Source organism: Colius striatus, chromosome 6 (assembly GCF_028858725.1).
Source record: "Colius striatus isolate bColStr4 chromosome 6, bColStr4.1.hap1, whole genome shotgun sequence".
Classification (NCBI taxonomy): domain Eukaryota; kingdom Metazoa; phylum Chordata; class Aves; order Coliiformes; family Coliidae; genus Colius; species Colius striatus.
The window spans coordinates 35,648,771-35,890,770 of NC_084764.1; the positions used below are offsets into that span (position 1 = coordinate 35,648,771).

A 242,000-nucleotide genomic window follows, 5' to 3' on the forward strand; every position below is an offset into this window, starting at 1 on the left:
GTGATGCACCTCAGGCATCAGCTTAAACACTATGGTGCTACTTTTTGGCTGAGGATTGTGATTTACTTTTAGGAGAGTTTCCAGGGCCAAGTCCTGCAGCTTCCTGAACCATGGAATGGGGATCAACACAAGCTAGACAAGCCTTCTTTCTTTAAACAGAAATGTTGTACTCATACAGTGACAGAGCAGTGGGCACTTGCTAAAGTAACATTGGTATAACATGAACCCACTGGAAAAAGCAAGCAAGACCTTTAGTCTTCCTAACTTGGAGAATAACCAAAAACCATGCCATGTAGCATGTTGTTATCAAACTAGTGTCTTTAGGCAGACCCTCAGCCAAGATCAATTAGAATAACTCTACAGAACCCATGTCAGGTTATACTTATTAAAGTGATGACCATAGTACACTCAAGCTGAGGTTTCCTTAAAACAAATAGGGAGAGACACACCAGACTATTCTTTATGAGTGCTCTAGGGTTTTCAGCTAATTTCCCCACACTTTGGCCCATGAGATTCTGAAGCTGTTAGCCTCCCATGCACCCTATCCAATTCAGCTTTTCTCAGTCTGTTGAAGAAAGCTTAGCCTGCCTGGCCTGATGGTAACAGTCTGTTGGTGGGTTTGGGGCCAGTTGTTTGTTTGATTTAAACACTCTTCTTTTTTTTTTATGAATACATTTCTGTTAGAGAGAATGGAGTGCTACTAATTAAAAACAGTTTAGAAGTTGAAACAGATATCAGTGCAGAAAGTACTTTAAACATTTGAGGTCTTCTGGGGATATCATAGAATCACAGAAGCATAGAATGGTGGGGGTTGGAAGGGACCTTTAGAGATCATCCAGTCCAATTCCCTGCCAAAACAGGTCCACCTAGATCAGGTCACACAGGAATGTGTCCAAAGATTTTGAAAACTTCCCAAGAAGGAGACTCCACCCCACCCCCCCCAGACAGCCTGTGCCAGGGCTCCCCCATCTGAACATTAAAATAGTTTTTTTCTTATATTTAAATGGAACTTTTTGTGTTCCAGCTTCATCCTATTAACCCTTGTCCCGTTGCTAGATACCATCCAAAAAAGTGCTGCCCCAAACTTCTGACATCCACCATTTAGATATTTGTAAATGTTAATAAGATCCCCCTCAGTCTCCTCTTCTCCAGACTAATTCAGTTCCTACACAAACCCATAAAAGTGTAGGAGGAAGGTCTCTTGAATTTAAAGATAAATACTATAGACAGCAGGCTAAGGTATATCGAATCTTGTAGTGACTCCTGGAGCCAAGGCTTGAAGAGCCATATTAAATAATAAGTGCTTTGTGATACCAACAGTCAGCCCCCTCTGGTTTTCACAGAGAAAACCTGAGGAAACTCACCGATGGTTTTCACCTTCAGCCTTTTGCCTCTGCAGAACTTTTGTTAAAAAATAAAGGCAAGAAAAAAGCCTAATCACAGGGTGGTGATTCCAAGACATCAGCAGTCTGTGTTTCCTTTCCCATTTAATTTTTTTGGCCCATATAAATTTCCTTTCCCATTTTAGCTGAAGATTTTGCTGTTAACAGGCTGGCACAATGACAGTATTGGCTGCAGGTGGTGCCCATAACAGAAGCAGGGTACTCAATACTTTCCTTTGGACACCCTCCAGGTGTAAAATTCCTGTGGAGAACCAATGAGGTCTGACAATCACTTCCTGGCAGCTGGGGTTTGACTCCATTTAGCTCGGAAGCTCCACAAAGGAAATCTCATGATGTTGCTTTTTTTTCCTGTCCTCTTCCAGCTATTTGAGCACTTAGTTTTTCCCTCCCACCCCAAACTTCTATGAAAATATAAAAGCCAAAAAGTACTGGATATGCTAGGAAAATAGCAGAAGCTTATTAAAGCTGCTGGCAAAATGGTAAGTGTTTTTCCCTTTCCTGAAAATGTCAAGGAAAGGTAGTAATTTCTGACAAATTTCCAGTAGAAAATAACTACTTTCAATCAATAAACCCTCTACTGATATAAAAAAACCCCAGATTTGCAGAACACAATGTATATTTTGGGATTTAGTAAAAAATGTTCATGGAAGGAGATATTTTCTACATACACAAAGTCTACATGTTTTATCAAAAAAGGAGTCACCAGTGAATTGATGACCAATGCCTGCCCTTTGATGCACCTTTTTATTTTAACAGTCCCGTTTCCTTATTTCCACTTTTCTGAGTAAAGCCTCGTGGGCAACAAAGAACAGCACCTTTGTGACTCCTTTCACAGCAAAACAGAGTGATCACAGAATCCGAGCATGGTGGGTGGGGGTTGGAAGGGCCCTGAAGAGCTCATCCAGCCCAACCCCCTGCTAAAGCAGGTTCCCCTCCATCAGGGGGCACAGGAATGTGTCCAGGTGGGTTTCGAAACTTCCCAAGAAGGAGGCTCCACACCCTCCCTGGGCAGCCTGGGCCAGGGCTCCCTCACGTCAACAACAAAGGAGTTTCTCCTCCTGTTCCGTTGGAACTTTTTGTGTTCCAGCTTGTGCCCATTACCCCTTGTCCTGTCACTAGGCACTGTAGAAAAAAGACTGGTGCCATCCTCTTGACATCCACCTTTTAAATACTTGTGTTAATGAGATTCCCTCTCAGTCTCCTCCAAAGTAAACAGTCCTAAGTACTACAGGTTTCCCTCATAATAAAGAGGTTCCAGTCCCCTGATCATCTTGGTGGCCTTGTGTTGGACTCAAACTAGAAGTTCCCTCTCCCTCTTGAGTTGAGGAGCTCAGAACTGGAGGGCAGCCTGTAAGCCAGGAGCACAGATAAAGGTTGTTGTGATTTCTTAAGGCTCTGTGGCTTTGTTAAAGGTGATTTCTGCCCACTGGCCCCCAAAGGCTACTCTTGAGCCTAAGTCTCCCACTCAGGATGTGTGCCATGTGAAGACTTAAACCTTTAAGATAGATACATACAAAGGAAAATAGAAAGACTATTTAAAATGTGAAGGAAGAGGAAGCAGAGAAAGCTGTGATCTGAAGTATGCTTCCCAGTGGCTTAACAATTCCTTTCAAAATGAATATATTTATTTCTTATATTTTCTTGGAAATAAGTGTTTGTGGGGAGGGCCACAGCTGAGAGACACACTGACAGTGAAGGCGGATGCTGCTACCTAAGCATATAAATCATTAAGTATTACAAGGTGCCTTTGTTTTTCACCCTCTTTTAAATTGACTGTGTGATCCAATTAATTTGAATTTAGTTTATAAATCAAGTAAGCTGAAGATTCCTCCCTTTCTGCCACATTCAATCCTTCAGCCAGGAATAAGGTCCCACACCCGTGGCCACACAGGGGGCAGGGATTTACATCTCAAGACTCCAGTGCTGAACTGTGGAAAATGGTCTCTCAGCAGCAGAAAGAGCATCCAGCTTCTTGGCCTGCTCCACACACAGTTGTGCTGACAGATCTGGAGCTGCCTTTTACAGTGTCGTATGGTCAGGCTGCTAACGCAATGTCCCTCCCCACTTGTCCTCCTCCATGCCATTTTTCTTCTTTGGCTCATATTTAGCTCTAACAAAGCTGCAGGCATTCATCCCTGCAGACTGATGGGCTCACATACTCTTAGCCAAATATTCACACTGAGGCAGCCTTCTAGGCATCCCTACACAGAATTTCCTTAAGAGGGTTCTGGTACTCATCCAAAACCCAGCCCAACAAAGCAGGAGGCTTTCCCCCAACACCTTCATATCAGAGGACCTTAATTCGAGCCCAATATCACTGCCACCTCATTAAGCAGGCAACAAAGGTGCCAAGAAAATTATGTCCCACCCCAGAACTCTGGTTTGTCACCACCTCTACATGAGTCGGTGCCAGTCCATACTATTTCCACAGACCTCTAGTGCGTCAATCCAGGATATGGGCTGTAAACATAATTCACAAAGTAAGCTGAAGCAGCACTGATAAAGTATTTTTCTTACTCAAACATTCAACACATCAAACACATAAAACATCTTGTATATGCACCTCTTCCTGTGTGGACAGACTCACTCTAGAGAATAAGCCCATTTTCTTTATGTCACATGAATGAAAATCAACACTGGATGATAATCTACTGTGGATCCATTTATAGTGATTTATTGAAGCATAGGACACTGCTCTCTAACCTTATTTGGTGTAACTCACCCGAGAGTCTGATCATTTGGTTAAATATGATGTTTCTAACAGATTTTATAATGTTACTTCACTTGGTCAGTAGATACTAATGATAAATCATACATTGGTTTGGGTTAAAAGGGACCTTAATGTTCATCTATTTCTAGCCTCCTGTCGTGGTCAGGGACACTTTCCACCAGACCAGGTTGCTCCAAGCTCCATCCAATCTGCCCTTGAACACTTCCAGGGATGGGGCAGCCACATCCTCTGTGGACAGCCTGTGCCAGGGCCTCACCACCCTCCCAGGGAAGGACTTCTTCTTAATATCTACACTCATACTCTCTCAAAAAGGAAAAGGAAGTCTAAATGCAAATGGACATAAAGATTTCCTAATCAAAACTCTGCAGCATCCTCTGATGTTGCAAATTGTCATGAAGCAGCTTACACAAGGCAAGAATCTGGTGAGCTATTTAGAAATGAACGTCCGTAATTCCACAGTATCTGAAATCTTTTTTCTAGAAGAACTCAAGCAATCAGAGACCAAGAGATTGAAATGAGTATCTTACAGGCATGATGCTGCAAGATAAAAAGTTTGCTGGCTGTTCTCCAACAAGGAACTTGAACATGTGCTTATCTTGAAGCTTACGAGTAGTGACACTGAAGTCCCATGCCTCATTCCTGAAGCACAACATTAACTCAAGTATTTTGCTGGATCAGGGCCAACGCAATTTTAAAAGAGGCAACTCCAAAAGTAGGAATTGTTTTGGGAACAGTTACTCAGGTGCACCTAGTATGAGCTCAGCTGAGAGTCACAGGAAGGGATTAAAGCACAGTTATCTTCCTGCTTTCCAGTAATTTCAGGGCCTGACAGTATCTCATTTAAGCCATTATACAAGTTAGAGCAGATTCAGGACTATGTGAGTCTGTCCCTTACTGTTATGAACAACCCGGCATGGCAGCTGGCTGTCTCCATCCCACACATGCCTTAATGGAAGGGAATTCTCAGCTGCAGAGATTTTCACAGAGAAGGACATAGTTCTTGATCATGATGAGTCCATAGCAAACACTAGTCAGTTACCAAATATTCTGGATGCACAGAGAAACCTCAATGTGCATGGTGCTAACTACCTGTCACAAAACAGTGACAATCTCAGCTTCCTACAAATCAGGGAAAGGAGCTTAAAGTATCATTATTTTTGTTACTTTTGGGTTTTCCATTTCCTATTCTAATAAAGGGAATGTTTTCAAGTTACTAAATAACTATCAAGATTAAGAAGAAGATGTGAAATGAGCCTTACACAATGCCTTGCAAAATGTAGCATGTGTAGCTTTATCCCAGGTATCCAAAACAAAGATAGAGAAAGTTCTAAAATCTAAGGCACAAAGCTTTAAATTAAATGTTTTTTGCAATAACTGAGTATTTTGTAGCATTAACCTGCAGCTCCAGCTAGTAAAGTAAATGAAAGAGGCAGGAAGTAGAGATGGAAATCAGAAAGAAAAATAAGAGCTGCAAAATTAAACTGTTCTCTTTCACATGTGAAATTCAGTATAAAATACTTCCCTATAAATAGTTGTCAATAAACACAACTGCTGCAAATGTATTTGGTAAACGTTGAGGTCAAAGGCCTCAACTGTTTATTGCCTTGTAAACTCAAAGGCAAGTAAATTTATTGCCTGAACGAGCTTCAGAGTATTGGCCATCATAAAAACTCTGCATCCAAGGTACAAAACAGCCCATCAGCTAACACTGCAGCTATTCCACATGTAACTCAGGGGCCATGGTGTGTATCATAATTCAAGGTCTCAGAAGGTATCATGTAGCCATGCTGCATGTGCACTGCCATGGGTTAACACTGAACTGGCTGTCACTACTATTAGAGCTGCCACTTGGTGGAATTACAAATAGTTGTGCTTTTAAAAGCAATTTGCTTACAGCACAACTGTAGCAGACTGCATTTGCAGCAGCACACAGAGTGCTGTGCACACACAGTTAGCAGCAGTGTTTACCCCAAATGGTTGCAGTCGAAGTGAAAGCTTACAGGCAGATGATGGGAGAAAGGAAATGTTTTCCTCTGTGCTTTACAGCTGGAAGAATGGATCTCAGAATTTATGTGATTGCAGACAGAAGAACATAACTTTAATGTACCTCTTTTCCCTAACTTAAAAAAGGTCAAATTGGTTCTACAGCATCCTATAAAATCATTAGAACAATGGTTAGTGTTGAGTGCCAAAGCCTATCCTCAGATCCATTATTCAACACCGTACTTCCAAGATTAATGTGTTGAGAATTTTATTCTCTTCCAGCTACAAAACTTAAAAGGGCCAGTTCATGAAACAAAAAGTATATAAATGTGTTTTCTTAAATAGGCTTCAATTTAAGAAACATGATGTTTCTGTCCTCCAGAGTCAATGCTCAAGAACTGAACACGTTCAGTGGCCTTCCTGACATATTCCTTTCTCAAGTGCTGCACAACTATTAATGTAAATCAACAGAGCACAGGTGTGAATCTGCACAAACTGAATCAAGAGAAAATTCCAGTCTCAAGCTAATATGGCATACAGTATAAATTATTACACTTTGTAATCTAGTCTGAAAACTGATCACTGATTTTTCTCTCTCTGTACCACGGAGCACGCAGCCAGTGCTATTAACTTTGGGGAGTAACTCAAATTTTTTATCCTCTTCAGTTGTGTGGTCAAAAGGGAGCTGTCTGGCTGCCCAAAACCCTGCTGGTCAGTTGAAAAGGAACTGCATCTTGCCTTTGGCTCTTTGAGTCCATTCCTGAGCAACTGATAATATCTGCAGAGAAACCTTTACAGAGTGTTATTTGAGAATGAAACTGCTGTCAGAGAATGAAGCACCTGACCTCATCCGCTAGTCAGTAGCATAACTACCTACATGCTTCACCAGAGAGTATGGACACACACCAACACACACATACAGTACCCCACACAGACAAAAAACCCACCAAACAACTGAACACAAACAGAAGCCATATGCTCAAAAACCAGAATTTTAAAAATCAACTTCCCTAGATCTGCAAGCTCAATTGTATCAGAGATCTAAACACCAAAAGTTCAGGGATATGCTCAGGTTCATCTCATTTTCTAGAGAACTGTGGCACTGGTAGAGTAAGGTCAACGGATTTTGGGGTTTACACCAGACAGACCTAACCAGTTTCCACATTAGTTCACATCCAAGAAAACTGACTCGATTTTCCTCCAGCCTTTGCTCTGAAACATTATGTGGTGAAACACACTTCTCCATCTGAGAAATTCACCACAGCAAATTCCATTTGCTGCACAATCTAAACCAAAGGCACAAACATCTTGTTGAATTCACCAAATCAAAATGTAAATTGTATTGTACTGTGCAAGGTACTGTCATGCTGACTCTCCTTTTTCTATTACTGTCATGCTGACTCTCCTTTTTCTATTTCTATCTGTAGCTTTTATAAATACATGCTCAATCCAGAACACACATAGCACGTGACACACATGAAACTGTGATATGGTTGTGTATGAGACCACAAATCAGAAAATCATCACTTCTTTCCGTGTTCTCAGAATAGCTTTATCTGGTGACTGATATACAGGAGGCCAAATGCAGAACACTTACGGCTGAGGCCTGTGCTGGAGTAAACTATTTCCAAGAAATTCAAGAGCAACTCCATTGCCAAATGAAAATGGAAGAGGTGTCTCAAAGAGTTGGCTAGCAGCGTCTTGTTGCTGTCAGTAAGGAAGGTAAAGCACAAAGATGCACAGGTATAGCTGAGAGTTCTCCAAGAAACCCAAATGAACAGAAAGAAGTGGGGTTTTCTACCATCTGCAGCCAAGCAGATAGTTGCCTTCAATTCTAGCACAGACTCATCAGCTTATGTCCATCACATCTATAGGATGTGATGTAAGAACTTCTATAGGTTTACTGTTCCTGCCTACAAAACACATGGCTCCTTTCCACTCAAGCAGCACTTAACATCCCCAACGCTGCAAATTATCACTCCTCAGCACAGATTTAATGGCGGAAAGGCTAGGAAAGCAGTGCTTCCCTCCTTATTTAGAGTCCCCTAACAGAAGTATTACTCAGCACACAAAAAAATTACATGGGCTACATGGCAGAGGCATAGCTACATGGGCAGCACATTGCCTCAGCACACAGTGCAGTTGGATCCAGCCTTGAGCTCTAACTCCTCATTAGATCCCACTGTCTCATTGCCCTCAGTCATGAGCATACAACCCATCCCTCTGCCTTCAACTTTGCTCCAGATGAATAACAACCCACACAAAATACTCTCAGTTTGTTACAAAAAGAGGGATTTTAAAAAAACAAAAAAACCCCAAAAAGCACCATTTTTAATCCTGGGTGAAATACCCCATTAATTTGTGCTGTGTTGTCCGATAAATACCAGACTACAAAAGTATTTATTCTCATGCCTGTGATTGGTATTTGGTGCCAAATGGAGAGTTAGTGCCTTAGTATCAATCCCTTCATTCCAAATCGAGAGCTGAAAATAGCAGATGATGGGAACAAAATCAGAGCAAAGATAAGAGTTAAATAGTTATCACTAAGGGTAATGAGACTATTCAGTAGAATGGCTAAGGTGAAGGAGAAATAAAGGCCAAATCACTACAGGGAGAAAATCAGCCAAACAATAGTAATGCACAAATATTAAACATGAAACACCTTCAAGTACTTCTGTCCTGTGAGTCTGACTAATAACAGTTAATGGCATAACAAATAAGTGTTATTACTTTACCCACCCAGCACACTTTCACTCAAGAAACAACGCAGCCATGAACTTTTCTTGGCATAACATGGGATATGAATAGGGTACTGTTGCTTAATCATTCCCTAAATGTTTATAGGATGGAAATAAGATCTTAATATAACTAGAGGGGCCACAGGAGGGACGCTTTAAAGGCTGTTCTACCATGTGTGTCAATACCAAGGGCTCAGCAACATCTGGTTCAATTCATTTTTCGAGCTGTTTACTAACTGGAGACTAGGTGTTACTTCCTCTTTAAGATGGGAAATGCCTTTAATTGATGCCGGTGCATCTCCCTCATGCCAAATGGGCACTCAGCAGACACTATGAAAACCAGTTTAGCAATTGTGGCAGAAACAGGGGCTGAGAGTTGCTTATGTTGTCTCTTCTTAGATGGCAGGCCCTTGGAACAAAGGCCATCACTTACTCTATGTATCAGTGGAATTTTGGTCCTAGAGAGCCTGAATTCAGGCAAGGCTTTGCAACGCTTCTGGAACACAAATATATGAGAAGATTGCTATTTCCAAAGTCTGTACCCTCCTTTGTACAAAGGAAATGTATCACCTTAGTATCGTATTTTCCAAGTTATCTTCCAGGACAAGGTACAGCCTTTGAGGAACTCTACACACAAATCATTTTTAGAAAAGCAATTGTTTTTAAAAACAATCACCTGTTGGTTTGATAGTTGTGGGGACATCTTTTGATTTTAGTTGGATGCCTTCGTCATGTTTTAAATCCTGCTGACAATAACCAAACCATACAGTGGTTTGGTGACCCGGGTCAGTGTCCACATTAGTAAAGCTACTCATTAGCTTCACATTAGTAAAGCTACTCACAAATAATTTTTCAGGTGTGGGTTTTTTCACATCCACTTTTGGCTTTGTGATCACTATAAGAAGAAGCAGAAACAATTCAAAGGCGCTAGAGAAAACTCAATTTTTCCTCAGATTATCTGTATCAGGAAAGAAATGTACAGTGCAGCTGCAGACAGGCTGTGTAGACAGGCTCTTTGTGCATTCACACAAGCATCAAACCACATTAGCAGCCATATGAACATGCCAGAAAATAAAGTTGTTTGAAAATGATTATGCATTCATTTCTGAGAATAACACCTCGAGGCCCCCACTGTGAAAGTGGCTGTACTGCAGTCATCTCCTTTCATGTCAGAAATGGTTTTTGGAAGTTTGGCATAAGAATCACACTAATATTTTTGTTAAGTAAAATTTCAGGTTCTGCAGCAGGTCCTTGAATAGAGAGCAGTGTAACACAAGTCTTTGGATTTTATCATTTGCAACCCAATTTCAACTGTACCTTACATCACAATAAAATTGCTTCAAAGCTAATTTCAGTCTGGTCCCAAGAGAGCATTTGTCCATATCATGAAAGTCAGTATTTCATTTAACACGATTACATACACATGCTAGTGCAGTCAGATGCCTGACTGGAATAGCAGAGCTAAAGCAGGTCAGGATGAAGGTGCACTGGTGGGGCTTGGCAGGGAACCTGCTTTTAGTGCTTTTGGCTCTAGTCAAGAACATCAGTTTCTCATTGGTGAGCTCTGAAAACAAAATCATTTCAAAAGGAATAAAAAAAGTAAATAAAGAAATCCCTTCACAAATTCTACTCAGAGCAACTGTGTATCGGTGTCATAACTTAAAATCAACAAACCATACAAAGAAGGTGAAACAAAGTTAAACACATCTGTGGCCATTACATTCTTTGATTCTGTTCCTTACACCTACTTCTCAAAACAGACTTCTGGTGTATCAGACTCGGCTGGCAGAAGCGTTTTATTCAGTTCTCCAGCTAGTGCTCCTCCACAGGTATTAACTCCCCCTGGGGAATGCAGGCACAGAGGTAATAAACATATTCGTTTCATTACAAGATCTTAAAAAATGTAAAAATTCTAGAAAACCAACTGTAAGCTGACCTCCAGCCAAAGTACACATTAATTATACAGCTTAAGTCAGGCGGATGCTCAAGGAAAAGAGATATAATGTTACACCCAGCTGGATACTTTGTAGTTAGCACAAATGTAATATAAAGCGTACCAGAGTTTGTCAAGTGTCTGTCTGGATTTTCAGTTTTCATTAGTACTGTAATTAAAACCACATTTTCAACTATATTACCTATAACAAGAAAGGAATGAGAAATGAGGTTGTCAAGGTCAGTCTCTTTCTGCTCTTTATGCTGAGTATCTGCAGGCCACAAGCTGTTGAATTTGGTGTAAACCAGAGTAATAAGATGGAATGTCACGTTACAACCAAACCTTTGTGGTTGAAAAGACAAACTTATGAGGTCACTTCCTTTTAGTCACCAATGGAGCGTATTTATCAACAGTCATATAAGTCAGGAAGACAGGCAGACAGATGACAGACAGACTGACAGATATATGGAAATATAAACACCCTACACACAGATACCACAGAGCAGATGCACAGACACAGTGCTTCTCAGAAAGCTGCTCTTGATCTTACGCTGTCATAGTCCTTCCTATTTATAAATGACACCACTGTAAATGTGTTTTATGCCCTTTCTATGGCTTGTCACAGAAGACACGGCAAAGATTAGGAAAACGTGAACAATGGATAAATTGGACAAGAACAAGCCAAGAAGATTTAGATCCAGGTTCAGAGTTTTTTCCAGATTTTCAGAGAGTTCACAATTTTGCTTAAGACCTATAAAGCAAAGTGACCAGGTAGCAAATAGTAGACTTGCAAGCAGAGGAACATATTGTTCCAATCATTACAGTGGATGCCTTAATTAGAGATTGGTGGTGAAAAGCAGTATAGCTTCATTGAGCTCAGCAGAGGTCAACATCTTACTAAAGATCTGCTCCATATATTTCACTATTAAAAATGCAAATAAGGACTCGAGGCACCCAAGGCAGCAGTGACTGCAAATGGTATTCACTCTATGGGCACACAGTCAATAAAGCAAATAGGGTTTTGGCTTTCAGGCAAACCAGAAAAACCCCCCTAACAGACAAAAATAAAATCCAAAAAAGCAAAGCAGCTGGTCAGTCATGTTAAATAAAACTGACAGTTTATTTGTGATACTGAAGAGGGATTTTAGCTTCATTTAAAAAAACACAAAAGCTGCTATGAAGGAGATGAGTGAACTATTACAACACTGAAAGACTTAAAAACGATACCCCAAGAGATAACATTCTGAGAATAAAGTGAAAGAGCTCATATAAAATACAAAAGGTGTGTTGTAAAGAAGGATCAGAAGGGCAGACTTTGAGCTTCATCTGGTCATAAATCAAAAGCTTGTTCAGTATCATTCTCTTCTATGAGGTCAGCTTTGATTCCCAAGCTACAATTCCCAAAGGATGGAGGTATTTCTATTGGCAAGTACGTGTCTTTCTTCCCCCAGGCTGGCTCTGCCAGTCCTGCTGTCACCATGGACTGTCATTATCTCAATCTCTTTACTGCCCAGGATTGTTCCATCCTGGAGCCATGGGGAACTATCACAGGGCTGTGAGAGGAAAACCCAGTTGGAAGACTAAGGGCATTTGCAACAGATTAATTGTCAAAGAAGTTTATCAAGGCAGGCCATCTACAATAGTTCAGTCATTCTCCTTCATAGTGGCCAAACACTTTAGCACACTACTCTCCAGGTGACTTGTTAGGAGTACAAAACAGCATACAGAATAAAAATAAATGTGTTACAAAACACAGTTTAAACACTATCCCAGCAAAACCAAAAAATATCCAGAACAACTCCCTGCCCAGTCAGAGAGCACTATATCAGGTGCTTTGTGTTTGTGTGCGTGTGTGTAACTTCAGCATTAATCTTTCAGCTCTTACTCATGCAAACCCCTCATACTCATAAGGATAGTCCGTGCAAACAGAACTGGTGCCTGAGCACTGGGGTCTGGCTTACCACCTCAGTTTGCAGTCAGACACCTCCATGTACATAATATTGGGCAGATATATTACCTGCAGAAGGGTTTACAAAATACATTTTTAATGTTCTTGACCTGCATTTCTTGTAAGGTACTAAATCAAATCATAACTATCGGTTTCATCCACATATTATGAATTAAAAGGTTTCTACATGGTATTATCCCAAACTGAAAAAAAAGCAGTTAAACTCAGAATACTTGTGGAGTACTGCTCGTTTACAAGAGACTTTTGCAGAGTTCTGGCACAGTGGATTTTATTCTGTGCTCCATTAGTGTTATAATGGGTTTACTTCAGTGAATCTCAATATAGAGAAATGTTGCTGTGTGGGGTAAAACCTGATAGTTACTTCAGGTATCTTTAACAAAGATAACATTTACAGAGAATAATACAGATACATGATCCTTTGTGTTTCTAGAGATAAAATCCTTCCTTCTTTAGACAACAATTTGTAATGGAAAAGCATCAGTAGGTGTAAAGTCTACATTTTTAAGACAAGTTCGCCCTCTACTGCTTAGGAGAGACTAAAGCTAGGGAGGATCATCCTTAACCTGTGTGAAGTCTTTCGATGACCAGGATGTGAAGCTCCTGGCCCAGAGATGCTTTGCAAACCTTGGTGGCTTCAGTCTGGGAGTTGTCTCCTCCCTCCCCGGCACATTGCTGAGTGAACTCGGTGACTGCAGAGCAGTAGCTGAACAGCAAGATGCTGCCAAGGATGGGAAGAAGATTATTTACAGACCCTCTTCTCTCTGAAATTGGTGCACAGCTCCCTCGAGTGCAGAGAAGCTGCTGTAGGCTCATTTGTACTATATGCCCATCCTTTGCTGCGCATAGGCTTTGTTTTGCCCTGACATGGTATTCAGAACGTTTCAGACTCATAGGAGAAGATATGGATGGCTCAGTAGGATAATATCCTTAAATAAGTGTTGCCATGCACTGCAAAGCATCTTCACCTTAAGTGTTCTAAACTTGCTTACAAACAAGAAGCTCATAAGTCCAAAATCATATGACAGAATGAAAAGACATATGAAGACAACAACATGACTAGGTCAAAATCATTCTTGTGGCCAGCAGAATTGCATCAGAAGTGCAATTTCTTGATTTTTTAAACAAATAAGTCCTTGATACTTGATTTCCCTCTCTAAAAGCAGAGACTCTGAGAGCAAGTTCCTTCAAATCAGATTTTACAGTTTGCAGGAATTAACTATACTTAGTATCACACTTTTCCACTGCAAGCCGAATTTTGATAGTTTAGAATCCTTCCTTGGGCTGAAAAATCTGGACTATGGAAGCTTAAGAATCTCCTAAGTCACCACAATTGATGAGATTTTCACTACAGCTCTCTGAAAAATAGAGAAAGGAAATGTGTGATATTATTCAGTCCTGTGTTCTGATAATATTTCCATTGACTAGTATGTAATAAACAAATAAATCACTATGCCAGAACCTTCAAAAACCTTCCTGAAATATCGAGCTTTAAATACAATGTAAACATATGTCCATTTGTTAAATACTTGGTTTGGTTCCTTTACCTTCATTATGGTTCATGAAATTGTGTCATAGGCAGTCACTCAAAACTTCATCTCCTGCTGTCTTCATGATGACTGAAGTAATAATTCAGCTGTCAGTTTGGGACTTTATATCATCTCTACTGCTAAACTTTGTGCTATCATAGACCAAATATTCAATACCATTGAAAAGACAGTGTTTGGAAGAGCAAGCCAGAAACATATAGAAGCCTTAGCCCTGTTGTAGCTTTCTTAGGAGCAACTTCTTAAGTGCAATGAAAAAGAACAAATTCATCCATATACAATATTTTCCATTTCATTTTTGTTACTGTAAAGCAGACACCTTAACAGTAAAATTTATATTAGCTGGTTCAACGTTAAATATGAACAATCTATGAAGCTGATAAAAGAAAACCTTCAAGGTCATGAACAGACTCCTGTAGAAAGAACAATACATGGAAATCAAACAAACCAAAAAGACTTTATTTACCACATTTGGTATAACTTTTGTGTACTTGACACAACAGAAAGAAACCAACAAATATAAACATATACCTAAAAAAAGAGCAAGAACTGAGATGAAAGACAGACAAGAAAGATTCACCATCTCCCATTAGCTGCACAGGGGGGCACAATTCTCAGCTCCAAATAGTACCAGACCTTTTTTGTAGCTATTAAAACCTTTACATTTCAATCCAGAATAAACAGGGATTTGGAGAAGACTGCAAGTCACAATATCCTGATGCCAATGACACTGATGTCATCAGTCTCAATAAAAGCAGCGCTGTACCCTGCCTCGAAATGTAGTTCATCTCCAATAACAATTGCCAGTAACTATCAGAAAACTGCATGGAATACTATTTTATTTACCTACAACACTGTTTTCCATTACCAGCTTTAGGGTCAAACCTCAGTTCTGGTTTTAATTTGATAGACAAATAGGATTTATAGGGTTAGATAGATCTTAAGCCCCTCTGCCTGTCTTTTAACTCTTAACTCCATGACGATCTCCTGGCAAAACAATCCATAAATTCAATTCTATAGCAGTGGCAGCAGCGTGTAACACCATCTCCACAAGTAAATCACTCCTGCTCCTAGGCAGAGTGGTTTTGTCCAGAGCTACAGAAAAATTATCATTTTGAAGCTCTAGTGACAGAAAAGACAGACAATCCGTGAGCTTTGTGTTTCCAGCCTGATGTCTGCCTCAAACTCATTTGGCTTGCAACAGAGAGCAATGAAAACTTACATGCACATGAAGAAAACAAAATTCCCCTCAAAAAACATGGAGTGGGAGAGCAACCACTTGTTCTGAAATAACAGACCTCACAAAGAATCTGCCTTCAGCAAACACTTTGGCACGATGCAGACCATCATCCTTCACAAACACTTCTGTCAGTGTTTTATTGGCACCCTTTTAAAGTAAAACTCTGACAAAGCAAACTCAAGCAGAGCTGTAGAATTGAGTAACGATGTGGAAAATACAGAGACTCTCCCAAAATTGTGCTCACAATTCTAAAACATTTTTGTGTCTCAGGTTAGAAATGTTGCTCCAAATATTGTGCAATTTCATCTCAAGTAACAAGAATTTTCCATTCGCATCCTCGTTGTGAAGTGCAACATAAAGCTAATAGTGTAAAGGTTCTATTTCTTGCAAACATACCCTTTAAAGTGAAGGCAGTGGAAACAGAGAAGATGTTTGAAAACTGGGGTCCACATGTTGGGTTTTTTCCCTCTAAAAATAACAATCTGAAAAATGGAAGTGACACCCCATGAGATCTTCTGATGATATCACCAGTGAAGTGCTCCCAAAGACATTACAAAGCATCTCTTGGCACACTACATCTATTAATTAGTTTTTGTGAAACTCCACTGCCAGAAGCTAAATGAGAGGTGACTCACAAGTCTTTGGCATTACATATGGTTGCATGGAATAATCAGTTACCAATGATCTTAACTTTACTTTGACAGTTTGGACATTTCGGGTCCCATTTTGGCTCCTTTTAGGAAAGCAACATCACTTACTTGTCTTTGAATGGTGCATGTGCTAAGACTATGTACCATCAAGCCCTTTGGCTCTTTGTTTCTCACTAGTCTCTGGCTGTCCCCGGTGCATACACACTAGTTCACACACTGAAGGAAATCATTTATTTTGCCTGGGAAACCTGAGCATGGTATAGCAGACAGAAGATACCATGTATGTGAACCACTCTCTTGTCTCCATGGCTGAAAGCTCTCTCTGACAAAAGGGCAGCAAAACCAGGTTAGGTCTAATTGTATTTGTCTGTCAACAGGAATTTCAATGCTTCACTGGTATGACAAGCTATGAATTTTGGTATAAAGGTCTTCTATCTGTCTTAGGTTTGATGCACATAAACCTGGAAGCCAAATAAAACCAGAGCAACATTTGAAAGCCAGATAGCTCTCAGGAGCTTAACTATTTGATGAGAAATGAGAAATAAAAATTCCCTGAAACCCAGAAAGGTTTGTACAGTATTGCTCTCACAGAAGTTGCAATGGGGACCTTGAGAAAATTGCTAGCTAACCTCCCCAGACCTGGCTGCATTTCCATACAGCACAAATTTTCTTGCTGTCAGACCACACATGTATTTAAAGCCTGGGGCACAGCTTCTCAGAACATCTTGCAGTTTGATCCTCTCTCATTGTAAATTATTTTTAATATTTCTGGGGAGATATTTATTTTTGCACTAGAGGGATGAGTCTCTTATGTCATGTAACACAAGTGTTACTCTCTCTCCCCAAAAAAAAGGCCAACCAAAAAGCCATAACCCCAAGCAGCTGCCATGTAGACCACAAACTTACCACTCAAATCCTCATTGCTTGGAGTTGTCAGCACTTGCAGTAAGCAATTATTTTCTCTTATCATAGAAGCATAGAATGGTAGGGGTTGGAAGGGATCTTTAGAGATCATCTGGTCCAACCCCCCTGCAGAAGCAGATCAACCTAGATCAGGTCACATAGGAACACATATGAAGTAAACACTTTCCATGTTACAACTTTTGTCCCTTGTCTTTTCTTTTTCTGCTACACATTACTGCAAAGGGTCTGTCTCCATCTTTTTTGGACCCTCCCATTAGGTATATGTAGACAGCACTTCCTGGCCCAACCATTTATCTAAAAACCCAATTAAAGTTCAGATTAAATCAGATCTTTTTCATTATCCTCTCTCACTAATGAAATAAATCTTCCAAACTAGGTGTTTCAGCTCATGTCCATTTTTCTTCACTCTGCACAAGCCTCCAATCTATGAACTGGCAAAAATTTCCAGAGCCTTGATGTTGATGCGTTCCTTTTTATGTCCCAAAAAGACACATTCTTGCAGGTCAGCTCCTGTAGACTCTCCTATGAAATACATCACAAACAAGCTGATCTAGATACCATAGCACATTAAGATATGATGTACTGGACAACAGATCAGTTTAAGAAAAAAAACCAATTGACAACCCTAACAGGTAGTCAGCTAACAAACATAGAATGTGTCACGTAGTGCTGGAAGATAGCTAGGGTAATAAGGAATCACACAGAACCTCCTCAAGTTTGTGTGATTTGGGTTTGGTTTTCTTTTTCCCAACCCTTTTCCTCCATTTACATCAGATTTCATACTTACATGCTGTACCTACTCATTTCTGCCACAACAGACCCCAAGCTACAGCCTCACATTTTGTGGGAACCTTGGCATTACCAGCTGTTAGCACATTGTAGATTTCATGTAACATCATAATGATTTCTAGCACATAAAGGCATCCAAACACCAGAGGATTCTTTTGATCTTTCCCAAGAACAACCAAGACTTTTTATTATTTTTGTACATTATATGAAATAATAATATACAAATGTTATTATTTTTCATTGATGTTTTATTTATCAGTCTCATGCCTCTGCTTCCATAAAGATATAACCCTCAGAGTTAAGGTCTGCAAAGCCTTTCACAAGAATGGGCAAAATCAAGACTGGAGGAAAAAATATGGCATTTTTCACATCTATATCAAACAGCACAAGTGTGGCACATAATCTCCAAGGGTTCCAGAGCTAAAAAGACACTGAACAGAAGCAAATAACATACCTGTTGCATCAGGCAGCAGTAGGATTTACTAAAATTATGTTTGCAGTTACAGTGGTTGGCTGTCGTTACGGTGCTTCAATTCTTAGGGCATATTTCTTCATGTTACTCATCTCAGTCGGCTACATTTGCATTGTTTCGCTTCTCTGTTATGTTCAGTAATGTAATTTGTGTACACCTGCTGTCATATTCTGGGTTTTAATAAAATGGTCTTCTCTTTGATCCTCTCATCATTGGTTTTTCATTCCCTGAAGCTACCCCAAGTCCTGCAATGCCAAGCAACTTTCTTCTACAATTCTTCTCTGGCAGGTTTCATTAAACCTCCAGCTTTTTTTCATGGAGCCCCGTGAAATCTGACCTGCACGTACAAAGGCCCCAGCCACACACAGAAACCATGTCAATGCCAAAAAACAACCACCAAACTGTGCTCCAATCCAGTAAACTTGAGCACATCTGTGTTCCCATATGTGCCATGAGTGAAGGCTCACATCTGTCTTTTGTCTTCAGTCACAGTCTGTGTGGATGTCGATTCTGGATCCCACAGGATCACACTTTTTAGGAAGGGCTGTTCCCTTTCCCTCAACTACTCCACCTCACCTCACCTGCACTTAGCACCACACAGCAGGTCTAAGACCAGTAGTGACAAACAGAAATAAAGCTCCTCAAGCTGTGGGCTTTGGTTTTTTTCCCCCAAACCCTTTTTCTCCATTTACTTCAGATTTCACATGCTGTACCTACTCATTTCTGCCACAACATGGTTCTTGGTGTTACCAGCTGTTACTACTGTTATAGATTTCATGTAACGCCATATTAATTCATAAAGCCTGAAGGCGCCCAAAGGCCAGGGGATTCTTTTGATTTTTTTGAACAGCCATGACTGTTTATCTATTTCTTTCTTTGTTTCTTTTACTCCATGCTTGGTGCTTTCCAGTATTGCATTTATCTCCAGAACAGCATGCCAGATGAAGAGGGCTGGGGCAGTCTGAAAGCAATCTGTGGTGGGGCAGTGAAAGTCCACTTCTACCTATCTTTCAGCCGGGAACTACGAAAGCAGCTTAAAAATAAAGGGAAGGAGAAGGCGCCCGAGCAGCCGCTCGCACCCTGACAGAGCCTTCACTACCCGCCCCCTAACAGAGCCCTGGCAGAGCCCTCGCTGCCCGCCCCCTCACAGAGCCCCGGCAGAGCCCTCGCTGCCCGCCCCCTGAGAGAGCCCCGGCAGAGCCCTCGCTGCCCGCCCCCTGAGAGAGCCCCGGCAGAGCCCTCGCTGCCCGCCCCCTGAGAGAGCCCTGGCAGAGCCCTCCCTGCCCGCCCCCTGAGAGAGCCCCGGCAGAGCCCTCGCTGCCCGCCCCCTCACAGAGCCCCGGCAGAGCCCTCGCTGCCCGTTCCCTGAGAGAGCCCTGGCAAAGCCCTCGCTGCCCGCCTCTCACAGAGCCCCGGCAGAGCCCTCGCTGCCCGCCTCTCACAGAGCCCCGGCAGAGCCCTCGCTGCCCGCCTCTCACAGAGCCCTAACAGAGCCCTCACTGCCCGCCTCCTCACAGAGCCCCGGCAGAGCCCTCGCTGCCCGTTCCCTGAGAGAGCCCCGGCAGAGCCCTCGCTGCCCGCCTCTCACAGAGCCCTAACAGAGCCCTCGCTGCCCGCCTCTCACAGAGCCCCGGCAGAGCCCTCGCTGCCCGCCTCTCACAGAGCCCCGGCAGAGCCCTCGCTGCCCGCCTCTCACAGAGCCCCGGCAGAGCCCTCGCTGCCCGCCTCTCACAGAGCCCCGGCAGAGCCCTCGCTGCCCGCCTCTCACAGAGCCCCGGCAGAGCCCTCGCTGCGCGCCCCCTCACAGAGCCCCGGCAGAGCCCTCGCTGCCCGTTCCCTGGCAGAGCCCCGGCAGAGCCCTCGCTGCCCGCCCCCTCACAGAGCCGCGGCAGAGCCCTCGCTGCGCGCCCCCTCACAGAGCCCAGGCAGAGCCCTCGCTGCGCGCCCCCTCACAGAGCCCCGGCAGAGCCCTCGCTGCCCGCCCCCTCACAGAGCCCCGGCAGAGCCCTCGCTGCGCGCCCCCAGGCACGGCACTCGCCGCACTCCGTCCGCACCGCCCGGCTGGGGTTCGAGCCACAGCCGCTTACCCGCCACTCCGCCTCAGCCAATCAGAACAAAGAGCACCGTCAAAGCGTTTGTTTTTTAAACAAGTCCCGCCTCTTCGCTGCCCGCCAATCAGATTGCTCCTCTCGTGAAGCCGCAGGAGGTTTTATGCGCATCCGGCGAGAGGCAGCCTCCCATTGGGTACAGTGAGGGAAGGCTGGGCCAATGAGGTCGGCCGCGTGGGCGGGGACCGTTGAAAGCGGCGGCGGCCGGGGAGCGGCGCCATGGTGAAGCTGGTGAGCGGCGGGGCCGGGGCCGGGGCCGGGGCCGGGGCCGGGGCCGGGGCCGGGGCCGGGGCTGGGGCTCGCGGGTGCTCCCGCTCCGGCCCCGCGCTGATCTCCTCGCTTTTCTCCCAACGCAGCCCTGCGTGATGCAAGCAGGCGGCTTTGACTCTTCTGACGAGGACTCGGCGGAGGAGGACCCGAGGCCGCTGTCGCTGTCGTGGTGAGTCTCGCCCCGCCGCGGGCGCCTTTCCTCTCAGGCGCCGCGCAGGTGCTGGCGTTAAATCCCTCTCCTGCGAAACGGGAGGGGCTTTGTCCTGTGGGGGGAAACCGTGGTGAGCTCTAGTGACTTGCCGAAGTGAGGACTGGCGCTGTGGTTGGCCTGGCAGTTCGCCATCACCAACTTCATCCCTTTCCCGGGGCACTGTCAGTGGGTGTGAGCCCAGGTCGGCTTTTGGAAGCGTTTGCTAGTCGCTGTCGGTCATGCCAGCCCAAATGTCTCGGTGCTAATGCGGGTATGTGTCAACAACGTTGCCTCCCCTCTTGAGCAAGGGTATGTGATCATGTACACTACTAAATGTGTGACTCCTTTGTCTGATGTTGTAGAAATAAGGCTGCACTGCTTCCCCTTTATTCCTAAAATGGAATTATAATTATGTAACTCATCTCATGGTTCCACAGAAAAGGAGGGTCTACCAAGTGACTGTTCAAATAATCTAAACGTTCTGTTCTAATTTTTCAGTTCTGTCTTTTATTTCCTGGCAGGTTGTCTTTGCCTCCTGTCTACTCTGGTGAGATCCTGGGATTATGTTCCCTCCCAGGTAAGAAGCATTCATTGGAATTTTCAGGCATGTTTGAAGCTGAAGAGAGGTAATGCCTTGTACCTCAAAATTTTGTGTTGCATGTGCTTGGTGGGATGACTTGTTTGGTAATCTATCACTGGAATAATTGTTTCAGAAATATCAAAGCTAGTCTAGAGAACATCTTGATGTAAGATCATCTGGTAAGGGTAGAGCAGCCATCTTCTACTGTCAGTTAAAGTATCTGTCCGTTTACCTGACTTACTATTTGTAACAAGCAACAACAGCAGCAAACCAAGACTGCTTTGACAAATAATTCCTTTATAAGAAGTATTGTGCACAAATTACTTTCGGTCTCTGTGCTGACAGTTCTGTACCACTCTGCCTTAGTGTCTTGCTTGGTTGCACTACCGCATGAGGTAAAAATAAACATATGTGCTTCCACTGTATTTTTAAGTACGAAAACAGAAGCCATGGTGAATCTCTTTTGGTCACAAAAAAAAGACAGAACTGCTGGTGGTGACAATGTGAACTTCTTTTAAAGCAATTACTCAGCTTTCATTAGCCATCTCTGAGAGAGGCAAGTGTGGGGCTAGCACCACAGTAAAGAACTAGAAAGGATTTGAACAGTATTTGGATTTAAGGTATCTTGAAGTGGGTGCTAGCCAGTACTGATGAAAATCCCACTAACATTTGAATGCTAGCTAACATATATGCCAAAAATAGATGTTATGTTTTTGAGCTTCCTGAGCTATTTGTGTAATAGTTGTTTAAACTTCAGGTGCTAACCTCCAGCTGCAGCGCTGCCAACACAGATCTTGGTCTGCAAGATTTTGCTGTCATGCTTTCAAAAGGTGTTTCAGGATATGCCCAATCCTGACTATTGTCAGAGCACATGTAAAGATTGTGTGCTGTGAGTGAAGGAGGGGAGACAGGGAAGGGGCGGTGCAAATAGTCTGAGCAACTACATCTCGCAGACCAAACATTAGCCATGAATATTCCAGTGTAGTATTGCTGTAGGAGCTGCAAAAAATGCTTTGGCAGCATGATATGAGGAAAGAAATGGAAGTGGTAATATCCTGAAGATTGAATACTAAGGAGGATTTTTAATGTGACTTGTGCTGACTGTTACAGAACAAGGACTTTACCTTCCTGTGAGTCAATCAAAAAACTCTTAAGTGAACTCTCTCCAACCCTTTTATTTGTTGGGTTTTTGTGGTTTACAGTTTTTTGTGGTGGTTTTGGTTTTTTGTTTGTTTTTTTCTTTAAGCCATACCCTGGTTTATAATATCCAAAACTTTCCACCTGGAAAATGAATAGCATCTTAAAACCTTGGGCAGGTTTTTTTTTTTTAAGCCTGTATCATTATTAAGCAGAAAATGGTGTTTAAAGTGTTCTAGTTACAAAAATAAGAAGTGTATTTTATCTGGTATATTGCTTCGTTGCCTGCTTTGGTTTAAGGGAGAAATGGTCTGTATTCTGTCCTTCAGGTATATTCTATGAATGTCATTTACTTGGACTGATGATTGTCATGGATGATTTGTTTCAGGTTGCAGGTTTAAGGATATTAGAAGAAATCTGCAAAAAGATATAGGTGAGTCTTCTGGTTGGTGCATAACTACCTCTCACTTCCAGGTAATGGGCAGGAACAAAAAGCATAAGTTACTAAGGAGCAAGAGGTTTACCTTGTCTTAGTCTGGAGTCTGCTGGGGTTGCTGCTCATGTGACCTGGGAATAAGGATCCAGATGGCAAGTATCAGAATTCAGGGCAGCTCTTCACAAAGCCTTGTGTGGGGGCTATGTCTGACAGCAATGCCTTTCTCAGTTTTGGTAACACTGTGCTTGAAAACGCAGCAAATATCGTAGCACAGTCACCGTTGTGAGTGTTAGGTATCACTTCCAAGTCTGCAGTTGCCACTCTTCCTGTGGCTTCTCTTCTAAACATTGAATAAATAGTCAGGGTGTTTCCAGGCTGGAGCTATGCAGGCTTCTGCCTATCTTCCACAGTAACATCAAGGTCTGCTAAGTAATTCACAGGAGAAGACATTGTCAAAGCAGCTGGGATCAAGATGAATTAGAAACTTGGAATCTCCTCTTCCAAGAGAAAAGTGAGAGTGCGACAGAAAAGATGAAATCACGTGAAGATTTGTGCCTAGTGTTCTTCAGTAAACACCAGAAGAGCAGAATCTAATAGCAAAACCCCATGGCATTTGTGCAGTCCCAGCTACAGGTGGGAGAGAATCATGCTTAAGCTGGCAGCAGAGAACAGCCTGCTCTGAGTACTGATGTACTCCCTAGTGAGGCTTGTCTCAAGGCTCTCTCTGTACCCAGAAAATTTCTCTCATGGACTATCTGAATGCAAGTGTGGGAGAGATTTGGGAGAAGTAAATGCTGCTCACAGCAAAATTGCTAAGTCCTGTTGTCTTAATCTGAAAGATTAAATGAGAATCAGTACCAAGTAACTTACCTGTTTAAACTTAAGCTTGATAGGCTTTTATTTGCAAGTGTCTTTTAATCTATCTGTTGGCAGAAGAACTAAAGAACCATGGGACCCAGGATATATTTGTGCTTTGTACCAGAGGAGAGCTCTTCAAATACCGAGTACCTAGCCTTATAGACACATACCAACAGCATGGGATCTGTGTGCACCACCATCCTATTCCTGATGGGAATACTCCTGACATTGCCAGGTGCTGCAAAATTCTGGAAGAGCTCAGAAGCTGCCTGGAAAATAACCGGAAAACAATCATACAGTAGGTTCTAGTTGTGTCTCTTTCACCTCACGTTCCTGTAAGATACCTGCTTCTCTTTAGATGCATGACCATCTAAAACACAACCTTGTCAAATGACAATGGCTTTCTTTAGGGTTAGTTCAGGCTGTCAAAAGCTGCTTGTTTCTCCCTATGACCTTTTGGAGCTAACTTGTCCTCTGTAAGGTTTGAGTCTCCTATTTTTTCTCTCTGCTCATTCCAGCAAGTGCTTCAAAGTGTGTTGACTGGCACCATATAACTCTTTGCTGCTTGCCTAGTTGAGTATCAGGTAGACAATATGGGTTGTAAGCTAAAGCATCTCTTGTCAGAGGATAATACATTTTAAGGCTGATTATCAGGGACTTGGTGGCTTCCAGCAGTGAAAAATTCACTCTGAATTTCTTTAGATACTTACAGCTGAGCTCAAGGTAGAAGGGAAGAGCTCTCCAAGTTCCATGTTCCCTGACTGATGCTGCTGACAGCTCCCTGCACAGACACCCGCTGAGTCCTTGGGCTTCCTGCTGATGCAGAAGTCTGCTGCTACCTTTAGCTCACAATGTCATCAAAGCCTGAGTCTGGAGTAGGATTTAAAAAAAACTCCTCATTTTCATGCCCTTTGGAACTATTACCATGAAAGAAGGGGAACCTGAAAATTGCAGTTTCTCTAGAAAAATTCTACTTAAGTCTGAAGAATAAAAGGGATATAGCCTTGTGGGTATTTCTATAGAATTCCTATTCTGACTTTCTTGTACCCCTGCTTCTCCTGATTGAATTATGAATTGTGTCCATAGATTTGTGTATTGAAGGGGCTTTGGGTGTTGCAGGTGCTGCAGTTCATTACACCCAAACATTCTCTTCTCTTTCAGCTGTTACGGTGGCCTCGGACGCTCATGTCTCAGTAAGCAATTGCCTTTCCCCTTCCAGTGCCTGACTAACTCAACCTACAAACCTGTCCTTGTGAGACAGCACTGCCTGAAGAAGACAAATTCTGTCTTAACTCTGGTTACAATGTGAACTTTCACTGGAGGTTGCAGGATAGCTAATGTATTTGGGCCTTTTTTTCTCAGGAAAGGGGTTGTCAAATAGTAGTGGCGATAGTAGCCTGTATAGAAACTGGTTTGTGGTGTGTATGTGACTTAAGTATGTCGTGGTCTAGCTCTGAATGTGTAGATGAGGAGATGGAGGGTCAGTCAGTGAGGCAGATAGGAAGTTCTCTTTTACTTTTTGACTCCATTTTCACTGCAAATGTTAGTCTTGTCTGACCAACACAATTGCACTTCTTTTCCTGAACCTCTCCTCAAAACAAGGAGATGAACCAATTCCTCTGCATCTTTCTTCAGCCCACTGTATCCTCTAAAGCTTTTGGGGATGTTAGTTATTGTGTGTCCCCTAGAAGGAAAGAGTGGTGATATTGTCAAAAAAGCAACCTGAAGACACAAAGGGGAATTAACTGAGTGTACTGGGACATGTTCTTGGAAAGACTTCAGAATTTGCCTACTGAATGCTGCTAGAAAGGCCGAGGGGTGGAAAAAGTGTGAGGGCTTTTGCCTGCTTCCAAAACCTTCAGGGTTGGGCAGGAGCAGTGTGAAGATAGGGTGAGTGCCATCACATAGTGTTCAGCAAAAGATCTGGGTCCCTGATAGGAAGTTGAGTTTTGCAAAAGTGGTGCTGTGCACAGTGGGAGGTGCTCAGCAGCACACATGCCTGTATACCTTTCCCTTGCAGTAGCTGCCTGTCTCTTGCTCCAGCTTTCAGACATGCTGGCACCTCAGGAAGCAATCGACACCCTCAGGCACCTGAGAGGATCTGGGGCAATACAGACCATAAAGGTAATGAGGCTATAGCTGGTAATTCACATGTTGAAACAAGAGCAGAGAGATCAGACAGTCCTCTCCTTCACTTCACAAAGGGACTCCTCTAGTTTCCTGAGAAGCTCCACAGCTGGTGCCTCTGCTGCTTCCTTGGGTTTGACCAGACTGTCTTGTTATGCCTCAGTTCCCAGCTCTTCCCCCTACCTGCTCTTCACCATCACTGGTAACTTGTTGCCTTTTTCTTCATGTCTCTGCTCATCACTCACAATACTATTGTCCCTCTTCCTGTTGCTCACATTCTCCTCACAATTTGGACATCTGCTTGATTTCTCTGCCTTGGTTTTGTTCCATCTCCCTAACCCAGGTGGTTGTTTTTCTCTTCTGCAGCTATTTCATCAATATACTATAATTCTTCTTTCAAGAAGTATCCCTAACACTAGTGTTAAAACCTACATGGAGGGAAGCCTAAGCTTCTGAATATAATGGGATTTTCTTCTTTTGGAGGGACTTTTAGCCTTTCTGTGTACAAATCTGTCTTGATATGAGTCCTACATGTTATGCTTTTAAAACTCTTCTACGTAAAGGAAAGAAGAGCTGATGGGAAAAAGTTTACAAGATAGTAGTTTCTGAGGAGAAAAGTGTTGCCTAAAGACTGGGGTTTTTTGTTAGATCTAAGCTTTTCTGGGAGCAAATCTTGTTTAAATTACGTGTTGAAAATCAGCTTTCTTCAAACCAAGGGGGCAGGTGGGGAGCAGCTCGCACCCTTGGTTGAAGAGGTGGAGAAGGATATGAACCAATGTTAGAACTGGATGCTGTCACAGCTGCTTGGGGTGGATGATCTGTCCTTTAACCTCTGCTGACCAACGTTTTTATCTCATTTTGAACATATGTGGAGTATTAATATGCATGTGCTGATGTAAGAACTCTTGCTATGAATTGCTGTATGCTGTTACACTAGCTGAAGGCTGCCTCATGGGCTCATTTCAGAGAAGTATACTTTTGGTGACCCAAATACAACAGCTTTGAACTCAGACATGAAGCTCCCACCTACTAAGGACCACATGTCTTACCTCGAGCTCACATGTGCCCTTTATGAGGAAGCACAGGTCCAAGCTAGGATCTCTGTAATCTGTGTCTGCTGGACAAAACATTCCAGAGGATTTGTAGTAATCCCAAGAGGAACAAGCAAAAGGTGTTGCTTTCATCCTGGGGTATCAAACAGCTAAGATACATAGTGCTTTTTCCCAAAGTATAGAGCACTTATCACAAACCTGGTTGTGCTTTTTGCAGCAATACAATTACCTCCATGACTTCCGGGAGAACCTCTCTGCACACCTGGCAACAAGGGATACAGCGTTAAGATCAGTGTTGCGGTAACTGGTGCTGCTGTGGTGCGTCCCTGTGACCTGGATGAGATGCCTCACTCCTGACCTCTCCAGTTTCCTGTTGCTGCTGCTTGTGTGACACACCTGCTCCCTTCCAAACCCATGTGTGAAGTGTTGAGATGAGGGAAGGAAATCTTTTTGTTCCAGGCAGTCTTAAAAATACATGGAAGGGTGTTTTGTGTTCACTGCTGTTCTGCCAGTGCCCTGCTTGCCTTCAGTACAATGATGATTCTACACAATGTCTTGTCTCGCCTTTAATGTCACTTGGTAACAACAGCACATGCACCTGCTGCTGAACTGCAACACTGATTATTTTCCTGGTGACAGCCCATGGGCAGCTTCAGGGAGCTTACCCAGTGGAAGGGTTCCCATTTTGTCTCAGTTCTAGGTAGCCTAAGAACTGGGACAAGCAAGGAGAGTCAAAGGTGGGAGCTGCAAAGAGATGGAATAGCCTGTAACTCCTCACAGCAAAGTGCAGACTTCCATTGCTGCTAGGCTGGCTTCTGCTCTGGTGTGCAGGGAGAGGAAAGGAAGAGGTGAAGGATAACTCCTCTCTGATGCCCTTGTAAGAGTCATGCTGTGATAACAGGTAGGTAAAAATTACATCAGTGAAGCCATTTAAAAGACCCTCAACTCTAGCTTTAAATCAAAGAGAAGTCAAGCATGAAAATTTTCCTGCTGCTGTGCTGGTCCCTTATGATCTGGTAAGAACTCAGTGTAACACTGCTTTTAGTGTTTTCAGTGGCATTTAGAGACAAGGCCCCTCATCCCAAGAGGAGGTTTCATGCTGAAGACCTGTGACAACTCAAGCTGGCTGGGGGAGAGGGGGGTGGTATATGAATGTGGTAGGAAAAGATGCAGTGCTGTAGCCATGGGGGGAGATTCTGGCACAGCACTGCTGTGTACTAATGCTAAAGTAAACAAATCATCAGCTGTGGGCTGGAGGGAGCCTTAGAGCAAGGGGAGAGTCCACATCCCTCCTCTTTAACTATATCTGCTCACAAAGACCAGAGATGAACGGATTCCTGAAGGAAACATTTAAGCTAGTTCTGTTCTATTCTGAGGAAGTGCTGATCATCTGCTTCAGTGCCTAGCTATCCTCTGGGGCCCTGCATGGCAAGCTTTGGCTTGGGGGAAGAAAGCCCCTGTCACTGGGGCTGTGCCTTTTGCTGGTGCACAAACCAGTGAAGCCAAGGAACTGTCGCCTCAGGGCTGAAGTAGCTGTGCAGTTGCTGTCAGTTGAGTGGCGGCATCTTAAGTGTCAATATCCTGTCTGTCCTGACTTGTCACCAGCTCCTGCTTCCTTGTAGTTAATTCTGTCAATGCTGCTTTTTTTTTTTTCCCTTCCAAGTACTTCAAGAAAGCGGCTGGTTACCTGTCCAGCACCATCAAGGCAGCACTGCTGTCCTGCCCAGGTGACCTTTTTGCTGTTCCTCAAAGCTGCAGCCTACACCTCCCTAGTGCCTACAGCAAAATGGGTGTTTATGGGCTATTTTCGTAAGTTTCAGTAATTTTTCAAGTGAGATGTTACGACATGAGACTCTGCCACAGCACTGGTGAGTTTGAGTTGAAATAGAACTCACTGCTTTGGTAACTTCAAGATTTATAGCCTTCTCTTAACCTGTTCGAACCCAGACACTTGAACATGTATTTATTGCCATTCCCTAAGGCAGGAACAGGAACTCTACCAGAAGTTTCCACAGCCTGAAGTCACTTAGACAACACTTTGCTTGAAGTGTGTATTGCTCTGCCCCTGACGCTTCTCTCCAGTGCTCCAACAAACATCAGAGAAACACAAGAACTGCAAGTTTGTCCCTCCTTCAGTGCTGAATCCTTACAACTGATTGTTTTCAGATATTAGTACAGAGCAGAAGGCTTTTTATGATGACTTAGCAAGAAACTTGCTGACAAGGAAGAGAGAAATTTCCTTTATTTTCTCTGTAATTTTTTTCCTCCTGGAACTCCAAAAATCAATTAATACAAGAACCATATTTTGAATACAAAGCAACTGGTACTGTGGGTGGGCATCATGTGCATCCGTATGCCCACAGGCACCAGGTCCTTCCACAAGGACTCCTTGGGTCAGACTCAACTGTCAGGCTTTCCTGGCTGCATATGGGTGACAACATTGACTCCCCCCCACCGAGCAGCTGGGTGGCTGCAGGTAGCCACTGACCTTTTTTGAAAAAAAAAAAAAAGCAAAGCACTGAAACCAATTTCTAAGCAGCATTTGTCAAGGGACAGGGCAGGGTAGTCACCACGTCACCATGCTGGCTTCTCCTAGAACTTTTCCACTTCCAACTCGCACTCCTGACCTTTCTCAGCAATGTTTGGACAGTTTAAAGACCATTGAAAGGAGATTACTTATTTTTTCAGTTCTCATGTAAGTAACTGCTGTGGGCAGGACAGGCTCCAAATAAGCCTTTGCCTCCTGGAGTTAGTTAGTGGTAAATTAAAGTTCATCAGTAGATCTGCAAGCGACAAGCTCCTGCCTCTGAATCCCTCTGTTCAGGGATACAGCTGATGGGTAAAGCCCATCTGGCATCAGCAGGACAGCACAAACATTTTGCTAAATATCCCTGATGAAAGCCACCCCAGAGCTGGAGGGGGGGGCAGAAGAGAGGTGTTTTTTAGAAGGAGGAGGGTTTTTTTTAGTAAAACACATCATTTATTCTGGTATGTAACTTGGTTTAAATCAGCTCAAGGACCAAAACATTTGCTTACAAGGCCAAGGACAACTCAAGTTTCCATAACAGATTAAAAACTATACAAATAGAAGAAAGTTAATTGTTTTTGCTTACACAGGCTGAAGTTATATCTTACACAACCCCTGAAGGTGCTAAGCAGCAGGAAAAGAAAAATGATCCAACAGCAACAATATTCCTGAGTTTCCTAAAAGCCCTTCAAAAATTCTAAAAGCTCAAAATTTTGATTGCACAAGGAAGAAAATTCTCAACTAACAACTGATGGAAAGTGATTGCAGGACAGCAGTAACAAGTTTTCAGAGAAAACAGGCTCCTCCCAGAGCTCCAGAAGTGTGCAGAATGAAACTCCTGCCCTGGCAAAGAAACAAGGGCCACGAGGTAACACCTGCAAGTGCTGCAGGTTTTGGGACAGTCAGGGAAAAAAGAAATTCTGTATAATGCTGAATGCTTGGGCAACTGAAATTGTCAATAAAGGCAAGGAAGAAACAATGCATGAGAAAAACAATTTTATATATATGGTCATAAGCTGTCAAGTATTAGGAGAGAGAATGTAAAGTGTTCACAGCCTTAATTGTCATTCCCCCAGTACATGATACAAAGAGGAGAGGAATTTGGAAGCTGAGAGCAAGAAACTACTGCTCTAAATCCTATGGGCACCTCAATCTTGTGTGAAGGCAATAGTCTGGTCTCTTCCAGCTCTGAAAAAGAACTATCCCTTGTCCTCCATTAATGTTATCAAGCTACAGTGGGACTGCCAAGCTGCCAAGATTAAACAGGCTTTGCTTTGGCAGACAACGTATCAAAGGTCTGTTCAGTCATGACCGACATAAATAAGATGGAAAGGGGTAAAATTGCCAATAAGTCTTAAAAAATAGGGGCACTTAGGGGCACTCAGTGATGCCTAGCAGAACTTTTCCACAAATATTTTTTTACATACTGAGTAACTCCACTGCAGACTTTGTTGTCTTATATAATCTTCCTTACTACGCTATAAACATGCTCATAAAGCAACGGAAGCAAAGCTATTCAAGAGGTGTTTTAAGACACCAAACCTCAAGCTCAGGACATCTGTAACGAGGTCCCCAAAACACCTTCTCCCACGATTCAGGTAGAGGTAGTCAATACCCACCCCCACCTTCCATATTCTTTCTCCTCAGCGGTTGCCACTGCCCGACACACCAACACTGGAGCATCAGGACAGCACAGCCAGACAATTTTATTGCCTTTAACGCCCCAGAGACCCAAAATGAACAAATACACAGTTTATACAAAAACATTTTACTAGAACAGGGAAACTATTCCTTATTCTCCAGCACATGTAAGAAAGATTCCTAATTATGACTCCTAAATGAAGCAGCTGTCGCATAACAGTTTACAATGCAGTATCATCAGTTTAGCTGAAACATCTTTCCCTGCCCCATCTACTATTTCTTTGCAGGCCCATAAAAGAAAAGCAGGAAATCAGAGCTTTCTTCCTCCAGACTTAACTTGATTGGGTATTCTGTTTTTAAAAGGGAATGCAATTATCCATCATCAACCAAACAGATGAATACAGCAAGTGTCTGTTCAATTTAAAACCAAAACAAGGCACTAGGTAAAAATAAGTGCTTCTGACTTAAAGATTTGTTGTTTGTTTATTATGTATTGCACTAAGGAACAGCAGGGCAGTTTCACAATCTCACTTTCTGCTTTGAAAAGGTCTGCAATGCTACTCTTTAAAGAGTATTTGCATTATGGGGCTTGATAAATGTTGAAGGTTTACCCATTTGTTAATAAGACTGCACAGACATTAAAAAAACAAGAAATTTGACTTCACTTCTTTGCAGACAATTCATTTTTTCCTATCACAATGACAATGCTGGAGATTAAAGCAAGGCTAACGTTCGGTGAAAATACAGAAGGCCCTAAGCCACATATATACAGGGACAGATGAACCAGATACGAAACCAAAACCAAACCATAAATGAAAACAGAACTCCTATTTTTTTTTGCAATTGTGTCCACAAATTCATCTAAGACCAACATCACCCCTAAGTAAAGCATCTCCAGCCCTTCCCAAGCCCTCAACAGCTGTGGCTGATTTAGAATGGGATACACAAATCCAGAGGAGCCCCTGCGACAGCCAAAGCAAACCCACAGCGTCCTCTGGCAGCCCACACCCAACACCTCCTCCAGGATGATGGCTGTTCTTTACAGAGTGCAAGATCAAAACTTTTCAAAACCCAGTCATCTTTACATTAATTCACATGTAATTCTTTAATTTCAGTGTCCCAGTAAAATATAAGAAAAAAGTCTTTCCACAAGTATAAAATGTGGAAATATTTTACAAAGAGGGGAAGTCACTGTTTTCTAACGCAAACGCGATCGTCAGGTTCGGTATTTAATCTTGGTAAGAGGCTCTCCTTGTATAGAATCCATGTTTTGTGGCTTTTGCATGCACTTAACTGGAACAAAGCTTGAATGTCTTCTTAAGAGCTCACCAGAACATAAATCATGCTGGAAAATAAAGCAAAAATATCAAGATGCACCATTTTGATTAGCGGTACACGCTTAACGATACGGCCATGTATTGCAAGGGACAAATCCATGCAAGAGAGGTGCATTGCAACAGACTACTTCACACAACATGTCAGAAGGCACTGTGAGGCACAACATGGGCTGATGCAACAATCTGTTGTCACTAGAATGAGTGACACTGTACCCGGGAGCCCTGTATACACCAGGTATTCTGGCTATGCTGTGAGAGGAAGGTGGATGCACACCACCTGCCTCCTCACATCAACTGCAGGCAGGCAGGAGCACACAGGAATGAGCTGGCTTTTGGCTCAAAAGAAGAACAGGGAGGAGGAATCCCGTGGTGGCACTGGGCTTTGTGCCTCCCACATCTTTCACTGTTGGAAAGACTCTTCTACCTTTGACTTCAACAAAAACTATATTTACATCAAAATACCCACACACTCTCAAAATATTCCTGTCCCAGCTTCTTAATGAAAACACTTAGGTGAGTGTAATATTAAGCTTCGAACAAGATTGGAGCTTTCAAGCCTCCAGTCATGGTAAACAGATTCAAAATCATAATCCTAACCAAATTAAGATTTGTGTTTTGAAACAGAATAAATGGTGATTGTGGACTCTTTTCCAGGAAAGTTGGCATTATATACATCCCTATGTACAAAATTGCTCTTGTGCAGCCAGTCAAAATTCCAGACTGAAGATTAAATGGGAGACAGAAGAAAAAAACAAAAGAAATCAAACTTACCCATACAGGTAGTAAAAAAATGATAGAAGGTAGAATGCTAATTTGCACCATCCTTCTTTCTGGCAATAGGCTAAAATATCTGCATTCATGATGGTTGTAGGATCATACAGCCCAGGGCCACTCATCACAGGTCTACTCATGTACCTGGAAGTGATGCACAGTTAGTTTTGTGGTGAGGGCAATAGGAAACACTGGTTCCTGCCCCCCACCCACCAAGTGACACCAGAACTGAGACAAGGAATCACACACCTTACAGCATATTCCATTAGCTCCATGGACGAGGCATCAAATCACAAGAGTTATATAAGGCTCTGAACCAGACAAGCCAAAGGAAGAGCTTTCACCAAGTGTAAGTGCCATGAGAGCTCATCTCTGCCTTACACCATGCTCAGCTCTGGTGCATCAAAAGGAAACAGGATGTTCATAAACAAGTGAAAAATGGGATTCCTTAAGAAAGGGTTGGAAAAGCTGGAGAAGAGATCAATGGACAACACTCTCTGACTGCCTTTATTCCTTAATGAAAGGTATGCTGACTATCATGCTGAAGGAACACTCCTAGGGGCTGATGCAAAATGATCCTGAAATTGCAGCTTAATGCAGGATCACTCCTACCTCCACCCTTCTGATTCCTCCAAGCACCAGAACTAGCTCAGCCACAGCCACGCAGTGAAAGCTGTTTGTCTGGGTTATATTCCAAGCAGAGCAGCTCCCTGCTCAGGAGTAACACCAGCACAAGGAGAGGCAGTGCCTGCGTCTTAGTGGCAGGAGGAAAGCGAGATTGCTGCCTCTACAGCCAACACAGTATAAATTTGAGATGCCTTTGAGATGTCAACAGATGCAACACATCTCGATTCTTGCATAGCACAAGAGAGCAAAAAAACAAAAACAGCAAAAGCAAAGTGATGGTTCTTATTTTATAGCCATGAAGGAAAATTTCTCAATGTCTTATCAGAAAGCGTCTTCATTTGCCAAATAAACACAGAACACTTAACAGAGAGCACTGTGACAAGAGAACAAGTAACAACACAAGTACAGCAACACCAAACTCGTCAATATTACCTCCAAATATGATAGGCCAACAAAGGCATATTGAGACCCAGTGTGAGCCACTCTGCTGCACAGAGAAACATAACACAGAAGAATGCATGGATGAGGTACTCTGGAAGTACAAGCTGGAAAAGAAAAATACGAATTAGAAGTTTTGATTACTCAAAGCACAAATGTGTGGTGTTGAAGCTACTTTGGAGGTAAGCTATTGTTTAAAAAATTACTACTTCAAAAGAACACTAACAAGAACAAGACTGCAGAAGGTGAAAACAGCAATCAGCAGTACATGCCGTGCTGTTTTCACATGATATTCATGAACCAAGAAGAAAAATCTATAAAATTAAATGCTCAGATCAATAGGGGTTTTTATTCTTTCTATTAAGTGCACTGTTAACAGATTCCACGCTTTATACGTGACCTTCATAACAGAACAGACCATCGAGATATTTCTGCTCATGCAACAGAGAAATATCAGGAGGAAATGTGCTCCATGTGACACTTTATAGGCAAAAAGATGTCTTGAGTTTTGCTACTTTCCACCTTTGGTTTGGGATTCAAATGTACCTAACTTCAAGTGTAAGATCCAAGGCAGAGCTTTACAGAGCTGCACCAGCAACGAGGCTGTGGGGCACCCGCTCTGCTTTCTGCCTCACATGTCCTCAGCATGCTGCACAGCACCATGCTCTCCAGCAGAAGCCCACAGAGCTATCCATCAGTTTACCATGAAACCACAGAAAGCGTGAAATGCCAGGTAGCATTAGTGTTATTCATAGGAGTAATACACAGGGATACATAGATTAAACACATGCAAAGAGCCAGCAAAATTGCACATCCACCACAAGGGCAAGATTTGCTAAAACAAGTCACCCCTACATAGTATCATTTGCTCCTTTATTGCACAACTTGGAAAGAAGCAAATCTCTATGCTTATGGCATCCCAACTCAGGATCACTAGAATATCTCCTCATGAAAATATTCCATTTCTGCCCAAGATTTACATTGTCTGTATGTGTGTGTGCAACATATACACACACAAACACACACCATTCTGCCCCTCTTTTTGTGTGCCAAATGACTCATGTTGTGTAGGCTGACTACACTGAAGTTTCAGTGGTTTATATTTTTTTTCATTCTAAGCAGACACTTCTTTTAAACTCCCCCAAAATATCTTCCTAGAGATCTAAAAACTACCAACAAGCAGACATTCTCACCACCTACTTTGCTACAACATTCTGCTTCTCCAAATGAAGTACACCAAAGCAAACTTGCATCAATATCAACAAAAATGTTGTACACAAATTGTTTCAAGTAAATATTTTCATCCAGGTCCCTCTTTGTATACTTACCATTACAACTTGGCAACTATTTATAGCAGAACAACCACAACCACCCTCCTATTCAAAACACCATGCCTTTGACAGCCTGCTGAGACAGATTTACCAGTCTGAAAACATGCAGGTTATTTCACTACACATCTCTGAGCACATTCTACTTCACCTTGTTTCCTATACCCTACTAACACACAGCAGAATACCTGCCTCCTCCTGATCTACTGCTCTTTAATCTCCCTGGCTGACTTAAAGGAAAATCAACTACATCATATTCTACCATGCTATTTATCAGAGAAGTGAGGGAGGAAGAAATCTCATTGCCAAGAAGAGATACAACTAAAATAGGAGCAGGGAAGAGAAGGCATCAACAGTGTCCTAAGCAGTTACTATTTTAGGCTAATCTTTCTACTGAGGTGCCTCAATTCCTACCAGGATTTTTGATTCTTTGTACAGGAAAGCAACACTCCACTGTGTTTGCTCAGCACCTTTTACCAGATCCCCTCAAGAATCTGGATCTTAACTTCGAGTGGCTGATCTACTTTCAGCAGAACAACAAATACCCAGTTATTCAGTATTTTCAGGCCACAAAGCTATCATGTAATAACTGCTACATGCAGGCAGGTTAACAGAAGGTTAATACTTGCATTAAACATGCGCATTATAATACTTCAAAGGTTGCAAGAAGATCATAATGCAGAAATGTAATGAGACTTGGCCTGCCCCCATACTGTAGCAGAAATGACTGTAGAACAGACCAAGCAAGGGAAACTGTTATATGCGCAGCTATCCGAGCAGCAAATCTCACTCAAAGAGATGCAATCCTCTACCTATTGCCCCTTGTCAAACTGCAATGCCCATTTGTGTGCTGCATGTTTACAATGCATTTGTTTTCCCTCAGTTACTGTAATTTTTTTCATTTGCATGGATTTACTTCTTCACTCTTCAAAACACAATGAAGTTCCAGTCCAGGCTGCACTGCTGTGCTGCCCCTGCATTCTACCTCAGACTGGGCATACCGAGCCAAAGTAAAAACTATTGAGAAATGCACAAAAGAAAAGGTTGTATCAAACTACGTGCTCTATAAGCATCTCCTTTATTATTGGCCCGTTACAGGTGTGAGCAAATAGTTTGCTTCTTTGCCTTAAATCCTTTTTGTAACATCAGGAGTGTCAGAATTGGTCAAAGAAAAGACAGATACACTTCTACTCCTGAAACATCAATCAATCACATGAAGATAACACATGCCCACCTCAATCCTCAAATAAGATCAGAATTTACTTGGTCAATGCTTAAAAAATAGCTAGCCTCCTATAATCTGAGTTCAATCAATCTCAGTCTTGCTTGAAAAACACTACTGATTTCTACCTGAATTACTTCAGCTAACTGAGAGGACATCTAACAGGCATGTAACAGTTTTCCCCACTTCACTGGGTAAGCAAGCAGAATTGTTTTGCACAAAATATGGAAATCCATGAAGTTGTTAGAAACCCCAACAAACAAATAACGAGCAGATGAACAGGCACATTAAACAAAACAGCTTATAAATATTACAAATGTTCCTAATAAAATGAAAGGGGCATTAAAAACATGAAACTGAAAAGCAGTACACACCTTTAATGCAATTTTGACTCTTTTAATCTTTTTGACCTTTTCAACTGTCTTTGTGCCGAAAAATGTAGAAAGCAGATTGAAAGAATGTTAGTATGACAGCTGACAAGATCACCAGCAGATTAATAACAGTCAGAATACTCAACTTGAAAGTAAAGCATCAAAGAATTTTCCCTAGAACGTCTATCAAACAGCTAGGTTTTGGCAACCCAGATACAATTCTATTGCCTAGTTTGATTCTATCAAGAAAACACCAAAAATAAGCACTTCAGATAAGTTTCTTTTTAGAAGTGTACAGCACACTACTTACAGGATTGAGTGTGTTACACTGGTCTATGGGATTCTTGTAATCGGTTTTCAGTTCATCGAACGCTATAATCTAGAAGAAAAAATGGAAACAGTTAAGATTCTTCAGGGGCCAGCATATTTTATCCACGAACAGTAACATTTTGGCACAGAGCCATAACATTCAACTGGTGCTAATCTATTCAGGAACATCATTTTTCCAAGTTCTAAACACAGGTGGGACACCTTTGATCTAGGTTATACAAACAAGAAAGCAGAAGATACTTCAGGCACTCAAAGTTCTCTGCCTACACTCTACCTTTTTACCTCTCCACCAACAATTAATTTCCAGTTGCAGTTTTGAACCCAGCTCAGTGTGCTGACCCCAAACACCACAAGTAAATTTCAGTTGTCTACAGGAACCTGACACAGGGTTCATTAACGAAGAAAAAGCTGTAGTAATCCTAAAAGCAGATGCATGTTTCATCTCATTGATCTCAAAGTGAATACTCACTCGCATAATATGTCCAAAAAGTGCATACATAAACAAACCAAACCTCATACTCAACTTTTTCATGTCATGAAAATCAGACAAAAGAACAAGTATCATACCACACATTTTAAAAGTCTTAAAACAGACCAACTTACTATCATATGAGGTTAATTTCTATTCATAAGAGCCCCATTACAGGACAGAGCAGTTTCTGTTAAAGATAACTATGAAGCTCAAAATAGCTCCAAAGACAACATCCTCCTCATGTTCTCTCTCACAGCAGTATCCCACAGCTGACCCAAGGTGGACTCCTGCTTGGCCAGCTCTCCCTTGGGTCAAGACAGAAAACTTTCCAAAACACAATATTTTTTTTTTCAAATCTCAGAAATGAAGTCTCAACATCAAGCACGACAAGCAGCCAACACCTGACTCGTTATCTATGTAAACAGCCAAACTGACCTCAGACTAAAACATTTTCAACTGCTATTTTTAAAAGGCTGCAATCACTCAAAATTCTGGACAATGACACGGACGTATCTTCAACTAGAACTCGAAAACTCATTTTATTCGCAAGCGAGCACTGCCACATCTCCACCTCATCACGATCCCAATGGAGGCGGGCACTAGTCCCTCAGCTCCCGCCCCGGCCCTGTGCAGCAGACGGTGTCCCGGGAAACGGCACCGCAGTGCCCCGGCTGAGCCGCGCTAGAGCTGGCCCGGGCCCTCCGGCCCCCCAGACCGGGGATCTCCAGGCCCCTCCGGCCCTCAGGCTGTGGCTCTGTAGGAAAGCCCTTTGCGGGGTTCTGACAGGAGACTCCCGCGACAGGCCTCGGCCGAGCGGGGCGGCCCGCCTGTGCCTCTGCCCCCGCCCGTTCTGCCCGCGGGACGCGGTGAGGGGCGGCCGCGCCTCGGTGGCCGGGGCCGGCTTTTAAACTGCCCCAGCACCGACACAAAGCCCGGGGAAACGCAAGAGCAGACGTGGGGGCCTCCCCTTCTGGCGGCGGGCGGGCGAACGGCCGGGCGGGCAGATATCGGCCCGGCCCCGCGGCCTGCGCCAGCCTTCGTGGGGCAGCTGGCCGGGAGGGCCATGGGCCTCCACCCGGGCAGTAACGGTTGGACGGCGAAGGCCCGCAGCGGCAGGACCCGCTCTCGGCCCGGCGCCATCCCCTCAGCCCGGACGGCGGGAGGGGAGGCGGGACACCCACCCCTCAGGCCGCGCGGGAGAGCCGGTGCCGAGGGCCGGGCGCCCCCCCCGCCCCACTCACATGCCAAATGGCGAAGAAGATGAGGGCGGCGGTGAGCAGCAGCGCCAGCATGTAGCAGAAGGCGGCGAACGTGAAGGCCATAGCGGCGAGGCCGGGCGAGCCGCGGCGGGGCCGGGAGCGGCGCGCGGGCTGCCGGGCGCGATCATTCACCGCAGGGCGCGCCGGGGCCGGGGCCGCAGCCACCGCCCCGCCCCGCCGCGCCGCGCCCCCTGCCGGCGCCCGCCCGCACCGCCGCCAGGCCGCCGCCCGCCATTTTGTCTCGCGGGGGTTTGTTGTCACCCTCAGGCGCCGGTACCGACGGTGGAAGAGGAGCAGGGTAGCACGCTTGTGCCGTCCCATACACACACAATTTGAGGCCTGCTCAAAAGGAACAGCAAGAAAATTAATAGCTTGAGGAGAACATCACATACTTTCCTTCCACAATGTCCCGTAAAAGTCATTTCCGATTTAGGCAAGGATACTTTGCAATAAAGGAAAGCCTGGGTAGCTTTGCTGCAATCATTTCCTGCAGATGAGCAGTTTAAGTAACGATTTCCATAAAAATAACAGCTGCCAAATAGTCAAACAATGTTTTCCAGTGATATCTGTAGGAAGGCTTTGCACACAATTGGGTGTCACAGTGAGAGATGTGCAGGAACTTGTATTTTCTTCACCAAAGTAAGAGGGGAAACTGTAGCAAATGGGCTGTCTTTAAGGAGTCAGTTGTTGGTAATGTAAAATTGATCTTTCAGTATAAAATCACTTGTCCACAAACTACTCCCATAAATTTAACCAAGAAAACAGATGAAACAGGTGAAACTCAGAAAACAGATTTAAAGGTTAACCTCAGTGAATATTAATTAAAAGTTATGAAATTAAAAGAATGAGTGTGGGGTGGGTACAGCAGCTGGGGCAGTTGCCTGGAGCCAGCCCACCCCTGCCCCTCAAGCCTTCTCATCACCTTCCGAGGCAGACAGACGACATGACCACTTATGGGCAGTAAGGACATTAGTGAGGGCTGAGCCCATTGTGGCTTCTTTCCATCCTAGGGTGACAGGATGGGTTAGGAAGAGAGCAGTCACTACGTTCATGCTTTGCAGAAGAAAATGTGTACAATGAGGGATGGACCTTGGACAGTGGAGGGGAACAGTCGCTTGTCATGCACATGCAGCTCTAGAACCCCTGGCAGTGCATCATGGCCACCTCCCAACCACTCCTCATCCCTGACGAGTGAGAAACAGCAGGGGACCAAAGTCTTCCTCTGCAATAACTTACTTTTCCATATATAACTTATTTGATATTGTATTAGGCCTTATTTATTAGCACACTGTTTCTTTCTTATTTTGAACAACCTCAAGCTGCAGAGATTCCCACAGCCATGTGACTGGACTTTGCTGTAAAAGCTGATGTTCAGTGTTGAGACTCCATTGCAGGCTTTTCCCAAGCCATCCAGGAGGGTCACTTGCATCAGAAAGGCTGAGGGAAGTAAAAATGCAGAAGATGTGTGCAGAGAGGCTGGTACAGCTTGGGACTGGGAAATGATGTTTTTTGACCGCAATATGGAAACCATCAGCTTGATCCATTTGAGGCAGATATTTACTAAAGAAGATGCCCAGATCTAGTGACCATCACTGCTTCACCTGTCTCTCTGGAACCTCCCTTCAGAACTACAGATGCTTTGGCACTACGTCTGTTCATACTGTTCACATGAAGGACATCTGGCTCCCCACAAGAGCCACTAAAAGCCACCAGGCCCACCTAACACAGGAGTTTGTACTACAAGAAACATAAATATGCACTAAGGACTCCATGCAGGATTGTGCCAAGCCACTGTTCATAACGTAATAATAAAAGGGTGTGTCAGCCATGTATTTGCAGTTGCAATTAATACTGGTTCTGCCTGAAGAAATGCAATATTTTATCACCTCTGATGCGTGCTCTACCATTCAAGTGCAATTATCTTGTCAGGAAAAGTGGAAGGCAGCAGTAATCTTGTACGACAAAGATTTGTTTGTTGAAGGATTGCTTGTATCATTGTCTTTCTCAGGTAACACTAAAGGAAATTAAATCCTGCATAAAAGGGTTTCATCAGTTCTCATTTTGTTCATTTACTTGGGATCTCAAATCAAAACAACTGAGTGTCTTCTCAGATTTTGTAAACAATGTAAGGAAGACGCACAGTGTAGCTCTGGGGACAGCCTACAGCTTTTAATGCACTTTCCTTTTAGCCTGGACTCACTGAGCTTAGTCTTGATTAGAATCCCAAGGGAAAATGTCAGTGTCTGTTCACTTCATCTTAAATCTCTCTCAAGTATTTGTCCTTATCAGAAAACAGTCATATAATCGGTTACAATTCAGCATGCCACAGTCTGCTCACAGGGAAGATTTTAGACTCTGACAGGTCACAACAACAGAGAGCTGTGACAGAAGATTAAAGAGCAACTTCTTTGAATTATCGTGGTAGAAATGCAGAGGTTAACCACATTCTTCAACATTAAAAATAACACCCCCCCCCCAAAAAAATTGTCATCTCCATTATCAGGGAAGACTCTAATACTATTGAAATCAGTAATAAAAATCCTGCTGACTTCAATAATTACTTCACTTACTGAGTTCTCGGGAGAGGAAAATCTGAATATCTAGAGCTTAGAAGGGACTCTCCAAGTACCTCTCATGTAGTCTAGCAGAGGTCACCTCTCTTCACACCTTTTAAGTACATGCCAGAAGCAACAAAAGCACAGTCTCCTCACCCACATACCTCCTTTCCTTGCTAACACACATGAGGGAGGAGGATGTTGGTGTCTGCTCAATCTTTGATCAGCAGGATGAAATGATCCCTGGACTTGAGAGTGCTCTAACTTCCTTTCTCAGCCAGCAAATACCTTTCCTTTTGCACTGTTTAACTCACCATTACAATCCCTGGCTAGACTCTGACATTACATCTATGACCACATAAACAATTAATGTCATAAATTTTGCTGCACATAGTAAGCCCCAACAAAACCAAGAATCACACTTAAAACTCAACGTCAAAACAGAGACCGCTGTCCAACATCTCACCACAGCTCATTGTGGAATCCGCCCATGGCCTCAATCCCTCCAACATTTACTGTCAGATGGCAACCATTTTCTTTTAATAGGCTAAACACTGAGTACTCAACCTGTCCTTGTAATAACAGGGTTTGTTTTCTTCTGCTCCACAGAGCTCCTGTTAATAGCCAGACATACAATTCCAAGCCCGTGGCACGATACCAGGGTGTACTCAGGCAAAGGGACCAACCACTGTTTTTTCAAGAGCTATTTTATAACATATTTCAGGGTTTTGCTGCTCATTAACAAAGTAAGAAGGAGATTTTACAAGCCATTCTTCTTTAGCCTAACTGCTGCAGTGATGACTCTGAAAAGTCACCCTTAGTCCTCAGCTCTTCAAAGAATAAATTCTGGTCCAAATATAACGAGTGCAGCAATATCAGCCTGAATAAAAAGAAGCTGAAACCATAGTGGTAGGTAGCACTGTGTTAACATCTGGCACCAAATGACAGCACCTAAAAAAGTCTCTCTTGGTAATTTTTTTCACTGCTAATTGTTTTAGCAGAAACCTGATCCCTGCTGGATATGGTGGGAACATTGCATCAAGGTAGAGCAGGGCAGCTCCTCACTGGGACAAACGAGGCATTCACTCTCTCACCAGCCATAACATCATTATTGTTTCTGCCCAAAAGTGAGGGAAGATACAGGCAACTTTTGCTTTGGATCCAAAAAGAAAAAAACAAGAGCTGTTCAGGGCTTAGTGTCTTGTAAACAGCCAGAAGACACAGCCCAGTTATCACCACCTCATGCTCCTCCCAAGCAACTCTTGCCATCCCCAGCAGATCTGCAGCATACTTGAAAATCTGGGAGGAAGAATAAAGAATTAGCATGGGATGCAGGAGACTTCAGTGTTTTCCTACAGACACCCCCATGAGGCCTTAAGTTCAGCACCTTCAGGCCCAATGAGTATTTACATGCTTAAATCACATTAAGTAGGATTTCAAAAACCTTCATCTGCATCTAAATGCCTTTACAAATCTTGCTTTTCATCTCTCCAGCTCTATCCAGTTATTAAATCAGCTCAAGGCTCCACCACTGCTGAAAATCCACTCCTCTGGTAGCTCTTAAGATTCAAGTCCCTCTCGGATCAGGACCAGTTCTGCTCCCAGTAACCTCAGGCACAAGTAGCAGGAGGGGCTGCTTCATGCTTTGCCTCTCCAGGCCACGTAGACGAGGTTGCAGAGCCAACAGCTCCAAGATCTTAGGACTGAACTGCAGCCAGGAGAGCAATAGCTGCATCAGCGTAGGGAATGAAGATGCAGAAGCTCTCTGTAAACAGGAGAAGCTCTGCTTCACCTCACAGATGGGGAAAGTGGGCTTGTCTTGGACTGTGCTCACAGACTGTGGAACGAGGCCACCTAAGACAGGGCTATGGAATAGATGCATCTGTTTTTCCATTCTTCCAGTAATCCAGCTATACAATTTGGTTTGTACTTCTGAACCAAACAATTGCACATTCACAGTTGGAGGTAGGGTATAAATATTGTCTGAAGCTGATCCTTTGATCCAGTCTTCCTGGCTGAATTAATCACAGTGGCAAATCACTGCAGGATTTGGGGCTGCCGGAGCAGATGGCCAAGGCAGGCTGCATCGCTGAGCGAGACGGGCACCTCCTCCTGCCAGTTATCCAGCAGCATTTTCCAACGACATGTATTCAAAATTAGGCATTATTTTGAAGAAATGCTAAATCTCTCTTGTTCCTTATTTAGCTCAGAAAGGGCACTGACCCCTAACTTTCTGCTCTAGTTCTGCCCTACAAGGCTTCAGTGAAAGTGTAGGATGGCTGGTGCCCATTTCCCTTTCAACTGAATATTTTCTGCCCCATTTTCTTCTGCTCTATTCCCCCCTTCTGCAGAAAAGAGATGACAACAACAGATGCTGTTTGGTGTGGGGATTTCAAGGGTGCATTATATTAATCATTGAGCTGAAGACTGCAGAAAATGGAAGAGAAGCTGCATTCATACTCCTAGCTGCCTGCCACGGGACATAACAGCAGGAGCAGTTAACAGTGCACCTCTCAAAAGGCCTTGACAGGATTGCCCCATCGTAGTAGGGGAAGCCAGTGAAAGACAGCTGTGCTGTTTCCCCAGTCCTCACATCTGCTCTGCATTCAGAGTCTTCCGGGCTGATGATTATGGCTTCTCCTCTCTGTCTCCTGCTGAGGAGCTGGTGGGGGAGTTTCAGCTGAGCTCACACTCTGTACAAACTGTCTTGCCTACCCCCAAACATGGACAAGGTTAACTGAGAGGATGTTTGCAGTCCTTGAAGGAATGAACCATGACAAAACAGTCCAGAGGGGACAATCTCCCTGTGGTGCAACACAGCAGCTCACACTGTTTAATTAGGTCTATGCAAATGTATTGAAATAATCTCCTTCACTTTATGGGTGCATTAGAGAGAAGACAGGGAGCCTAGTCAGACCAAGGAGAGGCTGTACAGAACACTGAATGTACGAACTGCAGCAAGCAGCCTGTTATCCCCACAAGATCACATAATCTTCACCAAAAGGAACAGAAGATATGGAAGAAAGCCTACAGGAGCTGGGAAGAGAACGGTGTCCAAGTTTACACTGAAGCAAATACAGCTGACATGCCCTAACCACTACCAGAAAACATTCACTCTTCAGCTTTTCACCATTCTCCTTTACTGTTTTCTGCAGAATGGAAATTGAGTGGTAATGAGGTAATTACTCAGCCCTGTGCTCAACCTTTATATACAGAGACCTGTCAGACACAAATATGTTATCAGCTGAAGAAAGCAAAAGCTAATGCCAAGGTTCCTTGTACTTCAAAATTGAAACATGGCTGGAAACAAAGCTCCCAACACCACTAATACAGTGCAAATCAAGCCAGCCCACTGCCTTACACCACAGCCCAGACACCCGTGCTAGATGTGCCACTTGGCAATTAAAACAGGGCAACAGAACCTCTTAATTAAACATTTTATTTAAACCAATACAAGCACCATGCTTAGCAAAAAAAGATTTGGTTTAAAGTGGACATGCAATGTGAACTAGCAGAGACTAAAGGCATATGGAAGTTGTACTGGTTATGGGTATTGTCAAATATGTGGAATTGCCAAACTCTCAAAACTGGCCATGAAGCTCTTGCCCCTTCTGCCACTCACAGCACTGGTGCCAACCCCAATACATCCCAGTACAGGGCTCACAGCATGTCTGGATCACGTAACAAAAGCCAGAGCATCACTGCTGCCCTTCTCAGACACTAGAGGTATTAGAACACGGCGTGTGACATCTCTGTTTGGAGCACACTGAAGCGAGGAATTAACTCCTTTGCTTTTGTATGTTTGATTCGGACTCCTGATCACAGTTTAGTATTGTTTCTGGACTAGCTATTTTACAACTTAAGATACAAAAGTGGCATCCTGGTACAAATGTGTAAGATGCTCCTTTGGAGAAGTGAAAAAGTGTCAACACCTGCGTTATTGCCTCCTTTGCTAACTCAAACCAGTATTCATGATACGAGAAACACACTTTAACCAGCAAATAACAGCATTTAATTTTTCTTTTGTTAAAAATATTCCAACAAGTCCGTTTTACAGACTGACATGCAAACTCATGCTTTAATTCAGCTCAGTTCATCAATTCACATGATTACAAAAGCTGTATCTCAGCCTTCTATTCAATACTTAAAGCAAACCAGGTTAATTTTGGCAAGTCTCCCTTGGAGAGACTCCAGGCCAAGGATTTTATGGCCAACTTACTAACTCCTGAAAAATAGGAGCTCACAATGGAAAATGCTGACTCTCAGACCTTTAGCTACAAAGGCTCCCATAGGTGACATTCCTTAATTGATATCCTTTAGTTTGAACCCTCTTTAGAGAAAACTCAAAGACAGATGGATGATTACAGATGGCTGATTCAGAAGAGCAGTTAGAACATCCTGACCACGGACACATCTGCCTCCCACTGATCTTAACAGGGAGGCACTATGGAAAATACCATTCCAAAGATAAGGTGGGAAAAGCATGTTATGAAAACAAGTATTATCTGTGCAGGAAAGATCGACATCATTAATATCTTTGTTTAATCAAGTATTAGCACTACCTGTATCTCCAGAGCCTAGGACAGTAAGCAGCAGGCAGCTGTGTCAAAACACTGCATAAAAAACAAGGAAACCACAAACAAGCCCAGAATGGCTGACATCCTCTGCACACTCATTCTCCAAGTACCTTCAGCTGCTTCCTTGCTCCCACAGCTCAGATCAGGGAAGGAAAGACAGCTACCAAGCAAGACTGTTTCAAGAATAACACTGGTGGGCTGAGCAGCATCATTATGCCCTTTCCCAAGAAAGTGGGGCTTTAACAGTCATCAGGATCTCTTTGCTCTCCAAGAGACTTGAGGGGCAGCACACAAGGCAGAAAGTCCTTAAGTGGAGGCAATGTTAACATCTGAAGTGAAAGCAAAATCTTGGACCAAAGGTATTGCCACAAGTGGCAGTATTTTCTTGGCAGTAGGTGGAGCAATCCAGAGATGAAGAATTAAATTCAACCATTTGCAGCATCTCCTCCCTTCTCCACCCGTGATTGGCCCCTTTATTTTTATCAAGACCTGCATGAGCAGCACTCAGATAGATGCTGGAAGCACACCAGTGCACAAAGTACAGTTACAAAGGTGATTAATCCAGTTTTCCCCACTGCAAATCAAGCGGAATGTTATAAGTGGCAGCTTCCTTCTCACCAAAGCTGTACCTTGACCTTTACCTTTAGCAGAATGCCAACAAAACATCCTTGCTGCTTCAAGACTGGTGCTTCGAATGACACTATTCTTTAAGCCAAAATCTTATTTATACAATGTTTGTCACAAAAGACATTGTTTTAATTGATGTGTAGTACAGAATGATCAGGCAGCTGTTTCATAGTCAATTTTTTTTCATCTAGGGAAATGAAATTGTTTTTCCAGTTCACTACACTTACACAGAAAATGAATTACAAGCATTTCTTTCCCACACTGAAAGATGAACTTAATTGCATCACTTTAACATGTATTTTGAGAAGTTCAAGTCACATTTGCATACAAATAAATGAGCAGTAACATCAAACTAAGAAGAGGTTTTACCAACACCGAGGACCTTTGCAAATGAATTCCTTGTGATCTTAGAGAAATTAGTGTTTAACACTAACAGGACATAAGTTTACAAATGAAAAACAAATCTCCTTTCAGCAAAGGTTTCACAGCATGAAATACTGGCCTCCAAATGTAACACTGCATTCCTTCTCACCAAACAGATTTGTTAGGGCAGCTGTATTTTAAGGTGTGTTATCGACAGGAAGCTGCTCTCACACTGATCCTTTTTCAGCAGCACAACAAACACTCATGAGCAAGACAGTGAGATACCATCACATGAACACTGTCCTCCTGACACTGCACGGGCTGATCACGTCCTGCAGCAGACAACTACTCTATTCCATATAAAACAGACCTGTAAAAAGACTGGTCATTTATAAAAGTTAAATACTATTTTCACATTAGAATATTTGCTGTTTCAAAGAGATGAACCATAAGTAAACAAAAAAATCAAATTATTACTTATGCAAAAGCTTCATCTGGAATGTAATTTTGAAGTTAAGAAAGTTAGAAGCTGTAATTAAAGTACTCAAAAGCTACGTGTGGCCAACTTTCATAACAAGAGAGATACAAATCATTCATTATCATGAAAAGATTTAACCTCCTGACTCCTACAAATGGAGCAGATGACTGGAATTTCAAAGAAAATGAGGTTAGCTTTGTTTTCCTTTTTTTACAGATGTCAACTGCAACACTAGGCACTAGGAAAAAATATTACTTGGATTCTTTAACAAAAGTTTTACCAAATTTGTAGTAAATGGCAGTGTAAAATTCTCAAGTCATTTTAAAGCTAACAAATTAAAGGCACACAGTATTAACAGGTGTTTGTATAACAGGAAATGAGCAGAGAGGTAAACTTCTTTACAGTGGATTAAGTTCTAGATGCAAGACAACTGGTACAAGAGTCACCAGAGTTGTCATTCAGCCCTTAGTTATCACCTAGTTCCTCTAAGACTGTGGTAGCATGAGAACTGGACAGTCAAAGATTTGCCCTGAAATTTAGTAAGATCGATTCAGTCAACTGAGGAATTACTGGAATGACAAAAATTAGTTCAAGGATCTGTGAAAGTTCCCATGGACTTGATGACAGGATAAATGGATGGATTTGCTGTACAATGATTTTGTCTTTATAATACGAAATGCTTCCAGGGAGTAGTTTTCAAAACTGAGAAGACATTAAGTCTCAGTCTGAGAAGTGACAGTACATAATTCCTGCATATAAATGGCTAGTATATGTCGTAAGGATGCATTTGTAGCTCAGAAAAAGTTAGCGTCAGCTTCCAAATTATGTTTGTAGATAGATAGAAATCCAGAACTGAACTAATTATAGAAATATTAGTCACAAGAGTGCAAAAGGAGTCCCTGCAGAGGAGTATTCCCTTTTAAAAGGTACAAATAAGGAAACACCTGCAAAGATTTGTTACTTCAAGGAGACAGACCTGCTATTCTTCGCACAAACTTTGCACAAGAGAGATACCGCAGGAGACAGATGTAAATATAGTGCATTTCTTAGATGCAAGTATTCATGTCTGGTTCCAGTATCATCAGGATGGTACATAAATACTTATTACAGAGGTTTTCTTAATGGAAGAAGCCCAGTTTCTCACGCAGCCATTCTTCAGTGAGGTCTTCTGTATTTCTTATTTCGAATACCTACACAAGAATGCATGGTGTAAATTCTGAGGCGAGGAATATCGAACAGGATGAGTACACAATGCAGTTGGTACCTTCCCACACCAGGAATCTGAGCTATAACAAACCAAGGAGCAGTCCAGAACTTTCACAAAGCTTTTCTGCAAAGCATCAGTTCGTATTCTACAGTAATACCAATGGAAAACACACAGGACTAAGCGGTAAGGAGTATTACCAACTTGAATGAGTCTCACAATTTCCATTTCTAGACTTCATTCTTCTCCTTTAAGAGTATGTGGGAACAGTATGTGTATGACACTTTAAAGTTACTTCCAAATGGCACCATCTCATGGGCAGTATCCCAGCAAGAAAACTGTCTATTTGAAGAAGAGAAATGATTTTTAATCTCTGGGCTGAATTAAGCCCAAAGTTAGGGAATTTTGCTCAGCCCAAGAACAGTTATTCCTTCTTTGAACTGAAATAAACCCAAAGCTATCCAGCAGCATACTGCCTTCCCTGCAAGACACAAGCCTGGGATATCTCAAAGTAGAAAACATTAAAAAACCCCACTCCACCGCAAAAACAACCCAAAACCCACCCACCCAAGGCTTTGAAGAAGTCTTAAACATTTAACATAGCTTTGAAGCAGAAAACAAGAACAAAGACACCTATACAGTTGTCACATTCCATATAGGCAAGTAACTGTTTTGGTTTGGAGTTTAATACCCTTGAAGAGAAGCTAAGTTAATTTTGTATTGCTAACTGGAGCCTTTCAGTTGCTTATAAATGGATCAGCTTTTCTGAGAAGTAAGTAAAATTTATAACTCCATAAGCTTTCAAAAGTGTTGTCTAGGCAGGTCAAACTGAGACTTTGCTGTTAGAATGCTGTTACCATTCTGACAATACTGAAAATAAAGCTATGGCAGCACCAAATCAGTTTTTTCTGTCCTTCTGAGAGCACAGAGTACCTAGTTGCAGAAAGCATGCTCAGGCCAACAGAGTGGACAGCATTTTTTAATATTCCCAAAACAAGCTCGTCAGTGAAGCTGCTGTTTGAAATTAACATCCTATTTAGTCCCATCCTCCACCATTCTATCCTTTTAAATCTTCTTCAGGAAACAACTCAAGTTTTGTATTTCTTCTTCCTCATTTCTTATCTCTACTGAAGTGGGCTCTGGACACTGCTTCTCATATTTATCTCATCTCATATGTGAGACAGTGATCTGCTGCTAACAACTGATACTGCTTTTTTTTTTTTAAGGGGAAAAACCCAAAAGTCAAAACAGATCAGCTTAACAGAAGCCAAGCCAATATGCAAGCCACTGAAAAAAAGAAGAGGACTTGGCTGAGTCACATGCAGAAATCACACCAGAAGGAAGTCACAGCATGAGCTAAAATGCAACACAGCTCCATGAGTGGCAAGAATAAAGCACATTTGAAGAGCAAGTAAGGAACCCCAGCTGGACACAGGCTATCTTCTCCAAAGTCAGAAGGAAGATGACCTCCATAGCCACTCCTAGGCTTTCATTCAAAAGCTTTTCAGACAATTTCTCCTACTCCAAGAGTAGCTCCAATATTTCTAATCCTCAGGCTTTCTCATGAACCCTTCCTTCTCACTGAAAACTGCCCTCCTTCTCCTTGAGTTCTTCTCTATCAAAGACATTCAAGTTCTCAGGTCTCAAAGACGCAATTTCAACAGACCTAAAAAAATACTTCTTGGGGCAGTACTGATGACTTCCAGTATATTGTCTTCTGCTTCCCTCCTATTTGCTTCTGTCAACTGAAAGAGAACGCTGCTGCTGGCGAATGGTGAAGTCATTTCATATCGTACGAAAAACCTGAAGTCACCACTGCCTCTATTTAGTTTTACTGGTTCAAAGTAAAACTCATAAGAAGTCTTATGTGCATATTAAGCAGAGGTTTCAAATATCTCTAAAAAGGACAATAAGATAGCATTGTTATTTAAAATACACAGACACATAGGCCTAGTGAATATGCTTCTGATCTCAGTACTGGAGGAAGCAAAGAGGAAGATTTGGAATGGTTCAGCACTTGGCACCTACGTTACTCTGAAGGATATGTTCTGCAAGCACACAACCCCACCCACCATGCAGCAAAACCAGTCTGCATCACACCATACAACAACTTCAGTCTGTTCCTACCATCAGTAAATTAATTCCCCAAAAGACATCCATCCTACCAGTGGATGTTTTCGTTTTAGACAATGCTGTTCTTCTCGTACCCTAAATCTCCAGAAATCCCCACGTGTACTCCTCCCTTCAGTCTTCTAGTCAGATTCTAAACCAGAATGTGTTCACTGTAATCATAAAGCCTTGTAACAAGAATCCTTGTGATAGGTTCAAGCGAGACACAAAGCAGCTTCTGCAACCTGCATTTAAGGGGGAGTCAGTTATTTCAACCAGTCAATTATACCTTAGTGAGTTCAGCTGTCTGTACAAGCTTATTCTTGCTTCCAGCATACATCATCTGCTGTTCAGGCTTACATCCTGTAGTTGTGTGGGGGAAAAAATAAAGATGGTTTGTTTAGTTACTTTGACTACAACACTTCAAAAATATTACTTCATTTTTTTGTTTTAGAGAATCCAAGCTGAAGTCTCTATTCAGAGAAGGGACCTGTTTCTTTATATACATGATCATTGTTGCTTTTACTTCCACATCTATACTTGAAAAGCATTTTGATACGTAATAGCTGTGCAGGTTGAATTGTTGGTCTCAGCATGCAGCTGTGTTTCTGCTTAGAACAAACACCAGCTATTGCAGCAGTCAAATGTGAATCCCAACAGCCAACAAAGCAGTACCTCCCACCACTGCAGCAGTGTGCCCATTACACTACACTCAATTCTTCACGCTTTTGGAGGATTCCCATGGTCTTTCTTGTTACCCTTACACAGATCTTTATAGCACATGTGTTGAGCTGGAGTCAAATTGAGAACAAAGCAAGTCCATTTGAATGTGTTGTTCTTTCTCCTCATCTCTTCCCAAATATTCCAGTGGCACTGCTAGCTTAAAAATGACACACCCCACCAGCCCCCCAACACAAAAACAGAGCAACATCAGTAACAGTTGAAGTCAACTGCCGTTTAGAGTCCCAGCTAACAGTTCATTGTTTGCCTCCAGTATCAGTCTAACCACTACCTTATGTTTGCAGATTCTTTTTTGAAACAGAAAGCCTCAAGAAAGAAAACAAAGGCTTCTCTTTAGAAGTTGCTTATTTAGAAGTTTCTAGGTACAAGTGTACTTTTAAATCTTGCCACTCAAAGAACATTGTCTAAGCTCCCTTTTCCTATGAAGTAGTACAAGCCTGCCTGCTTTGCTGCTTCAAGGTCTCCTAAGAAGGTTCTTTACCACTGTTATAACTCACAAAGTATCAATCCTTTGGAGAAGTGACACCCAAAACGTTCCTACAAAGATTCTCAGGTAACTACAGAAGAATATGCCCACTAGTTGCTAAATTCTTTTATCTACCTAGCTATTCTAGTTCTGAGTAATGAAGGGCAAAACAATGCAATCAGTTTATCTTCTTCTACAGGATAACAAGGATAATCTAGTAATGCCAGCAAGCTACCCTGTTGCAGTTCAGAACACAGATGGAAGCCCCAGGAGCAATTCAGCCTTTAGTCCAAATTAAGTAACGGGTTATTCGGCTTCTATTCAAATTCCACAGTTCCTTCCACAGGTAGGTTTTTGTGAAGGGTTGCTGTGAAACAAGCAGAGGAAGCTACTGCTCTGTATCAACTTGGGACAATCCAAGATTAGTCTTTTTCTCTTTGAACGTACTGTGTTCACCCAGCACTTTCACCTGCCTAGATCTGCATTATGAGCCCACTTTTCCTTCTTTTCACCCACAGTCAAGACAGTCCTTTGATTTTCACATTGTAGCACTGTCTGAATGCATCCTCTGTTGCTGCTCATCACATAAAGGCCTCATGGAAAACTCTCCTCTCAGATCCCACCCTAACCCTCTTAGTAGTCCTGTTGCTTTCATGAGTAGATCTGGTTATCCACACCCTTCTGAGGAGGAGAGGAAATTCTTCCCACCCAGTCACTAAATATCAAACAGCAAGATAGACAGAGGTGAGCAGAATCCACTAACCTAACACTGCCAAGCCCTCAGAAACAGAGCAGGAGTCTTCCAGCTCTTTCCTCACTCATTTGCCAAGCCTTCTCTGGTCATATTTTGAGAATTCACCAAAATTAGAGAGTAACAGGAAATACATTTGGTTGAACCTAAATGAAGAGATGCAGAGTGCTCAGACTCCTTTCCTTTACAGGAGGGCATTGCTGCATCCACCACTGAAAACACAGTGGACACAGGCACACTTGGAAAGGTACAATGCAGGATTCTGAACACTTCTGTTCAGCCTTTGGAAAAAAGAAAGAATCTCTCTATTATACATCCCAAGTTCTCTAAATGTGAACTCCAAGCAACCAGGGAGCTCTGGGCAGACAGAAGTGTTGATGCTCTTCATGAGCTGATGGCAAAGTTAATACACTTGAGATTCCTCTCTGCCAAAGAGGGTCTCCAGATAATGCCATGACTTGACAGCACCTTGCTTCCAGCATTGGCATAAGCAAATCTAGCCTTCAGCATCTGAACTACCAGGCGAGCATTAAGCACTCGTTTTGTCTTCCATACAAAGAATATTCCCATATTTACAGCACACAATAGCTGTGTGTAAAATTCACAACACTTACCAACTGGACTGGAGAAGATAAAGCACAATGGGTAAGAAACTCTTCCATCATCATGCTGATACTTGTAACTATACACAATAAATGTTTTTTCTGAGGTTAAAGAAACTAAGAAATCGATGATTTTATTAGTATATAATCCTTAGTTATCAGAGATTGATGTAGGCACAAAAGTCTTGCATTTTGGAAGAAGCCTTAAAATTTAATATCGCTGTACTGTTTTCACTTCCATATTTGACTTTCAGCATTGACCCCGCCTGCCTTGACCAACCTTCCCCACAACTGGGTGTGAGGGCTGTCTCTGTATTACTGTTTCACATCACAGAGCTAAAAATCATCCTTTCATTGAAAATAATCCTCTCCCAGCTCTGTAAAAAAGAGTTCACATACCCACCAATCCATTTCTGGCTTAATAAAAGCCACATTCTCTCTTTGCAGACTTTATCATTTCAGATGTTTAGCTAAACTTGAACTCAAGTTTCAGCCAGGACTCTTGCATCATTGCTTCCTACTGCACTGTGGTCGTGAAAGGAAAGATTCTGAATGGCATTGGAGTAGTGCTAGTCCGATTTTGAGGACAATGGGCCAGATATTTTCTTCACGTATAACTTAAGTACCCCTCTTATTTCATCTAGTTAAAGAGTAATTTACTTGTCCCTCTTTTTCTTTCTTCTTAAATACAGGGATTCTTCCCTACGTCACCTGCCTACAGACTCCCAGAATTGGTAATGGCAGCAAAACAGCAAGGGGCATATGCTGAGAAAGTACCAAAACAGATCCTAAGTTAGAGGCACTTCTCTATGTTTACAAGTAACCACATACAAAACTGGTACATTTTACTCACTTCTGTACATTAACAGCAGTGTGGCTTCGCGCTACTTCCCCAAACATTACATAGCCCAATAGGAAATAAAACCTCAGGAAAGGCTTAACCATGTCAGTCACTGTTAAAAGTGGGACAACTGTTCTATGCAGCAGGATCCCTGGGTTACCTCACAAAGTGCCAGCAAAGTTGCACTACAGGCAAGTATTATTGGCCTAAAAAGGTGAAGTACAACTTGCAACATTTTGAACAGCTTCCAGGAGTGAGCAAGAATAAATGTCAGCAGCATAAGAAGGATATCGTGGTTGTCTCTCGGGCAGCTCATCTTTTAGCTCATCAGGAGAAATACCCTGGTAACATTAAACAGAAACAACATTTGAACAAATAACCTTGCACTTGAAGGTACACTACAAAGGCTAAAGCAGATTAACACAACAGCAAAACATCTGTAAGTTGGATGTATGTCTACAGCTGGACTGACAACAATCTCTCCCTCGAATTACTACAGCAGCTTAGGAAAACTTGTGTGATAATAGATTCCTATGACTGAACACAGAATTAATGTTAGCACGAATAATCATCTCTATTTTAGGCATAGTGAGTTTAGAAAACATTTTTGGCTCTAGTTGGGATGTGCTGGCAGTTACCATGCTTTTCTAACTCTAGTGCTCAAGAGAAGTAAGCAAACACTCACCAAAATGTGTTAAAAATCAGCTGCTACATAAATGGTGCTTTTGAAACGTTCAGTCCTTCCTCCCTGAGCAAGTAAAAATGAGTCCTCATTCTATTCAAATACTACATTAACTTCTACGTGCCAGGGAATAAGAGCTACAGTTAATGCTCAAATCCCTGGGAAGGATTTAAATTTGCCCTATGTACCATTAAGAAAGAGTACATGCTGCGCTGACCTTATTATGCCACCTATCAAATTTAGAGTCTGCAGAGGATTAGCAATCCCAGCTTCTAATTGATGGCAGATCAGCTCAGAGTCAAATATGCAGATCAACGCGGAAACACAGCAGAAATCTCTTCAAAAAGCCAGCAGGTGACAAAGATGCTTTTTACATAGTTGGATCATAACAGCTTAAAATAACTTTCTTTTGTGCAATTAATTAGTCAAATCAATTGCTTCTGCATAGTTCCACTATTAATAGTGCTGTGCTTTACATGCAGAGTGACCATGCATTTAAATAAGCTCATGACCCAAATTAGATGAAGAGTTTGATAACAACTTGAAACTAAGGCAGTACCTTAGAGACAACAATACATTGCAGGCTGAAGATATTCTTATTTACAATTCATTTAACAAACCTCATGCTCCTCATCCAGTACCACCAACTGCTTATCCTTGTCGATTTTCACTATAAATAAAAATAAAACAGTGATCAATGGTTTTTTTCCAATCAATTTATATACAACATATGCATGAAGCTTTCTAATATTCCCCCAACAAGTATATTTCTCATGCTTCCATTCTGCTTCTTCAGTCTATCCCATGACTTCACAGTAAAAGCCAAGAGAAGTGTCTAAGCACTGTTCATTGTCTTTGAAATTTAAGAAGAGTGCACTGCAGAAATGTCCAACTTCTGTACATAAAGGCTAAAAAGCTTAGAAATTCAAAATGACTGTAACTTTGTATTTTTTACTTTCATTTTACAAACAGTGGTAGACTCTGAGTCACAATTAAGTATAAATACTAAAAGCAGATGCAGTCTTGTATCATCAGAAAAGTGTTGCTTTACTGTGAAGATTACAGGCAGAATTGGCAGTGCTGAAGTTCATACAAGAAACTTGGCTCACGTTTACCTGCCACAGTAGCAACATTATATAGGAAAAAAAAAGGGAGACTGGATTTTCTGCAAGACCTTGCAATTTTTGTCAGGCACATTTCTAACTTACTTATAATGGCAGCGTTGTTGGTTTCTTTACGAAACCGGAATTTTCTCAGTTTCTCCACCAGGTCTTCAGCCACATCACAAACCACCAGGGATTCACTCTACAAAAAGGAAATGGCAGAGGAGAGGGAGAGACTAGTCTTTCTAGTAAACCAGAAAAAAAATGCCCACATCTGTGCACACAAACCCTGCTAAACTGTAACTGCATGCCCCAAGTTTCAGGACACACACATAAACCAGGAAAAAAGATGGACGAAAGCAGGTTTTAAAAACACAGCAACAGAAGTCTCATGTGGTTTAAAATGTTTCCAGTTAATTGATGTTATTAGCTCTTTCTGAAGTGGGATTATTCTCATAGCTTTTAGAAGTAAAGAAATGTTACAGTTACAAAAGTTACATTTGCCAAGACAAATTCTGAAATAACGGAGTCCCTTAGAGTGGCAGGAAACTGGCTAAAGTAAATTCAGCATTTAAAATTATAAGAGCTACTATTACTATTGCAGAAGAACACAGACAGTAATCAAGGGTCAACTGCTTATTTTTGCCCACAAAAATATTAACCAAACTTTTGAGATTACCCACAGAGACAGCATTTAAGACATTTTAATAAAAAAACATCCCTTCTTTTCCCCTGTGTGCTTATGTTACTGACTCCAAGTTTTCAGAAGAAATGAGCAGATAACATATTAGTCATCACAATGAAGATGGGGAAGGAAATGATTATTTCATAAGCAACCATGCAGGTTATCTTCCAGTACATATGCAATTTTTAAACTGTATCAAGCCAACCACTACCATTTCCTGAGCAACATTTTACACGCACACTCTCTTGCCACAGTTAAGAGATGCATGGCAGCTGGACCAAGAAGAGTTATTAAACATCTCCAGCTTATTGATATTATTGTATTTGTAAAATCCTGAGGCATTAAAGCTTTTGTGCAAAAACAACTGTATTTAAAGACTTCTTTAAAAAATGGCTCAAATAAAAGAAACAGTTGCAAGATTACCTATCACAAACTCCACTAAAGAGCTGTTTCATTGAGACAAATCACTGCTTATAAACCAGAAGAAAGCTACTATTTGAACTCTTAGCTCTGTCTCCTTGTGTTCAACACTAGCTTGATTATCAGATCTTCCTCAAAAAGCAGATTAGTATTTCTCCTTCCTCACTTCCAAAAGCACAAATATCCTATGTTTGTTGCCACTCCTAAAAAGGTTTCCACCTTGTCCAAGTTCTGGCACAAAGTCTTGTGCCTCTGCTTCCTTTCAACAGCTGGAAAGGAAATCAGGCTCAGCTGTGACAGGACAGGTCAGGCACTGTATGTACAGCCTTCATTATCTTGCTTGTTTCCCCTAAATATTGTTCTTGGCTTGCTCTGATCCAGAAACGTTGCTAATACCCCCTCTCTATTTCAGGAGGTCTCTACTTAAAAAAACAACAAACAACCCAGAATTCAGGGCTGCATTGCAAGACCAAGTTATACTCTGGCTCAAATGCTCTTTTCTGAGGCAGCATTTCTCCCAGTTCTCTGGGCTCAGCAGTTTCCTTACACCTTCCAGCAAACACTGCAGGGTAAGCAGTGCTCTTATTTCTACCTGTACAATCACACGAACGTAAATCCCTAAGAAAAGTCGAAGACTTTCCCTGCAAAACATAGGGTGACATCAGATCCAGAGCATCTATCGGGGCTAAGCTGGTGCTTGGTTTAATAAAAACCGAAGAAAGTCAGGCCAAGAGACAGAAGGACACGCAGAGAGCGGGCAGATCTGCCAAAGAGCGCAGCGGGGGTGCTGCTTCTGGGGGCTGATAACCTCAGCCACCACTGACACCAGCATCGTACTTCACCATTTTCAGAAATGGATTTAAGACAGTCACCGAACAGCCGCTGCCCGGGCAGGGCATGGCACGGCTTCCTTTTTCAACAGCTGCTTCTTCACTCTCCCCGCCGCAGGCTGACGGCGCCCAGCAGAAAAACAACCGGGGAGGGGCAGAAAGGTGAGCAAGGCACAACCCGGGCAGAGCCGCTGCGGAGGAGCTTCTTCACGGCGGCACCTTCCCGGGCAGCACCCTCAGAGCGCAGGGCAGCGGTTCGCTACGAGGAGATACCTGCCCCCGCTCTTCCGAAGGCACTTACGCTCCCCTCAGAACTTCCTCCCCAGCCCGCCGAGCGCGGCCGCAGGGGCCGGCGGCCACACGCCGTCCCTCCCGCCTCGGCGGGACCCCCTCGGGCGCGGCCCGGTTCCCCCCTCCTCAGGCAGCGCGGGCTCCTCTCACCATCTTGCGCGCGCCCGACCGACCGCCACCGCCGCTCGCGCGCCAACAACGGCAGCCACCGCCCCGCCGCCCGCCGCCTGCTCACTGGGCTGCGCTCTGCGCCTGCGCGCCGGAGGCCCCGCCTCCCCTCTCCTCTGCCCAATCGGCACAGCCGCCTCGGCTAGGTGGGCGGTGTCACCCGCCTACGGGTAGCGGGAAGGTTCATGGCCCCCGGGGAGGGGCCCGCCGCCGGGCGCGGCCGGCGTGCCGCGGCGCCGCAGGGAAGGGAGGGGCCACGGCGGCTGACGGACCCTCCGAGGGAAACCCCGCCGAGCCGAGGCCCCGCCCCTACGCGTCGTCGTGGCAACGTGGGGGGCCGCGACAGCGGGTTTCCCCGCAGGGAAGGGAGGGTCCGTCAGCCGCCGTGGCCGCGGGGCCGCCCCCGGGAGGAACGGGCGCGGAACCGGGCGGCGCGCCTTAGGGGCGGCAGTATTTAAACTCTGATCCGCTGAGGATCCCGCTCCGTGCCTAGGCCGAGCCGAGATATCAGCACACTGGCAGGGCCAGGGGTAGGTCCAAGGAGGATGACTGCGGTTAGATGAGGCCATTAACGCCTGTTAGTAACTTCGTGTCCTTTACTGAAACACCAAGAGGATACATAGAGAGAGAGAGAGAAAAGCCTGTTAAAAAGGCTGTCATCAGCCGGAACGCCTGTCTCATTAAATACCAAGAAATTCAAGCATGAGACAGAAATTGGTAAGCTCAGTGGCTCGCGGTACTTCTTGTTTCCACCAGCGGAGCGTAATTCTAGAATTAAACCAGGGTTCGGAGTTCACTAATGACAAACAGGGGCAGCGAGTGCGAGGCAGGCGCTTCTCTTCCGTAACAGGCTGTTGCTAGAGGGCTGCCTCGGTGCCGGAGGAAGCACCTGGCCTTTTCCGCGCCGCTGGGAGTGTAAGATGGCGCCGTGACAGAAGAGAAAACGTCTTCTCGGCCATCTCGTGAAGGTGAAGAACATCACGGCCCTGCTCGGTGGCGCGGAGGGACAAGCAGAGCTGCCGCGGCTCTGCCGGGGACAGGAGCGCGCCCGCCCTCGCGCCGTCGCTAGGCAACGCGGCCCCGCCCACCTCCGGGCAAGCTGAGGGCAGCGGCTTCTCCCAGCTACTGTGCATGGGCGCGAGGCGCGGGAGCCGGCTCGGCTCGGCTCCCCGCTGCCGGGGAGTGACCCGGCCCCATGGCCGCTGTGTTTCTCGTCACGCTCTACGAGTACTCGCCGCTCTTCTACATCACCGTGGTGTTCATCTGCTTCCTCGTCACCAGCGGGCTAGTGCTGGGCTGGTGAGTGGGACGCAGGGGCCGGTGCCGCCTGTGGGGCCGGCCTTGCTCCTGGAGGCCGCCATGGGGCGATGGGCCGTGGCTGCGGAGGTCTGGCGATATAATGAGGTGGCACCTCCTTGGGGAATGAGTTCCGGGGCTGTGGGGTTGGCCCTGAAGTGGGACGGCGCCGGGGCGGGCGGTTGCGGATGAGGCTGTGGGGCCTGTCAGCGGTCCGGGAAATGGGGTTGAGGAGGGCTGGCACTGATCATAGGGGAGGAGCGGCTGCTCCAGCAGCAGGAGGGATGAAAGCTGTGGGGAAAAACCTAGTGTCCAGGAGAGGACCCTTAGTGGGAGGGTGGGGGTTAGGGAGGACCATTGTAAGGGAAATGTTTGTCACTGTTGGAGGGGGACATCCCAAATCTTGATGGTAGATAAAATGAGCACATATTGAGTAAGGTGCCTGGTGTTAGGCCAGGTAGCAGCTAAATTTGCCAGGCTTTAAGGCAGGGTGGCTATTGAGGTGTGAGAGTATCTAGGACCGCTGATGGGATACCAGTCTGTTACACTGATGAAGCTCAGAGGAGAGGGGATGTTTCCGATGAATCAAACAGGGTGCTGGGACTGGGACGAGGAGGAGCCTGAAACAACTGACCTACTAAAGTGTCTAGAGAGACAGGTGATGAGTGGAAGACTTTATTCAACTTGTTCAGCAAAGATGCATTGTTGCCTTTTTCAGAAACAGATCCCTGAATGTCTGTTCACAGCACCGTTCTGTTGATTCTCCTGCCAACTCAGGAGTGTCTGTAAATGTAAACACTGATACTTGCCAAGCAGAGAGCATTGATTAGCAATCAAAATGTTTTAAGCAGGGATTGTGGATACACCACATTTTTGTGGCATCTGGAGAGAATAAAATATGTGTTGCTGTGCTTCAGGGTTTTCCATCCTTTTAGCATTGCAGATGTTTTAGCTGCAGCTGCTTGTTCTTTTGGCAGCTTATAAATACTCTGCTTGGCTTCCTTTAGTTTTAAGTCTTTCCCTTGTTTGAGTCGTGCTGTTACCTGCCACTGGCTCAGCTCAAACATAGGCAATTTCGGTGTGAGGAAAGTGTATCTTTTGATCGTTCAGATATGCTTTGTGGAAAGTTTTTGTTCTTGTTTGGCATTGCCTCCCCTAGTGCTGGGTAAGTGGTAGTGAAGGCAAGATTAGTCTTTGTTGTCTTTTGCTGGATGAAGCTCTACCTCATTCTTTACTTTGAGAGAGATGTAGTAGAAATCCTTTTGATAATTCTCTCTGTCCCACTGATGGTATTATATTGCCATCTAGTTCTCTCTACTTTTCCTTTTTTACTTCATTGGTTCTTTGGACATCATATATTTACCAAAAAATGATACCAAATCGTGATTCAAATAAGTCTCCTGCTTGCATATCCCAAACCAGTGATCCTTTATCAATTTAGTCATTGTTTATCTGCTTATAATAAATGCTTTACAATCCCGTGCTGCAAAATACCTGAAATCAGGATGCCAGAAGATCCTTACATCTACAGGCACGTCCTTTGATGCTTTCTGGGCTACAGCATGTGCAGAGGAGTGTCCAGGAGCACTTTTATTTCAGGATCATCTACACTAGATATTGTTTTACTTTTTTTGGTAAATATATACAAACTGTCTCCAAAGAACTGTTAGTCAAGCAGAAGAGTAGCCAGGAGCACATAGAATATGTGAGTGTGTGGACAGCTGCTCAGAGACATTTGCTGTTTCCTTTGAACCTTGCTGAATGTGGCTGGATCACCAACAGCCTCCAAGCAACTTCAGCACGTCTGCAGCTGCCATTACAATTTAAGTGCTCTTGAACTTCCTCAGGAAAACAATTTGATCCTTTATTTGCTGCACAGAGTACTGTAAATGCATATAGTGTCATATAAGTGCATAATGCTTGATACGTTGCTGTAATGACATTGTCTCCTCCATCATTTTTGGCATCAATTGTCAGCTTGTTTTATGGATGTGTTTGTGATGGTGTCAGTCAGCCTGAAAAACACCAACTGCTTAGGAGTGTGTTAATGTTTTGATTTGCAAAATCATGCACTTACTTGATGAGTGTCTGTTTTTATGGACAGCCTTGGAGAGCTACGCCTCTGCTCACAGTGTCTAAGATGCTTTCTAGAGCCAGCCCAATAGATGCTCTGGTCACAGGAATGAGGTGGAATTTAGATTACCTGAATATGGCCACATGTGTCAGCTTTTAAGCTGGAGATGAGGGCTTGTAGCAGGAGGAGCTGTTTGCTGAGCACCCATTTGAGGTCCAGACTGCCCTTTGGAGAAATTAACTCCTGAACAAAACCATTGGAAACTCCTGTCTTTTCTAAACTAGCATTGGTCTGAATAAATTAATTTTCCCGTATATCAGCTAATGATCTAGGCTGATAGACCCTTAGATCATGAAATAAAAACTCTATCTTTATTCATCCTTCATGCACAGAATACTACCTTCAAATTGACAGAAACACTGTATCTTATTGTTGAACAGAAAGGCCTTTCTGTCTTCAGCTGCTGCTAAAACTGTACTAGAGGATTTTTTCTGTGGCTGCTTTTCATGCTGATTATCCCATTGCTTTCAACCAGCAAAGAAAGTTTCCAAAGAGCAGGGTTTTTTGCTTCAGACTCAGCTGCCAGATGGTATAAAACAGGAGGCATCTTTATGTGCGGCTGGAGAGATTAGCTCCATTGAGTTTTGGATACTGAATAAGAGAAACAGCTGCTGCACCTGGTTTCTTTGTAAGACGTTGAACTAGTGTGCTTCATGACAGCCCCAGTGAAGTCAGCGTGGCTGTTTTTACTTTTACTCTCCATGCACACAAGCTAAATATGGCTGAATGCCCTATGTCATATCATCAAAGAAAAGCAAATGCTTCCATCAAAGTTTAGCAAACCAAAGGAATTGGTGACACTCAGGCATGCAAGACATTAAATGGTAAAGGCAGATATTTGTTAGGCTGCCAGAAACAGGTTGCTGCTGTTGAGAATGGCTTGGAGAATTCTTTTTCCTCATCTTGAAAAATCACTTTTGACTGATGATTTTCCCTGTTAGCCTTACAAAGGGCACCCCTCCATCATCACTCAACAGAAAACAGCCCAATGTCAGTGGAAGCTCTGCTTTTCTTCTTTGTTTGAGACCGAGGAGCTGGAAAAGATTTTCAGACCCCAGGAAAAGGAGCAGTTAAGCCACAAGATTGTTTGGCTCTGAGTTGCATTGTACATGAAGTTGCTTTAGCAGTTTTCAAACTGATTACATTGAACTTGGTAGTGCCCTTTTCAGCTTGAGTTTTTGGTATGAGACCCATCTTACTGTACCAGCTGCTATTTTGGTTAACTCAATGGAAACAATTGCTGCGGGGAAGAGCTGATGCTTCATGCCATTCAGAGTTTTTCAGTCCCCAGTATGCTGCTGACTGCATAAACTGCATAAAATTCAAAGCCATTAAACAGGCCATCACCTCAACAGTACAGGTGCCAGTGACAAAAGCATAAATACAAGAAAGTACAGCCTGAGCTAATTAATAACTCTTTTCTGAAATGCATTAATGAAAGACTCCCACAGCCTCTCCCTGTGGCCTTGCTAATGAGACAGGACTGGATTAATGCAGTTAAGAAAATCTCTTCAGTCTCTGAAATAGTCTTCTGATTGCATATCTGTGACAGCTCCTGTAATCAGATTTTGGTTATTGAAAGTTCTTGCTATCACCTTAAAAAGTGAATTATTTTTAGCCAAGTGCAAAAGGCAGTCTGTTGTGGAGCTTGTTCTGTAGCTACTTCTCTTTTGAAATGGTTCCCTTCAAAGCCCCAGGCAACATGAAAATCTTGGGGTTTTCAATTGTCAGGAAGCACCCCAAAATATTCTTCCTTACTTTTTGAGTTTTTATTTTGATTGATAGGGTGTTTAAACTTTTAAATCTTTGCTTCAATGCCCTTTTAGGGTCAGAATATCACTTGTGGTAGTGTGTTAGTTTTGGCTTTGAAGAGGTGTTAGAGTCTCAGTTTTGATTTTGCACTTAATTTCTGGCTCAAAGCAGAGGGTTTACAACTCTGATTTAATATCAGCATATTGTTGTAATTGAGGTTTACGTGGGAAATCAGGATCCGAGTCTCCCATAAAAAGGTTTTGTTGGCTGTAGTTACAACTAGCAATATCTTAGGCCTGAATTATTTACTCTAAGGTCATCCTTTTGAGTCCATTAAGGCTGTGCCATTGTTGCAAGCAGTGAATTTTTGGGGTCCTATGATGGGATGTGCTAGAGTCTCAATTGGGAGAGTCAGCTCTGGCTGATTGTTTGCCACTAGAGGGCATTGACCATTCTCATTATTTTTATTCCCGGTCTGGAAACGCAGGAGTAAAGTATTTCCCTTTTAAAGATTTTCTTGTATCTCTGTGAAGACTCCTACCCTCTGCCACGAAAAGCTGGAGTCAAATTGGCAGGCTATATTATGCGTGCATCCCAGTAGATAACGCTGCAAAGCCAAGCTAGCTCTATTTGTGGTGCTGCTTGCTATTTAGAGCTGAAGAAAGATTCAAACGTGTCAACACTAACACTTAACCCACTTGTTCTTCATGTTTCATGTCTCATAGGTTTGGTTTGGGTGTTCCTGTTATTCTGAGAAACTCAGAAGAAACAGAATCCAGCACAAGAGTCTTGAAAAAGCAGATGAGACAAGTGAAGAATCCTTTCGGGTTAGAAATCCCTCATTCTGCTACAGCTTCAGTAACAAGTCAGTGGATTTCTGATGTGCCTGGTTCTCATCAGTTTGTTCCTGAACTTAGTACTTTCTGGTTTTTTGCTTTCACCCTTTACCAGACTTCCTCATAACATACTTTCTCCCCTCACTACAACACAAATTTACCCAGCTTATCAGTGCAGTGCTTTCAAAAGTTAAATGTTTGTATATTTAAGTACAATTTAATTCTTATTTATGAAACACTTCCTGCTGTAACAGTTTTTTTAAGTAACAAAAACATTTGCAGATTGCCAACTACTGTGGGTGTTTGTGTAAACTTTAGGTAACTGTAGAATTCTGTAGAAGTCATTATGGAATATATGCCACCTCCTTAAATCTAAGTCCAGATCTCTGGAGGTGTTTGGAAGTGCACTACTATTAATAAATAAATTCTAAAAAAATCTCTGTGCTTCAGTGCAAATTGAATTTAAATTCATCTCTTTGGATCAGAGTTCAAGGAGTTCCTGAAATCACCCACATGGGAAGTGAAATTGATACCCTTCTGCATCATTGGGTGTTAGTATGCAAGGCTGAGCATCCTCTGCCAACACAGATATGGAGCCTTCCTATGAACATCAACAGGGCTGCAGCAGTTTTACCCCTCCCTCAACAGAGAATAAAACAACCAGCAAGCACAACAACTTAGTTTTGGTGACTTGGGTTTTTGCAGAAGGTTCAAGCAGTTGAATTTGGTGGGACTTTTCAAGAGTTCTGCTCCCATTTGTACAGTAGGTGTTTAGAAGTTAACAGGTTGGGCAATTGATTTTTGGAAAAAAAAAATGCAACTCTTTCTATTCTCCCTCTGCATGATTGAGAGGACCTTACTCTGAGACCACAGAGAGTGTTGTAGGCCAATGATCCAGTTAATACAACTATCTAAGGAAGGAGTGGACTTTGGGCTAGGTCTTGTGCTCTCGGGTCTGCTAGTGAGTGTGTAAAATGTTACTAAATGTTAAAATTTACCCCTCATAAAATGCCTTTGCTGCTTTTGTTAGCTTAATCAGCCATTTTATCCCCTCACACCCACTTCCTCATCTCCATTGACTTTCATCAGCACTAAACCTAGTCTCAGTTCTCCAAAGATTAGATTATACTGATAAAAATCTGGGACACTGAAGTTGTTTTCTGCTTGTTGCCTTTTAAGAATCTAGACTTAACACTTCCAGAATTCCTGCACACAGATGAGTTAATGAAATCCTTATCTTGTTTCTACAAGAGGGTATTACACTGACACTTGATTGTCTGGAAGACTGTATTCTTACGTGCTACTGGGGCTGCAGTGTTCAAAAACTCCACGAAGCATTGCAGAAACATGTCTACTGCTTCAGAATCAAGACCCCTCAGGCCTTTGAGGATGCTCTGTACAGCGAATACCTCTATCGACAACAGTACTTGTATCCTTTTTTAAACTGTTTTGACCAAATATGCTCAATTCTTGGCACAGGGAGTGTTGGGAGTTGTGAGCATTCACCAGTTCTTGGCACAATGTATTTACGAACAAATATGAGGACAACCGTTCTTTGTGTAAATGTCACATTTGTCTTCAACTGCACTGACACTGATTGTTTTCCTTGACACATACAAAGCATTAAAAAAAATGACAAGGAAGAAAAATATTGTCAGTTACCAGAAGATGCTCAAGTTGTCAATTTTGGCCCAGTGCCTAGATCTCGCTATCCACTGATAGCATTGTTGACGTTAGCTGATGAAGAAAATGGAGACATATATGATATTGTAAGTAATACAACAATATACTTAAGAGTCACTGTATTTAAGGTCTGAACATTTCAGGGGAGAGGCTTGAATAAAACAGCTTCCTTTCCCTGTCCCTTAGAAGTTGGTCCCTAACTCTGTCACTGATGACTCAGGGGAGCATGGCAGAAGAGCAAGGATAATTGTTACATAAAAATGATGTATGCTATTCAAACAAGGCTTATGACTTTCAGAAAGCTCATATCAACAGAGGTCCCTGTGGTCAGATGAACAAGGGTTGTGGTAGGTTGTTAAGCTGTTAATCTGATTTTCCTGATCACATAAACCTGTGGAGGAGCTCTTATGTTGATATGTTGATTTGGATAGCTGTTGGCAAGGTAGGAAGATTTTTGTTTTGGTGTCTGGCACAGATATTTGAGTTGATTGCTGACTTGACTGTTGGGAACACAGAAGTTGCCTTCCTGCAAAAGGCCTGAGTCTATGTTATAGAGTACATTATGTCTCACAGTAGCCAGATCCAGGTCATTTACAGGAAGGTGCAAAGGTCTTGGAGCAGACAAGTACAAAATACTCATCTCCCCAAAAGTTCTCCTAACCTCTTAAAAATCTTCAGCTTTGTCACATGCAGCTCAATATCACTTCTATGAACTCCAAATTGACTGTTTTTGGAACAATTTGGGACACACTTTTATCTCCCATCTTTTGATTTGGTTGCTAATCTGATTGCACTGTCTGCTTAAACAATAACACAAATGAACTCAGAATCAAATTGCCTAAATCCACTGAATGCTTTTCCATACATTCGTTTGGAAATTGTGATCACACCAGAGCTCTTTTCCCTTTCCAAGTGATGCCTGCCCTTGTCTTCTCGTCACTTGACCTTAGGACTGCCTTCCTTCCTCCTGTCCCCAAACTTGTATAAATATAGTGTGGAAAGAGATCTTTACCACTATGGCAAGTACAGTATTACCACATTAGTCTCACATCTGTGTGTCAAGCTCTGTCTTGAATTATTTTGTGTGTCTGTCTGTCAGTGTCATTTTCATCCTAACTATATTTGTGGCTAGATGATACCTATTTGGTTTTGTGCCAGTTTTTCTCTAGCTGCAGAAAATTAGCATGACCACAGATAAGTCTTATAGAAATTATGTGAAGACTAGTAGGGTTGAAGTGGAAGAAGGCTTAGATCTCAGGGCTGAGTATAAAACAGAAGATGGAGAAGTAACTTGATTATGGTGTACAAGTATTTACAAAGAGAGACAATACCTGCTGCTCAAGGGAGAGGCATTCTATAATCAAGCAGTCTAACATTTCAACTAGATCATAGTATCACTATCTATGTTTCTGTACTACAGGACAGCACAACAGAGGAGTGACAGTAGCTTGAAGATCGAGGTGCTCGTGTTAGGAACTGGTCCCACTTACAGTTCAGAAGTTGCCTAGGTGTCTGAACAAACTGAATTGTGGAGATGTGTCACCATTGAGAAACCACTTAGGGTCGGATGCCATAACACAAATACACTGAGAAACATTAACTTTTCAACTCTTAGTATCAACACACAAAATCTGTCATTTTAATGGAGATTTAAAAGCTTTCAGATTCACAAACAAAGCTAATAGTGGTGTGGGATTTGTGGTTTTTATTGTTTTGAGGGTTTTTTTGAGGCACTATGTTTTAGGGAAAAAAAAAGACCTTGCTGCCAACAAATAGTAAATTCAGTTAGTATGGATGCACATGTATAGATACATATGTATTTAAACTCTGCATGTAATTAGCCATGTGTGGATCTTGAAGTGCAAGTCTGACCTGCCTTTAATTTTTTTTTATAAACAAGACAGCTTTTTAATGTTTTTCTTTCCTCTTTTGACAGCTTCTGGGAACTACAATAATATTGAATTTAACTTTCTTTTTTTTCCTTTTTCCATTTTAGAAGCTATTATGTACTTTGGGCAAGGTGAGGGGTATTAGGCACAGCATGCAAGCTTTGAGTGCTTTTTATTTGGAGAAAAATGACTCTAAAGTCAACCCATGGGGTTCTTTCATAATCCTTTCCACTGAAATTTGTCTTTTGCACACTTGGTTTACAAGCCAATCAGTGACACTTCTAAATGCTTTTCAGAGGCTACAAACTGTGGGCCATGTGTTTGGGAGAGAAGTGGGAGAAAGTAGAGAAGAGTCTGTCTTTTACATGTTCCCCTGTAATTCTGCTCTCAGGCTTAAGCTGATTTTTTGTGTTGAAGACAGCCTGGGATGTGGTTGCAGAAACTGCATGGGACTTAAATGTACACATTCGCTTGGGGCTAGCTTGGTGCAGGATTTGCCAACTCCTCTTCCCTCTAGGAGGAGCTCATCATGAGTTGGCAGAGTAGAAAGAGGAGTGTAGGAGCTACTGCTTCTGGTTGAAGTCATTATGTGAGTAGCCTCTCCGAGGCACAGCTGTGACTGTGTAAGCAAGCCTCACCTCAGCTGGATGAGTACTTGTCCTCAGGAGCACCACGTGTGCTTAGGTGCCTTTTGGGTTTAGAGCCACATGCCATTAGCTGAGAGCAGTCAGAGCAGCTCACTGCTGTAAACTGCCCACAGAAGGGCTCCGTGGAAAGCTGCAATGCCACAAAGTGCTGTCTTATGCTGCGTCCTGTTTTTATGCTCATTCAGCATATTTTTGGATCTCTGCTTGAAATCCACATTGTTGAAGTCACAGAATCACAGAATTGTTTTGGTTGGAAAAGACCTTTAACCCCTCCCTTCACACTGCCAAGCTAACCCACGTCCCTCAGCACCTCATCTATGTGTCAATCAATACCTCCAGGGATGGAGACTCTGCCAAAGTCCTGATTGTCTAAGGAAACACGCAGGTCAGAGGTTGTAACCAAGTATGCAATCTTTCAAGCAAACTGCTCTACATGATATGGGAAGTTGGACTGGATGATCTCTAAAGGTCCCTTCCAACCTCTACCATTCTATGACTCTATGATTCCTGTAACAAAAAGAACAGTTATTAAACAGCGCTTTTTTTTTCGTTAGATTTCAATGGTGACTGTAATTCATGTTCCTGATGAGAGCTACAGACTTTCCTGCAGAATATTATACCGGTATCTACTTCTGGCTCAAGGTCAATACCATGATCTGAAGGTAAGCCACGTACTGAGTCTTGTTTTCTTTGGGCAACAGTGTTTAGTTTGTGTAGCCTTTCAGGAGCCTAAATTAGTATAAGAATTTTATTGTCTATCCATACATTTTTAAGTAGTTCCAGACAAAGTTACGGTACAGAAATGTTTTATACAAAAATATTCAAGACTTCCTGGAGGAATTACTTGATCCTATTCTCAAGGCCTAGGTACTGTGCACTTATTAAAGTAGTAGCAAGACGTAAACTAGGTGTTGAATGCTTCCTATTGTGTTGCCCATTGTTTTACCAAATGACGGAGTGGCGGAAAGGACACAGACACTAACAAAAAGATTAATCTCCCTTTACTGTTTAACTCTAAATGTTACAGAGAAAAATAGAATAACAAAAAATAAGATAAAACATTAAATTACAATAAACTTTTTCCTAAACAGGAAAAAGCATAAGCAAGGTAATGCACCTAATCATTACTATGGGGGAACAGAGATAATGAGTAAGAAAGGTACAACACCAATTGCCCTATTGATATGTTACCATCATCCAGACCCACAGTGGCTGCAGAGTCCCGATTGCAGTGAGGGTTTGTAGAGCCTGTCCTGGCAATTGGGAGCTCCTGCACAATGCATCCACTTGTAGGGAAAAAAGTCACTGCAAGAGGGTCCAGCTTTTTATATTATTGAATAAACAATACGTAACTTCATCAGTGGAATATAGCATCATAGAATTGTTTCGGCTGGAACAGACCTTTAAGCTCATTGAGTCCAGCCTTTGTCCCAGCCCTATCAACCACTGGACCATTTCCATAAGTGCAACATCCACCTGTCTCTTAAACCCCTCCAGGGACTGTGACTCCAGTGCCTCCCTGGGCAGCCCCTTCCAATGCCTGACAACCCTTCAGTAAAGAAATTCCTCCTCATATTCAGTCCGAACCTCCCCTGGCACAACTTGAGGCTGTTTCCTCTTGTTCTGTTACTTGTTACTAGGGAGAACAGACCTGACCCCCACCTGGCTACAACTTCCTTTCATGTAGTTGTAGAGAGCGATAAGGTGTCCCCTGAGCCTTCTTTTCTCCAGGCTAAACAGCCCCAGATCCCTCAGCCATTCCTCACATGAAACGTGCTCCAAATCCTTTTCTAGCTTGGTAGCTCGCCTCTGGATCCTCTCCAGCACTTCAATGCCCTTCTTGTAGTGAAGGGCCCAAAACTGGACACAGTGTTTGAGGTGTGGCCTCACCAAAGCCGAGTACAGATCACCTTCCTGCTCCTGCTGGCAGCACTGTTCCTGATACAGGCCAGGATGCCACCGGCCTTCCTGGCCACTTGGGCACACTGCTGGCTCCTCTTCAGCCGCTGTCAACCAACACTGCCAGGTCCCTCTCTGCCCAGCAGCTTTCCAGCCACTCCTCCCCAAGCCTGTGGCACTGCTGTGGGTTGTTGTGGCCCAAATGCAGGACCTGGCCCTTGGCCTTCTTCAAACTTGTGACATTGGCCTTGGCCCAGCCATCCAGCCTATCTAGATCTCTCTGTAAAACTTCCCTATCCTCAAGCAGATGGACACTTCCACTCAGCTTGGTGTCATCTGCAAACTTACTAAGGGTACACTCAATCCACTCATCCAGATCATTAGTAAAGATGTTAAACAGGAGTGGCCCCAGTACTGAGCCCTGGGGGCACCACTCATGACTGGCTGCCAACTGGATTTAACACCATTGACCACGACTCTTTGGAATTGACCATCTAATATCTGGCGTTATCCTCCATTGAGATACCACCTGAAACTTGGCCAAGGCTTCAGGAGGAACCAAAGTTCCCTTATCTTCTGTTTTTTTTCCTCCCTCTAACTTTCAGTTGAGGCTGATGATCTGCTTTCCCATCCTTGAACACCAGCCCCTGCACACACAGGAACAGACACATTAAAAGCATGAATCCATTCTCATAGACGTCTTAGCTACATCCTTCGCTAATATTTAGAGACTTTATTCTCATCAACAATTGCATTTTGTCTAACCTACCTCTTTTGCTAATACCCACACATTTCTTTAATGCAGCTATTGTCAGTAAAGAAAGTATTGTCTGTAAAGATGTAGCAAGTGCAATTATGGAGGGTCCAGCTGGAGGCCAGCTATTACCCATACTATTACTGTTTCTCAGGCCTTGGCATATCACTTTTCTACAGAACATTTGTTACTTCCTCGCTAATCTCTCAAACCAGCACTTTCTCCCATGCTGCCCTTCAACTGGGAAAGCCTCAGAGAAACCTGTCTTTTAATCTTTTTTTTACTACAACACACAGACATTAGGAACCTTCCAAGCACACACCATGCTAAGTTAAACCCTTGTTCTCCTTATTCCATTCCAGTTTCTCTTATCTATGAATGCTGGGGGACTATCTTTATCTTCTGTCAGGCAGTTGATAATGTGATTCTGTGCAACAGTACTGTGATAATAAAAATACTGTATGGTATTGATAAGCTAGAAATTGGGCCAAATCATCTGACTTAATTAGCATTCATTCAGAACTATATTTGTCCAAATGTTTTTCCTGGCCAGTTTCTTTGCTGATATAATTGATCCAGGTAAACTTTCCTGATGATCCTTTTAGTTTTCTTTTCATGTAGGGTTGTCATTGTAAAAACACTGCTGAAACTGAAGAGAAATAGCTCTGCAGCTGCAGTTTGTTGAGTTGTGTAGTGTGCTCTCCAAGAGCATATTTGGCTGCATGGTAGTTTACTGGCTCTGGTACGAGATCATGCCCACAATAATTTGAACTTCACAGAAACTAAGACAAAAAGGAGCATGGGATTGTAATATGAGCAAGAGCAGGATGCATTGAGTGAAGTAGATTTGACAGCTTGGTGGATATATTTTTGGTAGGAATGGATTGAAATATCCCTCTGGGCACAGAGAGTGATACATCAGTAGCCGAAATGCAAGCTGCTCAAAACCTAGGCTGTTCTGTTAAAGTTCATGCATGTACATTGATTGCATTCAGCTAACATTTGATTGCTTATCCTTAGTATTTTCCCAGTGTTTTATGTAACATTATGCTTCTGAAATGCCTTTAGCTGATGGCCATGCAGCTGTCCAGACTCGGGCAAAAAGAATGAGCCTGGCACTGTTTGACCCAGTGGAAATCATTGAATCGGGCTCAGTGGAACTTGCATTTCCTGTGTGTGTTTGTTGAGGTATGAGAGGAGAGTTTTGTGACTTGTAAATATTTGTGTATATGTGTATTTTAGCAACTCTTCATGTCTGCAAATAGTACTGCACCATCTTCAAGCGATCTGGCCCCTGATGAGAGAAGCACTGACAGAAGCTTGCTAGAAAAGGCTGGACTGGCTGAAGATGAACCAGAACTGCATGAAGAAAACAGTAAAGACTGTGTTGTTTGCCAAAACGGCACCGTGAACTGGGTACTTTTACCCTGCAGGCACACGTGCTTGTGTGATGGCTGCATTAAGTACTTTCAGCAATGTCCAATGTGTAGGCAGTTTGTTCAAGAATCTTTTCCACTTTGCAGTAAAAAGGAGCAAGATGAAGGTGAATCAACCTCCATCTTGCAAGACGTTCTTCCTAGAAGAGTTTTTTAATGGGGAAAAATAATAGAATACACCAAGACTAAGTGTAGAAAACAGACTGTTTATGGGAGGATGTGTAGCATTAACTTCTAAGGGTTTGCATTTTATTGTTAGGTAGTTTTCAGCTTCCTCATTTCTCTTTGCTCCATATGCTCGCAGGAGCGCTACGCTTCTCCATGCACTGTGGACAGAAGAAGTGCGTAGGATATCTTTGAAGGATGTGATTTTATTTATAACTTCTTACTAGTTTTTCATGGAGTACTATTGGAGGCTATTTTGATTACTAAATTTAGTATATCTACTAAAAAAAGAACAAAACTTGCAAGCAAAGTTGCACATAAGCTCGTTCTGTATTTATTGTATTTAAAGTACTAGAGCTCTACAGAATTTTTAAATTTAGAAACATAGCACTTTACAGAATGGATCAAATGAAGGAAAGTAAATATTCTTCATTGCAAAACCCGTGTCTGTCTATTTTGGAGATGAAGGCTGGCCTGTGGCAAGAGCTGGGATCTGGAGGTGTGATGCAGGACACTGTTTCTGGCTGCTTTGAAAGATTTGTATGTGTGAGAGGCCTTAGCCAAAACCCCTTGGAATGAGTGAAAAGATTTTTTTTGTTGATTATTGTAGGCTCGAACTAAACATTGCTGACACTTTCAAGCCTGAGCCTCTGCTGTGGCATCTCGAAACGCAGACTCTCGGTCGCGTTAGCAATGGCTGTAAGAACTTGTTCTCCATGCAAATGTCGGTTAATTACTCCACAGAGTGGTCACTTGGGTGGTTTTGTGGTGCCATTCTCACACAAGCAGCCTGCTTTGGGGAGTTGCCAACTCTTTTTGCTTGCATTGTCAGCTGGGATGCAAAGTTAACCATTTGCCTTTTATCAATAGTCCCAGGGAATTTACTTTCTCTATTAAAGAAGCTAAAGAATGGCAGAAAATAATTTCTTTTACCCTCCAACGATGTACTGTTGAAGGCAATAAAAATGGCTGTTGAGAAGAGAAAGCATTGCTTTGCTGCTTCTTGAGAGAGAGATGAATTCTCCTAAAGACAGACAGGCTGTGTTTCATGTCTGCTCATGTAAGACAAAAATACAAATGCTCATTAGAACCTGTAGAAAATGGCGAGTAGCTGCTTTCTGTCCTCCTTCTTATCCCCTTGCAGCTTTGCCTCACATCTCATTCCAGTACAGCTGCTCCATGTCAGGGACAGAAAGCCGTGCTCCAAGCTATTCAGCATCACTCTCCTGCACTTCCTTTAACAGTACAAGGTACAGACAAGATGCTACACACCCCCAAACCAGGTAAGGAAGTTTTCCCCTCCACAGAAGTATTCAATTTTCATCTTCCCATCATTCTTTTGTTTGTTTTGCCACTACCTGATGGGAGACTGTGGTGAGGTGGGAGTCGGTCTCTTCTCCCAAATAAAGAGTGATAGGACAAGAGGAAGTGGCCTCAAGTTGCTCCAGAGGAGGTTTAGGTTGGAGATTAGGAGGATCTTGTTCATTGAGAGAGTTAAGACACTGGCCCAGGCTGCCCTGGGATGTGGTGGAGTCACTATCCTTGGTATCCAAAAGCTGTGTAGCTGTGGTGCTGACAAATATGGGTTGGTGGTGAACTGTGGCAGTACTGGTGGAACAGATGGACTTGATGACCTTAAAGGGCTTTTTCCAGCCTAAACAATCTGTGATGGTATGACCCTACTTCCCAACTCCTGGCAACTGCCTCTGAAGAAAAGATTGTTGTGGCAGTGGAAAGAGTGATGCTTAGCTGTAAATACAAATAGAGGTTGGGAACTGATGCCTGTGGCCACAGATTTCTAGCCAGTAATCAGTAGGCTGTTGGTAAGACAATATATCTGTTCTACATGCAGTGACCTTCCTTGCCAGGGATCACTTAGGAATAAACTGCTGGCCAAATCAGCTTTTTTTTTTGCACTGTATATCAGAGGGGAATTAAACATCTAAGTGTTTGCGGCTCACGTGGCCCCTGAGCTGTCTGTATTAACAGGGAGCATAAAGACTGTAAATACCATAACAGTGTCATCACCCCTCAGGATGAATCATAAAGACATGGTGAGGACTTGCCCTTTGTGTTGTCACTGTAGGCAGGTCCTCCTCACTGGACCAGACGTGTCTTGGTGCTAGTGAAAGTGTGAATATGCAAGAATAAGGTGTGAAAGGAGGAGTGGGTGAAAGAGATCTTCAAAATAGAAATCCCATTCTACATGGTCTCACCCTGAGCTTTATTAGCCTGGTTGCAGCATATCTGACAGAGATAGCTGCTGAGTTTAGTCTCCCTGTCTGCGCCACTAGCCTTGTTTGCCATTAAAGGGAAGCAGCTCGCGTGGTGATAGTGGAAATGCTCTTCAGACTTCCCTTCATATCCACGTGTCACTGCTGTGAACCAGAGAGCTGGTGTAAATTGTTTTTCCATGTAGACAATCCAAGAGGTGGTGTTCATTGCTTGACCACTGTCAACATTAAATCAGTTAATTAAAATTACCCAAAAGACAGTGTGATCTGAACTTGGGGGCTTGTTTAATCTCAAAGTGAAATGGTATTCCAGTAAACTCCAGAGAGAATCACCTGCTCTGCCTCATGCTTCAGCCAATCGATGCCATGATTAAATAATAATGATGGCAAACAGGATGTAGTGGGGCTGAACTGCCAGGCCATGTATTTACCATTGTCATTCCCAGCTTTTCATTTGTTTTGTGTTCTTTTAACATAATTTTACAGAGATGCTGTAAGCTCTGTGAGATCTAACAAGCTTCCTTGCTGGCCCAAATCAGAGACCTGACAGAGCTGTCACAAGTACAGTAGCTGGCTTATTCCATTTGTCCCTTGTCTAAGAACCCATCTCAATATATAGATCAGGTGAGAAGTAAAAGGAGCAGCTCTAAAGCTGTCTTGTGTGTCCCTTGGTTGTCTTAAAACAGGGATTCAAAGCTCTAAGAGAGAAATAAAACCTTCCTGTGACCCACAAAACCACAGTAAATTGAGAAAGGCTGTTCTGCTCTGTCACTCTGTTATAATACAGGTAATATAACATTCCTCTTCCACTCATGATAGATGATGTTTATGGATTTGGTGGCATCAAGGAATCTATGCAAACTTATGATAACATGACTTGCGTCTTTTCAGCAATATTGGGGTATTACAAGTTGCCTGTGATTTTTGCTGCAAGAGAGAGGTGGGAGTTACCTCACTGCTTGCTTTGGTTCATCAACTGTAATCAGGAGCTTTGAAATGAGCTGATCAAACTATGTGGTGTGACTTAGGGCTGTGTCCCAAGGTGCCTTTCCAAATGCCAATGGCCTATGACTGATAGAATCTTCCTTCATTCCTTCCTCCCTCCCTGCCTCCTACAAATGATAGGAGGGAAACAATTCAGGTCAATTCATCTTACAATGGTCTTCCCATTCCAACGGGGAATTCGGAATTCACTTTAGGTGCTTCAAAAGCTGTTTAACACCCTGACTCCTACTCCTTTTGATGGCTGTAAAGTCTTACCACTACCACTGAGGATGACCATTGGCCATCAGAGTGCCAAGGCTATTTGCTGAGCTACCAGTAGCCAACACTGCCAGCCTGGCACAATGCTGTTCCCTGCCAGGAAATTAAAGGATGAAGGAGTCAAGCATCTCATGTTTTGGTGGGTCTGAGCAGATTAGAACCCAGATGAGAACCATAAGTGTGTTTTGTTTAGCTTTAAGACAAGCTTCTATGTGAATCTGATTTTAAATGTTCATTTACTGTCTAATATCAAACTTTAAACCTTAATTATGGTAAAAAGAGGCAGGAATCAGGGTCTGAGTTTCTCCTGCTAGTTTGTGTGTTGCTCAGTGCCCCCATTCCCTGATGAAGCTCTGTGAGGTCTGCCAGGGGTAGGAGCTCAGGGTGACATGTGGAACTGGGAAGACTTTGTAGTAACTGGTCACCAGTCACGACTTGTTCCATGGTCCTGATATCCAGAATAAACAAGGACTGGCCTCTGCCACTGCAGCAGACATGCAACCCCTGCAAAGGCTGTCCCTGATGTCCTGTGTATTTAGAGCTAATGTAATTAATGCCAAGAATAGCTGAATTGTATCTGTTACAGCAAAAGTCCCTCCCTGAATTACACCATTAGGGAGGCATATTGTCTCGCTGGAGTGTGCTGGGCAGGAAGAGCAAAGAGAAAACCAGAATTAGGGTTATATTTCTGGATAGTTTTAGTATTGTTACCATTTTAGCATTGCTTTGATGGCATACAGCAGCCTCACAATGCCCATGCATACCTGAGCACAGCTCTCAGGCCACAACTGAGCTTTGGAGAGTTCTGTGCTTTGCAGGGTCCTGCAAAGCCAGCCAGACCTCACTCCCTGCCTTGCCACCATTCTGTGAAGCAGTGCTAGCCACAGTCCCCTGGGATATTTATTTGCCCAGCTAGTCACCACAGAGGGGCCCATAAAGTCTCTGCTGAGCAATGTGGGATCACTCAGGCAGCTCTACACATTGTTTCTTTATTGGTTTTGTTCCCTCATGTCCATGAGTAACACGAGTAGAGATACGAGCTGGTAGTGCAGCAGTGGTTATACCTATAAAAAGGAGCTCCCACCAGCCTGGCTCCATAAATCTGTAGGAATGTGCAACACCTACATAAAGGCACCTTTGTCTGGATGCTGCTGCATCTCAACTAGGAGAGTTCTGCTTTCATTGTGCCATGTCATAATGGGAATGATTTAAAACAGTAAAAATACTACATGTAAACATAGCCTTAAGACTAGATGAAGTCTTCAAAAGACTCTGATATCTAAAGTGAGGAGTCTCTTTCTCCAACAGCATTTTGAAAAGCAATGATGTTATAAATGCACACTGAGGTTACTGAGCCTTCATTAGGGTTCAGGGAAACCCAAAAACCTCCTTTTACTCCTCCTCCCTGCTGTGGTTGTACTCCTCAGCCATAGAAAGGGCAATACTGTGCTGTTTGCCACAGTCACAACGTGAGGAGTCACTGCGTTTCCATTCTTCAAAAACCACCTGTACTACCTGTGCAGTGACTGAGTGCTCCTGAGGGTTGAGTGAATCCCAGAATTACTTCTGTGGGGCCAACAATAAATTATTTAGACAGTTAGTTGCTGTCTGGGGTTTATATCCTCAGTCTGCAGCTTTCCTGTATCACCAGAAGATTTGTACCTAGAAAGCTTTTCTAGAGTTTAGATGCCTTCTCCAGCTTTTTGTCTTCATCAAATGGGGGTTGTAATATTTATTTGTGATATTTTTCACTCTTCCATTGCATAGCCACTTCACATCTAATATTTCTTGGTAGATTTTTCAATAGTTGCTGTAGTTAGGGCACTGTGACAAGTCTAATGCATCACTTCTCTCTCAGCTCTATTTATTTCAGTGTCTATCAGCTCCTTGTGAGCAGTATGTTAACAGGATAGGGGGAGGATTGCTAACTTGTGAATTATTTTGATAGTTGCTCCTCTCCTTCCTTTTTCACTTTTAACTCTGCAAATGCTACTGAGTTCAGAGACAGTGAGAGCCCAGAAATCTACCGGGGGCCATCATGCTTCAGTCTCCTGCCACCAGAACTGGGTGTGAGATAGAGGTGTTCTGTTGTGGCTCATCTGGTCAAACACACACAGACACCGTGCTCGAAGCTGCTTCATTTTGGTCTCCACTTCCTGAGGATCCCCAGTTTCGTGAGTTTCACATCCACGGAAAGCCTAGACCACAAGCCCAATATGCTTCAGCTTGCAGGAAGCCTGGGGTGGGATATTGCTGGCAAAATTATGGCAAATGGAGAGAGTCGGGATCTGCTTGCCGGGGTTAACACACCCCTTTTTATGGCGGCACTTTTTGTTGTTCTAAGTAAGAACAGGGCAGCACTTTATGGCAGATGACAGCTTGAAAAGCAATGCTTTCACCAGCCACTGCTGTACACAGATACAAGACTGACAACCCAGCTGGTGCCTTTGTTTTGAAAGACACTGAGGGGCTGAAGCATGTCCAGAGCAGGCAGCAGAGCTGGGAAAGGGGCTGGAGCACAAGTGTGATGGGGAGCAGCTGAGGGAATGGGGGTGTTCAGCCTGGAAAAAAGGAGGCTGAGGGGAGACATGAGCACTCTCTGAACTCCCTGACAGAAGGTTGTGGTGAGGTGGGGGTCGGTCTCTTCACCCCAGTAGTGAATGACAGGACAAGAGGAAATGGGCTCTCGTTGCTCTAGGGGAGGTTTAGATTGGAGCTGAGGAAGAGTTTTTTCCCTGAGAGGGTCGTCAGCCCCTGTGCCCATCCCTGAAGCTATTGCAAAGCCGTGGTGCTGAGGGCCATGGGTTAGTGGTGGGCTGGGCAGGGTGAGGGGAGGGCTTGGACTCAGCTTAGAGGGCTTTTCCAACCAAAATGGTTCTCTGATTCTGTTCTGTTATTTGGTCCTCTAGCAAATTGTAAAGGTATTTGCCAGGAGCCACTGAATTCTCATTTAAGAATGGCTACAGCTTCTCCAGTCTTTTAATCTTTAAGTATCTTCCCAGAGCTGTGAAAATGTGTAAATAAGTCTGACAGCTCCTGTTGTCCCCAGTGCCAACTTCTTAACAAAAAAGTCTTCATCAAGTCCAGCAGCATTTAATGCTCTGTCATTACCCAAACCACCTGCTTTCCTCTTGTCCTGGAAAAGGTGTTTGATAATACAAAGGACTCTTGATCCTTTGACATACTTTGATAGGGTCATTTACGTCCTTCATTTTAGCAACATCTACCACAGTCTGACTGTTGGATCTACGTGCAGTAACCCATTTGACACTTATTTCACCACACCTCAAGGACTCAATATAGAACTCATTTAGTGTATATCTCATTTTGTAGCAGGATTTGGAGATGAGCTTTGGTCCATCTGAGTGACCTCGCCCATGCAAATCTCATTTCATAAGGTAGTTTTATCCCCTTTTTGTGTCAGCTTGTTTCCACGAGAATCTTCTCCTTTTCTTTTTTTCCCAGTTCTTGCAGAGAATATTGGTGATACCCATGAACACAGGAGTGGCACGTTTGGGGCATTTTGGCAGAGCTGCCAGGGTTCCCTGCTCCCCATGAGAGGCTCCTTGGGAAAGCAGTGACCTTGCCTGTGCTCTGCTGGGCAATGGCTGGAGATGAGCTGGGATAGCTGGGTTTGGAATATCATAGAATCATAGAATGGTAGGAGTTGGAAGGGACCTTTAGAGATCATCCAGTCCAACCTCCCTGCAGAAGCAAGTTCACCTAGATCAGGTCACACAGGAATGCATCCAGGTGGGTTTTGAAGACCTCCAGTGAAGGAGACAGCACACCCTCCCTGGACAGCCCGGGCCAGCTTCATCCCATTACCCCTTGTCCTGTCACTAGATACAACAGAAAAAAGGGATGCCCCAACCTCCTGACATCTGCCATTTTGATACTTGTAAATATAAATGAGACTACCCTTGCAGTCTCCTCCAGGCTGAACAGCCCCAGTTCCTGCAGCCTTTCCTCATAAGGAAGATGCTCCAGTCCCTTGATCATCTTGGTGGCCCTGTTCTGGCCTCTCTCTGGCAGTTCCCTGTCTCTCTTGAACTGGAGAGCCCAGAACTGGACACAGTACTCCAAGCAGGTATATACAGAACAACATTTGTAATCTGACATCTTTATTTATCCCTTGTTTTCAAGGAAGCTTGTAAGAACATCTGAGCAGCCATTTAAGTATCTGGTGAAGCATTGCATGACTAATCTGGTTCATCAGGGCATTGGGGCTGGTATTACCCAGTTAGCCATTTATAGACTTGCCAGCCTTCATTTATGGAGCACTCCTGTGGCCTGAGATGTGATGGGATGGAGAGAGACATGAGGACAGTGTGCAGGGCACAGCTGGGACTGGATCCCCTCTGCCAAACCCATCCTAAGCATGTGATGCCTCTTTCTGCAGCTCGCTCAATTTCCATGTCTTGTCACCTTCGTGTAGCTTTTTGTCGTGTCTCCAGAGGACTCAAGCAAAATGCAGAATGCCCCTAAGAGGCCTCAGTCGGTCATTTCTGTTTCCATCTATTCCAGCTGCATGCACACATGCTCATTAGGCCTATGCAGCCCTGAGTGTCACTTCTGTAGGCTTTGTGGAAAGCTGCTTGTGAAGCCAGGAGCATGAGGATCCATGTGAGCTGTTTCCCCCATGTTTACCTTTTGTGCTCGAATCTCCTGTCATTTTATCAGGTGAGAGCGTGAAGGTTTTCCTCCACCCTAGCATCCTGGCCATGTCTAACACCTCACCAAGCCTGGCAACTCTTCCACTCTCCTTTAAGGAAGTTCTCCTTAAATTACCACCACAGTGTCAGCACCAGGCACGCTTCGTTATTTATAATTAAGCTGGAAAATGCCTTAGTATGAGTGCTACTGACTTGTCTGGAGTTGGAACCAGGCTTCCAAAGAGAGTTGCTTGAAAGGGATAGCTAGGGAAGCAATTTCCTCCATGGTGTGTAATAATGCACATCTCTAAGCCTGTCTTGGAGCTGCTGGAGCCGGGGAGTCGAGCAGCTCTGTTGAGTGATGCCTCCTTGGGGATCAGTGTCCTGTTTCATCAGGGCCATCTGCTTGCAATACAGCCTCAGTCAGCTTCAAGTCTTACAACAAGCTGCTTTCATTGCTGGCTGGAAATGGTTTGAAAAATCTGTGTGTTGTAAGTAAACTTGAGGTAAGGCTATGGGATATAGCCATCCAGGGAGTTATCTCACCTGCAGGCATTTACAGGGTGTTGTTGCATGTGTAGAAGGGCCCAGAGCCACTGCAGAGCCATTGAGATGTGAGCTGGAGCTGTGCTCTGTGCCTGTGCAGACAGCTGGGTGGAAGAGATGGGATGGAACATCCCTCACGTGCTGCCTAAGAACCAGGCTGCCCCAAAGGCCCAGTGGGGTTTGAGTCAGGCTTTGCCCTCAACACACACAAAGGTCTTGGTTTTACAAAGACCAGTTCTGCAAATAGGTGCTTGCTGTTGATGAGATAATAAGGTTTTGCAATGCAAAAGCCTGCATTTATATTCAAGGGGCTCTCTGAAACTGGAAGAGCCCAATGAACTTTTCTGCTTGCTGAGTTAAATAGCCCCTTCACAGTCCCCTTCTTCCTCAGCTCCTCTTCAGTTCTGTGTCACCAGGGTGAGAGCAGCCTGTAGCACATTTGCCAGAGGTGTTTTTTGGAGAACCATCAGTTAAGCTGATTTGTTGCCTGTGTGTTCCTGGGGTCTCTGTGATCCAACTCAAGAGCAGCACGGGGCAGAGCTGACGTTGCTGGAGAGGCAGTCGCCAACACGCTCACAGCACAACACGACAGCACTTTCAGAGATGAAACAGGGTCTTCTCAAAGCAACCCTTTGACAACAAATGCAATAGGAGTAGGGCTTCCCACGCTGACCAGTATTTCCCAGTGCCTTCACTGGCACCCAGATGCTGACGCGTCTTCCCTTTCCCCTTCAGCTGTGCACCGATCTCCTGCCACAGCTCATGCCAGAGGGCTAAATGTGCTCTTCCTCTCAGCCCTCGTCCTCTACTGCCCAGCATCACCATCTCCTGAGTCGGCACACCCTGTTTGCATGATGATTTGGGCTGCACCACCTAATTTACTACTAACAGGATTTAAGGAGCGGCTATACATCCAAACTGAGAGCTGATCCACATGGTAGGGTGGTACATCAAGGCTGGAAGGTGAGCATTTCACACCCAGTCCCAAAATGATGCCAGCAAAATGCAACGTATGTAGACTTAGATCAGTTATTGCAGGCCTGGGATCTTCTATTTTCTTCAGTGCAGAAGAGCTCTGTGTCCTCTTCCCTCTGCCTCAAGTAGATCCCCGTACTTTGGAAGACCACTGCTTTTGTCACGGTGAATTCAGACCTGAGGCTGTCCTCAAACCCCAAGGCACAGAAGCAAGAGCACAAATTCAAATTTTGTGATGGCTGCCCCATCCAGTTTGGAAACACAGACCCACGTAGGGTTTATTATTTGCTTTTTATTTGCACTTTTCTTATATTTATTCCTTTGTGTTTGTTTTTGGCAGGGCTTATTCCTATGTACGGGTCCCCCACCCAAGCTAAGGAAAACGTTAACACCCCAGCGGCATCCCAGTTCCCACACTTTGTTTAGGAACAAATGGAAGAGATGTTGTGTTTAGTTATCTCAGCCTGCCTACCCTGATATTTTCACTAATACCTGGGCTTAATGACCTGGGAAATCTGGGCCATTGTGTGCTGGTGGATATACTCATCCTTCCTTCAGCTAAATATGTTATCGGATAGCTTCCACAGAGATGAGCAACTGCTTCCTTTGAACTCAAGAACCGTCAAGATTTGCTAATTTGCTTAGACCACCTGCTTGGCTAATATTACCACAGGCCTCTTGTTTTCTCTTTGAAGTGGTAAACAGAAACGTAGACAGTGGGGAGATGTTGCTGTATGGAGCCAGCCTGGCGTGCTGGCAGTGGAGGGCAGCCAGACCACGCTGTCAGCTCTGCCCTGGACAAATAACAGCACAGAGAATGTAAAGTCACGGGTTTGCCCTGGGACTTGCAGCTCTGTAGAAATGCTCCAGCTGGAGCCACGAAGACCCCTGGGTCCCCCAGGAATTGCCACATATAAAAATAGAGTCCTCCTGCTTCACTTGTGTTTGCACAGAGCTGGCTGGGGTGTCTCTGCCCCCGGGACACAGGGTCTGCATATTATATGCTTCACCTGTGGGGAAGAGAGTTGAATGTGGAGGTGCTAACAGGTCCCCTTGCCCCAACCAATTAGCCCCAGAAAAGGATATTTCCTTCCAGCCAGCCTGGGGATCCTTGTACCTCACTTATATCTGCCCAGGCACCCACCCCACAATGTGTCTGGTGATGCAGCAGAGCGTTTCTTCCACTGGTCACAGATGTATCTTTAATTACCATAGGAACCTTCAAACATCAGGATCTCGCTCCTCCACATGTGCTTCCTGGGGACACCACGGGGACTGTGGGGTCCTGAGTCGCAGGTGATTCTTTTTGGATTTATGCTCTTGATATCTGCTGTGATATCACTCATGGGACAGACTCTGTAGCTTCAGTCCTCCTCCTCTTGCCTGTTCATGACTTGGTGGGTGTGAGGGGACACCATCTCTCACCATTCAGCCATAAATATTCTCCTGATCGCTGCTGTTACCGCTTTAGATGTGCAAAACCTGAGAGGCATTATGGGCAAAGCCAGCTTGCCAACCCTTAAATTAGCAACGTGTAAGCACGTGGCGTTCCGCCTGGAGCTCCTCGTGCTGTTAACACCGATGCTTCCATGAGCTTTGCTCTGTGTTCTCATGCGAGATGTGCCCGCTGGCATGGCAGACGCTGTATCCTCGCAGCTCCACGGGCCATCCCTCCGCATGCCCGGACGGCGGGAGGACTGTGGGCACTGAGGTGGGGGGAAAGGGGCTCTTTGGGTGACCATTTATTAGGATGGAACTGGAAGGTGAGAGATATGGCTGGGGTTTGTTGGTGGGGAGCTCTGCTCCTGTTTGTTTCACACTGAAAGCTGAAGCATGTTAGGTGCAGGCTTGTAAGCGGGGGAGAGAGACCATTTGAACTCAATGTAAAAAAGCTGCTGGAAGCAGCTTGGTGGTCCTCATCCCGTGGTCCTGCTGCAAGATCAATGCTCCTGTTCTTGGGGCCAAGCATTCCCAGTGGCTTTAGGCAACTTTTATCTCATCACTACTTCCCCGAAAGGGTATAAGATTAGACATGTACATTGCTTTTCAAGCCAAAAGGTTCACAAACCTGCATTTTCCCTTTCTCCAGCACCCACCAGAGCACACAGCCACTTTTGGGGAGTGGATTCCCTCACCACCTCCTCACACTTGAGCACGTAACTTTTACACCTTACCCATCTCTGGGCTTCCCTGTCTGCCAAGCAATGTGGACACAGAAGTGCTGCAAAGGTGCCGGTGTCACCCTTTCCCCGGAGCTCAAACCGTGCACGGATCAGACAGTTGTTGTTCCCCACAAATAAACACACTTTAGACCTTTATTTATGCTTTATGAAGCCTTAAAGTCTGCTCTTCTCTCATTTTTTTGCTGTTTTATTGCAAACGCTTCCCTCCCCCCCCTCCCATTTCTCTTCATGGATATCCCTCTGTCACTCACCCCTTGAGTAATCAAATCCCTCAGGGGAAACAGCCCAAAAACTCACTGCTCAGAATTCACTTTCTCACCATCCCCCTCCCCGCCTCCCAGTCAGAAAACAACCCCCTTTCCTCCTCCTGCCATTACCTCGCAGGCCACTAGATGGTGGTTTCCTCCAGCGGGAAATCCGCACTTTGGGAAGGGACGTGGGGGGAGTGTGGGGGTGATTTTAGGGGTAGGGGCTCTTCTCCAGCTCATAACCCCCTCAGGAGTACCTCGAATTTTCGGGGGGGGGGAGGCGGGGACGCGCGCGCGCGGGAAAGCTGAGGGAGGCGGCGGGGGGGGGGGGGGAACGCGCGCGGCCGCGCGCGTTCCCCCCCCCCCCCCCGCCGCCTCCCTCAGCTTTCCCGCGCGCGCGTCCCCGCCTCCCCATGACGTCACCGCTATGCAAATGAGCGGCATGTGGGGAGCGGGGGCTCGGCGCGCCGCTGGGCTCAGTCTCGCGCCGCGGAGCCGCCGTTCGAGCCCCGCGCCCCCCCCCTCTCCCCTTCTCCTCCTCCTCCTCTTCCTCTTTCCTTCTTCCCCCCCCTCCCTTCCCCTTTCCCCGCCATGGCACGGCCTCCCCCAGCGCCGCGCCGTCCGCCCCAGCTCCCCGGGGTCGGCGTGAGTCAGGTGAGTGTTTTGGTGTGGAGGAGGGGTAACTTTTGGGTGGGTTTTTTTTTTCCGAGGGGAGGGGGGGGAACTTTTGTCGTCACCCACTTCTCCCCTTGAGGGGTGCGTTGCTGCGGTGGGGACACCCTCGGGGTGCTGGATGCGTGGAGGGGGGTGGTTGCCCCTCCCAAAGTGGGGGTGCTGGGTGCATGGGGAGGGTGCTTATCGTGGTTCTGTATGCATATGGGGAGGCCGGGTTCGTTCCCCCAACCCCCCCCGGCCAAACCGTGGTGCTGGATGCACGGAGGAGTGCTTATCCCAGGGTGCTGGATGCATTGCAGGGATTGCTTATTCCATCCCCCCCACACCAACGCGGGGGTACTGGGTGCATTGAGTGGGCTTCCCCCTATGCCTGGGTGCCGTGGGAGGGGAGTTCCCTCTGTCCCCCAGGGTGCTGGATGTATTTGAGGGAGGGGGTTGCTTATCTCCCACTCGCCTTAGTGGGCTGGATGCATGTGGGGATTGCTTATCCTCCCCCTCCGGGGGTGCTGGGTGCGCTGCACGGGGGTTGCTGACATCCCCCGTGCTGCCGGGTGCACCCCGGGGGGGTGCTGGGGGGGGAAGGGTGCATCCCCCGCCTCTCCAAACCGGGACGGGGGTGTCGGAGATCTGCTCGTTTGAGGAAGGGGAGGAGGAAGGCAGCGGGGCTGCGGTGCCACGGCCGAAGGCGAGCCTTCCTCCTCCTCCCGCCGCCTCCCTGACGCCCCCCTCTCTCTGTCTGTTCCAGGTGTGAGGCCCCCGCCGCCTGCCGCCGCAGCCTCGCTGGGGCAGCCCTGACGCTGGGCTTTGCCTTTTTTTGGCCTTTTTTTTTTTTCCTTTCCCCCCGGCCGCCCCCACCCCCCCTTCCCCCCCCCCCGCCCTCCCGCGTCGCCGTCAGGGAATCCAGCACTACACCGAAGCCAGAAGAGAGGGAGCAAAGCCCAGCCCAGGCCGAAAGCTGCGTCCAAAACAAAACCCACCCCATTTTTCTTTTTCTTTTTTTTTTTTCTTGCAAAGGAGATTTTTTATTTTCATTTTTCGTGTTATTTTTTAATCCCGGCCCGAATCGTAGGGGAGGAAGCAGAGTCGGGGCAGAGGGAGGCTTTCCCGGGTATTTATTCTCTCCCCCCCGCAGAAGTGTCGCCTCCGGCCGCCCGGCTCACCATGATGTTTCGAGACCAGGTCGGCGTGTTGGCCGGTTGGTTCAAGGGCTGGAACGAGTGCGAGCAGACTGTTGCGCTGCTCTCGCTGCTGAAACGCGTCAGCCGGACCCAGGCTCGCTTCCTCCAGCTCTGCCTGGAGCACTCCCTGGCAGACTGCACCGAGCTCCACATCCTCGAAGGGGAGGCCAACAACCCTGGTGAGTGGCTTTTCCTGACTTACTGGGGTTTTTTTTAAATCTTTTGCTGCAACCCTTCTTGAGCGACGCAGTAACGCAGGGGAGATTTAGATCAACCCGAAACACGTCAGGGGAGAGGGAGGTCGGGGAGCCTGGGCTCCCCAGCTCCGCGGCATTAACGTCTTACGGTTTATTTTTCAAACGGGCGATGGCTTATTTCAGTTTGATTTTTTTTTTTTCACAGCAAACTACTCCAGTCTGGTGTGGTGTAACTACGGTAGCGTGAATGATTGGTGGGTTTTTTTTCCTCCCCCTTCCCCCCCCTCCCCTGCTCTCCTCCTTCCTCCTTCCATGCAGTTTCCTGTGAAATAAGTAAGTCAGGTCACGTAGAGTCTGGATTTTCTAGGCTTCTTTTGGACAACGTGGCTTGCTTTGCTCTCTGCAGCGTGCAGAAGCAGCCTGCCTCTGCCTCAGAGGAACTGTTAATTTCTGAAGGTCTGGGCAACTGGCTTATCCTATTTTTTTATTTCTATTTTTTTTTTTAAATGTGGCAATTCCTGTTTCATCATTCAGATCCTGTTTGGACACTTTCCCCCCCCACCCCACCCCCTCTCCGCTGCTCTGAATGCTCCCTTGTGTTTCGGTAGAGCTCCAAGAAAACACGAGCAGCCCGGTTTGTGTTACCGACCGTAGCGGCTGCGTTAGGGAGAGGCGCACGGCTGCCAGGCCGTGTTCTGCTGCTCTTTCTACGCCGTTCCAAGTTACTCGGCTCCGCGGGAGTAAACGGGAGTTGGGGCAGGGTGGCAGTGGCAGAAGCCGAGGGTGCCGGTGCCGTTCTTCATGGGAGCGGAGTGTGTGTGCGCGTTACAAACACGTCTGTTGCCGACTGAGTGTGCGCAATGTCCGCGGGGCTGCGGGTCGCTTAAAGCCGACTTGCTGAAGTACAGGGTGCGGGCAGGGGAGGCACAAAGCTGTCCTTAACTTGTGTAGTTTTGGGTTTCCACCCCAAAACCCGCACATAAAAAAAGGAAAAGGCGAAGCAATTCCCCCCCCCGCGTTTTGTTTGTTTTCCCGTGGAGGGGGGAACTGTTGCTTTTGGGGCAGCGCGCGAGGGGAGCGGCCGGCTGCCGCTGCCTGCGGATCCTGCGGCCGGATCCCGAACAGAGCCCCCGGTGTTGCCGGGGCGGGAGGAATGCAGGGTCCTTCTCCAGCTGTTCCCTATTAGAGCACCGAGCCGGCAGGATTTGGCAGCTGCCTCTGCTGCCATTTGATGACAAGGTCCAGCGCAACGCGCCGTCTTCCACCCGAGGACGGATTTAAGTCCTTGTGCAGGAAACCGAGCCCGGGGCTGCTCCGGTGCAGAGGGATCGGGGCTGGCTGCGGCGGGGGGGTGGGGAGCGGAGCTGGAATTGGCCGTTCCCTTATATAGCTCGTAGGAATGCTGCTGAGTGCGTCTGGGCGCGAGGCTGCGGGTTTTATAAACAGCTGAAGGGCCGAACCTCATCCATTTGGGTGGGGAGGCCCTGGGGTGGGGGTGAGCAGGGAGGGAGCGTGCTCGCTAAACTCAGCTGCTCCGGGAGAAATGTGCAGCCTCCCGTGCCGGCCTCAGCATGGGCTCCACGCGATTCCCTCTGCAAGTCAGTGTGAGCAATATCTCTTTAATTTTGCTTTTCCATCAACTTTGCAGGTTTGGGGTTTTTTGCATTCAGGTTGTGGTTGTGGCAGCAGCTGTATCTCCCTGGGTTGGGTAGGTGATTGGCAAGAGGGTGATTTACCTCCTGCCCGTGGAATAGGTGGATTATGAAGGAAAGCGGTGTTCTGAAGTCTTTCTGGGTACAAAGTCACGTATTGCTGCCTGGGCAGCGGCTTGCTGTGAGCCAGGGTGGAAACCAGGTCTTGGACCCTTCCCATCTCCACTTGTGCTTACAATCCCTGCTTGCCCCTGTAATCCCCCTGAACCGCCCCTGGCATGAGGATCCCTCCTGCACACGGAGGTTGGCATCCAGCCCGGCCCTGGGTGCGTTGCGGAGCTGGAGCTGCCAGCACTTCCCTTGGCATTTCTTCCCAAAATGAACTGTTCCTCCAGGGTTTTCGTAAATCCAGTAGGAAAACCTGGATCTGGTGAGCTCTTCTTTCTCACCAAACACCCCCCTGTAAGATTTTTTTCCCGTGGGATGGATGTACGTGCATCCCACAGAGCAGGACGTGTGCTTTTTTCCTGACCTTTGTAATCCTGTTGCAGTGGAGGGAAGGATCTGAATGCTGAGGTTTGCAACTAAGAACTGTTGGGAAATAGCTCTTAGTCTTCAGCATTAATGCTGTTTTCTTTGTAAAACCACCTGTATTTTTAAAATCACTCCTATTCAGTGCATTTTTAGCAGTCCGGCATTTGTTGCTTGCCCGACAATGGGATCACACCAAGTTATTCTGAAGAGCAGTGTCATCATCTAACCTTGTGTTGCTCTCTATTGTTTGGACCCCAGTCTTTGCTTAACTAACTTGGACCTGATTCTCTCCCCAAGTGGGAGCTAACGTAACTTCTGGCACATTTTCCTGGCGTTTGCTGGCTTGGAAATGGTGGCTCCTTGCATCAGGTGCCCCACCAGCATCCTTGTTGATGTTGGGAGTGTGAGAGGTGCATGGCTACAAGATGTGGTGTGGTCACCTTCAGTGAAGTGTGGGTGAAATCCTCTGCCAGCGTTGGTCTGAATGCAACGTGCGAGTCTAATATGTTGGAGCAAGTATTCAAATTGACGTAAACGATAGAATAAAGAAAAATAAGATAAAACATTCAACAGTAAACTTACGACACTCTTAAGCAGCAAAAAGCGTAATCAATGTAATGCACCTGATCATTACTACAGGGGAATATCTGGCATTTTCCTCCATTGAGATACCACCTGAAACTTGGCCAAGGCTTCAGGAGGAACCAAGGGAATTCCCTTATCTTCTGGATTTTTCACTCCATGTAACTTTCAGTTGAGACTAATGATCTGCTTTCCCAGCCTTGAACACCAGCCCTGCACACACAGGAACAGACACATTAAAAGCATGAATCCATTCTCATAGACATCTTGGCTACATCCTTCACTAACACTATTAATTATTTTGCTAACATTTCATTAATGCAGCTATTGTCAGTGAAGAAAGTATTGTCTGTAAAGATGTAGCAAGTGCAATTATGGAGGGTCCAGCTGTAGGCCAGCTATTACCCATACTACTACTGTTTCCCAGGCCTTGGCAGGTGGTTATCCTAGGTGGTGGCTATGAGTTGCAGCACAGAGCTTTAGTGGTTTAACTGGTGAAGAATGCGGACTGCTGCTAATTCAGTTTGAGTGTGAATGGCGTGGCCTGCCATGCATGGAGAAGAGTATGGAAACCATACTATCCGTGCACAGAAATAGAAGTTTCAGGTATTACATAGTGCTATTTAAAAGCCTGCTATAACTTCCTTCCTTCCTTCCAGCCTGGCCTCGCTGGGCAACTTCAGTCCCAGCTGCTCAGAGCTGTCAGGATGCAGCAACCTCCTCTGAGCCCCCAATGAAGGTCAGGCAGGAGCGGTACATGCCCCGTGATGGGAATGGGATCTTTTCCTCTGGGATGAGGCACTGAGGAGTGCTGGGTACGGTTGCTCCATGGGGTACAGACCTGTGAGGAGATGAAGGAGGCTGCTGCATCCCTGAAACATGGCTTTGGGCATTGAGTGCAGGATATACTGCTGCTGTCACCCACTTGAGCATTTCCTCTTTAAACCAGAGGCGTGACTGGGTTGGGTTTTGGGTTTTTTTCCCAGACTAGTCCCACATCTCATGCCACCAGCCCCAACTTTGGAGTTGACACCCCTTCCTTGTTTCTTCAGTCTCTGATTGACAAATGCTCTGTGAATCTTCCAGGCGTCCAAACACCCATCTGCCTGTGTGGTAGCAGAGTCATGGCTTTAAGCTTTTGGTCTCAAAGGACAGTGAGCTTTCTTTGCCCTGTGCACATTAACTACATTAAGTACTTCACCTGTTGAGGCCAAAAATCTTGTATTTCATTTCAGCAGACTGTCAGGTGTCACAATGAGAGCATCAAAATGACCTACGTTTCTAGTCCTGGGAAGGAGTGGCCGGAGGAAGAGACAAGGGTTGCAGGGAGCATTCGTGTCTTTAATTAGACCAAGTGATGCAGCTGGGAAAAATGGCCAAGCACAAAGGTGCACCAGCTCAAAGGAGGGCTTGTGTGGTTGCACTTTTTTTCCCCCAGCTGTACTAACTGATCTATTAAAAGGTATGGTATGTTCCTGCAGACCTCACCTCTTACATCCTTAGGTTGCTGTGTGGCTCCAGCCCTACAACTGTTGCTGCCACCTCTGCCACAGACAGTCTCACAGCTCATTGGGGAGCTGCTGTCTCTGCTGTGCAAATGATGCAGTTGGCCCCAGTGACCCCGATGGAAAACTATCACAGTGCCCAGTTTGAGGATAGTTCCCTTCTTTTAAAGTGTTGGGTTTTTTTTCCTGGCTTATTGTTGCATTGTGATGCTGAGCTCTAGTTTGAGTGCCCTTAGGCTGTGTGAGAGCATCTCTGGACTGTCCCCTTGGAAGAGCTGGAGGGGCCAGGCAGATGTCCTACAAGGAGGACGAGGTGAAGAGCTGAGGCTGTGCTCGGTGGGAGCAACAGGAAGCTTTAAGCGCAACGCTGGATGTTGGCGTTGCATAGTACCTCTGCACACTTGTCTCTGCCTGGAGAGGGGTGTGAGCAGCCCAGTCAACTCTGCTCATTAAAAAAACATCATCTGGGACTCTTAAATGGGATGGACGCTGACATTGAATGTATGTGCTGTTGCTCGAGCTGCTGCTTCGTGCTGTGCCCAGGTTTTGTTTGCAAACCCGAGGGCTAAAAGTTATCTGTGCTCAGTTTTGTTTTTTGAGAACAGCAAGGGGAGGGTTGTAGAGGTACAGAGCAACATTAGCCAGGGGCTTTGAGCGAGGCCACCCACCCAGTATTCTCTTTCAATTCAAAGCTAGTTTTATTTTTCAAGAGGCTTTTCAGAGTAGCTGTGGGAAGCCCCGCTGGCCAGCGTTTGGCTGGAGGCAGGAGAGGGCTCCCCATAGCCCTCTCCCTGGTGATGGGGCCTGGGGGAGATGCCTCAGGCTGTGTTCTTAACTCCTCTGTATTTTTATTTACTGAAAACTGCTTCCCCGCACCCCGCGGCTCCTGGCACTGGCCCCCTGCAGCTGAGGGGGGAGGGAAAAGCTCCCGAAGTGCTGGCAGTATGAATGGGGAGGGCTGCTCCACAGGGCAGAGCCGGGGAGGGCTGGGTGGTTTGGGTGGTGGCTGGGCTTCTTCCAGCACGGCAGAGCTTGCTGGGGAAACATCTGGTTTTTTTAGGTGGCAACGCTTAAAATGGGAGAGGGAAGAAAAACTGAACTAATGAGAATGATGTGTTTTGCTGCCTGGAGCATCATGCGGTGCAAGCAGGTCTGGGCCATGGCTGCACTGCCTTCTCCCAAAGAGACTTTTCCATACTTTGCAGTGTCCTTTTAACCATTTTGTCATATAATGCCTGGCTTGGCAAAGGACCTGATGGCAGAGTTATTTCCCCTATTGACTGCAGTTGGGAAAAATCCCACGGTTGAAGGGCATGTAAAAGATGCAGAGAAGTATTTCATACATCGCCATGGACCAGGGCTGGACTCCTCTGCCTGGACCAGCTTTGTCCATTGATTTCTATCCAAATGCCACCCTTCTCTTTCTGCAGCTCGAGTGCTGTGTTCAGTGTTGGGCCCCTCACTGCCAGAGGGACACTGAGGGGCTGCAGCGTGTCCAGAGCCGGGCAGCGGAGCTGGGGAAGGGGCTGGAGCACAAGTGTGGTGGGGAGCAGCTGAGGGAATGGGGGTGTTCAGCCTGGAGGAGAGGAGGCTGAGGGGAGACAGGAGCACTCTCTGCAACTCCCTGACAGGAGGTTGTGGTGAGGTGGGGGTTGGTCTCTGCTCCCCAGTAACGAATGACAGGACATAAAGAAATGGTCTCAAGTTGCCCCAAGGGGGATTTAGATTGCAGATTGGGAAGAGCTTTTTCCCTGAGAGGGTTGTCAGCCCCTGTGCCAGGCTGCCCAGGGAGATGGGGGAGTCCCCATCCCTGGAGCTGAGGTGCTGAGGGCCATGGCTTAGTGGTGGGCTGGGTAGAGCGAGGGGAGAGGTTGGGTTTGATCTTAAAGATCTTTTCCAATTGAAACAACTCTGTGATTCTCTATAGATATCTCGTGTTTGCACTTGGAAAAGTGCTTGATTGAGTTCTGCCCCACAACAGTGGGTGCAGGGAGGTTGGATGTGAAGGGGAGGAACTGCACAGGGCATTGCTGGTGGTGTTTTCCAGCCCCTTGAGTTAGGCATTGGTGGGAAGGGCTGAGGATAGCTTTAGATGTGGAGATAATGGTTCTACAGTTGGTTCTTACTCAATTAAAATCTAGTTTGCCTGAGATTGAATGGATGGATTCAATGAATGGATTGAATGGATGGATGAGCAGAATGCTCTGCTCATACACCGAGCCCTTGCCCGTGGATGATAATCTGCACTGTTATGTCCTTTGTTATGTTAGACCTCAGCATCTGAACAGAGCTGTGTGCCTGTCTCACCACTTGTATTTTACAGCTTTGCTTTTGGGCTGGCTGCTCTTACAACAAACAGTTGATGTTCTGCTCAGCCAGAGCTTCCTGCAGAACTTCCCTGAAGCAGTTGGTGAATGTTTCTGTGAACCAGGTGGATCACGGTGTAAATTCCAATCTTCTACAATTTCTCAGGCTTTGGCTTTTTTTTTTTTTTTTCTCATCTTCCTCCATCACAAAGCACCTCTATTTAGTTTGTGGCTGACGAAGGCAGTTTTTTACCAAGCTGGGAGTTCTGTTTGCAGCCGGTGTGAGTAACTGAAATAGTAATTAATGTGAACTCTTGCTTTATTTTAAGATGCATCTGTCAGTGCTGCAGCTCTCCAGCTTCATGTTTGTGTCTAGTGTTACCTCAGAGAACTGCTTGGAGAAAGGGCACCCCTTGCACTCCCACTGCATCCAAGGCCCTGGGGTCAGAGGTGACATCTCCTTGGGGCTCAACTCATTGGAGGGTGGAGGAGCTGGTGTGTTACAGCGGCTGCTGGGCTGTGTTTTGGGGTTCCTGTTTGTTGCGTGGTGCTGAGGGAGTGCAGGAGCCTGGGGCAAAGCCCAGCTCACCATGTTTGAAACCCTTTTTGTCTGCAGAAAGCTGGGAGCAGTGCTTGGCTGCAGTGACCCCTTCCATGAATCGTGTGTGTGTACATACCTCTGAGCGTGCACATGCCCTTTGTATTTTCCTTCTATTTCCACTGAATAAACAACAGCATAACTTTTTTCTTTACTGCCTCTTGGTTATGCAAGAGCTGCTGAGGGATCTAAGAGAGGCTGCAGGCCCGGATACAGGGGCTTGTGTGCTCACCCGTTTTCTCCTAAAAAATGATGTCTTTATCCTCTAAGGAGACCTAGAGGTTTGCAGCAGTCACTGCTGAGCATGAGTTTGGCAATGGCAAGCAGTCAAGCTGGTGGCTTTCCATCTTGGCACCAGTGCTTACAAATGAAGTTGAGACTGGAGCAAGTAGGTCCTGTCCCGACTCTCTGCTCGCGCGCTGCTTCCTCTCCCGCAGCAGATCTCATCAAAGCTGGGATTGTTTCTCTGCTGTTTTTTCTTTGGAAGGGGTTTTATGAGCAGAGGGGGTTGTGTTTCTGTTGCAGGAGGACTGGATTTCTTCTCCCAAAGGGCTTGGGATGGTCTCACCCATCTCATGATGGTGGTGCAGTGTGGTCTGCTCTGATTCTGACCAGACAATGAGCCCGGTCGTGGTGAGAGAACCACTTCCAGAGGCAGAAACTCTGTTTTCTTTGCAGCTGACAGGTGCATGGGCTTTTACTAGCCTTTCCATGCAGGAGGCAAACACATGTAAGGCAAGAGGAGATGGAAGTGAAAGATTTATTGTTGTGGGTTCACCTGCCCAGTGCCTGGTTCACACCTTGAAGTTTTGTCAGTGTCTTTGCCTGTGGTGACTCTGTGGCATGGTGTGGTTGCATCAAAGGTTTTGATGATGTAGTGTGAGGGGTTTTTCTGCTGGGGCTCTGCTGGCAGAGCTGTGTGGGTGTGCATGTGGTACAGCACCTTGTCCAAGGCTTCCTGGGCTTGGGAGTCCTGTTTGGCCTAAGAAAAGACTCTGCTCACTGATGAAGTCTGAAACTGTGGTGGTAACCATGTATTTTGCTACTATTCCGTCTGCTTCCCTTTGCAGACTTTCCTGCAAAGAATCAGTACTTTGAGGTACGGTGCAAAAACTTTCTTGTATGAAAATAATCCACAGGGCAGACAAAGCCTTTCTGTGTGTGTTGCCATGCTCCAGCAAACTCCATGGCCACTGCATTGTGAGCATGGGGCTTTCTGTTACAGAAGATAGGGATGGATGGTGCTGGTGACTCTGTTGCACCAAGGGCTGAGCCAACTTCTCCCCCAGTCCCTGAAAGCCCTCATTGACACTGGCAGGAGCTGGATGTGGCCCTGTGTGTTGAGCTGTGGTGCCTGAAGATGTTGTTTTACTTAAAGTAACGTTAATATTGTGAGTGTCATCTGCAGGATTCGGCAGCTTTGCTCTGCTCTCGACTGAGGCAGCCCTGGAGTGGAAACACAAGGCACTTTAAAAGCTTCTCTTCTGTTACTGATCCTCATAAGAAAAACAGAAATCTGGAACTAATTACTTTTTTCTTTTTATAAAACTTATTTCAGACAAACCACAAACCTGCCTTATTTTTAACCAGTTAGTTCTCCTGATCCCTGCCTACACTGTTGCCTGGTGGGATAGAGGCATGTATTGTGTTTGGAGTTTTAATTGTTGTTATAAGAAGTAACCAAGTGAGTGGATAGAACAGGGTTTGACCAGGTTTAGCTTGAAACGTTCTTAGAACTCGCTTTCAGTGCCACTGTGGTTTTACTTGCTGCTTTGTTTCCTGGAGAAGAAAAAATGCTGAACATCATGGATCAGTTGTTCTTGTCCTCAGGTTTTCATTAATGTCCCTTTCTGCCTGTCCTTCATCTGCACTGGGAAGTGAAGGAAGAAAATCAGAAGAGAAACATGTAAAAAAAAAAAAAACCCACAACTTTTGTTACAGAGAAACTTGGCTGATCTGGTGTTTGCAAGCAGAACATAGTGTTTCTTCAGCAGCTGTGATCTGCATTCATGCATTTCCCTGGCTTTCATAGTTTTCCTGTTGGGATATTCATCTTGTTTCTCATGCAGCAAACATCAGTGTGAATTTTTTTCTACCTTTTTTTTCTGTCTGTTCCCCAGTGTGCTCAAATTGCCCAGGGGGTCAGCTTGGTTCTGGGTAGTTTCAAAATCTTACAGTTCCAAAGAAGTGGATTATTTAAAAAAACCCAACAAAGTCCCCAGGCTGTTTCCCTCCAGATAATGTGAACCTAGATGAAATGCTGAGTTCTAACTACCTGAGTGACCTTTTAAGATAAGAATTGTTATTGACTGATGGTATTAAGTTAAACTGATAAGAGTTCTTTTTAAAAGAGCAGGGGAAAAAAACCCCAACAAATCCTTCAGTAACCATAACAACTTGTTCAGCAACGCCTGGGTAGCACACAGCTCCTTCCTGATGCTTGAGATCTCCAGGGCAGCCCCTCAGGGGCACCAGAGAAACCTCCCTGGAGCTTTGACTTGCTGCTGTGAGGGATGCCTGGGGTCACTCAGCTGCTCTTGTTGCTGTCAGCCCCTGAATTTTCATCATCCGTAGGGAATTTTATCTGGAGGATTGTGCTGGTGAGTCAGGTGCTATGGGTTTGGGTGTGGTAGGAGGGATGGGTGCAAGGGGAGAAGGTGCTGGGAGTAGGAAGGATGCTTTGGGAAGTCAGAGAAGGGTGATTTTGATGGTCTTTGCTTAAGAGATGAGGAACCAGGCACAGAAGGTTTTTCCATCCTATGTTCTGCTGTCAGCCATGGCAGAGCCCTTGGAATCCTATCAGGAGCTGGGTTCTCATCTCTGCACCTCAGCAGAGGTACCAGCTCCTATTTTGAGTTATTACAATGGAGTTAGGAATCTGATGAGAACATGCAAGTATTCAAAGCTTTCCTTCACCCAGATGACCCTGCTTGAGATGTCTGCACGTGCTGCTCCTGGGGGTGCTGTCAATTTAAAGCAGAAGTCACACTTTTCATAGAATGATAGAATGGTAGGGATTGGAAGGGACCTTTAGAGATCTTCCAGTCCAATCACCCTTCCAAAGCAGGACCACACAGGAACGTGTCCAGGATGGTTTTGAAGACCCGCCGAGAAGGAGCCTCCACACCCTCCCGGGGCAGCCTGGGCCAGGACTCCCTCACCTCAACAGTGAAATAGGTTTTTTTTCTTACGTTTAAATGGAACTTTTTGTGTTCCAGCTTCTTCCCGTTACCTTTTGTCCTGCCACTAGATACAACAGAAAAAAAGTGATGCTGTGGACTTGGTTACCTTCTGTTATCAAAGAATCGCGGGAGTTATGGGTTGCCACTGAGATTATTACAGGTAAAGAAAACCAACCATGAGCAATTTATTTTCTTACTACTTACTTTTCTTCTTGCTCCCTCATCCCTTTGCATTTGTATTACCTGCGTGCCAAGGGTTCCCGCGTTTGTGGAAAGCTTACGTCCACACTCACGACTTGCAAGCAGGGGTGAGCCAAAAGGTGCAGAAGCAAGAAGCAGCAGCTTGGAAAGTACAGAGAGCCAGGAGGCCTGAAAGGAGAGGTCAGGGGATAGGCCTGACAAACACAAAAATGTCTTAAAATTAGATCTAGGAAAAAAAAACCCAGAAATGCATCTGAATATGTACCAGCAGAAGAGGCAAAGGTGTGCAACTCAGTGTGTCTGTTCGGGAGATCAATTACTCAAACCTGCTCGGTTAAAAGATTCATTGCAGCAGCATGAGTTCTTTTAACGATGGCTCTTAGCACTGTGTAAAGGTGTCTTCTCGGACTGCACTTGCTAACCTTTCATCACATTATTCTGAAGCAGTCAGTTGGATGCTGAATGCTTTTTGTAGCTGATGTCAAATCTCGGTCAGCCGGAGAGCCTTTATAAATAAAGGTGTCTGCTTGTATTCAGGCATACGTGGATAATAGCTGCTGCAATTCAGCTGTCCAGCTCGGCTGCCTGGCTTTTATAAATGACTGATCAGAGATTCCACTGAGAATGAGTATTTAAAGGGATGGAGCTGCTAAAAGTAGTCCCTGGACTGGAGTACAGTGAGGCTCTGTCCCTGGGACAGGTGGCTGGCGTTGTCTCCTTCCACTGGTGTCCTGGGTTTATATTTCACATCAAGTAAAGGTTGCATTAATAAAACTCCTGTGTTGCAGTTGGATTGCAGGGATCTGCATTAATTTTCTGCAAGCAGCACTTGAGTCTTTCCATTTGCCATCTTTATTTTATGGGAGCCGGTAAACGCTCGGAGATCTCTCTGGACAAGCCACGGCAGCTGGAGGATACTGGTTTCTCTATGGAGTGGAGGAATTTCATCAGAGGAGCTATTGTTTGTCTGTGTTCTCAGCCTTTTGGCAACTGTTCTTTAGATTAACCCTACAGAAAGGGGAGGGTGCTCTTTGCTGGGTCTGCAATAATTTCAACCATGTGGGCAGATGCTTTTGCATTGTTAGAAGTCAATGCTGGTTGATAGTAGGGAAGCATGGTGTGGGGTTAAGGCGTGAGGGATCCCAAGTTCTTTAAATCCCTCCTGAAGTCGAACTGGTTGTTAGAATCAATGTTCAGACTTAGGTTACCTGCATGCAGGGCTCTTTTAAAATATCTTTCTCCGTGTGTTTGTTTATTGGTATCCTGCAGCTTGAGTCCTGGTAGAGCTGTTTATTCCACTGTGTATCTGTGGGCAATGTGTTCCAGGCCTTTTGCCCTGTGCATCCTGTGCAGAAAACATCTCAGAAGAATGTGCCTTCTGTGGGGTGACTTTTGTTTGCTTATTTTTTCAATTAAAAAAAAAGAAAAGGTTGCTAAAGCTTTTCCCAGGAGAGAGTCAGCACTTGTGAGCGACTTCTTACATTCCTGGGCTCTTGTCCCTGTCCTGCATGGGAAAGCAGGGCTGTCCCTGCACACAGCTGATGCTCACACAATGGTTGCTTTTTGTTCTCCCCCAAGCACCAGCCAGACTGGGACCCATGTGCTGAATTGTAACATAAATAGGTCCCACCTCAAGGATGGGAACAAAGCGAGATGTACTCTGCTGCTTGATGAACCCTGCTGCTGAAGGATCTTAGTTGAACCTACTTCTGCAGGGGGATTGGACTAGATGATCTGTTAAGGTCCCTTCCAACCCCTACCATTCTATGATTCTATGCTTTGAGCTGGGTTTAATTCCAGTGGGCAAGTTCTGCTCACCAGTGAAATGGATAAAAATAACTTCTTGAGGGTTTGCATGTAACTATTCTGAATTTATCCTGCTGAATTTGGCCCTCTGGCGCTGGTGGGAAATGTGAACAACTTCTCTAATCCTGCTGGGGCTACTGAATCTGGCAGCTATCTCCTTGATTTGGAGAAAGCCCTTTGTGATACTGAATCTCTTTTTCCATGGAAGCAAGTCATGATGTTCTGGAATTAACAAATAGATTCTGCTGGCAAAAGCTGTTGTGGGGGGTGTGACTCGAGAGAGACAGAGCTCCTCACTGCAAACTTGCTTGGCTGCAAAAGCTTGGCACATGCACCTTTCTCCTCTGGGTAGTCTGGTCTTGGTGGAAATGGGGACAATGTGCTGAGATGAGTTGGAGGCCAGTGGCCTGTTCCACAGGGGTCAGTTCTGGGGCCAGTCTTATTCATCATCTTCATCAACCACCTGGATGAGGCAACAGAGTGTACCCTCAGCAAGTTCCCTGATGGCACCAAACTGGGAGGACTGGCTGATTCCCCAGAGGCTGTGCTGCCATTCAGCGGGATCTCGACCTGCTTGAGAGTTGGGCAGAGAGGAACCTCATGAGTTTCAACAAGGGCAAGTGCAGAGTCCTGCACCTGGGAAGGAACAACCCCATGCACCAGGACAGGCTGGGGGTGACCTGCTGGAGAGCAGCTCCAGGAGAGAGACCTGGGAGTGCTGGTGGGCAGCAAATAAACATGAGCCAGCAATGTGCCCTCGTGGGCAAGAAGGCCAATGGCATCCTGGGCGGCATCAAGAAGAGTGTGGGCAGCAGGCCAAGGGAGGTTCTGCTCCCCCTCTGCTCTGCCCTGGTGAAGCCTCATCTGGAGTCCTGTGTCCAGTTCTGGGCTCCCCAGCTCTAGAGGGACAGGGAATTGCTGGAGAGAGGCCAGCACAGGGCCACCAAGGTGATCAGGGGACTGGAGCATCTTCCTTATTAGGAAAAGCTACAGGACCTGGGGCTGTTTAGTCTGGAGAAGAGAAGGCTGAGCGGGAACCTCATCAACACTTAAAAGTTTCTAAAGAGTGGGTGTCAAGAGGATGGGGTGATACTTTTTCCTGTAGCGCCGAGTGACAAGACAAGGAGGGGTAATAGACGTAAGCTGAAACATAAAAAGTTCCACTTAAACTCCATTGGTGCCGAGGTGAGGGAGCCCTGGCCTAGGCTGCCCAGGGAGGCTGTGGAGGCTCTTTCTTGGGAGGTTTCTAAACCCACCTGGACATGTTCCTGTGCCCCCTGCTGGAGGGGAACCTGCTTTAGCAGAGAATTGGGTTGAAGGAGCTCTGCAGGGCCCTTCACTCTCCACTGTTCTGTGGTACATTGAGCCCTGCATGGGAGCTGCAACTGTACCCAGTCCTGTGGTCCTGCTGCATGCTGGAGTTTACATCCCATGGTCTCCATGCTGCCAGTGACAGCTCAGGGTTTTGAGGTGCCCACCTTACCTGGGGCTCTTCCTGAGGCAATGGGTGCTTTGTGATGAGTTTTGCTGTTCGGGTTGGTGGGCAGGGAAGTTGAGTCATCAATCTCGTGCTTCTGCTTGAGGTATGAGGATGACAGTGTCTGATTTACTGGAGCAATAAAATCTGATGGTGGATAGCGAAGAGCTCTGGTAGTGGGTTAGGAAGTGGCTGGAGATAGCCAGACTGGTGTAGGTCTGGAGGGGTGAGCACTTCCAGCTGCATGGTAGCTTGGGCTCATGCTTTGCCATGGATGGATGGTATGGATGCATTGCCCATCTGTGACCCAGCATGGTCCTTCCCAGGGGATACAGAGGAGAAATGGGAGCCTGTGAGCTGATGCTGAAAGGTGATGGAACTCCTCACTTGCCATGCAGCAACTTCTCCCTCTGCCAGTGCCTGCAGAGCCAAATTCAGCCCCCAGCTCTCATTAGTTGCCAGCTCTGCAGAACACAACCGACGTTTGGGTTTTGTTAATCTGATGTGCATATCTGGGTTCAGTTTACCCATTCAGTTACTCTAATTTGCTTTATTATGCACAAAGAGATTAAAATGCATCTGGCAGAGAGGATTAAAAGTTAGTAATCTGTCTTTTAAGGAGCACACTATGCTTTAGGATTTCCTTTCTAGGTGTGCAGAGCTCTAACAGAAGCAGGTAGTATCCTTTGTAGTTGCAGTTTTCATAGGGAGAGCTCATTAGAGCTAGTATGATTGCTGAAGCAAATGAGAAATTAATGAATTTAAAACACAGGACTAAATCCTACCACATTAAAGCAGTAATCATGATTTAAGAGCTTGATTTTGGTGTGGTGGTTTGGTTGTGTTTGGGGTTCTTTTTTTGCATGTGAACCTGGAGCAATAGGATTGCTTTACCTTTTAAAGGATTTAACAAGTTGCTCTAATTTTCTTTGAATGTTGCAGTGCTGCAAAATAATGCAGGGTCAGACCAAGCATAACTAATTCCAGTTTGAAAGCAGAGGGTAGCCGGTTTCTCAATAGACTTACAATTAGTGCAGGAATGCTCCTGCCTTCAAGAGGGACGTAGCAGGCAATGAGACCATGGGAATCTTGGTAAACAGAAATATGTGCTTGGGGATTTTCTTTTTTTCCCTTTTTTTTTTTTGTACAAGAAGTGAGAACCCTGTAAAAGCCAAGGTTTAGTTTAAGTTTGCTTGCTTTCATGTGTACTTCTGGTCCAAGAGGGTTCGTGGCAGGAGGTCAAGACATGGCAAAGGTGCCTTTGCATCCCTCAGGGGCTGACAAACCCCTCTGAGAGTGCTGTCTTTTGAGTCCTCATCATTTGGTTTCTCTGGGTTTACCTGTGCAGAGTGTCAGGGATGCTGAGAACTCCTGGGGTCTGAGTTGGTCTGGTGCTTCACATGAGCCCTGCTGCTCAATCCCAGCCGGGCTTTCAGGGGTGATCACCTTGCTATTTTGCAAAATGGTTTTGTTGCATCTTTAAGACTTGTTGTGACTATTGACTTCATCATCTTGATACCAAAAAAACCCCCGAACCCCTGGCTGTTTCCTCATAGCTGTTGGTGTGCTACAATTCTGTCCTTCCCTGTAACAAGAAGCCGAAAGCATCATCCTGCTTTTCATGTAGCAAGTGCCATAGTGTGTGTGTGGCCAAAGCAATCTTGCTTTAGTCATCTGTGGGGATGCTGCAGCGTTTCCTGGCTGCGGGGCCACTCCGATGGATGCTGTCGATAGCAAATAACTGACAGCCCATCGCCTCAGTGTTTCAGGTGATGCCCAGGGCCTTCCACTGCCATCGTTAAGGAACCTTTTCACAACTTGTCCCTTACTGCACGTGTCAGTTTTGCTTTCCAAGGCTGCACTGCTGCCACAACCTGTGTATGTCCCCCTTTCTTCCATACATCATGATCTGCTGCTGCTGCGGGTGGCCGGGAGCCTGGTGACACTGTGAGCATGAGTGGGGAAAGGGGAGCTCCCGTGCCTTAGCTCCTGTTTACATTCCCTTTGCTTGTCCAGAGAGACTGTTTGCCCAATGTAGAGGTTGCTGGTGAGGCAACTGTGAGGCAGTGAGGACACGTCCCATTTCCCACCATCCTTTCCCTGGCGGGGGCTGTTGGAGCCCTGGGGCTGCCCCATTGCTGCTGGGATGCAGGTGCTGCTGCTCCCTGGGCCGTTCTGACTCTTCCCTGCACGGGATGCAGCCAACACCCTCCCATCACCTCTGTGCCAGCTGGAGCCCTGCCAGCAGCACCAGACCTCCCTGGGCATCACTTTCCTGCTGACTGAGCCACGGCCAAATAAAAACCATTTCCCTTTCTCCACCTCCTACCTGCCCCACAACTCCCGGGCCTCAGGGAGGGAGAAGCAGCTGTGGACATCTCTCCAGCCATGCCTTGGTCTGCTTTTATCTCCCTTAAAATGTCTGCAGTCCCTGGTTTGCAAACACAGACAGCTCTGCCTTGCTTCACTGAGGGGTTTGCTATTTTTTTTTAACTCCCAGCTGCCCCTGGCTGATAGAATTTATCCTGTTGTGGTGGAAATCCCACCATGTGTTCTGTGCTGGGGTTTTTTTTTGTCAGCAAAGACCATATGTTGCAGCTTCTGGGAGACAGCAAAGCAGTGTTAACTTTTCATCTTCGCCTTCGCTAATTTACGGGGTGAGAAAGCGGCCTGAGTGTGTTGTTTTTTAGGAACTGGGCATATACTGATAGTACCAGTGTCAATACTGAATAACTCAATAAGCTGAGGAGTGCAACAATACCTAAAATTAAATCTGTGCTTAATTGCTGGGTTATAAATGGCAGCGTTTTCCCCAAGTGGAATTAATTTATTATTTCTCAGTTGGCGACACAAGACTTCGGCAGCACAAACCCCACAGTTCACGTTAATACAGGAATGAGGAGCTTCCAAAAGGTGCATTTGGCATTTGCAACGCGCAGCACAAATCTAACAAACCATAAACTCTGTCAAAACACCCTTTAAGGTGGTAATTAAAACTTTTTAAAAAGCGTAGAATAGACGAGTGCATTCCAAATTGTGACTTTTCAATGAAGCTCTTTCATATAAAACATTGTTTCTTGCCAAAACAAATTCAAAGGCATTTTTGTAGTTTCTATTGGGGAAGGAGGAGTGTTTATTCAGCCTTTCATGTTGGCTGGGCTTTTTGACTTTTATTTAAGAAAAAAAAAATAGGAGAAGCCAGTACAAAAAGAGGGATTTTTTTTTTCTGAACATGCATTACAAAGTCTCACTCTTGTCTTTCCCAAAGCAACGTGCAAAAATGGCCTGAAGGCTGGAGTGGGATGCAAGGCTCTCCCTAGCCCCCAGAGCTGCAATCCAGAGGTGATGAGATCCCTTCGTGCGTTGCATTTAGGGCAGACACAGGGCCCAAAGCAGTTCTTAACGGCACAAGGATGCTTGGGGGGGTTCTGTTGATGTTGGTGGCAAAGCTCCCCTTCATCTTGGTGGCTCCTGTTTTGAAGGATGAAGCCCCCGCAGGTTTCATGCCCTTGTAAAAAGTCCCTCTCTGGCTTTCTTGTCAGGCCTTTTAGGGACTGGTGCTACAGTAAGGTCTCTCTGGAGCTTTCTCTTCTCAGGATGGGGTTCCCCTGCTTGCTTAGCAGGGCATCTTCTGCAGTGACAGGCATCCAATCACTGCATAAAGCAAAACTACTTGAGGTATTTATAGTTTTCCCCTCTCACTTTTTTTCCCTTCCAATTTTGGATGTGTTTTTGACAGCTTTTACCTGCTGAGTCACCACTCATCCTCCTGAGCGGGAGCTACTCCTGCCATACCAATTCCCCAAGCAGGCTTGAGCAACCAGCATTTAAAAATAAGTCTTGTCAAGGAAGTGTTCCCCTCCCCCCTCTTTTTTTTTATCATATCACCAACTGCTTTTCCTGCTGGGTGTATGCTTTCTTACACAAGATGGCTATTTTGTAGATGTGATGCCTTCCCGTTGCTAAGGATGGCTTTATGATTTATCATGTCCCACCACAGCGTACCCCTGTGGGGGAACTGTATGTTGAAAACAGATAAGAGCCCAACTCTTGAAGATAAGTGTATTTGATTCTGCAACAAGTGCTCTGGTTTTCCTAAGATGGGGTTTTTTTGTTTGTTTTAAACCAAACTTGAACACAAACTCTTTGATTCTTTTGGCTCTGCTTAATAAATAACTCCCTGTCTGCAGTAAGTAGCCATGGCTATAACTTCTGGTGGATGGGAAGGGAGGGTTGATCTTGTCAAGAGTAACCACGGTATCACAGAATCCTAGAATGGATTGAAAGGGACTTTGAGGATCCTGTAATTCCAACCCCCTGCCATGGGCAGGGACACCTTCCACCAGACCATGTTGCTCCAAGCCCCATCCAGCCTGCCCTTGAACACTTCCAGGGATGGGGCAGCCACAGTCTCTCTGGGCAGCCTGTGCCAGAGTCCCACCATCTCCACAGGGAAGAACTTCTTTCTAGTATCTTACCTAAATCTCCCCTTTTCCAGTTTAAAGCCATTACCCCTTGTCCTGTCACTCCAGGCCCTTGTACATAGTCCCTCTGCAGCTTTCTTGTTAGCCCCTGTAGGGACTGGAAGCCTTCTCCAGGCTGAACACCCCCAGCTCTCTCAGCCAGTCTCCATAGGAGGGGAGGGGCTTCAGTTTTTAATCCACCAACACTCCCAAGCCCTTCTCTTCAGCACTGCTCTGTCCGTTCTCTGCTCAGCCTGTGTTTGTGCTCGGCATTGCCCCGGTCCATGTGCAGAACTTTGCTCTTGGCCTTGTTGAACTTCATGAGGTTTGCACGGACCCATCTCTCCAGCCTGTCAGGATCGCTCTGATTGCATCCCTTCCCTCCAGCATGTGGACCACAGCACGTGGTCAGGACTTTTCCCACTTACCAGGTTCAGGCGGTAGGAGCGTTTACAGCTATTTTTGCAGTCTTGTTTAGTGCGTAATCTGTAACTCTGACCACTTGGAAAGACTTTTAGATACCTCCAGTGTCACCCATTTAGGGTACTGAAGCACCCGCTTTCCTGTCATGTCAGTTGCTTTGTGCCCCAAAAATGTATCTTGGATTCATTTCTTTATTAGCTGCAGTTTTGTGTGTTGGGTTAGCTCCTTCCCATTTCTATGTGCTCAGTGGTCAGAGCCCACAGTGATACTGCAAATGAAGGGGTATTGCTTTATGGTGTGTTCTGCTTAGGTGGTGTGTTCCTTGTTTTGTGAGTGCTCCCACCTTCCCCTTGCCTGGGGAATACACTGCAGAATTCAGTTATTCAGTCTATTTATAACTTTCAGTCTACATATTAATCTGTCTAGATGTTAATCCTCCAGGTGGTTGCATTTCACTCTAATACAGCTGCTAGTGGGATGTTAATCTTAGGCAAAGTCTATTTTTGCTTCTTCCTGGTCATACAGCCCACTGTCATCCCACAAGGCAAATCCTCCCCCAGGAAAGAGGAAGGGAGACTATTTAAGGAGGAGCAATTTGGGAGAGAACAACTGCAGCTGAAACCGAAGCCAGGTTTGGGAGGAGGAGGCTGGGAAGGAGCTATTTAAGGGGACAGCTTGCCTTGCCGTGTTGGTTTTGGGCATGGAGGTGTCTGTCCACACCTCCTTCATGTCTGATGATCAGCACTAGTTTAAGCAGGAGCAGTTTGACATGTGACTGCTTCCCTATGCAAGTACATCAAGAAACACAGAAGTGTAGCATGTCACTGGTGGTGTAGCTGCCTTGCTGGGGTCCTTGGTGGTTTAGGGACGTCTGCTAGGTTTTGTGGCATCCTTTGGGGTTCTGCTTGTGTGCAGGTACATCTTGCAGATGTTAAACATCACCTTGGATTCATGTTGCATTCCTACTCCTTCCTTGAGGTTTTTTCTGTTTTGTCCTGTCTTCTGAGAGGCCTCACAAGCAGCGTCTTATCCAAACTGGAGTCTCATCCTGCTTGTTTCATTCTTCAGTGTTTTGTGAAAACCTTCTTTTCATCCTTCTAGTTTCTTCTACTCGGTGGCCCATCTTTTCCACAGCTAAACTTGTAATGCCCAAGGGATAGGTTGTATTGATCAGCCAGTAAATCTCTGAGCTCCAATTCAGCAGGACAGCTTGGATCCCCATGGGAGTGGAGTTTGAGTAAGAAACGCATGGGATATCTTTGCAAGACTGATGTGATGCTCAGGCACTCACTCCTGTAGTTTTTCTTGATGACACAGTAGATGACAGGCTTTGTACTTCTTCTGCTTTTAAATCTGAATGACTATTTCAATAACAAATAGCTATCAGTTCATTACATTCATGTTGAGGAGAAACCCTGTCCTTTTAAAGCCTTCATATAATAACTGTAGAGTGAGTTAATTTCTAACCTGGAGCAACTAACCAGTACTTGAACATAAGGCTTCCCTTTATTGTTGCGGTCTCTTTTGTTACAACAATCTTCAGCATATGTTTTTTGGGGGATTTAACATCTAGCTCAGACACACGGCGACACGCTCCCAGTCCTCTCTGTGAGTGTTAAGTCTAAAAATGGCCTGCGTTGGTTTCATTTAATAAAGTTTCCAGGATGCGTGTGAGCACTTAGCGCTAGGAAAGGAAACAAAAAGGCCCACCAGCACCAACAGGTTTTGCAAAAGAAGGCTTCTAAAAATGCATCTCCTTCCAGTGAGGAGAGCACGTGTGCCTGGGCTCTAACACAAACACTGTTGACATGCTTTGCTTAATTTGCTAAGGGTTTTTCAGTGCTGGGGGTGTGAGCTTTTCAACAGTTGGAAAAAGCTAGTAAAGCTGGGGAATGTCTGCAGTGGGTTTCCCTCCCTTCTGGGTTCTGTGGCTTCTTACTGGGCTGTCATAGGGGCAGCTGATTTGCCAGGGCTGCCTGTGTGGGGGTCCTGAGTCATCTCCTTGGCATCTGCCACGGTCTTCCAAGCTTGGACGTGAGCTTCTTTTGTCTGTCCTACATATTTCAGCTTGTTTAATTGCAGATTTTGTAAATATAGGTTTTCCTTCCCTTGCTATCAGCCTACACAGGGAGTCAAGGGCAAGTGGCTCATCATGTCCTGCATGCCGGTGACAGCCTGGAGGTGCTGGGGAGGGAGCAGAGATGCTGCAGCCCTTCTCAGCTGGCATTAGCTGCTTTGAGTAGGGTCAAAATGCTAAAATCACAGTAGGGATATGTTTAGGGGAAGGGAGGCCGTGGTGGCACAGGCCATGCATCCCCAGTCCTGAACAAAAAGGGTCTGATATTGCAGGAAAAAACCTTGAGGGTTGTGGGATAGGACTGGATGGTTGAGTCAGGAGCTGGGATTGCTGTGGTGGTGGTATTCATTCTGTCCAAAGGATTTCAGCTCCCTCTTATATATCAGATAGAAGGTGAATTGAGCTGTGCTGTATTTAAGTTGGTTTTGAACAAAATCAGCTTTTTTACAGTTAGTGTTCATCCTCCCTCTTAGATGTCCCTTTGGCTGGTGATGTGTGGTGAAGAGGAGAGAAAAGAAGGGGAAATCCTACTGGGGGATGAAGAGAAGTGTTTTGTCCCTGGTGCTGGAGCCAGGCAGCGAGGCGTGAGAGGGGCTCGCATGGGATTCGTTGTGGCTGCACATCACTCAGCTCTGGCTGGTTTCCCACTGAAGCAGAAGCCACACAAATGTCTTGGGTTTTATTATTGCCATGATAAAGGAAGCGTTTTCTGGCTGAAATATTAGCTGTAGGGGATTTCTTGGGTAGTTTGAAGGGATAAGCAGGCCTTTTGACCCGTGTTGAGGCTGCCAGGGCTCCTTGGAGTAAAGACTTTGGGCCATAGGAGTTCTCATGTCACTGAGGATGATGATAGTGTGTTTGGGCCTGTCTGAACCTTGCAGCACTCCAAACTGGAGGATCCTTATGTGACCCCTGTTTTGTGCCATCCCCTTGGGCTCTCAGCCGGTGTCCTTGGAAGACCCTCTGGGAGAGCATCAGCTGGAGATGGTCCTTCATCACCATCAGCTGTGGGAGGGGAAGGATGGGAATTCAGGATGAGGTGCCTCCCACACAAGATGGGAACAGGGGAACCCTTTGGCTCCAGGATGATCCCTCATTGCATCCCATGTGCTGAGGTACCACTGTGAGAGAGATGCCCCTCATCCAGACCTGTTAAAGCTCTTGTGCTGTGCTGCTTTCAGCAAGCAATCAGAAAAGGTTTGGATGAAAGCACTGTCTGGTGGGTGCCAGAGCTGCTGCCCCCATCCAAGACCACCAGCCAAAAGAGAGTGTGGGGATGTATTCCCCCTCTCCCTCCCCATCACACGTGTAACTCCAAGGCTTGACTCTTGTTTCAAAGCGCTCTGTGGATGTTTTATATTTAGAGGCTGGCTTGGGCAGGCTGTGAGTGGCTGTGCTGTGGGGCAGGAGCAGAATGGGACATCCACAGTGACCAGAGCTGCTGCTTCTCTTCCTCTCACTGGATCCCTCACTGTCTGCAGCCCAATTCTGTGTTTCCACATCACCTGCAACATCCCTACTCCTGTTTCTGAGTTGAGTCACTGAGAATTAGGGCTTGCTAGGGAAGAAAAATGGTGGTGAATATGGCTCTTGTGGGGCCACAAGGTCTGTGCACACACGTCCCTGTGTACCCAACATCTGACCTTGTCCTGTAATTGTGTTCAGGCTGCAAAACATGCTTCTTTTTGGCTGGAAAAGTCAAGTTCATGTGGACTTGAAGAGCACATAGGCACGCAGCTCATGCCTGTGTAGGCATAGGTGGAAGTCAGAGTATCAGCATCTGTCCTGGTGTGTGACCTTTTGTGTGGTCTCTAATGCAAACACACTTTTCTTTCAGTTTTGGGGGAAAGTACAAGTACATAAAGATCTGTGCTAAAGGCGATCCCGGTGGGATGGTTTCATCTTTAACCCCTGTTTGTTTCTTAGTCCTCTCCTTTTTCTGTAAAAGGAAGATAATCTACCTGGCAAGGGTGCTGGAAAGCTAAATTAATTCCCACTGAGATCTTTGGGTAGAAAGTGCTGCAGTAAGCACAAAGTGTGGGTGTAGGCACAGTGCTGTGTAGCACTCAGATGGCTCCTGTTAACATACACAGGGAAATGTGCAGGTACCTTTCAGCAAGACTTTAAAAATTGCCTGTAGCATCGAAAATGTAAATATAGGCAGAATAATCATCTCAACGGTGCTCTCTGTGACCTCCAGCTTCTGAAACGAAGCCACCTTCTTTCTGTGCTCTTGGCCTCATCTTGCACTGCAGGTCCCTGCACAGGATGTGCACTCACACGACTCTTTTTTCCCCTGTCTGAGGGTCACAGAGGATTGCAGCTCTTAATCAACAGGCCTGACTCCCCTCCTGCCCCAAGGCAGAGAGATTTAAATAAAAGGAAAGGTGTTTTTTTTTTTTTTGTGTAGGAAGAGTAAATAAGATTTCACCTGGTTTTCCTGGGTTGGTTTTGTTTTTTCAGGATAGCCTAGAATGCTCTTAGCTACAAACAAGTAAGAGCTGAGGTGTCTGAGCTGAGTATCACAATTTATTTGAACTGAGTATAATAATTTACCTTGAGCACACTGTGGAAGCAGGAGGCTGCAATAGCTTTGGGGATTTCTTTGGGGTGTGCCTGGATGTGGCCACGTGTATCTTGGCCAAAAGATGTGAGAACCCCTCATTCATAGAATCCTAGAATCATCTTGGTTGGAAAAGACCTTGAAGATCATGAAGTCCACCCACTGTCCTTAATCTGCCCAGCCCACCACTAACCCACGGCCTTCAGCACCTCAGCTCCACGGCTTTGCAATAGCTCCAGGGATGGGGACTCCCCCACCTCCCTGGGCAGCCTGGCACAGGGGCTGACAACCCTCTCAGGGAAAGAGTTCTTCCTCAGCTCCAATCTAAACCTCCCCTGGGGCAACTTGAGCCCATTTCCTCTTGTCTTGTTACTTGCGAGCAGAGACTGACCCCAACCTCACTACAACCTCCTGTCAGGGAGTTGCAGAGAGTGATCATGTCCCTTCCAAACCCTACCATTCTATGATTCTTTGTCTCTCCCCTCAGCCTCCTTTTTTTCCAGACTGAACACCCCCAGCTCCCTCAGCCACTCATCCAGCATGCAGGAAGCATTACTTTGTCTCACCACTGTGCAGATGGTAGGTAAAGGTGAAATTTCTCCACAGACTGCTCAGGTTTCCTTGCACCAGACTTGGTGCAGCATCTTGGTAGAGATGGAAGTTTATAGAGGTAAGGATAGGGCGCCTCTTAACAGAAGATCTGTGGAAAATAAGTATGTTTTTGGTCTGGAAAATACTTTCAGATCCTTAGATGCTCTGGCCAGAGGGGAACATGCTGATCCTCCGGTCTGGCCAGACAATTGTGCTGTGTTGTGTCCGTAGCTGAGCTCCTGTGTGGTTTTTTGTGAGCTGGATTTTATTTTGGTGTTTTCCATGAGCTCTATGAAATAGGGTCAGCCCTTGCCTGCTGCTGTGTCTGGCAGGAGCTGCTCTCCCTGTGCCAAACCTTGCTGATGGTACGTGTCGGCAGTGTGGAGGGCTTTTTTCAGGAGACGAAAGCAGATGCTCAACGCTGGAGGGGGAAGGTGGTTCCTACGTGTTTGACTCTTGCCTTCCTCTGGGAAAGGATGGTGATGGGTAGCAACATCCCTCCTGCCTGCCCCTTGCTTGCCTGTTTCCATTGGGTCCCATCTGCATCATGACTGAATGCAGCAGGGAGGTATCCCCGCTGGGAGCAACCAGGGGGCTTCCAGCCCATCCATCACACCAGTTGCAGGGGCTTCAGCCAGGGCCAGTGGGTTTTCTTCTGCCAGGAAGAGCCAGGTTGGGCAATAAAGGCCCCCTTGTTCATGCCTGGTGTCCTGAGCTATGTTTCCACAGCTTTCCCTCTGTTTACCGAGAGTATTCAGACATGTAATTCCACCGGATCTGGCTGCTTATGGAGAAGGCTGGGTTATTTGTGTTTCATAAATAAGGCCAGAAAATGCAAGGTTCAGAGCACTGAAAGCCAGCTCTGCATCGCTCCTAATGGGGTTTCTTTTTTTGGTCTCACTCTCCTGCCTTTGGCCTTTTAAAACTATTTTTAGCCATAGCCTCCCTTCCCTGTGTCCCATGTGCACCCCATTACCCATGTTCTCTCCCAAAACTTAGCAAAACCCTGTGAGCCAACCATGTTTCCATAGAAGGGAGCATTTCTGCCCCCTTGGCACTCCTCCTGGCTTCACCCCACATGCCTTCAGCCCCACCAGCTGCAGGACATGGCCAAGCAAACCTCACTGCTGGAAGGAGAAACAGCTTGGGTCTGCTTTTTGACATCAACTCCTTCTACCTTGATCCGTTCCTGGGTCTGCAGCTGGCTCGTGTCCCTCCAGAGGAGTGTTCTATGGGCTCCCTGTTCCCTGTGGCCTCTCTCACCTGGAAGGTCCTTTTTCTGGTTTAATCCTACTAGGATTTGTTTTTTTCTGCACTGTAAACCTTATTTCAAGGGGTGCTGGGATTATGCATAATGAGACCTGGGTGCCCCTGAGGAAGGGAGAAGTGATCACTTTGAAAGGAGGTTGTAGTGAGGTGGGAGTCAGTCTCTTCTCTCCAGTAATGAATGACAGAACAAGAGGAAATGGCCTCAAGTTGCCCCAGGGGAGGTTTAGATTGGAGCTGAGGAAGAGCTTTTTCCCTGAGAGGGCTGTCAGCCCCTGTGCCAGGCTGCCCAGGGAGGTGGGGGAGTCCCCATCCCTGGAGCTATTGCAAAGCCGTGGAGCTGAGGTGCTGAGGGCCGTGGGTTAGTGGTGGGCTTGGCAGGGTGAGGGTAGGGCTTGGACTCCATGTGCTTAAAGAGCTTTTCCAACCAAGATATTTCTGTGGTTCCATGATCTGTCAGAAGGAGATGGTCCTGACATATCCCCTGGCAAACCCCTTTCCGGTGTGTCGGGGAAGTTGGTGCAATTGCCTTTGTCTCTCTGAGCTTTCCTGTTTCCCACCATCTTTCCCCAACTTTCCCATTTGTCCTCCTGGTCATAACAGCAGCAGAGAAGCTGGTTGACACCTGTGTGAGCTGAGTGCTCTGTGGCCATCTGCCCCTCACAGGGCACAGCATCCTTCCCTCATCTCCCATGGAGCCCAAGGGAAAGGGGCTCCGGGAGCATAAATGGGCAGTTTGGTTAATTAGAGCTCTCTGGACCCTTTCTAGCAGAATGCCTGTGGAAGCAGGGGATTGCATATGTCCTCGAGCCAGGCACCTGGACCATGGCTCCAGGGCTTGCACTTGGGCCAGACTCTGCAGGAGAAAACAAACAACCCTAGAGCCTAATTTTTCTTTTCTTCATAAAAAAGTCTCTAATGATAGTTTAGCAGTCCAGGTGTCCTTAAAGCACCTTGTAGGAACTATTAAAGTAAAAGCAGTGCTGATACAAACACAGCCATATGTTCATCTGAAGAAGGAGGTGTCAATTCAATTAGCAGAAGTGTTTGGAGGAACATCTGTGAAGGGATGGGAGAGATTTCCTGTACCACTAGCACATCAAGTTCTGTTCCTGTCGGACCCATGTTTTGTCTCCAGGGCCAAGACAGACTCTTCTTGTGAGACCATCTCACTGAGCTGCTGCTGTCTTCCTCAACAGAAAAAATAATAATGTGTGTTTTTGCAGCCTGCCCTGCTGCTCAGGGTGGTTTGCAGGACAACCAATGTGCACAGCAATAGCATGGCTTGTCCTTCAGCCAGGCAAGCCTTGCGTTTCCGAACCTGGAAAGAATTGCTTTGGATAAACTCTACTGTAAAGTCTGGATTTGCATCCTGTTGGAGTCAGTGAACAGATGCCCGTTGTTTTATAGAGCTGTGGATGAAAACCTGAGAGCTTTAGCTGCAGCATGTGGGACTGACAGCTGGGGATGCCCCAGGTTATGGGAGAAGCACTGGGGCAGGGTTATTTACCTTTCTGTAATCCCTGCTGAGATTTGGGAGGTCAAAGGTAGCCTGAGTGTGTGTTATCAAACTCCTGCCATACCCTTACGGTGAGCTCTGTCCTTCAGCCTGCAGCCTGCATGGAGCCACGTGCTCAGTCTGATATGGAATTTGGGCTTGGGCTGTCCTGATGGGATGTGTGATGACTGACTAGGAAATGCATGAGGAATCCTCCCAATAGCAAGGCCTGTAAAGTGATGCTTTCCGAGTATAAACTCTCATTTTCCAAAAAGTCAGCATTTCTGGGGACTTCCTTAGGTTCCATCCAGACTCGAGACTGGGCTGAGATTGAAGTTCAGGAAGCTGACCCTGTAAGCAGAAGAACAATGGGAAGCTGTTTGGGCAACTTCTTGTCTAATGGAAAACAGACTTCAGGACTTTGTTTCTTGTTCTGGGGGAAGCAAATGAGTCTTTGAAGCTTTGATTGCTCTCTGTCTGACTTTTCAGCATAGCAATTAATATAAACCTCCGTTTTAAATGTATCCTCAGAGAGAGCATCCATGGTTTCTCAGCTCTCTAACAGGAGTTTGTAGAGAGGTAAGAGTTGATCTCCCAAGCAACAATAGGCTGGGAGGAAATAACTTCAGGTTGCACCTTGGAGGTTTAGACTAGAGATTAGGAACAATTTCTTGAGGGCTGTCAGCCCCTGTCCCAGGCTTCCCAGAAAAGTAGGGGAGTCCCCATCCTTGGAGCTATTGCAAAGCTGAGGGCCATGGGTTAGTGGTGGTCTGGGCAGGGTGAGGGGAGGAGTTGGACTCGAGGAGCTTAAAGGGCTTTTCAAACCAAAACAATTCTATGGTTATCAGGCCATAGATTTAGGGATGAGTGGTCATGACGACCATAGCAGTTTTGGATGTTGCAGACTACACTTGGCTAGCTCTGCATTTGCTGTCCGAGGCTGCAGCAGGGAGGAGATGGGACTAATCTTACAAAATAACAATGTGCACAGACATCATGCATTGCCATTGCAAAGCATCACATGGCTATGAACTAGCTGACCCCAAGCTTTACCTGCTTGGTCACAAAGTTGTGGGTTTGCTCTTCCCCTGGCTTGATGTGCAGCTGGATATCACGTCACATCCCAAAGGCAAGGAAATGTTTGCGTCAAGAACATGTTTGATACCAGAGGCATGTTTAGGAAGATGTGAACCTTCAGGTGAAAGTTAGGTGCTGGTTTGAGTTTGTAAAGAGCAACGTGTGAGCTGTATAATCAACACAATCTTCAAGCAGGCTATGTCCGAGAGACTCTACATGCTGATAATAAACCCAATTAGACTCTTACGGTGGGGTTTTTTAATGCCCCTTGTGAGGTTTCCAGTGGCACTTTGTTTCAGGCTTCTTTGGTAGTGGTAGGATCTAGAAATACCTGAGGCATTAACAGCGTCTCCATCTCTCTCCCTCTTCCCATCCAAAGATAATAAGAGCTGCAAGGCTTGCCCTTCCCCCAGAGCTGCAGGGCTTGTGTTGCTTTTCCTTGCATATTTTGGCAGGGAGAAAATAGCCTTGAAATATGGGCAAATGACAGAAGCATGCTGGAGCATCAGGAATCAAACCAGCCTCTTTGAGGATGGAGTAAGAGAACAGGAAGATTTTTCTTTCCTTCTAATGGCATTACGAGCAAAGCCAGCGTTTGGGGGATGGAGGATCATTAAGCACTTTCCTGCACAGGAGAAATGATTCAGACTGACAGATTCCAAAATGAAAACAAAACTGGGGTAAAGCTGAATTTTTAAGAACTACTGCCTGCACAGTTTAAAGCCAGAAAGCTGCATTTGCTTTGCAGTTTTGCTTTACAGTTTGGCTGACGTTATTTCTCAGGCTGTGCATTAATGATTTGAAGGCAGAAGTAACTTCTTGATTGTTTCATTGGGTTTTAAAGCTGTTTTTGCTGGACAAGTTAGCTGCTTTTTCTTCCCTTTTGTGCCCATTGACATCGTGGCTCTGTGCTAATAGGAGGAGCTGGCCACCCCCTAAGGGAAAGAGACCAGAAGCTCAGTGTTGGCTGTTGCAGGCTGTTGTGTGATGCCCAATGAGTCTTGGGCATTGAAAAGCCTTTGAGAGCAGAAAGTATAGGAAAAGAGTAAACTTGCTGCATTGTGGGGACAATTTCAGTCCTTTGTGGCATATGCTGATGCCAGGAATCAGTCAGTTTCATGTACTGAAGACATATGCAATTAGAAATGATTATAGGCCTGGTAGTGTCACTCAGCTGTGAGCATAGAGAAGATTAAAAACAAAATCTCAAACACAACAGCAACAAACCAGAGTGATGTGTCTTTGCTCCTTTATTTTTTTAAATGAGGCCTCCTTAGCTGGTAGCCCTCAGCCATGCTGTGGCTTTGCAGAGGGGATTGCAGTAGGTCTGGGGGAGGCAGTGTGAAGGGCTGCAGTGGGACCCCTGAACCACAGATCCCTCTGCCTCGGCATCGCTGTCCCTGCAGTGGGCTGTCACCCTGATGAGCAGGCATGGGGCATATGGGATCTGCAGCTTGCCTTTTCCCTTTCCCCAGCCTGCTGAGCATCGATCAGGGCTGATAAAAGGCTGTGGCCTGCTTGCTAGGCCCGGCTCGTCCCTGGGGCTGTGGTGCTCACCTGAAAAGAGCCACCAGCCACTCCACCATCGTGCAGCATCAGGGACATCCGACCATGAGTGGGGTGCAACTGCTTGCCGAGGTTGGTGCCCCTGATGTGCCTATTTTGGGCACACCCAAATCATAAAGCATGGCGGTTTTATTCTCTGTCATCAGCCACGAGTGCTCTTTGCTTGTTCCCGGAGAAGTCGCTGATGATCTGGCACAGCCACGACTCCTGTTGCACCCTGTGAACCTGGCACAGCTCCATCGCAGGCCACTCACGTCACCCAGGGCTCCAACCTTGTGCAGCAGCACAGAGCTTAGCCTGGGTATATAAGCATATCATGGCCTGGCACAGAAGAGACACTTCACTGTGTGGTTTAATGGATATCCAGTTGTTTTTCTGCAACTGCATTTATTGCTGTGACTACAGAATGACTACGTTCAGACAGTGATGAACGTCAGATCCCACAGGAGGGATCCTGAAGTGACCAAGAAGTCCCTGTTCATAACAGCAGCAGCTCCGATTTAAACTAGAGCTTTGAAGGAGATTCTTTTGATGGAAAAAAGTGACAAGGAAGAAATTCATGGTGTGTCAATAATCCCTTCAAAAACAAAGTTAAGAACATTGCATGTCTGCAAAGTGCAAGGGATGGGATGGTGTCCTGGGGTGCATCAAGAAGAGTGTGGGCAGCAGGTCGAGGGCCGTTCTGCTCCCCCTCTACTCTGCCCTGGTGAGGCCTCATCTGGAATCCTGTGTCCAGTTCTGGGCTCCCCAGCTCAAGAGGGACAGGGAACTGCTGGAGAGAGTTCAGTGCAGGGCTACCAAGATGATCAAGGAGCTGGAAACATCTGTTTGAGGAAGAAAGGCTGCGGGACCTGGGGCTGTTCAGCCTGGAGAAGAGAAGGCTGAGGGGGGGATCTTATCAATGCTGATGAACAGCTAAAGTCAAGTGTGTGAAGAGGATGGGGCCAGTGTTTGTTCTGTAGCACTTAGTGACAGGACAAGGGGTAACGGGCACAGGCTGGAACACAAAAAGTTCCACTTGAACAAGAGGAGAAACTCGTTTGGTGTTGAGGTGAGGGAGCCCTGGCCCAGGCTGCCCAGGGAGGGTGTGGAGGCTCCTTCTCGGGAGGTTTCCAAACCCACCTGGACACGTTCCTGTGCCCCCTGATGGAGGGGAACCTGCTGTAGCAGGGGGTTGGGCTGGATGAGCTCTGCAGGGCCCTTCCCACCCACATCATGCTGGGATTCTGGGTGCAGAGCTTTGTGTAGTATTTCTGATGCACACCCCGAGTTGCTCCCTCTCTGCTGTCACATCTTTCCTGTTACTTTCCCTGCAAACAGCCACGCGTCTGTGGTGCAGGTTTACTCCTGAGCAACACCAAATTGCGTCTGTCTGCAATTTGTCTTTCTGCAGAAGGATGTTTTTGCCAATTTAAAAACAGATCTTCAGTCTCTCAAAGATGAGGTGGCTTCAGACGCCCACAGGTTTTGTTAGATTCTTTTTTTTTTCCTGGCGTGCATGCTTCCAAAAACAAGCAGGAATCCTTCCAGACATGAGCACTGTTAACTTCAGCTTTTGGGAAGCTTTCTTTTTTCTCTCTTTCTATACATATCATCACTCATTACTGATGACAGGGAGCCAGCCTACAGGTATTTACCACAGCATCAGCCATCCAGCTTCTCTGCAGCAGCTCCCAGCCTTTGTGTAATGCTGGGGAATTCAGGCAAAGTGCAGGACAGAAACACAGAACAGAGCAGATAAATAAAAAATTACAAAGCCATGTTTATTTCAAGCATATTTTTTTTGTGAGAAAAGAGTGAAAATTAAACTTCAAGTTATGACAGTCAGTGCTTAAGATAGAAAGATACCACGATGAGTTGCTGTGCTTAATGTTAGGTAGTTGAGTGCTGCTTGTTTGTTGCCAGAGTGTTAAAGTCAAACTGCTGGGGGTCAGTCACCAAAAAAAGTGTTAAAAAAAATAGGAAAAAATAGGAAAGCAGGTAACCTGAAACAGAAGAGAAAGAATCTTCCATCCCTTTCCTTTTTCCATATATATTCGACAGTGCTGAAGCTACCTTGTCATTCTGCTCTTTGGTTTCCACTCGAGTGAAGTTTAACACGTCACTGTGAAGAATGAGCCTGTAGTAAACACAATGATTCATCATTCCTTCCGTAGTGAAAAAGGGAGGTGGGAGATGTCTGTCAAGTTCTCTTTAAGTCCTTGAATTAAATGTGTAGGGATTTTGAATAACCTCCGAGTGAGCAAATAAAAGCACTAATTTTAGTGTGGAGATGATATTTAATTGAAAAGCAGCCAAGGGGACAGACTTGTTTTTAGGCAACTAACAAAAAAAGTATAAATAAAAGTATAAGATGAGTTTAAAATGAAGTCATTGGGAATTAAGTGACATTTAATTTTAATTAGGTGCCCAAATTTGGATCATCTGGATCCCTGGAGGTCCTGTCTTTGACTCTTTCCCTTTTTTTTCCTCTCCTCTGTAAGGCAAATGCCAATTAATATTTTAAAAGTGCTTTAAATAACTTCATGTTTGCAATCTGTTGCGAGTCTGTGAGACTCAACCTTCAGAGGTTCAGGAACCTGCATGCAGTTGTAGTTACAGAATAGTCGCAAAGGGCAAGAAGCATTCAGGTCTGTGTGTGTCTTAGGTGCTCAATTTTCCTTAAAAGCAGAAAAAAACCCAAACTGATATTGCTGATTTGCTGAATATCACCTGCACTGTTTTTCTTCTCCTGACTGGAGAGAAGAGGGTTTGGTTTCAACTCACAGAGAAAAGATCTCTGTGTGGGTGATGAGGCACTGGGACAGATTGACCAGAGAGACTGTGGATACCCCATCCCTGTAAACATCCAAGGCTCAGTTAGATGGGGCTTGGAGCAACCTGTTCTAGTAGAAGATGTCCCTGCCCATGGTAAAGGACTGGAGTGAGAAGGTCTTAAAGATCCTTTCCAGTGCAAACCATTCTGTGATTCTATGATCTTGAGTAGGTTTTTTTTTCTGAAGTACTAGATGTTTGGAGGTGTGATGGCTTCCTATTCCCCGTGCTTCCAGCTGTGGGAGCACTTTAGGCTAGGCAATGGGACAGGATCCATCCTTTGCCCTTGGGTGCTCGATTTCCACCTAGGAACGTTCCTCTTGGGTGTCTAGACAGGCTTTAGGTTAATCCTGGTGCCTAAGGTGTCTTGCCAGGTGCTGCCTCTCCAGAGAACTCACAGGGCTGGAGGAGGGGCCTGAGCGTTTTCCCACTGCAGTCTCTGCAGTCCAGGGCATGCAGGTGTCAAAATTTCATCTCAAGGCATCGTTGACTTTCCTGGGAAGGCTGGGATGCCACTTCTGGCTGCCCACAGGGATTTCGCCATGGATCCTGCCCTTGACAAGTGAGGACGTGGCTCATTCCAGCCACTGGGCTGGTGGTGGGGAGAGGAATGTCCTCTGTCTAGACGGATGGGTCTGACTCAGGGAGTGCGTGGTTTTGGGAGCAGCCTCACCAACTCCCTCAGGGCAGGGCTCAGGTGCACCAGCCGCTGCTATTTTTGCACCCACAGAGAGAGAGGAGGCTCACAGCTCATCTGCGCAGCCCAGCAGCAAGATGAGGCCCCTCACTCCCAGAGGGATATTGAGGTGCTGGAGCATGTCCAGAGCCGGGCAGCAGAGCTGGGGAAGGGGCTGGAACACAAGTGTGATGGGGAGCAGCTGAGGGAATGGGGGTGTTCAGCCTGGAGAAGAGGAGGCTGAGGGGAGACATGAGCACTCTGCAACTCCCTGACAGGAGGTTGTGGTGAGATAGGACTTGATCTCCCAAGTAGTGAATAACAGGACAAGAGGAAACGGCCTCAAGTTATACCAGAGTGGGTTTAGATTGGAGCTGAGGAAGAGCTTTTTCCCTGAGAGTGTTGTCAGCCCCTGTGCCAGGCTGCCCAGGGAGGTGGGGGAGTCCCCAGCCCTGGAGCTATTGCACAGCTGTGGAGCTGAGGTGCTGAAGGCCATGGGTTAGTGGTGAGCTGGGCAGGGTGAGGGGAGGACTTGGAAATGATTCTACGATTTTATGATTCTATGAGCAAGATGCTCCAAAGACAAGAGTGCTTGGGCCAAGCTGTCTCCTGCTGTGGCATCCCCAGGGTGGCCTCATTGGAAGAGGAAAGGCTAAACTGGTGCAGCCTCAGGGTTTGCCTGTGCTGAGTGTAGGGAGAGGGAACCATGTTGTGGGAAATACTGCACCTTTCCCACCTCCATCACATGACTATCCTGGGTCCCCGTGACCCAGGGAAGCTGGCAGCAAGTTCTGGGTCCTTGCCAAGGATGTATCTTGGTGCTTATTGACTCCAAGATGCCTTTATCCTGCTTGATCAGAGAAACCATGACAAAAAGAGGTATCTTTAATGTATGTGAGGAGCTGTCACTTGAAGGCTTGAACTGATCATTATTGTTGCATAGAAAGAAGGCAAAAATAAAGAGGGAAGGGAAATCAAGTTTTCTTGTCTTTGTGCTGCATTTGCAGGCCCTGAGCTGCTGTGCATGGGGGCTGGCATGTGTCATATGTGCACAAGCCAGCACGTGTGTGCACACAGGGGATGGGGACAGCATGAAGAGGAGCAGGTCTCCATTCCCCTCGCCCAGGGGTTGCAGGGTTCAGCTACTTGCCGTGAGCTCCTCAAGTCAATGCTGTTTCCTTCCACCTCGGAGCTCCAGAAAAGATGGGGTTTTGCTCAGGAAGTCGGAGTGGCTGTGTTATTTATAGAAGAATTATTTGTTTGGACGTGAATAACCTCGGCATTTGTTGGCAGCGAGTTGCAGATCAGCTTTGCCGTCTGCTGCGTTACTGCATCTTTGCTGCCTGGGGGGACCCTGTGAAGATCCCAGGGTGTTTCCTTCGGCTGGATCCCTTCCTCACTGGACCCCTGCTCATCCCAGGGCACCCCTACACCCTCCTGGACACCATCCCGGGGTGTCCCCTCGTACAGGCTGTCCAACTCTGTCTCTGACGATCCCTGATGGTAGTTCATTTGCTAGCATGCAACTCAGAAATCCTCCTTCAATGCATCTCCCCATAGTGAATAAGGCGGTCTCCTCCCCTCAAAAGCTGATAAAAACCAATTTTTCAGTACAAGAAAAGACACAGGCATATATTTAGCTGCATCTTACTCATTTTGCTGGTTTCCCCATTTCAGCTCTGAAGTGAAGTCATCTCTCAGCCTTTAACTAATGGAAACTTGGTTTAGGTGCCAAGATAGAGGCAGCAGAACCTGAAACTATTTTTCCAAAGCGCTGGAAACATTGTGCAGTTACAGCTACCATAGGGGAGGCAGGATGGAAACGGTCACATCAGGTTTGTTACCTCTGATACCAGTTTTCCAGAGGTCCCCTGTGGTGTTCTGTAACAAAGTGGGTTTGTCACTTTACTATAAGGATTTTTAAGCTGAATCATCTTACTTTGGCTAAGTGAAGGGCCCTTAGAAGATGAATGGATTTCTTCTACATACTTCCCTGCGCTCTTTTTCATTGTCAGAGCAATGTAAAGACTCCTTAGAGTAATTAGGAATTAAAATTAGGGGAGAGGGCTCACTCCTCCTATTCAGCTGAGAGTCCACGTGAAATAAAATCTCCCCGAGTGTGGTGTAGGGTTGAGTAATGTCGTGCTTAACACTGACTTGAGCATCTGCCTCCCCCTGACTTGCCAATCCAGAAGAAAACTTCTTTTTCTTCCCCTCTTCTCTTTTTAAAAAAAACCCACAAAAACGAGGTGTGTGGTTTGTTTGTGGAGAGTTTGGAAAAACCTCTGGGGCTCCTTCACATGTATATACAGTCCTCGGGCATACTTGTCTGGCTGTCCTAGCTGCTAATTTAAAGGTCAAAGTCTTGGAGGTTTCCCAATGTATATAGTCTACCCTGATTGTTTGTTTCCACAGGAAAAAAAAAAGAAAGAAAAATGAAATTTGCTAGTGAGATTTAATTCTTTTCCAATTCGTTGAAGTACTGGTGGAGGGGTTGATGTTTGCAGTGGTGGGGCATTGCCCAGGCGAGAGCAGTGTGTCCCACTGGCGCTGCCTCTGGCACAGCGGGAAGGGCTTCACTGGTTTTTAATCCCCTATGCACAATTCGAATGTCAAGTATGAAAGTCTGACGAGGGGAAATACTGCACCAGAACATTTGCTTGTGGTTTTTTCTCTTCTCTCCCTCCCTTTCCCCGTGCGTGCCTGTGAGAGAGGGAGAGCGAGGGTTTGTGCAGAGGGAGAGGGAGGCACCAGCCAAAACTTTCCGTCGGGGAGCTGCTGGGGCTTGGCACGTCCCATGCACCGGCTCCTCGCGAGGATAAATAGAGGGAGGTGGAATAGCTCAAACTGGGAGAACTGGGCTTTAACCTATTGGTGCCACAGACAGCAGCTTCTGTTCCCATCTCCCTTTTCCTCTGGCCTCCTCTCGCCATTGCCTCCAGCTGACCAGTGTTTTTGTGTGGTCCCACATGGCTTTGTGTTTGGGATGGGCAAAGATGAAAAGGGGTGGCACTGTGGCATGAGGAAGGATGTTCCTCAGGGGAAGGAATGCACCGGCTCTGCTTGGCAGCCCCCAGGGTAGATGGTACCCCATGCAATTTAGCTATGGCAAGATTAAAGGAGGGTCTGCTTATCCGATTACCTCAAAGGATAGTTATGACAAGGAGAAGAAGTTGAGGGAATGAACTTTCTGGATCTGACTCATCCACTTTGCTCCTCTCTGGCAGAGTGGAGTGGGTGGGGATGTCCCCAGAGATGCTTACCAAGCCCGATGGTGACCTTGGACACAGGCTGATGGCTTCACCCCAGCTATTTTCCCACTCTCTACAGCTATGGGACCCACAATCAAGCTTGTGGCCCTTTGACTCCAGCAAACTGAGCGGCACAGGACTTAGGCTGTTTATGGACTCGAGGATCTTAACAGTCCAGCTTGGACAATTCTGTGATTTTATGATGCTATACCACAGCTCCAGGAGAATCCAGGAAAATGCCCTTTCCTCTTTCAGACCTCAGTTTGGGTTTGGTGTTGGGGTTCCAAAGGGTTTGCCAGTGTGACCCCTTGTGTAATGTGGGGCTGGAGATCTCAGCTCAGCAGTTCTCAAGCCGTGTACCCTGCCTGTTTGAATCGGGCCATCTGCACCTAATTAGGGCAGAGTTTGCTTCCAAGAAGCTCATTCTTGAATGAACCCTGTTGAAAGGTGCACTCGTTATATAAGCACTCGCCGTAGCTCCTCCCGGGAAGAGGCTCACAGAAGAGATGCTCTTACTCTGAACAAGAGATCGCCCATCCAATTATTCAATCCTTACTTCATTCACTTACCCACTGGGCTACACCTTTCCCAGACCCCAAACGCCAAAAGAATGCAAATGTTCAGCTCTCCCCCCTTCCCTCCCCCACTCCTCCCCAGCCCCGTTTCCGTTGCCGTGCTCTATAACTGGATAGCAGTGATGTACCCGCGCAGGAATGCCGGGAACCGCTGCCTGCCGCTCGCTCCCTCGGTCGGGAGCTTCTCCCGGCCCACGGAAACTCCGCATTCTTGGGCCAGCTTGCGGCACGCCAGCGCATTCCTGCTCCATGAGCTGGAAGCAATACTGGGAGTGTGAGCTGTGATTTCTGCACTGGGGTGGGGGAAAGAGCCGCTTTAAAAAGCCTCTTAATTATGTTCTTTCTCGGCAACGCATCAGCGCCGGTTTTAGCCCATTACAAATGCTGTGATTTTGCTCTTAACTCACGCCTATTAGCTGACTGACCTAGTTCTTCTTTCTTCTTTTTTTTTTTGCCATCACAAAATATTCTATTTTCAGGCACTTTGCAGCCCTTGAAGAAGAGGGGTGTGGTGTGGCGGGGCAGGGGAGATAAAAGAAGGAGTCCAGCTCTGCTTCATACCCGTCTCTTCTCTTGCCTGCTGTTAGGTTCTTCACCTGAAAGCACAGACAGAATGCAAATCCTTGCACAGTCTGGTTTTAAGCTGCTGCTTTGAACTTCTCCCTAATCCCCTCATTTCCTTGGGCAGTGATACTGCCGGCAGGACTTGCCCCTCAGTGTTATGTTGCTGTGCTGCATCCATCCCTCACTGGCACCCCGTGTCATGGCTGTGCTGCAGACCAGTCTCTTTGCTCACTTGGGGCTGACTGTGAAAGAGTGCAGCTCCCATCACACACCGTGCAGGAAAGGGCAGGGAGCCTGTGATGGGGAGCAGATATGGGGGTGCTTGTGAAGGCGGTGAGGGATGACAGAAAACCCTCTGACAAAGGAGCAGAGTGCAATTGATTTAGTGTGTGGGTGCAGAGGTGGCAGCAAAGTTTTCACTTCTCTGTGAGCTCCTCCACAAGCAAAAGTGGGGGCTCCTCCACACCACTGCACTCCAGAGTGCTGTGAGTTGTGTGTCCTCTGGTTCGCCAAGTGTCAGGGTTGTGTGGGGGGTCACATAAAGTCATAGAATAGTTTGGGTTGGAAGGGACCTTAAAGCTCCTCTGCTTCCACACCCCCCCCCCCCCCCACCATGGGCAGGGACACTTTCTACCAGACCAGGTTGCTCTAAGCCCCATCCAACCTGCCCTTGAACCCCCAGGGATGGTGCAGCCACAGCCTCTCTGGGTAACCTGTGCCAGGGCCTCACTATCCTCACAGGGAAGAGCTTCTTCCTGACATCTCGTCTAAATCTCTTTCAGTTTGAAGCCATTAGCCCTCGTCCTGTCCCTCCCCAGCTTTCTTATCAGCCCCTTTAGGGACTGGTGACTGCTGTAAGGTCTCCTGGAGCTTTCTCTTCTCCAGGCTGAGCATCCCCCATCTCTCTCAGCCTGTCTGCATACGAGAGAGGCTCCAGTCCTCTGATCATTCTTGTGGCCTCTTCTGGACTCGCTCCAGCAGCTCTGTGTCCTTATGTTGGGGGCCCCAGAGCTGAATGCAGTTTTTCAGGTGGGATCTCACAATAGTGGAGTACAGAGGTTGAATCCCCTCCCTCAACCTGCTGGTGCATGCCTTGAGAAAGGAGGGATGGGAGAGATTTTCTCTCCAAGTCCTTTTATAAATTCCTTTGCAGCAAAAGCAGGCTTGGGGAAGGTGCATTGGCTGCAGGCTAGAGTTCTGGAAACACTAATCTGGAGTCAAATGTCGGGGTGATGGACCTGCTGGGTGTTCAATGAGCGCACCGGGTGTGTTTATCACAATTCCTCCCCTTGTCCTTGGGCCTGGCTTGTCAGAGCTGTGCTGTGCATGGGCACTGACCTGCCTTTGTTTAAATACTGATGAGCAGAAAGTTGATTTGTGCAGTTTGCATATCAAACCTCGGTTCCTTGAGGAAGCTGTTGAATGCAATTGTTGTTCCTGACTACGCAGGAGGTCGGGGCCTCTTCAGCCAGGGGTAAAAACAGTGAATAAAAGACACACTGCTGGGAGGATAAATCTCTGTCTTAGTCCCATGTCAGCAGATAATGCACCTGGGAGAAGTATTGGTGGCAGCCTGCATTCAGGGGAGTGATTAAGGACACGCAGTCTATTTAGTTTATCCAGGAGGACATTGATCCGTCTGTGTGTAAATACCGATGTGGACGGTTTCAGCACTGGTTTGAAAACCATGAAGGATTGGAAGGTGATGGTGGAGACATTAGGGCTGGTTTGGATTTTTAGCTTGTCATGTAATTAACCTTTGCAGCAACTCACCAGGGGCCTGGGTGGATTCTGCATGGGATTGAAGTTGGGAACGGCAGCTTCCTGCAGGGTACCTCATGTAGGCCCTTCAGGCCAGGCCGCAGGGCTTCTCAGCTGTTAAGCTCTCTTTACTCACCAATTCAGCGAATCAGAGTAAATGGCTACAGTACAGCCCTTCTTGGCCCTCACATCAACCAGCTTGTGAATCTGAATAGTCCCATAATGTAGGGTTTTTGGTGGGTTGATTTTTTTTAGCTGGCGTGGGAAATGTCCTTCCCCAGACACGCTGTGTTTCTTGCCTTGTCTCAGAACACATGTTCTGAAAATGCTGATGCCTTTCTGGATGAGAAGATGGGACATTACAGCCTCGTGGCAGGCCCTTAGGTTACCTGTCAGTGACTGTGATCTCTCTTTACTCCTTCCCTATGAAGTTACCTTTATGCAGTGCCTGGTGGGACCTTTCTTCATGCTCTGCACTCAAATATGCATGTTCTAGACAGGTCATACTTTTTTCTCTCCCAGTGCTGTGACAAGCGGATCAATAGCTCTTTACTTTCAGTAGGGTTTTTGATCCCTTCAGACGGGGGAGCTGCTCGCTTGGGCTCTTGCAGCTGCGCTTCTCTCCCCATAAGGAGTGCAGTGTCACAGAAATCCTTCCAGCCACAGCCACCACACTCCTTTTGCTTGCAAAACATGTCAAAACAAGCCCAAAGCAGCAATGCCCAGGATGCCTGTGCTGCTGCTGATTTCCCAGGTACTGGTGCAGCTGGGGGAGGCAGTGAAGCTTGCTGATGCTGGTGGCATCACCTAGTCGCTCCCTAGGGATGGATGTCACGCAGAGCCAAGCACATAGATTGAGCTCACAGGGCTGGTCTTTTGCAGTTGCAGCCTTTCATAGGTGTGAAAAGATAAAGAAAATCCTGTTGCAACAGCTTCATCCATCGCCTGTCCCTGGTCTATTCTTGGCCTGCTGCGATACCATGAGTGTATTTTTAGATGTGAGGTCATGTGTTTGCTGTATCTAATGTGGTGCCATGTCTCCTGCCCAGCCCGTCACAGGGCTGCCTCCTTCCCTGACAGCTTGCCAGTCCTGGGGGTCCTTTTCCTGATCATGGAAAGCTGCTTAAAAAAGAACAAAAAAAATAAAGCCTGAAAGAGGGCTCCTAGCAACCTGTCCAGTGTTTTAATGGACTTGTGAAGACAAAACACCCCACCAAACCCATTTGTAATAATGCATCCTCTACTAATGTATTCTAAGAATACATGGCAAACCAAATGTGCTCTGTCTTCAGATGTTTAGAACAGTCTTTTTGTGAGAAACTTGACCAATTGTTGAAATTCTCACACATGTATATATACATGTATTGGTGGAGACTGCACGTATCAAGTCTTTTAAATGTCCTTTATTCACAGTGGTCATGTGTACTTCTATCTGATGAGGAGCAGCTGAGGGAGCTGGGGGTGTCAGCCTGGAGAAGAGGAGGCTGAGGGCAGACACGAGCACTCTCTGCAACTCCCTGACAGGAGGTTGTGGTGAGGTGGGGGTTGGTCTTTTCTCCCCAGTAATGACAGGACATGAGGAAATGGGCTCAGGTTGCCCCAGGGCATGTTTAGATTGGAGCTGAGGAAGAACTTTTTCCCTGAGAGGGTTGTCAGCCCCTGTGCCAGGCTGCCCAGGGAGGTGGGGGAGTCCCCATCCCTGGAGCTATTGCACAGCCATGGAGCTGAGGTGCTGAGGGCCACGGGTTAGTGGTGGGCTGGGCAGAGTGAAGGGAGGGCTTGGACTCAGGAGCTTAAAGGGCTTTTCAAACCAAAAAATGATTCAGTGATTCTGCGATATTTATTCCACCTATTCACAGATAACTGCCTGCCTGAAAATTGTTTATCTGATAAAAACAAAATTGTCAAATTGTTGATATCCTTTTTCCCTTGTGCCCTGGAGACAGGTGTTTTCTTTTGAAGGATACTAAAAAAGGGAGCTCTGATTCCTTTCCTGATGAATACATGAAATGCACTCAGATGGAGACTCTTTTATTTCTCTTACCTGCAAGCTGTTGTCTTACCTGTGCAGACATGAAGGTCTTTCTCTTAAGGGCAGCATGACATAAAGAGCATGTCAATAAGATAGCTGTAAACCAGAACATATCCACTCAGAGTGATGGAAAATCATTCATAAATCACTGGGGGATCACACATACTCCAGAGGAGCTGCTCTAGACAGGCTTCCTACATGCCAGACAGATAGATGGGAGTACAGCGTTTGCACAGGAATAAGAAATGGAAAAACCTCACCCCAACCTTTTAATACTGGCTCCTGTAAATCACATTTTTATTGACTTGTTTAAAATGTGATGCAGGCAAAATCTGTTTCTCAAGAGTGACTGATACTGGAGTTAAAAAACAGAAAGCAAATTTTGTCTGACAGCCAAGTAAAACTTGGATTGGCTATTAAAATCAGGATTTTGTTGGCTAGCATTGTATCTGATTACATGGAAGTGTGAGAGCTAATGCTTTCTAAAGCTATTTTTCCAGCTTTTCAGATGTTCAGTCGCATCACCTACTGTGGGTGTTTAGCAGGGCTCCACTACCCACCAGCCCTACGCCTTCTAATCAAACCCACGTGCCTCAGGAAGCTCAGGAAAGGCACTTTCTGTCCTAGGCATTTATTTTTTGAGTGAAAATAGCTGTCCTTGTAGACAGAGGATCTTTAGAACAATTTTGCTGAACTGCAAAGGAGATGGAGAAGCTTGTTGATTGTAAGCATTTGAGTGGCTTATTTGGTTTCAGCTGGCAGAGGTGAGAAGCTGCCTCAGCAGGTGTAAATTACCCTGTTTCTGTTGAATGATACAGAACCAACAGTCTGAGTCACCCGAGGAGGATGTCTGTACCTCTTTGTGGAGTGGGGCTTGACTTCACCTTTGCAGAAGATGCGTGGGGAGATGAACAGTCCTCCCTCACCTTGTAGGAGGAGCATCAGCTGATGTGTGTAGGATCCTCAAGAAGAACAAGCAGAGCAGCTGCCCCTTATACTAGTTAACTTCCACTTTTCTGAATGAATAGTTTTGTCTTAATATTGTATATAAAGTCACTGAAAGCAACTCCTATATAGACTGCTGGAACGAACATTGAGTTGACTTGTCTCATCAGCTAATACTTCTTCCACCACATTGCAGGATCCTCTTTGTTTTCTGGAAGCTAACTCTGCATTCCAAGATGAGGATGAGTCTCTGGGAGCTGTGGTTTCTGCAGGACACCTGGGTCTATGGGTGGGAGACTGAAGGAGTTGGACTTCTCTGAACTAGAAATTGCTCAGTGGGAGCTGTGAATTTTGCCACTGTAGATGCTGGTCAATAGAGATGACATCTTCCAGTGCTGCTCCACAGGGTCATGAAGAGACCTTCCACAAAGTGTACATCTTTGGGACTGGAGTTATCTTTCTATCATGTGTGATAACACAGCAACAGCTAAGTTTTGATTTTGCTACAGTAATGCAGTGAGAGTGATGAAGATGGCATGATGCACTTTGCTGGAGCATTCAAGTGGCTGAGATGGTGATAGCTAGGGAGAACAAGCAAAGTTTAGGGTGATACTGTGAAGGTGCTGTTTATTTTGGGAAATTCAGTAGCAAGCAGCATGTTTGATTACCCTCTTTATCCCCTGGCCTAGATTCTGTTTATTAAAGACAGGTTTAGTCAAAGAGATTCTACAGGCTTAACCTGAGATCAAAGGCAAGTTTCTAAAGGCTGGTCACTGAGGTTTTATGTGATTTCATACAGCGATAGAGGTATTTGCTGCCTTCTTCCCTGCCTGTTCCTCTGCCAACACCAAGGGTTTTCGTCAGCTCTGAATGTGCAGGAGATGTGAGGTAGTGTGAGGCTGGTGGCAGGTTTCTCTTGGTGTGATGTGTGTGGCTAGGCTCTGGTTTTGGACAGTGCAAGACAGCATTGCCAGGTCCAGATCTCCAGTGCTCTTGCAGGGCTGTGACCAGGGTTAGGGACCATGTGTTCTGCACTGAAAGGGTAACACTGACTACCTGCTGGCCCTTGCTTGGACATTCCTAAGATAGTGGTCTATCAGGTGGGTCCCATCTCTCCATGTCAGCTCATGGGGCACAGCACTATCATAAGAGCAACATTTTTCAGGAGTCTGCAGCATCAGAGCTGTGCCTCAGGTCTACAGCAAGGCTGACTGTCCTGTTATTGGCTCTTGGGTGAGGTGGTCTTGCCTGTTGGTGTTGGAGTTTCAAGGGAGTTGGTGCCCACAGCTTTGATCTCAGTAGCTGGCCACAGTCATGTAGCCAGAGAGCTTTTTGTTTTCCTTTAAGGCCTCACCCTGCTGGGAAGGTGCCTCAGGGTGTAACAGTAGCCACAAAGCTTGTGAAATAGGCCAGGAAGAAATGACAAACGTCCTTATGCAAAGTCATGCATTGGCTGATCAGATGCTGCTCTTGTGCTGGCAGCCTTGGCTTCTTGTGGAAGTTTGGAGAAACTGGCCCAGCAGGACACACAGAGAGTCCCCAGCATCAGATTGTGGCAAAGAAGGTGCCACAGGACCAAGAGCTCTTGAGGACAGCCTGACACTTGTGTCACTTGGATCTCAAGAGCTATTGTGGGTCTTTGTTATGTGAAATGGAGAGGTATTTTGCACTGGAAAGTACAAATCATTCAGAGCTTTCTGGGTCATGTCAGTCCATGGTCGGAAAAGGACCAGGAGCCAACCTATGGTGTTGCAACCCAGCACATGGCCAGGCTGCAAAAGTGAATTGCATCCATCAGACATTTGTCAGCACCAGCATCAGCTTGACCTGCCTCATGATTTTGCTGAGAAAAGTCCTTCAGAAGGAGGTTGGAAGATAAACTCCCACTGTGAAAGGCTAAGGAGACCTCTGGGGAAAAAAGGTTAAAGAAATCCCAGCCCCAGTCTCTGGGAGAATCCCAGAGGACTTAAACTGTCTTGTTCGGGAGAAGAAAGTGGGGCCGAGTCTCCTCATCCTGGCCTGGAGCAGCCCACTGTGGAGGGCACTGCTATGGGAAAGCCATTGCAAGAGTGCTCTAACATTACAGATAAATAATGCAGAAACTCTGAACAAGCAGTACTTGTATAGGAGGTATTTGAAGAGATGTTTTATCTTTAGAAGCAAGGATGCTTCATTAATCTCGCCAAATAATGCCAACCTATAAATTATGTTCATCATAGACATATTTACATAATGAAAAGTAACTTCACTTGGTGTTTAGAGCAGAGATTAGAAGCAACTGTATTTTCAGGCAACCCCATCAGTCTGTTAGAAATGGTGTGCTGAGAGGTCAGAGGATTGGAAGGACCCAGCTGTGCCCTAGAGCTCCCTCTGCAGCATCACGGAAAATGAACCTTCAATGGAAAAGAAAGGGTTAAAGAAAATCACTGGGACTTGCACTGAGCTTGCCTTGCTTTTAGCATCCGAAAATACTAAAACCAGCAGCTCATGCAGTCCAGACCACAAGAGAATTTAGAGGCTGTGGTGTAAGTATCCAGGAAACCGGTTTCGTATGGTGAGGCCACGTATCTGTAAGGCAGTAATCCTGGGTGCTGGGAGAGCTGGAAGAGGGTTGCATTGCCCTGTGGTGAGGTTGTTTAGTCAGGCTGGAAAAAAATATGTTTTCTTGCAAAAGCAGGGGTAGAAAAAGCTCATTTAATGCAAGCTTTGCCCAGGGCACAGCAGCTGATGGGACCGTTGGGTACATCCAGTTTCATGAGTGAAAGTTGTCTGCAATCTGTGAGAAAATAAATAATACTCTGTTATTTCTGTTCTGTTCTGTGTTCAGCATCCTGCTCCCATCTGGGTTGGTGACAGCGACATGGGCAGGCACTGTGTGACATGGAGGGTGTAGGAGAGGGGCAGCAGGTAGTACCAGTGCTGTGTTTTGGGCAGATCCCTGGCAGCTGTGACCCAGGGAGAGCAGCAAGGAACTTCTCCCTGCCTTTGTGCCTGCTGCCTCAAGAGCTGATCAGGTTTCACCCCAAAATAACTTTATTCTGCCAACAGTAGTGGCCATTATAAGGTCTGAAACCTGAGCGTGGCCTCGCATTGGTTGCTTCATCAAGCCAGGAATTGATTGCATCTATCATCTCTCCCCAAAAACTGTTTTGCAGTTTTCCCCCGCTGGTGTTTGGTAGGACTGGGAAACCAGGGCTTCTCACCAGCTTCCCTGTCTCCTCCCTGTGCTGCTGTGAGCTGGTCCGGCTGAAGCTGATCTGATTCAGTGTTCAGAACTGATTGTCAGCATCTGATAGAGGAGAGTCTCTGGGAATAGCATTCCCTGCCACTGTGTTTCCATATCAAACTTCTCACTGTGTATTTTGCAGCTTTTCTTGTCAACGTTGCTTCACGTTGAGAGTCACAATTTGTTGTCCAGTGACCATATGTGCATATTCCACAGCAGCAAAGGGACCGTGGAAAGTGGCAGGTTGGGGAATTTGTTCCTGGTGTCCAATTTTCTGCCTTTAACAGGTCTCTCGCTGTGTTGCTGTTTGTTAAGTAGCCCAGAAGAGGAGTGGAGGCTTTGCAAGCTTCACTCATGTGAGTGCTTTTCTGTTGTGACAGCCAGCATGTGGGAGAGTTGCAGGCACTGATTCCCCTCTACTTAAGACATCTCTCTCATCAAGAAGCAAAGCTGCTGAAAGAGAGTTGTCCACGGGGTTTAGTGAAGGGCTACTGACTGCAAAAGCAGCCCTCAGCATGAAATGCTGTACTGGGTTTCCATTAGCTAGGAAATACCATCACTTCCTAATACCAGGAGACATGGTGGAAAGTTGGAGGAGACAGATGGTAACTCAGGTTTGTATAAGCCCCTGAATCCTGATGTTCCCCTTCACACCACAGAGGGAGATTGGGAGACCTGGAGGACTTGAGCAGCTGTAGGAATCCTTTTGAGCTGAGAAGCACTGGAGCTTCTCCATTCTGATGGGGAACCAGGATGTAGACCAGATCTCGCCTGAGATGGAAGTTGCAGACATAGCATTGAGCAGGACGATGCTTTCTCCATGTGACAATGCAGTAAAGCCTTTCTTGGGCTCTTCCGTGTTGGGTGGGTGCAGTTCTCATCTCTCCAGCCAGAGTCTGAATTGTTGGAGGTATTTGACAATCAGGGATGGGATGGAATGAGGTGGAATGGAATAGAACTACTTCAATTGAAAGGGACCTACAACAATCATCTAGTACACCTGCCTGACCACTTCAGGGCTGGCCAAGAGTTAAGGTGTATTATTAAGAGCGTTGTCCAAATGCCTCTTAGATACTGACAGGCTTGGGGCATTGGCCACCTCTCCAGGAAGCTTGTTCCAGGGTTTTACTACCCTCTCAGTAAAGATATGCTTCCTAATGTCCAGTCTAAACCTCCTCTAGCACAGATTTGAACCAGGTTGTGGCACCTTGACCTTCCCCATGGTCCTCTGCAGCACATAGCCTACTACTCCTACCAATTACATCTGTATTTTTGGTCCCACTTGATCTCACTGTTGGGTTTTTTTTTTCAGCTTTTCTAATAGCCAAGAAAAGCTTCTAGCCCCATTTCTGAGGATCCAGCAGCATGCTTTTCTCATGGCTCACTCCTGCATGCTGTTTGCAGGAGCAGGATGAGGGGCATGAGGCATCACAGGGGTCAACTTCCAGTGACTGCCAGGGGTGGTGAGGCAGGATTTACCCACTGGGAAAACCCAGAGGACATTTTGTAGCTCTCCTAATTCATTACATTTTTATCACAGCATTGCTATAGATCAACTCAGAGACGCTTGAGGAGTGTGGTTCCTGATTGGGTGTAAGGGTAAGAGCGGGGTCAGCAGCTTCCAGAAATCATGTCACTTCTTGTATTTGTCACTTCTGAGTGGTGTAGGGTGAATCTTTCTGCCTGGGTTATTGCAACATGTTGCTGCTTGTCGGGGGAAAGCAAGAAGATGCATGGAAGGGGATTTTCCTCGGCAGGCAAATCTGTTTCTCCCTCTCCCTCCACACAAAGTACCTGCTTTCCATTTCCTTGGAACTTTCTTCCCAAGTATTATGGAATTTGTTCAAGAAAATGAAATCTCCTTCTTGTGGTTTTGGGGTAGTTGGAAATGAACGGTTTAGCCAGGCAGGGGGAAGAGGAGGAAGGATTTTGGGTTGACTGAAAACTTGCATTATCTAGTAAAAGCTTTTCAGGTTTCAGGTGCTAAAAAGTGTTGATTCGTCCTTGCTTGGAACTGAGAGTGTGGTTGGTTTGCTATATCAGTCTTCAGGCTCAAAAACATATCATCAAATGGAGACTTTGCCGTCAAACAGAAAGTGTCCCTCTGGAGCACTGTGATATTTTCCTAGGTGTTTAAGGATGGTCTTTGCTTTCTCTCCTCCTTTGCTGTCTGCACTCATGCAATTGGTCAGCATTGGTAATACCAACGCTTGGACCACCATTAGTTGTTGGACCTCCAGTGCCCATTAAATATGTAAACAGTGGCAAAATAAATGGCTCTGTGTGGGTTTTTTGGGGCTCCTCAGTGTAATTTCGGGGACTTTCATGGGTCAGCAGCAATTATGGGCGAGGAACCGGTGCCTTCAGCACTGTGCATGACCGAAGCAGCAGGGATATGTAATTGCAAGGGCTGGCATTCTTCTTTGTTCTTGAAGTGAAATGTCCTCGGTGACCTGTGCAGTGTTGTGATCATAGTGGAAAGAGCATCATGGAAACCTTCCCAGTGAAGTAGCTGTGACTGTGGCACCGCCAGCTCATTTCAGCCCTTCCCCACTCCTCCACCCCTATCAAACGAAGCCTTGCAGCTCCTGGGATGTTTCCGTGAAACAGAAGTGAAAATTGGGCAAACAGCAGTTTTCCTCTGCAGGAACAATGTTGCTCTTTGTTTTGAAGTCCCATAGCATTTTGTGGGTCTAGGAGCAGCAGCAGAACATGGAGCTGGTTGTAGAGGGAAGGCGAGCCGGCAGCTGTTGCGTGCCAGCCACGGGCAGCACTGAAACACAGAGAATTCCCCTGGGAAAGATGGGTTTTCAGGCTGTGTTTCTGCCTTGTGAGTGCTTGTTACAGCTGGCAGAGATACAGGGAGTCAGCCTGAGTGCTGGTACTGCTGCTCTGATACAAGCTGTTAACTGGTGAGAGTCAGCTCTTCAGGCCACTTTTGTGTATATGTGTGTGTGTGTGTGTGTGTGTGTTTGTAAAAAAAGAGGAGTTTCCCTTTGCTGTGAATGTCTCTTTTATACATGTACAGATTTTTCCCATCCTCCCTGACTCAGCCACCAGCTCTTCCCCTCCCTTCTCTTTGACGTTGGCACTTCAGGGCAGGATCAAAGTGAGTGAAATTAGAAAGTCTCCTCCTTAGGGTGACTCATCGCTGGCTTTGGTCAAGTGCTTTGCACTGGGTGATGTGAATAGAAGAAAGGGGAAGGGACAGATGACTGCATTGCCCAATTCCTCCTGGGGCTTCTGCAGCCAGAGCGTGTAGTGTGGGGCGCATGTCTGCTTGTCCTGGCTTCAGGGCCAAGCTGTCGTAGTTTTCTGTTCATTGTACTTTAAAGCCAAAGCAAAATATGTCAGTTTTCACTGAGAGAGGAAATCTCGTCCAACCTGAGATCTGATCAGATCAATTAAGTTCTTTTTCATGTACTTGCTGCAGAGAATTTGAAGCGATGAGCAGCCAGGTGTTTCCCCAGGCTCCCGAGGGCAGAGAGCTGTGGCCAGCCAAAGTCAGGGCTTGATTTTTACACCTCAAGCATTGCACAGAAATGTTCTTTTTTTTTTAAGCGCTGAATACATTTTTTTTTCCCTGTGAGGAGCTTGGCAGCATAAGAGGCTTTTGCTCTTCAATGTGTGAGGTGCATGCAGCAGGAGAGACTGTCCGTACAGGTGTCCTCTGTTGTCTTAAAACTAGTTTCCAGCAGTGTATGTCCCTGTAGCTCCCGAGGTTCATAAGAGAGCTGAGAACTGGGCCAAACTTCAGACCAAACCACAACCTTTCTCATTTGAAAAAAAACAAACAACTCTTGGGAGAGCTGCACAAGCTTTGCACAACCTGGATTTGTGCAAGAAGCCAATTTATCGTGGAAGGGTTTACGTGGGGGGGCAGAAGCATGCTTCCCACCCACCCTGGATGCTTGTGAAAATCTGAGCAAAGAAGGGAAAATAACAATTCCAAGGCTGGCAGTTGCACAGGTTGAGCCCGTTAGCCCTTTGGTCCTCCTGAGCGGTCTCGAATGCCTTTGGCTGGGACATGGAAGAGGATCCAGAGCTCATCCCAAGAGGTGGGCTGAGCCCCCAGCATGGTGGGGATCCGCCATGGCCTTGCTGTGATCTTGGGGCTTGTCCACGTGCAGCTGCAGCTCAGAGGTCCATACAGTCACCCCAGCCAGAAGCGTGCTGTTGCACTCTCGGCCCCTCCTGAAGAAGCCAACCTGGGGCCACCAAGGAGCTTCTCCCCTCCTGGCTCCTGGGAGAAGCATGGTTGAGGGATGTGTTCAGCTGCTTCAAGTTCAAGTTTTGAAGCACTAATGCCAGCAGAAGTGGACACAAGATTACACACAACCTTCTCCCGCCAGCTCCTGGTCTCCTCCTTCTGCAGAGACTCGGTGGGGCCCGGCAGAGCCAGAGGAACTTCAGTCTCGAAGGGGTTTTGCAGCTTTTTAAAGCAGTGTTTTGCTCCAAGCAGCAGCAGATTGTGACGGTGACTTTCATTCGGAGCACTTAGATATGTATAAAAGCAGAATTTTCTTTACAACTCCTTTTTCTCCTGGCATTTAATTTCCTTCTAATGGGTGGAAATTACATTGTTGGCCAGTGCAGTTCCAGCATTTATTTTTATTTTTAACACATGCATGTCTGCTGTGGGACAGGAAGCGGTAGTAAGCAGTCCCTAGCATCCAAAGACAGGAACCAGTTTGTTTTATCTTTATTTTGACCATGTTAAGTTTTGCTGAGCACATCTTGGCCGAGCTCCAGGGTGCTGGACCAAGCCCACCATACCCAGAGAGAAGTGAATAATTACTGCTTTGCGGTGGTAACGCAGGGAGGAACCAAGAAGTGTTTGCAAAACGCTTTGAAGATAATGACACCCCCCAATTTTATGAGTGGTGGAGTTACAGAGCATGCTCTAGATCACTCATTAACGCTGGGTGATTAGAGGACCAGACAAGAAACACCGTTTCCAACAGTGCCCAATTTGGACTTCCTTTAAGAAGGAAGTGGTGAAAAGGAGGGCTTAGCCAAAAATAAACAAGCATGTCAAAGGCAGATGGTCCTATTCAGACCTAAAATTACACCAGCGGAGGGCCTGGCGGGATGAAAGGAATTAGCATCTGGTGGGGCAGGGAGGGCAAGTAGCTGTGCAGGGTGGGTGACCAGATGGCCTGCGCTCTGTCGGGTGCTCTCCTACAGGCAGCTTCAACCTTTCCCTTCTTGCAGACCTCTAGGTATTATCTTTATGTATTTATTTCTTCCCTGAGGAGGTACAGATTCCTCTGGAGGAAATGTAGGCTCACTGGCAGGAGGCTCGTGTCTCCCAGTTACCTTTTATGGGCCCGTTAACACCCTGCTCCTGCTGCCACCCAGCTCGAGCTGGGATGTGTCAGCAGCACTGCACTGTGGTTAATCCCAGGGATAGGCATGTCAGCCCCGGCGGGGGGAGAGCCCCTAAAGGTTCAAGCACCTGGTTTCTCAAGAGATATGCAGCTAGTCACCTAATTTCTGTGGGCTTCTTGTGTTATCTGTCTGAAATCAGGTGCAGCCACTCTGGATGTTTGAGGCACTGTCCTAGAATCACAGTATAGTTTTGTTTGGAAAAGACCTTTAAGATCATCAAGTTAAATCACTAAGCTAACACTGCCAGGCTCACCAGTAAACCCTGTCCTCCTGCATCCCAGATGCATGCTCACCAGCTGTTTCCCGGAGCAGCATTTCGGGGTGCAGAGGGGGCAGCACTTGTTGAAAGGATTATTTTCCTTTCTCCGCTGGAGCACCAAAAGCCTTTTGTAGAGCCGTGCTGTGAATCTCATCAACAGCCTGATCTAGGTTAAAATGACCTTTTTTAGTTTACTCCCCCTCTCCCGATGTTATTCTTAGCCCAGAGGAGGCCGATGACCTGGTTCGTGGGACAACCCCACGGATGGTTGCGTTGAAGGGGTGGGGAGGCGGTAGCCCAGTGCACACACTGGTGTAAGGGGAGCCCCTTGCACCCCATTCCCCCCTCAGCCTAGTTCTGGCTTCAGACAGTATCAAATTGAAAGGCACTGTTCCACTGCAAGAGAAAAGCAAAGACCTAAGATTTAAATCTCTCTCCCTTCTCACATATACAGGAGATTTGGAGAGGGACTGGATTCGGTCCAGGGTTTGTAACTGTTCGTTCTACAACATAGCACACCATTCTGCAAAGGACGGGGCAGAAATCTCTGGGAGAAGTCTCTGGCTGGTTGGGGTTTGCCTTCCTACATAGCCACATTTATTTTACTTTTGAGCTAGTATTCCAGGAAAGCCCATTAAAAGCTGGCAGCCGCCTGCTAGCGAGCAGCTTGCCGGAGCTGAGCGCCGGCGTGTGATGCCGGAGGAGCCGTGCCGACGGTTGGGGATGACTGATGGCGCGAGGTGTCGGTGCAAAGGAGGGGAAAAGGGGGATGTTCTCACTCCGCTCAACTTCCTTCCTTTGTGTTTCCTATTAAGCCGAGGGAACCGTGCTGATGCGGCCGCTTTTGCAGCCTTCCAAGCTCCGATTTAATTGTGGATGATTTCATCCTGGCCTTTTTATGTCGAAGCCAGTGGCCTGCGTCATGCAGCAGTGAATTTAGGCAGATTTTATTTGCATGTGAGTCATTGAGCTTTTCCAGCTGAATGTCACCAACTTGGAATTTTTTGTCTGATTTTGTTGTTGTTTTTGTCTCTTGGTGTTTTTCCATCAGGCTTTTTCCCTACCCCTCGCTGCCTGCACCTCCCGCTCCGTCCCTCCACACCCCCCCCTTCCGCCCCCAAAAAAAAGTAGGAAAAGGCTAAACGTGTGTTTGAGTTGGCAGTGTGAAAGGATGGGATTATGAATGTTCGGGGTGGAGGGGGGGAAAGGATGCTTTATATCGCTGGGAGGGAAGGACCAAAGCCAAGTCAAATTGAGGGCTCTAATTTGGGAGCGGTGTTATTACAGGTCAGAGGGAGTCAGTTACTGGCTAAATTGGGAGAGCTGTCACATGCAAGGGCTGTAAATGCTGCTCACATGGCTGGGGCACACAGGCTGCTGGACAACTCGCTTTGATTTTGTTGACGATGCTGAAAAAGACAATTTTTTAAACAAAATCGGTTTATTTTCCCTCAAAATAGAGGCTCCGTAGCAGTGGCCCTCAGCCTCTGCGGCCTGCTCAGCCCAGCCCTCGCCTGCCCTTTGCACAGAGAAGTTTATAAATAGAGCAACTCCTCCATTATGTGCAGCTTCAGTCTCTTTATTTTTATACTGGAATCTGTTCAATGATTAACAGTTTAAACCATGTGCTGTGTATCAATACCTTACATACCCTTCATAACTTATTTTTAGTATGATTTTTTTCCCCCTCCTAAATCCTTTCTCCATGTTAGGCAACATATTTGTGACGTTCAGATAATTTTACTTCTTTTTTAGGCTTTGAAGAAACTTATCTGCATTTCAATTTAGCTTTTGCTAAAAGGCTTTTGCAATTGAAATGAAGGAGTCAGAGGAGTATTTCCTCTGTGCTTGTGGTGGTGCCTGTAGTCTCCTTCCTGAAAGCCAGGAAGGTTTGGGTGGTTTTATGGATTAGGCTCAAAGAAGAGGTACAGAAAAGGCATGGTTTATTTCTTTGGCTTCCTGCATCCTAGGAAATTCCACTGAAAGTCTGGATTTGAGGGCGTGCGGAGGCATATGAGCAATGTAACCCCAACTCAGGGGAAAGCAGACAGTGAACTCATTTCCCACCTGTACCCCCGTGTCCCAGAAGCAGCAAAACCAGCAGCGTTTTGACATTGCTGAGCTCACAAGCTCAAAGAATGGATGGGATTTCTGGAAGTAGCCTGCAGCCTTCTGCTTAATTATACTTTTAGTCCTCGTTGACCTGTCCTGATACTGTGGGCCAAGCTGCCTCTGCGGGCCAACTGAACTCAGCTAACTTTGCACAGCAGCCAACAAAAGCCACTTGACCCAGGATCTCATTGGGATATCTTTGTCCATCAGACCTGGCATGACTGCTCTGACATTTCTGTCTCCTCATTGCATGCACAAGGGCTGATGGATTCCCCTCCATTCTGCTGTCAGAGGGATAGCATTTTGGTGTCATTTCTGCAACATCTTTCTTCCACCCACCCTAAACAGATGGTGCTCCTGCTTTCTGCTGTTCTCCTGCACCTATGAGTAGAAATGGACATGATGGTGTCCACAGTGTTGATGGTGCTTTTGCAGTTTTGCATGCTCTCTGTTGTCAGGTGGGACCCAGGCATTCTTCTGCACTTGCAAAAGACCATTGTCCTCATCTGAGGCTTTGAGCATGATGCTGCTGATACCTAGGAGCTTGTGTGCTCCAGTGAGTAAAGAGAAACCGGTGGTGTGAGTCCTTGTCTGCTGTCAGTCTACAGCTTTTGTAGGAGGTTGGTTGATTTGTTTACCAAGCATCTGACCCTTCCTGACCTTGAGGCGAGAAGTGAGGAGGTAGTACCTCATCTTTACTGGTGCCACATCTGTCTCGGAGCTCTTATTTCTGACACTGAACCATTTTCCACATTTTCCCATACAAGTGCTGAGCATACAGAGAGAACTTAGGTTTTCACTCTTGTTTTACATCCCTGGGCACCACTGTCATCGATGTAGTCATCACTCCAAGTCCAGCTTCCTGGCTGGACTGTGGCTTCACAGAATCACAGAATCTCAGAACAATCAGGGTGGGAATGGGCCTCCAGAGCTCATCCAGCCCAACCCCCTGCTAAAGCAGGTTCCCCTTGATCTTGGGGCACAGGAACGTGTCCAGGTGGGTTTGGAAACCTCCCGAGGAGGCTCCACACCCTCTCTAGGCAGCCTGGGCCAGGGCTCCCTCACCTCAGCACCAAACAAGTTTCTCTTCATGTTCCAGTAGCACTTTTTGTGTTCCAGCTTGTACCTGTTACCCCTTGTCCTGTCCTGTCACTGGGTGCTACAGAAAAAAGACTGGCCCCATCCTCTCAATACCCACCCATTAGGTATTTATCAGCATTGATAAGGTCTCCTCTGAGTCTTCTTTTCTCCAGGCTAAACAGCCCAGTTCCCACAGCCTTTCCTTGTCAGAGAGATGTCCCAGTCCCCCTCAGCACGTTGACAGCTCTATGCTGGGCTCTCTCCAGAAGTTCCCTATCGCTCTGGAATTGGGTAGCCCAGAACTGGCTTATGAAATCAATGATGCAAATTCATCCTTCCCAAGGCATTCTCCACACCAATGCTGGCCACGTCATGTTGAAGAGCTCAAACGCCATCGTACACACAGTGTAGGTTCCCTTAGTACCCATGGGGCTTTTCATGAGGTTTCCCAGTGTGTCATCTTCACTCTGAGTCAGTGAAATGCTCTCAACGTTGCAAAGCTTTGCAGTAAATTAAAAGTCACGTTACTAGGGAGTGCTGTGATAATACGTGGTATCAGACTCCGTAGCAAAGTGTGCAACAGATACAGCCTAGAAAACAAATCCATGAAACCTCCCATCAGATGCACAGTATGAAAATCGAGTGTACTTCAGCTTGGTATTTAGTATGTCATGGAAAAAGACTCTCTCTCCTTCTGAATTTCCTGAAAGTCTGCTTTGGGCTGAAAACCATCGTGGCGGCAGCCAATTTAGAGAAGGAAAAATCCCTGCTCTTGTTGCTGTCTGCAGAGCACGCTTAATGATCATGCCATGTGCTAAAAATACATTGCTTCTGGGTTTGTGCAAACAGCCTCCTAATAACTGAAGCTCTGGCAAGCTTGCAAGGTAGAGGGGGAAAATAGTGTTAAAAATGTGAAAATCTTTTTTCTTTCTACTCACTCTGCAGCACAGTAGACCCAGACTCTTCCAGCCTTGTGGCTCTCTCAGCATGAATTAAGGGATGTTTTGTTGAGAGATCTCCCAGTTTGTTCTGCTCCTGGCCAGAATAATGGGCATTTTGCTCCCCTGTGACTTTACAACTGGGATGGAGAGTGTCAAGCTCCCTGCTCTGCTGCTCTATCTGCTGGCAGTGTTTCATCAGCCTCTTTGGGGTGGTGGAATGAGAAGATCTGATCGAGGGTTGTCTTTGGGGCTTGCTTCAGTGCCAAAATTCCCAGCTCTTGCTAAAGCTGTCCCTGCTGTGAGATGAAGAGGTGCAGTCCCATCTTGAGATGCTAAGCCTTGGGACATCCTTTCCAATCATTTCTTTCACACAAGAAAGGGATTGGTGCTATGAAATGGACACTCAACAGGACTGCTGGTGTTTTAGAGAGCTTGATGGAGAGGGCAGCTGTTGCTGATAAACAGCTGAACTTGCTGCTCGAGGAAGACTACCTTTAAAAGGGCAACCAGTTGACTAGGGCTCATGTCTTATCTTCTACTGGGATTTGGAGGGGCTTTCTTGTTTTGTCTTATTTTCCCCAGAAGGCTCATGTGGTATAGTTGTCTGCTTTGTAGCCTGGCTTCCCAAGAAGAGTTGCAGGAAATTGTCTGTTCTTCAAAAGTGAAGTGCATTCCAGATGCAGCAGCCACCTCTCTGGTGCTCACCCCCTTCTGCCTCACCTCTGCATCAGGACAGCCTGACCCAAGGGCTGGAGCACCTCTCATGTGGAGAGTGTAAGTTGTTCAGCCTGGAGAAGAGAAGGCTCCAGGGAGACCTTATTGTGGCCTTTCGATACTTAAAGAGGGCTTCTAAGAAAGATGGACTTTTTAGTACGTTCTGTAGTGACAGAAACAGGGATAATGGTTTAAAACTAAAAGAGAGGAGATTCAGACTATAGATCTGGTGAGGCACAGGTACAGGCTGCCCAGAGAGGTGGTTGACTCTCCATCCCTGGAAATATTCAAGGGCAGGTTGGATGGGGCTTGGAGCAGCCTGATCTAGTGGAAGGTGTCCCTGCTCATGGGAGGGGGTTGGAATGAAATAAGCTTTTAAGGTCTCTTCCAACCCAGACTATGCCATGGTTCTGTGATCTGTTTCAGAGCACTGCCCAGCAGGGACACACCTTCTTTGAAGCCCAGAAAATAAGGCCAGCAGTGGCCTACATGCTCCTTGCAGCCCAGCTGTGCCAGCAAACCTGCCCATGCTGCCCTTGCAATGAGTGTTGAAGAACTTGCCCCAGGAATGCTGGAGCGGTTGCAAGAACAACTTATTTGGTCAGAATTTTTTCTCAGTGGGTAAATTTGCAGTGTTACTTTTAACAAGTCAAAGGGATATTGTGTAGTTTTAGTCTTAATTAACAGCTTCTTAGTCTCAGTTGTTAGCAATGGAGAAGATACTCCTTCCTGGAGTCCTCTGTGTTCCTGCCAGTGCTGAATTCTGCAGTATGATCAGAAATACTTTGCTTTTGATGGCTGTACAGCTTTTGTCTTTGTTTTTTTTTCCTGAGGAACCAGTGTTCCTTGCAGCAGGGATTTCCCCAGCCACCTCTGTTTTTGTGGGATGTGCTGTGCCTATTGCTCCATTTTTATGGCATCTCTTCCCTTGCATCCACAGCAGTCTATTCACCTCCCCTCCTGCTTATAGCTTTTCTGCAGCAACCACTGGGGTGGAAAAGAAACATTAGGAAAGTACTTAATATATTTTTAGCCTCTTTGAATGTGATGTAGCTGCTGGAAACACGGAGGACAGCCAGTGCCAGGTGAAGCAATAGGTTGCAGCGCATCACTGGCAAATTTTCCATCGAGCACTAGTGCTCCTTGGCCATGTCACGGAGCCGGGGTGCAAGGTGGGTCATGGGCGCTGGAGAGGAGAGACTGAGCAGGTGACACAAGGCATAGATAGCCATGGATCCATCCTCTCCTTATAGGTGCTGAACAAGGGGCCTTCTGTCATTCAGAGATGTCCTGTGCACTTCAGTCTGCACAGGGAAAGGGGGAATTCAGTGATGGCCTTTTTATATCTTTGTAGACTAGGGGTAACATGAGCTGTGTAGTCACCTTGTAGCTCCAGGAGAGAAAGTACAGAGCCTCAATTGCCACGAGTAGCCATCCCCAAGCCCTCCTGGTGTCCAGGGCTCGTTTGCAGACCTTCCGTCTGTTCCCCGCCCCTAGCCAAGGCTTGTTACAGGGAAAGAACCTGGTCACTACTCCCCCAGTTTATCCCCAAGCCGAGATGTTAGACCTGCACAGGAGGGATTGAAAGCAAAAAGCAAGGTTTTCCTGGTTTTCCCTCTGTCAAATCACATGTTGTCTGCTGGGATGAGCAGTTTTGGGGAGCCGAAAGGAAGCTGTCCCTGGGATGCAGAACCAGCCTGTCCTGGCTGCTGAGGCACGGAGACACAGGAGGTGCCAGGAAGCCATGGGTGTCAGAGCCAGCAGGCACGATGCTGCTTGGCACAGCTCCCATTGCCTTCAGACGTATAGGATTAGGTCCTGCTCTGTGCTGAGGTCAGCTCTAGCGCAGGCATAAATTCAAACACGTTTGAATGTAGCAAGGGGGAGGTTAATGGGGTTTACACACTGCACTGCAGCCTCGCACAGAAGCATTACTGGTATCTTCTTGCCAGTGTTAGCTGCAAGTTTGCATCAGTTTTGGTGAGACAAGGAGCAGGATTCACAGAATCACACAGAATGGTGGGGACTGAAGGGCCCTCCAGAGCTCATCCAGCCCAACCCCCTGCTAAAGCAGGTTCCCCTCGTTCAGGTGGGTTTGGAAACCTGAGAAGGAGCCTCCGCACTCTCCCTGGGCAGCCCGTGCCAGGGCTCCCTCACCTCATCACTTGTGTTTAAGTGGAACTTATGTTCCAGCTTATGTCCATTACACCTTGTCCTACCACTGGGCACTACAGAAAAAAGGGTGCCTCATCCTCCTGACATCCCCCCTTTAGGTACTTACAAGTACTCATGAGGTCCCCCCTCAGTCTTCTCCAGGCTGAACAGCCCCAGTTCCCACAGCCTTCCCTCATAAGGAAGATGTTCCAGTCCCCTGATCGTCTTGGTGGGCCTGCACTGGACTCTCTCCAGCACTTCCCTGTCCCTCTTGAGCTGCGGAGCCCAGCACTGGACACAGGACTCCAGATGAGGCCTCACCAGGGCAGAGTAAAGGGGGAGCAGAACCTCCCTTGACCTGCTGCCCACGCTCTTCTTGATGCCCCCAGGATGCCGTTGGCCTTCTTGGACACGACGGCACATTGCTGGCTCGTGGTTACTTTGCTGTCAACTACAATTTGATTTGAATTCACTACATATCACTGTCAGCTAGACACTCCTTGCTGTGCAGTTGGCAGGTGTGCAATAACATTTGTCAGCAAAATTGTTTTTCTTTTAATCAGCATCAGTTGCAGTAATGAAAAGGCACGTGCTGAAATTCTTATTATTTGGCCTCTCATGGAGGGAGAATGCTGACAGGTTCAATGGTGAGGGTATTGATGTGCCCTGGATGGGGAACAGAGCTTTCACTTTGTTTTCTTTTATGTTGGTCTTTTGAGTGAAGCCAATTTAGGAAGAGAATGATGTAAATTCACCCAGATTAAATCTTTTGAATAGGTTGGCATGCAGTTGATAATTACTGCAAATACAATTGAAGTCCCTTCTTCTGGAAATGTGCTGTAGTTCACCTTCAGTCGAGCTGCTGCGGCAGAGGTTTCCTTCCACAGCAGCAGTGAAGACTTGTGTGATGGGTGGTGGGGAGTTGGACCATCTCACAGGCTGGTAAATCCAGGTGCAGGAAGGCTGGGATTGGCAGCAACCTGCCCTTGGTCGATGCACTTGCCGTGGGCAAAAGACTAATGACCATAGAACAATGACCAGTTATAGACAGGACATTTAGCTTCAGCTGAGCTTACCACAAACAAGAGCAAAGGTGATTTGAGTGTTGAGTTCTGAGTACTTTGAGGAAATGTAGGGCATCAGGGAGCTCTTTAATTCAGACTGGAATTTACCTCGAAGCTGAAAAGAGATAAAGTCAAGCTTAAACTAGATAAATTCAGCTGGAAATGAAGGCAAAGTGAAGTTGCTTGGGAGACACTCTACCACTCTATGATTCTATGAGATGCTGAGGGCCATGGGTTAGTGGCAGGCTTGGCAGTGTGAGGTGAGTGCTTGGATTCACTGATCTTAAAAGGTCTTTTCCATCCAAAATGATTCTGTAGCCATTAGATATAGGATTGGAGTTTGTTTCTTGGTGGCCGTTCACAGGGAGATGACACTTTGGTTGAACAGAGGTTGTTGGGTTGCATTCACATGCAGAATCAAATTCCTTGGCTCCTTTTGCCCCAGTGGAGACACCCATGCAGCTCTAATAGGTGTTAGAAAATGGGGCTGACTCTGGAGATGACCTTGGTTACCACAGCTTGTGGTGATTTTGATGGCAGTGCAGCATTTTGCATGCATGGATGGAGGATCTGGTGGGTAGTGATGTGCTGATGGGTCGTTATGCAACAGGAGGAGTCTGGGCACTGATTTTTCTGCCTCTGTCAAAAAATTTGGTGCCTCCATGTAGCTCTGCCCATCGCTTAGAGTCAGTGGCACATCAGTATTCCAGGAAACAGTGAACAATGGGAACCTCTTCTGGGAGCTGCTAAGGAAGGCCTCCTGCAAAACCTTCCTGCAAACCCAGAAATAGCCGTTGCTTGCACCAGGACTGCTGATTTCAGGCTTGCTAGAAGCAGTTGCAAGCTACCTAAGTGCATATTGGATTCGTGTTTTGCTGTTGGCCATCCAAGGCATAAAAACCTCGGTGTCATCCATCCCTAGGAGGGCTTGGTTGCTCTCCAGGAGCACCCAGTTCCTCCTTCCAAACCCTCATGCTGCTGCATGCCACTTTGTAAGATCAAAGATCCCTAAGTTTTTGGTACAAACTCCTTTTTTTTTCTCCCCTAGTACATCTGAGAGTGCTGGCCCACTCAGCCCTCCCATGAAGGTGCTCTTCAGATGTGCACATATAACCCTTAGTCAATTCTTGCTCGGACAAATTATCTAAATGGGCTTTTGAGAACTTTTTATGGAAAAAGTTGTTAAACTGAAAGCGAGGGCATAATAAAGTGGTAATTTAAGAGCAACTTACTGGCAATTAGAGCCCTTAAATGCACTGACTTACCATTGCAGAGCAATGATACCAAACCTGCTACTGGAACATGCTCTTTGTCACACAGAAAATCCTTTGGTAGTTTTAAAAACACCTCTAGTCTTTAATTGTGGTCTTTGTTACTCACGATAAGCTCTTGTCTAGCCCATAAATTCCACAGCATTTATCTCACACGCTTTGTCAAAGCTTCAGTCAACATTTTTGTGTACTTCACTTGTGAAGGGAGGATAAACCCAATTTCTGCTTTCAAAATGAAAAGTTTTATCTTGATTGGGACAGGTTGGGTTTGGAGGTCTTGTTAAGCACTGGAGAGATATCTTGCGTTGGCATTTTGCCTTGGAGACCTCTCACCTGATGAGACACGCGTGTTGGTGTGCCTGTGCTGACAGCTCCTCTCAGCCATCCCTCCAGGCAGGGTCTGTGTTTTCAAGGTGGGGGCCAGACATCTGTTTGCAAAAATAAAGAGCAGAAGGGAAAAAAAAATGTCAGTTATGTACTTGAAGGTTTCTGAATGTATACTGCCTGCAGGCATCCACAGAGACTGTGTGTATCTCTGACTTTGTCCATCCAGGCTGGCTGTTCCTTCAGAAAAATATAACAGTTCCTGCTACATCAAGAGCTCCATGTGCCTCACTGGCAGTTTAAATAACCCAGTAACCTCTGGGGAGGCAGGTTCAAATGGCCTCAAGTTGTCTCAGGGGAGGTTTAGATTGGAGCTGAGGAAGAGCTTTTTCCCTGAGAGGGCTGTCAGCCCCTGTGCCAGGCTGCCCAGGGAGGTGGGGGAGTCCCCACCCCTGGAGCTATTGCACAGCCGTGGAGCTGAGGTGCTGAGGCCATGGGTTAGTGGTGGGCTGGGCAGGGTGAGGTCAGTGGGTGGACTCCATGAGCTTAAACATCTTTTCTAACCAAAAACCGATCCCATGATTTGTTTCTATTCCATGATTCTGTTCAAAACAAAGGCAAGAAGATCCTGCACGCAGTGTAGTGTTAGAGGTGGATCCAGCACCGGACATGAAGGCAATTAACAATTTGCAGAGATCCAGATGAAGCAAATTTGTGACAGCGAAATCCAATGAGTGCTTATTAAATTGACAAACATCACCTCTTTCTCATGCCAGAAAGCCCTGAGTTGGGGGATAGTCTTGGACCTATTCATAGTGCAGCACAGGTTTCAGCCTGGGAAGCAGGACCAGCCTATATTTGGTGCTGTATTTATACCCAGACACCCTGCACATGCTTCAGCTGTGCTGTATGGCAGCAAAACCGTATCGGGTAGGTAACCCTATATTAGAAGGTAGTTTCACATCCCACCTTCATTCAGCCTCTTACCCAAGAAAGAGAGTCCTGTAATAAAAATTGGGGTTTTCTGCTTTGGGGGCACTGGCAGCTCCCATCTCTTCTTCCTGGTACAGGGGTCACAGGGCTGGGATGGGAGTTGGCTCCTCGGGGTGCTTCTTATCAGTTACTATTTTAGCTAATCTTCATCGGGGGATGTCTGTGCAATGACAGCAACAGGCAGGGCAGGGATTTGGGGGAGTTTCAAAGCAGCAAGGTAGAGTTCCTCACTTTTGTATCTTCAGATCTGCCTGCTGCACATGTCAGTAATCTTGCCATCCCTTAGAGCAGCAACAGCCTGGTGACAGAAAGCATCAGGTGTCCTTGAAACAGGGGATGGAAGGGAGCTCTAGCACCCAGGTGAACTGATGATGCTGTGATGTGATTAGTGCCTGTGACCCCATACACCACTGCAGTTAGTGTGCCAGGGCCCTGGGACTTGGGAGCCCCAAGCTAAGACACATCCCAACCACAGCTGGCCCAGGGGGGCTTGTTCTGACAATGAAAGGTGAGACATCCCAGATGTCCAGGAGTACGTGGCAGCAGACGGGAAGTTGAAGCCAGGGGTCCTGTGTTTGGAGAGAGAGTGGAAGACAAGCTTTGGGGGGATCATTGACCCCTCTCCCCCTGCCCAGAGGTAGCTCCAGCTTTTGCCTTCCATGGTGCTCTCTCCAGATCTCTCTGGTTTTTGGTAGATAGGATTAAGCCTGATCTTCTGCCCCATCTTGGAGAGAGCCAAATCTCTTTCAGATCTAATTATTTTCCCATTTTTGTTTGTGCACATCCTGCTGCTGGATGAGGAAGAGAGTGGGTTCTGCCCAGACTGGGGCAGGGAAGGGCGCTTGGCTCCTCACCAGCCACAGACTCTCAGATCAGTGCTCTGTCTTTCAGGGTTATGATTTCAAACCCACAAATCTCTTGGTCTGAGGCAAGTTTCCTAAGAAGCAACTTTGGCACTATCCTATATATCTCCAGCAATGCCCTTCATGCTTTGCTCTTGCCCTCCCTGTGTGAGGAAGAGGAGTGTGGCCATGGCCATCTGCTTCCCCCATCTTCATCCTCCTCCCTTGCACCCAGTTTGCAAGGGAGCTCTGCTTTTTCTGTATGTAAAGAGTCTAGCACAGGGTCACCAAGATGATCAGAGGACTGGAGCATCATCCTTATGAGGAAGGCTGCGGGAACTGGGGCTGTTTAGTCTGGAGAAGACTGGGGGAGAATCTCATCAATATTTACAAATAGGTAAATGTTGGATGTCGGGAGGCTGGGACATCACTTTTTCCTGTTGTATCTGGTGCCAGGACAAGGGGTAGTGGGATGAAGCTGGGACACAAAAAGTTCCATTTGAACATGAGGAAAAACTATTTCACTGTTGAGGTGAGGGAGCCCTGGCACAGGCTGCCCAGGGAGGGTGTGGAGGCTCCTTCTCAGGAGGATTTCAAAACCCACCTGAATGCGTTCCTGTGTGACCTGATCTAGATGGACATTCTTTGGCAGTGGGGTTTGGATTAGATGATCTCTAAATGTCCCTTCCAACCCCTACCATTCTGTGATTTTGCTACCTACTTCCTATGTACAACTGGCATTGCCTTCTAGCAGCACGTTGTGTGCTGTTTCATAGAATCATAGAATTGTTCTAGTTGGAAAAGCCCTTTAAGCTCCTGAGCCCAAGCCCTCCCCTCACCCTGCCCAGCCCACCACTAACCCATGGCCCTCAGCACCTCAGCTCCACGGCTGTGCAATAGCCCCAGGGATGGGACTCCCCCACCTCCCTGGGCAGCCTGGCACAGGGGCTGACAGCCCTCTCAGGGAAAAAGGTCTTCCTCAGCTCCAATCTAAACCTCCCCTGGAGCAACTTGAGTCCACTTCCTCTTGTCTTATCAATTGTTACTTGGAAGAAGAGACTGACCCTCACCTCACCACAGCCTCCTGTCAGGGAGTTGCAGAGTGCTCATGTCTCCCTCCTCCAGGCTGAACACCCCCAGCTCCCTCAGCTGCTCCCCATCACACTTGTGCTCCAGCCCCTACCCCAGCTCCGGTGCTTTGTTAATGACCTTCCAATTTCTAAGTTTACCCAAGCTACTGCAAAATGCAGTAGGTGTTAGGTTGAAGTTTGGCTCTGCCAACCTGAAAGTGCTGCTGTTTTTTCCCAATAGCAATGATAAGACATGGGGATGATAAAGCAATGAGTGACATCCCCCTGCAGCAGAAGGGGAGTAAATGAGGCAGGTTTTCAACTCACTGGGCAGCTGGCCAAGAGAGGAGGAGAGACAAGGGACAGAGAAATCAAATAGAGCACAACAGGAAGTTTTGCCTGTAGCTGTTATATCTGCATATGGAAAAAACACAGATGCAGTGGTGGACCTCAAGTCCCACTATGCTGGTGTATTTTTTACAACTTCACTTAGGTTGAGTGTTGCTTTTCCAAATCGCACTTTTTAGCACCAGAACAACCTCACAACATCTCTGTGGGCACAGGAGCACATCCTGAGTACCAAGACTCTCTTTGGTTGCAAACACGGTGGTTTCTTCTCTCCCAAAGCTCTATCTCACTGTGTCCTTTGCACCCCTCGATGCGGCAGCACGAGAAGGCTTGGGTTGGGAAGTAGCTCTGGAGAAGGGGTGGGTCTGCAGAGAAGTAAATACCACTGCAGAAAGTTCCATCGAGAGCCATTGGTGTTTCCAGCAAGCCATCTAGTGGCTTCCTTCTAAAATGGTTCCACCTCTTCAGTCTGGGAAGACAAACCTGGCTTGTGTCAGCACTGGTGTGGCAGCAGGACCAGGGCAGGGATTGTCCCCCTGTGCTGGGCCCTGGTGAGGCTGCAGCTTGAGGGCTGTGTTCAGTGTTGGGCCCCTCACTGCCAGAGGGACACTGAGGGGCTGCAGCGTGTCCAGAGCCGGGCAGCGGAGCTGGGGAAGGGGCTGGAGCACAAGTGTGATGGGGAGCAGCTGAGGGAATGGGGGTGTTCAGCCTGGAGAAGAGGAGGCTGAGGGGAGACATGAGCACTCTGCAACTCCCTGACAGGAGACTGTGGTGAGGTGGGAGTCCATATCTTCTCTCCATTAGTAAATGATAGGACATGAGGAAGTGAGCTCAAGTTGTGCCAGGGCGGGTTTAGGTTGGGTGTTAGGAAGAACTTTTTTACAGAGGGGGTTGTTAAGCATTGGAACGGGCTGCCCAGGGAGGTGGGGGAGTCCCCATCTCTGGAGCTATTCCAAATACGCATAGATGAGTTGCTGAGGGTTATGGTTTAGTTTAGTGATGGGCTTGGCAGGATGAGACAAGCAGTTGGACTCAGTGATCTTAAAAGTCTTTTCCAACCATAATGATTCTATGAAACTGAAGCAGCAAGTGCTGCTCACCACCATGGTTGTGCTGGGGAACCAACATGGGGGTTTGATGCTAATTGGGAAAAGGCCCTGCTGTCATAGCCCTCTTCTGCATCATGGGGTGATGGGGTGGAAGGGTTGGGTTAGCTGTTGGATGGCAGCAAAACCTGATAGGTTATCCTACAGACAGACATCCAGATCTTCATTTCACTGGTGTGGGTTCGGTGACATCACCCAGCTCAAAATCACGGGAAGAATATAGGGATAATCAGTGATTTAGAGCAGCTTCCTCTGCAGTTTGGATAGGAGACAACAGACAGGGAGGGAGAGTATAAAGTTTGGGGCTTTTTTAATAACATGAGAGCTCAGGGCATTTCACTTGGTGTTTTGCGCAGTGGGTGTAATGCAAACAGAAGAAAGTCCTTTTTCACCAGGTGATTCAGTTGTGTACCCTTAGGCACAGCCTGCTTCAGGGACTGGAAGTTTGAAGCCTTCATGGAGGGTTTGGTAAACACTGGAGGAGAGACTGACCTGAGGCTGGGAAGCATCAGTCAAGTGGTCTTGATAGATGCTGAGCTATCCTTGGCTGGTGTTTGTATAAGCTGTTCAGAAAAACCTCTGGTGACAGAGATTTCAGAGCATCCACAGGCAATCTCTCCCTTCCCTACCTGTTGGAAGTAGTTTCTTCATGTCTGACCCCATTCACCTTTACTGCAATTCAGACCTATTACTACAATCCCTAGGAGACATGGTGAGCAGCTTGTCCACATCAGTCTTCACCTCTCAGACAGAGGACAGGCTGTCTGGTGCAGTAGTTATGTGCAACATGGCATACATGGTGTTTTGACTGTAGTTCAGCCTGTGATGCTTCCTGAACCCAGGCACAGCACAGAATCCCAGAATGGTGGGGCTTGGAAGGGACATCTAGAGCTCATCCATCCCAACCCCCTGCTAAAGCAGATTCCCCTGCAAAGGAAGGTGTCCAGGCAGGTTTGGAAACCTCCTGAGAAGGAGCCTCCACACCCTCCCTGGGCAGCCTGTGCCAGGGCTCCCTCACCTGAACAGTAAAGAAATTGCTCCTCATATTCCAGGGGAACTTCCAGCCTGTGACCATTACCCCTTCATTCTGTCACTGGGTGCTACAGAAAAGACTGGCCCCATCCTCTCAACACCCAGCCTTTATGTATAGGTGTTGATAAGATTCCCCCTCAGCCTTCTCTTCTCTAGGCTGAACAGCCCCAAGTCCCACAGCCTTTCCTCATCAGAGAGATGTTCCAGTGCCCTCATCACCTTGGTAGCCCTGCGCTGGCCTCTCTCCAGCAGTTCCTGCGCAGTGATCTGTTCCCACCTGCATGCAGACCTTTGCACATACTTTGATGCAGCTGTTTTATTCTGACTTTTCTCAACATTGTTTGGCTTCTAATCCAGTTTTCTGGAGTGTTTTCATTACTCCCAGTGTGATACCTGCACATCAAATGGGTTTATCCCATCACCCGTATCGCTGATGACACACTGGGTGATGTCAGGGCTGGGACAAGTCTCCTTGCTCAGCTCATCCTCCCAGATGACAGTGAATCATCAGTAACCATTCTCTCCATATGGTTTTCTGACGGGTTGTGTGCCCACATCAGAGTAGATTTGCCTGAGCATGTTTCTCTGGTGTGCTGCTGAGGAAGCCATGTGCAGCAGCACCTAATGAATATCAAGATATACGGCGCTGGCTGCTCCTCCAGCTATTCACAGGCCAGTTACTCTGTCGCAGAAGGAAATTAAATTGTTCTTGACAAATTGGTGTCGGCAGTCACTTATCATCTTGTTATCTTCTAAGTGCTTACAAATAGGTTGTTTCATTATTTGTTCCATCAGTTTTCCAGGAGCTGGAGTTAAGTGACCAGTTTGTAATTCCCTGACTTTCCCTTCTGCGTGTTTTTAAAGCTTAAACCCTGTGTGTGCTTCTGTTTTTCTCTGGTCTTCTAAAACCTCTGCCATCTGCCCCAAGCTGACAGAGGTACAATGGCTCTGTGGTTGCTTCAGCTTAGCCCTTCCCTCAGAACTCATTGCTCCAGGCTGGTGGATGGGCCAACACCCTGGGCTGGTTACTGCCCTCCTGCTGAGATGATGCTTCCCTTGGCCCTCTGTGGCTCCTGTCTGCATTCTCTCTCGACTTTTTCCACTTTCCAGCCAGTGCTTTTAAAAGGTTAGGTTTATCCAGAGTGCTTTCTCGTAGTGTTTTGTGGCATCTGGAAGGTTTGGGCCAAATCTTGATGTTGGTTAGCTTTAGGACAGCAGCAGTGGAGCTGTGTGGCTGTAGAGGTGATCAGGGTCTGTTTATTTCTTTATTCGCTCTGTTTGCTGATTTCTCAATTCTCTTTTTTTTCCCTCGTGTTCCTTCAACAGGAATCATTAACCAATGGCAACAGGAATCCAAGGATAAAGTGATTTCCCTATTGTTAACCCACCTGCCTTTACTGAAGCCCGGAAACATCGAGGCAAAAGTCGAGTATATGAAACTCTTGCCTAAAATCCTGGCCCACTCGATCGAACACAACCAACACATCGAGGAGAGCAGGCAGCTGCTGTCCTACGCCTTGATACACCCGGCCACCTCCTTGGAGGACAGGAGCGCCCTGGCCATGTGGCTCAACCACCTGGAGGACCGCACGTCGGGTGGCTTCGGCGGCCAGAGCAGAGGTCGGTCGGACTCGGTGGACTACGGGCAGACTCACTACTATCACCAAAGACAAAACTCCGACGACAAACTCAACGGGTGGCAAAACTCTCGAGACTCGGGCATAAGCGTCAGCGCTTCTAGCTGGCAGGACAAAAACCTGGCGTGCGAGAACGGCCATCTGCCCCTCTACTCCTCCTCCTCCGTCCCCACAACCATCAACACCATCGGCACTAGCACAAGCACCAGTAAGTACCCACGGGAAGCGCTGGGGACGGCCACCCGCGGCCGCTCCTCGCAGCACGGGCCCTCCATCCCGCTTAGAAAACGCTGCTTTGCCGTGGTTAGCAGAGGGGCTGGCTTCATCTGGGCCATAGGAAACTCCTTTTTTTTCCATTCTTTTTTTCTCTCCCTTACCTGCTTTTTTATTTGCTGCCTGTGTTTTATTTTTTGTCTTTAGTCCTGTGTGATTTTAAAGACCTGACATCTGGAGAGGAGGGAAAAAACAGCCAAGATGTAAGAGAAAAAAAAAAAGTGCATTATCAAAGGGAGTCCCTTTGATTTCAGGCAGTTCCAGGTAGATTTGCAGTTCATGTCTCAAGAGTTCCTGAAACAAGCAGGGAGCTGATGCTTCGTGTCCAAAAGTGAGCTGGGGGACTTATGACAAGTCCAGAAGTGAGCTGGGGACTTACTGTGGGGAAATGGGGTTGTGGCCCGAAGTGCAGGCATCGTTCTTGGAAACAGCACTGAGATCTGTGATCTTCAGGGCGTATCTTGAAAACGTTTCCTTTAACCTGCAGTGCGTAAGAGATGTAGAGCTGATGGTGATCCAGAGGTTTCAATGCACAGTCCTCAGTGCTTTCCAGGAGACTTGGGTAATTCTTCCCCTGTGGAGGCCCTGCCAGGCTTTGACAGAAGCAGTGGATGGTGCAGAGCCCAGCCCAAGGCTTGGACACCAGGAGATGCTGAGAGACTGCAGGAGATGTATGGCTAGAGATTTATCACTGGTTTTCTGTGCAGATGTAGTGAGGCTATAACTGTTTTTTAAAGCAGCCATTGATGCCTGCAGGCCATCTTGGGAGAGGAGGAACAAAGCACCTTCTCTGCAGGGTTTAGGAGTATCTCTGCCCACCCGCTCCTCTGTGGAGGGCTGTCACACCTGCCTTGCTGTCACCTTGAGTGACTGCCACCATCTCACCTGCAAGGCTGGACATCCTCCTTCGCTTTGGGCTGTTCAGGAGGTCTCTCTCCAAGATACTTGGCACCTCCCTAGATGTAAGGGATGCAGAGAGTGCTTTGGGAGGAGAGGCTTCTTGTGGCAAAGGCGCTGGCTTCTCTATCAGCGTGTGGAAAGCCACAATTAAATAGCTGAAAGCTTTAAAATGGTCACTTAAGGCTTCTGGGTTTTACCCTCTCCTCTAATAACCTTTTTTTTTAGGTGGTGTTTCAAATCAACAACAATATGAAATGTGTCTGTGAGTTTATTGCCATAGCACCTCAGCCCTGCCTCTCTGGTGTCCATCCTTGCAGGCAGTGCTGCCTCAGAGGGATTTAGCAGAAGGGTCTCAGCTTCTCCACTGACTCTGAATAACATGCCCATCCCATCCCCTGTCTGTAAAAGGGGAGCCAGGAGTCCCTGGCTCCAGCTTCTGCGGGATTGTGGGATATTCAGCTTCTCCAAGAGTCAGGTCCCTATGCTGCAGAGGAGAGCTGTTTCAGGGTGACTAAGCTGCATGGGAAAGGCTTGACAAGGAGGCAGGGTGAGAAGAACCATGAATGTGTTTACAGTTGGCCTATTAAACCTCTCCAGGGCTTATTTTTCTGGGGGTTCTTGTTTTTTGCACACCTGGCAGTTGAGAGGCTTTGCATGCCAAGGAGGCAGTGGGAAGAGGGATCTTCAAAAGGGATCTGGTTCCTTGGGTCAAGAGCTGGAGGCAAGGAGATCTGCTGGGTGCAGCAGCTTAATCACTGTCAGTGGCTGAATGTGTGAGGTCTTCAAGGATGCTTTTCAGCCTTCCCTTTGTATTTCTTTGAGTTTTTTTGTGTGCAGACTTGTCTTGTAGCAGAAGTAGTGACCCATCTCTTCCCCAAGTGTTAGCAGAAGGTGCTGAGGCCCAGACAACAGCTGAATTACTCAGCAGTGCTCGAGTTGCTGCACTGCTGAGGTTTTTCCTAAATTCTCCAGAATTAGGTGTGCCCAGCACTGGAACAGGACCCTTTGTGGGTTTGTGACCAGGAGCTGTAGAGCTCTGCATTTTACCCTGGTCTTTTGCTAGAAGACCACATCCTTCCTGCAGCTCTGCCACCTGCTTTGCCTCAGCATCCTCTGTGCTAAGGGCCTGGCAGCCCTTCCCGGGTCTGGTCCTTCCTGGCATCCCATGGGAGCTGCTCTTCATGGCACCAGGGCTAAATCACACTGTCCTGATCTGAGCTGCAAGGTCCCTTCCAACCAACCCCTACCATTCTATGTTTCTACGATTCTATGATCTGTAGAGTCCATATCCGGGTAACCTTTTCGCCAAGCGTCACACTGGGGTCAACACATATTTCTAAGGCTGAGTAGCTTTGCAGAGGCATCTGAACACATCTTCAGCCCAGTTTACTCCTAAATGTCAAGCATTGTAACTCCTGCTACCATATTTTGGTGGCAGCATGTTCAGACAACTTGTGGGCTGAGCTGGAGACGACGTAACCACGCTTCATGTGCTAGTTCGTAAACTTCCTTAACGCAATATTTGCTTGGACACAAGCACAGTTAAGTCCACAGACAGATGCTAAAAAATAAACACAGCTGTCAGCCTTTGTCCCAGCCCCTTGACTCAATCAATACATCCATTAATCTTTTATTCCAAAGCAAAGTCCCCCAACTGTTTGTTTAGGTTTTCATGATATATTATTTAATTCTCCCTCTTACTTGGAGGTGTTTATCTGGGCAGGGGCTTAATCCAGCAACACCCTGCAGGGCACAGCCTTCCCTGACCCATCCCCACAAAGGCACAGCCTCTTCCTGATGCTAAAATAGGGCAAAGTCTTTCCTGGAGCAGTAACGTGGTGATCTTGCCTGAGGCACTTTCTTCTGGTATTGTGGTATAATTAGGTGTAATGTTACTACACCATAAGGTTTAAATATGGGTGGCTGGAGCTCATGTGACAATTTGCTTTGCATTGTCTTTGACTCAACCTAGACCCAGGGTTTGGGACTTGGTTCAGGCTTGCTTCTTCTTCAGCTCTCTTGTGCCAGCACTGGCTGGTGTTAGCCAAGGCTTGAGATGTGACTGGAATCCCCCAGCTTTTACAGAGCAAGTCTGGAGTGCCTGACAGAGTCACTCTGGGTTTACACCAGTGATAGTGGTCCAGGAGTGGGACGAGTGTCATCAGTTTGGTCTGGAGAGACCTGAGGGTATGGACTCACCGAGGCCGTGGAAGTTAATGTGCTCCTTCCCATCCATTGCATCACCACAACTGCTTTCTCAGCCTGTCCTTCAGCACTTGAGCTGCAACTTTAAACCAAAGTTTAAACTTTTTAGTGTGCCAGGAGTAAAGGTAAGCTCAGCCTGGGCTTGGGAGGGCATGAAGCCAGAGCTGCTCCAGGCACAGTGTGACGGGATGAAGAGCAGAGCCCCGCTCTGTGGCCCAGTCAGGCAGCAGTTGCAAAACGCCTGGGTTGCACAAGTCCTTTACAGTGAAACCAGGCCTGGAAACTCTGAAAGGACAGAAAACAGCAGCTACCTTTCAAAGCAGCAGACCAAGAGCTTCTTTCATGGGTGTTCTGGCCCCTTCCTTTCCCCGGTGTAATTGATTCCACCTGACTATGATCTGATTTTGAGCAAGTTTTGTTTGTCAAAATGAAGTACAGCGCAACTTAACCCTCTGTTTTCACAGAATCTCAGCATGGTGGGGGTGGGAAGGGCACTGCAGGGCTCATCCAGCCCAACCCCCTGCTAAAGCAGGTTCCCCTCCATCAGGGGGCACAGGAACATGTCCAGGAGGGTTTGGAAACCTCCCGAGAAGGAGCTTCCACACCCTCCCTGGGCAGCCTGGGCCAAGGCTCCCTCACCTCGGCACCAAAGGAGTTTCTCCTCCTGTTCCAGTGGAACTGCCTGTGTTCCAGCTTGTGCCCATTAGCCACTGTCCTGCCTTTTCCAGCTCCTCAGAAGGGAGGATTCTGCTCTTGAAGATGCTTGTCCAGCACTGAGAAGGTGAGGTGCAAGTACACCAGTCTCAATTGGACTGTGAGGTCTGTGAGCAAGAAAAGAGAAAGAAAAGCACAAGGTTTGGCAGGAGCGATAGCAACTCCAGTTGGCAATCACAAGCCTGTTGAACTACGGCTAAAGAGGATTTGGTTCCCAGCTATGACATGCATCTACTGGACAAATGTCTTGGTCCTCTTCTCCCAGTACCTAACCTGGGGATAAGAGTATTACTTATTTTATCAGTGTATGCTGAGATTTTCCTGTGGCCTCACCTCTGATTTAGTGCCAGGACACTTAAACAGCTCCCCATGGAAAGCAAGTTCCCAGGGGCATCTTGCTGCACAGGGACAAAAGGTTTTGTTTTACTGCAGGGGAAACGGTATCTTGCCCAAAACATTTGAATTAAGAGACAGATTTTGCAGGCTTCTGCTTTCAGAGGAGTGAGGACCTTCTGATGGTGGTACCTGCCCATATGAAGAGGCAGTTCGGTGCAACAGGCAACTCTTCAGCCAGGATGTCTCCAGATGTCACCGTGTCTGGGGAACAGGAGCTTTGCCCAGCCTCCATATAGGCTGTAGTGCTGACAGAAAGCATTGGCATGTTGTGTTCCCCTGCATGGAATGGCCCTAGAGAAGGCAGGCAGTGCTTGGTCTTACTGAAGCCTTGTGTGTCCATCAGTGTATCTCCTGTCTGTCCTCCCAAAAAGAGGAGGTGGTCCTTGGACTGGTAATGGTCATATTTGAGTGTGTGGCTGGTGCTGCCTGACAGTCTTGTCCTTGAGTCCCAGTGTGTCCCTAGTGTGTGTGCCCTGGGTCATTTGCAGTGCCACCAGTACCTGGAGGTGTGGTATGAATGACACGAAGGGATGAGGTGATGGTGTGCATCAGTCGGTGGATACAGTCAGAGACCTGGCTATGAAGTTCAGCAAGGGCAAGTGCAGAGTCCTGCACCTCAGGAGGAACACCAGGACAGGCTGGGAGTGACCTGCTGGAAAGCAGCTCTGCACTGAGAGACCTGGGAGTCCTGGTGGGCAGCAAGTAAACATGAGCCAGCAATGTGCCCTCGTGGGCAAGAAGACCAATGGCAGCCTGGGGGGATATCAAGAAGAGTGTGGGCAGCAGGTCAAGGGAGGTTCTGCTCCCCCTCTGCTCTGCCCTGGTGAGGCCTCATCTGGAGTCCTGTGTCCAGTGCTGGGCTCCCCAGCTCAAGAGAGACAGGGAACTGCTGGAGAGAGGCCAGCACAGGGCTACCAAGATGCTGAGGGGACTGGAGCATCTCTCTGAGGAGGAAAGGGAATCTGCTTTAGCAGGGGGTTGGGCTGGATGAGCTCTGCAGGGCCTTTCCAACCCCCACCATTTGGGGATTCTGTGAATGTCCCACAGGGTAGAAATCCCAGGCATTGGGAGTGTTCATGCAGGAGGGATGAGGCAGACTCTTTGGGATTTCAGTGCTGTCTGGATTCCCCAGGGAGTGAACAGAATGGTCTTTAGACCAGCAGAGCTGCTTGCCACTCTGCAGCCACCCTTCTGCTCTGCACAGATGGGAGCGGTGCTGGGTGCTCAGGCCTGCTACACCCTTCCCATGGGAGTCTCTGCCAGAAACATGAGGTTGTTTGTTTACAAGGAGAGAGAGAAGGCGAGTGAGCAGTGCAGTGCAGGAGAAATACTTCCATGCATGCCAGTTCAGATTCACAGCTCTCCCCTTCACCTGACAGCTCTCAGGAAGTGCTTATGTTTCAGTCATGCTCAGGTGACACCAGCAAGATGTACTGGTGATCAAACTCCCCGTACCAATATAAATGTAGACATACTGGTGAGATCCCACCATGGGCTGCTGGCTCTGAGGCAAGCCCTGTACCAAGCTTGTGGAGATCCTGCCATTCTAGGAAGGGCTTTCTGTCATATTACTCCTTCTCAGAAGACGCTCAATCTCAGCCACTGCCCTACAGCAGATCTCCAGCCACTAAACTGTAGGTTGGTATGTGTGTGCATGATGTGGCTTGCTGGATTTTGCCTACACTTGCACTAGTTATGGAGTCCTTGGTGAGAGAGCAGATGGACAAAGTGGTGGAGCTTTTCCCCAGGTCATCAGGGAACTGAGGTGGATGAAACAGCACCAAGAAAGCACTTGCCAGGAACATAGTTTGAGTTTCCTGACTCTTCATCCACTACACTGGCAACAGCTCACTGCCTACCACTAGAGATGACCCTGTCATCATTCTCAGTATCCAGACTGAGCTTGGTAACAGGATAACTGCATGTTTTAATCCACAAGACCCCTATAGTTTGTGTTGGATTGATGGGCAGCTTGCAAGTACAACATTGCAGTGACACCTGAGGAGGGTTGTGTGTCCTCAGCATATTTGACTTACACAGCACATTGTGTTTCCTCCCATGCAAAGTCGGCAAAACGTACAAGGATCTTAATAAGGTTACAACAGAGAAGCAAAGAACTGTCCTGCTCTTGCCAGCACAGAGATTGGATTTACACTTGGGAATTGCCTTCAGAAACTTGTTCTGCAGTTGGCTGTGCTGTGTACTGAGACTTGGCACCCTTGTACTTCTCCTGCCAGGTGGGGACGTCACTAATGTTTGCTTTTTTACTCTCTTACCATTGAACTGAGAAACACTCATTGACCTTGACTACATTTGAGCTTTTCAACAGAGGTAGATGGAGGCATTTGTTGTCTTGCTCATGCCCTCTAGTTTTGCACTGGTGTTACTGGACAGCATTTCTGGGAGTCACCTGCTTTGCCAGGGTCACATCACTACAATATCTTGCTAATTCTGTAACTTAAAAATAGTCATACAAAGAGGTAACATGTGAGAAGACATGTTTCCTCAAATCCATGCAGAGTGTGCACAAACACAACAGCAAACAGGACCGAGAGAGAGGACAACAGAAGCATTTAAGTTGGACAGGACCTTTGAGATCATCGAGTCCTGCTGTAATCTTCAACTCCAAACAGCAGATACAGATTTACTGGCCTCTCTTTAAATTCAAAGCACTTGTTTCCCTGGGAGATATGATCCACAGCACTGCAGACCATCACTCAGCAACAATCACCTGCCCTCAGCCTGGAAGCTATCAAAGGTTTGAGATGGTAGCAGTGGCAGAGGACAAGAGTAATGGCCTTTTGGGGTGTCAGCATTTGCTGTTCCTCTGGAGTGCTCGCTGCAGAGCTGTGTTTCATAGCCATTGTCCCTCGTGCTGTTGAGGCTGCTCCATCTGCCCTGTCCCTCAACCTCTGGTTAGCAGGAAGGTGTCCAAAATCAAAACAGAGCAAGCTGTGCCCCTTCTCCATGAGCTGGTCTGCTTGACAGGATGTGTTTAGTTGATGTCCCTATGTGTGCTCCTGTGCTCATCTCACCGTCAGCACAGCTCCCACGCTGCCCAGACCTGGTGTGTAAGCAGGGCAGCCAGGTGAGCCATCCCACCCTGGGACCACAGCAGCCAGATCTGGGCTTGCAACAGCAAGATACAGGCTGGTAAAAGGGGTTTGTCTCAACGGAAGAGATCGAGGCAGCCCCATTGTACAGTCCAAGTAACAAGTGATAGGATGAGGGGAAGTGGCCTCAAGTTGCACCAGGGGAAATTTAGATTGGAGATTAGGGAAAATTTCTTCACCAAAAAGGTATCAAGCATTGGAATGGGCTACCCAGTATTGAAAAGCCGTGGAGCTGGGGTGCTGAGGGACGTGGTTTAGTGGTGGCTGTGGCAGTGGTTGGTTAATGGTTGGACTCTGTGAGATCATAAAAGTCTTTTTCAACCTAAATGATTCTGTGATCTCTGCCATGCTCTTGATTGCAAGGGCTCAAGGGGAAGGTCTCTGAAGACACTTAGGACTGGAAATTGGTCCGGCCCTGCCTTCTGGTTTGTCACCTTTCAGCGTCTGTGTTGCTGTGTTCCGTGTTTCCTAACCCAGTGTTTTGAAGTGGCTTGATGGACTCTTGTACTTGAGCAAAGATCAGAACCTGTTCTACCTTTAATACTTCAGTTTAGCTGCCCTAGTGCTTTCTGTTCCTTCCTTAGGCTGTTTTGGCATGTTCCCTTCACCTCTTTGCTCCCAGAGGGGTCTCTCTTCTGCCTGTGTCTTTAGCCAAAAAGAGAGGTGGCCAACATGCTGCTCAAGTCCCACCTGCCTATCACCAAAGCTAACCAGCCTACCTGTGGTCTTCCCAAAGACCACACTGCTTTGGAAGGAAAAAAGCAGGGAGATTTACATGGTGACACAGAGTAAACTCATCAACTCTTGCCAAATGCTTGGCTTAGGACGTTGTCTCCAGGCCAACATCTGGGAGGGTGGCTGTCCTGTTCCAGTTCAGCTGGGACTAGCTGTTCGCAGCTAGCATTGCTCACAGGGCGTGCACAGCCACACAGCCTTCAGGGCAGAAGAAGTGGTTTGTCACCTGCAGTGGATGTCTTTGTGGGGATGCAGTGGCTCTGGGGGAATGTGGTTAGCAAAGCAGAGCTGATGTTACCCTGGGCATCAGGAGGCACAGAGATGGAAACAAGATCCTCCCCACTATGCCTGCTCTGCTCTCACGTGGGAGCAAGTGACAACTGGGGGTATATGTGCAGTGTACAACAGGCAGTGTCTTCTCCCAGGAAACAAGTCATAGGACAAGAGGAAACGGGCTCTAGTTGTGCCAGGGGATGTTTAGACTGGAGCTGAGGAAGATCTTTTTCCCTGAGAGGGTTGTCAGCCCCTGTGCCAGGCTGCCCAGGGAGGTGGGGGAGTCCCCATCCCTGGAGCTATTGCAAAGCCGTGGAGCTGAGGTGCTGAGGGCCATGGGTTAGTGGTGGGCTGGGCAGGGTGAGAGGAGAGGTTTGACTTGATTCTATGACTCTGTGATCCTGCTGTGTACAGGGTGGTGAGCAAGTGCTGGCTACTTGCTTGGCAAGCAGAGGCAGCAGGCAGAGAAGCGAATACATCCCCCACAAGTGTGCTGCAGTGAGGGGCTTCTCATGTGGGCAGAGGGCTGGATGTGGTCCTGCCTCTGCTCAGTCAATGATGTTTGGAGGCAAAGATGTCACCAAAAGGCAGAGGAGCCTTACCGCAGTCGGGAAGGGAAAAAGAAGGAAGAGGACCTTGAGACTGGGCTTAGTGGTGACTTGCACAAGGTGATAGTGTGGGTGACACATAAGCATGTGGATGTGTCATGGGTTGCTTTTGGCTGACAGTATGGACCCATGCAGGTGCTCCTGAAGCAGCCTTTAGTCACCTAAATAATCCACATAACCTGGCCTGTCATAGCCCTAGCAAACAGCCCTGGTGTCAGAGAAGCAATGAAGGGGATGGTGGTTGGTTTGGGTGGCCAAGAAGGAGCATTGGGCCACCCCTTCCTGAAGAGGTCACGTCACACACACATCCTCTGGGACCACACTGTTTCTTTGTCCAGACCTGGTGTATACAAGCTTTGACTCTTGCACATGCCCACACATCTCCTTGCAGGGCATCACTCCCAAACTCACCTCTCTACTCACAGAGCCCTGGTTCTGCAGCTTCCTGGCTGCAGGGAGGCCACCTTATTGCAGCAGCCCCCAGGGGTGCTCCCACCCTCTCAGCCTGTGAAATCCTGATGCAGTCACTGAATGTAAGCACTCAGGGCAGGATCTGTGTGCCCTGGTTTCACACAGCCGTTACCATGTTGCTTGTCCATTGGTGTGGCAGGGGAGTAGGACACCATCCTTGACCTGCAGGTTGGAGTGGGGAGAGTTTGAAGCTTGTGGCTCTGACACTGCCTCCACTTTCCCTACAGCAGCCTGGGCGGTGTTGAAAGGGATGTTAGGATGCAGCAGTGATGGCTTTATGCATTAGATCCTTGGGATTCCTGTCGCCAATGAATCATACTTCTGACCTAAAAGTGGCGCAGAAGATGCTGGTGCAGCAGATTGATGCTCTCTGGTCTGTGGAGCAAAGTCAGACGTCTCCAGTAATTCTCTCAGACCCCTCGGCAGTCTCTCCTGTCAGTTTACCAGGAGGTTTTGTTGACAAATGGACCCTCCTAGACCTGGGTGTATTTTACCAGCCTCCCTAATGCCTGTCAGGTACCAGCACAGATGACAGTAAGCTGTGGTTACTCATTGCATAGGAGCTTGTTGCTGTCCTGAGGGAAGCTTTGCTTTTCCCATTGCCCTGTGAGCTCGAGGGTCCCCACCTGCAGTTTGCATCACAGCCAGAGCCACCACTCGTGTGGGGTTGGGGGCTCTGTCTGGGAGTCAGGTACCCTCTGCTATTACCTTATGTCCCTCAGGTGCTTGATGAGGAGTGCATCCAGCGGCCTCCAGCTAGGAATTGCTCTCACCAACTCACTTCTGAGCTCCTAGTTGCCAACAGGCACTTTTGGGTTGCCCAGCAGGCAGCGGCAGAAGAGGAGGAAGGGTCCATGCTGACAGAGGCATGTAGACCCCCCTTAAAACACTTGTTGCTCCTCCATGTCGACCTCCTGACACCACCTTTCCCCAGCCTTCCCTCACATGGTCATGAAAATCAGATGCTTGCCTGAGCATCTTTGTGGGGTGAGAAAGCTCTGGAGAGAATTGCCTTCCCATCTCTCATCCTGTGAAACTGGGCTTTGGCAAGGAAGGAAATGGAGACGAGTAAGCTCTCCTTTCTCTCACCACCAAACAGCAGCTGCACAGGAATGGTGGGAGGGCGCTGAGGAGGGAAGGGAATGTTGGGGTTTGGATTCATCCACAGGGACTGCAGTCTCCTTCCCTACTGCACGAGGACTTGCTGTGTTCTCCTGCCTCAGCAACATGCTGCTGTTTAATTAACTTCTGACTTTTGGTTTAAAGGAGCAGTGCACAAAATAGTTATTTACTTCATTTGGAAATTCTTTTAATTGTTACCATAATTACAGCTTCCTCCTCTTTTTTTCCCCCCCCCTTGATATTTTGCTTAGCAGGGGGAAGGGAGGGAGGGAGGGGGAATATTTGCTGCTCTCCTTGTGGTTATCACATCCTTCAAATTACTAAAAGAGGCTGGGATAATAGGTCTGGTGATTATATATAGGCACCATCTGCTCTGTGGCTGCTTCCTATCAAAGTGCAGTTAGGAGAGTGCAAAAAGGATATTTTCTCTCCAGCTATATTAAGACTGTTTCCATCTGGGCTCCAAAGCAAAACTCTCTGCATGCAAATGGATTAAAGGCACTGTAATCAATGGCTCGGTTTTGGCAGCCTTGGAGTGGACTTTTGGGGTTTTCTTTAATTTTATTTTCCCCTCAAGTTTGCTGTTCTCATTCGTTGTGCACTTTTATTTGAGGATGGTTGCTCTGCATTCGATGTCTTCTTGTAACCACAGTCTCTCCTCTGTTTGCTGAGCAATAGAAGTCTGGTGTTAGCCAGCAGAGAGATCTGTGTCATAACTCAAATGCAAGGCAGTATCTGAGCAATTGGGAATGTTTCTGAGGATGGTGAAGGTGGATTTTTAGGATGCCTATGCTGTCAGTATGTAGAGGAGGTGGAAAGCTGAGCTGAGTTAATTTGGAGCAATAATAGGAAAGAATTAGTACATGGTTTATGATAGCAGCCATGGCTATCCCATTCTTGCTGGGGAACATTGCAGAGCTCAGGATTTATTTATATAGGACAAGAGGTAATGGCTCCAAACTGAAAGAGGGCAGATTTAGGTGAGATGTAAGGAAGTTCTTCCCTGTGAGGGTGGTGAGGCCCTGGCACAAGTTGCCCACAGAGGCTGTGGCTGTCCCATCCCTGGAAGTGTTCAACAGCAGGTTGGATGGGGCTTGGAGCAACCTAGTCTGGTGGAAAGTGGGGTTGGAATGAGATGAGTTTAAGGTCCCTTCCAACCCAAACCAGTCAATGGTTCTATAATTTGGGCAGTACAGGGGTCATGAGGTGTCCCTGCTGGGCAGTATCCTTTGAGTCTTCTTATGTGGGTAACTGAATACTGCATTTGCCCCTCAGCAGCCTCAGTGTCCCAACAGGCTTTGCTCTCCTGGAGCTAGTAAGATTTTATGCATCTGAGGAGAAGGAGTAAGACATCACGAGCTCAGACTGAGTATGTGCAGGATGTGGCATTGAGCCCCCAAGAGCTGGAGGCCAGAGGAGGTTCATAAGGCTCAAATACGGAGGAATTTGTCTTGTGAAATCCAGGACATGGTGCTTACAAGAGAGGAGGACTAAATGGCTTTTTTGAATGTATGAAAGTGAGTGAAAAGAGGCAAGGGAGCAGAAAATCCCAAAGAAGTGGATGAGGATGGAAAAGGCTACAGTGTGGTGTTTCTTTCTGCGTGCCGTTTCCCTGATGATGGTGGGGTGATGGATGTGGGGCATACATCACGTAAGATATGCGTTGTACCATTTATTTGGCTTGATCTTCAAGCAGGGGAGGAATTTTCCTCTGGGAGTCTATAGCAAAAATTCTGGGGTAATTATGGACGCTTGCTTCAGCACAGCAGTGCTGGTATTAATAGCCCAGGATTCCCCAGGGGTGAAGTGTTTTCTCTGTGGTTTGTGTATAACAATATGAGAGAAACCTCATTTATTGACCTGGAGATGAGGGCATTGGGCTTACCCAGAGAGCAGCGTGGTTTAGGGCAGCACCCTCTTGTAATGCACCTCTAATCCTTCATCCTTAACATCCATTCCCACCTCCTTCAGCCACTGTTTTGTGCATCCTGTTGTCTGCAAGTTAAATCACAGTTGGGATTATGCTGATGACATCATGCTGGTGTCACCAAACCGGGAGGACTGGCTGATTCCCCACAGGCTGTGCTGCCATTCAGCGGGATCTCGACCAGCTTGAGAGTTGGGCAGAGAGGAACCTCATGAGGACAAGGACAAGTGCAGAGTCCTGCACCTGGGGAGGAACAACCCCATGCACCAGTACTGGCTGGGGGGGTGACCTGCTGGAGAGCAGCTCTGCAGAGAGAGACCTGGGAGTTCTGGCTGATAATAAACTAACCATGAGCCAGCAATGTGCCCTCGTGGGCAAGAAGGCCAATGGCAGCCTGGGGGGCATCAAGAAGAGTGTGGGCAGCAGGTCCATACCTGCCCTGGTGAAGTCTCATCTGGAGTCCTGTGTCCAGTTCTGGGCTCCCCAGCTCAAGAGAGACAGGGAACTGCTGGAGAGAGGCCAGCACAGGGCTACCAAGATGATCAGGGGACTGGAACATCTTCCTTATGAAGAAAGGCTGTGGGAACTGGGGCTGTTTAGTCTGGAGAAGAGAAGGCTGAGGGAGTACCTTATGCTGATAAATACCCTAAAGGATAAGTGTCAAGACAATGGGGCCAGTCTTTTCTGTAGCACCCAGTGACAGGACAAGGGGTAACGGGCACAAGCTGGAACACAGAGTTCCACTGCAACAGAAGAACCTTGTTTGTAGTTGAGGTGAGGGAGCCCTGGCCCAGGCTGCCCAGGGAGGGTATGGAGGCTCCTTCTCTGGAGGTTTCCAAACCAACCTGGACACGTTCCTGTGCCCCCTGATGGAGGGGAACCTGCCTTAGCAGGGGGTTGGGCTGAATGAGCTCTGCAGAGCCCTTCCAACCCCCACCATTTGGGGATTCTGTGACTCAGACCTGCTCTGTCTTGCTCCCACCTTACTGGGTGCTCTGGTCAGAAGCCCCACACAAGGACCTTGAAAGTAGCTCCCAAGTTCCTGCTCCTCAGTGAGACAAGCTGGGCTTTCTTCAAGAAATGTAAAAAACACATCTTTAGGTGCAGCCCCACTCCTGCTGCCCCACAAAGTAAAAATGAGTAAATAACAGTAAGAGCAATTCTTGCTGGAGCCAGACAGTGGATCCACGCACACTCGTGCTGTGCAGGGGCTCACAAACCCTCCCCTTCCCTGGCCCAGCCTGGATGGGGCCTCACACGCACTGCTCAGAGAGAGCAGCAACAAACGGGTTATTGTTTCTCTGTCCAGTTTCTTGAACAGGAAACTGTTTTAAAAAACATCACTTTTTATAAAAAAGTTTGCTTGAGAGGCTCTTCTGCAGTCTGTGCTTCTTCCCAGTTCCTCTGCTTGAGGCAGCACTCCTCTTATCTCTTTTATTTTATCCCTGATAGATGCGGCTGCCCCGTGGCTGCTGGCATTTAGGACCCCTGGTTTCGCTCCCTGAGGCTTATACCAGCCCTCGCTTCAGAGGCATATTTAAAGTCACAGCCACAAAACTCTGGGGGAAGGAAAGAAAGAAAGAAAAATAGGCACAAAGAAAAGGCTCCAAGGATTAGGGGATGTTGAGCTGAAAAATGTTCCATCGGGTTCTGCTTTGGCCACGCTGGAGCTGCCTGCAGCGGCGTGGGGAGCGGGTGAATGAGGTGCCCAGGAAGGAGGCTGCGTGCCAGCGGGCAGCCTGACCCACCAGCAGCTGTCTCCAAGGGTCCCCAGCACAGAAACACTGGCCTTCCTGCAGGAGGGGAAGCTTCGTGAGCAGGGTAACAAGGAGGAGGAGAGGACTGAGTTGAACTCAGTGGTTGCTCTGCAAGAGGGATCACAGGAGCTGCTCGGTATTCCCTCTCCCTAGGGGTGCCTCCAGGCTCTTACAAGAGACAGTGTGGCCTCAGTGGATTGAGAACATCCCCACCTCCTCTAGCAAATTGGGGTCAAGCTGCTGCTCCAGGTGCCTGCAGACCAGGAAAGTAATTGTACATGATGAGACACTGCCTGAGAATGTACCATACCCAGCTTTGCAGCCAAGAAGGGCCATTTTTACACTGAAAAACAAAAGCCAAAAACCTCCCAAAGAGATCGACCTGCACCTTGCAGCACTTTTTTCTTTCTCCAGCCACGGGGAGAGCATTACTTTAAATTGTACTCTGCTATACAGACTGTGTGCTGGTATAAAGAGTTGGCTGGTTGTTGTAAAGGTCCTCTGGGTGTCAGGAGCTCAGTGGGGTGGCACATCGGGACCAGAGATGGTCTGAGCATTCCTCTGGACCCAGCAACGGATCTGGCTTTTGGTGGAAATGTACATCTTGTGCATTGGAACTGTGCATCTTGTCAAGAACTCTTGCATCACTTCAAAGCAGATTTAATGAAGGGAGAACTGGGGAAAGCAAGCACCTCGTTGGCCATTGCACACCATATGGAGGAAAGTCTGCCTGCAGAGCCCAATTCCTCAACTCTAATTACAGGAATGGGTGGCTTTTCCCTTCTCAGGGAAGGGAATTGGCCTGAAACCCTGAGAAACCACAACACAAACGTCTGACGCTGTTCCACATGGTCTTCAGTGAACAAAAAACCTCTTGAAATTAGCCCTTGCCTTCCAAAATAGGCCACAAGGCTTCAAACACTGAGAGTTAAAAAAAAAACCCACTCCAAAGCCAGGGCTCCACGGGGAGAGCAGTTGCAGCCTCAGAGTTTCGGTAAGCATGTTGTGGTGCCTGCCAGTCCAGCCAGCGTTTGGCCCGTGCTAAAGCTGGTTTTGCCCAGGGAGGTGGTGGCCGCACAGGGATGCTCACATTTTCTGTATCCCCTTCATTTTTTTCCCCCTGGGAATAGTAATCCAAGCTTCATTTGAAGCCTGAGAATGCTTTAGCCAATGGCATCCTGGCCTATATCAGAAATAGAGTGACCAGCAGGACCAGGGAGGTGATTGTCCTCTTGTATTTGGCACTGATGAGACCACACCTCCAATACTGTGTCCAGCTCTGGGCTCTTCACTAAAAGAAGGACACTGAGGTGCTGGAGTGAGTCCAGAGGCAGGCAGCAAAGCTGGGGAAAGGTCTAAGAATAAATTTAGCAAGGAATGGCTGAGGGAGCTGGGGCTGTTCAGCCTGGAGAAGAGGAGGCTGGAGGGAGACATGAGCACTCTCTGCAACTCCCTGACAGGAGGTTGTGGTGAGGTGGGGGTCGGTCTCTTCTCTCCAGTAATGAATGACAGGACAAGAGGAAACGGCCTCGAGTTGCACCAGGGGAGGTTTAGATTGAACATTAGGAACAACTTTTTCCCTGAGAGGTGTGTGGTGCCTGGTGGATCCCTGAGGAGCAGGTGGTTCTCACACTACCTAAATGAGCCCGCAGCTGGCAGGAAAACACTTCTAAACCAGGAATTGGACACTCTTACAAGTCGTAGGGGATTCGTGTGCCAGCGTGGCTTGCACTTTGGAGTGGGGGTTTCCTCTCTTTGTTTGTCCTGCCCACGCCACCACGGTGCTCAGAAAGGCAGGCGTGCCTCTGGCCACCTCCTGCAAGCTTATCTTACCCTAGAAGAATATATTAGATTTCCTTTTTTAAATTATAGCTTAATATTTTGGTAATTGAAGAAAGAAAAGGAGGTTTGAGGGTAAGGTTATACTCACACTTGGTTTGCTTCTGCTGAAGTTAAAGTGCACAAGGACCATTTATTTTAGCAAGAGTCTGAATAAGTGCCTTGTCTCAGCTCAGCACATTAGCACATTTGTTAATCCCCTTTCTGAGGGTTACAAATTCAAAGAGGGAGAGATACGTGCGTGGCAGGCGGGTGCCATCCTGAGGCTCGCAGCATTTTTGGGTCTAAGCGCTGATGGAAACTGTTTGATGCAAGAACGTGGTTGCTCACCCATGTCTGTTAAAACCATAAAGGCTTAAGCAGAGCCTAAAATTGGGACTAAGTTAAACAATCTGTGTCTGGTGCCAGGAGTAGCTGGGGTGGTTTCAAAGAGCTGGTGGCTTTTTCTGCTTGTAGCATCCTTTGCAGAGGAGTTTGCCCTAGCACATCTCCTGGAGTCGTGTGAATTGGCTCACAGTTCAGTAAAAATGCTTGTGGTTTCGTAAAACAAGTCTGATGGACTCCAGCATTGCATTATCTCAGGGAAAGAAGTGGAACTAATTTTTATATGTTGCACTGGATGATTTGTAATTGTTCCTGGCCATCCTGTGAAGTTCATTCTGTCTCCTCGAGTCCACACCAGCTTCAAATTAGGGAACGTAAAATTAAGATGGAAGAGCTGCAGTTTGCAAGGGTATTGCTGCTCAGAAAGGAATCTAGGATTTAAGCCAAAAATATCCTCTTGTTTGCAAGATTTTGGTAGGGAGAGGAAGGCTTCAACGCTGCAGGATACCAGCTGCTGTGTACACCCTGTAAGAGAGAGGGCTAAAAAGCAGCCCTTCACCTCCTATAAGGGGGCAATTGGCTCCTCCTGTCCTCTTCACCCATTGCCCTGCACGTCTTGTTCATTCGAAGGGCACAGATATTTCCTCAACCAGAGCTTTTCCTATAACAAATTGGGAGTGACGTCTATCCCCCCAGCCAAGTGACTGTGGCTGAGGTTGCCCCTGGAAGGTCTCTGGGCCGTACTGCTGCGATGCTCAGCCCTGGTGCTGCATTTCAAACACATTTAACACTTTTTTTTCACATCTTTCCTCCCATGGTTTTGATATTTTTTTAATGTTAAACATTGTTTTTTCCTCCTGGGCGGGTGGTGTGGCATTGACAGAGGCCCATTACAATGCTGCCTTTGGCCTACAGTTACAAAGCCAAGAGATGAAGTCACTTGGCCAAGACCTTCTTAAATCCATCCATTTCCTCGACAGGCTGCATCACGACTTTAGGAAACGTAACACTGCTCTGAAAACAATCCCAGGTCTTCACTGACATCCTTTTCTGCCAGAAGACTTCTGGAAGATATTTCTAGAGTTATTTACTGGGAAAGAAGCAAATTCTTCACCATGAGCAAATTCTTCACCTTTGCTTCCCTGCACAGCATGATGTTGGTGTTATGTGCTGATAGAAGAAAATGCTGTTAGGAATCAGAGTAATTTCTATGTTGCAGAAATCCTCAGGTTTTTGGCCTCATCCATCAACTGCATGTGGCACTGGTTGCTTTTTACAGGTGCTTAATAAATGCAAACAAGCTCTGGTGTTTTTCTCTCCCCTCCTTTTATAACCCCGCTACTTGCTCATTTTCCTTCAGCTAGAGGTGGCTTTGATGGCAGGTTTTCCCTCAGGCTTTAGCTGGGAATTAAACCTGGCTGAACTTTTACTGCACAGCACACCTGGCTGGGGGTTTTTTGACCAAGACTCATTCATATTAGGAAATAACACATGGAGGAGCCATGAGTGCTTTTGATGAACTCCTACCAAAGTAAAAGGAGGTTGGGGAGCTTTAGTGCTTTGGTGCTGTAGGAAGAAAAGCAACAAGAACGATGAATTTCCCTCAGGTTTTGTACAGAGTTGAGAAATTTGATTTTGAAAGAAAAATGAGAGAAGTCTTTGCTTCATTTTCCTGTGGGTAGAAAGGTCATTTTAACCCCTCTGCCCTCAGATTTCCCTGGAGTGGAATATCTTCTTGTCATTTCATCTGCCCCACAGTGAGGCTCACAGCTGCTCACTTGGAGAATTAGATGTCTTTCTGCACAATTTGCTCTCGTTCTCTAGAAAGAGAGCTTGTGAACAGGCCAGTGGAGGTGTTTTGTTAGCCATCACATCTGGAACCCCGCATCTGTACCCAGGGGAACATTGAAAATAGCATGGATGCAAAATGGGCTTGATACAAAGCAGAAAGGACCTTTCTGTAGTGCTGGATCGAGGACTTCTCCCAGTTATCCCGTTGGGCAATGAGACACAGCTTGGCTAAGCAGCAGCTAAACCCGAGGATTTTTGTGGTCTCAGTTGTCAGGAAACGGCCCCTGTCAAGTCCAACCAATGTCACTGAGAGTAACTGCAATAAAACATTAAACAAGTGTTTTACATCTTCAATCTGTACATTAAAATACATTAACTGCGTTTATGGTTTAACCAGCAGTTTAATGACTTTGTGGAATGTGGATTTTGTTAAGCCAACAGAGCAATCTTTTCATGTATTTTTCATTACAGGGAACAAAGTCCATATCTGTCTTTTCCCCTAAATGCCATGTTTGACCCCTACTAACCAACTGACACCAGAGAAAGGTATCTAAGTCTTTAAGGAAATAACTAAAAAGGAACGAGGCAGTATGGAAGAAAGGAAGTGGAGAATGTAGACTGCTCAGTAAAAAATGTATTTAGAAATCTATTCAAGTGACAACACTTGAATGTATGTCAGAACCTCTAGGATTTGGGGTGTTTTTTAATACTTTAGCCTATGTAAGACGTGTTTCTGCCCTTGAATGAAAGGCAAGTAAATGCCTGCTCATTGTAAAGCCTTTCTTGAGAAATACCACCAACTCACAGGAGCTAGTGCATCATCCTTTTTACCTACCAGTGTTAAAGAAGTTATCTGTTAAACCAAATTGAACTTGTTGCTATCAAAATTTCAGCCAGGAAATACAATCCTCCATACAACTGGGAAGGAAAAACAAATGCAAAGCTTTCCAGAGACGGTTTTTTGCGGGGAGAATTCAGCCTCACCTCTTTGTCATGGGTGTGTTTTCGCTGTTGCTTTGGGTATTTGTTTTTGTGGAGGGTTAAAAAGTTTGTGCTTGGAAGTGCAACTGGTGGGTGACTGAGCTGGAGTGCTCTCATTGAGTGGAAGATCTTAGGATTCAACAAGGCTTAGATACTTCTGCTATGGAGACAGGCTGAGCAAGTTGGGGTTGTTCAGCCTGGAGAAGAGAAGGCTCCAGGGAGGCCTTGTAGCAGCCTTCCAATGCCTAAAGGAGCTGACAAGAAAGATGGAGATAACTTTTTACAAGGGCCTGGAGTGACAGGATAAGGGATAATGGCTCCAAACTGAAAGAGGGCAGATTGAGGTAATAGGAAGAAGTTCTTACCTGTAAGGATGCTGAGGCACTGACAGTGGTTGCACAGAGAGTTGTGACTACCCCATCCCTGCAAGTGTTCAAGGACAGGTTGGATGGGGCTTGGAGAAACCTGGTCTAGTGGAAGGTGTCCCTGCCCATGGCAGGGGTTTGGAAAGAGACAGTCTTTGAGATCTCTTCCAACCCAAACCAGTCTAGGATTCTGTGGCTTTTGTGAATAATAAGTACCTCTGTGATGACATTAGGCAAATGTGCAAATGTTCATGCTTTGGGGCATAAGCCAAGTCCTAAGCCAAAGGAAGAGACAGAGAAGCTTCCCTTGAGTCTGTGTGAGGACATTCCCATCCTGGGGATCATTATGCCTTTCCCAAAGAGATACCAGACCAGATAATTTTAGCAGGGTGAGTTTCATGACCTCAGTGTAGTCATTTGGAAATTCCTGTTACGTCTGCGATGGCAGCGTTGCCTTCCCTGTGAGGCAGATCATCACCCGGGCCCCAGGGTTGGCAAGAGGCAGCAGCTAAGTCCCCAGCATGGTCCCATTGCTGTCAGGCTGTGACTCCACACCCGGAAAACCTCCAGAGCTGCTTGATATTAGGGTTTTTTTTTCCCCTAGAGATGCAATCCATCCTTAAGCCACCCGACATAGCTCATGCAACCCCATCTCCTTGCAGATACTCCCGTCCCCTCTGCTTCCCGGGAGGCAAAGCGGAGAGCTTGGGGTACGGTCCAAGTTAGCCAGGGGCACGGCAAAGCCCTCAGCAATGCCCCGTGGTCAGCTGGCACCACACATTTTATGATTCCGTGGAGGTTTTTGGTTTTTTTTCGGGGGACTCTGCTGCATCCCGGGCCGTGAGGGGGGAATAACCTCTTTGATTTTTATTTTTGTTTTTTTTTCTTTTTTTTGTTTTTGTTTTTTTCAGTTCTCTCAGGCCAGACACACCACAGCCCTTTGAAACGCTCTGTGTCCCTTACCCCACCCATGAATGTGCCAAACCAACCTCTAGGACATGGATGGATGTCTCATGAGGACTTACGAGCTAGAGGACCCCAGTGCATCCCTTCCGATCATGCCCCCCTGTCTCCACAAAGCAGTGTAGCCTCTTCGGGAAGTGGTGGGAGTGAACATTTAGAAGATCAGCCTTCCGCTCGTAACACATTCCAGGAGGAAGGGAGTGGGATGAAAGGTGAGTGAAAAAAAAACAGCCGCCTCCCCCCGACCCGGTCCCCGACCCCAGCACCCAGAGGCAGGAGGGGAGCAGCCGTTCGCCCGCCAGCACAAGGCTCGATTGGCGGTTTGGGCCGAGAGGCCTCGGGCCCAAACGGGGCCTTTCGGCGTTTCTTCCCAGCTTAGGAATGTAGGTTTAGGGGAATAAGCGAGCTTTTCTTTGAAGCAGCGGCTGGTCCTGATCTGACATCTTACAGTTGGGTGCTGGGGGGCTGGTTTTGCCCCAGAATCCTGCGAGCTGACAGCTTTCCAGGAAGCTGGATTCCTTCCATGGCCTGTGGCTTTTGGCTGCGAGCAGGGCTTTTTCTCTATTATTACAGTGAAAAATAGCTTAGCATCAGTTTAGCAAGCCCCATGTGATTTACCATTGCAGTGTTTGGTACTCACGAGTTATTTGTGGAAGTTTTGGCTTAGGATACTTTTTTGCAGTGCATTTATGCCACGTCTTTCTGTTGTTGTTCCAATTTCACCTGCATTTCACTGAGACTCTTAGCAATATATATGTGTGATGCTGTTGGTAAATAAGGCAGAAATCAAACCCTGTTGCTGTAGTCAAAGACGGAGAGAGAACTTCAGGCTGTAGAGGAAATAATAGATAAAAACTGGGCAAAGACACAGACTGCATAATCCTGTGAACAGAAAAAGTGACTGAAAATGAACCCTCAACTACTAGAGACTGATTTAAACAACTTCAGTTTTCATTAATGCAAAGCAGCTCAATCGTGTAAAGACCAGTGATGTATCAGAATAAGGGAACAGTGGTATTATTTTGCATAGTCACAAGGTCTGATTTTATTCTAAGTACAGGCAAATCTGGGTGCGTGTGAATCTGTGTGGTGTGGAGGCTGCGTTTGACTTGGCACTGTATGGCTTCGATGTGCATGAAATAAATGCAAGAAAAAACTCCTCAGGGTGTCCCCATGGGATAGATCCTGGGGCTCAACTCTCTCCCTGGCTGGACTTGGCACCATTGTCGTTGCTCTGGGGTGGGGGTCACAGGCTGTAGAGGTGACAGGAGCGTTTTATGAGTGTCACGACCTCACCGAGCTGTGCTTTACTTCTCGGTGGCTCTGCTTGCTAAGGAACACCTCATCACGTAATGGAGCCAAGGAGTGTTTCATCTCCAGGCTCTGTGTCTACCTGTGACTCTTAACTGCCTGCATAACCTTATAGTGGACCATCAGGTGGGCTTGGAGAGGTCACTGTGAACATGGATTTGGGAAACAGTGATACAGAGAGGTCTGTTTAATGCTCCATTTCTCCAGGTTTCTGTTGATGGAGCTGTGGGGAGCTTGGCTCGCTGTGATCCACAGGTGCAGCTCCAAGACCTGTGTGAATAGAAACTTTCCAGTGCAATGCAATCTCTATGGCCAAATCTGCAAAACCCAAAGGTGCTATTGCTCAGGTTGACTACAAGCAGTAATCAAATAAACTCCATATATTAAGACAGCCTGTTGCTGCTGCATGCAACCTCCCCTGGGGGAGGTGTCTGCCCTTCCTTCCCTGGGCATCCTCAGGCCATACCTCACTGGGCATCCTCCATCTCTGGGGTAAGATTTCAGACGTCTAAACCTGATTCCCCTCATTGCTGAGCCAGCCAAATTGCTCTTGCCCCGCTGTCCAGGGATGTGTGAAGCAGATGTCTGCAGCTTCTGGTGCCTACATCTGTCACATCCTCCCCCTCCACTGTATTTTCTTCAGACTGAAACAATCCCAGTTTTTTCCCAGATGGTCTTTTCTAAACTTGGGGTTGTTCTTGCTTCCCTCCGCCTGTTTTTTACCAGAAGGTCTCATATTTTATTGAAAATGCATTGCCTGAAATCTGGACTCGGGAGCAGAGACTTGCTTGCCGTGCAGAGAAACGTTCCTGTGGCTGTAGAGCTCGTTGTCCTCAAATGACACACCACCGTGGGCTGCTCGTGACCCGGGGTATCCCCACAGCCTTCCTGCAAAAACAAAAGTACTGCCCGTTCCCTGCCCCCGGTTCGTGCTGGTTCTTGTTCCTGCAGAAACGCACAGCGTTGTGCATTTTGATTGAGTTGCGGCTCATCCCATCCAGACCCGTTGCTCAGTTTGCCAGATCCCTTCTGTGACTCGCAGCCACATCCTCTCTGAGGGCCCGCAGGCTCTCGTGGCTCGGTGTACCCCATGCCTCTGGGCAGCTTCCTCCTTCTTTAACCCCCTCCAGGGTATCCAGAAGGATGACAGGGAAACCAGACCCACAAGAGACCCCCCACCCGATGTGGCTTAGCAGTTCATCTCCCCTAATATCATCCATGTCTCTCTGTCTGTCTTCTTGCTGAAGGAAAAGTGCCCTTTGTCTTTTTCCAGGCCCATGGCTTCTCCAGGGAGACGCAGGGACACTTTGTTCCCTGGGATGCCCATTTCCTCTGTCTGTCCATCCCTTCCCAAGGCACAGCTGGAGGTGTTTTTTGGATAGAGCTGGGGTTTTCTGCTGCTTGTACATCCACACTACCATAAGGGCGCTTCTGAAGATGTCCTGTGTATGTATTGGCTCTGGGACCATCGTAGCTCACCAAAATTAGAAAGTGGTCCAGGGAGGACAATGCAAAGAACTGCTTCTGTGCTCTGGCCCTCTGCAAAGGTTGGAGATGGTTTTTCTGCTGGGTTTAGTGTCTATATGAATTTGCATCTCTCTTCTGAAAGTATCCCCGTAGGCTTTGCCGTCGTCACAGACGTGCACCAGCGGCAGTTGTCTCCAGGGGATGTGGGATCAGGTAGACTTTTGATGTGTTGTCACTGAAATGGGGGGTAAGATTTGAGCCTGCCAGTCCTGTGCTGGAAGCAGAGGGCTTTCTGCTAATAGCTTTTCATTTTTCTAGACAGAAGATGGGTTTAAGAGGCCATCAGTAACAACTTTTAGGACTACTGCATGTCAGGGCTTTTGGAAAACAACGAAGTGCAGCCCGTCCATGCTCAGTAACTGCTTTGCCCCTGTGATTGGTGTGGGGTTGATCTCCTGTGCAACATTTGAGTTTGAGCAAAGCACAGCATTTTAGGGTTGTTTGCGTCACTTCTGCTTGCATGTGAGTTGAGTTTGGGGTCATCCCAGGCAGTGGGCAGCAGGAGACTTCTGAATTGCCTTAGGAGACCAAAACAATGGTTCATCTTGTCCTGTCCCCTCCAGCAATGAGATGTTGGTTTGGGAAGAGGTCTGTGATGATCCTTGACTTAAATCTGGCACTCGGCAGCGTGGGGCTTTCTGGACAGAGAGCACCCACACCATAGGATGTCCCAGCAGTGGGATTGTCCTCCCATTGCATCCTCACACCCCTATACGAACTGTATCTGGCCTCACACTTTGCAGTCGGATCACCCTGGCAAACCTTTGAGGCTGGATATGTTAGTGAAGGCTATCGGATGTGGCCATGCAGGTTGTTACTGTGCTGGCCTAGGGGACGGTGGACAAAGCACCACAGCAGCCCCAGCCTGGCAACAGAAGCGTAGAGCAGGTGGAAGTCCCTTCTGGCAACAATGCAAGTCCCCAGTTCCTGCTCCTCACTTCGGTGGGCACAGTGGGCAGAAGAACTCCATCCAGGCAGCCTGTCCCCAGCCATCACTCCTTCCCCTGCTCTCCTGCACCATCAGCCCCTGCCTGCTGTGGGACATGGAGCTTGCTCCACATATAACCCCTACATCAACCTTGAGTGAGCAAAGAGAGGGGAGATGTTGCTGCTGTCATTTAGCCCCAAAAGAGACATTTCCTGTGCTTCCATCTACTCTCTCCTTTGAGGGTGTGGGTTTTGGGGCTGAAACAGTGATTTCCCATTGTTACTGCACTTGACATGGGTTGAGAGGGGGCTCCCAGGGGTCTCAGTGGTGGGACAGGTGACAAGGGTCCTACTGGAAGCAAAGCACATCAGCTCAGCAGGCTGAAGCAGAAGAGTGTGGGCAGCAGGCCAAGGAAGGTTCTTCTCCCCCTTTACTCTGCCCTGGTGAGGCCTCATCTGGAATCCTGTGTCCAGTTCTGGGCTCCTCAGCTCAAGAGGGACAGAGAAATTCTGGAGAGAGGCCAGCACAGGGCCACCAAGGTGATCAGGGGATTGGAACACCTTTCATACGAGGAAAGGCTGCAGGAACTGGGGCTGTTTAGTCTGGAGAAGAGGAGATTGAGGGGTGATCTTATTAACATTTACAAATATCTAAATGGTGGGTGTCAGGAGTTTGGGGCATCCCTCTTTTCTACAGTATCTAGCAACAAGACACGGGGTAATGGGATGAAGCTGGAACACAAAAAGTTCCACTTAAATGTAAGAAAAACCTATTTCACTGTTCAGGTGAGAGAGCCCTGGCACAGGCTGCCCAGGGAGGGTGTGGAGGCTCCTTCCTTGGAGGTCTTCAAGCCCGGCCTGGACATGTTCCTATGCGACCTGATCTAGGTGAACCTGCTTCTGTAGGGGAGTTGGACTAGATGATCTCTAAAGGTCCCTTCCAGCCCCTACCATTCTATGATTCTGTGATTCTGTTGGAGGGCTGTAGGTGCTAAATAAAGCGGGTCCCGATTTAGGCACAGTATTTGAAGCCTTTGGGATGCAAAGCAAAAGTGTCAGCATGGGCACGGTGTTGTGCTGCAGCACAGATATCTGTAGGCACCCCCACACCCCTGACTCCCTTGTAGGGTGTTACCACGGGCACTCCAAACCCGTGGAACCCTGAGGAGCTGCTGAGCAAGCTGGAGAAGGGGAGGCTCATAGCCCATTGCCTGCTCTGTGGAGGACACCCCATCATGGGGTCTGGTGAGATTTTGCATGTAGGACTCCCCTCCCAGGTCCCTCCCTGTGAAACCACATTGGTGTCAGGAGGATAAAAGAATTTTGGGGTACCCATCCAGCCAGACACAGAGGTGCTGCACTGCAGATAACAACTGGGAAGGAAGAAGTCATTTCAGTTGGTTTATTTTGAGGTCCCAAGTCACCCTTCTGAAACAGGTTGTGGGATTGCACATCATTTTTCCATGCTCAATGAGAAAAAAATCTCTTCATTTCTCTTTAAGCAGCCATTTAAATTTTCAGCACATACCATCTTCCCTCATGCCATAAATGAGTGTCTGCCATCTGCAAAACAGCTATTTCCTTGTCCTGAGCTCAACCACGCTGCAAACTTCAGCAGTTCCCAGATTACTGGGCAAAGGGCAGTGAGCAGCGTGGCAGGCATTGGTGTCCCCATGGGCTGACTCACGGTGCTTCAGCTGCCAAAACCTAACCTCTGAGGATCTGTCCTCATCTGGGGATTGGTTCCTCCGACTATTGATATGTGTAGCACTGTGTCCCCATGCTGGTTCCTCCTGCCATCCCTGCCCAGAGCACTGTGTCCTCCAAAAAGTCTGTGAAGTTCAGGAAGGTGCCTGAAACACCAATGGGGTGGCAGATGGCATCGAGTCCACAACTTGTGTTGCCATTGATGCTATTGTGCATGGTCCTCCCCCTCTGCTCTGCCCTGGCCAGGCCTCATCTGGAGTCCTGTGTCCAGTTCTGGACTCCCCAGCTGAAGAGAGACAGGGAACAGCTGGAGAGAGGCCAGCACAGGGCCACCAAGATGATCAGGGGACTGGAGCATCTTCCTTAAGAGGAAAGGCTGCAGGAACTGGGGCTGTTTAGTCTGGAGGAGACCAAGGGAGACCTCAGTAACACTTACCGGTACCTAAAGGGTGGGTGTCAGGAGGATGGGGCCCGTCTTTTTTCTATAGTGCCCAGTGCCAGGACAAGGAGTAATGGGCAGAAGCTGGAACACAGGAAGTACCACAGAAACACAGGGAGAATCTAGTTTGTAGTTGAGGTGAGGGAGCCCTGGCCCAGGCTGCCCAGGCAGGGTGTGGAGGCTCCTTCTCGGGAGGTTTCCAAACACACCTGGACACATTCCTGTGCCCCCTGATGGAGGGGAACCTGCTTTTAGCAGGGAGTTGGGCTGGATGAGCTCTGCAGGGCCCTTCCCCACTCCCACCATTCTGTGATTCTATGATTCTGTTGAGTGATGTCATGAACTCTAATGGGAGCTCTCACCTCCTTCCCTTTGTGCTGCAGACGTCCCAGCCTGGCTGAAGAGCCTCCGGCTGCACAAGTACGCCGCCCTCTTCTCGCAGATGACGTACGAGGAGATGATGGCCCTCACCGAGTGTCAGCTCGAGGCACAGGTACGTCCCACATCCCTCAGAAAGCAATCAACCTCCGTCCCAATGCTTGGTAGTGCATAGATGAGATACTTCCAGCATCTTCTTTTTATGCCTTCATGTGGGAGGCATTTTGCCTGTAGTTGGTTGGGAAGCAAACAGAGAAAGGAAAATTGAGTCTTGGGGAGTGAAAAAAGCCCACTTTGTGCCTGAAAAAGGCCTTGTCACAGGTCCAGCATGAAAGACCCATCACTGGGAGCTGCACTTGGTTTTTTTTCCAGCTGAGATTAAGTTCAGGAGTTTCAGGGGCACGATCTGCAGTACCCATCTTCTTTAAAGTCAGTGGGGCTTTGGTGGCCAATGGCCTTCTTAACTTTTGCAAACACCCCCGCTTTCAGATCTATCTCTGTGTTATCCTGGGGAAGCAGAGGGTTGGTCAGCACCTTTGCTTTCGCTGTGAGATGCACTGGGGAGGGACAGATTAACTCAAAACCTCTATCCTCAGCAAGTCTCCAAGTGATTTTCTGTCCCCTGCTAATCCCTGCAGTCGCAGAAATTTGATGAATTCCTAGCAACCCTTTTCATGTAGGGCAAGAAGGCTTTGGGTTGGCCCAGCAACGTTAATAGCTGTGTAAATGCTCATGCCAGGTTTTGTGCTGTTCTTGCAGAATGTTACCAAAGGCGCAAGACACAAAATAGTCATCAGTATCCAAAAGCTAAAAGAAAGACAAAACCTGCTCAAATCTTTGGAAAGGGTAAGTAATCACAACCGCTTCTGTATTTCTTCATTTTCAAGCCAAGAATTAGTTCTGGGGTGAGGCCTTCAGCTACACATGGTGTTGGGATCTTTTGTGGAGGAGTCTGTTGTTGAGTGTCCTCTCTGCTGCTGGATAACAGCTGGGCAGGGCTTTTAACCTCTGGTTGTCCCTCAGCCACTCTACCTTCTCAATGCTACTGTCCATCCTGTAAGACCACTCCATACGTAAGGTCAGCACAGGGACTCCCAAGCCCTTACACCTGCCTCTGTGTTCCCAAAAAGAGATGGGATTTCCCTGTGTCTGTCAGGTTGAAGGGCCACTGCACTTTTCTGGAGCATTATATGGGTAACCTGTCCCCAGATAAAAAGCCAAACACCCATATCAGTGCCTGGACATCCTCTTGAATTTCCAAAGAGAACTTCTTCATCACTTCAAGAAAAGCTTAAGCTCTACAGAAATGGCTGTTGTAGATGCAGTTGAGCAACAGTACTTGCTGGGAGCAGCTCACCCAACCTCCTGCTATTTATTACCACAATATTGTGTTATATTTAATTGCACTTTCTTCAAACAGCACCTTGCAGAGCCTCCCACCAGGGGCTTTTAAACACCACTGCGCTGTGTGGCTATTTGTTGCTGTTTTCGTTAGCTCACTGCTTCACTATTTATTTATAATAAGGGATTGTACTCAAGAGTGTGGCAGGAGCTAATAAAGCCATATTTACCTCCAGACATTAATAATAACTATTAAATCCAAGAGGCAGCCCGCTGGATCGAGCTTGCTTCAGCGACGCGTTTTCCAGGCGGTTGCACAGCCTCTTCCCCCGCTTCTCCTGGGTTTGGAAATAGAGTATTGATTGACTGGCACGAGGAAGGAGCTTGTGAAGGAGCTGACACAACCAGCCACACACACTGTAAAACACAGGAGCCACGTGGCAGGGCCTGCTTTTGAACTCTCCTGGCGTGGGTATGGGCTGTGGGGCACTGACCGTGTCCAACTTTGCTGGGGCTCAGAGCTGCCTGTGGGCTGCTTGACTTGGGAGGAGCCAGCTCTGGTTTTCCAGGCTTCCCATCCAATTTCTTTTTTGTTAAACAAGAGCATGTGTGGGACTTGATTATTTTGGGCAGTGTCTCACTGCTAAAGATTGCTGCTTTCTTGGAAAGAGCTGCTCCACCCCTCTCTGACAGTTAGCAGAGCAGGACTTTTTTCCCCCAAAAATAGTGCCCCGCAGACTGACGCCAGGTCTTTGAGAGAAATGGAGTGGAGACATCCTAAAGTGAACTGGGGGTGCAGCAAGAATTTCGGTGAACAACCATTTCAGGTCTGACTCGTGCACAGCCTGTGTGCTCACTTTGTGTCTCTGCCCTAGACACAGCCAGGACTCACTCCAAAAGCTGCCTCTTTCCAAGCAGCAGCCCACAATCCAGAGTGTGCAGGAGCCTGCAATGAGCTGCTCTGGTCCAGGCTGCATTAAAACCAAAGAACAATTCTTTTCTATTAGTGGGACGAGGATGTGACTGTAGGAAGGGAGTTGTTGACCCACACTATAACTGAGAGCACGGCTGGGAGCATACCCAAATTCTCCCCCTCTTGGATGGACCTTCTCTAGGATCTCCAAGATGAATGGTTTCACAGTAGAGATAGAAGTTCAACTCCATCCTTCTTGTCGCTCCTTCTGTGTCTGACCACAACCCTCTCTTTCCTCTCCACCTGCTCTCAGTGTGGATGGAGATGTCCTCACTTTGCTGCCACAGGACAGGCTCCTGCATCCCAGTGTGGTCCTGGGCTCTGCAGTGGTCCCAAGGCATATGGGAAGCTCTTTGGGGCAGAGCCGTTAATGGAGAGCCAGACCTGCATTAAAAAAACCCATGATTTCGTTTAAATAGAGCTGAAATGTTGTGGTTAAGGAATTGCTGGGGAAGGACCAGGACATTCACTGGTCTGGGCATTGAAATCTCACAGGTCTGGTCACTCTCATGGAGTTTCCATCTTCCTGGTGGAAATTTGGAAACGCTGAAGCTGGACCATCATTGGTCTTGGGCCCTAATGATTGATGGTGCACATTTATCTCTGGAGATTTCAGCCTGAACACCTCCAATCACAGAACCCAGCATGGTGTGGGTTGGAAGGGATGCCAGAGCTCATCCAGCCCAGCCCCTTGCTAAAGCAGGTTCCCTGCCATCAGGAGGCACAGGAACGTGTCCAGGTGGGTTTGGAAACCTCCTGAGAAGGAGCCTCCACACCCTCCCTGGGCAGCCTGGGCCAGGGCTCCCTCACCTCAGCACCAAAGGAGTTTTTCCTTATGCTTAAGTGGAATTTTTTGTGTTCCAGCTTATGTCCATTACCCCTTGTCCTGCCAGTGGCCACCACAGAATAAAGACGGGCCCCATCCTCCTAATACCCACCCTTTAGGTACTTCAAAAAGTCTTCTTGACGACCCCCCTCAGTCGTCTCCAGGCTGAACAATCCCAGGTCCTTTCCTAATAAGAAAGATGTTCCAGTCCTCTGATCATCTTGGTAGCCCTGTACTGGTCTCTCTCCAGCAGTTCCCTGTCTCTCTTGAGCTGAGGAGCCCAGAACTGGACACAGGACTCCAGATGAGACCTCTCCAGGGCACAGCAGAGAGGGAGGAGAACCTCCCTCAACCTGCTGCCCACACTCTTCTTAATACAGCCCAGGATGCCATTGGCATCAGACACAGCACCTGCAGCAGCTCCACACTCCTCTGGTCTCAGCAAAAGGCTCAGTGAATGAAACATGACTGTTGGCCATGGGATGCAGCAGGGACCCAATGTGGGGTGCAGAGGCCCTTGGCATTGCTGGGGATATTTTTGGGGCGTGACAGCACAGCTCCAGCTGTTAGCTGATGTCCTGTTGTCCCTGCAGAGACAAACCCTCTTCTCTCCACAGGACATCCTGGAAGGTGGCAACTTGCGTGTCCCGCTGCAGGAACTACACCAAATGATCCTCACCCCCATCAAAGCCTACTCTTCCCAAAACTCGAGCACGGAGGAGCACAGCCGGGACGCTGACACGCATCACCCCTCCTCGCTGATGGGCTCTGACGGCCAAGGCTCCGACGGCAAGGACTCTGCCTCGGGGGGGATGCAGCAGCACCATCTGCCGGGATGCGAGGGCGAGTCGGGAGGAGCCCCTTTGCCTGAAGGTGACCTGCCTGGACAGTTCACCAGAGTGATGGGCAAAGGTGAGTGATGGGCACCTGGGCATTGGCATCCCCGTGAGGGACGGAGGGAGGGAAGGAGAGCTGCCTCGGGGCTGAGTGTGTGTGGTGACAACACTGGCAGCCACCTTTCCCTGAGCTCCTACAAACCACAACCCAAGATGATGGATTTTTGAGGCCTCATCATGTTGTTGGAAGAGGTGAGAGGTGGGCAGTGAGTGTTGGGAGGGACAGCGATGGGGTGGTCAGAGGTGGGTAGCATCCTCTCCCTACCCCAGGTCAGGGGCACATAGCAATCCTCTCCCTTCCCATTCAGAGCCAACTGTTCTGAGGTGTTTTCAGCAGCATCGCTCTGACTTGCTCTGCTTGTGTGGCTGTCTCGAGTGCAACTCAGCTGGCTCCAGGGTTGTCCTTAAGCCTTGATTTTAGACAAAGGACATCCAAAACACCTGGATGCCTTTCCATGGCTGGTGCAGGGTGCATGGCTTTGCATCAGCATGATGAACATTCTGGGAGGTGCACAGGAGCCACATGAGGACGGGATGACACCCTGTGACATGTACAGGGCTTTTCCAGAAAACCTGTGTGAGCTTGGGCATGTCCTAACTCCTCCATGGGATCTGAGGTGTCGGTGCTGGCTGTGTAGAGGGACATCTGCCTAGGGAAGAGGCGAGGGCAATCTGTCATCCACAGACTCACGCGGGACAGCAGGAACAGAAAGAAGCCCTTGGGATGCCGTGAAGAATATCAGCCCTGATGCTACCTCAGACTTCCTTTGCAAAAAAAATAGATGTTTCCTATGTCAAAATTTGGTGCAGAATTGCTCACCAGCTCATTGAGTGTGTGCACAGACAAATGTGGGTTGCTGGCCTCATTTTAAACCCGCTGGTGAATTCAGCCCGTGACCAATGGCTCCGTCACACACGAAGCCGTAGGTATGGCACAGGCCTTGCCAGGATGAGGTGCCCTGGGCTGCAAGGCATCCCTGCCTGGGGGTTGCAATGGGAGAGGCTCATTTCTCTGTGAACTCACTTTCACTTGCTTTTATGACATTAATTCCAAACGAGGTTAAGATCCATCAGGAAAAGTGGGGGCAGATTTTGGCCATAGGAGCAGGAGTTCTCCCAGCACCCGCCTTTGCCCAGGAATAAAGAGTATCCTCGTGTCCCTGGTTTGCTCAGCTCTAATTTTGGTGGCTCCAGTGGTGTTACTCTGCGTTTAACAGACAGCAAAATCTGGCCCTAAATATAGGACAGCACGGCAGGAATTGGCGAAGGGCATTTTTTGTCACTGACAAGGAGAGCTGCCTGTGGTACAGGGGAACCAGGACATCCAGGCATTTGTTGGACCCTCCTGGACTCCAGCCCAGTGTCCCCATGCTCATTTCCTTTATCTCTTTCTTTCCTCCAGTCTGCACACAACTTTTAGTCTCCCGACCCGACGAAGAGAATATAAGTTCCTATTTACAGCTCATAGACAAATGTCTAATCCACGAGGTGAGTCGTGACGGATCATCTGAAACTGTTGTTCTCATCACTTAGAAACTGTTTCCAAAGTGTCTGTTTATGTAAACCTTTTGGTTTCTAACACAAATATTTTTGGGGGGTATTAATAGTAATTCTGGCAGGACGGGGCTGGAGCGGGCAGTAGCTGCAACGTGGTGCATGGAAGTGCTGCTCCCCCCGCCACGCTCGCTTAATTGCCAAGACCTGGAGCTGGGAAATTCATCTGGCTTGTGACAGTGTGATCAGCAGCTGGATGAAGGAAAACATTCCAGGATGAACGTGCAGGCGGTTTCTGTCAGACAGACCCAGCCATCCCTTTGCAGCACGTGGTGTTGGGATTTTGCAACAGGGGCATCTGTTTCTTCAAAGGATCTGCCTTGGCAGGGCGATGGCTTGGGATGGCGGGGGCTGTGCTGTGGGGCTCCTGCCTGGCGTCAGGGAGGGATGGCTGGCAGAGTCTCACAGAATCATAGAATGGTGGGGGTGGAAAGGGCCCTGCAGAGCTCATCCAGCCCAAACCCCTGCTAAAGCAGGTTCCCCTCCATCAGGGGGCACAGGAACGTGTCCAGGTGGGTTTGGAAACCTCTCGAGAAGGAGCCTCCACACCCTCCCTGGGCAGCCTGGGCCAGGGCTCCCTCACCTCAACAACAAACAAGTTTCTCCTTGTGTTTAAGTGGAACTTTTTGTGTTCCAGCTTGTGCCCGTTACTCCTTGTCCTGGCACTGGGCACTATAGAAAAAGACTGGCCCCATGCTCTCAACACCCACCCTTTAGGTATTTATCAGCATTAATAAGGTCACTCCTCAGTCTTCTTTTCCTCAAGCTGAACAGCCCCAGGTCTCACAGCCTTTCTTTCTCAGAGAGATGTTCCAGTCCCCTCTGATCATCTCAGCAGCCCTGTACAGGACTTTCTCTAGCAACTCCCTCTCTCCACTACCCCATGCCAGCTGCACCTGCCAAAGCAAGTTGCTTCTTATTGCCTGCCCATATGGCAGGGTCAGAGGTGAACACAGGCTCTCTCGTAGGAGGTGCAGGCTCTCAATGTTTCTCAGTTACTTGTTTGTAAAAAAATACTCTCAAAGCACAGAAGAATCTCCCCTGGATAGGGCTGCTGGCTGCAAACCCCGAAATGTGCTGCAGGGTGTGTGGAAGAGGAGAGGCAGCTCACAGCCCCTCGCCCTGCAGCTGCAGTCAGTGCCTGAGCTGCCTCTGTACAAAGGTTCCATCTGTGCATCTCTGCAGGGCCAAGCACAGGGCTCTGAATTGGGGTGAAATAGCTGAATACTGAGCAAAACGCCAGTGCTTTATTGGATACTTAGACCTGGACACCTCTGTCAATCACAGCAGGGGTTTCACAGCATCTTTGCTGCTGTCAGGCAGCATTTGGGGACACCTGCTCTTTGGGTTTGCTGCAAAACACGTTTAGAGGCATGAGTATGGTCTTGGAATCATAGAATCATTCTGCCTGGAAACGCCCTTTAAGCTCCTGGAGCCGTCCCCTCACCCTGCCCAGCCCACCACTAGCCCATGGCCCTCAGCACCTCAGCTCCACGGCTTTGCAATAGCTCCAGGGATGGGGACTCCCCCAGCTCCCTGGGCAGCCTGGCACAGGGGCTGACAACCCTCTCAGGGAAAAAGGTCTTCCTCAGCTCCAATCTAAACCTGCCCTGGAGCAACGAGAGCCCATTTCCTCTTGTCTTGTCATTCACTACTGGGGTGAAGAGACCAACCCCCACCTCACCACAACCTTCTGTCAGGGAGTTGCAGAGAGCAAGAAGGTCTCCTCTCAGCCTCCTCTTCTCCAGGCTGAACGCTCTCATTTCACAGACAGAGGCAGTAGCAAATAGCTGGAGAGGCTGTTGGGGGAGAGCATGTTGTGCTTCCTACTGGAAGTAGTGCCTGGGCTTTCTGGATGGCTGAGCAGGGCATTGCTAGGGGAGCAGAGGTGTGAAGAGAGGAGTGAGGATGGTGTGAGCAGAGGCCCAGGGCTGGAGGGCAAAGCGAGGAAGACACAGAGCTTCAGAGGGGCTCTGTGTTTCCAGAATCACCTGGGAGGGATGTGATGACTCAGCATCACCCCACCAGTACCAGCCCATGTCCCAGGACCACCGTCCGTGTCAGTTCTGGTGTGATCAGTGCCGGGAGAGCACATCTCCTCCCGAGGGCAGGTCGGAGCAATCAAGTCAGGCACTAATTAGCCTTCCAGATTGTCCTCTGGATACCTCCGCTCCTCTCCGCCGGCAGCACGGAGATGCTGCGTGTCTAAAGTTAGCTGCGGTGGGCACATGGGCGTCCCCATAACCCACACCACCTGCCTGGAGGACTGGCACCTTGCAGGACCTGTGCCCTGCATGGGCCACCTTCACTGCCAGCCTGGGTGGGTGATGGGGCTCACCCCGGGTGACATCCCACAGAGGCTCTGAGGAGGAGGACGGGATGCTGGATGCCACACAGCAGCTCTGCTTTACAAGTCTTTGTCCAGCTTTTTTCCACCCCAGCAGCACTTTCTAAAGCCATATCCAAGTGACAAGTGTCCCCATCCCTGGGGCCAGCCACCAAACTCACAGCCAGCAGCAAGCAGGGAGCAGAGGGCCAGGAGGGGCAGCGGGGAGGCTCTGCTCTGCTCTGCTCTGCCCGGGGAAGTTGGCAGCCTTGAGGGCAGAGCCAGGCTGTTGCTGTGGGGCTCAGGAGACATTGACAAAGCATTTTCTCCACCTGAGATGAGTAAATCCTCAAGGGAGACCAAGGCTTTCCCTCTGGACTTGCCAATGGGGCTCAGCTCACGCCACTGCCAGTTCAGTTGCTTTTCTTTCCACGCTGACCCACATACACATCCCAGCTTGCTTTGGCCAGATAAATATTCACATGTTCCCCATCTTTCTCTCTCTGTTTTTCCTTGGGGCAGGCGTTTACAGAGATCCAGAAGAAGCGGCTGCTGTCATGGAAACAGCAGGTGCAGAAACTCTTTCGGTCTTTCCCTCGGAAGTCGCTGCTGGAGCTGTCAGGCTATCGGCAGCAGAGGAGGTACGCGGGAGCTCAGGAAGGAGCACCTCCAGTGGGGCTGGTGTCTCCCAGCAGGAAGGGACAGATCCTGCCAGGTTCAGAGCCACATTTTGGAAGGGAGGTGGGTTGGAAAAGCTTTGGCAATAGAAGCCCTGGCACTGGCTGGGAAGGGAAGGCAGCAGTAAGTTTGCTTGTGTGCATGGTCGATGCCTGCCCCACCGATTCCCACCACCTCTAAAGTGCCCCCAGCACTGCCTGCTGCCCTTGGATAATTACCTCAGTGCTGGAGTTTCACCAAAAGGCCATCAGCTGGCAAAAAGAAAGGCTTGAAGCCTGCAGAAGGTGGTTGGAAAGCCTGGGTGTGGATGTGTGGCAAGCACCGTGTCTGCTCAATTCCACGGCAATGCTGGACTTTGGGTGATCCTAGGAATCACTGGCGTTGTGGCAAGAACAGATCTCTTCAGATCAGTTTTAACCACAGCATCAGCCTTTTGTTTCGTTCTGTTCTAAGCCTGTTTTATTGCAGTCTTGTGTGAGCCCTGGGGTTTTGTCCTGAGAAAGAAAGGGGTTTGGAGAGAACTGGGAGCACTGGGGCAACTGGGCTGTGAGCTCAGAAGGAACGAGTGCAGAACTGGAGTGTTCCTCAGAGGAATTTGGGATGGAGAATCAATGTTGGTGGCAGGATCTGAAGCAGAATAGAAAAGAGCAAAGGTTTTTGATGGGCTCGATTGGTCTGGGCTGTCAGAGGGCAGTGGTTTAGCTGCTCATCTAGGCTGCCCCCCCAGCACAAAGTAGAGCTGACAGCTTGAAATGATCTCAGCCCCTTTCCCAGGGCCACCCAGGGTGCTCTCCAGCTTCCTTGCTGCTTTTGGGTGGTTTGCATTTGGGTTTTTTCTGCTCCTTGGGAAGCTGCAGGTGAAGGTGGGGCACGTGGCCAGTCCTGCTTTTTCTCTTGGCCATTTGATGGCAAGAGTGGTTTTGTGGGTAAGGTTTAAAGAAACCCGTGGTCCTCGGTTTTGGGATCCCATCTCCTGCCTGAAGCATGTTTGCAGCCACCCACACAAGGAGGAGAGATGAGGGCTGGGAGGAAGGTGAGCTGAAACATCTGTGAGGGTGATAAAGTGCTGTAGAAGAGCAGAGGCAAGAGTGTAAGAGCAGCCATAGCTGGGGGGTTGCAGAATCCTCCTACCCTTGACTCTGCTTAAACCTGATAACAGCCTTGCAGCCCCACTGCCCAGCTCATCAGACAGACACCAAGCTCGTTATACAGCATGGAGATAAGCGTCGTGTGTCTTTCTGAGGCTTATCTGGTTACTTTTGTGTCATTCTTCTGGTTTTAAATGCAAAAACTCACATGGGGAGGAATGACAATGTGTCCAGCCCGACCCTCCAAGGAGTAAAGGTGGTTTCGTGTCCTGATATTGGTGTCTCAGGATGTTTTTGGCCATGTGCTCTCAAGCCCAGATGATTCTCAGGCCTGGATGGTTTTGGTGTGACTCCAGGGAGGTGGATGAGTGTCTGCAGCACATAGACAAGAGCAGGTGCAGAGCCAGTCCCACCTCTGCAGGAACTTTTCCTAGGAAATCTCAGGCTTGTTAGGCCATTTTAACAGAACTTGAGACATCTCAGGGAGGACCATGTTCATCAAAATTTAACCTCCTGGAAGGGGAGAAGGCTCAACCCTTCAAGTATGAACTGAACCCAACAGCATGAGCTGAACCTCTACCAGACACTAGAGATTCCGTACATGAGAGATGTCTTCTGCATGGTGCAGAGGTGTGGAGAGTCAAAGCCCAAGAACTCAGGGGTCTCTCTCCAGTGCCCAGGGCATTACCTGTGTTATTTTAGCTTGCATTTAAAGACAGGCCCGTTTTGCAGGAGCAATAAAGAGTTAATGTGAATCAGAACTGGAGAGGGGGAGAGCAATAGATGTGGCTGCGGTACACCCAGAGCTCTCGGTGATCCCGCTGGCCATGGGATGGGGAAGCATCCATCAGGAGCTTCACAAGGACTCCGGGGTCCCCTCGGGATGTTTGGCTGTTGGCCCGAGCCCCCAGACGATCCTCTCAGCCCCGCAGCCGCCCGCGTCTCACCCTCGGCGCTTTCTCTCTCCGCAGCCGAGGCTTCGGCCAGTCCAACTCGCTGCCGACAGCGGGCTCTGCGGGGGCAGGGCTGGGCCGCCGGAACCCACGCCAGTTCCAGCTGCCGTCCCGCAGCCTCCCCTCGGCTCGCCTGGGGCTGCTGGGCCCCTCGGGGCTGCTGGGCCCGGCCCAGCGCAGCCCCGCCGCCAGCCCCGCCATCCTCAAGCAAGGCAGACAGGTTGGTCGGCCATCGTGGCACCTACAGCTTTTCCATCCCTTCCTCTTCATCTTCCTCTTCCTCGTCCTCTTCCTCTCCTTTCCTCCTCTTAACTTGTCAGCATCCCCATTTTCCCCCCCTCTCCTCGGGTTTTGGCTGTTGTCTGCTCTGTGGGGTGGGATGCAGAAGAGGGACAGGGACAAACTGGGAGGTGGAGCGGGGAGCCTGAGGGGGTTATAAATACATGGCACAGAGGTCTTGGTTTTCCACGCCTCACCCCATTTTTGTTTGTTCCCCACAGAACCTCTGGTTTGCCAACCCCGGGGGCAGTAACAGCATGCCCAGCCGCAGCCACAGCTCGGTGCAGAGGACGCGCTCGCTGCCGGTCCACACCTCCCCGCAGACCATGCTGATGTTTCAGCAGCCAGGTAGGAAGCTTGTCCCCCTTTTCACTTGTCCATAGCCAGATGAGGGGAGGCTGCATGAAAGGGGCCATACTGACAGGCCTCAGCATCGCCTGTCCAAGCACAGGGCACTCCCGCATGCTCATAGCCATGCTCACAGCACCGATCATGGGGTCGTTATGGTTGGAAAAGACCTGTAAGCCCCTCCCCTCACCCTGCCCAGCCCACCACTAACCCATGGCCCTCAACACCTCAGCTCCACGGCTTTGCAATAGCTCCAGGGATGGGGACTCCCCCACCTCCCTGGGCAGCCTGGCACAGGGGCTGACAACCCTCTCAGGGAAAAAGTTCTTCTTCAGCTCCAATCTAAACCTCCTCTGGGGCAACTTTAAGCCATTTCGTCTTCTTCTGTCACTTGTTACTGCAGAGCAGCGACTGACCCCCCAACTCACCACAGCCTCTTGTCAGGGAGTTCAGAGAGTGAATGATAGAATCATAGAATGGTAGAGGTTGGAAGGGACCTTTAGAGATCATCCAGTCCAACCCCCCGCAGAAGCAGGTTCACCTAGATCAGGTTGCATAGCAATGTGTCAAGGCAGGTCTTGTCTCCTCTCAGCCTCCTCTTCTCCAGGCTGAACACCCCCATTCCCTCAGCTGCTCCCCATCACACTTGTGCTCCAGCCCCTTCCCCAGCTCCGCTGCCCGGCTCTGGACACGCTGCAGCCCCTCAGTGTCCCTCTGGCAGTGAGGGGCCCAACACTGAACATAACACTCGAGCTGCAGCCTCTCCAGGGCCCAGCATAGGGGCACAATCCCTGCCCTGGGCCTGCTGATCACACTATTTCTGATACAAGCCAGGATGCCCTTGGCCTTCTTGGCCACCTGGGCACACTGCTGGCTTATGTTAAGCTGGCTGTTGATTAACACCCCCAGGTGCTTTTCTGCCATACAGTTTTCCAACCCCTCTGCCCCAGCCTGTGGCAATGCCTGGGGTTGTTGTGGCCCAAGTGCAGCACCCAACACTTGGCCTAGTTGAATCTCATCCCATTGCCCTTGACCCATCGCTCCAGCCTGGCCAGGGCCCTCAAAGGGCCTTCCTGCTCTCAAGCAGGTCTACACACCAGCCTAACTTGCTGCCATCAGCAAATTTACTGAGAGTGCCCTCGATCCCCTCATGTAGATCACTGATAAAGATGTTAAACAAAACAGCCCCCAGCACTGGGCCCACCACTAGTGACAGGCCAACAACTGGGTTTAACTCCAATTCCCACAAGCCATCAACCAGTTTTCCACCCAACAGGGACTTAACTGTCCAAGCAGAGTATCTTTGACACTAGTTGGGTTACTGGGTTGATTGAACCAGAGACATCACTTGGAGGGGTTTTGACCCTGTACAACACCTTGGCCCTGTATATAAAGGTGCTGATGCTTCACCTCAGTTGTCTCTGAGGGGCTTTATGTCAGGTGGGGAAGGTGGTAGCTCCCCTATTGCCTTTTTTGCTCAAGCCTAACTCGGTGCAGAGGGGCTGTCCTTGTGCACTCAAGGGAAATTCTTTTCATAGGGAAATTGTCACAGAGGGAAATTTTCTTTTACACTGTGCCAGGCTGCCCAGGGAGGTGGGGAGTCCCCATCCCTGGAGCTATTGCAAAGCCGTGGAGCTGAGGTGCTGAGGGCCGTGGGTTAGTGGTGGGCTGGGCAGGGTGAGGGGAAGGGTTGGAGCCCAGGAGCTTAAAGGACTTTTCCAACCAAAATGATTCTGTGACAAGACATGCAGAGGGAAATGGTGCTGAGTCAGTGCTTCCTTCTCCTTCATGAAAAAATGCTCCCACACATAGCATCCTCTGATTCAGGGGGATTCCTGCTGAACTTGGACATTGAACCTGGAGCATCCTTCCCATCAGGACATTCCTGCCTTTTTATGTGTGTATCCCTTCAATAGCCTTTTCTTTCAAAGACACCTTAACAATTTATACTACAAGACAGGGAGTTACACCCCACTCGGTAAAATAAACCTCATCCAAAAGCTTCTGCCATGGCTTCAGCCTGCAGCTCCCCTTGCATCACATAGCTGCAGTGCTTGAACTGCATCACTGAGGCAGCAAATGTCCTGTACAGCAGAAGCAGCGTCTGTTCCTGGGTATTGATCAAACACCAGGACAAGGGCACATTTCTGCTGGTGCTGAAGGAGAATAAAGAGGTTTCTCTTTGCCCATTAGCCTGTGGTGAATGAGGGCGGGGGAGGGACAGAGAGACAAAGATGCAGGCTGAGTCACAAGAAAAATAAGGAATAATGTGAGGCTGAGCTCCTGAAACACTTCTCATGGGGCTGCAGGGACCTGGAACCTCCTGGACCTCATCCCATGTTCCTGCAGGCTGATGGCCAGTGGGAGATGCCAGCCATGGGTAGCAAAAGCTGTGTTTGCAGAGCTCCCTGCTGCAGAGAGGAGGGTGGTCTGGTGCTGTGTGGATCCGACCAGGGCCAGTGGATCCCTTCCCTTTTGTTGTGCTTACCCACCCTCCCTGGAGATGTGGCAGCAGGGACATGGGTGACCTAGTGTCTGCCCCGTTGAAGCCCAAGGGTGGCTCTGTGGGCCTGTGCTGCCATCCCCCATCCGACATCTGCATGGGCAGCTCCAACCCCACTGCTCCTGGGCACTGCTTGAAGGTTTGGTACATCTGGAAGATTCTGTAGGGCCTGAGCATTGGGAGAGCCCAGGGCTGCCCTCTCCCTCCCAGAACAAGTGTCCTGCTCTCCCCCAGGATCTCTAACCAGCGCTTGAAGCCCTCATTTCCATCCACCTGCTGCTTCAGTGCCGCCGAGTCTCCCCACGTTTGCCCCTTACTGATAGGAAACAGGGCAGTGGTGATTACTTTTGCAAGGTGACTTGCTTTTTCCACTTCAGCAGGGGCTTGGGCTGGATGATCTCTAGGGGTCCCTTCCAGTGCCCACCATTCTGTGATTCTGTGATTCTCAGTGTCTCTGGCCAGAGTTGGTGGCACTGGGAAGTGGAGCAGTGCCAGAGTCCAGCCATGGGGCATCACACCCTCCCAGGGCATCTTCCAGGTGATTTCCTGCTCTGCTTGTGCCCGTGCTGACAGCAGAGCAGGCAGAGGATGCAGGGCAAGCAGGCAGGGTCCCTGCCAGGCCCCCTGACCAAGATCTCCTGTCCCTTTTCTCCCTGCAGAGTTCCAGGTGCCGGTGACTGAACCTGACATCAACAACAGGCTGGAGTCCCTGTGCCTGAGCATGACGGAGCACGCGCTCAGCGGTGAGCACTCCCTCCTCCTCGGGCTCTTCCAGCACATCCACGCCACCTCTGCTGAGCCCTGCCCCACACCCCCAAAGAGCTGGGACAGGCTGTGGCTGTGAGGGCGGGGGATGGCAGAGATGCTCCCGGGGATGGGATGGACGGGGACATTGGTTTCTCCCCGGGACAGAGTGGCAAATCCCAGCGCAGGGACCGCAGCCAGCGCTGCTGGGGTCTGTGCTGCTTAGCCACTAGTTAGCTTGCTAATAATAATTAGTATTAGCTCGCTAGTCTGTTGTTAGTTCTCCATAAAGCCCCGGCCACCGATGTGCCCAAATGGTTCACAGGCTTTGGAGTGTTTCACCCGCCTGCCACTCATTTGGCTGGAGGAGAGAGTGTAAAACCCTGCCATGGGGCTAAAACCCTGCCATGGGGCTCAATCTCTGCCACGGGCTGCGGGGGGCTGTGGCGGGCACCGTGCTGGGTGCCAGCAGCTCCTCGCCCGTGCCCAGGGTGGCTGTGGGTGCCTACCCCCAGCGGGCAGATAACGGGCACGGGGAGGAACGAGGACCAAGTGGGAAAACAGGCAGGAAAGGTGGAAAAGGCAGCAGCAGCGCGATGGAGAGCCCGGTGCAGCAAAAACCCACCAGCACCAGAAGCAGCTGGTGCCCCTCGCCGAGGCTGCGGGACCCCGGCACAAAGGATGATCCCCCAGCGATGGGACGAGACGGCTGCCGCATCACCACCACCCTCCCGGATAACCCTCTGGGGCCTCAGATGAGCCCTGGGGGAGGACAAGGGCTACCCGCAGCGATGTGACGGCCTGGCCTGGCCCCGGGGAGAGGCAGAGGCACGACTGAGAGGCCACAGGGCCTGGCAGCCCCAGGGCAGCGTCTCCCGCGGCCGGGACAACAAGGACACTGCTGACACCTGCAGTGTTTCTCCGCTGTGTGCCCAGGAGAGGCTTAGCTCTTGTGTTCCTCTGCAGGGTACTGTTCCTCCAAGTTGTTTTTCTTTCCAGGTCGTATATCCCGAGCCTCTGGAAACTGGTTGTGCTATAAATAGCTCTTAAAAAAATAAACCTTCTGGGGAGAAAAAACGAACAAAAAGGCGTAACAAACCTGTTTGTTTTTAGTCTTTAAGGAGGGAGGCAGCCATGGTGCCCCAGGGAGCAGAGCTGGAGTGCTCTGCTATGGGGCTGCACCGGGAGCTGCCCCTCCACTGCTCTCCATCCATCGGGTTTGGGATGGGAGTTGGGGGGTGGTTGGGGCTGGAGGGTTGGACATGCTGTTGGGTGTTGATTTCTGACCCCTTAAGAGCTGCCTGTACCCAGGGGAGGGAGGAGAGGGGGCTACTAGCAGCAGGGTTGCTGGTGTGGCTTTGGGGTGAGTCATGGACTGCGGCGCTTTGGGCTGGAAGCCTGGGCTGAACACATCCCTGCTGGGCTCTGGGGAGACAGCAATGGCTCCTGAGGGCTTTTTTCCTGTCGTGATCCTCAGACGAAAATTTGGCATCCTCTGATGCGGGTGCTGCAGGGCTGGGTTAGCTGGGGGTAGGGCTAGATTAGCTGGGGACATGGCTAGGTTAGCTGGGGGCATGGCTAGGTTAGCTGAGGGCAGGGCTAGGTTAGCTGAGGGCAGGGCTAGGTTAGCTGAGGGCAAGGCAGCCCCATCCCCGAGACCAGCTCATCCTTTTTCCCCCACTCCTGGGCAGCGGGTCATGGACATCTTGCACTATAGAGGGGTTCCAGACTGTCATCCACTCTGCAGCAAAGTCCAGGCTGCCCAGAAACACCCCGTACTCCTGAAAAAGGTGTCGTGGCAGAAGGCCTGGACTGATGTTGGGATGACTGTGGGGGGCAGGGGAGGGTTGGAGGGCTGCTGCGGGGTGGGGACAGGCAGTGGCACAGAGACACTGGTGGAGTCCTGACACCTCAAACCCTTCTGCACCTCCGTTGGTGCCCCCTCACCACAGGGGCTGTGACTCAGGGGTGCTCTGGGGGTCTGCCCCTCCCAACTCCTCTGCTTGGAGTCTGTTCCTAACTCTCCCTTCCCACTTGCAGATGGTGTCGACCGAACCTCCACGATCTAGAAGGCGTCGCGCCGGGGACGCTGGCCGGGAGAACAACTGCTGCGGGTCCAGCGGCGAGGTCGGGGCTTTGCAGGGAGCCTCACAGATAGCTTGCATCCTCTCTCTCCTCTCTCTTTCTCTCTCTCTCCTGTTTTAATTTTGTGAATGTGTAGATTGTCCTTGTGAACATATCATTAGACTTGGAATTTGTGTTGTCATTTATTACATCCATGCTGGGGGCGGGGGGGGGAGAGGGGAACTGGCAAAAACTCAACGATGATGATGCAAAAGCATGAGGGGGGTGGGAGGGGATGCAGCAGGAGAGCACTGACAGTGGAGGGTTCACCAGAGCACCGGGGGCAAACCCCTGCTTTTGGACAAGGCTACTAATGAGTATCAAATACCCTGCGGGGTGTGTTTGACCAAAATCCCTTTGGGGAGGATTTGCCTGTCCGGCCGGAGGCATTGGGGCTGCTCATCCCATCCCGTGAGTTTCGCTGCATCCAGGCCTGGCCAGCCCAGGTTTTAAAACAAGAAAGCAGAAACCACCACAATAACCTCAAAGCTTCCTTTCAGTTTAGCGAGAGCATCCGCAGTTTGGAGGCAGCATCACGCACGAGACAGCGGAGGGTCGGTGGGGTCGTGTGTCCCTCCCCATGTCCCTGTGCCCCAGGCGTGGATTGGGCTGCAGGGACATGGCAGGGGGCACCTCAGCCAGCAGAGGGTCCCAGGGGATGTTGGCAAATTGAGGGGGGGATGCTGGGTGAGTGTCTGTGTCTTGCCTTGCTTGTGTGGGTCCGGGGAAGGTGCTGCATCTGTGGCTTCACACATCTGCCCCCCGCCCCCACCAGCCGAAACGCAGCAGTGAGGGGCTTTTCCAGCCCCGGGGCAGCTGGGGAGGGATGGAGGAGGCTTGGGAGCAAGTGTGCTGTTTTCTAACCTCATAGACTGGTGGAGGGTCAGAAGGAGAGAGCATCCAGACCAGCCCCCACATGCAGCTTTACATGCAGTTCTCTTGGACTTAAACACATGCTGGGGAGGGAGCGTGGGTGGCAGTGGCTCGGCTGCCCCCTCAACCAACATCATGCTGCTTTTTGGAGCAACGAGTTAGTTAAATTCAGGCTTTAAACAAGTACATGCAACATGGCACTGCCTGAACCTGTGCCAATGTGGGGCCAGAAAAGCCATCGGTGCCCACAGCGATGCCCGGCATAGCTCATGCTGGCCCTGACACTGCCCCAAGTCCTCTGATGGAATAATAATCAATTTTAAACAAATTAATAGAGGGAGGTGATGAGTGGGAGCATTAGCCATGGGTTTGCAGCAATATTCCCCAAAATGGGCTGGGCTGTGAGCACTGATGGGCAGAGAGTGTGCCCGGGGACTGCGGGAGCACCGGAGCATCAGCCAGGCCGGTGGGGATGGCAGAGGTGTGAACCCATTCAGCCATGCAGCATTTTTAAGTCAAAAAAAGGAAAATCAGCCCAAACCAAGTGCCAAATGCAATGTTTTCTTGTTTGCTGTTCCTTGGTGTCCTGTTTCCTGGCAGGTGTGAGATTGGGGGGAGGGGGGGTGGAAGGGGCAGGAGGGAGCTGAGAAAACTAGAAAGCGAGGGAGGTGGGGAGAGGTGTGAGAAGGAGAAGGAGGGGCTGAGGGGGCCAATCCGGGGACCTGAGGGCCTGGGTCACCCCCTCCTTGTAGGAAACCGAGGTGTGAACACAACCCAACCGCCGTAGCAGGAGCCATCCTGGGGGAAAGGCTCCAGAGTCTTTAGGGAGCTCAAATTCTCTTTCTTCCTTTGCTGGCTATAAAGACAGAGGTTGTCTGGATTGTTAAGAGAGATTATTTTGGCTATATTACCTGTTAACTTGCTATGGCTGGTAACCATGATGATGTCTTGTTATTAACAACCACCAAATAATTGTTTTCTTCCTTGTTGTTCAGAAACAAAACAGAGAAGTGCTTCTTTTCCATTGACAGCGTATAGGTTAATGACGACTTAGTTGTTGTGTTTGCTGTTCCTTGTAGTGTTTTTAAGTAAAAAAACCAAAAAAAAAAAGAAACCCCAAAACCCACAAAACAAACAGAAGTGGCTTCAGTTGCGCTGGGGAAGCGCCGCCTGTGCTGAGTGCAGGCGGCAGAGCTGCAGTGAAAGGAGGTGAAGAAAAATACCGTTTAAAAAGCAAAAACAAACCAAACCCCAAAAAGCTTGAACCCTAAAAGAGAGTAAAAACTATTTATAAACAGAAAAAACAAACCCCACCCCCAAACCCCAGCGGTTGCATGAGTGAGGCTGTGAAGTCAAATCTTTAGTAATAAAGTGGCAGTGCCTTTCTTTTTTGTATTCACCCGCTCACCCCCCCGTGCAGCAGGTTTGTACCCCACGCCAGGGAGAGGGAGAGGAGGTGCCATGGGGACCCTGGGCCCAGGGTGGGCATCTCCCCCCTGCGCCAGCCCCTTCCCCCGCAGCGCCCGCCGCGGCCCTTCTCCTGGTGCTGCTCCCTGAGCCGTCCCAGCTCAGCGCCCAAGTGTCCTTGGGCCCGGCGGGTGCTCCGACACCCTGGGGGGAAACCAACCCCAACCCTTTTCCCAAGCTGTCCCCAACAAGGACAAGCCCTGAGCTCGACTGGATTTGAGTTGGGCTTTGCCTTTGCTTGCTCAGCTCATTCAAAATCCCTTTGGGGGAGTCGGGGGGGGTGGGGGGTGTGTGTCAAGCCCGGCCAGCATCCAGCAGGAAAATCCAAAACTGTGATTCCCACACCAAGTTTGGTCAGCACTTAGGGAAACTCTTTCTGTTGTCACCTTTCTCCATGTCGGGGCACGGCCGTGCCCCAGGTTTGGCTTTTCTGAATGTGCCTGATGGAAAGTGGGTCCTGCAGACGTCTCTAATTTGCACACAGCGACGGTAACACTAAAATTGATTTTATACGAGTCATCAGAGTTTGCAAAGTGAGTTTTATTTTTTGTATTCCTTTATCTTTACTTAAAGGTGAATGTGTATTCCTCTGGGAGGAATAGGAAGAAACAAAACACACAAAAAAAAACCCAAAAAAAAAGGGGAATGTTGATAATATTAAACAGAATACTTCCTCCCTTATTAATATATATATATATATAACCCTGATGTATTTATGCATATTGTAAGCTTACTTTACAAAGCTTTGAACTCTCTTCTGTTGCATGCCGTTCCCGGGCAGCCTTTTATTGTACATGCATGCCTTTAGTCCTGGTTTTTCTGTACAAAGTTAGTGCACAAAGAACTATTTTTGCCTAGTTGATGTTGCCGAGCAATGCCTATTTTTTAAATTTCCTCTTTGTTTTTGGGAGGGGTGGGAGGGGGTTGGGGGGGGTCATGTATGGAAACAGCATGTTTGTTACATGTAAAAGCTTCCTGATATAAAGAAATACTAATGTTTGGAGATGCCGGTCTTTGCAAGTGTACAGTTTTCCAATGTTGTTCCCAGTGAAACGCCCTCGTGATTTCAACTTGCTCCAATGTATTTATTACTCATTTCTCCTCCCGTGTAACTAGGAGTCATGGCTATATTTCATATCAACGTTATATTGAAAGTGAAGGGAGATGATTAATACAAGGTTTTGTAACACTGGGGTGTGGTGCCTCCTTATTTACGCTCTTTTTTTGGCAGGTGGCCTCGTACTTGGGGAAAAAACAAAACCACAGACAACCAAGAAGAAAATAAATGGCCAGTCCCAGGGGGTAAAGGGGGGAGGAGGAGTTGTGGACTTCCACAAAGGGGTTTATTATCTTTGTATGAAGCCCATGGCAGGGCTTACATCTCCCCAGGCGGCCCCTGCTCTGTCCCTTTGGGATGCCCACGCCCCAGGAGTTGTTTATTAGATACAGGGTTTTCCTTGGAAATGAGCAGGAATCGGGCTGGAGCTGCTCAGAGGCTGCAGCTGCAGAGGGACACGGAGGAACTGGCTTGGCCGAGAGCTTCAGCGTGTCCACGGAGACATTTGGTCAGGTTTTTAAAGATGATTGTTTCTGTAAATTTCAGACCAGAGCAGGCAGGGAGGGATGTCCTCGAGATAGCATCATTTTGGTTGGAAAAGCCCTTTAAGCTCCTGGAGTCCAAGCCGTCCCCTCACCCTGCCCAGCCCACCACTAACCCATGGCCCTCAGCACCTCAGCTCCACGGCTGTGCAATAGCTCCAGGGATGGGGACTCCCCCATCTCCCTGGGCAGCCTGGCACAGGGGCTGACAACCCTCCCAGGGATAAAGCTCTTCCTCAGCTCCAGTCTAAAGAAATGCTTGGGCCAGAGTGGGCAGGGAGGGACGTTTAGAGCTGGAGCTGCCACTTGCTGCGGGCACTAGGCCACAGGAGGTACCAAGGACAGGAGCAGGACTCCTGGCCCAGGGTTTTCCATGTTTGCTCAGCTCAGGGTGGGCTGGTGCTCAGCAGCATCAAGGCCTTGATGAGCTGGGCAGAGACCCCCCCAGTCACTCCATCCTGCCCCTCACTCGGGCAGCGAGTGCAGGATGGTCGGGGAGGGGTTGCTTACCTGCACAGCCTCCCTGGGCAGCCTGGTTCAGGGTTAGACCACACTTAGGGTTAAAAAAAGACTATTTTTCTGACATTTAAACGGAATTTCCTGTGTTTGAGCTTGCTGCCCTTGCCTCTTGTAGCTCTTTTTTATCCCCTCCCATCAGACCCAGCAGTAGGACCCCCACTGAGCCTCCACTCCTCCAGGCTGACCAAGCCCAGCTCCTGCAGTCTCTTCTTGACCAGTCCAAGCTCTAAATCATCAATTTGGCCATTTGCTGCTCCTATATCCCTGTCCCTCCTGAACTGGGGAAGCCAGCATTGGGGTGCCTCACCAGTGCTGAGCAGAGGGGCAGGATCATCCCCATCTACCTGCTGCAGATGGTCTTAGTGCAGCCCAGGCTACTGGTTGGCCACCTTTGCTGGTAGGGTGGACTGCTGGCTCATGGGCAGCTTGGTGTCCTCCAGGACTCCCAGCTCCTTCTCTTCAAATCTGCTTTCCACACAGTCAGTCCTCAAGGTAGATGGTGCACAGGGTTATCCCTTCCCAGCAGCAGGACTTGGCCTCTTGCTGAACCTCATGATGTTTCTCCATTTCTCCAGCATGTCCAGGTCCTTCGGTGTGACCTTTTGGTGCATGAGCCGCTCGTCCCAGTTTTGTATTAGCTGCAGACATGCTGACAGCAGCCCAGTGGCCAGGTCATTGATGGTGAGGTTAAAGGGGAGTTGGCCCCGTTGTTGACCCCAGGAGTACGCCGCTAGTGTCTCATCTCCAGCTGGACTTTGTGCCAGTGAACCCATCCCTCTGAGCCCAGCCAGTCAGCCAGTTGTCAGCCCACGTTAAGGTCAACTTACCCAACCTGTAATTTGTCAGCTTTGTCCGTGAGGGTGTTGTGGGAGACAGTGCCAAAAACCTCACTGAAGATAAAATACCCTTGCTCTGCCCTTGTCCGCTGGGCCAGTCACTGCGCTGCAGAAGGCCGTGTGGGCACATGTCCCTTTGTGCAGCCACATTGGTTGCTCCCCACCACCTCCTTGTCCTGCAGGTATCTGGAAGTGGTGCCCAGGTTTACACCTTTGCAGGTGCAGAGGTGCAGATGACTGGCCTGCAGCTCACCAGAGTCTCCTTCTTGTGAGAAGGAGTGACTTCTGTTCTCTTCCAGACCTCAGAAACTTCCCTGCGTGTTGTTCCCTTTCCAAGGTCAGTAACAGTGCCTTGCTCCTGTAGCACCTGTATGTGCAGCCCATCAGGCCCCATGGACCTGTGCATATCCACATCTCTCCCCAGATCCAGCTGCATGTGAGCTTTAGCTCCCCAGGCCCCATCCCTGGCTGCTCACAGCATCCTTATGCTTCCTCCAGGGCCACCCCGCCCCTGCTTCCACCTCTGGACACTTCCTTTTAATGTCTGAGTTGTGTCAGGACTCAACACTGCCCTCAGCCTTCACATCTCCCACTAGTCCTTCCTGGATTGCAGGTGTGAGATGGAACAGAGCATCTCACCTGTGTCAGGACAACATCCTGGGTGCCCTCCAGAGACCTCCTGGGTGGCGTGGCCTGGCCCCTGCTGTGGTGTCCCCCCAGCAGATATCAGGGTGGCTAATGTCCCCTCTGATGAGCAGAACTTGAAAACGTGGCTCTTCTTCAGGCTGTTTGCAAGCTTCATCCACTGCTTCTCCTTGAAAGTGGCTGCTGGCAAGGTCGCCAAAAGCTGATGAGGCCAGGCACCTCAAAAGCATGTCCTTGAGCTCCTTCTGTTTAAAGACACTGCTGAGCATCACAGGCAGGGCCACCCCAGGAGGAAAAGATTCATCCCAACATTTGGTCCCACCCAAATTTGCCCTGCCCAGGAGAGGACAAAGAGCCACAGGCAAAGGTTCTGTCTTGTGCACCAGCCTTCCCCATGCCATGCAGAAAGAGCAGTGCCTGAACATCTCCTTCCATAAGCAGTTTGTCTCTCCACATGTGTGTGCCTGTCAGCTGGGACTCAAAGCACAGGGCTGTTGCACTAATAGAGAATGAAAAGGGAAAGGAAAAAGCAAAAAGCCTTGGGATGGAAAACTGGAGCTTGGAGAAGCTGAAAAGGCACCAAGGCAAACCCACAGCAGCTGTGAGGGTCCTGCCAACGAGCAAACTGGAAAAAGGCTTAAAAAAGGAAAAGCAAGAGAAAAAAAACCCCAACAAACAGCATTTCCGTGTTGTCAGGAGCTGTTGGATGAACTCGTACCTGAGCTTAAAGGCTTTACCAACCTGTGCTACCAGATTACACCAGGTCTGAGCCCTGTCCAGCCCAGGGCAGTCAGGTTCCCCTTGCCCTTCCCTACAGAGGCTGCAGCCCACATTCAGGTGGGAGCAGAGCTCTTGGCTGCTGGTTTAGTAGCTGCTGGGCTGTTGGTTTCCACAGCCTCCTTGGCAGCTGTGGGATAACTGCAGGTTAACAGGGTCTTTTCTGAATCTGCCCCAAGGGGTGCTGGAGAAGGCCCCTCCAGCCCTGAGAGCCAGCACAGCCATCATCCCTGGGGATGCTTTGGTCCCTCTGGCCCTCAGCTCAGGCTCCCGGTGTGGGTGCAGATGCCTCAGTTCACAGCCAGGGAAGAGCCAGCGGAACACTTTGTCAGCAGAGGGAGGTAGGGATTTCCCATTACAGGAAAGTTTTTAATCAAGGTGGAGAAGGCTTTACCAGAAGAGTTGCTCAAGTTCAAGTTATAATTAATTCCTCAAGTCTGTTGGCTGAGGCTGTGCAGGAGAGGCTGGATCATAACAATGGGCTGTGAGCCAGCCAAGGACCCGCTCCCGGGGTTCACCACACCGCCACTGCCACGCTGCTCCTCGAGCCCTGCATTGGGAGCCCACACACCCCTTGTCACCAGCACTAACAGCGACTGTTCTGTTCAGCGTGGCCTCAGCCACCTCCTCATGAGCAGCAAGTGATGCCAGGGAGGAAAAGCCGGAGCATCTGACAGCGAGGCTGCAGGGGCCGGGGGTTCTGGTGAGCAGCCCCATGCTGTGCGGCTGCGGCAGAGGCAGATGCTCCACAGCACTGGCAGAGAGGGAACTCACAGTGAGGCTCAGCAGCAGCAGCCAGTGCTCCAGGAAGCTGCTCTTAATTGGGAACTGCAGTTAGCTCAGCAACCTATGCCTCAGGGCCACAGTGGAGGCAGTGGGGCTGAGTGGGGCCTGAGGGTCACAGGTCCTGGCATGGGTTCAGAATGGGTACCCTCTACCTATATATAAGGGACACACAGAGATACATGTTTGCAGCCTTATGAAGATGAAGCCACCTCTCTGCACCTGCCAGCATGAGGGATGCTTAAGTAAATCAAGCAACAGCCCCTATCCCCGTGCAGTTTGGGGGAGAGGGTCCAAGATCTGCCCTGGCTTTAGCAGGGGGTTGGGCTGGCTGAGCTCTGCAGGACCCTTCCCACCCCCACCATGCTGGGATTCTATGATTCTGTCTCCATCCCTGCAAAGAGGCAGCATGAGCAGAGGGGTCTTTGCTTCCCAGGCCACCAGCACTCAGCAGCAGGATGCAGCAGAGGGGCTGTGTGTCCTTCTCTCACCTCCCACACCCCCAGCTTGGCCTCACAGTGACCCCCACGCCTCCCCGAACAGCATTTCTAGCGCTCCTGACAGCTTTTGCTCCTCTCCAGCAGCAGCAGAGCTCGGGGCCAGGCTCAGTAGAGGGAGCCACAGACTATGCGTCCCAGAGCAGGCGACTCATGCCTAGGACACAGCCCGGCCCTCTGCCCCCCCTCTCCCCATCACTGAGCTTCAGCAGCACCCAGCTGGGACCAGGACCTTTCCAAAACCCGCCAGCTGCTGCTTCCCTACGAAAACCTTTCCCCATCCTTCTCTTTCTTCCTTCCAAGTGCCTAAGTCTCTTGCAATAATACTCCTTCCCAGTTTACAGCCCCAGGAGATGAGCCATCACAAAATCACAGAAACGCAGTGTGGTGGGGGTGGGAAAGGCTCTGCAGAGCTCATCCAGCCCAACCCCCTGCTACAGCAGGTTCCCCTCCATCAGGGGGCACAGCAACGTGTCCAGGTGGGTTTGGAAACCTCCCAAGAAGGAGCCTCCACACCCTCCCTGGGCAGCCTGGGCCAGGGCTCCCCCACCTCAACAACAAAGGAGTTTGTCCCTGTGTTTAAGTGGAACTTTTTGTATTTCAGCTTATGCCCATTACCCCTTGTCCTGGCCACCACAGAATAAAGACTGGTCCCATCCTCCTGACACCCACCCTTTAGGAACTTAGCAGTGTTGATGAGTTCCCCCTCAGCCTTCTCTTCTCCAGGCTGAACAGCCCCAGGTCCCACAGCCTTTCCTCATAAGATATTGCAGAAGAGCTGGGAGAAGATGGGCACCAACTGAGAAGCAGCAAATTTGAGCCCCATAGGAAGCATTTGCACAGAGCTTCAGGCTCCCAGTCACCCTGCACAGCTTTAAGAAATAGGGAGATCCTACATGCCTCCTGTGGGTATGTTACAAAGGTGACACCAACGGGACAGGAGTTAAAGCAGTTTTTGTGTTCCAATAATCAACACAACAGCAGGCCCCAGGGCTTGTGATATTTCTGGCTAAAGCAGAGGGTGATCCCTTCCTCCTTGCAGGAGGTAAAAATGATAGGTAAAAACAGACTGACCACATGTTTAACCAGAAAGATGTCCCTATGTCACTAATGGATGCTGGAAACACTATTTATGAAGGAAACAGGTTTTGCTTTTTCCCTCTACATCAATGCATTGAAGCCTGTCCCAGAGGGTGTTGCAGGAGAAGGGACCCAAAGAAAACCAGCTGTAGGGTGAGATACAGCTTCTGCAGGGGAACCAGAGGATGTGGAGGGGGTGTAGGGGCACCCATGGGCAGGAGAGAGCTGAGACACAAACAACCTCCCATAGCACCGGTGAAGGGTTCCTCAAACCCAATGCCCTTGGTGGCATTCATACCCCCCAGCCTCAAGCAGCACCACTGCTTTGCCTTAACACATCCTAAACAGCCAGTAAGCCCAGCTGCTGCTGGGGGTTGCAGGGGCTGTGTCAACCTTTGCTTTACTGTTGTAATCTCAGGACAGAGCAGCAGAGCAAACAGAGAGGTAACGTGGTACAGTTCACTCTGGTCTGCCACTGTCCCTCCACAGCCCCACACCAAAAAACTCAATACCAAGCTGTTAAAAAACCAAATCAGTTCTTCACAGTGATATTCTTTGGATATTTTGGCAAACTTTCTTTGGATCCAGTGATTTATTTGCTATGTCTCTTCACAGCCCAGCCCAACACATTGAAAAGAACTTTAATGTTTTATACCCTCACAACTACTAAATCATGACTGAAGCTTTAACTGCAACTGGAAGGCAGAGCTTTCCCCCAAGGCTGTTTCCAGGAGCTGGGCAGAAGGGCTCAGCCAAAGCTCAAAGGGCACAGCTGCCTGGGGGCTCTTTCTCAACATCCAGAGAGCAGAGGCAGAATCCAGAGACCAGGTAATGAGCAATTTCAGCTCATTAAGCAACTATGAGCTGCTGGAGAGTTGCCATGCTGTATAAAGCCCTCCAGGATGAGGGCTGTAGCCACTCAGAAGGCAGTTCTTTTGGCTAGAAAAAGCCTGTTTTGGGTAATGCTCCCAAGGCAAGGCAGACCTCTTCTGAGGCTTCTTACATGCGCTGATGGGTACTCAGCCTGAGACATGGGCAACAGCAACTATCTCAGGAAGCCACAGTGGCCACCCCAGCCCCACACCCCAGCCCAACGCTCAGGGCTGCAGGTAGGCAGGCTGCCAGGGGCTTCCCAGACAGGTTCTGCAAAGCTTTTCACACCCCACTCTCAAAGACCCAAATGTAAGGCTGGCTGTGCTTCCCCCAGCTCCCCTGGGCACAGGTGGGGTTGGGCTGGCAGCTGTCACCTCCATGGGCGGCAGCGTTCCATTCCATATTCATCACCCATCTGACCCATCTGGGGGTCCAGCAGCAGGATCTTGTACACAAGACAGTGGTGCAGAGGTGAGTGGTTGGACTTGATCATCTTAAAGGTCTTTTCCAACCAAAACAACTCTGTGATTTGAGGAAGAAATTTGGGGACTCGTGATTTTTAGAGAAGAAACATTTACCTTGGCCTTGGGAGCGGGAAGATTGCATGAGGTCCAGTCACAGCAGTGCAGATGGGCAGGAGATATCTGCCCAGGCTTTCCAGGAGAGGCAATCTCATCTCCAGCTAGGACATACTGGCCAGGTCTCCACTGCACAGCACAAGGGAACCAAAGCCACTTCTTCACGCGATGAGATACCACAAAGCCATGGAGCTGAGGTGCTGAGGGCCATGGGTTAGTGGTGGGCTTGGCAGTGTGAGGGGAGGGCTTGGACTCCAGGAGCTTAAAGATCTTCTCTAGCAAAAATAATCTATAAGCAAGACTTATCAACCTCCCAGGGCTTCTAAAAGTTCCCTGAACTGAAATATAAACCTGCACCGAGAGGTGGAACACGTGGGTGAGGACTAATATGCCCACACCAGGGCCTGGCCAGGCCTCACCGACCGGTCACTGCGCAGCACACGGGCAGGAGATGATGGGAGGCACCCAACATTAAACCACAGCAAACCAAAACCCCACAAAGCAGCTGCTCCTCTGGAGGAGTCTTGAGAAAAAAAAGACTGAGAAGCAACACATGTCACTGGAAAGGATCAGGAACGAACAGGGCATGAGCTGAAGGAGGTGGGATCTTGGGAGATGGGGTAGGGTAGGGACAAGAAGTTGTCATTGTAATAACAGCTTTTGGTTCTTCTACAGGTTTGGTTCCTGTTGCTCCCTTCTGGGTTTTTCTGCTGTAAACACTTTCAAGTTGAACATTTTTTACCCAAACGAAAACAGATTTTCCCAGAGTCACAAAACCAAGGAGGCTCCTTTCCAATCCCACAGCTAAAAAAAAAAAACCCCAGCCAAAAAGAGGCATGGAAGAGAAAAAAAACCTTGCACAAGTGCCTGTTTTGACAAACAGGCTGTTTCCTACCACACTCACCAGCTTTCATACACAACCGTGAGAAAGACAGAAGTAACTCAGCTTCAGGACACAGACAGCTCTTGACAAGGTTCCTGGGCTTTCCCAGGAGGGTTATTTCCAAACACGACAGCCCTTTTGGCCAAAAAAACAAACACAAAGGGCTGGAGGGGGCTTTTGTTTGTTACTCCTTCTCCATCTGTGACAACCACAGTGTTCCCCCGCAAAGCCACGCTGTCCCAACCCATTCCCCATCCCTGCCTGCTGCCCAAAAACCTCTCTGGGTGCCTTCTCTCCCCCAGCCTTGCTTTTATCTTCTCCTTCAGCACAGAGAAGTAGATAAGAGACATAAGCTGAGATGGTTTTGGTTGGGGATGACAGGGATAGGAGGGGACTTCCCCAGAGCAGGCACCAGAGCCCACCTTCTGGTGACCCAAGAAGTGACAGGGTGGCTGCACACCATTCATGGGCCACATGCAGCCCACACTGACCTGTGTCTGTCTGCACTGCCCCTGGGCAAAGCTTTGGCCACAGCCCTCCTCAGCAACCTGTACATCTGGAGTGTTTTGCCCTGAATCTCAGCAATACCTGCACCCTGAGAGGCTCGGGGACAGCACAAGTGGCTCAAAGGAGGAACAGTGGTGCTGAGCTCAGTGCTATACGGGGTACACAGCAACGGGTGGCCCAACCAAGACTTCAGCTCCAAGGTCTCCTCTTTCCTGCATCACATCTGCTGCTTACATCTATTTTTTCATGCAATTTGAAAACTGGGCCAGGAACCAGTTTTATTTCCTCAGTAAAGGGCGATAAGGCAGCCAGCACAGCTTCAGAAATGCACAAGGGGACTACAAGCTCACAGGATGCTCCAGAACAGCCTCTGCCTCCCCCTTGCCCTGTCCCAGCTTAGGTGCTGTAGAGTCTGGCACCAAGGGCTATTAAGAAGGTGACACCCAAATTTAGGGGTTGTTTTTTTGTTGTCCAGTCAACAAACAAAGCCAACAGCAACTGCTGTCCTGGAAGAGTAACCCAACATCTCATCCCAGGCAGAAACAACCCCCACTCAAGAAGACAGAGCTTGTGGCACTTCCCTGTGCAATGCCATCACCACCATGTCACCAGGGACACGACCGCTCCAAAGGATAATACTGTGCTTTAATGTTTCAGAGACACCAGACTCACATGGTACAACAGTGGGCTGTACATGCTATATAGCTACACACAAGGTGTAGTTCAAGCTTGTGTATATGAACAATACTAATGTTCCAAAATATGCACCAAGCTTTACAACAACAAAGATGTGAACAAAATCCAAGGCCACAAGTAGAGAGAGGTATGCTTTAAGGACTACAGGTCACAGGGAAATAAAAAACAGCAGTGGTGCAACATGAACTTTATCCTGAAGAGAGATAAGTGGTTCAAACACAACCTTTTCTTTACCTCAGGAACAAAAGACTGGGTTACAGCAACTTCATTTCCAAACCAAAGCAAGCAACAAAAAACAAACACACTCGTTTATGCCCCTTTGGTCCTCAGATTCCCCTTCCAGTTGCTGAGCTAAAAAAGAGCTTTACTCTGAACTTCAGGCAAGAAAGATTTAAGGCTCTTCAGAGGGATATGTGAACCATACACTGAAACCAAGTGACAATACTGAAGTGGCAAAGTCTGCTCTCAGTTGTTTTAGGAAAGCAAAGGCCATAGTGCTAGTGTACTTCATAAATGTGCAACACCCAGCTTGTTCAAGCTGCCAAACACTGCTAGAGCACCTAACTCCACAGAACCCAGGAGAGAGGAGACTGTAAAAGATATTTCCAATAATGCTGTGAAAGTCGGCAAGGTGAAATTAAGTGTAATTAAACACCATCAGGTTGTCCTTGAAAATTCTTTAGGCCCAATGAAAACTGGACTGGACATAATCCTCACTTCATTTCCAAGGCTGGTTGAAGCAAAGGACAGGAATGCTGGTGAGATGGGGCTTGAGTTCCTGAGACCAGGAACTGCCTTTAGGTTGTCACACAGAACATCTTGGGTTCATATTCAACAAAGCAGACAGAGCTATGGGAACCTGCACTGTGAGCATCCCGCATGGTGAGGTTTAAGTTTTGCCTCCTGTGCTTGGTTTGAGAAGGGTGGTTTGCATTTGTGCCTCATGTTTTCCCAACTCAGTTACAAAACACCCATTAAAATGGTAACAAAGCAGAAGTTCAGCCAAGCCCAGCTGACTGAAGCTTTGAACAATACTGCCACATACAGATGTTGCCACATACAGAGAAAAATGAGGTTTAATTGATTGTGATGGCCCTGGAAATGCTTTTCTCAATTGCTCTTATGCAATAAGTTGTTGTCATTTCAGGTTACTTTGTCCTGGAATGACCTGCTGTCGGGCAGGTGAGGTACAACATGATTTCAGTGCTCACCTTAGGTCCAGCATTTATGAGATCTAACTCGTGACATACTCAAAAAAAACTCTTCATTTTCAGATTATCAGACTTAGATTTACCTTCTCCAACCCACAAGAAGGAAAGCTCAAAGACATAAATGTCATTAAAAACCTCTTTGGATAATCTTAGCACTTTGCAGACAGACTCTGGGTTTTTTTTTTTCCTCCCCTCTGTTAAAGTTTGCTTAAAAATAGTAAGAAACTGACAGTTAAAGCAGTCAGACATCCTGAGGCACAGAGAAGAAGGTGCATAAAACCCTTTATATTGAGATAAGACTGTGCCCCAAAATAATTTAGAGGTTCACTCCCTGCGTGTCAAGAGGCTAGGAAAAGTGTGGTTCAGATTTCCCAAAACACACACACACACACAGAAGAAAAAGGAGGGTTAAATACTAGCAAGAATATAAAACACCACCAGAGGTAACACCTCAAAGAGGTATAACATACACATCCAGATATTGAAACAGCCACTGCATGACTCAATAAAATACAGTCAGAGATCATTCAGGACCATCCTTTTCAGCAGTTACAGTAATTGCAGCAGAAGTGGTCCTGCCAGGATCCACAGCCTTCCAGTAGCTTCCTCTGTATTTATTCTAATCCACACAACTACTTCAGAAATATCCATTTCACTCCCCTGCCTCACTTTTCTCCTCTAACAGCAAGACATTCTGCATTGTGAATGGTAAAAAACATTCCCAGCCTCTATTCAGAGCATGCAATTCTGTGATGTCAGCACCAGTGGAAGCCCAGGAGGAGCCCACCTCATGGTTTACATTTTCCATTTGCCATCAGGAGTCCTTTACTGCACAAAAACTACGACAACACAGCAATTTAAAAGTCAGGAACAAGTAAGAACAGACAGTGACACCGGACAGAACAATCTCCAGAGTGCTTTTAGAGAACAACAACAGTTTCAGCTCCTGATGAGGGTCAGGAATTCCTCCCGGGTCTTGGGATCTTCCCGGAACACCCCCAGCATTGTACTGGTCACTGTTTTACTGTTCATTTTCTGTACCCCACGCATGACCATGCACATATGCCTAGAAGAGATGAGAGGGGAGTCAATAGATCAGGCATCCTCAAAAGAAAGTTGTCCCACAGAGGGATGTTTCTTACAAGGTTAAATTTGGGGGAATCATAGAATCATGGAATCTTTTTGGTTGGAGAAGACCTTTGAGCTCCTGGAGTCCAACCCCTCCCCTCACCCTGCCCAGCCCACCACTAACCCATGGGCCTCAGCACCTCAGCTCCATGGCTGTGCAATAGCTCCAGGGATGGGGACTCCCCCAGCTCCCTGGGCAGCCTGGCACAGGGGCTGACAACCCTCTCAGGGAAAAAACTCTTCTTCAGCTCCAATCTAAACCTCTCCTGGAGCAACTTGGGGCCATTTCCTCTTGTCCTATCACTCATCAGTGGAGGGAAGTGACCGATCTCCACCTCACCACAGCCTCCTGTCAGGGAGTTGCAGAGAGTGCTCATGTTTCCCCTCAGCCTCCTCTTCTCCAGGCTGAACACCTCCAGCTCCCTCAGCTGCTCCTCAGACTTGTTCTCCAGCCCCTTCCCCAGCTTCATTCAGAAGTGACAAAGCCTCCCAAACCCACACGGACACATTCCTGAGTGACTTGATCTAGGCAGACTTGCTTGAGCAGTGGGGTTGGACTGGATTTTCAGAGGTCCCTTCCAACCCCTCCCATTCTGTGACTGTGTGGAGTCCCATGCAGCCCATACCCCACTCAAATTGTGCAGAGAGTAACTTACGTGGCCTCAACGACCACCCCGACTCCAGCGGGCTGTAAGGCCTCCGTGATGGCTATTGCGATTTGTTTGGTAAGGCGCTCCTGGACTGAGAGAACAGCAGGAGGTTAAATCAGACTGGCATCAACACCCCACTGCTATCTGGCAGACTGCTCCCCACCACACACAGACACACAAGTACTGCTCTTGCTAGGGAAACTTTATGAGTACCCAATCCTATCTTTGTGCCTTGGCACAGACCTTTTATTCGCTTCTTTATGCTGGGAGTCATTTTTTGTTGCAGCTTTGCAGGTGTTGTAACAGCTCTTACATTTCCCTATGATGCAGTTTTCCAGCTTCTCTACTTTCTTTCAGGTTTTGTGTGTTTGTTCACTGACTTTACTGCTGCATTATTCCTTTCCTACATGAAATTCCTCTTTAAGGAAAAGAAATGGAGATTAAAACCCAAGCAAACTAAGAGAGGCTGTTGTCCTGCAAAGCTTTACTTCCTGCATCTCTAGAACCAGGCTGACACCTAATGCTCACTAAGGCTTCTGTCAGCAAGGAGAGGCCAAATTTAAGTGCAGGACAAGGAGAGCAGGCTGAGACCAGTCCAAGGCCTCAGCTCCTGCACTTCTCAGGGGCAGTAGGCAGGCAAGTCCACCACGTGGCAGCTCTGACATCACTTCCTCAGACAAGAATTCTTGAAGGCATCTCTCCAAACACCTGTAGGAAAGTTCATCTTCAGCAGCATCCAACTAGTTTAATTGTCCCTGTCAGCTGTATCTTGCAGCACACTTTTCCTCCAAAATTACCCACATCTACTTTCATAGGCAGCCTTTACCCTTCACTGGGAATGCAGAAGCTAAGTAAGGTAACAGAGGAGAACCTGCTCAGAAAAGTGGTTTTCATCACACTAAAATTTGCACAGCTATAGCTCACCCAGTTACCAGTTCCCTGAGCTGGACAGCAAAGCAACACACACAACAAAACCAAAAATTCATCTGTTTACCTTGTAATCTTCTACTGTATATTTCCACAATCCTAAAGGACAAAAGGAAAAAGACAGTGTTATAGTTCCTTCCAGCTGATCATTGTCTCATCTGCACAATTAACTTGACCCTATCAAACAAGACCACAATACAGATCCACATCCTTCCTGGAGATCATGCTGCTGCCTGGCCTCTGGCTGGCACTGCCCAGGGACTTCTCATGGCACCTCAGCGTGTTTAGTGATGGGTCCCCCCTATCTGCCACCCTAGAGACTATTTGAGGGGCAAATCTATCACGATTTCTCTGAGCTTCTTCTGTTGGCCATTACTTTTGTACTATTTGTACCATCACACATCTGCATCACACAGTTGCAAGGGGATCCCTGCCTACAAATAGCCCCTTGGGCTGAAGCCTGACTACCTCCTTTTGCTTCAATCTAAACCAAATGCTGTTTTAAGGACAATTCAGATGTTTGGATTCCCAGAAGACTACTGAAATTAAGCAAGAGATGTTTTAAATTCTTGCATTTAACCACAAGTTTCACTGAAAACAATGGGATAGAATTGGTTTTATTTAAAACAGATATCCTCCACCCATGTACCACACATTTCAATGCAGGGATCACCCTAATGCTGCCCTCAAACACGACTTGAAATTTAAGCCATTTGTGGGGCAATGCCAGTGAGGCCACCATCACTTATCATTGTAGTGCTACAATCCACACATTTAAGAAAAGTCTTAGAGCTGCTCTGTAACTCATTGGATTGTTCACACCGACCTCATATGCTTAATTACATGTCAAGTGGCCATGTATAGAAAGCTTCAAGATCCATCTGGTCAGACTAGACAAAAAGCAGACACTGCCTGGCAGCCTGAGGCGCTAGCTACAAGAAACATTTCTGACAATGAGACTTGCCTGCTGTTTTGGAGAGAGAACTATAGGCAGAAACTCCCCTCCTGAAATGAAATGGTTGTGTTATAACTATTCTAAGCAAAGCAACATAATATTTAGATTCAATATATGAATAGGAATCAAGCTGATGTTCAGATATTTTTACACTGGTGTTGCATATAACAAGTCCTATAATGCATGTTTGTGCAAAAACAGTTGTTTGCAGTAGCATTTTGAAACCTAAGCTTCAAACCCAAAGGAAGATGTTTGCTTACTGAATACAGGTCATCCACAGCTACAGAAACTCACCACATTGCACTAATCCTATTACAAAAGATTAGGCCTCTGGTGCCAAGGGCCTCACAAATCTTTGGTTGAACACTGGTTGCATTATATAGGGCACGAAGGGGAAGCACTATTTGGCCCACCAATCTCTTTGTGGTAAGCACTCAAAAGCAAGTGAGGACTGAGAACATTTTGTTACACAAGTATCTAATCTGTTCATTATTGTGAGGCAAAATTGACTCTTTCCTGCAGAGCACAGGAAGCCTTGCACATATTCACAGGTGTTTCTATTCCAAGAATAAATAGTAGGAAAATGGTACACTTCTGGCACCATGTTGCCAATTGCACTCAGAATCACCAGTGACAGTTTTGAGCTCCTTTTCATATCTGCAGCTCAGAGTTAACTAGAGAGCAGAGCAATCACATCTTTCAAATGTGATCCTTAGTGCTGCATTCAAGCCCTGCAGAAGGGAAACCAAGTGCCAAAGACAGTCTCTTCAGGAAGGATGTAAGAGATCCAGCTACACAAGTGCCAGTCACCACACAACAAGCCAAGAACAGACAACCCCAAGCATCAGCAGCTGCAAGAGGCAAAGTCTTTGGTCTAGAAACTGCAGTGCTGGCAGCTCAGAACCTCATTGTACCACTTCAGCAGTCAGGTACAGTCACACAAAACATGCAGGAAAAAACATTAAACATTGAACTGGCTGTTTCAGCCCTTTCATCAGAGCAAAATCTGCTCCTATACAAGACATGAAGATGTAACATGTGGTTACATTAACAAAGATGTGACTTCCAAGGGCTCTTCCACTTCCAAATCAACGTGACTGTTGTGCAAGCACAGCCCAGAGAAGAGCTGACTGACTTTAAAGCATGTTAGTGTCATTTCCTACACACCTTGCCCGCTAAGAAAACCCAGCAGGCACACAGATTTACGAGGCTAATTCTCATTAGTATTATTGGAACTAGGGGAAGATTAACTGACATATCAGGGAAAGGATAAGCCAAACCTACATGGTCCCTCTGAACTACAGCCAATGTTTCAGATTTGTTTCTCAAGACAGACCCTTCCACTCCGTTCCTCAATAATCTGCTTTTCAAAGGGCTCTACCATCCTCTTCCTCACCAGAACCACAAAGTGTCATTTCATAACAAGACTCAGTACAACAACTAATCCAAGGGCACTTGCTGAGGAAAAAAGCTATTTCATACAATACATGGATTTCCTCAATTGTATTATAATTGCTTTGTTCCTTAGGCTGAACCTTACCTATAAAACCTACCCCAGGGCTCTCTCAGCAGGAGGGAAAGGAAGTAATGCCACATTCATCTGAAGAGTCAGCTAACAGACGAAAGCTTTAATTCAATTTCTAGAATGTGCTCATTTGCAGTCTGGAAGTTTTGGATTTTTGTTCTTATTAGTAGATAAACACACAAGTAGTAAATAGCTAGAGAACCCCACTGGTTTTTGTGGCCTCAGAACATGAGTAAATTCCCTGTTGTTCCTGTTTCTGTGCTCCCTGCAGACACCAATGCTTTGGCTGAACGTACAAAACCCATTATGGCTCTACTACAGGCAACTGGTGTGAATCACCACAGAGCCCTCAGACTTATCTATCCTCTCCACAAAAAACATAACACTGAGGATTGGCCTGAATCCAAATCCAGCACACGAAGTGGGCTGAGCTTGAGAGGGGAACCAGATTAGAAAGATTAGCACAGTTAGCACAGCTTGGAATCCTTTTTACAAATTAGCATCACTTTCATTACATTAACACTTACCTAGCAAGCTTGCTGAGGCCAAGGACTTGTTTATTAGGAAGATAGCCAATATGTACCTAGATAGAGGAAAAAAAGCCATTAACAGAAGCAAAACCACAGTTCCAAATGCCTACGAAACTCATGCATAGCTAATAAGATGTGTGTCTGCTCCAGAACTAACTCTGGAACAGCCCAGAGGTCTTAGCACGTGGGAGGAACATGTCACCATGCAAGCCTGAAACACTGTGGTGCTAACAGAGATGGTGAATGCCTGGTGAGGTCAGTGTCCTGGTGAAGAACTGGGAAGTTTTCTGAAGGGGAGAAAAATCACAACTCTTCGAGAGTCAAGGCTTATGTTCCAAGTCTCAGGAATGCTACAGAGTACTACTACCTTTGGCTACAAAAAGCAATCTGTTACTCGGCACAGCACTATTTGTCTAAAATAAACACCCTTTTCTTTCAAGGCCTGAAGGAGCAGGAGGGGAGAGGGATTCTTAATTCCAGTGACATTTCTGATGGAAAGAGATACTTAGTCACCAAAAATCAGGCTGCACTTACTGATTTTAACTTGTTTTTTTCTGCTTTGGTAGTATCATAGATCATCATGATTAAGTCAAGTTCCATTCTGCTCGAATATGGATTTGCTGAACACTCACACTGAACACGTCGTTGGAATATGTTCTTTAGAAAAGTGCTCAGACAAGAAGGTTGGGGAAAGGCACTAGGATTCTTTTTTAAAAAAAGCAACAGAGGCTACTGAATTCAAGTAGATTTGTAGTTATAACAGATAAGCCAGCACTTGTGTCACTGTATCAGAGACTTGAAAAATTAGCCAGGATACAGTAGGGGGGTGTTGGTGTAGGATTCTGTTTTAGTGCTTTGCTTAGAGGCCCCATCTCAGGATCCTGTAGTGCTGTACCTGCAGTTAGAGGTACCAGAGTGCATCTAATTACCTGGCTAACTTGCTCACTCCTATCCCTTCTGTTGGGTAATATACCCACTGACACCTGGAAAGACACGAAACATTTTGGACAAGGTGAGAGACATAACTTAGAAATAAGCATCAAATCCTGTTCCTCACAAGAGTATTTTCAGGGAAGTCCTTAAACTCAGTTAAGATGGACCTGCAAATACAAGACCTGCTGGTCAGACTCGCAGTCTGTTTGATGTACCCAACTGGAGAATGGTTAGTCCAAGAATATTTAGAGGCATACCAAGGCATTCAGCAAACCATTATAGGAGCAGGACTCTCGGTGTTTGTGAGAGGACTTCTCCAAAGCACACAGGCTAAACAGCTAGATGTAAAAAGAATGCATATATTGCCACAGGAGTAAGGAAGAGCATGTGCACAGTGCATAGCCAAGAAAAACAGGCATAATGAGAAGTCTGCACAGAAAAAGAAACTACCCTGTTTTCCAGTATAAAATACTAACAGTAAGAAAAGAAAGCAGATGACATTGAGTTGACTCAACTACATCACAGAACCATGGAACTGTAAGGTTTGGAAGGGACCTCAAAAGACCATCCAGTTCAATCCCCCTGCCAGAGCAAGGCCACCTAGAGTAGGTTGGGTATTTTATTTTGGGGAGATAGTTTAACTTGGAACATATGTAGTACTGATGGAATTTTATAGCCACCAAAAGCACTTGCTACCCTCTGGCCTACAAGTACTTCACAATAGAACAGATGGGGGTCAGAATAAGCTCTCTCTTCCTGTGCTGACATGAGAGTGAAGAGGTCAAGATCTGCAGAAGGGACCACCCACTCTGAACTCTTCACCATGTTTACAGTGGTTAACTTGAGAACATTCATTTTGTTAAAGCTGTCACCACAGTTTCACCAGCCTCTGAAACACCAGCCCCTTTCATGGGAGTCCCAACCTAAGCAGTCTCCTGCTAGCCAACTTTGACCACTCTCTCCCTGACTGAGTCTGCTTATTTAAGCCAGGACTGCTAATCAGAAGTTTGTTCCACTCGTGGCAGGTTCCCAAGATGAATGTGCACCAGAAAGCTCTGAGCCAGAGGCTAAATCCGTGACAGAGTCAGTGTGCAGGGTGAGCTGGTTTAATATCAAGATGTCTGCCCTCAAGGCTTGCTGCTGCTTCACGAAGCAGAGCTTTGATATGAAACGTCAGAAACCATTAGATTACTTAAAGCAGGAAAGGTTGAGCATACTATTTTAGGAGCTTAAATCCAAATAAAACTCATATTAAGAAAGTCTTCCTTATTTGTATTCTGAAGATTAACTTCTAGCATCATAGCCGTAAGCAGTAAATACTTATAGCTTTAAAAGCTTTGTAGTTACAGTTACAAAGTCTTTTGCATGTACTTTAGGCCTTTTATCGTGTATTCCCACATTTGTTTTGTGAGGAAGAGTTACCTTTCCAACAAACGGAACGAGGTGATGTTCACACAATGAGAACATGTCTATGTCCTTCACAATTACCATCTCATCATGATCTTCATCAAAGATGGCGTCATTCAGAACATCTGAAATTAAACATTCGTGTTAAAATCAGTGCACAAGCGTGGAAGGATCTTCCAGGTAGTTAGAAAAACAAAAAGCTTGTCACAAGCACATAATGCTCTCAGAAGTCGTGGGAGACGAGTAAGGAGCAACATCACAAGTACACTTTGGTTTGCATATGGTCACAGCTCCCACAGCCTTGTGTCAGACTGCCTATGTGCTACACCAAAAGTCACTCTGCAGTAGTTTAAGTTACAGTTTGAGCCAAGGTTAACGTGAGTCTAGATGTTGCAGAATTACTGACATCTTCAGAGCCATTAAGATTGCAGCCAGTGCTGAGGAGGAGTGCACATCTCCAAGTGGGCTTCCATTTGTGCTTTCACATCCCACAAGCAAAGCTGAGCCTGAGGTTTGAAAAAAGCTAAGCAGTTTCTTCAAACCTTTCAACACCTTCAAGGAGGCTTCGCATGCAAATAAGATTTCATGCTGAAGCTCGGCAGCCAGCAGCTGTTTAGGCATAGACAAAAGCCAAAGAAACAGATCTGTACCCACAGATCAGAGAGAGATTTGCTGTCCTGAATTGAAAGCACGCCTAATTCTGCACCTCAAAATTAAAGGAGAATTGAGGTGGAGAAACCCACAAAGACAGAAGGAAGAAGAGACAGCTCAGTCAGAAAAGGAATAGATATGATGACACTTTGCTAGTCCCAGAGCTCAGCAGAGCAGATCCTCAGATGATTTTCCACATTTAGGAGTCCCCTGACAAGTCCCCAGGTAATCCCAACGCAGGTTACAGCCGATCACTGCAGCCTCCACAAAGACTGTAGGCAGCTGGACTACACCTGGGGAGTTTAAAAGTAGACTAGCCTCAAGTTTAGAGAGAAAAGCTATATAGAAGAGAGAGATTAAAGTGAGAGAACAGTCAGAGAGAACTAGCTGTACAGAAGGGCTGATAATCAGACCAAAGAACTCTAACAAGTTAGCTTGAAGCCACACTGACTACTTCCAGGACCCAGTGGGCAGAAAGGGGATCCAGGGTGCTCAGGGACCGCACTGCTTCATCCCCGGCGCAGCTTAGCACCCGCAGTGGCAATTACACAAATCTAATAGCTGTGTCTGCTCTACTCGCCTTTGTGCCTTGCCCTGACGTGCACGTACACCTAATGGCCACCATCTGTTGTCGATAACGTATCATCATCGCTGAGCATTTTAATTTCCTGCTTGCTATCAGCACCACACAGGTAACCCTGGAAACTGTGCGCAAGATGTTCTGCCTGAGACGCATGTCCTTGCCTGGGAATGGCTGGCAAGACAGCCAGGCTGAGCCCCAGAGGGCTTTTGATCAGGTCAGAGAGCAGGAGTAGGGGGCACGAAAGAGGCCAGGAAACAACTCGGTAAAGGCACATGATTTTGTTCTTCAAATTGCAGAGCCTAGTTTACACCAAACACTGCTGGACAGGATTTTGATTATTACGTGAGGAGCACCATGCAGTTGTGTAAATACTAATTCAGACAGGAGTAGTCAGGATATAGAACAGAGTGGGCTCAGAAGAGAAGGAAAAGGAGCCAGAGCAGCTGTCTGGGTTCTTAGCTCCCTCCCGCCGCACTCCTCAGACATGCTACTTCTACAGCAGAAAGGCAAACAGTGGCTTCAAACAAAATCTGCTACTACAGCCAGAGTTATTAAACTAAAAGCCAAACGGATCCATGAAGCATCTCCTGCTGCTGTTATTAGACCAGCAGCTTGTCTCACCTGAGCCTTGCCAGGAGCGTATGGGAGCCCGATGTCAGATATGGATTTGCGTCAGCGCGCTCCCAGAGCAGGCTGCTCACAACAACCCAAAAGAGCCACCTCATTAAATCATGGTGCTGTGTGACGCAGCACAGGGCCTCAAACAGAAGGCACTTGAGCCATCAAGTCTCATGCATGTGGATGGATATGCATATGCACAATTATTCATGTAAATATATACTAGGAGATCCTTGCAAACTTCATCTAAGGACACCAAGTGTATTCCTGGAATGCTGAAGAGCTGCACTGTATCAGAGAGTCAGCTCTTAGCCCTGTTTTAAAGCTGGGGGGAAAAGAAGGTTAAATGACCTGTGAAGTACCACCCAGGCAACTTCAGGAGAAAAAAAGCATCCTTCTGGAAGCTAAAGCAACCAAACAGGAACAGAAATCCATCCCTCTTGCATATCCACTCTTGGGCTGCAGCGCAGAGTCAAAGCAGTTGGGACAGTTCCCCCTCACAGGCAAGGGAGTTTGAGGTGTGTAAGCAAACAGATCCACACATCAAGACCATATAACCACCGAGCAGGGGGATGCTTCATGATTCCCATTTGTACAATGGGACAATTTGTACAAATTGTCTTGCCAATTTTGCACTACAGATTTATTTAATATTAGCAGCAAATTGCAGCCAGATCCCAGACAATGCCTGCTCAGCTGCACCACCCCTGCAGCTATGCCTGCAGCAAGGTGTGCTGCTTTTAAGTCAGCACCAGTCACTTCTTGAAAGGGAGGGCCAGAGCCCTTAAAGGAAGATGCCAGGTGACTGTTAGCCCCTCCAGTAACTCCTTCACAACTGCCAGATGATACAGGGACACAAAACTAAAGGAAAACATGAGACTGAAGGCTACTAACTCAGTAAATGGCCATGGTGTTGAGCACCCCAGTCCCTGTTGCTCACACCTCACAAACATGTTGTCCTGAAAATAAGCATAGCTTGAAGCCTGTCTATAGCTCTCTCTGCAATCAAAGCCTTGTGTCGACAAAACGAGAGTTAGGCAAGAGTAGCTGTGACAAGATCCTGTGCTATGTCCCACCATAGCACTTGTTTTCATGTATTCCACAGGAGAGACTTGTTTGGCAGAGACTCAAACACTTTGTGCAGGGAGGCAATACCCTTTTGTCTAACTTTATCTGCCTTCTATATATTTTTTAAGTCTTTCAATTTACAACAGCAAACATGTGAGCAACAAGCTCAGCCTGCATGCTGCAGCACATGTTTAGAACTTAAGAGCTGAAAGGACAGAAGGGGTAATAGGGCCTCAAATTAACCAAGCCAGAAGCAAAGCTGTGGACAAATTGATGCCTCTCTTCCCATTCTTTCATTCTACTTCCTAGCCCATAGTGCCACTACTTCCCAGTGCCTGTTACACTAGCTTGATTTCGGTTTCCTCATTTGGAGACTGCAAAACATTCACTCTTGCTGCTCAGTGCAAGATCCAGAAGGCACGTTGTCCCTCCCCAGGCACAACCTGGCTCACATAAAGTGGCTATTACACTGGCTGTGTCTCCCATCTCTAATACTCAGCTGCTCTTCTAATGCTACTGCATCTTTTCCATCCCTTCCTCCTGTGGCAACAGGACCTTCAAAGCAAAAGTGTAGAAGTCATGGTGCTTTATAGAGAAAGGTGGCTAAAAGTAAATACTGTTAGCTTGGTTTTCTGACAAAGAAAGGCACCTGCAGCTCAGATGGGCTCCTCCTCAACAGGCTAGTTTCCTTAATACAAAAAGGAAAGTCTTCTCAAATGAAGCAACACTTTTATTCCCTCCAAGTACCACCTACATAATTATCCACATCAGCAGGACAGGACTAGAGTCTTCTCTGCTAGCAAGGCAATAGGCACGTTCATACATCATCCCGTTGCCTCTCAGCCATACCTCCCCTCACTCTGCTCTCACTAGTCACAGCTGTGCTCAAGTACTGTCACCAAACCCTGTCTCTAAGCCAAAGGAGACTGTAAATAATACCATTTTCATTTTCCACCACCCCAGAGAAGCTAATGGAATTCACTGCTTAAGTCTTTAAGCCTAGACACATCAAGTTAATGAAAAGCTAAGGTTGAAGTTAAAATATACGGCACAGAGGAGAGGAACAAGAACAAATATTCTATGTACAGTCAGGGAGCTCTCATTGCAGCTGATCCTTTTCCTTCAGACCAGAGTTCAAGTCCTGCTGTAGAAGCTTCAGTAGGCTCTTAAAACTGAACACCTCTGCTGCAAGTTAACTTCTGAAACAGAGTAGAGTTAGTTTTTTTCCCCCCTTTATCTTCAAAAGAGTTGCTAAAAGCAAAAAAATCAGAAGGGGATGAGGACAAACCGAAAAAGACCTTTTAGGATTTTGCGTCAGTGCTGTGGAAAAAGACCTGTTGCTATAGAAACTATTTGCATGGCTTTAATGTGACACAAGAAAGCAAAAGCACCTCTGGCAACCAAAGAAGGTAGAGCCCACCTGGCAGCTGGCTCAGTAGGTGAAAGGAATTAAAAATGGCAGCAGTCTGCAGAGCAGCCTTGCAACAGCTTCACAGCACTTCAGATGCCCAATTTTTGCAGTCCTTGGGAGACAGAAGACTAAAATGATGTGGGTTGTTCTCATAACGAGTTAAAGCACTTCCCCATGGTGATAAGTTGCATCAGTGCTCCACTTTAGAGAAGGGTCAGACTGAGGATTGTTTGGTGCCAACAGGATGAAGGCAGTGTCAGAGGTTCCCTGACATTGTTCCTTGAGCTCATCCATCCTGGCAGAGATGTAAGCTACAAGATGTTCCTGTACCACAGCTCCAGCCTGTCCTCACTGACAGCTCCCATGCTCCCCACGGTGACCTGTAAGTCCCACGAGTTGCAGAAGGCAGCTGAGGCCATCGTAGGAATGGGTTCAGGCCAAGGGGCTGCTATTCTGTGAGGGTGGTGGAGCACATCACACCCAGCCAATGTCCACAGTTTGAACAAACTCAAGTACAGGCTGGGGTCAGGTACCTTATGCTCACTCAGGAACACAGACAGAGTGACAAAACTAGTGTCAAGGGACCTCACATGAACTAGCAACAGGTCATGGTCCAGAGGACACTCCAGAAGAGCAGTGCCATGAGAGCCAGAGACCAAAGGCTGGCCCTTCATTAAGACAGAATCAGCTGGGCTATGTTGGCAAATACTTTTGATTGTCTTTCTCGATAAGTTCTCTTCATCTGAAGACAGATGATCGAGAGAGAAGCAGCCATGATGTAAGAGCTGAATGGGTGGCAGGGAAATCAGCAGACAACAGGGTCAGAATTAAATGTGGAAGGAAATTGCTATAAAATCCTTCCAGTTGCTGCTGGGTAAGCAGTAAGAGGGAGAGTCAACATTGACATTTTTTATTTATTCATGTGATGACACCACAGATAACTACAGTTAAAGTATTCTTGACAAGAAACAAAAAAGGTATAACAGCCTTTCAGTACTAAAAAGGTACCAGGAATTTATTATGCACACAGAGAAGAGAATCAGGCTACAAAACCACTCATTCCTATGAAGAGACTTTGTACTGCTGCAGAAAGTTAATGACTTCAGGTTGCAAAGAAGGGCAGTAGTTTGAGCGTGCTATTTGCTTCAAGAATTGAAGTGCTCTAGAAAGAGGCGTAGCCTAAGGTAGCACATTACTATTTAAACAGGCTATAGAGTTCAAAAGCAGCAGAGACAATTAAATGAGCACTATGTGGTATCCCTGCCACAACATACATTCCTAACAGGAACCAAGAGAAACCACTGGCAAAAGAATTTACAAGTTTATAACTAGTATTTCTATTTCATCACTGCCACACCAAAGGACTGGAAACAGGCAATCAACTCCACACAGGAACATTTTCTGCAGAGGTAAAGCTTAATTCCTTAGCTACCAGAAGAGAGGCAAACTAGATGTAGAATTTAAGGCAATTTTCATAGAAGCAAAGGGGGAAGAACAGCGTTATTGCTCTTCCCCTAATTCTGGCCTTTATTTGTACAGATTTGTTTATTTTCCCATAGACACTTCCCATGTTGCAGTGAGACTCGAGTCTATTCATAGGAAACCAGTTATTGCAGACTCTCAGATAAAGCTAAGATTAGGTTGTAGAAGTTATCCTCTGCCAGGAGGTTTATTAATGAGGGAAAGCAAGGTTATGCTTGAGACGCTCATTAAAATGTATCAGGATTTCAATAACCATTTCAATGCCTGAAAGTCCCCTCATCCACACTTCTTCCTGCAACTGAAACAAAGGAAAAATCAAAGACAAAACACCACTTTGGAAAAGTAACATGAAGAGATTAAAAGCCTTTAACAGTGAAGATCCAAGAGGTTAAGATGCTTAACAAATTCCCAACAAAACCCCAAACAAACTCAGTATTAATGGGCAGGAGTCATCACCCTGGAAAGTCCTACAGCCCCAGTTTCCAAGCAGAAGCATCACTGCACTGAGTACCCGTTTCAGCACAGAAGGCTTCACTCATGTAGGGGAAAAGGTTGAGGAAAGAAACCCCCAAGAACCTTACTCCAAACAGCCCTGGCTCTCCCACCCTCCAGTTTGCCATAAACAAGTTATGGCCATACCACAGTAATGCTGATGTTACTAATAGTTTAGACTGCTGTCTCTCTGAGAGGCAAGAGAACTAACAGTATCTGGTTTCCAGGAAAGAATGAAGTAACTCAGCAGCTCTTAGCAAAGGGCAGTGCTGCTGATCAAACAGCCTTGTTTGTTTAAGGCACTGCCTGGCTATTTTTATGTAGCATCTCTCATCCACAGCAAACTGAGTAGGCTTGGGAAAATTCATGAGCTCCCATCATTGTTGTTATCTGTCAAAATACCAAATCCACACAAATGAGAAGATGAAGAAAAGAGTATTGAGGTCAGGTTTTTTCACCCTTTGGAAAAGGACATAAACTAATGAGAGAGGGAAAGCAAGAGACACACCGTTCAGCAGGTGTTAATCTAATGTATGACACCTAACTAGCTGCTGTTTGCTTTCAGATAAAAACTGCAAAGTGGAGTCACTTTGCTTGCAGGCAAATAAAGCACACACACAGCCTTTCAGGCCACAGAGGTTCAGGGAAGCCAAGTCATCCTCTCCCAGTATTTCTGATTTTCATTTCCTTATTAAACACGCTGAAAGTACATGCTTAAGAGCTAACGTATCTACCAGCAAAGTCTTCTAGCCTTCCTTCACCTAACAGCCACCACCAGCAAGTATGCTGCTCCAGGAACATGCTGTTTTGCTTAAAGCGCTTACAGATGATGAGAACAAGTTAACTTCCTCCTGCAGACACAGGCAGCTTGCTCAGCCCTGTGCCTAATGCTTCCTATGGGACTACACGAACAGAACCGACTCCTTTGTGACCTACCTTTTGAAGGCAGCATCATGGACACTCACTAAGTTATAGAATCAGTGTCAGGTATCGATTAGCTCTGCTTAGCAAGATTGATTCTTGAGTCTTCAGCTTTGGTTACAGGTTAGCACTGCCATCTTTTATTTCCATTTATTCACTCATTTACTGCATTTGCACACACTTGTGCTTTGTAGTACTTCTATATAGACTCAGCACCTCCGAGCATGACACTGAGATCTCTCAAAGTTTATTCTGTGTGGAGGGCAATTACCTGAGCCAACTCTAAGAAAGCTAAAGGCATCTAGCCATTAACAGTCCTGCTCACATTTGTTAGCCAAGAAGGCAGGTTACTGGTTTGCAAAGTAATTTACTCCCAGAAGCATGAGGCTGATAGATTTGACCCTGGAAAAGAAAACATATTCTTGGCTGCTCACGCAGAAGCACTGCATGACATGGAAAGGTAAAACTTTTGGTACCTTGTCTGCTCTGCCATCCTTACCAGCACATTCCCAGAGTTCTCTGGTACTGGCTGTTAGCCTACACAAGTACACAAGTGTGAACTATGAGCATTTTTTAATCTGATTTATTTGAGGTCACTGGAGGCATTCTTGCTGCTCCAATGAAAGTTTGATGACTAGTACTATGGAAGTGAGATCAATGCATTTGAATACACTTTGTTAAAGAAAGAGGTTGAGGCCTTTAGTAAAGCCAGGATTAATAAGAGAAAGATATAATCTACAAAGACAAGAGAGGGCCAGTATTAGACAATTAGCAAGTAAACTGTACTAATGGCTCTGAAATATGATACTGACCAGCTGCAGAACACCGATAGCAAAGATGAATAAGAGGCAAAACAGGAACACTGTTACTCTGCATTGTTGAAAGCAAGCAAGGAAATACACACACAGGGGAGGCAAGAAAACAGAATCAGCTTCTCACATAAATCTGAACAGGGATAGAATTTGGATGTAACCTTCCTTACAGAACTACAAGCTTAAGCTATGGAAACCACAAAAAATACAATCAAGTGTCATAGAAGCAAAGTGACATCACCCAGGAAAGAAGATGAAACGTCCAGCACACTTAACAACGCCCCAGGTGTATTATGGCCCTGGACACACAGTAACCAAAAAGACCAGGAAAACAGTTTGTTCTTATATCAATCAAGGCTCAGAGAAAAACAATATCCAATTGCCAACTCTGTCAAAACAACACATCAGATCTGCAGGTTCCCAAAGATTTATGGGTTTGTTAGCCCCACTCACACCACTTGCTCTTCTCCTTCAACACTATCACAGAGGCCAGATTGCCACAGAGCAGGTAAAGCCACCAGCACTCACTGTACTCAAAAAGCTTCCAGCAATCTGACTGCACTCAAAAGCCTTCAATGACCAGCAAGAGCAAGGTACTACTCAAATCCCCAACCTCTGAGGGCAGTGGGCAGCATTCCAGGCAGTCAGATAGCTTAGTTCTGTGACCAACCATACAACTCCCATGTTCTCACAGCAAGGGAGGCTCGAGTCAAGCACATGAAACTTCCAAGACCCCTTGCAGTGTACTTACACCTTTACATTTTCCAGCCTTCACTATATTTTGTGATTTGGAAATCAAACTCTTACATCTTTTTTTTTTTGTGCTCTTGTCTGGGAAAACTAAAATGCCACCAGAAATTAAATGCTTCCCTCCTGTCTGATACCCAAGCAGATAAACTCCAAAGCTGACTTTAAAGCCTGTAGCTGTACTAACATTCACTCTTTGGTTCATCTTGGCCACTCTTTTCTGGCTGTACAGCCTGGCAATGTTTCCTTACACTGGCAAGGACAGGCTGTGAGCTCAGCTGGAGCCAGCTCAAGACAGGTACCCACAACAACACGCCCCGCTTCTATCCCTGTGTTGTACAGTCATCATCACAGAGCTTTTACTAGAGAAATCTTCTACGAAAACATGTGACTTACAGCTGTTCTAACTTATATTCTGCCTGTTGGGGGAGTAAACTTGAACATACTCCTCAATATACATCCTGCAAATCACCACTTTAACCTCTGCTTAGCCAGACAGTTCCAACTCAGGAGCTCAGTAAGCTGCAAAACAAACCTTTTTATTGGGCTTTTGAGGGGGTTTTTTTGGCTTTTACAAGCCAGCTCCTGGTCTTGTTCACAGCCTGGCTAGGCAGATAGTTGTATTAGCACAACCAAGTGAACAGCACATCAGGATGCTGCAGCAGAGACAAATAGCAGGAGCTACAGTCTCACAGCTAGCCTTGTTCCCAAAGCCTTTGTAGTTGTTGGCTCTACATTTCACCTGCCTCAAGTGGAAGTTAATTCCATATCAACTCTCCCAGGAGTTCCTCATCCACCATTATTTTGCTGGATGCTGTGGACTTATCTTTCAGCTATAGCACTTTCTTCTGTCTGGCTAGTAAGAGCAGAAAGACCACAAGCTGGTCACTGTGCAAGAGGTGAGTAGCTGGAAAATAAAAGGTTCACCACCTGATAAAGGAAAGGATTAGCATCACAGCTTCATTTTATTTCCTAGAAAGAAAAGAAGAAGCAGCCTAAGAGAACAGCACCTAGCAGTAACACTTTCTGCTCTTGGATATCATACAGCTCTCTCAGGGGTGGATATTCAAGGGAGGGGACTATCCAGAACTACTCTGCTTTGTGAAATGTATGCAAGAGATCAGGACAGACTATTCCCATCCCAGAGAATCCACACTGGAGCAGAAAAAGGCTATTTAAAAAAACCCTTAAGAGCATGTGAGGCTCTGCATACAAACCTGTCTGCAAGATAAGAGAGGACTCAAGATAGGCAGCAACCTCATCCAGCTTCAGCACAGAAACTCATACTCAGAAACTCTCACTAAAAAAAAATCCTCCTGCTATTGACTGGCAGGATGACTGAGAGACCTCCTGCATTTTACAGCGGTAGAGACACCTGCAATCCTCAAATGAGGAAGGTTATTGCTAGTAGATAAAGGATCATTCTGCCTTGATGAAACCTCATCTCAAACACACTGTGCAGCAGGACTACAGGAAGAGAGGAATAAGGATGGTTGCTGCAGCCCAGAGCCTATTTCCAGATGTGAACCTGAAGGTCTGATTTGATCTGAAAGGCAAAACAAGCACAAAGGCAGCAATGTTGTCTGAGGGAAGCTACTACACAACATTGGCACATGAACTGGCCATGAGTAAGCTGATGCTGGAAGTTATATGCAACCTTGATTTCGGAAGAGCCCACAGTTGGGAAGTGAAAAAAAAAAGCTAAACACAAACTGCAGCTTTTCAGATGAAGCACAGTGCACTTACAGAAAGGACTCTGACGTGTTAGCAGAAGCTCCTTGATGCCAGCCATCAGCACAGTTCAGCCTTTGCAGCTGGCTGCAACACCCTGGGGTAGGCTCTGCACACCAAGGCTGTGCTCCAGAGAGCAGAACACGCTCAGCTCCTTCCTGACACTGCTCACATTCCTCATGCACTAGCAGGAACTTGCCTTTTACTGTAAGGGGGAGCACAAGGGGGAATTTCACAGCTTTTTTCACTGTTTGTACCAGGTACAGTCCTCAGTGGAAGGGCTGAGAAGAGGAAAACTGATGTAAAAACTAAATCTTCAAGCACTGGAAATTTTTACCTTGTACTGGAAACAACTTTGGGATTACTGGTGAGGAGAACTAAACCCACCCAGTTCCTCTCCTCCTGCCCTCAGGGAGGGCCCACGAGCAGCAAGCAGATAAGACACTCACCTGAGGCAGGGAAAGGAACCTGAAGTACTTTCTCTACGTCTGCATTCCCTGATGGGACCCTGAGATAGGGCAGGGATTTCCCTGAGCCTTTCCTTTCTCCTTACCTCCCTTCCTCAAGTTTCCTTCCCACCTTTGAAAAACGTCCCATGATAAAAGCATCGACAGAACGGGAACTTTCCTAAGAAAATTCAAACCGCCCGTGTCCGATAACAGGAGCCAATGTTCCTGCCCTTTCCGAACGCAGCCTCGCTCAGCTGGGGATGGAGGAAGGTAACAACAAGTTTCAGTGCCGGAGCTTGAAAAGTTTACACCAGAGGAGGGAGAGAAAAAGCACTCACTCCGTTCACCCAAACCAGAAGCACAAACCCCACGATAGAACACGGACTTTATCCCAAGGCGTTTAATAAAACCAGAAGGCGTCGGAAGGACGGGGCAGGGAGGCGCCGAGGTGCGGGTGCACCTACCGCGCAGTGCCAGCGACTGACCGACAAGGGGCACCGGGCGGGCAGCCCGTCCTCAGGGCAGCCCCGCTGCGCTCCGCGGGGTGAGAACCGCCCGCCCGCCCCGGCTGCGCTCCCTACCCGCGATGGTCTCCTGGTAGCCCTTGGTGAAGAACTGCATGGCGGTGGCCGCCCTCCAGGGCGTCTTCAGCAGCCCCTGCCGCTCGGGGTCCTCGCCCAGCGAGCGCAGGATGGTGGTGTAGGCGGACGCCAGGCTGGGCAGGCTCAGCTCGTTGTCCTCCTCGCTGCGGGGCCGCTCGCCCCACCAGCCTTCGCCGCCCAGGGGGACGTGCGGCTTCTCGGCCGCGCCCACGGCCGGGGACGCGGAGGGAGGCGGCGGCAGCGGCGGCCGCTGCTGCCGCGCGTGGCCGTTACAGCTGCGGGCCGCGTCCATGGGCCCCGCCAGCGCCCGCCGCGGCCCGTCCCGCCGCGCCCCGCCGGAGCCCTGCCCGCGCGCCGCCTCGGCCGCCCGCTTTATACCGCCCGCGCCGCCGCCATTGGCCGCCGCCGCCGCCACGTCACACGCCGCGTCGCGAGCCGGCCGCGCGCTGCCCGCCGCGGGGCGCGGGGGGACCCCGGGACCGAGCCCCGGCCGCGCAGGGAGCCCCGACCCCGCTCCCGCGCGGGGAACGGCCGCGGCGAGCCCGCGGCGAGCGGCAAGGCTGCTCCGGCGGCGGCGGGAGGGAGGGAGGGATGGATGGGCACGTCCCGTGCGGTAGCTCCGCGATGCTGCTGGAATGCCATCGTAACTGGTGCAGGGAACACTGCGTGCCTAGCGACTGGCTGTGTCCTGCAAAAAAGATCCCGGGTGTGGATTTACCCTTTTCCTCCTTCTCCTTGCCTCTTCAGCGAGGCTGGATTTTGGTCCCTCCAAAACTATAAGCTCTACAGACGTTTTCTTGCTGCAAGGTCCATGTTCCCAAATCTTTTCATACTCCCACCTGTCACCCTGGAAATGCCTCAGCTCTGATGACTGAGAGCAAATATTTTGGGGTTCCTGGCTGTGATGTCACCCTGATGCTGGCTTGAACACTCCAAACACTTTTGGGGTAAAGGGAGGAGAAAGAGCACAAGCTCAGCTTTGCCAACAGCAACCACCAGCCCTTTCTGCCCCAGCTTCACCTAGGGTTCAAATGTTGGTGAACAAATAAATGCTGAGGTGGGAGATTTGGGAGTGAGGATGCTTCCAGCTAAAGCTATACTGGGAGTGTATGAGTTGGAAATTGAAGCTTAAGGTTCAGCTATGCGTATGGTGTATGTTCCATCACCCCAACCATGAGTGAGCAAGATGCTAAGAGACAGAGCAAAGCCCTGTCTTCTCACACCCAATCTTTCTGTAAGGCAGCAGGGACAAATTCTGCTCCCCTGTGCCTAGGAAACAGTAAAGTGCTGGGGAGATGGGGTGAAGGAGCTGTGGGAAGGATGGGGCAGGGAGCATGACTCACTGGCTTTCCTCCTGGCACAGGAGCTGCACTTAATGGAGACCAGTCAAAAGAAAAGGAAAAAGGAAACAAAAACCCCACCCCAACTTGGCAGCAGTAACACAGTGACATTTCTCATTTGGTTTCTGATCACAGGTTTTACCAGGAGAGAGCCAAGATGACTCAGGTGAAATCAGGGGCCGGCACTGGCCTGCAGCCAGCCTGGCTTCGCTGCAGTTTTACTGCCCTGAGCTCCCTCTGGGAGCAGAATCTGCATGACCTGAAGCCCTGAACTCCATCCCGGCGCCTCCCCAGACACCCAGGGAGGTGCAGCTGGGAACCTCGCATCATTTCACAACCCCTCTGAGGATGTCCAAATCCTCTGTTTACATATGATGGGTTTCCTTACTAGAAACATGCAAAAAAGCTGTTGATAAGGCTCAGCAGAACGACTGCTGCTTTCATTCGGATCCAGCCCAAGCTGACACGCTTCAGAGGCTTGAGAAGCATTTCTTACGAGCTACAAACCACTGAGACCTAATCATCCGTGTGAAGAAGGGGTTAGAAAAGGACATGTCAGTGTCTTGACACTCCCTAGCCTTTGCTACATTTATTTTCTTGGAAACAAAGAAGATAAGCTCCTTCCCGAGTCACCCCAGACTGTAACCGGCTGAACTCAGCAGCTGGGGGAGTTGCTTGCAACTTTCCTTCTATTTGTGAGGGCAGAAGGGCACTTGCCAGCCTATTTGCCAGCGTGAACACTCTGTGGCTGCCCAGAAAACCCCTTTTCTCTGGGTGTGGTTGAGCAGAGGTCCCACACGTGGGTGCTGAGGCCGTCGGCTCTGCTGACAGGAACCGAAAGCACAGAAGGATGAGGTTTAGGTAATTGAGGATGTGTTACAACGCACAGCCGTGGTGAAGTCTCCTTGCTCTGAATCACCAACCCACATCGCCTGGGTAAGCAGAAGCACTGATGCTTGGGCAATTTTGGTCTCTTGTGATAAGATTCTGTTGATAATTCCCTACAAATTACACCCCATGTTCCCATGTAGCCTTCCCAAGAAATTTTTCTTTGCTATTTCTGAATATATTCCCCCCCAAAAAAAAAACCCCGTGAAATGCAGGCTATAAACCAGAAGAGCAGCAGATGGCACCGTGCAATGTTTTGAATGATACTCTGAATTTCCTAGAGTGAAGCTGCCTGGCTTCTCATTCCTCTGCTTGCTCTGAGCTTGGGGGTTATTTTCGCTGCCCAAAGGCTGAGGAGAGATTCTTAAAAAGCAACAAAACAAGGAGTGTAAAAAGCCCTGAGGCTGTAACTTGAATTATTTGCTAATCTAGAATAAGCAGGTGAAAGCTGAAGGGTACCTGTGGGTCCCAGGGAGAGCCAGGGGATGCTGCTGGGTGCTTAGGCTGCGGGCTCTTGAGTGCATAGTCCATGGCAAAGCTCATCAGAGGCACCTCTTGCCTTCAAAAGTTGGGAAAATACAAAACAGGGGCAGGATGAAGCAAGTTTGTATTCAGCCTCCAGTTCCTTAATCTGTTTTCATCACAGAATCTCAAGGGCTGGAAGGGACCTTGAAAAATCATCCAGTGCAACCCCCCTGCCAGAGCAGGACCGCCTAGAGTAGGTCACACAGGAACTCGTCCAGGTGGGTTTGAATGTGTTCAGAGGAGACTCCACAACGCACCCAGGCAGCCTGTGCCAGTGCTCCCTCGCCCTCACAGGGAAGAAGTTTTTCCTTCTATTTGTCAGTAAATCATTTTACACAGTTCTTTGTGTGACAGTTTTAGCAAGACAGAAGGAAAAGCTCACTAGATCATTAGTCTGCCATCAGTACAAACAGACATTACTCAGTTGAGCTTCCCTGGCGTTTTGGTGATGTTGAGTGTGATCTCAGGGGAAAGGCTGGAGCATCATTCCCTGTGTGCCCAAGATGCCCCTTAGGGTTTAAAGAGCAGCCTCTTGAAAGAACTCTCTCCATGCCAAGCTGGCTAAGGGTGAAGAGACCGTGTGCAATCTTCACTGGGTCAGATGAAGCCATATAAAGGTATGTCAAGCACGATTTCTGCACTGACAGCTGCTAAAAGGCTGAGATAAATCACCAAGACACTAGTTTTTCCTCCATTGACTATAAAGTGGGAGCATTCAGGACTAGACTCAGAGCTTAAAGTTAGAGATGATGAATTCCACCTTCTTCTCAAACCATCTGCTTCGACCCAGCGTATCATTAACAACTCAAGCAGGAAAAGAGCAACGCTGATCGATCCTGCTATTAACCAAGCCAGAACATGACCCGAACGTGATCCTCAAACAATAGCTGTGCCCATGGCAGCGATGGATGGCAACGTTGCAGCCTCCTGACATCCTTCCCATGCCCTGGAAATACAGCTTGGGATTTATCAGCCCCTGGAATCACAGTGATTCACTTGGAAGAGTGAATCATGAGCAATTTAATTCTATTACGTGGAATAACAAGAAAAAATTGATTACAGCCTCCTAAAATACAAATCCCTTACAGGGGGACTGTAGCTCTGTTAATGACAGAGGATCCCCAAGGTCTGGGGTGTCTCCTGCAGAGGTGATCTGCATTTTAACCTCCCTGGTGAGGTCTCACGTTTCAGAGCTGGAACTGGAAGTGAAGGCAGTAGTTTTGCCCTGCCCTGGCTTTCCTTTTATCCTTTCAGAGTCAGGATGTGGAATCTCTCACCAATAGACTCCTCCAGTCTTTGCTTTCTCCTATTTGGAAAACTTGAGGGGTGGCCTGGGAGGTAAATTCATATTTATGCTTTTAAGAACGTGCAAACAGCTGTATAACACAAGTCTCCAGGCTCTCATAGACCTGTACCCCATATCTGACTGCTGCCTGCTATCATCAGCCAGGGAGATCTCTGGGTCCCTCCAGCTCACTCCTAAATCAAGGGCAGCTTTTGATTGAGGGCTGGGCAGATGGGAGTAGCAGCTGCATCCCCACATCGCTCCCCTCAGCTGCTTCTCACTGTTATTACCCTGAGATCGATAATGTGATTTGTGGACTGGGCTGTTCCCTGGCAACACACGGCCTGAAACTATTCCTGCAAATTTCCTCTGCCATTCATGTCCAATTGAGTCCAGCATCAAGTGGCTCTTTTCACAGCTTGGGTAGGTATTTGTGTTTTGCCTGCCTTTAAGTAAATGAATTACTATTAAATTTATAGAGCAGCATTCAGCAGAGCACGTTCAGCACATCAGCTCCTGGAGAGAAGCAGACAGGTCTGCTGGTCTCCATCAAAGAGCTTTACTGTGTGAGTCACTCGACCCTCTCAGAGGCAGTTCTCACTGCTCTTGTCTTGTCCTTGGACTAGCCAGCCAAGTCAAGTCAGTCCATGACCATCATAGTTATATTCTTTAGAAAGAAGTTGAAGTGTATTCCATAGCCAAAAGATGTTTGAGAGGGGAAAGCTTGTCCAGACACACAATTTCCTTTGCCAGCACCACTCCAAAGCATCTGGACTAGTTGACTCTTAATCATTTTCCCAACTCGAAACCATTCATAGAATCATGGCATAGTTTGGGCCAGAACAGACCTTAAATCTCATCTTGTTACAACTCCCCTGCCATGGGCACAACACTTTCCCCTAGCCCAGGTTGCTCCAAGCCTCATCCAACCTGCCCTTGAACACTTCCAGGGATGGGGCAGCCACAGCCTCTGTGGGCAACTTGAGCCAGGTCCTCACCACCCCAACAGGGAAGAACTTCTTCCCTACATCTTATCTGTACCTCCTCTCTTTTGGTTTGAAGCTATAGCCTCTTTGTCCTATTGCCACATTTCCATGTAAGAAGTCCCTCCCCAGCTTGCTTGTCAGCCCTTTTAGGGACTGGTGGCTGCTGTAAGGTTTCCCTGGCGCCTTCTCTTCTCCAGGCTGAACACCCTCAAGTCTCTCAGCCTGTCTCCACAGGAGAGGAGCTCCAGTCCTCAGAACATCCTCATGACCTCCTCTGGACTCATTCCAAAGCTCCCCATCCTTCTTATGTTGGTGCCTCAGAGCTTGAGGCAGCACTGCAGGTGGGATCTCACAAGAGAGGAGCAGAGGGGGAGAATCCTCTCCCTGGACCTGCTGCCCATGCTGCTTTGGATGCACATTGCCCAGTTATAGTGAGTTTTTCATCAATCGACACCCCCAAGTCCTTCTCCTCAGGGCTGCTCTCAATCCATTCCCTGCTCAGCCTGTGTTTGTATTGCCCTGACTCGTGTATGGGACCTCAGGATCAACTTCCTTGTACTGCCTACGTGCTAAAAACCTCTCCCAGCTGGAGCACCAAAGCTACCCTGTCTGTGTGCACCGGCAGAGCTGGTGGCAACCGCGGAGGCTGAGGACAGAGTGCTATGTCCAAGAGGGTGACTTTACACCAGGTTTGTAAAGCCAACCTTTGTTTGAGTCTGTTGGCATTGCTCACTCCTGCAGAACCCAAGGGAGGAGTTTTAGCCAACAGTTATTCATTTTCTAACCAGGGAATGCGATTCCAAACAAGCCATGAGACGTTTGCTTTAGGTGGATGCAAATCCTCAGTGAGGGGCACAGCAGAAGCCCTGGAGATGCGACAGCTCCCTAACCAATATGAATGGAGCTAATCCAAAGATAGACCAGATTTGCTGTAGAAACTCAAGACACAAGATGTCCCCAGAGGCCAAGAGGAAACATTTTTCTTCCCTGATGGAGAAGAGTGTACTTGCACGAAATACATGCTATCACTCTCCAGTAAGAAATACTTGTGATAAAGTTGTTGGATGCTGTGCTGCAACCAACTACACTGAAAACAACAACAGAAGTTAAAACTGAAAGGCAGCAATCAGCTTTAACCATTTACCTGAAAACAGACACTGCTCTCTGCTATGTACCACACATCCTGGCACCCTCACCAGAGGCTGCTGTCACTGGGATTTCGAGCGTGGGCGAAGGAAACTATCCAAATCCAAACTAACGCAAGTTGACAGGGATTGATGACATGCAAAGGGCAGAGAGATTCTCTTGTCAGGATTTAGCATTACACACCATTGGAAATAAACGAGTAGAGCATGTAAGATCTGAGTTCAGTGTGGAGCCCAGCTGCAGCATCAGAGAATCGTAACAGTTGGAAAAGACCCTCCAGATCGTCAAGTCCAACTCCTCAGCCCACACTGCCAAGCCCATCACTAAACTAACCCACGTCGCTCAGCACCTCATCTATACATCTTCTAAATATCTCCAGGGATGGGGACTTCACCACCTCCCTGTGCAGCCCATTCCAATGCTTCACAACCTCTCTCAGCCCATCTGTCAGCTGCCAGCCTGTGGCTCTCAGCCCAGCAGAATGTAGCTCAGGTAGAAATTGAAAAGCGAGAAGAGTGCAATCATCCCTCAGCATACCTGTCATCCTCTTCCAAGCTCAGGTGGTGCCTGATACAACGTTCTGAAGGCAAACAAGGCTTCATGCATCGGTTTTACCAGCTGGGCAGTGTCATGGTGTTGTTTTCTTTCACAGCAAAAGCCTATTATGGAGCAAGAGCTGAGAAAGCCAAAGAAAATATTTGTTAGGAGGTGAGCAGATATTTTGTTTGTTTGAAGTTCTTTCTCAGACTAAATGCTGAGCTTCCTGCAGGTTCAGTGCTCCCTCTGAAGTCCAACAGGTCAGTAATGCTCCAGCACACCTAGGAGGTAATTTAGAAATGCTTTTATAGATAAATAACTTGAAATGCTCTGTCAGCTCCAGAACAAGAGAGGTGGGTGTTTACTACTTCAGATTATACCCTCCCTGAAAAGCTGACAGGCTCTGCTCATTTTTGTTGGCTTTTTGTAGCTGTATCTTCCCAGGAAGGAGTGGCTCTGGGTAGGGAGCAACAGAGATAACTGGACAAAATTTCACACGCACAAATACTTAGCAATATTCTCTTTTGCAGACTCCAGCACCTGCTGTTTTCATACACTGCCTTTTTTAACGTGACTTACCTCTCCAAAGAAAAAAAATGCACAAGAAAGGAATTAAAGTCAAGGGATGCAATGAAATGGAAGAGGATGACAGACTCAGGCACAAAGAATGAGGAAAGAGAAGCTGCTTTGTGTTCCCGAGTGGAGGAGGAATGGCAATAATCAGGTAGGGGACTTCTGATGAAAGGCTGAGGGAGCTGGAGCTCTTTAGCTTGGAGGAGATTGAAGGGTGATCTCATTAACGTTTACAAATTATATGTCAGGAGAATGGAGCCAGGCTGTTCTCAGTGATGTCCAATGATAGGACAAGGGGCAACAGGTACAAGCTGGAACAGAAGAGGTTCCAATGAAACACAAGGGAAAAAACTTCCCTGTTCAGGTGATGGAGCCCTGGCACAGGCTGCCCAGATGGGCTGTGGAGTCTCCTTCTCTGGGGACTTTCAAAACCCATTTGGATGAGTCCCTGTGTGACCTACTGTAGGTGGTCCTGCTCTGGCAGGGAGGTGGGACAGGATCATCTTTTGAGGTCCTTTCCAGATCTTGAGATTCTGTGATTCTGTGACTTCAGATTGGGTTTACATCCAACAAAGCTTCTCCTTACAGCAAGACAGAGGGCACAGCCACAGCAAAGCACAAGTGGTGGGTCAATAGCTGGAGCCTTTCACATGCAATCCAAAGACTGGATGTTCCTGCCCTGCAATCCTCCCTCTATGGTTTTCTGAGCACTGTAGGAAGAACCAACATCAGGCAGGTCCTTTGCCAGAGTTTCCAGGGTGGCTTTTCCTAAAATAACGGGTTTTCCAGCAGAAAGATGACAAATTCCAGAGGAGGAAACCCTTCTGCAGCTTTCAGTGGGATTCCATTACACTCTTTAGGGAGCATCTTTAAAAAAACCAAAATAATTAAGAATTTACTAACCAAATGGGGTTGTTTTTGAGATTTAACTGTTTTCAGCTGAAAATCTATCCTGTGTTTTGTGTTCATTTTTGGCTTGGCCTTTCCATTTCCACCTGAATGGACAGTGCTGGTGCTGTGGCTGGCTGAGCGCCCGGTTCCCAGGAGGCTCCAGGTCATGGGAGGTGTATTTGTAGCTCTGCCCTGAGCTGTGTAATAGAGCAAACCCCATCTCTGATGAAAGGTATGTGATCCTCCCAGCACGAAAGCAGCTCTGGACAGACACTGTTGGGTGTTTGTTTTATTGCTGTGGACAGCAGCAAGCGTCACCATTAAGATAACTGTTGCCATCACCGTCACAGCCACGCAGCCCCCACGCAGAATTTCAAATCTGATGGTTGCAACACTGTTGGTGCCTCTAATAAGCCATGGGGATAGGGGGGACATCCAGACTGTGACCCCAAGGCTGTGGCCATTGGGTCTGATGAAACTCACAAGCATTACACAACAAAAACAAAGCAAGGAGAAAAGCAAACAGGAATCAGGAAACAGTAACTGCAGAGGGTGACTTTGCTCCTCATCACAGGCCTGCAGAAAGGGCACCCCACAGGGAGCTCAGCTTTAACACCACAGAATCCCAGCATGGTGGGTGTTGGAAGGGCGCTGCAGAGCTCATCCAGCCCAATACCCTGCTAAAGCAGGTTCCCCTCCATCAGGGGGCACAGCAATGTGTCCAGGTGGGTTTGGAAACCTCCTGAGAAGGAGCCTCCACACCCTCCCTGGGCAGCCTGGGCCAGGGCTCCCTCACCTCAGCACTAAATGAATTTCTCCTCATGTTCCAGCTTGTGCCCATTACGCCTTGTCCTGGCACTGGGCACCACAAAGAAAGATTAGCCCCATCCTCTCAACACCCACCCTTTAGACACTTCTAAGCATTGATAAGATCCTCCTTCAGCCTTCTCTTTTCCAGCTTGAACAGCCCCAGGTCTCATAGCTTTCCCTCATCAGAGAGATGTTCCAGTCTCTTCAGCATCGGGGTAGCCCTGCACTGGCCTCGCTCTAGAAGTTCTTCATCATTCTTGAGTGGAGAAGCCCAGAATACAGATTGTACACATATAGAAGGAAAGGAAGGTCATTCTCGCACACTCAGACCATCTCCCAGAACAATCTTCTCCAGGAGAAAGAAATCTTGATGAAGAATGCTTTCTCCTACCGAGCTGTTTTTGTTATCAATGCAATTCCATTTGTCTCCAGTTATCCCAATGTGGAAACATGCTTTGCTGCTAAAAATAAATTCCAGTCTCTGGCACAGACATTTCTTCCCAAAGAAATCAGAAAAATCACTGTAAGATGCCACAACTCTCTGAATTCCCCCCAGTGCATCAGAACAGAAAGATGAATTATTACTGATGGTAATTATTATTTGCTGTCTACTATTAGCATTAAACAAAATGTGTAGCAATACATGAGAACTGTGGATGACAAAAGCATTTAGATTGACAGGTCTTCAGGCCTTTCTTTATTTGCCATCCCTGGTTGACATCAGGATCCCTACTTTGATCTCTAGAGGTT

General features: G+C 47.4%; 6 protein-coding genes across 15 annotated transcripts; 3 read left to right on the forward strand and 3 right to left on the reverse strand.

Moving 5' to 3' along the window:
- The first annotated feature begins 20,655 nt into the window (after positions 1-20,655).
- Positions 20,656-30,640, forward strand: CDKN3 (cyclin dependent kinase inhibitor 3). Of its 6 annotated transcripts, none has more exons than XR_009818986.1 (9): positions 20,656-20,715; positions 20,841-20,923; positions 21,466-21,521; positions 23,050-23,094; positions 24,031-24,253; positions 25,117-25,148; positions 25,976-26,079; positions 27,352-29,829; positions 30,252-30,640. XR_009818986.1 is itself a non-coding variant. In XM_061998875.1 (8 exons), the coding sequence occupies exons 1-8, from the start codon at positions 20,704-20,706 to the stop codon at positions 27,436-27,438; spliced, it is 642 nt and encodes a 213-aa protein (XP_061854859.1). In that variant the 5' UTR covers positions 20,656-20,703; the 3' UTR covers positions 27,439-30,640. The 6 variants fall into 6 exon arrangements, 1 of the variants encoding a protein (XP_061854859.1); XR_009818984.1 differs by having other exon boundaries at positions 27,352-29,002; positions 29,116-30,640; XR_009818985.1 differs by having other exon boundaries at positions 27,352-29,002; positions 29,120-30,640.
- Positions 30,641-30,642: 2 nt separating this feature from the next.
- CNIH1 (cornichon family AMPA receptor auxiliary protein 1) lies at positions 30,643-39,605 on the reverse strand. The gene is made up of 5 exons (XM_061998876.1): positions 39,440-39,605; positions 37,707-37,775; positions 34,470-34,582; positions 33,411-33,554; positions 30,643-32,647 (listed from the first exon to the last, which is right to left on the reverse strand). The coding sequence occupies exons 1-5, from the start codon at positions 39,518-39,520 to the stop codon at positions 32,620-32,622; spliced, it is 435 nt and encodes a 144-aa protein (XP_061854860.1). The 5' UTR covers positions 39,521-39,605; the 3' UTR covers positions 30,643-32,619.
- Positions 39,606-45,435: 5,830 nt separating this feature from the next.
- Positions 45,436-59,026, reverse strand: GMFB (glia maturation factor beta). Its single transcript, XM_061998877.1, has 7 exons — positions 58,933-59,026; positions 56,662-56,758; positions 56,074-56,123; positions 55,061-55,112; positions 53,943-54,023; positions 51,660-51,733; positions 45,436-49,247 (listed from the first exon to the last, which is right to left on the reverse strand). Exons 1-7 carry the CDS (start codon positions 58,933-58,935, stop codon positions 49,176-49,178), a joined length of 429 nt encoding a protein of 142 aa, XP_061854861.1. The 5' UTR covers positions 58,936-59,026; the 3' UTR covers positions 45,436-49,175.
- A 333-nt stretch (positions 59,027-59,359) lies between these two features.
- CGRRF1 (cell growth regulator with ring finger domain 1) lies at positions 59,360-74,411 on the forward strand. 3 transcript variants are annotated; one of them, XM_061998189.1, is made up of 7 exons: positions 59,360-59,667; positions 59,801-60,249; positions 64,858-64,997; positions 66,220-66,397; positions 66,590-66,737; positions 69,742-69,849; positions 73,083-74,411. In XM_061998189.1, exons 2-7 carry the CDS (start codon positions 60,146-60,148, stop codon positions 73,431-73,433), a joined length of 1,029 nt encoding a protein of 342 aa, XP_061854173.1. In that variant the 5' UTR covers positions 59,360-59,667; positions 59,801-60,145; the 3' UTR covers positions 73,434-74,411. The 3 variants fall into 3 exon arrangements, with proteins under 3 accessions (XP_061854173.1, XP_061854172.1, XP_061854174.1); XM_061998188.1 differs by having other exon boundaries at positions 59,360-60,249; XM_061998190.1 differs by lacking the exon at positions 59,801-60,249.
- An 11,573-nt stretch (positions 74,412-85,984) lies between these two features.
- Positions 85,985-198,953, forward strand: SAMD4A (sterile alpha motif domain containing 4A). Of its 3 annotated transcripts, XM_061998441.1 has the most exons (13): positions 85,985-86,199; positions 86,966-87,577; positions 154,834-155,352; positions 175,850-176,113; positions 182,196-182,305; positions 182,950-183,036; positions 185,948-186,242; positions 187,629-187,714; positions 190,629-190,747; positions 192,844-193,045; positions 193,326-193,452; positions 196,615-196,698; positions 198,740-198,953. In XM_061998441.1, exons 2-13 carry the CDS (start codon positions 87,382-87,384, stop codon positions 198,766-198,768), a joined length of 2,118 nt encoding a protein of 705 aa, XP_061854425.1. In that variant the 5' UTR covers positions 85,985-86,199; positions 86,966-87,381; the 3' UTR covers positions 198,769-198,953. The 3 variants fall into 3 exon arrangements, with proteins under 3 accessions (XP_061854425.1, XP_061854427.1, XP_061854424.1); XM_061998443.1 differs by lacking the exon at positions 175,850-176,113; XM_061998440.1 differs by lacking the exon at positions 198,740-198,953 and having other exon boundaries at positions 196,615-196,893.
- A 12,433-nt stretch (positions 198,954-211,386) lies between these two features.
- GCH1 (GTP cyclohydrolase 1) lies at positions 211,387-232,561 on the reverse strand. The gene is made up of 6 exons (XM_061998114.1): positions 232,249-232,561; positions 220,718-220,827; positions 218,360-218,415; positions 215,420-215,451; positions 214,432-214,516; positions 211,387-213,713 (listed from the first exon to the last, which is right to left on the reverse strand). Exons 1-6 carry the CDS (start codon positions 232,559-232,561, stop codon positions 213,587-213,589), a joined length of 723 nt encoding a protein of 240 aa, XP_061854098.1. The 3' UTR covers positions 211,387-213,586.
- Positions 232,562-242,000: the final 9,439 nt, after the last annotated feature.

What these genes read in the sequence shown, in the direction of transcription:
- CDKN3 (XM_061998875.1), top strand. An exon ending in AGGCCGCTGTCGCTGTCGTG is followed by an intron (nt 20,924 to 21,465) that starts GTGAGTCTCGCC and finishes ATTTCCTGGCAG; the next exon opens with GTTGTCTTTGCCTCCTGTCT. An exon ending in GGGATTATGTTCCCTCCCAG is followed by an intron (nt 21,522 to 23,049) that starts GTAAGAAGCATT and finishes GATTTGTTTCAG; the next exon opens with GTTGCAGGTTTAAGGATATT.
- CNIH1 (XM_061998876.1), bottom strand. Translation starts at nt 39,520, where the DNA reads ATGGCCTTCACGTTCGCCGCCTTCTGCTACATGCTGGCGCTGCTGCTC. An exon ending in AGTGTAACACACTCAATCCT is followed by an intron (nt 34,583 to 37,706) that starts GTAAGTAGTGTG and finishes TTTCTTTTCCAG; the next exon opens with CTTGTACTTCCAGAGTACCT. An exon ending in TTGGCCTATCATATTTGGAG is followed by an intron (nt 33,555 to 34,469) that starts GTAATATTGACG and finishes CATCACTTCCAG; the next exon opens with GTACATGAGTAGACCTGTGA.
- GMFB (XM_061998877.1), bottom strand. An exon ending in TACTGGATGAGGAGCATGAG is followed by an intron (nt 55,113 to 56,073) that starts GTTTGTTAAATG and finishes TAATGTTACCAG; the next exon opens with GGTATTTCTCCTGATGAGCT. An exon ending in GCCCGAGAGACAACCACGAT is followed by an intron (nt 54,024 to 55,060) that starts ATCCTTCTTATG and finishes CAGAAAAAACAT; the next exon opens with TTATTGTGTATAGTTACAAG.
- CGRRF1 (XM_061998188.1), top strand. Translation starts at nt 60,146, where the DNA reads ATGGCCGCTGTGTTTCTCGTCACGCTCTACGAGTACTCGCCGCTCTTC. An exon ending in TGCTACAGCTTCAGTAACAA is followed by an intron (nt 64,998 to 66,219) that starts GTCAGTGGATTT and finishes TGTTTCTACAAG; the next exon opens with AGGGTATTACACTGACACTT. An exon ending in ATGGAGACATATATGATATT is followed by an intron (nt 66,738 to 69,741) that starts GTAAGTAATACA and finishes TTTTTTCGTTAG; the next exon opens with ATTTCAATGGTGACTGTAAT.
- SAMD4A (XM_061998440.1), top strand. Translation starts at nt 87,382, where the DNA reads ATGATGTTTCGAGACCAGGTCGGCGTGTTGGCCGGTTGGTTCAAGGGC. An exon ending in CACCAGAGTGATGGGCAAAG is followed by an intron (nt 186,243 to 187,628) that starts GTGAGTGATGGG and finishes TCTTTCCTCCAG; the next exon opens with TCTGCACACAACTTTTAGTC. An exon ending in GCTGATGTTTCAGCAGCCAG is followed by an intron (nt 193,453 to 196,614) that starts GTAGGAAGCTTG and finishes TTCTCCCTGCAG; the next exon opens with AGTTCCAGGTGCCGGTGACT.
- GCH1 (XM_061998114.1), bottom strand. Translation starts at nt 232,561, where the DNA reads ATGGACGCGGCCCGCAGCTGTAACGGCCACGCGCGGCAGCAGCGGCCG. An exon ending in GGCCTCAGCAAGCTTGCTAG is followed by an intron (nt 215,452 to 218,359) that starts GTAAGTGTTAAT and finishes TTTGTCCTTTAG; the next exon opens with GATTGTGGAAATATACAGTA. An exon ending in GGGGTGGTCGTTGAGGCCAC is followed by an intron (nt 213,714 to 214,431) that starts GTAAGTTACTCT and finishes CATCTCTTCTAG; the next exon opens with GCATATGTGCATGGTCATGC.